At 37.6% G+C, this 288358-nt stretch overlaps 13 protein-coding genes, 4 long non-coding RNA genes and 1 pseudogene across 29 annotated transcripts; 8 read left to right on the forward strand and 10 right to left on the reverse strand.

The window, feature by feature from the left end:
• The first annotated feature begins 1769 nt into the window (after positions 1 to 1769).
• LOC136267024 (carcinoembryonic antigen-related cell adhesion molecule 5-like) lies at positions 1770 to 22247 on the forward strand. Of its 3 annotated transcripts, none has more exons than XM_066062077.1 (17): positions 1770 to 1869; positions 2463 to 2516; positions 2562 to 2678; positions 3516 to 3812; positions 3864 to 4118; positions 4176 to 4445; positions 6476 to 6727; positions 6777 to 7052; positions 7105 to 7389; positions 7443 to 7703; positions 7760 to 8005; positions 8051 to 8302; positions 10897 to 11160; positions 11211 to 11294; positions 11356 to 11496; positions 21493 to 21534; positions 21593 to 22247. In XM_066062077.1, exons 1-17 carry the CDS (start codon positions 1836 to 1838, stop codon positions 21958 to 21960), a joined length of 3498 nt encoding a protein of 1165 aa, XP_065918149.1. In that variant the 5' UTR covers positions 1770 to 1835; the 3' UTR covers positions 21961 to 22247. The 3 variants fall into 3 exon arrangements, with proteins under 3 accessions (XP_065918149.1, XP_065918150.1, XP_065918151.1); XM_066062078.1 differs by having other exon boundaries at positions 11356 to 11429; positions 21593 to 21707; XM_066062079.1 differs by lacking the exon at positions 11356 to 11496 and having other exon boundaries at positions 11211 to 11331; positions 21593 to 21675.
• On the reverse strand, positions 12364 to 17891 carry LOC136266479 (uncharacterized). Its single transcript, XM_066061494.1, has 2 exons — positions 16729 to 17891; positions 12364 to 12370 (listed from the first exon to the last, which is right to left on the reverse strand). Exons 1-2 carry the CDS (start codon positions 17889 to 17891, stop codon positions 12364 to 12366), a joined length of 1170 nt encoding a protein of 389 aa, XP_065917566.1.
• An 11872-nt stretch (positions 22248 to 34119) lies between the features above and the next one.
• On the forward strand, positions 34120 to 38101 carry LOC136267059 (uncharacterized). Its single transcript, XR_010706474.1, has 6 exons — positions 34120 to 34199; positions 35010 to 35332; positions 35920 to 35991; positions 36047 to 36146; positions 37784 to 37853; positions 37914 to 38101. It is a non-coding gene; the product is annotated as an uncharacterized lncRNA (long non-coding RNA).
• A 1-nt stretch (position 38102) lies between these two features.
• LOC136267065 (uncharacterized) lies at positions 38103 to 39204 on the reverse strand. Of its 2 annotated transcripts, XR_010706482.1 has the most exons (4): positions 38750 to 39204; positions 38633 to 38700; positions 38400 to 38524; positions 38103 to 38153 (listed from the first exon to the last, which is right to left on the reverse strand). It is a non-coding gene; the product is annotated as an uncharacterized lncRNA (long non-coding RNA). The 2 variants fall into 2 exon arrangements; XR_010706481.1 differs by having other exon boundaries at positions 38633 to 39204.
• LOC136267056 (uncharacterized) lies at positions 38103 to 85128 on the forward strand. Of its 2 annotated transcripts, XR_010706469.1 has the most exons (9): positions 38103 to 38122; positions 44448 to 44606; positions 46854 to 46941; positions 47283 to 47405; positions 55468 to 55577; positions 63494 to 63647; positions 74798 to 74921; positions 83568 to 83636; positions 85003 to 85128. It is a non-coding gene; the product is annotated as an uncharacterized lncRNA (long non-coding RNA). The 2 variants fall into 2 exon arrangements; XR_010706468.1 differs by lacking the exon at positions 38103 to 38122 and having other exon boundaries at positions 44135 to 44606.
• On the forward strand, positions 39867 to 41019 carry LOC136267050 (zinc finger and SCAN domain-containing protein 29-like; annotated as a pseudogene).
• On the reverse strand, positions 52789 to 54161 carry LOC136267043 (serine/threonine-protein kinase fray2-like). Its single transcript, XM_066062107.1, has 2 exons — positions 53941 to 54161; positions 52789 to 53895 (listed from the first exon to the last, which is right to left on the reverse strand). Exons 1-2 carry the CDS (start codon positions 54095 to 54097, stop codon positions 52823 to 52825), a joined length of 1230 nt encoding a protein of 409 aa, XP_065918179.1. The 5' UTR covers positions 54098 to 54161; the 3' UTR covers positions 52789 to 52822.
• LOC136267069 (uncharacterized) lies at positions 76992 to 83049 on the reverse strand. Its single transcript, XR_010706492.1, has 5 exons — positions 82973 to 83049; positions 82641 to 82672; positions 77908 to 78076; positions 77673 to 77859; positions 76992 to 77625 (listed from the first exon to the last, which is right to left on the reverse strand). It is a non-coding gene; the product is annotated as an uncharacterized lncRNA (long non-coding RNA).
• Positions 85129 to 90497: 5369 nt separating the features above from the next.
• LOC136267041 (NACHT, LRR and PYD domains-containing protein 3-like) lies at positions 90498 to 101974 on the reverse strand. Of its 2 annotated transcripts, XM_066062104.1 has the most exons (8): positions 101837 to 101974; positions 101255 to 101498; positions 96354 to 96468; positions 93126 to 93707; positions 91637 to 93078; positions 91383 to 91520; positions 90901 to 91277; positions 90498 to 90845 (listed from the first exon to the last, which is right to left on the reverse strand). In XM_066062104.1, exons 2-5 carry the CDS (start codon positions 101480 to 101482, stop codon positions 92633 to 92635), a joined length of 1371 nt encoding a protein of 456 aa, XP_065918176.1. In that variant the 5' UTR covers positions 101483 to 101498; positions 101837 to 101974; the 3' UTR covers positions 90498 to 90845; positions 90901 to 91277; positions 91383 to 91520; positions 91637 to 92632. The 2 variants fall into 2 exon arrangements, with proteins under 2 accessions (XP_065918176.1, XP_065918177.1); XM_066062105.1 differs by lacking the exons at positions 101255 to 101498; positions 101837 to 101974 and adding an exon at positions 100522 to 100760.
• On the forward strand, positions 101718 to 109526 carry LOC136267027 (basement membrane-specific heparan sulfate proteoglycan core protein-like). Of its 2 annotated transcripts, XM_066062087.1 has the most exons (16): positions 101718 to 101934; positions 102100 to 102141; positions 102198 to 102281; positions 102675 to 102953; positions 103234 to 103494; positions 104358 to 104633; positions 104683 to 104979; positions 105035 to 105295; positions 105341 to 105619; positions 105729 to 105974; positions 106533 to 106781; positions 106840 to 107088; positions 107536 to 107631; positions 108180 to 108251; positions 108924 to 108980; positions 109035 to 109526. In XM_066062087.1, exons 1-16 carry the CDS (start codon positions 101898 to 101900, stop codon positions 109403 to 109405), a joined length of 3156 nt encoding a protein of 1051 aa, XP_065918159.1. In that variant the 5' UTR covers positions 101718 to 101897; the 3' UTR covers positions 109406 to 109526. The 2 variants fall into 2 exon arrangements, with proteins under 2 accessions (XP_065918159.1, XP_065918158.1); XM_066062086.1 differs by having other exon boundaries at positions 101718 to 102141.
• Positions 109527 to 111492: 1966 nt separating this feature from the next.
• Positions 111493 to 112538, forward strand: LOC136267052 (14 kDa phosphohistidine phosphatase-like). Its single transcript, XM_066062116.1, has 3 exons — positions 111493 to 111673; positions 111731 to 111855; positions 112314 to 112538. Exons 1-3 carry the CDS (start codon positions 111529 to 111531, stop codon positions 112407 to 112409), a joined length of 366 nt encoding a protein of 121 aa, XP_065918188.1. The 5' UTR covers positions 111493 to 111528; the 3' UTR covers positions 112410 to 112538.
• On the reverse strand, positions 112494 to 119172 carry LOC136267045 (stomatin-4-like). Its single transcript, XM_066062109.1, has 9 exons — positions 119002 to 119172; positions 118775 to 118908; positions 118652 to 118724; positions 118515 to 118597; positions 118262 to 118465; positions 116203 to 116258; positions 116072 to 116150; positions 112862 to 113038; positions 112494 to 112682 (listed from the first exon to the last, which is right to left on the reverse strand). Exons 1-9 carry the CDS (start codon positions 119057 to 119059, stop codon positions 112641 to 112643), a joined length of 906 nt encoding a protein of 301 aa, XP_065918181.1. The 5' UTR covers positions 119060 to 119172; the 3' UTR covers positions 112494 to 112640.
• A 25-nt stretch (positions 119173 to 119197) lies between these two features.
• On the reverse strand, positions 119198 to 120703 carry LOC136267048 (stomatin-like). The gene is made up of 8 exons (XM_066062111.1): positions 120525 to 120703; positions 120261 to 120361; positions 120142 to 120214; positions 120012 to 120094; positions 119762 to 119965; positions 119639 to 119694; positions 119512 to 119590; positions 119198 to 119458 (listed from the first exon to the last, which is right to left on the reverse strand). Exons 1-8 carry the CDS (start codon positions 120616 to 120618, stop codon positions 119264 to 119266), a joined length of 885 nt encoding a protein of 294 aa, XP_065918183.1. The 5' UTR covers positions 120619 to 120703; the 3' UTR covers positions 119198 to 119263.
• Positions 120704 to 120707: 4 nt separating this feature from the next.
• On the reverse strand, positions 120708 to 122240 carry LOC136267047 (stomatin-like). Its single transcript, XM_066062110.1, has 8 exons — positions 122021 to 122240; positions 121818 to 121921; positions 121691 to 121763; positions 121556 to 121638; positions 121279 to 121482; positions 121174 to 121229; positions 121042 to 121120; positions 120708 to 120980 (listed from the first exon to the last, which is right to left on the reverse strand). Exons 1-8 carry the CDS (start codon positions 122127 to 122129, stop codon positions 120789 to 120791), a joined length of 900 nt encoding a protein of 299 aa, XP_065918182.1. The 5' UTR covers positions 122130 to 122240; the 3' UTR covers positions 120708 to 120788.
• A 158-nt stretch (positions 122241 to 122398) lies between these two features.
• LOC136267049 (stomatin-4-like) lies at positions 122399 to 124745 on the reverse strand. 2 transcript variants are annotated; one of them, XM_066062112.1, is made up of 9 exons: positions 124554 to 124744; positions 124364 to 124497; positions 124239 to 124311; positions 124103 to 124185; positions 123849 to 124052; positions 123745 to 123800; positions 123611 to 123689; positions 122556 to 122732; positions 122399 to 122505 (listed from the first exon to the last, which is right to left on the reverse strand). In XM_066062112.1, exons 1-9 carry the CDS (start codon positions 124606 to 124608, stop codon positions 122482 to 122484), a joined length of 885 nt encoding a protein of 294 aa, XP_065918184.1. In that variant the 5' UTR covers positions 124609 to 124744; the 3' UTR covers positions 122399 to 122481. The 2 variants fall into 2 exon arrangements, with proteins under 2 accessions (XP_065918184.1, XP_065918186.1); XM_066062114.1 differs by lacking the exon at positions 122399 to 122505 and adding an exon at positions 122788 to 122866 and having other exon boundaries at positions 122593 to 122732; positions 124554 to 124745.
• On the forward strand, positions 124726 to 154400 carry LOC136267017 (receptor-type tyrosine-protein phosphatase S-like). 5 transcript variants are annotated; one of them, XM_066062069.1, is made up of 35 exons: positions 124726 to 124864; positions 136846 to 136899; positions 144610 to 144948; positions 145144 to 145413; positions 145477 to 145740; positions 145796 to 146050; positions 146101 to 146355; positions 146406 to 146675; positions 146730 to 146999; positions 147057 to 147317; positions 147369 to 147629; positions 147684 to 147941; positions 148070 to 148360; positions 148411 to 148520; positions 148577 to 148769; positions 148824 to 148953; positions 149004 to 149289; positions 149345 to 149381; positions 149726 to 149852; positions 150899 to 151044; positions 151099 to 151380; positions 151435 to 151617; positions 151675 to 151751; positions 151805 to 151939; positions 151989 to 152108; positions 152202 to 152371; positions 152434 to 152569; positions 152620 to 152775; positions 152836 to 152893; positions 153124 to 153194; positions 153243 to 153377; positions 153428 to 153553; positions 153612 to 153751; positions 153808 to 153943; positions 154079 to 154400. In XM_066062069.1, exons 3-35 carry the CDS (start codon positions 144765 to 144767, stop codon positions 154130 to 154132), a joined length of 5847 nt encoding a protein of 1948 aa, XP_065918141.1. In that variant the 5' UTR covers positions 124726 to 124864; positions 136846 to 136899; positions 144610 to 144764; the 3' UTR covers positions 154133 to 154400. The 5 variants fall into 5 exon arrangements, with proteins under 5 accessions (XP_065918141.1, XP_065918142.1, XP_065918140.1 ...); XM_066062068.1 differs by lacking the exons at positions 124726 to 124864; positions 136846 to 136899 and adding an exon at positions 142303 to 142441 and having other exon boundaries at positions 150899 to 150936; positions 150985 to 151044; XM_066062070.1 differs by lacking the exon at positions 136846 to 136899 and having other exon boundaries at positions 124732 to 124864.
• A 7966-nt stretch (positions 154401 to 162366) lies between these two features.
• Positions 162367 to 228537, forward strand: LOC136267019 (receptor-type tyrosine-protein phosphatase S-like). 2 transcript variants are annotated; one of them, XM_066062072.1, is made up of 30 exons: positions 162367 to 162503; positions 163735 to 164070; positions 164406 to 164672; positions 164726 to 164992; positions 165047 to 165301; positions 165355 to 165609; positions 165660 to 165923; positions 216207 to 216467; positions 217025 to 217285; positions 222553 to 222822; positions 222871 to 223137; positions 223193 to 223447; positions 223659 to 223937; positions 224453 to 224588; positions 224644 to 224798; positions 224857 to 225123; positions 225173 to 225358; positions 225409 to 225485; positions 225537 to 225671; positions 226116 to 226235; positions 226285 to 226448; positions 226498 to 226633; positions 226692 to 226847; positions 226900 to 226969; positions 227050 to 227120; positions 227175 to 227309; positions 227365 to 227499; positions 227549 to 227697; positions 227750 to 227885; positions 228252 to 228537. In XM_066062072.1, the coding sequence occupies exons 1-30, from the start codon at positions 162419 to 162421 to the stop codon at positions 228309 to 228311; spliced, it is 5610 nt and encodes a 1869-aa protein (XP_065918144.1). In that variant the 5' UTR covers positions 162367 to 162418; the 3' UTR covers positions 228312 to 228537. The 2 variants fall into 2 exon arrangements, with proteins under 2 accessions (XP_065918144.1, XP_065918145.1); XM_066062073.1 differs by lacking the exon at positions 216207 to 216467.
• A 25272-nt stretch (positions 228538 to 253809) lies between these two features.
• On the reverse strand, positions 253810 to 262747 carry LOC136267665 (protein NLRC3-like). The gene is made up of 2 exons (XM_066062813.1): positions 262612 to 262747; positions 253810 to 256292 (listed from the first exon to the last, which is right to left on the reverse strand). Exons 1-2 carry the CDS (start codon positions 262745 to 262747, stop codon positions 253810 to 253812), a joined length of 2619 nt encoding a protein of 872 aa, XP_065918885.1.
• Between the last annotated feature and the right edge of the window lie 25611 nt (positions 262748 to 288358).

Below are 288358 nucleotides of genomic sequence, written 5' to 3' on the forward strand. Positions count from 1 at the left end.
ATACCTCTCCTCTACTACCTCGGTAATGGTCTCCACGGCAACATTGATTGCATCATCCAGCCTATGAACACATGTTACAGCTAAAGCTGTAATGTTTACCCCTGTAGAACTTGTTTAAGTAGTGACTCTGCTTTCTTGTGTGACTCCTATAAGACATGTACGTAGTTCCAGTGTATGTACACAAAAGCAAAGCCTACGGCATCCGTGCAAAACACAGCTATTGCTACCCACTGAATCAGCACTGGGATGCCTGAGCACCACTCAGACACTTGAGCCTTGTGCAGACAAATCCTCCTGGAGCTGGGGCCCAACTGTCCTAGCGGGGTTGGGGTTGTTGTGCTAGTTTGGGTTCCACAACCTCTCTCCATGAGACCTGTACAGTCCTCCTGCGGGTTACTAGCCCTACTCATTAATGTTACAGCTCGGTGGGCTGCTTCCCCAGTTGACACCAGATCCCCCAATGTACAGTTGGGTAGACTGGAGGAATGTAAATAAAGTTTCTTGCTCAAGGAAACAACAACAACACTATCAAGATTGGCATAACCAGGCACAGAACCCGGAACCTTCAGGCTGATGCTCTAGCTACTTAGCTATACTGCCTCAGACTTAGCACTATGTACACAAACACACACACACACACTACATGTACACATACATGCACAATATGCTACACTACTATAGTGCTACACAAAAAGCAAAGCCTCCAGCTGTCACAAGCATGGTCACACCTACTCAGTGAAATACCGGTACTAGGCCACCTCAGCACTACTCAGGTGCTAGGAGTCAGTGCAGGAAAATCCTCCTGAGGGCACACTTTCCTAACAAATATAGCTACCGTTCTACTTTATTATATGTGACCGGATCTTGAAAAACCTACCATTTGGGCACAAGCAAACTTTTTGGGAAAACTCAAAAGAAAATTTTAACAATTTTTTTACCTTCTTCCTGTGAAGTTTCACACTCATAGCTTCTTTTTCCTAGGAGATATGGATGATTATATCAGACCATGTAATAATATCACATGGGTGGGACAACAATTAACTTACAAATTGGGTGATTTGTTCAGGTTCTGGAATGGCTAAAGCTTAGTCTTGGATAATTGTAGAAAATTACCAAGAATACTTCATTAAACTATCAGAAATGTCCTTTAAAGTGTTTTAGATGGTAAGACTGGAATTATTTGTAAACAAAGTGATTTGTCACCATTTGTCACCCTTAATCACTCACGGAACTCAATGCATTATCATAAAAGTTAGTTTGTAATGTACAGGACAGAAAATTGGCCATATCTCAGGATATTAAGCTGAAATTTTAACACAAGATAGATGAGCACCCAGTACCTCATTTCAGCTATAAAACAGAAAATTAACCAATGTGCCAAAAAGTTAGGTATTCCAGGCCACATATAGCATCTATTCCTTACTAATTCAATTCATTGGCCATGAACTCGGCTATGAATGGCTGCCCTGCAGGTTGAACATGTGTTTTAATTGAGAACATACAAAGTACAACAAACACTAAATATTGAACAACTATTAATAAAAAAAACACAAAAATAGACTAATTAACATCTAGACAACAATACAAGAAAACCACAACAACAAAAAATACATACAAAAAAATACTATTAAAAAAAAAGACCTTTGCTAACTGATTCACAGATTTAACACCCTTGATTCACACTGCGGTCTAAAAGTCTCCAGAAAGTCCCTTTGAAAGTCCCTTTGAAAGTCCCTATACGTCATCATTATAAATTTGGTATTGTTTACTAACCAGTGACATGATATGAGTGAGCAGATCATGATGGCTGAGTAGCGGAGGTGGGGCAGCAAAGCATGATAAGACAGTTTTTAGTGATTTGGTTAATTGGTAAGTTGGTCACGTTGTCGTATGACCTCTCTACGGTTGTGTGGTGATGATCTGCGCAACTAGCAGATCTTTATACCGTAACGCCGCTTAATTTGCTGCGACGGATTCTCCCATGGTCAGCATGGTCTTATGAGAATCCGTCGCCATGATGCCTTAGTTAACATCCTTCATCATGCCTTATTACAAGACCATATCCTACACCTTGCTATTGTGGAGAAGGCAGGAGGTGATTTCATTCCACTGGTTGTGGAAGGTTTTGGAATATGGACACCTTTTGCTTTGTCGGTTCTTCATTCTATTGCTGATCATACCACCACGGCATTTTACCTAAAGTGGCCAGAAGAAATTTACTTCAACAACTTTCTGTTTGTTTATGGGTGAATAATGCTCGAATAATTTTAAGGTATTGGGCTCTGTAAGGTGGTGACGATGACTTTCCCCTTTCCCTGTAGTTTTTCTTTCTTTGTTGTTCCCCTTTCCCAGTAGTTGTATTTTATTCGTTGTGGTTATATAATTTGTTTTGTAGATTGTAATTGTAGCATTTGTTGTCATGTGTATTTTTCAATAAAATTTGCTGCTACCGTTTTATATAGGAGCAAGCTGTATCTGGGATATCCACAATTTTGCAGTATTTGCTGCATACGAAGGTACGTACTCTTCTTTTTTAGCAAAGTAAAATCTTGCAATTTTAGCTGAGACTGAACATGCCGAAAACGTTCTTGGGGCAGTGGGCTCATTATCTGACCATACTGTGATACATCATGATGAAGATGAAAATAGCAGTGGTACGGGTTCTGGGTCAGTTTCAGGTAATGGTCTCCATCTCCTGCATTTTTCTTTTGTAGTAATTAGCTATAGTGGTATGATTTATGTATACTATGTTAGGCTATCCAGGCACTGATCCATGAACTGATCCATGAACTCAGTATATCAAGGGATAGTTTAGCATTATAGCAAAATTTAAATGGGTCAGGGGTTTGGCAAAGTGTAATTGATCAAGCTTGCTTACATGCTCTTGCTAGGGGTCTAAGGGAATGCTTCCCCAGAAAACTTTTTAAAAATTGGTTCTGCTTCTGGAATTGTTTTTGAATTTTGAGTGAAAATGATAAAAGTGTTACAAACCAGTTATCTCTCCCCCCAGAAGCAGTTTAAGCGCGGTTAAAATAAATTATGCAAAATGCTCGTTTTCTGCAATTAACTAAATGGTGTAACGAAGTATGGCATCATTGTCTTGTTGAAGAATATACATACCTGGTTAGTGCAAGCATACTACGTGCGAAAGTGTTTCATCAGTTTTGCACTGAAAACTAAGTGATTTTATAAAACAAAGTACAACATCGTTATGCTTAGACGAAGTACAATCTAAATATCTAATGATCCCTAGTGATCCCCACTGTTTGCTAGTTTTGTATTGTGACTATTGAGGCTCACGTGAAATTCTAAACAGAGGTATGCAATTAATGTAATATTTTCGAGCAGCGCTTCCACCCTCCTCTGCTCTCCCCCCATCAGTCCCTGTTATCTGCAGGTCACTGGTAGACTTTCAGAATCACAATTCTGTAAAGCAGTTAGATTAAATGTTCAATTAGCTAACATTTTATATTGTTAATATAACTATTAGTGATGCTATTGATTTTATTATGTAGAAGCACCTTGCATTACTCTCAATCCCAGTGATCAAATGATAAGCGTAGTCAATGGCAGTGAAGAGGTGATGTTGACATGTGAAGGTTTTCATATCGATAGTGGTTACTGGGTAAGACTGGATGAGGGGCCATTGCCAAATGAAAACAATGAATCATTCGTGTGTCATGACATGGACAAGTTGATACTAGAGCTAATAATTACCAAACCTCATCCCAATCATTCAGGATTATATCGCTGCGTAGTGTATAGTCAATGGGGCAGGGCTGAATCCAGCACTGCACATGTAAATATTACAGGTGAATATTAGATATATATATGTATTAAACATGTTTAATAAATGACTGTAGTTGCTCCACCGGTAATTACCAAGCAACCCACAAACAAGACAGTTGATGTTTTACAAAGTGTCATATTTGGTTGTGAGGCAGTGGGGTTTGAAGTGAGATACGAGTGGAGGCGTCACAGTAGCAGTAGCATGTTTGGAAATGAATCCATTCTCACAATATCCAAAGTTACTCCATTTGATGAGGACTTCTACTACTGTGTAGCTATCACTGATGGAGGACTTGTTGTTTCTGATGCTGCTCTACTTACAGTCAATTGTAGGAATATAAATTTCCATTCATCACTTTATAATGTATTTTCTTTATTGCGTACAGATAACATTATTATTGCAATGCAGCCAAGAAACATCATGGCTAGTAGTGGTAGTAACATCACACTGAGCGTCACTGCATTAGGAGTGAAGCTCAAGTATCACTGGAAGAAGAGAGGACATGACTCATTACCCAGCACAGCAGCTGGACGGTATACTGCTCACTTTAACATCACAACAGTCACACCTGCTGATAGTGGCCTGTATTATTGTGTTATAAAGAACCAGTGGGGTGCTAAGCTACATTCTGATGACGCAATACTTAATGTGCTTGGTGAGTTAAAGTTTAATGGTTATTGCTTGTGTAGCAGGCATCATCTGACTGCTATATCTATAATGGAGTTTATTGTTTCTGTAGTTCAGTTTGCCCTCTGTAGTGCATCGAGGAAAGAAACTAGAACCGTTCCAAACGATATGAACAAAATTTTATGTTAACTTGTAGAGATATCATATGCAAGATTTGTGCTTTGGTTATGGCTTCAAACCCCATTAGTAACAATTTTTTCAATCAAGTTATACCTTTTTAAGTATACTTAAATTGCTCATTGTTTGTAGCCTAAATTGCTCATTGCTCAGCTTAAACTGCTATTGCTTTAGCCTCTCTTCTACATTGAAAGCACCAGAATGCATGCACCTGTGTGTTGTGTTAATTTTGCTTGAAGAAATTGTGAATGGCGCTGACTTTCATACATCGTTATAAATTCACTTCTTTGGTAACAGGTTAAATGTTATGTAAATATGAGTCCGTGCATGTTGCCTGCATGATACTACTTGCACCATATAGTTTGCACCTGTCATCTAATTGCCTTCAGTTATTCTATTTAACTAACTTGAGCTACTCACACAAGATTAGCCTCACATAGCCAAGCCACTATCTTTTATGTATGCATGGATGATAATGTGTGTATACTTTATTGCATTCAGACACACGCATATAGGAATATAGTCGTCTGTTCATGTGAGACTATTGCAGGATGGAATAAAGGACTTAAAAAGTTCACATGCACCACAAACTATAATTATGTTGGCACAAATATACAGTACAGTTGTACTGTATAGGGCTTAGAAAGTTTGCACATTTTACAAAAAATATTGACCAGAAACCAGTCTCACAATACCTTCAGGGTACATTAACAGTATCGGTAAGGTGTAATCAAGCCCAAAAGTGCTGTCAGTGTGACATGAAACAATTCCACTGCGTTGCTAAGAAACTTTATTTTTAATTATTGATTGAGTGAAAATTTCTACTGAGTAACTGACTAAGTCATTCCTTCAGGCAAGGGTAGTCAACAACTAAGGCTAAATATTTTTACTGTTACATGTCACTTCAGCCCCTTTTGCCATACTGTAGTACACATACAATGCATGCCTAATGAACTTATGTTTGTATTCCTTTGTGTTGCAAGGTACTTCATGTTGTCTGTCATGTAAATATAAAACAGAAATCATCTGTGATTTTTGTACCATGCCTCCAGCAGTAAAAGTAAGCAGTACGCTAGGTTCACATATTGTTTGCTGTGTGTAGGGGTTGTGTAAATGGCAGAACATAGTCACAAACTAAACAGAATTACCACATTGCATGCTTATCAGTATTTAGTATAGGGGCATGCCTTTTACTCATACAATTATGACATATGAAGCCATTCTTTTTTGATGCAGTGTTGTAGAAGTTCACTATAATGATGAAGTTTGCTACAAAAGTGCTTTAAAGAAATATTAGGAATTTTACAATGAAAACTGCTTGCGTAAGGGAATCATCACATTTATGTGCATAGTTTAGTCTCTACCTTAACCATGCTAGATTATATGGGATCATCACAATAACACACTACGTAGCTTATAAGACTCCTAATTTTCGTTACACTTGTATAATGTAGTGGTTAGTCTGATATAATAATGCCAAATGGTGATATCAGTTTTGCAAAGAGAGAATAAGCTTAGGTGAAGTATGATTCAAGTATCTAGTGAGTTAGGCCCTGGTGAACCCCAGCCCATATACTTCATTTTCTGTGTCTATTCAAGCTTGTGTGAATTACAGTACAAAAATTGACTAATGCATAAACCTACATACCTCCAATGTAGTACACATAAAATGTAATTTAATTGCATGTATAATAATCTACATGTCAAAATATCCACCTACAAGAATAGTGCACTCTGTCAATGCACGTGGATGTGTAAAATTTTTATAATCCTGAAGCTGGAGAATGAACATTATAAGAGCATATATGCGAACTACAGTGTAGCCAGTAATTACTAGAACACTTTGTAAACTATAATACGCCTGTATTTATTGTTCACTAGACATAATACTTCAACCTGAAAGTGTAGAGGTTGCTGTAGGACAGCACGTCACATTGACATGTAATGTACATGGTGTGGACAATTTGACTTATTATTGGATAATAGAAGGACAGCAAAATGTTATACCAGAAACCAACAACAATATGTTGAACATCCGTAATGTCAGTGTCAACGATACTGGAGAGTATATCTGTGTTGTGATTGATGGTGATAGCAGTGTTAATTCACAACCTGTCAGAGTGACCATATTAGGTAAGCCTGCATGTGTTTCTTGTAACCTTTAATATATGTACATATATAGCACTACCAGTATTCTCTATAAATCCTGATGATAATGGTCCCATCACAATAGCAGAAGGTAGTGATGTAACATTGAGGTGTGAAGCTACTGGAGAAGGAGCACTGAACTATCAGTGGAGGAGACTATCAGGATCACTGCCTGATGATGTTCAAGGGAGCAATACCACTAACCTGACTATTCCTATTTTAAATGTCACTGACAGTGGACAGTACTACTGTGTAGTTGACAATGGGGGGACTGGTGTCCCTTCAAGTAGAGTATACATAACTGTGAAAAGTAAGCCTCTGTTATGATTGTATATTTAACATGCGTTTCATGTAAATCACAGAACCACCTATGATTGTCATTAGTCCCCACAACCAAGCATTTACCATCATTACTGGTGCAGAAAAGGTTGTTCTAACATGTGAAGTTGGTGGTGATGATATCATTAATGGATCCTGGGAAAGAGTAAATGAAGGACAACTAGAGCATTCTAATTTTATTCAAGATCAAAATATAGTTCAACTTACCATTTATGAGGCACATCCTTCTGACTCAGGAGAATATTTCTGTGTAGTACACAGCCAGTGGGGGATAGCTCAGTCCAATGTAGTGCAAGTAAATATTACAAGTAAGTGTTGTTAATTTTATATCTGAACCTGTTTAATACATATTCAACTATAGTTGTGCCACCATGGATTACTGTTCAACCCACCAATAAAACAGTCTCCTTGCTAGACAACTTTACAATTAGTTGTGAAGGTGAAGGGTTTGGAGTGAAGTACGAGTGGAGAAGACACAATGGTAGCATACGTAGTGCCAGTATTAACCAGACTAGTCTTACCATATCACAAGTTCTACCATCAGATGAAGACCAGTATTACTGCATAGCAACAACTGAAGGTGGAGTTAATATTTCTCAGATAGCCACACTAACAGTAAATGGTAATTTTATGTTTATTTTTTCTATATTATTTTATAGTCTTATGCATATGTTGCAGCATTACAACTATACCCATTGAATTTGACAGTGGCTGAAGGATCTGATGTTCAATTAAATTGTAGTATTGAAACTAAGAATGTTTCGTGGCATATAGAAAACCAAGATGCATCATACACTATTACTTCCAACTCTTCATTGATGAATTTTTCCAATGTTAGTGAAACACATAGTGGACACTACCAGTGTTCAGTTAACGTTAGTGAAGAGGAAATAAAATCTAACTGGGTGACATTAACTGTGTTTGGTAAGTTCATTTTAGATGAGTATTACATCAATTCATATCATGTAGAGCTTATCGATCAACTTAACAATACAATAGCAACTTTGGGATCAGAGGTTGAGCTAAGGTGCAGTGCATCTGTAGCCACTTCCATTAACTGTACATGGAAGCATAATGACATTGCAATGAACACAAATCACAGTGATCAGACATCATTAATGTTACACAATGTTAGCCTTACTGATGGAGGTTGGTATACTTGTGAGATAATAGGAAATGCTGGAAAGCCAGTGACAAGCACTGCAAAGTTGGAACTCTTATGTACGTTACATTTTGACGGTTGAAACAGGATCGGTGTTACTGGATAACTCATTGACCCAGATAGCATAACCCACTACAGTTGAAACACAGAACCACATGCATGCTAAAGTTGTCCTGCTGGGAGAATTGGGCTAATGTTGTACATGCCTGCAAGTAGCCTTTATAAAAGCAGTAAACCGTAGCTACAATGCACATCAATAAATACCAAAAAAGCAATCCATTTTTAAAAAGAAATTGCACTTGGTAATTCTTTGCACTTGTTTCCTGTAGTTGTTCAAAGGAGATTAAATTATCATTATTATAGTAAAGACCACAAAGGTGTGGGCATGGCCCATGAAAAAATATCACCTAAAAACCAGCCTCATTTTTCCCTCAAGACGATGAAGCAGTATCGGTTAGGTAAAACTAAGCCCAAACAAGTCTTCAGATCGACCCGAAACACTTTACGGAATCTTTATTAAACGGAATTTTCTACTGACTAAGTAATTGACTGACTGAGTAACTGATTGATGCCTTCAGACATGCATAACTCGATAACGGCTAAGGCTATGGGCTTGATTTTTTCACTGGTCGACATCGCTTTGGCCCATGAGGTGCCTTTTTGCATACCGCAGTGCATACAATGCATTCTTCATGGACTTACCAGTGTCCTCCTTTGTGTCCCATTCATATTTACTGACAGCGAGAAGTGTCGATTTGGTGGTAGCACATAATGGATTCCCTTCATAACAGAAATCATCTGTATTTTTCATTGTGGCTACTTTGATTGCAGAGGTACTTTTTGAACAATTCTTGATTCATAATGCCAATGGCAGATCCAGGATGGGGCATTTGGGGCAAATGCTCCCCCTCCTTTTGGGGCATCATACTTCTAATTAAATACTAAACTTTATGTCAGGGCTAGATCAACTATCTCATGAAAATGGTATGCACATTTAGAAACATTTATTACAAATTCACCTGAAATCAAAGCAAAACAAAGTGAAACTAGCTGTAAAATTAACCCCCAGCACCTTCATGCGTAGTAAATTATTTGCAGCTTCAAAAAAACTGCAACTAACAAGAGAATCTGGCTCTCCCCAACCACCTACAACTTAGCCTGTTTGTGCCCCTCCCCTTGCCAGCTCCTGGATCCGCTCCTGAATGCTATGTAACAGATTGCATATAGCTGACAACGAAGCGTAATGGATACTCCACTTTTCAGATGATGATTGATAGCTGGGGCACACAGCACCATTTATTTCTTTTGATGTGGTATGCATGAGTTCACCACTCATAATATTCTATTTTACAAAAAAAGGTTAACAAACAAGTACACAAAAAAATTAATTAGGAATTTTCAACTAGAGTAGGGACCATAGCACATCGATAAAAGCACTGAAACAAGCTGGAGTAGTGCATGATATTAAATCACAGTAAAACAATAAGAAGTGTTATATCCTTACTGTGTTCAAGATACCATAATGGAAATGCACAGTAGGGATATAACACTTCTTATTGTTTTACTGTGATTCAATATTGTACACTACTCCTGCTTGTTTCATTACTTTTTACTGACGTGCTATGGTCCCTACTCTAGTTGAAAATTCCTAATTTTTTGTGTACTTGTCATTATAGCCAGCTAATACTTCAAAAGGCAGACAGCCATGCCATGTTGGCTCTTTCTATTTGAGCATATCTGTGAGGTCTCTACAAACCGTTATCACATTTCATGGCTTGCTGGGATGTGTTTCTTGAATCTTTGAGACTCATAAAGATTTATAGAGTTTCAGAAAGATTCTTGAAGTCGCCTATCTGCAACTGTTACTCATTTTAATCAAGGTGGTCACTTCCCAAATTTAAGTTGGAGCATTTATTATGTTCTGCAAATATTTCCAGTTATTTTAGAAATACCAAAATGCTTTAATATCACGTTACTTATAAATACGAGGCTCAAGAAATAGTAATCAATAGCACAGCAAGGGCACTTCTAAGGGCCTATTCAGTAGACTCCACATTGTACCCATCACTGTAATAAAATTAGTAGTGAATTTCACTACTAATTTCTGCCACAATACTCACTATTTTTAAGTAGAAATGTTCACTACTCTTTTGTTGTAGTGACCGTCACTACAAAATTAGTAGTGAACGTCACGACACAAAAATATTGAGTATTGTGGCAAACATTAGTAGTGAGCCTCACTATCTTCACTACATTTAGTAGTGACATTCACTAGTCTGTTTTTTAATGTGATATGACTCCATTTATACTTCACTAGTTACCTCTTACAATTAAGGTTCCTTTTACAGTAGCTATAATAAGTGTGGACAAAGTGGGTAAATCTCTCAATTGTCATGCATACCAACCATGTATGTCCACCGGACATAATTGAGTACCTTCCATTGGTCATAAGAAACAAATACTCATTAGTTGCACCTCCCAACCACATATTTTTTATGTTGTGGCTAAAAGCATAAGTATATTGGAAAGCAAGGTGAGGTATAACCTAAACAACATCTAACGAGATATCCATCCATGTCATCCAATCCAGTTTCAACCCAGCTTTGTAAAACAGTAGACATATACGTATTACACCCATACTGTACTATTCTAGATGTTGGTATTGCTCCACAAAACTGTTCAGTGGTAGTAGGATCAAGTGCTAATGTCACCTGTTTACCATCCATACTATCTTCATCATTGACCTACCAGTGGTTGCACAATGGTACCATAGTAAAAAACGAGACTACTGCAGTCCTTAACCTTACAAATGTGAAGGAAACAGATAGTGGAGCATATCAATGTATTGTGACAATCAGTGACACCAATGCAACATCTAATGGTGCTCAGTTTCATGTGCTCTACAAACCAGTATCAAGTAAATCAAACATGGTGTATGTGAAATCAATATTATTTATGCTATTTCAGCTTCTTCTCATGATATCAGCAAGACCAGCATCATCGGTGGTACAGTGGGTCTCGTGACTCTCATTGTCCTGTTTATATCTACTGGTATGTCTATGCAGTATTTCAATATGATGGATAATAGGTAACTATTGTGATATATCTGTAGGTTGCTTTTTTTGCTATATCTGTCGCAAATTAAGAGAAGATCAAAAACACATAAATACAGGCACTATTAATGAAGTAAGAATGGATATGCTACCTGATGCACCTGAAATAAAAACAGGTGACCCAATGCAGCAGAAACCAGGTACTATATGTGAAGCCATATATACATACACATAGATACATGCATACATACATCCTGTAGCGTTAACCACAAGATATCATTAGTATGGTATTATACAGTATGGTAATACTGTTTAGTAGGGATCAAGGGGGATTAAGTTTTCTTCAAAAATATTACCCAAAAACAAGCCTCGCGTTTCCTTCATAATAGCTTGGCAGTATTGGTTTGGCATAACCAAGTCTAAAAATGTAACCCCAAGCCCTTCCAACAAGTTTCTATGGAGTTTTAAAAATTATCTGAATTTTTTACTAACTGCTGCCTTTAGCCATGCAAGCATAAATAATGCTACAAACTTGATTTCTTCACTGTTCAATGTCACTTCAGCTCAAGATGTGCCTTTTTCCCAACCACAGCAGCTACAGTGCATGCATCAGGACTTACCTTTGTCCTCCTTTGTGTCCCATTAATTTCTTTTGCTGCTACCATGTACGTGTTGATTTGCAGTAACATGTGACATGGATTCAGTATTTTAGTTTGACTGGAGTGATTCCAGAGGCACTTCTCATACTGTTCACCATTTGTAACACTGTATAACGGGTCGAACATAGCTAAAACCGAAGCAAAATGGCCACTTTGTGTATCAGTAATTGATAATTGGGGCATGTGTTCAGTTGTAATGTCTGTAGTGACTGGATTGTTTGCAAAGAAGCTTCTACATTTGTAACACTACATAATGAGTCCTGTTATACATTGTTACAAACATAGAAGTGCATAAACAGGTGGAACATAGCTGAAACTGAAGCAAAATGGCCATTTTGCATTTCAGTAATTGATTGCTGGAGCACGTGTTTAGTTAAACAATTAATTTTTATAATGTGTTTGGTGCCATTATGTCCTGTAATACAGCATCTAAATCAAAACAGCCAAGCTGTAAAAAAAAGAGTGCGGCCCCCCTAAAAAAGCCAAGGTGAAAAAAGATGTGAAATCCAAGGTGGCGGCCAAGAAATGGCTGTGATGGTAGGTTAATGGCAAAATTTTAATTACAACAATTCAGGTGAATTTGTGTTGCCTCCTCCACTAGGATTCGGCACCAAATTCACCTTAATTGTCGTAATTAAAATTTTTACCATTAACCTACCATCACAGCCATTTCTTGGCCGCCACCTTGGATTTCACATCTTTTTGCACCTTGGCCTTTTTGGGGGGCCGCACTCTTTTTTTACAGCTTGGCCGTTTTGGTTTAGATATCACTTCTTTTTGTATTGCAAGTCACAAAGCTGGCCATATGGCTTTGATGCTTTCTTTTAACTTGTTTTTTTCTTTACTGTAGGAATTGTGGAACAAAGGAAGTAATTGTGTGTATAGCTTTTGTCTGATGAAATATTTGTATATTTAATATTGAATGATGGTTGTCACGTACTGTAGTTAATAAGGTGACTTCTTACATAACTGAACTGTAGCTGAAACTCTCATTGTTTGCATATAGCTGAATTCTTTTCAGGATGATTTGTTTCTAGCTGAACCCTCTGCAGGATGATTTGTTTCTAGCTGAACTCTCTACTGGGTGATTTGTTTGCAGCTGAACTCTCTACATGGTGGTTTCTTTGTAACTGAACTCTCTACAATGTGACTTGTTCTAGCTGAACTCTCTACAGGGTGGTTGAACTTTATACAGGGTGGTTGAACTTTATACAGGGTGATTTGTTTGCAACTGAACTCTCTACAAGATGATTTGTTTCTAGCTGATCTTTCTATAGTGTAACTTGATTGTAGCTGAACTCTCAACAGGATGGTTTCTTTGTAGCTGATCTCTCTACAGGGTGACTTGTTTCTAGCTGATCTCTAGATGACTTGTTTCTATCTGATCTCTCTACACGGTGACTTTTCTGTAGCTGAAATCTCTATGGGGTTATCTGTTTGTAATTGAACTCTCTACAGGATGGTTTCTTTGTAGCTGATCTCTCTAAGGGGTGACTTGTTTCTAGCTGATCTCTCTACAGGGTGAACTTGTTTCTGGCTGAACTCTCTACAGATGATTTGTTTGTAGCTGAACTCTCTACATGGTGATTTCTTTGTAGCTGAACTCTCTACAAGGTGATTTCTTCTAGCTGATCTCTCTAAGGGGTGACTTGTTTCTAGCTGAACTCTCTACAGGGTGAACTTGTTTCTCTACAGATGATTTGTTCGCAGCTGAACTCTCTACATGGTGGTTTCTTTGTAGCTGAAATCTCTACAAGGTGATTTCTTCTAGCTGATCTCTCTACATGGTGATCTGTTCATAGCTTAACTCTCTACAGGGTGATTTGTTTGCAGCTGAACTCTTTATATGATGGATTCTTTGTAGCTGAACTCTGTACAAGGTAACTTCTTCTAGCTAATCTCTCTACAGGGTGACTTGTTTGTAGCTGAACTATCTGCAGGGTGATTTGTTTGTAGTTGAACTCTCTACAAGGTAATCCTTCTAGCTGATCTCTCTACAGGATGACTTTTTCTAGCTGAATTCTCTACAAGGTGATCTGTTCATAGCTGAGCTCTCTACAGGGTGATTTCTTTGCAGCTGAACTCTCTACATGGTGGTTTCTTTGTAACTGAACTCCCTATATGGTGATGTCTTGTAGCTGATCTCTCTACTGGATGACTATTTGTTTCTAACTGATTTCTCTATAGAGTTATAACTTTCTCTATCGAGTTATAACATGTTTGTATAGCTGAACTCTTTACAGAGTGGTTTTTTTGATTGGTTGCTGAACTCTCCAGCTACACGGTGACTTGTTTGTACTACAGAGTGACTTGTTTGTAGCTGAACTCTCTACAGAGTGACTTACTTGTAGCCGAACATTGTATAAAGTAACTTGTTTGTAGCTGATCTAAATGAACTCTCTACTGGATAGCTTTTTTGTAGCTGAACCCTCTACGCAGTGACTTGTTTGTAGCTGAATTCTCTACAGAGTGACTTGTTGTAGCTGAACTCTCTACAGGGTGACTTGCTTGTAGCTGAATTGTCTATAAGATTAACATTTTGTAGCTGAACTCCCCACAGAATAACTTGCAGTATAATATAATCTAATCCAAAACAGCTAAGCTGTAAAAAAAGTGTGTGGCCCTCAAAAAGGCTGTGGTGAAAAAAGATGTGAAATCCAAGGTGGCGGCCAAGAAATGGCTGTGATGGTAGGTTAATGGTAAAAATTTTAATAACGACAATTCAGGTGAATTTTGGTGCCGCTTGGTCAATTGGCACAAAATTCACCTGAATTGTCGTAATTAAAATTTTTACCATTAACCTACCATCACAGTCATTTCTTGGCCGCCACCTTGGATTTCACATCTTTTTTCACCATAGCCTTTCTGAGGGCCACACACTTTTTTTTACAGCTTGGCTGTTTTGGATTAGATTTCACTTCTTTTTGTATTTGCATACCCCAATAGGCCGGCTTTGGGACTTTTTTAACCTATATTTTTTTCTTTGCCACAGGAAGAAGAAAAGATGAAGCAGATGTACTTTAGATATTTCTGATTTTATCAGTAAATGTACAAATTATATATATAATACATATATTTATCACATAACTCTCCATGGTGGTTTCTTTGTAACTGAACACTCTACAAGGTGACTTCTTCTAGCTGCTCTCTCTACAGGGTGAATTGTTTGTAGCTGAATGATCTACAAGGTAACTTCTTCTAGCTGATCTCTCTACAGGGTGATTTGTTTGTAGCTGAACTATCTACAAGGTAACTTCTTCTAGCTGATCTTTCTACAGGGTGATTTGTTTGTAGCTAAATTCTGTACAGGTAATTTGTTTGCAGCTGAGCTCTTTACAGAATAGTTTCTTTGTAGCTGAACTCTCTACGAGGTAACTTCTTCTAACTGATCTTTCTACAGGGTGATTTGTTTGTATGTAGCTGAACTCTCTACAAGGAAACTTCTTCTAGCTGATCTCTCTATAGGTGATTTGTTTGCAGCTGAACTCTCTACGTGAAGGTTTCTTTTTAGCTGAACTCTCTACAAGGTAACTTCTTCTAGCTGATCTCTCTACAGGGAGATTTGTTTGTAGCTGATCTCTCTACATGATGGTTTCTTTGTAGCTGAACTCTCTGCAAGGTAACTTCTTCTATTGATCTCTCTACAGGGCGATTTGTTTGTAGCTGAACTCTCTACCTGGTGGTTTCTTTGTAGCTGAACTCTACAAGGTGATTTCTTCTAGCTGAACTATCTCTTTCCATAGTTGCATGAACTCCCTACTTCTAGCTGATCTCTCTACAGGGTGAATTGTTTGTAGCTGATCTCTATACAGGTTACTTGTTTCTAGCTGATCTCTTGAATTCTCTTCAGGGTGACTGCTCTATTAGGATGAATGCTCTATTAGAGTATCTCGATCTCGCACTTGCTACACCAAGTTGGATTTCGTGTTATAACTCCGTGGCTTTAAGTCAGATTCTTCTACACCATTGAAGAGCCTTTCTAAGATGATTACTCCATCTGTACAGCAATTTTCAAAGCATTAGCCCAAGTGGTTTATCTGGTAGGCGTGGCAAACAGTCTTTTTTTTATTAGCTAATCTCGATTGCATAATTGTTACACACTGTTGGTTTTTTCGTTGTATCTTCCTGGTTTTTAGCTCGATTCCTTTCAAACCACAAAAGGTTTGAGGTTTAATAGTTAACCTATTCACCCACCGATTTTCAGCTTCTTCCCATACGCGGTTTACCCTGTAGGCGTGACAACATATTGGTGTTATTTTTAGTGAATAATCGCTCATAACTCTTTGCCTGTTTATGGTATTCCAGCCAAAGTTGGTGCCGAGATGCGCCTTTATACCCCCCCCCCTTCTGTGTGCCAATTTCAAGGCAATCGGATATGGCGTTCGCATTTTATAGCAGTTTTTGTAAGTGTGCGAAAAGAGGAAGAAAAATAAGGAGAGAAAAAACGAAGAAACTAAGCCAATTTTTGAAGTCGCATATCTCGGGAACGCTTGAAGCGATTTTGCTAAAATTTGGAATGTGGAGTGCTGAAGTTGGGGGGAGTGTCCACAGCAAAATCATCTTGTCACAAGTTTCATCAAGGCAGCACAGAGCTACGGAGGTGCGAAAATTGCGTTTTCTTTCTTCCTGTCAATATACTCACAGATGTTGCGCGCCGGCTTCTTGGGCCGCACGACACACTACCGTGTGTCTTGATGTAATGCCCTTTCCTACCACCCCCAGCACAAGAGGCAAACATGCTGGACAAGAACTGAAAAGCTGGACATCTAAAAGTCCCTAGGGCCATTTGTTAGGCCCATTTCCGGGGAAGCATCTGGTGATCTAAACGAGATGGAGCGGCTTCCACGGATGCACATCGTCGCTGACCTCAACAGGGAGAAAGACAGGGTACAGCGAATCCACGCCAAAGTACTACTGTACGATAAAGCACTATGTTTGGAAAGGAGCTCAGCAAGCCGGCGATAAAATGTGATGGCTTCCTTCCCCATGCCCCCAGTTGTGGCAAACACCAATGGAGTAAAAGATGCAAACTCCACCTCACGGACACGGTCACCATACTCCCTCTTCTTCTGCATCTCATGACGCCTATACACAGATGGTATCGAAACATTGCGGTAGCTTTGTGCGTTTGGGTGAAAAACCCTTACATCGAAAAAGGCACTTTGCCGCCGCCCCCAAAATCCGCGTGCATGAATGTCAGCCCTGGCATCATCTTGGCAGTTAGCTGATCGAGGGGTAAGTTCTTCGCCACTCAGGGATTGAAGTGGTGGCTCAATTGCAGCATTAGTACAAACATTTGAAAGTAATTCAGCAGTTGTATCACGCAGGTCATTGTGGCGAACAAAAGTCAAACCACCATGTCGACAGATCATTGCATGATCAGCAGTGAAAGGCGAGCCACACACACAGTGGCTAGGAGTATTCAGTAAAGTCCATCCATAACGCAGGTGAAGAGCATCCCAGAACTCCTGCTTTGTCAGATGGTAACCCTGGTCTTGCAGTGGTAAAGCCAGAAGCCAAGAAGAGGCTCCAGGTTCACTATTCAGATCAATAGCTCTTTGAAGCTGTGAAGAGAGACCATTTCTGATCTCAAGAGCCCGTTTCTTAGAAGCCTTACGCCGGTGTTGGTGAACCTGAGCCTTGATGGATCGAGTATCTGGGGAATGAACATGTGCTACCTGACTAATAATCAAGTCTTTTAATGGTGCAGTAATTCGCAGGGAAGCATCAAACTGAGATTCACAGAAAGCTGTAGGGTCACCCATACCGAGCCCACCGAAACGACATGGCAGAGAGAACAACTCACGTTCACCGGTGGCGCATGCAACATGTCCAGTGATAGAAGGAAAAAGTTTGAGTCTTATAGCATCCTCTAATGGCTGAAGTAAAGAACTAATGTTTGGAATGGTTCTCATCAGGTAGACCCAGCGGCCCATCATACCGTGGGTAAAAGCACAATATGCAGCATGTGGCCGACTACTTGCAATTCCAGCCAAGGCAGATACCTCAGCAGTCCAAGACTCAACCTTTGAAGCCGTGTGTCTTGATTCTATAATGAAGTAAGTTATAAACGTAGCTGACTGCTCTATTAGGGTGACTGTTCTATTAGAGTATCTCGATCTCGCATATGTTACACGTAGTTGGCTTTGGAATCATAACTCAGTGGTTTGTACTCCGATTCTTTTGTATTACTGCAAGTACTTTCTATGATAATTATTCCAGCTACACACCGATTTTCAGCTCATTGCTCTAAGCGGTTTGCCTGGTAGGCGTGAAAACTAATGGTTTTTTTTATTCATAAAAGTTGATCGCGTAATTGTGACACAGGTTGGGTTCTGTATCATATCTCGATAGCCTTTAACTGGATTCCTTCAAACCACAAAAGGCACTCCTATGATAGTTACTCCATCTACACAGCAATTTTCAGTTCATTCCTTCAAGCGGTTTACCCTGTGGGCGTGACAGACCTTCGACCTTATTTTACGCATATACCCGGTCATAACTCCGTGATTGTTCATCGGATTCCTACCACACTTGGTACTGAGATTCGCCTTAACGAGCCCTATGCGTGTGCCAAATCAAGGCACACGGTAGCGTGTCGTGCGGCCCAAGAAGCCGGTGCGCAACACCCGTGAGTATATTGACAGGCAGAACGAAAACGCAATTTTCGCACCTCTGTAGTTCTGTGCTGCCTTGATGAAACAAGACGATTTTTGCTGTGGACACTCCCTCCAACTTCAGTACTCCACATTCCAAATTTGAGCGAAATCGCTTCAAGCGTTCCCGAGATATACGACTTCAAAAATTGGCTTAGTTTGTTTTTTTTTTCTCTTATTTTTCTTCCTCTTTTCGCACACTTACAAAAACCACTATAAAACGCAAACGCAATATCCGATTACCTTGAAATTTGGCATACAGAAGGGGGTTATAAAGGCGCATATTTGTACCAACTTTGGCTGGAATACGATAAACAGGCAAAGAGTTATTAGCAATTATCCATGAAAAATAACACCAATATGTTATCATGCCTACAGGGTAAACCGCTTACGGGAAGAAGCTGAAAATCATTGGGTGAATAGGTTAACTATTGAACCTAAAACCTTTTGTAGTTTGAAAGAAATCGAGCTAAAATCCAGGAAGATACAACGAAAAAATCAACAGTGTGTAACAATTATGCAATCATGATTAACTAATAAAAAAAACAACTACTTTCCACGCCCACCAGAAAAACCGCTTGGGGTAATGCTTTGAAATTCGCTGTACAAATGGAGTAATCATCTTAGAAAGGATCTTCAATGGTGTAGAAGAATCAGACTTAAAGCCACGGAGTTATAACACGAAATCCAACTTGGTGTAGCAAGTGCGAGATCGAGATACTCTAATAGAGCAGTCACCCTAATAGAGCAGTCACCCTGAAAAGAATTCAAAAGATTAGCTAGAAACAAGTAACCTGTATAGAGATAAGCTACAAACAATTCACCCTGTAGAGATATCAGTTAGAAGAAGTTACCTTGTAAGGAGTTCAACTACGTAGTTCAGCTAGAAGAAGTCACCTTGTAGAGAGTTCAGCTACAAAGAAACCACCATGTAGAGAGTTCTGCTACAAACAAATCGCCCTGTAGAGGGATCAGCTAGAAGAAATTACCCTGTACAGAGTTCAGCTACAAAGAAACCATCATGTAGAGAGTTCAGCTGCAAACAAATCATCCTGTAGAGAGATCAGCTAGAAGAAGTTACCTTGTAGATAGTTCAGTTACAAACAGTTCACCCTGTAGAGATCAGCTAGAAGGACTCACCTTGTAGAGTGTTCAGTTGCAAAGAAACCATGCACCATGTAGAGTTCTGTAATAAATATATCTATTATATATATATATATATATATATATATATAATTTGTACATTTATTGATGAAATCAGAAATATTTAAAGTATTCATCTGCTTCATCTTTTCTTCTTTACTGTGGAAAAGAAAAAAAAGATAGTTAAAAAAGCCCCAAAGCTGGCCATAGGCCGGCTTTGGGGTATAGAAATACAAAAAGAAGTGAAATCTAATCCAAAACAGCCAAGCTGTAAAAAAAAAAGAGTGCGGCCCTCAAAAAGGCTATGGTGAAAAAAGATGTGAAATCCAAGGTGGCAGCCAAGAAATGGCTGTGATGGTAGGTTAATGGTAAAAAATTTAATAATGACAATTCAGGTGAATTTTGTGCCAAGACCAAGCGGCACCAAAATTCATCTGCATTATTATTAAAAATTTTACCATTAACCTACCATCACAGCCATTTCTTGGCCGCCACCTTGGATTTCACAACTTTTTTCACCATAGCCTTTTTGAGGGCCGCACTCTTTTTTTACAGCTTGGCTGTTTTGGATTAGATTTCATCCTGATTGGAGTGCGAATTTGAGTTTTATGGCAGATTTTGCGAAGTGTGCAAAAAGAAGTAGAAGAAAAAAACCAAGAAAACAAACATAAAGTATGGCCGCTCATATCTCGAAAATGGCTAGAGCAATTTTCTTCAAATTTGGAATGTGGACTCCCCTACCTAGCCGGAATGTCTGTAGCAACTTTGGTTTCAATTGAATAAGGAATCATGGAGCTAACAACTAAGGTGTGAAAATCGCGTTTACTTTCTTCCTGAATATACTCACGGTGTGGCGCGCTGGCTTCTTAGGCCACACGACACACTACCGTGTGTCTTGATGTATTGGTTCACCAGTAATGTTATTACTGGTGAAGTTTTACATTTGAGTAAGGATCATAGAAATAAAGAGTAATGAAACAAGGGGTACATCTACACCTTTACTTAATCCCTACTTCAGTCATGGTTATACTATTGATGGCTGTCTATGACTGAATAAAGAATTAAATTTTAACTAGTATAGCTGCAGAAGTAGATAATCTCCCTCGTTTCCTTGCTTTTTAATTCTATGGTCCCTATTCAAATGTAAAATTTCTAATTTTTCCTTAAGTTTACAGCAGATGAAGCATGTGAGTATAAGATTTTAGCCTTTGCTACCAGCATATCTATAAGTCACACTCTACAGATATACAGTGATAATTTAATACATTAGGTAATGCATGGGTGGAGCCATCCTGGCTACATTATACAGTACAATAGTTACTGTATAGTAGGGACCACAAAGGAGTAGGCATGGCCCACAAAATAACATCACCCAAAAACCAGCCTCAATTTTCTCAGACGACAATGAGGCAGTATTCGTTAGGTAAAATTAAGTCCAAATAAGCTTTCAGATCAACCCGAGTCACCTGTATGATATTCTATTAGAACAGTCACTCATGTAGATCATAACACATAACCATGTTGTAATACTGTCATTCATATATCTTGTTTCACTGCTTTTTATTGCTTGAATTAATCCATACTTTGTGTTTATAATTTTTAACCAATGTGGTTCCCAGGGTTCAGATAACTGAAATTTCACTTTAGTAATAAATGCACTAGTAAATTAGTACCCATTATTATTATTAATAATAATTGCTGTACAATACAAGTCATTGAACTATGTGATGTTATGCAGATATTGACAATGTGTTAGAGAGCAGTAAGGCCATGAGTACTGGTAAGAAAATCATTATTATTGATATGCGATAATGTACAAGCATGTATTCTCCAATCAGATAACAATGTAACATATGAAGTGCTGACAGCAAATGGTGAATGTGTAATGGAAATTGTCAACACTATGCAACCAGAAATGTTACAGTTTATTGTGATCCTAGAATTGCTTCCTTACATGAAGAAGTATAACATACTGACTATTAATGAAGAACAAGAACTACAGTTGGAATCAACAACAAATTATAAAAAGGTTCTTTGTCTCCTGTCATCAATATTGGTCAGCAAAAGTCCAGAAGGAAAGAAGAATTTTATTAAAGCTCTGTATGAATCAAGCAAAATATCTGGAAATTCTGGACACAACAAATTAATAATGAAGCTTCAACGGAAAGGAATTACAATTAGTGAACTATCTGCTGATCCCCACTAATGAGCTATCTACTAACTCTGATGATAGCCTGTCTACTACTTAATAAACTTTCTGATATGTACTAGCTATGTATATCTACAATGAACTATACACTGTATAGCTACTAAATTACAGCTATAAATAATGAATGTGCAAATTGTACGGAAAATAAGTAAACAACTGTTGTAATTGGTCTATATATTTAGTGTCACTTTTATATAGTCACAAACTGTATCTTAAAACACTAAGTTTTATATTTTGATTCATCAATTTTTTAGTTGTATACTTTTACTGAGATGGAAACTTCAAATAGGTCTAATTTAGTTGGATAATTACAGTAGTTTACTCTATAACTGTATGATATAAATCACAGAATTCTTGTAACAATGTTACACTAGGTTAGGGAGCTATAGCTGGTCCATTCCAATGTCAATCTTAAACTACGTAACTGCACTCACAGTTGCAACCTGCATGTCATTAGGGTATATAGTATACAAAATAATTGTAATTCAGACTTGTAAATGCTGAGACTCCGGACTGGTGACATGCAGCTACAATCATAGCACTGTGTGGTGAGAGACGTGACTGCTAAAATTGACTTCCTAATACTCTTGTCTTTCTTGGCCATTAATTTTTACTGGTAATATTAGCCAATGCCCGTGTTCTTTTTCCACTGCATATATAAGATTAGCAAGCAATTAGGATTTTAAGGTAACTATGAAGATAACTACATGGCTAATGAGAACATGCATGTATGTATGCATGTCTTGAAATTGGTAGTTTTTGGGTTACAAAGTGCCATTTAGTTTAAGAGCTTTACACATATTCTATCTTACACCGTCTTTTAAACAAATTAAGAAGTAGGATCCAAGCAATAAAAAGTAGTAAAACAATTAAGAGATGAATGATAATATTGCAGCATAGCTTTGTGAGAAAATCTCTACTTGTCCTGGCATGTTATAACAATAATATATTTTATTGGGCGTCTGGATTCAGTGGAATGGAATAGTGGACTGGAATGAAATGGATCAGTAATTAGATAATTTCACCCAGTGGTTACCTCTTTATAAAGACCACCTCTTTACAAAGACCATTTTACTTTAATGGCTAAATTACTGCAATCTTGTTATTTTAAAGCGTATGGTCCTACTGTTTAGTTGTGTGCCACATGCCTAGAAAAGTCAGAGTGACATCTGATTTGTGTAATGCAAAAGCGATGTGTCCAATCACTACTAAAGGAGCTAATATCTGGTGGGGCCAAGAAATGAATATTAATACCAGCACTAACTATAATTTACAAAAATTTAGTCCTTTATCATTGACTTGTGCAGTCTTGCTGCATTCCTAAGTAATTCCCTATAATTACCTCTAAAAGGCACCAATTTGCTAGCCAATTAGAGTTAAAGGGAATTGATTAGGAATGTAGCCAGGCTATAAAGGACCAATATTTTGTAAATTATAGTTACGTAGTTGCCAGTATTAACACTCATTTCTTGGTCTTATCAGATATTACAGTGAAATATCTATAATACAATGCTCATTGGGATAAGAAAATTGTGTCGGATTAGCAAGGATGTCGGATTATTGAGGTACTCTTTGATAACATAACACTGTCAGATTAGAGGTATTCTTGATTTCAGAGGTGTTGGATTAGAAAGGTTTTGGTGTAGCTCCTTTAGTTGTGTTGGTTTCGTGGACACATCTTTTTGTACAGCCAGCTGTTTTTGCATTGGGGTATTCTTATATCATAAATCTAGGTAGCTATGTGGTGCACAATTAAGACCATCCATGGGGATGCACTCTAAAACAATAAGATAGCAGCAATCTTTACAAAGAGGTGGTCTGGTGGTCTATAAAGAGGTGACCACTATCTAATTACCATTCCATTCCACTGAATCAAGATGCCCTATTTTGTTGAATGCCAAAAGTATATAGGGATTTCCCACTGAGCTGAAATACCATCATTCGTATCTTGTTTAACTGCTTTTAGCACTTGGATCCCTAGTTCATTTTTAAATTAAATATATATATATATGTGGTATTGCGGTACATATACTCATACATAAATTACTGTGTAGTGTATAGCATGTCATTGTGCTACCCCATGTATTGTATTGGGTTATTCTGATTATTTGAAGATGACAGATATCCAGCTACAAGTGATCCAGCTTTAACAGAATTGCTCTCCACCATAGTGAAAACCTACAGAAAATGTAACAGTAGCTAAAAGTCATAAAACAGCACTAAAGTACAGTGTAGCTATAAATAGTTTCTTATATTTGTTTGGCCACATTATGCAGGTAAATTGAGCTAATGGCTAGGGCTAAATAATACTGCCATTTCAGTATCTGAATACTTCATGACACTTAACATAGTTCAACCACTGCAGCTGCCTACATATTGTATTGTTACAGGAAACCTCTATAATAATACTATATTAACTCTTGATGCTACATAACTGCCACTAACTATCATTGTTTACAGTAACAGTTATTGTAACACCTGCTTTGAAGTTATTTAATAATGTGCACATCTCTCTGTAGGGATAATCTGGTTAACCATGCAGGTGGCCTAATCAATTACAAGGATTCAGAGAGATGCTGACAGCTAGTTGAAATTCTCTCTCAGTAGCGATCTCTTGCTCATGAGTATTTTGTTCTTCTAGGAGTATTTGCACCATACGTATATCCTCTAGCTATAGAGATCTGAATGTGACTGGTTTCCGGAAACCTCAGAAACCCCCCTAGAGCCACCTCTGATTACTAATAAAAGGATTCCTCTAAACACTTATAAGATCAATAACAGTGCATGCATGCTATTAGCAAAGTTACTTACACTAAATATTTGAGAGTTTAATAAGTCAGAACTTATCATGGTCTAGGCACATTGATAATATAACTTGTAAGCTAACTTTGTTCATGCACTCCTACAAAGAAACCTTAGACAGTGCTCACAGCATGTCAAATCTTCGGCATATTTCACCTATGTCAGGCCAATACTTGAATATGCCTCTGTTGTATGGTCATCACATACTGAATCAGAAATGGTTCAGTGTAAAGCCACCAGATCCATTATCACTATGTTCTACAAGATTAGTAATAACATTGTATCTGTAACCTTTAACAAAGATCAACAACAAGGACAATAGGCCATCGATTGAGATTTTTTTTAACGTCTCTACAAGGATTAACATCTACCACTCTTTTTACTTACAGCCATCCATCTATGGAACCCATTGCCAGAGAACATTGTAACCCTAACTGACTTAAGTGCTATATATAAACTTGATATATTATGCATTTACACTCAACTAAGAAATGCAACACAGAATCCCTTATGACTGTGAAGACAGACAATTTCTTTCTTGCTTGTTCACTTTGAAGACTGTATGCTTTACGGTAGCCTTAAAAGCAGTACATGCCCCACCTTGCTGTCTCCATGAATTTCACCTGTATATGATCTGTGGACAACATTTAGTCACTATAACTTTCACAATTTGGAGGATTCTACATTACACTATAAGACAGTTGTCTCTGATAATAATAATAATAATAATTATAATTATGGCATTATTCATAAATACTCTATTAGAATATTTCACATGTCCTGCATGACTGTTATATTAGAAAGTATCAACCTATTATATAATTTTGTGCTCCTTACTTATACTGACATATCTAACATGAGACCATAACACAGTCACCACACAACACTCTGCAAGCATTTGCATATGTGCAAAATACCTGGTCATGGCCATAATATTGATACTTCAGATACCACAATATGATATACCACAAGATTCACCACAAGATACCACAAGATTCATTAGTAATACCTACAAAACGGATTTACAGAGCTGTCACACAACTGGTTGCTGCTATCCCACAAGGGACTCACAAGAAGGCTAAAAGCCTGCATGTTAAACTCTACAAAATCGACACAAGAATAATAGACTATATAATCCTTTTATTCAAATTAGTAAATAATCTACTTATTTTTCCGCACCACTACTTGCCATCTCCATCCTTTCCAAACACTAGAGCTAACCATCAATTAAAATTTTCTCACTACCAATCAAGAACAGAACAGAACTATTGAAACCCCTTTTTCCCCAAGACGACCATTGAATGGAATTCCTTACCCTATCCTGATCTTCATGAGATTGACACAGACACATTTAGGTCATACTTATTTACTAATAATGTAATCGTACATTAGCATGTTACCCCTAAGGGTTTTGCTAATCAATAAATAAATAAATAATAAATAAATTAAAGGATCACTCTGTTGAATATCCCAGACCCAGTGGTGACTTACAATAGTTTCTGGAAAGTGTGTAGTTAAGCTATAATGACTAAAACTAACTGGTTTCAGTTGGTTAGCTGTGGCTAGTGGGGATGGTGTGTATAGCATTTATAATTAACATGTTGATGATATGATTGTGTGTGTGTGCTTGAGTCATTTCAAACTACTGTCTACTGTACACTCCATCATGACTATATTACATTCATAATTATGTTTACATATCAGGCTGGTCCCTATATAGGTGGTTCTGTTGCTGTTATTATGTGTTTTGTTATATAAACTGATGAACTATGAGATAATAGGATTATCTTGAAGTATACACTGAAACAGTGCTAAGATTTCTCCTTAGGGGGAGGAATCAGGAATTTGGAGGGTGACCAGGTGAAAGTTTGTTATGGTTGTCCAAGTTCACAACTATTATATAGGGCAATTTCAATGCAGACTACCAAAAAAAAGTTGAAGTAGTTGAAGTAGTTTGCATAACACTGGTTAGTCATTTAAGGCTGTGTCATGAGTGTTGATTTAGAATTTAGTTATTACGTAAATCCAGATCATATGGTTGGTAGAGCTTGATGTATGAGAGTGTATACAATATCCAGGACAATCATGTGTACACAATTATCCTATTATTAAGCATGGAGTGTTGATACCACAAAGCACTAGTAAATTACAAGATCTACATGTTCAAAATTAAATAGCTACTAGGGCATTTTCATGGTTATTGCAAAGCAAGACATTTTATAAAATCAGGCTTTCTGAGATAAATCTGGGAGTATTTGTGCTGGCTGTGCATGCCATTTTGAAAGTAGAAATTTTTACAAAATTACTCTTTCCGAGATTGAATTTAAGAACAACTTTTAGGGTTAAGCATGCTATTTTTTCTACTGGGTAAACCTGGGCTCTCAGATATTGATAATACATGAATTTTTGTTAGCTGTATATATATGTACCACAGGATTGATCAGATACTGAATCAGAGAATATTTTAAGGTTGCATTAGTAATTTTCAACCTGGGAAGAATTTACGTATTAACCACTCTGAGATAGAATCTAAGATCTTTTTTGATAAGTAGTGTGCCATTTTAAAAAAAAGCTTAACCTAAGTATAGTGCATGTAGTAGTCACTCACAAGTGAGTCTGAGATTTTAGGGAGGAGGGGGAGGCTAACAACCCTAGAATAAACACTGCACTGAAATACTTACCATCTGGGGTGTAAATAGGCAACATAAAATGACTGAGCAAATCATTGTAGTGTCAACCCAACAGACAAGGAAGAAGGAAGCTCTACCCAACAAAATTTTATATCATTGAGGGACTTCCTTGCTGGAGAATTTTGCATTAACGAGGGACTACCATAACGTTACAGGTGATTCTGTTTGGCCTCAATACTTAATATAGAGCTGCTGTACATTAATTGCGATACATGTGATTATCTCTCAGTATACTTGTGATGTATAGCTAGCAACCATATAGTGAGTGTATACTGTAAGACAAAATAGATGGAAATAGGCCAGGGGTGGAGAAATAGGGGGACAGAGGGGGCAACTTCCCCCTCAATGCCCAGTTGCTAAAATATAGCAACTGTTGTAGTAATTAGCCAACTTATTTATTTTTGCCTTGATTTACTAGCATTTGTGCTAAAGGTTATGCAAGAATGGAATACTGCATAAGATACAGTGCTAGGAGTGCATGAGATCAAGATACAGTCACCTAACTACTCTATTTGTTTAGTCACAAAAATGACAAGGTGATTACAAATGCTAGTCCTATAGAGTTAATACCTACACAAAATACAAAACAGATACTACATACACGAAACAGTTACAAAGAAAAAGCTAAGAACAAATACAATTGGGACTTAAAAACATTACAATTATATACAGAGACAACAGAATAAGGTATACAATTCCAATAAAACACACTGTTATCCAAAAAAAAGAATACCTAAAATAGTTTAATGAGGTCTGTCTACAGCATAGAGAGAATGAGATCTGGTACAGGTAGATGATATCATTAAAAATTTCATTGAAGTCAAGACCAGGGGGGGGGGGTTGAATTTTACACACTACTTGAAACATTAAGAAATTGAAACTTCAGGTTTCCAGAATTTGAAATCTATCATGGAACAGGACGTATTTTAAACTTTTATCCTGGTTAAATAATAGTTTACACATGATAGCAACACCTATAGCATGTTCTAGTACACCCGTGTCCATCCAGGTGGTGACTAAATTGGTGGATCAAGTCGCCCCCTGGATATGGCACATTTTATCTGCACTCAAAGAAGTTTAACTTTCAATATCAAGATTCTGACACTAAGACTTTGCTGCCATGTAGGGTTTTAGCTTTCTTGGAACTATAGTGCTCATGTCTTTTACAAGCATTGCATGTCCAACAAGCACTAACATGAGGTTAGGGAGAGTGTAAAACGCTTCAGTACAGATGTTTCATATACTTCTGAAGCATTGTCAGTATGGTGACCTTACAGAAGTAAATGATAGTAGTAAGCAGTGTGAAAAATGGCAAAGTGCAGAGAGGAGTTTTATAGTTACAATCATTGACACTCTATAGACCATCCAAGCCATGCATCAATCAGAGAATAGCAGAAGTAACTACCAGTTAATGGTAATGCATGCAGTAAGGGTGACAAGAACAAAGGCATATAGGGGGCTGCCTATACAACCAAAGACCAGCTAACAGCCCTCCCCTGGCCCCATATGTGACAAAAAATCTAGTTATGTTGTAAAAATCACAGTCCTTTCACATTGCTAAAGTAGCTACACCAAATATGTGTTGCAATCACATCTGCCAAACATGGACTGCATGTTGTTGTTGGTGGGTGTCCAGAAGGTAAATATGGTTTTTTTTGGTTTAGAAAAACCATGCATGCTGCAAAGACATTGGAAGTGCTATGCTTTTCAAGTGTGTTCTATTAGAATTTTACATGAATGATCATGAACGCTCATTGTGGTTAGTGGAAATTGGACTATTCTTCAAGTAGTTTTCTTGGTTTGTTGTTTTGATAACATGTTGCTATAAGCTATGAGAGATTTAACTTTGCTGAGAGATTTTGTGAGAAAATTTTTATATTCCCTAGCTGTATACAAGGCATTCTAATTAAATCTCTCACAAAAAAAACTCTTCATAGTTGTGCTTAATAAGCACCTACAAGTATATTTTGGCCTTGAGAGATTTTGAGATAAAATTTTTCTATATAAGCCGGCTTCATTTATCTAAGCAGCATGTCTTACACAAGCTGGAAAGGCTTTAGTTGGCTGAAAACTACCGATGGTTTGCAAGAAAATGGCTCATGTGGGTTCTTGAGAAAGGACTATTGTGGAACAAAGGTAAAATAATAATATTATGTGCGCATGTAAATATTAACTCTAGCCTCCTTTCTACATGTTCTTAAACATGTTACTTTTAGTGACACTGTTTTTGTACAATCCTATGATTCTCCTTATACTAATATTCAGTTTTGCTCAGAAATACTTTCGAATTGTGGAGTATACATACCATGGCATTGGAAAAAAATTACAGCATGTAGATACCCGGACAAACACAGAAAAGGTATGTTAAAAGTAGTGGAATACTGTTTATATGTTTATCTATTAATTCTTTCACTTTGCAGTCAATAGTTTCAAAATTTAAGAAACATTGGCGCTTTACCAGCATCAATGCAGTAGCTAATGCAGAAGATATTCTTCACTGGTTCAATGGGATGCTGACCAAAGAAGGATAACTACACTACACCATGGACATATGATTGCGAACAATGGAAGTATGTGCTGTACAAGTTCAACATTCCTAACACTGAAGATAAATTCTGGATACCAAGAAAATTCGCAGAATAACCGCTTTATAGTACAGATACGTTACCATTCTTGATAATTATACTGTACATCATAAACATCATTGTAAGTTTAATAATGTCAATAACAAACAGTATAACTGTGTACACATTTACAAATGTGCATGGGTCTGCCAGGTGGTCTTATAGTGCCTGTACATGCATGCATAGGCATTGGCCCCCACTCTTTTAGAAGGGGCTTAGCCCCTCCACTTTAAAGATCAATGTACTCTAATAGAGCAGTCAGATACTCTAATAGAACAGTCAGATACTGAATAAAGCACAGTTTAGTGCCAAAATTGTTACAAAATTTAGTCTCAAAAGGCTAATTAAATAATTTTAAAAATTCCTGTGTGGGTATGCTTCCAGACCCCCTAGAAAGTGCATGTACAGACCTATTTCACTCATGTGTATTTGTACTGTTGTAAGCTGCTTGAACACATTGTTTACTCATCCTACTAACTGCAACATCATCTGCAAGGAATAACATGGTTTCAGGAGATAATGTTCATGTGAAACATGGCTACTTGAGGTAGTTATTGATCCACTTTGAATGCAAGCAGTCAAACAGACCTGGATTTCACAAAAGCTTTTGATAAAGTCTCACATAAACACCTGCTCTACAAACTGAGCCATTATGGCATTTGTGAAAATATTTTAACTGGATAAATGACTTCCTTACTGACAGAAGAGTGCTACTTGGAAAGTTCTCTCTGGCGTCTCCAGGCTCAGTACATGGACCCCTGCATGTTATTCCTGCTATTTAACAATGACATCTCCAACAAGATAATATCAAGTATTAGGTAGGCTGTATGCAGACAATCCGATAATTTACCAACAAATCCAATGTAGTGATGACGTCACAACAAGATCTACACAGTAAACTATCAGTCACACACTGAACACTGCTATCTTGGCTGATCATCTCACTTAATTTCTTCTTTATAAATGAAACTTCTAGTTCAAGTTGATGATTGCAGATTGACTGACACTTTAAGCTCAAGCCAGTCGGTATATAACTGCTCTTCCTTGGCAAAGGAAACATACATACAAGCTTACAAACACATAACACAATTACACAACATAAGATACATACATATGTACATTTACCATACAATTACAAACACAACATGGAATCATAAATTCATAATTAATAAATATGAAAATAAAGTAGAGGAAAATCCTGTGTCATTACCAGATCTTCAGGAAGACCGTTCCACTATTGTATTGTCTTAGAACGAAAATATTTCTGAGTAAAGGAAAGATGGCAGCAAGCTGGCTGAATGAAATAGTGTAGATGTTCATGTTCCAGATGTTCATGTTCCATATGAATGTGTCCACCCAAACACAATAGGCAGTTCTAATTGCATATGTTGGAACTTTACCAAGTTATACAAGCTACGATGTTGAATCAAAACTTCAAATGGAAGCCAATTGAAGCCAATTCAGTGATGAATTGTGATGGCTTACATGATCATACTTACGAAGGTTCTTACAGAGGTGTACAGTACAATTTTGCATTCATTGTATCCTCTGAAGATTACAATGGGAAAGTGGAAGGCCCCAAACTGATATTGAATAAAGTAAATGAGAGAGCATTAAGCTTTCAGCGAGGTTTTTAACAAATCTGCCTTGATAACGTAGTGATTCTTGTTTAAGAGGAATTAGTAATATGGCATAGACTTGCATACCTTCCCAACATGATGACTGATCATCAAAAATGAGTCCAAGATAACGCTGCTTGGAAACTACAGTTAAAGGAATATCATCCATCAGAGTGGTTGGAGGATCAGAAGATAGATGAACTGAAACTCTGAACCACATCACAGAAGATTTGCTATGAATTAACTTCATCCTGTTCACTCGGGTCATCTGGATGATCAGCTCCAATTATTATTATAATACTCTAATAGAGTGCACATTTTTAAGGACTTCTACACAGAACATTCTAGAACAATCTAAAACTTCCATTGGTAGATCTATGAAAACTTGACCACAAAGATTTATTTATAAGCAGACTTTTACTTTTTTTGTGCTGTTTATATACTGGCTGTTGACTTTATTGTTCATTCTCTAGATGCTGGGAACTCAGTGTGTGCAGCATTTCTGGATTTCAGGGAAGCTTTTTACTCACTTGATCATTTCCTTTCATTAAAGAAGTCATAATGAATCCTGATGTACTGCTGTGGTTTAAGAATTATCTTTCAGATCGAAATCACCAAGTAAGACACTCTAAGAACTTTTCTGAGTAGCAATCTATGAAAGGGGCAATCCCACAAGACAGTGCCTTGGGTGCCCTTTATTTTTGCTTTATGTGCCTTCACAAGTTACCAGTGGCTTGCTTATTATACTGGAGCTAGTATTACAGTAACAAAGAAATTATTAAGTTGTGCATAGTTCATATGTATAGACTAGCAAGTTATGTCATATGGCACTCCCATCATCCACATTTTCTAACTAAGAGAACTTTAATAATTTGACAAAACAAGGCATACACAAAACTTACAGTATACACAGACATGTAAGTCAGGGGTGGCGGAGAAGGGGAGCTGTAGCCCCTGTAAAAAAGATTATGGGGGGCTTAGCCCCCCTAAAATTATCTATAGCTAGCCTAGCTGAATAGCATCAATAATTTGAGATACTCTAATGCTGTAATAGGGCAGTGAAGATCTATATACTCTAATAGAGCAGTCACAGTATTCTTCAGAGGAGAATACTGTCACAGTATTCTTCAGAGGAGAATACTGTGACTGATATATCAAGTAAAACTAGAGTTGAGTATTAATAATTGATATGCAAGTAATACTAGAGTTGATATGCAAGTAATACTATTTACTTTGTATTACTTGCATATCAACTCTTGTGAAGGTCACTGAATTGTGTGACCTTGAGAGTTGATGTCTGGCACTACTGTTTCAGCCTTGGTAGGTTATGTAGGCGTGAGAGGCTACAGTGAGCAATCTTTTGCAAAACTGAGATGGCTAATATTGATAGTCATATAAATAACTAGTGGAATGGCTATACTTTTGGTGGGATTTTTGGCAACCTCTTATAACCATGCCCCTATGTACTGTACTGTAAACTGTCTATAATACTCATATAATAGTATGTCAGGATGTGTGATGCTTAACATTGGATGTGTGATGCTTAACATGATGCTTAACATTAGTGATATAATTTTGAAATTGTTTTGCCATGTTCATAAAATATGCATGTTAGGAATGTGATGAATAACTAAAAGAAGAGGGAGATGTGATACATGTATGCCAGGCAACATGTCACACTGAGGTGTCAGGCCCAGGGTTGAATGAGATGAACCAGAGTGGAGACCAACCTTTACTAATGACAGGGAGAATATATCAAAGATCATACCCTCAGCATCTGAGCTCAACACCTCATCAAGTAGCTAGCTATCATCACTATCCAGCAAACATGTGTACCACTACTCTATCAATTATAATTGCATTCATCATAGTACACACTAGCATGTTACCCACTAATTGTATTCATTAACTACATCCGTATGTCACCCTTACTTCATCCGTATGTCACCCTTACTTCTCTAATAATGCGCACAGTTCAACCAGTTGGTAAAAATTCTTCCAGTAGCAGCATGAGTAACTATAACTCCAACTAATAAAATGGTAATTGCTTTTTTTGGTCCCAAGAAATAAAGGAGGCACATGGGATAAATACCGGGGCCACAAGTGGCCTTTGTTGGAATTTGCACCACTTTTCGGGAAATTTAAATGAAAAGGCGTGATTTTTAGTGGATTAGAAATGGCCTAACAAATTTGTTTAAAGATCAAAAAAAACTTGTACACTTAAAGTTTTTAATTCGCGTGGGTGAATCAATAATTCGCGAAAAACAACGCGAAAAACAATTATTGAATTTTTTGGAACGCTTACGATGAATGACCATAACCAGACGTTGTACGGTTTCATTCAAGAGGTACATGTCTGATACATATAAATCATTCATAGAGGAATATCTGAACGGCTGTGGGTGAAACTAATGAACTCTTTCTACTTCATTCCGGCCATCTCTGTGAAGTAAAGTGAACTCGTAAGAAGCCATGTGAACGCTTGTGAATAGCTTGACGAGGTAAGGAATGTTTTGTCGGCAATCAGCCGGTGCACGCATACATGCAATTGCAGGTGCGTGCATACAGACGTTGCAGGTATTGGTGTTAAGCACATTCGGTTGGCCATTGGCCGAGTATTTGGAGTATAAACAAATCAATCAAGAAAGAAAGAAAAAACTAATATTGTAGTTGGCTATTTTCAGGGCAGCACACAGTTATAGTTTTGTTCCGCAGTAGTTGGATATTGCTGACAAAAAATATTAACCAATCAAATATTACTGATAGAAGACTTAAGCCCATGTATGGCTAACAAGTGGGAATTGCCTCCCACACTAATGGTCTTGTGGCGGACTCATAAAAGGTCTGGTATTCAATACATGAGAAGAGTGGAAACCTTTTAAAATCATTTTGTGACTGTTAGTAATAAAATCATTACAAGCCACCAAAATCTTCAGCTTTTCTACAGTAAACATCTCTCTTGATAATGCCAACTATCCATCCTCCACTTTGATTTTAGCATCATGCTTTGTATCCGCTTCACTACTACAGTAATTATAAAGTGTTGAGATTTTGTTTGCTGAGCAGGCATATTCTGTGCTTGTCGACTACATCATAGATAATATATACCTCTGGACGTATATATTATCTATGACTACATGACCATGACGTTTAGCCAGGTCTATGATGTAATTGAAGATCTTGAATCTTGTTGGTGACTTACGATTTTGGAAGTCTCAATCTTAAATACCACATTAAATGCATGTTCTGTGGTTACTAGCAAGTAGCTATCAGTGCTTACTTGCATGGCAAGTTACATTTTTTCTTTACAGAACCTATCCAAGGAGATGTTTAGAATATAGTGAAGGATGCAGCTGGTCAAGAAAGCCCACACCAAATAGAAGATGTACCAGCCAATGGGAGGGATAGTGGGCCATCAAGCAATGGAGGCTGATTTACCTGATGTATGAACTACTCAATAACAGCCACAATAGACCAACAACCAGTTCACTGAGTTCAGCAGCTTCAAGGGCAACCCAGTGTCTACAAGATTAGCCTTTCCTGCTCATCCTGTCATCAGACAGCAGATTGATCTTGATAGCTTCATCAACAAGATATACTAGAAGGATAAGTCATGAACTACAAGTTACTCCAGGTTAGCTGGTAGACCTTTTACTGCATAACAACAATAAAGTACCATTCAACTTTGTTATATATCTGGTGAGTAATATAGGTTAATTAACAACAGCTCTGTGTTAAATTTGCACAAAGGTCTGATGATATAGCATTGAGCATACTGTGGCATACTGTGGGCCTGTTATTTCAGGCTCATATGTCACCTGAAAAAATCATCAGCCTGAATAAAATCTATAGTCATGTTATCTAGCATCTTTGTAAGCTGTAAGCCTTAGTGGCTGAGCCTTTGTGTATTTATTTCAGTGGCCCTTGTTCAAATCAACATTACTACTTTTTGTTATCAGGAAATACACTAGTGCACAAAACCATGCCATATAAGGCTTACTTGAACTGCTAATTTAGCCACTGTCAACAAAAAACATCCAGCTGCTACAACAAGCAATGACAGGTTTCATATAGATGCCTCCATTGCTTTCCCACAACAATCTTGTTACCAGCCAAGAAGTTTTTGGGATATAAAACAGTCACTCCCCCAATAATTACATGCATATATAGGTGGTTTCTTACCATTTACTTTGGCTAACTGTTCATTGTATTTTATTGTAGAGACATATTAAATGGCTGCTTCATGATATTAAATCATTACCCTTGTCTTAATCCTGGTGGACACAGTTACTGGTTAGTTAGACATGGTATATGTGGTTGTGACTTGACTATATTGTTCACTCCACAGTTATGACTGTATATATCATCAAGTCTTAAACAATACAGCAGGTGTCCCTTGTGTAATGAACCAATGACTAATGATGACTCCCTCATTCCTAATGTGACATGTAAGTCACCTTTATCCCTCTCTGTTCCTAGAAGTTATTTACAAGCAATGGGAAGTAATATTACTGTGTATGTGTCATCCTGTAATGGCAGGAGCGAGGGCGAATCATGCTCCTCAGTGGTTGGACCCATGAGGAAAGATAAATTGTGACCCTATTTTGGAAAACCATACATTTGGGCACATTGACCAATTTTCTTTTTTATAACTACAATGAAGCACTGAGTGGTTATCTACCTTGTGTGAAAATTTTGTGATGATACAATGAAGCATTCCAAAGATATGGCCAATTTACTGTCTAATACATTACAAACTAACTTTTCATTATCAGTTTATAGAACTGTATAGTGATCAGATGTGACCAATTGATGACAAAATCACTTTGTTGACAAAGATCACCATTCTTACAATCTAAAATTAATGAAAAGAGATCCTTGAAAGTTTAACCATGTGTTCTTTGTGCTTTTCCTGTATTATTGTTTAAAAACAAGAAAATGTTTGGTTTTGGGAATGAACAAATCACCCAATTTGTAAGTTAATTGTTGTCCCACGCATTGTGAAACTACTACATGGTCTGGTATAATTCAGTATATCTCCTAGATAAAAGAAGCTATGGGTGTGAAATTTCACAGCAAGAAGGCTTAATTTAATAGTTGCTTTATCAGAATATGCAAAAAAATTAATTTTAAAAAAAATCACTGAAATTTTCAATTGAGAATCAAATTTTGCATGTGTCCAAATGTATGGTTTTCCGTCACAATTATAGTTCACACTCACCTTAGGTAAAGACAACTTTGCATATAGTAATTGTAGTTGCATATATGTACTCAGCAATGCTGTGCTATAAGGAATCCTTTGAATGGGGGTACAGGCATGACAATGTGTGCTGTTTCATAGTGAAAAAATATTTCCTATGTAGTGGTTTATGATTGCCCTATAACATGATTCACAATTCACAAATTAGACCCACAGTCTGACACCAAACCCTGCTAGATGATGCAAGATCAATTTTTGTTTGTCCATTTCTGTCTTTCTCCAAAAATGCATGCTTGCATACACCAGCTGGGGGTAATCTAGATGGTGCAGTTAAATGATCTCTTATCTGGAAGTCAAGCTCACTATGCTACTGTTGAGTGAGAACAACAATACCTTGATAAGCAGCTAGAAACATCCATATCACCACAAAGTTGTCATTATGCAAGGAAGCTAGCTAGCAAGCAAGGCTGAAGAAATGTAAAAGGTGAAGAAAAAGTTTAGGTGCTGCCATGTGGCAGGGTTATATATACCAGGTAGTAATGGTGGGTCATTATCATCATTGTGATGATATCAAGTGTGGGTTTGACTATCCTACATCATCACTAGTTGTTGGTGATACATTGTGTTGCCTGGGTAGCTGGTGATACAGCAGCTTGAATAATATGAGGGACAGTCCTTTGGTTTGCTTCTGATGCAATGGTCCAGTGGACTACCAGATCTGGGTCACTACTTTGCTGTGTATAAACCTGGGGATAAACCAATTGCCTACTATATCTGTAAATGTGGACACCTTTGTCACACACTCAGCAACACGCACACACACACACACAGAGATTTTATAATTACACAATATGTGCACTGACTCAGTTAATGTTTTTTTTATAGCAAAGAGAATATCAGACATAGAGATTCAAAAATCATTTCTTGCAAATTTAATAAAGCTATCAAGATTGAAGTAAGTGTACATGTACTATAAAGAATAGAAATGCTTTTTCAAAACTTTGTTTCCTTGCAGGATATTTTGAACTGCAAAGATTGCAAGTGGATTTAATCACACAAGATATGAATGCAGTCACTTGATGTTAGTCAAATAGTATTTCTCGGAGGAATTTTTGTTGAATCAGGTGACGCTGATCTCAGCTAGATGATATACACTACCCATAATTATTTGGTCAAACCCAACACACAACTTGCATACCTTTAAACATCATAGTTTTCAGTAAGGTTAGTAGCAGTTGTAGTGTTTGGCTAAGTGCTGTAAGAACAATACAACACTGTTATGGGAGCTCCGTGTGTGTGTGTGTGTGTTGTGTAGTGTGATGTGTGCATGATATGCATGTGTGCTTGTAGCGATAGCATGCACATGTGGTATGTCTGTGTTGACTGAAAGATATACGGGGTACAACCTTGTGATAGTACTAATGTAGCCTTGTCTGCTAAATCTGGACTGGAGTTACTATTGTGTTACTCTGCTTAACTCTACACCCATATATGTGTTTACCTTGATTACAATACTTGGTTCTTGTGCCGTGTCTCCGTACATCAAAGTACCAAGCTCTTTGAGCTTGCTGAACTCTGTCAACCTATTAGGGGATTTCCCCAGCTCTCCATCACTAGCCTCTGGATCTAAGAAACAAATATGTACAGTAGATAACTAACAGTTAAATTCTGTTATACTGTAGTGTAGTGCATGCATACACATGTATGAATAGTAGTGTGTGTGTGTGTTTGTACACAGTATTGTCAACTTGTTGTACATCTTTCACACACTGTGCTACTATCACATCTCTGGTTAAGTACTTCTAGTAAATGAATGACATAAACTGGTTTAGCTTGTGGTAGTTTTCACACCTTATTGTGGCACACATTTCATCGTTTTCTCCTGTAATCTTTAGAAGTAGCCATAATCGTAGTACTGCCCTAAATACATATGCAAGGAAACTGTACATATCTCTTATCACTTCTTGTGCACACGATTCTCTTCTCATATGTATGGGAGAACCCTGAAGACTAATTCTTCTTACTTGAAACAATTTACACATGCATAAAACAAGCAACGAATACTTCATGCAGCTAATGAGCTATCGCCGCCCAGCAAACCCCAGCACTGGCATATCTGTGCACTACTCAAGGACTCATGTCTATACAGGCAAATACTCCTGGCCTGGGGCAGGACTAGTAACCAGAAGTCTCATGGATAGAGGTCATATCATGGAATCAGAAGTTTCACAGCACACTGCTAAGCATTTTTTCCCAGTTGACACCAGGTCCCCATTATACAGCTGGGTAGACTGGAGCAAATTTGAGTAAAGCAACAAACCACTGGGCATAATGGAGCACCTGTAACCTTGTGATTACCAGGCCAGTCTTTAATCACTTGGCCGTGCTGCCTCTCTCCCTCACACACACACACACACACACACACACACACACACACACACACACACACACACACACACACACACACACACACACACACACACACACACACACACACACACACACACACACACACACACAACACACACACAATTGTATTTAAGCCGCATTCGATAAGCATCTGTGTCGATTATATGTTTCCTGTACATTTGGAAAATAAATACTGGTCTCAAAATAGATGCCTGGGCTATTAATGGAGTCTTTTGTTAGTGGCTTAAATTCTTTCCCTTGCTGTTGCTGTTTCTTCAAACTTGTCAACATTAAATTCAGAGCCACCTGAGGGATGAAGGTGCTACGAGTGATCACGTGAACAGTCCATGTGAGTCATGCATGCAAATTATACAACTGTTTTTCAATCATTTTAGGCCTTCACTATACTAGTCTGTCTATGCTTACCATTACAATATTACAGCGTGTTTACACAGAACAAATAATTCGAACCTACCTGGTCTGCATCGAATCAAATCGATCACCTTGTTAGTGTAAACGCACACCAAACCGCACCATACAAATTCGAATTGGGCTACCAACCAGATGTGGTCCACTTCGATCCAAACCGGTCCACATTTCCATATAAACAGAAACTGAGTAACGTCGAATCATATTTTGATCATGTGAGCACTAATTGCATTGGCGGAAAAACGCGCGCTAAAAGGCATGGCAGTGAACTGGTCGGATAAAGAAGTGTTTCGGTTAATCAGCTGTTGGAGTGAAGAGGGAAATCAAGAACAGCTTGAAGGGTGCAAACGAAACAAGCATATTTACGAGAGACTGTCAACACTTTTGGCAGAGTACAACATCAACAAGACAGGAGAGCAATGTCGAACAAAGGTGAAGAAACTTCGTCAAGAATATAAAAAGGTCAAGGATAATAACAAAGGAACTGGTAATGGGAGGATTGAATCAACAAATTAGATGAAATTTTGGCAGCAAGACCGGCCACACACCCTCCTGTTTTGCTAGAAACACTTACACCCATAGAATCCGACAGTGATGTAACAGATGTAGAGGGACAAGATGACATTGACAGCAGTGCAGTGGAACTGCATGGTCAGTCTGATGTCATAGAAGATGATGGTTCCGAGAATGCAAGTGGAAGCAGCAGTACTGCTTCTGTGAGTAGCACACCACCCACACATCATAGTAGTGGCTCCGTAGATGACACAGAAGATATTGCAAAAAAGGACAGGGCAAATATAAAAGGAAAGAAGAGGAAAAGAAGCAAGGGTGAAGTGTTAGAAGATGTTATGACGAAAGCAATGAAAGTGATGACAGATGGGTTGAGAGACAGTGACAAAATGTTTACTGAGCTTGAGGAGAAAAGGATGAAGTTTGAAGAGCAGCAGAAAAGGGAAGAACGTGAATTCAAGCTACGCATGATACAAATGTTACAAGGTGGAATGGGAGGAAATAACTTTTATCCTGTATCATATGGTCATGTTATGTCACCTTCAACACCATCAGCTGGAATGTACTATGGTCCACCTGGTCCCACAGATGATTATCGACTTGTGTGAACCACTTTACAAACTCACAGTGATTTGTGTGTGTATACATGGCATAGCATTAATTATTGTATACCATTGAAAGATGATGTAATTAAAATTTAATGGTTTTCAAAGTAATTAACTAGTAAATCTCTCACTGTACCACTATCTGGGGTTGTAGTTGACACTGTAGCAACATCGGGTTGTGCCAAATCCAAGTCTTCCATCCATTCATCATTAAAGACATCACCATGAACTTCACAAATGTTATGGAGTATGCAACAAGCCAGGATGATGTTTGGTACATTTCCTACAAACATATCAATCTTCTTACTTAGCCTTCTCCATCTAGCCTTCAACCTTCCAAAAGCCATCTCAACTACAACTCGTCCTCTTGAAATTCGATAATTATAATTCTTTTGCTGCTGTGACAATGGTGAATTGTGCGCAAATGGCTTTATTAGCCAGGACAATAAGGGGTATGCAGAATCTCCTATTAGATATACTGGAATAGTTCCTCCACTAACACGCAACACATCACCTTGAAGCAATTCGCCATTATTTACTTTGCTATATAGTGTAGAGTTAGAAAACACACGCGCATCATGGACACTTCCTGGCTATCCAATACAGAGATCTCTAAACAGTCCATTATGGTCAACAACGGCTTGTGTGATGATCGAATACCAACCTTTACGGTTGTAGTAGTCTGTGTGATTCATGGCAGGAGGTGTGATTGGTATGTGTGTTCCATCAACAGAACCTGCACATTGAGGAATGTCCCATCTACATTGAAAACCTTCTACTACAGTTTTCAAACTCTCACCAGTTGGAAAGCTGATGTACACTGACTGCAAGTTTTGTGCGATAGCCCTACAAGTTTCATGCACAATGACACACACTGTGCATCGAGCTAAACCAAACAGATGAGATACCATGCGGTATTCTGATGGTGTAGCTAGTATCCACAATGAAATTGCTACACGTCTTTCAACAGACACTGGCCTCCTCATGTTTGTATTCTGCTTCTCAATTAGTGGCTGTAACCTGTGGCATAGGTAATCAAACGTCTGCTTACTTACACGAAAATTATCTCTCCAGTCATGAGGAACAAAGCTATTCAGCACCACATCGTCCCACCACGTTGATGATCTCACAAACATCCATACACTCCGAAAACGGCGGTTTGAATCAACATGGTAAAAAACAGAAACGTAGCTTTTGTACGACGCCGCCTTATTTGCAATGTTCTGTTGCTATTGATAAAGCTTCTACTTGTCAAAAACTCACAGCACAGCTGTTGCATATGCAATGGCATGTCTATTCAGTTTTCCTGCCACTCGAACTGAAAATCAAAAAGGAATAATTGTGGGTTTCGCTATAACTCGATTTACTTCATTGTGAAGTGGTTTGTGTAAGTGGTGAATTTTGATTCAAATCGTATCGAATTTCTAGATTCGAAGTGCAGTATAAACACAGCGTTAGTATCCAAGTGTTCCGCATTGCCTGGAGTCCACTGAGATTTGCTATGTTGCTTTTGGAGCCTGAGAGGATGGCAACAAAAGCAACACAATGTCAACAATGTGTGATAGTGATGTGAAGTGGTAAGCTTAAGCAGCTCTCTGTGACTGTACTGAAAACTGACAGCATTTCTTTAGCAACTAATTTCAAAGATATTTAACAAACTGATCATATTACAGCACTTGACTGTCTATTATTATGTAATACAGATGATCAAATCTCGACACAGCCAGAGGGTCAAAGCTGTTAGTTTTCGTGAAATCTATAGCCATGTTTTTTATAAGCCACAGAACACATTGTCTATGGCCTTCGAAGATTGGTATTTTTATTAACCGGCCCTAATGGCACTCCCTTCCACCCACACGTCTCTAATGAAGGAACTAAAAGATTTTTGTTAAACAGAAAAGTACCTACAGAAAAGGCACCTATACAGACCTACAGATTAACTGCCCAGGGATCAATGGACAGACAGACACCCTTCAGCCATCTGAGCACACCAGTAATGTTGTGCCGATATGCATTTTTTCACATTTATCGATACCGATTATTTACCTATTCCTGTAACTGACAATTATGCTGATGTTAACCGATATTCTTCTATTCTTCAGAACAGGGGAGGGTGAGCAGAAAATCACCAAAAGTTTATGTGTGTAAATTGCATTTGTAATGATAATGTAATTAATTGCGTGGGTGGCCAATTTTTACAATGTTTCTACAGTTTTGCCACTAACCCCTTTCATGGAAAAGGAAGCCAAGTAGTTATAAAACAGCTAAGCCAGCTTATCAAACAGTGTTTTTAGTGGGATTCCAGACCCTTTGATTGACTAATTGTGTGGGCAGCCAGTAAATATACACAGCCTGCTGTAGTCTTGCAGCCATACTTTCACAAACAAACAAGCTATAAAAACAGTTACAGCAAATAAATGTTGCATCACTTACTGCTGCATTCACCGCTTTCACCTGTTCGTTGTTGTCATTAATGATTGATTGTGGTTTTCGGTTAATCGGCAAATTATTTCACTTTGTAACCGATACCGATACTTGTAAAATTAGCTAATATTGGCTGTTACCGATAATTCAAAGATTATTGGTGCAACACTGCACACCAGGATGTTTGTATCTAAGACCCTGTATTAGACACATATTTACTCACCACAGTGGTAACAAAGCCACAATGCTATATAATCTCTTACCACCAATTTAGTTTACTTATAGTGGCAGTATACTGAAGCAGAAACAACATTGTAATGCAACTCAATGCATTTACATCATTTGGTACACTAGAGCATGTAATTCTAGACAATGCATACATCTGTATCTGCTGCTTTTTCTGTCATGGTACCGATCTGATACTGATGTACAAAAATCACAACCGATGTATAGTTTTTACGATAATTGATCCGATTATTGGTGCAACACTAGTTGCTCCATCCTACCAGTATAGTGGTACCGTATAGTAGGTGAATCATCATGCTTCGTCACGTGTCACTACACATTAAACGATGACTGGAAATATGCTTTGGCAGGGAAAAAAGTATGGCAAATAAAAGGACAATTTGTCAAATTTGCCAATGATTTGTGCCGCCATAGTTTTCTAATATACAGTATGTGTTATGAAAAAATGAAGTGACTATGTTACTTGAACGCAGCTATACAAAACCGTTTTGTGAACTGTTCAGTTTTAAAGCTTTTAAAAAAAATTGCCAGGATTTAAATTTCAAGTATCTGCTTGTGACAAGAGAGTATAGTTAGTAATAATCTTCACTTGTCACACAATTTTTGTGTAGTGCAAGTTCTCTACTGGACAACTAGTGGCTTGTTTAAACCAGTGCATCCATAACTACGAATACATCAATGGGGAGAACAAATGAGTATTGTCCTAATACTTGTGCAGTTTCAACAAATATTGTGCATTTTAAAAATGTCTTGCTGAACTGTACACCTCTAGCTGTGATAATACAAATAGCAAATATGTAATTGGTTTGTGTAAGAGTGAGTAGTATTTATGCAGCCTGTTTTAGTCCCTGTAATTTGGTGTAGTAGAAGTGTTGATAGAGAATAGGATGACCAAAGAGATGTGACATGTCATTGTTATTATACAGGACAAGCTAGTGAAGGAGAGAAGTGTACTAGGAACAGACTTGTCCATTACTAGCAGTGTTATTGGGTCATTACCACTATCAGATTATTTGCCAGGACCATCAGGGCTCCCGTCAACCCCATCAACTTCCACTAGTGGATCACAGGCTTCCCAATATCATGTGAGCTACTGTGCTGTGCATACATTACATGTGTACACATGGGACCATGGACCCTCACACAATACAACACAATACTGTACATTACTCAATGCAGAATGTTGTTGTTCATACTTAGTACTGTGTAAATAATGTAGACAATACAACTCTGCTAGTTGCCATGTGATGTTGTGTGTGGTCAGTTTTACCATGGAGGTTGTCAGGAACCTGTTTCACTTATAGGCACTATTTTATATGGTATTACGTGTTGTTGTTGTTGTTGTTGTTGTTGTTGTTGTTGTTGTTGTTGTTGTTGCTGTTGTTGTTGAAAGCCAAAAGCTATACAGTACATATGTCACATAATGATTCTGAGTAGCCACAAAAGTCCAGTAGTAAAGCAATTAGCAAGAATAAGTTTGAAATATGAACAACTTGCCATGTGAACTCATTCAAAGTATATAATATTATTTCAAGAAACGTATTTTGCACTTGATCAAAGTAATTGTTGTACATTTTAGCCTGTACAAAAAAGATGATATTTTATTGCTACACAAATTGTTAATAGCTATATTATTTCTTTTGTTGCTTCATCATTCTTTGTTTGTCTGCGGAATGTTCTTGAATAGTGCCTTCCACTGAAGCCACATCAATTAAGCCCCATCATTTTTTCACCTTCTAAGACTGTCCATTATATCATCAACACTTCATGCTATAAAGTTTTGTGGTGATTTTTTGTCGTAGCAATTCACATCTTGAAATTGTTGAAGCCAGCATGTTGTCAAAGCTCTTATTGCAACTTGTCTATTCCAGTGAGGTCCAGTCAGTACATCATGTGATCCATGACCTCATCAGTGGCTATCAATAGTGACCTTATTGTGCTATTCTTTTGGACCCAGTTTTCTTCATTGGTGATTTCACGGAGGTCTCACTATTGTCAAATTGGCTGTATCAATACTACAATACTTCTTGGGTGTAGTAATGTTGTAGTGGCTGGCTGTTTGTCTATCTCATTTCTGCCACAGTGTTATAGCTTTTTTCTGTTATATTCTGTTATCACTCATTGTAGACAATATCATCCTTTTTGTACTTGGCCATATCCACAAGTGTTGCCACCTTTTAGCTAACATGCCTGTCTGTCTGTCCTCCATCTACGTATGTACAATTGCTGGACTTTGGGGCTCTCAGGGCTTGTGTAAAATATGTTTTAATGTGTGGCTGTGTGTATGTGAGTGTGTGTTTGTAGTGTGTTTGTAGTGTATGTGAGTGTGTGTGTGTGTGTGTGTGTGTGTGTGTGTGTGTGTGTGTTGTAGTGTGTGTGTAGTGTGTGTGTAGTGTGTGTGTTTGTAGTGTGTGTGTGTGTGTGTGTGTGTGTGTGTGTGTGTGTGTGTGTGTGTGTGTGTGTGTGTGTGTTTGTAGTGTGTGTGTAGTGTGTGTGTAGTGTGTGTGTTTGTAGTGTGTGTGTGTGTGTGTGTGTGTGTGTGTGTGTGTGTGTGTGTGTGTGTAGTGTGTGTGTTTGTAGTGTGTGTGTGTGTGTGTGTGTGTGTGTGTGTGTGTGTGTGTGTGTGTGTGTGTGTGTGTTTGTAGTGTGTGTGCAGCCGTGCACTTGCTGTATAGCAGCAACATACATTACAATCACAATCATCAGTCAGCTTATTGAGCTGTTGTATTGTCTATATTAGTCCCATTTGAGTATTTACAGTTTGCTCCTTCTGGAGGCTATTAAAGACTTCTCAGAGTCCTTGTACTTTGTAATTTGTATGGAGAATATTTAAACACCCAAAAGTTTATAAACTAATTTTTATCACAACTTGTAGTGTGTGTGTTTGTGCGTGCGTGCGTGCGTGTGTGTGTCCATGTCTCCATGTTTCACACAGTGGATGAAGGCCCAGGTGGGATTTCGGGTGCCCAGACCTTTGCCAGTAGGATGTAGTACAGCTTCCTGTGGGTTACTAGTCCTGCCCCAGGAGAATTTGCCTGTGCTGACTTCCAGCACCTGAGTAGCACACAGGTGTCCAAGTGCTGGTTCACAGAGTAGGCGTGACTATGCTAGTTGCTTTTTACTTTTTTGTGTAATCAAGCTAGCTGCTCACTAGCCACACAATACTATGTAGTTAGCTGCAATAGACCTGTTGACTACCAGTGAATGCACAAGAGAGGTAACATGGTACCTGTGACAAATCTCAGAATGGCAAAGAAATTATAAATAATTATATGTACTATAGGAACTATTATATATTTGCAAAGAAATAAGAAGAGTTTGTTCTATTACAGGTATTGGCAGTATTGGTGGTATTGGCAGCTCAGAAGTGGTATATAGAGTCACATGAGCTAGCAGACAAGTTATGATGTCTACTAGCTGGTAAGTAAAAACATGGCACCAGTTAGTAGTGACGTGTTTGCACAAAGAGATTTTGGGGTGTGGCTAAGATGCTATAGATGCCACACCCCTGTATTTGCAGCAGTAGATAATGTTACAGTCGGGTAGTAGTGACTCATTCAGTTGAGTTGGCAGACAACTAGATCCAAGCCAGGATACCAGTACTGGCTATTAAAGGATAAATAGTAGAGACAACTAGGGTTGTGCGTACTATACTGCACATCCCCCCCCCCAGTAATGACAGTATTGCAATGACGCACTGTCATATAGTCCAGATGCAAAAGATGAATTTTTAAACTGTTACTTCTGTACTTGATTTTTAGACTCAGAGGTTAAACGATGATGACTAGAGAAGTGGGGAAAGTCCTTCAATGGCCTAACCATTCAGCAAATTCAGGGAGTTCAGAACATTGTTGTATGGAGACCTGACCAAGCATTGTATCCAGGTAAATTTATGAGTGTATTGGTGCATAGAGTTAATTGTTTTTAACATGCAGTAGCAATGCCAGTATGCAAACATTTGGTGGCTTACACAAGCCGTGGAATGCATTTGAAACCGTAGCCAAAACAATACTTTAGTGTAAGGAAACTCAGCACAAGGACCCAGCATTGTAGCAGCTGCTTGTTAGACTTAAATGAATATAAAGAATTGCTGTTTTATGAAGCAGTAGCAACACCATTGTAACAGTACTACCGTACTGCACTAACTACAATTTCAATTCTCAGTTCCTGCTATTCTGGCTTTGGTGGGTCCATAGTGAGATAGTGATTGAAATCTTCATTATTATGAAACAGATTATTCACATTTTAAATGTACTCAAGTATGTACAAGACACTCGTACAGACACACATTCATTCTGCTACTATATATGTGTAATCATACTGGACACCATTAGAGACCAATAATTTAATACTTTGAGTGTTAGTGTGTACTTCTAATTAGTGCACGCTTCCGAGACAGGGAGGTGGTGCCGTACAACCTGCACCTGATTAACCATGTGGGCGGCCGAGAATAATCGCCATAAACACGCCATGGAAGCATGAATATTTCCACCTCATATGTGTTGTACATTTATCACTTCATACATGTATTGTACAATGAATAACAAATGTGAAAACATTACAAACTTGCCATGAGAGTGTATTCGTAGCTCCTTCATCACCATCCGATTGCAAGGAATCTCATCACTGTTAGTCATCTCTCTGCATATAAATAATAGCGCTTACGCGGCTTCGCGATCTTTATATATACGGCACACTGCCGCACTAAACAGCCATTTGCTGCTTGAGGGCCTACATATCACAATGATTTAATCACTTCTGTAATTACTCCAGCAAATTCATTGGAAGCCATCACACCTAGTATACCAGTACTACCCCTTTCTTCTCTCTTATGTTGTCCAACATCTTTTTGTCATTCATTTACTTTTTTTCGCCGTCAATTTCGTTAACGCCAGCTGTGATCACACTTACCTAATTAATCCACAAATTAATTACCGGATATTAAACTTTTGTGGCAGGTAGTGAGTATTACGACACAAAATTTTGACAGGTAGGCGCATACAAGCATAAAATTTTGAAGGATGATAGCATTTTTGTCTTAAGCTGTTTTCAAGCCACACAACTGTTTGGTAACCCAAGGTGTAGTTAGCATGCTTCACTGGTGCCACATTTATGGACCACTAAATGTTGTTTGTGGTACTCCTACAAACCAAAACTTAACCTATGATGGCTTCCCACAACATACACACAACACACATTTATGCCACTGTGTTACAACATAATTATATACTTTACTAGACAAAAACTAAACGCCATGCAGCTAGCTAGCTAACTCACTCATCTGGAATTAACCAACCATGTATCTGAACTTGCCCACAGCTTGTGTGCCTGGTTTAAAAACCGAAGCAAAGGAAATGTAAAGGAAAAAGCACAATAAATGAGGTTATATATATTTTTAAGGGGAAATGTATCCACTTTCTATTGGCCAGAATTTTTTTTAATGGAGCCATACAAATTATGATATATTCAAACATTAATGTATATATGGCTGCCTACACAAGCTTGCCATAACATAGTAAATCTTGTTGAGATGTGATTGTATTTGTTTATTAATCACCTGTATCCTGTGGCCAGCAGGATGATGCAACATTGACGAACATTGGGCAGCAGTTAGAGGTCTTCATGCTTAAAGCTCAACACATGTAGGAACTGGTTTAGATACTTTAGGTAAAGAACCAGATGCAGCTTGTCTGATGAGTAGACAACTGAGTGAGGGCTACATATGTAGGGGCTGTCATCTACCAGTGCTGCACTAATAGGTTTTGTTTGCTTCATTTACGAACTCACTGGATTATTGTTGACTTGTGGTTATGCTGGAAGTGTGTGGGACCAAACTTAAGTGACAGGTGATACCCATTCTTTATGCAGTCTAAAATAAAACATTTTGCCAAAATGCCATATTTTCTCTCAGGTGCTCTTAAACATCAGTTATTTGTTGTAGTCCACTGGACTCAACTTTCCAGAACTTTGGAATTGTTTCAGGACGCATTTGTAAATGTCAGGCATACTACTGTCTTGTGTGCATAATTCATAAATGGCTCAGACCACGAAGTGGTTGCATGCTATTTAGAATTGTATGAAGAAGGTGAAGTTGAACATATCAACGGTGTTTGACCAGTTTTCTTAAAATAACAGCTATGTTTACAGCTCAAAAAAAAAATTTTTTTTTTATAAATAAAATCTATATAGTCCCACAATCGAACCCACCAATCGACCTTTGATTAGCTTGAGAAAACCTACAAGGGTGGGTGGGTGGGACCGTTGATATGTTCAACTTCACCTTCTTCATACAATTCTAAATAGCATGCAACCACTTCGTGGTCTGAGCCATTTATGAATTATATTTCAGAAGGCTCAGTCTCTCATATCAACGGTGTTGTTTGTAGCTGAATTGGACAGAACTGCTCTACCATATGACAGATTGTCAGATGGTTTATAATAAAATTTCTGAAACACTGACTCAGAACTCCAGTCAGCTGCCTTAAGAATGTCATTGGTGGTAATGCCAACTTTTGCAGCTGCAGAGGAAGATGCACCTCTGGTGAAATGTGCTGAAAATATTGCAGTGTCTATCCCAGCTGCAGTTAACACAGCTTTAAGCCAACGAGCCACTGAGCTGGAAGTCACAGCCTTGTATGGCTTGATGAAAGAGATAAACAACCTTGTCTCATTATCACGGATGGGCTTGGTTCTATCCTCGTATGCTTTAAGAGTCATTACTGGGCACAATGTAGGATTTTCAGGTAAGGAAGGAAAAAAGAAATGAGCTATCTGTGAACCTTGCCTGGATTGCTTTGCTAACACATTAGGATAGAAACACATACCATCTGGTTTGTGTACTCTTCTTTTCAAGTCTAGCTGAGATAAGTCTGCTGATCGTGAAGGGCGTGTAAGGGCAAGCAACATGGCTAATTTCCATGATAGATCTTTCAAGGGCAGGGATTGATTTTCTCCCAGACCTTCTAGATAATTCAGCACAGTCTGGACATTCCACGTGCTAGTATATCTAGGTAGTGGAGGCCTATCATGGAAGATTCCCTTCAGTAGTCTGGATATTAGTGGGTGTTGTCCCACATTATAACCATCTACTTTCTCATGTACTGACGAAATGGCAGATCTATAGGAATTTATTGAACTGTATTGGTACCCTTCTGCACACAGCTGTGCCAGGAAATTGGCAACATTGGTTACAGGTCCAGAAAATGGATTGAAAGACCGTTCAACACACCAGCTATGCCATTTTCCAAACAGTGAGTCATAGGACTTGTTTGTTTTGGTCCTCCATGACTTGAGGAGCAGTGCTGTAACTTCTTCTGAAAGGTTCTGACTTCGGAACTTATTCCTGAGATGTGCCATACGGCTAACTGAGGAAGAAGTGGCATGGGATCTACGCTGATTGGCTTCCTCGGTGTTGGAATGATTAACCGAGGATGGTCTATCAACATGTTCAGAAGTGTTGGAAACCATGGTTGTGCCTTCCAGACAGGAGCTACTAGCACTACTTGAGTCTGTTGGGATTGTACTTGTGCAAGCACCCGACCCACCAGATTCCATGGGGGATTCGCATAGCACTTCATGGCAGTCCAGTCCTGGAGGAATGCATCTGTTGCCAGTGCATAAGGATCTGGCCGCCAGCTGAAGTAGTGTGGGCACTGGGTGGACAGTCTGGATGCAAACAGGTCCATGTCTAGGGGTCCATAGAGGGTGGTAATTTTCTGGAATATCACAGGGTTCAATTTCCAGTCTGTCCTGTCCAACATTTCCCGAGACTCTGTGTCGGCTATTGTGTTCAGTGCACCTGGCAAGTGTACTGCTGTAATGTGGATATTCCTTTCCAGGCACCACATCCACAGGTTCCTTGTGAGCATCACCAATTCCCTGGAGACTGTTCCTCCCAGGTTGTTTATGTAGGCTACTGCTGTGGTGTTGTCGATTCTCAGTAGGATGGATATTGAGGTCTTGGACTTTGCAAAGGTTTTGGTTGCCAGAGTCGCTGCAAGCAGTTCGAGGCAATTGATGTGCATCGACCGTTCCTGCTGGGACCAAGGTCCCCCTGTTCTCTGTCTGGAGCAGTGGGCACCCCATCCCTCCAGGGATGCATTGGATTCGATCACTAGATCTATATCCCTTTGTACAAGTGTCTTGCCATTCCACCTGCACATGTTGCTGTCCCACCATTCCAGCTCCTCCAGACACTCTTGTGTCAGAGGAACTTGTGCTTCGTAGCATTGAGAGCTCTGCTCCAATGTGTTGGTTAGAGCCATTTGTAGGTAGCGATAAAACAGGGGCCCTGGAGGAAGGACACAATTTGTAGCATTCATCTTGCCCAGTAGTTGTGCAAGCATGCGGGCTGAGACTGATTTTTGCCTTGCTAGTTTGCGAGCCTCTGCTCGAATCTGTTTGATTTTGATTGGAGGAAGCCTGATCTCCATTGCTACTGAGTCCACAGACAGGCCCAGGAATTCTATCACCTGAGCTGGATTCAGTACTGATTTCTTGGTGTTTACAATAAATCCCAGACATTGTAGGAGGTATAGCATTCCAGTCACCTGGTCTAGGATCAGGTCCCTGGACTCCGCCAGAATTAGTATGTCGTCGATGTAGGCTATTAGCCGTACACCTCTTTCCCTGAGAATGGCAAGTGCTGGTTTTAGGGTTTTTGTAAACACCCAAGGAGCTGAGGATAGGCCGAAGGGTAGGCAGTTGAATTGGTAGGCCCTCTCTTTGAAAGTGAACCTGAGGAACTTTCTGTGGCTTGGGTGAATGGGTATTGAGAAAAAGGCGTCCTTTAGATCTATTTTGGCTAACCAGTCCCCCTGTCGCAGGATGTCTTTCAATGTATGGATGCCCTCCATCTTGAAATGTTCCTTGTTTACAAAGTTGTTTAGAGATTTGAGATTTATTACTGGGCGTTTCCCTCCATCTTTCTTGGGAACAAGAAAGAGGTTCGAATAAAATCCTGGTTGCTTTACCGGTACTATCTCCCCTATTGCCCCCTTCTGTAGTAACTCGGTTACCTCCTCTGATATCAGGTGAGTCTGCTCTGCAGAGTATTGAGGACAGTGAGGTATTACAGATTGATGTGGCATTGAGGAGAAATCTATCAGATAACCCTGGATTGCATTTAGGACCCACCGGTCCTGTGTTACCCTCAACCAGTTTGGTTGGTAATGAACTAGTCTCCCTGCTGGGGGATGGTTTACTAGTGGGGGAATTATGCCCAGGCATGCTAGGTGATTTTTCAACGTACTTTTGAAATCTATTATCAGAAAATTTTGAACATCTGTATGCGTCAAAAGGTTCATTTGTTCCACTGGGGCCTCTGCCCTTGCATGGGACGTCTGTATCCTCGGCCACTGTGATTTCCTCCCCTCCTTGGCCTCTGGCTGTACTGGTATCCCCCCCTGCTGTTGGGGGGGACATTTCGAAAAAACTGATGCTTGTTGTCCTTGTGTCCAGGGAGGTGGAATCTCATGGCCTTGACTTGGTCCACCAGCTCTTTGGACTTCTGAGCAAAGGCTGGCCCAAATAAGGATGGGGCAGCATCAATGAAGTTGTCATCCTCTTCAGTTAAAGGGAGGAGTGCTTTGTTCATCTGAGTGATGATCTTAGTCCTCCTCATGTGGTTAATTCTGGCATTTGCATTGCCAACCAGTTCAATGGCTGCCTTTGCAGCATTAACCGCCTGTCTGTGTGTGACATTGTCACCTTTGGCGTCAGCCTCAACAATGGCAGTGAGAGGTGCCATGGCATCTAGTACAGCGCTTTGAATTGACCCCAGTTCTCTATCTGATGCCTTTGCAGTCTGGGAAACCTCCGGTTTCATGTAGGCATCAAGCACTGATGTCCTTGTGGCTGGGACTTTGGGAAGGGCATAGGCATTTCTAGTTGTCAGCCGATTTGCACTTTCCAATCTCTTGGAGCATTTCTCTTTCAAGAAGGCTGCTGTCTCACCAGTGACTTCTGCCAGTCTGGTTGGTGGAGCAGTCTTGGCAGTGCGAGTCTCAGTATCTGACTCATGAAAGACTACTTGTTCTTCATAGTCTGGGTCGTCTGACAGATCTTCCCAGTTCCTAAACTTTGACACTGGGCTAGGTGTTCTACTCCGAGAACGAGATCTGGAGTGTCTTGTTCCACACCGGGAACGTGAATGACCCCTGCTCTGTGATCGCGAGTAGCTCCTACTCCGGGATCGTGATTTGCCGTCTCTATGGCCTGTTCTACTCCGAGAGCGTGCCTTACTTGGGGAGCATGTTATTCCACTTTCTCTGCTCCGAGAGCGTGGTGATCCTCTACTCCGAGAGGGAGATCTACTCCGGGAACGGGAGACACGTGGAGAATATCCTCCTCTACTCTGAGAGCGGGATCTTCGCCCTCTCCGAGGACTGTTAGATCTGGTTCTACGCCCTCTCCGAGGGCTGGTTCTACTTCGAGAACGGTGGCGTCTCTCGCGGCTTCTGGAGCGACGAGACGATTTCTTCTTCTTTGATTTTCGTCGTTTGATCGAGTTCACATCTTCCCGCAGTGATTGAAACTGGTCAGACAGTTTCTGAAGCGTCGCATTGATGTCAGTCATCGTTGAAAGTAGACCGCGTCGTTCTTGAGCTGTCACACGTGTTCTAGCTAAGAAAAAGGTCGATTGGTGGGTTCGATTGTGGGACTATATAGATTTTATTTATAAAAAAAAATTTTTTTTTTGAGCTGTAAACATAGCTGTTATTTTAAGAAAACTGGTCAAACACCGTTGATATGAGAGACTGAGCCTGAAATATAATACATATCAGCCATGTCATACATACCACTATTACCCTCAGTATCATCAACATCTCCAGTATTTAGTCACATGCTCTGAGATCTTAGCCCTAGTCTCATCAACACTCTCTTGATGTTGGTTTACCCAGTAACCAGGTTATCAACACATATACCACAAGCACTCTGTTCTGTACATTGAAACACATCAGCAACACTGCTCACCACAGGATGGTACAAAGGATATGGACACTCTTGTCCCACAACTGGATGCCAGGTGGCCATATGCTCCACAGGTGAAGCATATAGCCAGGACCCACAGTCTGTTACGATATTGTGGGGGTGGTCTGTTCTGGTATTGATACTGCCCCATCAGTGGTGGTGACTGATACTCTTCTCTCCTGTAATTGGGCCACAACTGATCAATGCATTGGGGGTGTCTCTTTTTGTATCCACCCTGGCTACTGTCACGTGGCTTCCTTGCTGGCACCGGCATATATCCAGAATCTTATTGAGCAGGCTTGTTGGCCTTCTTAATCTCCTTCTCGTCATTGGAGTCATCTACTTAGGAGTCCACTTTGTAGTGGTGATCAGCTATTAGGATGTGTTTCCACCTCTTGCACGGCCTTTGCACCTTCATCTAAGCAGGAATCGGCTCTAAACAAGGCATTTTTGTTCAAGGGATCTCCTGTCAACTTCTCCAGTTTGTTGCAAGCCAACACAATGGAATCCTGCACTCCAGAATTAAAATTTAACTGATGTTAGTGTCCTTTCTTTTGAAAAGTGTTGGAAATCTTTCGTTAGAGCTTCTTCACTGCCTTCTTACGCTCCGCTACCGAAGCCAAAAGCTTATCTTCAACCACGAACTGATCTCGCTCATCAGCTTCTCGAATATGTCATGTTCCATCTTCTAGGAATAAGAGGAACATGGCCAACGTGTCTCAAACTCATGTGGCCTAGAGTGAATTATAGCACACCACTACATACTTTTATACTAAACGTCAGGTGCTGGACATGATGTAACACTACCAGTATTAACGTGGGAGCTCATTTTCTGTCTTGACTAAGTAATTACATTGAAATGCAAGAAAATGTACATCCTTCAACTGAGGGCAATTGTAACACTTAATCCATCCATGCAAAAACATATTCTGTACCTTATTATGTATTTGCTTAGTTCAAGACATGCATTTACAGGACAAAGATCAGGAGGTTTTGGAGTCTCACGGCAACTGAAGGTCTACGACTGCCAGTCTGGTCTCCATACATTACCCTATACAAGATCTAGCTTGTACTAGTAAGATCAGGTGAGCTATAGCTGTATGTTAATATTATATTACTTCTATATGTGATCAATAAACTGTTGGGGTGGGGCTAGTACTGTGTATAATATAAAAAGCATGCAAAGAATTGAGATAGTTTTCTGCAACTTTATTTAATATGCTACATACTACAAATCTATTGTAATACATAATCAGTTAATCGGTTGAAACAGGCAATGTCAATCAAGGAAGATATTTTTTAATAGCTCAAAGAGAAGCAACACATCAAATTTATTCAGTCACAAAAAAATATCACCTCCCTCCAAGGATTGATTACACACAACAGAGTGTTATTGTATTATTGGCATACCCCTTCCAAGCCACAGAGAAGGCAGTGGGACAGTTCAAGGGTAACATCATCCAACCCGAAATAGTCAACCTTTCCTGCATGTCATGTCAGACAACAGATAGATACTGGCCATGCCATACAGCACCATTGTAACTACTCATTTTTCTGTTAAATGCAAAATACAAGCTGTTGCAGTAGGTGAAAGGCACGTCTCGAGTTCAAATGACATTGAACAGCAAAGAAATCAAGCTGCAGTGTTAACCATTGTCAAGTTACACACATTTTTAGTCTCTACGTTACCCTGTACAGGACCTGGCAAGATTAGTTAAACTTATACTATAGATTATATCATACTCTGTATATCACCCGACTGGTGGACCACCATCACTTGGTTGGCTGAAACATCAAGTTTTCCTAATGAACATCACAGGGTCCCACTACTGTTACATACTCACATTCAGTAAGTTGTTTTGTAAACTGCAAGGGTTGTACCAGTCAGTTACCAACCAAACTGAACTATAAAGGAGCACCCAAAGGGGCCATATAAAGGTTCCAGTGTATTGCAGTGTACATTAACATTAAGAATAAAATTATGCGATAAGTGTAAAGACGAAAATGCCTTACATTCTAGAAATGTACAGAATCTTAATCACCATTTTGATGGATCTATCTATTTAGGTGATATTGTGCAGCAACAAAACTACAAATACATGAAAATAGTAAGAAGAGAATATCCTGATTGCCTGGCAGACTCCTGTAAGCGTTCGAGCGTTAATCGGATGGCTGCAGGTTCGAGGCTGCCCAGGTCCAGTCATGGATTTTTTCTTCTTTCTCCTACTTTTCACAAACATACTTAGTGCAGTTACTATAAACATCTTAGGCCTTTGTAAGGCCTTCTGGTATACAGACTCTGCCTTTACCAGGTACTTTAATCATCATAATAAAACCAACAGTGTGATCAGAAGATGTGCGGCACAATTGCACAGCAGGTTTTAAAGAGCACATCATTTTATTTGTTTATTCTGAATTTTAATAGTTTTTGTACTCATCTATAAGAGATACTTACAAGTCAAAGTATAACACTTTTCATACCAACATGTCCTACAAGTGTGACAGTTTCATGTAACAAGTCCCGATGTGTGATTCATCCAGTAAAGAAAGAATTGTCACCTGTTTATGGAACAAAAACACTGGAAATAAAGATGTTCACAAGCCATTAGAAAGAGAAATGTGCATGGCCCATGTGAAGTGTAACTTACAAGAATTACATGAAGTTTTGTTGTCCGGAAGAAGAGAAAGGATACAGTAAACAATTGGATATATTACACTAGTAGTTTGATTAAATGCAACTAAGTAAACTAATTGTTGTCAAAGAGTAATGAATTTTGTGAGCTCTTTGTGTGAAAGAAGGTCAAGAACACAGCTAACAACCAAAGAGAAGGTGTACCAGTCGAAGTAGGGACAGTGGGCCCTCTTTTATTAAATGCATGAGACAATAAGTTGTGTGTGTATACAGTCGTCATCCAACATAATTTATAAATAATTAAATGGTTTGTGCCATATGTTGATTAAAGCTATTAGAGAAGTATACCAACTTGTTAAAGATTGCTGTCCTGAATAGGGCTGAGCGATACTACCGTTTTAGCGATATATCGCGATATTTTGAAAGTATCGATATCGCGATATTTTGTTATTAACTATTGTGATACCATGCCTTACATTAAAAATCCAATTTGTTATGCAGTACTTGGCTAAGAATCCTTGTAAATGATAAAGTCCACCCATCTGGTTTCCCCTGCAGAGAGGTGTGAACACCATAACAACCTCAAAACATGTGTTACAATAACTGTTACTGTAAACAAGGATGATAGTGGCTAGTTTGCTATCACCTATAAGGACTTCCTGCAGGAATGCTGAGCAATACATTATGTGGCACCAGCTATGATTGACTTATTTGTAAGTATCGTGAACTATTCAGTATCGTGAATAGTGGCTTTAGTATCGATCGTGATACTAAAATGACCGTATCGCTCAGCCCTAGTCCTGAATCGTTACAGTGCAAAATGCAAGCAGGATTAGTGCAACTTACAAAAATTACGTGAACTTTTTTCTGGAAGAAAGTCAAGAATACTGCCAACAAGAGAGCCAACACTGAAGAGAAGGTGTACCAGTCAAAGAGGGACGGTGTGTCCTCTTTTTGTATTTAGCAAAAGACAAGCCATTTGTTATGGTAGAGAAATACCAACTTGTTGTCATCTGCTGTTGGATCATTTCAATACAAAATGCAAGCAGGATTTTCTTTACGCATCTTAATTAATGTACTAATTCTGAAGTTCTGTAATGTGCAGATTAAGCCTCAGATAAGGTCTGATTTGTGACTCATTAGTAAAACAAATTTACAAAACTTGTTAACATAGCTAGCCAGACATCAACCCTCAAGGTCACACAAGTCAGTGACCTTAACAAGAGTTGATACCCAGGACTATGTTAGTAACACATGTGACATATTGAGGTGAGCTATTTGTCACCCTCAAAATCACTGTATGTGACTCTGATAGTGAACACTTGGACCATAATAGATTATCAGTAGACTAATATTGTATGTCGAGTGTTTAAAGGAATTAACTTTGCTCCAATTACCATTGCTGGCAAAGATATGTTGCATATATTCAGCACTGCTGTTACTAAAGATTATTAGCATACCATACAGCTAAGAATGGTGCATTAGGTCAACCAGTGATTGAAACAAAATGGATGCCACCATACAATGCCATTAATACGTATTTTGGTATAGCAGACACTTTGGGACCAAGAAGTTTTGGCTGCAACAAATCCTCTTTTACAAGTAAAATTATGGAGCCCAGCAGGTTGAGGCCAAAATCTTCATTGATCTTTACAATACTTCGTAGTTATTTTTTATTGTTTATTGCTACTAGTAAATGGCACTAATCAGCCATGAAGGACACAACTGGTTTAGTACACAAGGAATAATCACAGTATTGGCCATACAATGTATGACTATAAGATATGTATGATCAGAAACAACATGTTAACTGGAGGAAAGAGCATCAAGTATTACCTGGGGACTAGATAGTACCATCATCACCAAGATCTACTAGAAGGATAATAAGTGATGTTAGTGAATCCCAGGCAAACCAGTGGACTCCTTATTACAACAATAATTAAGTACATTACCTAAAGAATCATTCAAGCTTTGTAACTCAGATTTCATCTGGCCAAGCCAAGTCATCGGACAGTTTAAGATAACAAAATGCAAAGGCAGGAGGAAGAGGAGGAGACCTTGAATATCAGAAAATCATTGACAGATTTGCTTGAGTAATAAAGCTATCCAATGATCCCAGCACTGGATACAACATTGAACAACTTGCAAAGGAAGGGAAGCAGTACATTCAATTGCCATATGTGGTAAAAGAGCACCAAGTATATCCTGGGGACCAGATAACACCATCATCACCAAGATTTACTAGAAGGATAATAAGTGATGTTAGTGAACCCCAGACAAGCCAATGGACTCCTTATTACAACAGCAACTAAATACATTACCTAAAGAATCATTTAAGCTTTGTAACTTAAGTGTTAAGATAACAAAATGTAGGGAGGGTATCCACACAGTAGATTACTTATGGTATATCACCGTATGCCTCAAATAGATTGCTAATGATGAATTTCTTGCATGTCTGGAAGAAGCACAAATAATAATGTTAGTTATGTAGTATTATATTTAGTGAAAGATTAGAGGCGGAAACATGTGCAAGTCGGATACATGACAAAGTAAGGAGACCGACCAATGCAACATAGCCATTTGCATCTTGTTGCAAGGATCTAGAGGTGATATTTCACTTTTCCATCTTCTGCTAGTCACCATGTTGTCCTGTGTGAAGCAGACAAGGATGATAATTGGCAGGAAATTTTTTGTAAACTGTCTTTTGCAAGAACATAGTAATGAACACATGTTTGTTACATTTTTAAATGGAATCATTGCAAACAGAGTTTTCGCACTTAACTAAGATATGTTACAGTGGGACCTGCTTTAAGTGACCACCTGAGAATTATCACTTGTTCATGAAGGTGTAACACTGGAAATGAAGATACTCATAAGCCAGTATAAAGGATATTGACTTAGTCCATGATGGGGGTATACATCTTTAACTTAGTAATAAGGCAACCAACGGTAGCCATGGCAACATTCAAATGATATGATGTAACAGAGGCAGTGAAAAATGACATACAATACAATACATATAGTTAATAGTTAGATTAACTGACTAGAAGATTAATGGTTAGATTGTGTAATTATTGAAAGGATTTGTGGCAAAGAAGGGAGATCAGGTAGCACACTGTAAGAATGATACAACCATTTTCCTCTTGCTGCAAGGATCTAGAAGTAATAGTTTTTCACTTATCTTTGTACTATTGAACCTTCTAGTCACCATGTTGCCCTTGTGTGACTTCAGTAAAAATGCAAAATAGCAAAAAATTTAATATACTTACAAAAATGTATTAGTTACACGTATGCTTGTATACAAGTTACAAAATGAAATGATTTAAATACTGCATACTACAGTGGTCCTTGTATTCAGTGACCACCTGTATAGAGAGACCAATTCTCTACTAGAGTCAGAAGTTAAAGGAACAACTATAGTACAGTTGACGCAACAGATTTTATATCGAGACAATTTACTTGTTATTCTACTGAGCAAACGTTTGCTAGTAGTATTTCTGTTTGGACTATGTAAAACACATCAAGATGAGCATAAAAGATATCAATGTTCCAGATATGAAGTGTCCAAGTTTTTACTACACAAACAACATGAAGTAAACAAAGTTATTTGTAGTGAGTTGTTCACACGTTACAATGAATTACTGAATGTATTTTGTTGTCCAAGGATAAAACATTGCATCATGTATTTCATTTATGAACACAACACCATGTGATGGATGGTATGGACCTCTTCCTTGTAATCCATCAAGTATACAGCCACAACTAAACCAACAGTAGGTAGGAGCATCAGTCTTATTCTTAAAAATTCTGTCTTGTAGAACAAGGGTTAAGAAAATGTGACACAACGTTAAACCTAGATATGTATAAGAATTGATGATAGAAACTGTTGTAGATTAAATAAAACAATTTGTATGCATAATTTTGACAAAGTTTAGTACACATTAAAGACGACAGTATAATGGCATGTAATATTCACATATAGATGTATATTCAGTTAGAAGCAGTGTATTGAACCTGAGATAAAACTGAGTCACAGTGAAGACAGTACACCTGATCCTAGTATTATCAATCACTACCTCACTATGGACCCACTATACCAGGAGTGAGAATATTGAGATTTTAAAAAATGCAGAAATAATCCGTCCACAGACAACTTGAAATCTAGGTAAGTGAAGGGAATTATCTACCGCAATTGTGAGGAACTATTTGCAAATACCATATATGTGTAGAAAAAGGTCAAGAACAGGATGGCCAGCAAGAGAGCCAACACCGAAGAGAAGGTGTATCAATCAAAAGGGGGACCAGTGTGTCCTCAAGCAATAATGAGTGGCATGATATGGATCACCCAAAAGTCAGCATCACTAAACCCTATATCTACAAATGGACTAAACAGCTGGTACAACGTACTGTCTGTACTATTCTCTGGAATGTTGTAGATGTAAATGGATGAAAATTAGGACTGCTGTTGTCTACTGCCGCCAGATGCACTCATTGGGTTATACCTTACTGACTCTTGTGTGCGAGATCAACCTTACCTGCTCATCCTGTTAGAGAACAGACAAACCCTGGGGAGCACCATCATCACCAAGATCTACTAGAAGGATGACCCATCCACCACTGCCAGCTATTAACAGAAAGGACACCAAAGGATGACCAGTCTTGTATGACATGTACAGACAGAAGTTGATTTGCAAGAATTTGAAAGTATTTTTATGATACTCTTATAGAACACTACAAATGCCAAATATTTTAGTCACAATACAATGCATGACAAGGGGGAGTGCAGGATAACAGTTAGTGCAAATTACAAATGTCTGCAGGAAGTTCAAAGACAAGCCAAAACCAAGGCAACAAATAGTAGCCATGGCAACATTCAAATGTTACACAACGGCATCACATGACATAATAGAGACAATGAATTGTGACATACAATACATATTGTTAGTATAGTAGTAATGGTTGGATTGACTGGAAGATGGAGGATTGGATTGTAAAATTGGATTTGTGGCAAAGAAGGGATATCAAGCAGTACTGTAAGAATGATGCCTCTCTGCAAAGATCTAGAAGTACTAGTATTTGTACTATCGACCCTTCTATTCACTATGTGAAATGTGCGAAAAATGCAAAATAACCAAATCTTTGTTACATTTGCAAAATTCTATACTTATATATATATATATATATAAGTAAAGGTATAAAATGGAATGGTTTAACTAGTGCTTATTGCGATGACCCTGGATTCAGTGATCACCTGTATAGAGAGGCCATCTCAGCCAACTATAAATTCATCAGATGGAAATTTATACAATAATCACATGTCTGACTAATGCAATGGTGCCTTGCACAGCAAGACCAAACAGTTTTGTGATAATGCAGCTAACACTATTGGAGACAATAGTAATCTTGTAATACTTTGAATATTGTTATACTTTATTCAAGTGTATGCTTCTATTTATTGTGCGCTTTTCCAAGCCAGGAAAGTGGTGCCATACAACCTGTATCTGGTTAGCCATGTGGGTGGCCAAGAACAAGACTAATCATCATTGCCGTAAACCGGAGAAAACACAAATATTTCCACCTCATATGCATTGTACAATTATCACTTCATAGCTACATGTATTGGACAATGAATAACAAGTGTGTTAAGTGTATGAGAACATTACAAACTTGCCATGCGAGTGTATTCGTAACTTCTTCATCACCAAAGACTCTCATCACTGGTAGCCATCTCTCTGCGTATAAGGAAGTTGTGTAGTAGCGCTTATGCAGCTTCGCGATCTTTATCTGCAACAGCCGTATGCTGCTTAAGGGCCTATATAGCACAATGATTCAATCATCTTGTCACAAGGTTATATATTCTCTTTGGAGACATATGTCTACTTTTTATTGGACAGAATTTTTAAAAATGGAGCCATACAAGATATGATGTAATCCAATGTAACACATGTATGGCTCCCCATACAAACTTGCTAAATCTTGTGAGATGTGATTGTACTTGTTATAAATCACAATATGCTGTGTGAGTTATTAATGAGACTGTACATTGAATATATGGCTGGCAGGATGATGTAACATCAACATGTGACGATGTAATAGTGGACATCTCTAATAGAACAGCAATGTATTGCACAGTTTTGTTTTTGAATCTGGTCTGTAAGACATTCCCTTCCTCCCTATATCAGTGTAGAATAGTTTCGTCAAGCTATAGAGAATGCCTGAACAACATCTAGAATCACAGGCAAACAGACCTCATCCTTTAGCTCAGGGAGCAATTCTGCCACTTGATCCAACCATGCAATAGCATATTCTTTGTTTTATTATATATTTGTTTGTTTACTAAATTCAGGATATGCAATTATGTTTATCTAGCATTGATTTTGACAAGGACTGGGAGATCTTGCAGTTGGAGGGGCCACACGGCAACTGAAGGCCTACAACTATCAGTCAGTGGTCAGTCAGTGGTCAGTCAGCTGGTCTCCATACACTACCCTATATAAGATCTGGCTTGTATTAGTAAGATCAGGTGAGCTATAGCTATATGTTAATATTATATTACTTCTGTATGTGATCAATAAACTACTGGGGTGGGGCTAGTACTGTGTATAATAAAAAGCATACATTATTGGAAAAGCATCTGCAATGCAGTTGTTTTTGTATCAATAGCTATAGCAATGGATGACAGAGATGGAAGTAGCTTGTGAGACAGCAAGTGCTAGCAACAAGAGGGCAAGTATTGCTAACCAACCTGCTACCTAACGGGCTAAAAATGTTGATCCACGGGTTACAACATTTCTCCACGTATGATCACAGATGGGACATTTTAAGCAGTTGGCAGCCTTAGGCATAGAATTTCACATCTAGAAAAAGGTTGGCACCCAAAGTGCTAGATGTGAAGGATACCAAGAAACATGATGTTCAGTATCCTCTACTTGCTTGATAACAAATTCTTTTATTATCGAAATGTTGACTTCACACAAGTATTTGCCACTCACTAGCAAACGAGGCTCCTTCCTCTTACTGTAATAAGTGTAATAGCATCGGAAGCCCACTAACCAGGTATGAGGATGGTCCATGTGGTTGGTGATGTTTCAACACTATTAGTGGTGTTCCATATATGTAAGGTAATTTCAGTCATTGTTACCACACACCCTCATGGAAGTTTCACATTCTTTTGCGCCTATAAGCTCCTGATGCTACAAATGTAGTCTATAGTATGTAATCAGTTGAAATATAAATAATAGCTCACAGAGAAGCAACATTCAGTCAAACAAAAAATGTCATCCCCTTTGTTTGAGCTTGCAAGGATGGGAATTTTGTAAAGCTAAAGATCCTTTTTTTTTAAATATTTCATTATTTTTCTATATTGGAGTGTTTTGACTGCTCTATTACAGCATGTTGATCTTCGTACCAAAGAGAAGGCATACGCCCACAGCCACAGAGAAGGCAGTCAAGGGTAACACCATCCAACCCGAAGTAGTCAACCTTGTCTGCTTGTCCTGTCACACAACAGACAGATACTGGCCGTGGGGACCAGATAGCACCATTGAAACTACTCATTTTTTGTTTTTTCTGATAAATACAAACTGCTGCAGTAGGTAAAAGGCACGTCTCAAGTCCAAGCGACAAAAACATCAAGCCATAGTGGTACCCTCACAAAATTGCTCTTGTCATTAAACACATGAAATGTGTATACCCTTGCAAAACATGCGCTTTTATGAAAGGCACTCTGTGTAATTATTAATGCAACTCATTGACAGTATTATGTTTCACAACCCCCACCATGAGTAGTTATTATTTGTTGCATGCATTGGGAACTTGCTGATCTCATACTTAAGTATATGGCTGATTATAAAAAATATATCCCACTCACATTTATACCATGATTAAATCAACGTGATTAACTACATGATCTGGTCAACAGCGAATAAAATTATGGGATAAGTATAAAGATGAAAATGCCTTACGTTGTAGAAATGCAACAGTGAGTACAGAATCTTCATCATCATTTTAATGAATCTATCAATTCAGGCGATATTGTGCTACAACAAAACCAACAGTATGATCAGAAGATGACATAGTGAATGCACAGTTGCATAGCGAGTTTTTAAAAAAATAAATTTTTATTTGTTTGTTGTGAATATGAATTTTAACAGTTTTTGGGCTACATCTACAGGAGACACTTACAATTCGAAATGCAGTCAAGTGTAAATACTTCCCATACCAGTGTGTTCTACAAGTGTGGCAGTTTCATATAACAAGCCATGGGGTTGTTCACCTCATGCACATGTACCAAAAAAAAAAAAAAAAGCCAAAATGTAATTCTTTGGTAAAGGAGAATTATCACCTGTTTATGGAACAAGAAGACTGGAAATGAAGATATTCACAAGCCATTAGAAAGAGAAATGGGTATAGCCCTTGGTGAAGGATTAGTGCAACTTACAAGAATTACATGAAGTTTTCTTGTTTGGAAGAAGAGAAAAGATACAGTAAATAATTGCATGGATGTGTTACACTAGTAATTTTTTGTTTGAGTAAATGCAATGTTATCAGTGGCAGATCTAGAAGGGTTTCGGTAGTTTCAACAGAAACCCCCTTTCAGAATTTCACTTTTAAAAATGATGCTGGCTGAGTAAGCCATTCTTCTATTGTGAATAGCTTTTAATCGTAACAGTATTATAACTTACAGAATGTCTTCATTTTTCATCTCTGAGGCCAACTAGATCAGATGCACAGCAGCTCATCTGCGCTCACTCAATAATTTTTTTCAGGTGCTTGTTTCTGCTTGAGTTCAAAAGTAGAAAACAAAAGAGATGAGACACTGATGAGAATTTGATGCAAGGATGTCTAAATGATAGACTAGCACAATAGTGTAGTTATGTTAGCTGTATTAATGTTATATTAATGTAATGACTTTATGGAGAAATATATAGCTACACCTCCCAGAAACTCCTTTTCAAAAATCCTAGATCCGCCACTGGCTATTGCAAGATAAGCAAACTTGAACCATTGTCAAAGTGTAAAAAAAATTGTGAACTCTTGTGTGGAAGGAAAAGACAACGAACAATCAAAGGTGTACCAGTCAAAAAGAGAACAATGGGTTCTTTTTTATTAAATGCAAAAGACAATTAGTTGTATACAGTTGTTATCCAGCATAATTTATATTGTTTGTGCCATATATTGATTAAAGCTATTAGAGAAGTGTACCAACTTGTTAAAGATTGTTGTCATCTGTCACGGAATCATTTCAGTGCAAAGTGCAAGCAGGATTAGTGCACCTTACAAGAAGAATTACATGAACTCTTTCTTCTCTGGAAGAAGGCCAAGGATACAGCCAAACAAGAGAGCCGACACCAAAGAGAAAGTGTACCAGTCAAAGAGGGACAGTGGGTTCTCTTTTTATCAAATGCAAGAGATGATAAACAGTTTACCATCCAATAAAACTTTCACAATTATAAATAACTTGGTAATATGGAAACAGTTTGTGCCATATATTGAGCAAAAGACGAGCCATTTGTTACAGTAGAGAAATACCAACTTGTTGTCATCTGTTATCGGAAGCAGAATTTTCTTTACATGTCATAATTGAAGTATAAATTCTAGCATAGCTAGCCAGACATAACTCTCAAGGTCACAATTCAGTGGCCTTTACAAGAGTTGATACCCAGGACTATGTTAGTAACACATGTGACATATTGAGGTGAGCTAGTTGTCATTCTCAAAGTTACTGTGTGTGACTCTAACAGTGAACACTAGGACCATAATTGTACGTCAAATGTTTAAAGGAACTTTACTCCAACTACCATTGCTGGCAAAGATATAGTCGGCACTACTGTCACTAAAGATTGTTAGCATACCATACAGCTAAGAATGGTGCAATAAATCAATCAGTGATTAGAACATAAAATGAATGTCACCATATAATACCAGTAGTGTATGGCATACACTTAAGAATCAAGAAGTTTTGGCCACAACTAATTCTCTTTTACAAGTAAAATTTATAGAGCACAGCTTTTGAAGCCAAGATCTTCATCTTATAATACTTTGTAACTGTTGTATATTATTGTTGTGTATTACTGCTAGTAAATGGCACTAATCAGCCATGAAGGAACAACTGGTTTAGTACACATTGAGCAATCACAGTATTGGCCATACAATATATGACTATAAGATATGTATGATCAGAAACAACATGTTAACTGGAGGAAAGAGCATCCTGGGGACCAGATAACACCATCATCACCAAGATCTACTAGAAGGATAATAAGTGATGTTAGTGAACTTCAGACAAGCCAGTGGACTCCTTATTACAACAACAATTAAGTACATTACCTAAAGAATCATTCAAGCTTTGTAACTCAAGTGTTAAGATAACAAAATGCAAAAGCAGGAGGGAAGGTATCCACACAGCAGATTATGTATGGTATATCACCATATGTCCCAAATATATTGCTAATAATGAATTCCTCCGTGTCTGGAAAAAGAATGTTATATTTACTGAAAAGTCTGGAACAATGTGCAAGTCAGAAGTGGGATGGATACATGACAAATAAGATCAGCCAATGTAAGAACAGTGTAGCCATTTGTATTTTGTTGCAAGGATCTAGAGGTGATATTTCACGATTCCATCTTCTACTAGTCATCATGTTGTCCTGTGTGAAACAGACAAGGATGATAATTGGCAGGAAATTTTTTGTAGACTGTTATTTGCAAGAATGTAGTAAATGAACACATGTTTGTTTAAGTTACATTTTTTAAATGGAATCATTGCAGACAAAGTTGCACACTTATCTAAGTATGTTACAGTAGGACCTTCTTCCTGAGAATTGTCACTTATTCACGAAGCTGTAATACTAATGAAATACTCAGTATAAAGAGTAGTCCATGTGGGGGATTATTGCAACTTACAAGAAACAATTAGTTGAACATATCTTGTCTGGAAGAAGGTCAAGGATACAGTAAACAAGAGAGCCAACACCAAAGAGAAGATTTACCAGTCAAAGAGGGACAGTGGGTCCTCTTTTTTGATCAAATGCAAGAGACAACTTATAAATAAAAAAAAGTTTGCTATCCAGGAAGAGTTGCATATTTAATAATACAGCCATAACTTAGTATTATGGTAACAAGCTGTAGCCATGGCAACATTCAAATGATATGACATAACAGAGGCAGTAAAAAATGACATACAATACAATACATACAGTTAACAGTTAGAAATTAAAATGACTGACTGCTTAGATTGAATGCAATTTTGTGGCAAGGAAGGGAGATCAGACAGTACTGCAAAAATGATGCAACCATTTGCCTCTTGCTGCAAGGATCTAAAAGTACTCATATTTCACTTATTCTTGTGCTGTCAAACCTTCTAGTCACCGTATAGCCCTGTGTGAAATGGGCAATAATGCAAAATACGAAAATATAAAAAGTATATTACACTTGCAAGAATGTATTAATTACATGTATACTTGTGTTCGAGTTATAAAATGGAATGATTTAAATAGTGCATATAGGGTCCCTGGATTCAGTGACTACCTTTCTGCAAGAGTCACAAGTTAAAGGAACAACTATAATAGTACAGTTGATGCATCAGAAGTTATGTACTTGTTATTCAACTGAGCAGACATTTGCAGACAGCATTTCTGTTTGGAGTATGTAAAAAAAACATCAAGATGAGCACAAAAGTTGCAGAAATGAAGTGTCTCCAAGTTTTTACTACACAAAAACATGAAGTGAACAAGGTTGTTTGTAGTTAGTTGTTCACACGTTACAATGAGTTACTGAACGTATTGTTGCCCAAGGATAAAATAATTATGTTTCATATATGAACATGAGATGGCATGGACCTCTTCCTTGTAAGTACTTATTCTAAAAATTTCCCGTCTTGTGAAACAAGGATTGAGATAATGTGACACAACATTAAACCTACATACGTATAAGAATTGATGATAGAAATTGTTGTAGATTGAATAAAACAAACATAATTCAAGTGCATTGCATTGATAATCGTACCAGTGATTGACAAGACAGATGACTCCTTATTACATCAACAAATAAGTACATTACCTAAAGAATCATTCAAGCTTTGTAACTCCAGAGGTAATTATAGTTTTTCAGCAATGATCAGATAAATGTCAGACCAGTTTTATGGTTGATCTGATATGGCTGCCAGCCAATCAGCCTACAACACTATCAGTCACCATATGTCCCAAATAGATTGCAAAAACTGAATTTCTGCATGTCTGGAAGAAACATAAATAATACAAATGCCATGCAATATATTTATATACTGAAAGATTAGAGGTTTAGTCTGGGAAAATGTGTAGGTCAGAAGCGGGATGAATATACATGACAAAGTAAGGAGACCGGCCAATGTAAGAACGATGAAGCCATTTGCATCTTGTTGCAAGGATCTAGAGGTGATATTTCACGTTGCCATCTTCTACTAGTCACCATGTTGTCCTGTGTAAAACAGACGAGGATGGCAATTGGCAGGAAACTTTTTGTAGACGTTATTTGCAAGAATGTGTAGTAAATGAACACATGTTTGTTATATTAAGTTATATTTTTAAAATGAAATCATTGCAGACAAAGTTCTCACACTTAACTAACATATGTTACAGTGGGACCTGCTTTAAGTGATCACCTGAGAATTATCACTTGTTCACGAAGCGGTAACACTGGGAATGAAGATACTCATAAGCCAGTATACAGAGTATTGACTAGTCTTTGTAGGGGACTATTGCAACTTACAAGAACTATCCTTGTCTGGAAGAAGGTCAAGGATACAGACAACAAGAGAGCCAACACCAAAGAGATGGTGTACCAGTCAAAGAGGGGACAGTGGGTCCTCTTTTTGATCAAATGCAAGAGACAACTTATAAGAAAGTTTGCCATCCAGGAAGAGTTTCATATTTAATAATACATTAGTATTAAGGCAACAAGCAACATTCAAATGATATCTATCTATATATAAAGTTGAAAAGCTGTTTGTCTGTCTGCATTCTTTCCTAGTAATGTCGTTAACTTGACAACCAAAGCACATATCCACACAGGACTTAAACGAAATTAAGCCCTCATCATCTGGCAACTCCAAGTTTGTTGTTACATATCGTTACATTGTTCTCTATAAAGTGTTGAAGGCAATGGTGTAGAGGAAAACTTGAGCTATATTCCTGTCAAAACCACGAACAAACAGCCAAAGCGTTAGTGCATAGAACTGTTAGCCTAAAGGTCTAGGGTTCGATTCCTGCCCATGACAAATTTTTTTTCCTTCCCAGTGCCACCTTTTCGTGACACATATATATACTTGTTGTGTACACTAAAAGCATGGGCTGTTGTAATACTAGCTGCCATCTACGTGTATGCATACTGCTGTTTATTGCTACTAGTAAATGCCACCAATCAACAATGAAGGACACAACTGGTTCAGTACACATTGAACAATCAGTTTCTGTTAATCACAGTATTGGCCATACAATATATGACTATAAGATATGTATGATCAGAAACTGCAAGTTTAACAGCAGGTTAAACAGGGTTAACTAGCAGGGCAGGTCCAAAATGCTTGCTCAGGCTCTAAACCTGTCTGACTACCCCCCTTGGTAGCATTCCTATCATTTATGCGCTCACTTCAAAGCAATCCCAAGGCATGCAAGCTCATTCAAGTAAACACGATTCAGGAGTTGTTGTTGAATTCGAGCCCCACCCCTCCCCCCCTTTGGTTGCTCTATGTCTTTCCATTAACTGTAGGTTAATGTGACATGGGCGGTGCTTACTTTTATTTTTCCAAAGGGTGGCTGGGTTATCCCCAAAATGTCTCCAAAACTGTCAGTAGTTTACAGGAACTATTCAAGCCTGAAATCACAATCAGGACATGCTTACATGTTAGACAAGACTTTCATCACAAGCATTCCAATCAGGCTCACAGGTTCCATTCCTAATCTGTTTCGAGCACCACAAGACGCCTATAGTCCCATCACCCTTGTAGTCGTATCCTCCTTTAGTTAGTGCTGTCCTGTATGTAGTTAAAACATGTTAACTGGAGGAAAAATGCAAAATACCAAATATATACATTTGCAAGAATCTATGTTTGCATGCAAGTTATATTTTTATTAATAATGGAATGATTTAAATAGTGCGTACTACAGTGGGCCCTGGATTTAGTGACCACCTGAGTAGAGAGACCACTTCAGCCAACTGTAAATTCACCAAGTGAAAATTTTATCCGATAATGTGACTAATGCAACATTACTTTGCACAGCAACACCAAACAGTTTTGTGATAATGCAGTTTAAGGCCTTTTTACACTTAATGCACATTGAATGAGGATCCAGCTGTGGTCAGACTGACAAATTCGCATCAATCCATTTCACACTAAATATGCAGCAACTGAATTCAATTCACTTTCATAGCACGTGAATTAGTTAATTGATTACATAACAAAAATTTAAATAGTGTCGGCCATTATACTACCTTCTTCATATTCCTTGGAGTCAGAAAAGTATTCGCAGCGAGGAATGTTGTTAGTACACTTACAAAATGTTGGGTGCCAAGTAGAGATGCAACGATACAGTGTGTAGACGTATCGGTATATTGCTTCTGATGTATCACGATACAGCGATATATTGTGCGATACAAAGTGGAGTCTAAGCAATGGTCTATATTATTTTTTAATGTTGTTTTTTAAGAGAAACAAGTGAGCTAATTTTTCTTTGAGAAGCATTACTCACTACTCAGTTTAACCACAATGTACAATAATTTGATTGTCAGCCATGTTAACAAGCCACGATATGTCGATATATCGATATGGTTTGACTTTGCATCGATACAGCGATATTGTCTTTAAAACGATACGATACGCGATATATCGATATATTGTTGCATCTCTAGTGCCAAGAAGCTGGTTAGTTCTTATGAGGAAACCTGTACTGGGAACAATGATTTTAGAATGGTACGCTATTTCTTCAACACTCACTCATGGTCACCATATCACTTCCACAAGTCAAGTATATGCTGTCGCTTTAGTCTTGGCACAATAGCTATGGTTTGTGCAAGATATCTCAAGACTGTACGGCGTCTCCTTGCTAATTGAGCTAATTTGCATCAAGTCTGGCCAATTCACCTCTTGAGGTGGACTGACATGAAGCTGGATTGAATCCGCATTGCAATCAATCCAGTTCAGGTATGAAATGGTCTGATCCGGCTTCAATGTGCATTTGACTGTAGTGTGAAAAGGCCTATAGATAACATGACACTACTGGAGACCAATAATCTATATGTTGATACACTAAACATACTTTATTCAAGTGTATACTTCGAGTACTTTTCTGAGACAGGAAAGTGGTATCATACAACCTGACTAACCATGTGGGTGGCCAAGAACAAGACTAATTATTGTCACCATAAACACACGCAATGGAAGCACAAATATTTCCACCTCATATGTGTTGTACACTTGTCACTTCATAGCTACATGTATTGGACAATGAATAACAAGTGTGTTAAGTGTATGAGAACATTACAAACTTGCCGTGCGAGTGTATTTGTAGCTCCATCCAACTATTATATTTACAAGGAGCTTTGTCACTGTTAACCATCTCTCTGCATATAAATAATAGCGCTTACGCGGCTTCACGATCTATATATACGGCACACTGCCGCACTAAACAGCCATTTGCTGCTTAATGGTCTACATAGCATCACCTTTGTAATTGCTCCAGCAAATTCATTGGTCATCCCTCTGAACCATCACACCTAGTATACCAGTACTACCACTTTCTTCTCTCTTGTGTTGTTCAACATCTTTTTGTTCTTCTTTCACTGTCTATTTTATTAACACAGGCGCGATCACATTTACCTGATTAATCTGCTAATTAATTACCGGATGTTAAACTTTTGTGGTAGGCTGTGAGTATTGCAACACAAAAATTTAACTGGTAGCATAAAATTTCAGTGGTGTTAAAGACAGCTGTTGTCAAGCCACACAATTGTTTGGTAACCAAGGTGTAGTTAGCATGCTTCACTGGTGCCACATTTATGGACCACTAAATGTTGTTTGTGGTACTCCTACAAACCAAAATTTTACCTATGATGTGTGTAATTGCTTCCTACATCATAAGCGTGCGAGTGCACACACATTTTATGTTGCTCTGTTACAACATAATTTTTTACTCTACTAGACAGAAACTAAGAGTATTTTAAAAACTGAAGCAAAGGAAATGCGATATTCTTTTGGGGACATGTTGATGTATTGGCCAGGATTTTTTTTTAAATGGAGCCATACAAGTAATGATGCAATAAAACTTTTATGACTACCCACACAGGCTTTCCATAACATAGCAAATCTTGTTGAGACTCGATTTGTTATTAATCACCTGTATCCTGTGTAAGTTATTAATGGCCATACATGGCCAGTAGGATGATGCAACATTGACATGTGATGATAGCATTAGAGCTCAACACATGTAGGAACTGATTTAGATATTTTTACCAGATGCAGCTTTTCTGATGAGTTGGAGACAACTGAGAAGGGGCTACATATGTAGGATCTGTCATCTACCAGTGTTGCACATCTATTTTTGACTGATTGCTTCATTTGAATTACAAACTCAGTGTGGATTGTTGCTGACTTGTGGTTGTACTGACGTGTGATGGGGGACAAACTGAAGTGACAGGCAATACCCATTCTTTGTGCAGTATAAAATTGGGGGAGGGGCATGTGTTTGCCAAAATGTCATATTTTCTCTCAGATGCTCTTGAACATCAGTTATTTGTTGAGGTCCACTGGACTCAACTTTCCAGAACTTTGGAGTTGTTTCAGGACACATTTCACCACCGTAAATGTCAGGCATACTACTGTCTTTCATCTAATGCATATCAGCCATGTCATGCATACCACTCATAGTGGTGATCAGCTATTAGGATGTGTTTCTGCCTCTTTTGCATAGCCTTTGCACCTTCATCTAAGCAGAAATCGGCTCTGGACAAGGCATTCTTGTTTGAGGGATCTGCTTTCAACTTCTCCAGTTTGTTTCGAGCCAATACAATGGAATCCTGCACTCTAGAATTAAAATCTAACTGATGTCCTTTCTTTTGAAAAGTGCAGTGCCCTGGAATTCCTGAGTGGTGGCCTAAAGTTAGCATGAACTGATGTGCTGTGTGTTGTATTAGAGTACATTACGTGTGCATCAGTGATATATGGAAGAATTGTACTGGTAGGTTTTTAGAGGTACTGATTGTTTTGAACCACTGCCGACCAGTGTGGGCGGAACCCTGAAAGTGTAGATCAACTTGGAAATGTTTTGTGAGAGCTTCTTCACCTCCTTAAGCTCCGCTTCCGAAACCCAAAGTTTTTCTTCAATCACACGTTGTGTTTTTGGGATTTTGCTCATCAGCTTCTTGAATATGTCGTCTTCCATCTTCTAGGAATAAGAGAAACATGGCCAACGTGTCTTAAACACGTGTGGCCTAGAGTGAATTATAGCACACCACTACATAAGCTTCAGGTGCTAGACATGATGCAGCACTACTAGTATTATATTCTGTCCAATTCATTGCATTCAAATGCAAGAAAATGCACATCCTTTAGCTCAGGACAATTGATCCATCCATGCAAAAACATATTCTGTATATTTGCTTTATTTACTTAATTCAAGATAGACAATTACGTTTATCTAGGACAAGGACCAGGAGATTTTTGCAGTTGGAGGGGTCACACGGCAGCTGAAGGTCTACGACTACCATTCAGTGGTTAGTTGTCCGGTCTCTGCACATTATCCTGTGCAAGACCTGACTTGTGCAGGTGAGCTATAGCTATATGTTAATATTATATTACTTCTGTATGTGATCAATAAACTGCTGGGGTGGGGCTAGTACTGCGTACGTATAATATAACAAATAAAAGGCATGCATTATTGGAAATAGTTTTCTGCCACTTTATATTGTTTTTATTTAATATGCTGCATACTACAAATGTACTGTAGTACGTAATCAGTTGGAAGTAGAGACAATGTCCACAAAAGCAAAGGCAAACAAAATAAAACCTACGGCAGCGGTACGAAACACAGCTATTGCTGCCCAGCAAACCAGCACTGGGATGCCTGTGCACCACTCAAGTGCTTGAGTCTTGTGCAGGCAAATCCTCCTGGGGCAGGACTAGTGACACGTAGGAGGACTGTCCAAGTTGGAACCTGAAGTTCCACAAGGACCCCAACACCACTAAGTGAGACGAGAACTGTTGGGTATTTGCTTCCCCAGTAAACACTATGTACCCATTGTTGTTACAGCTGGGTGGGCTGCTTTCCCAGTTGCAGGTCCACCAGGTCTCCATTGTACAGTTGGGTAGACTGGAGCAATGTAAATAAAGTTCTTGCTCAAGGAGACAACAAAAGCACCAATTTGGCATAACTGGGCATCAAACCTGAAACCTTTCAATTACCAGGCTAATGCTCTAGCCACTTTATTACCATAGAGTCTGGTTGTTAAGTGCACATATATTAGGCGCATATTACCTGTTAAGCGCATACCCGTTTCTCATACTTAATCATGGTTTATAGGTGCATGTGGATGAACATGAAGCTCCAACATGAGATGAAGCCATACAAGAGAAGAAATGCTAGAGGTTTGCTAATAGTGTATAGTGCGAAATTTCACAAAGTATAAAGCCAAAATATGTGTACTTACCAAGCGAAGTGGTCTTCTGTAGTATGCTCTACATGAAGAATTCAGTGCACAAAAACTGGACCCAAAATATTGGTACATGTAATGGTGGTAGCACGTATTAGAGTGAATCCATAATACAGTGGTCCCTCGATTATCTGAACTCGTTGGGCCCTGGGTGTGTTCAGATAATCGAAAAGTTCAGATAATCAAAGCCCATTCATTAAAGGCATGTCCACACGACAAAAATAATGCGAATTGAATCCGCATTGATTCGAATTATTCGCGTCCACACGGAATGCGCATTAGGGTGATTCGAATTGAAAGTGGATTACACGAATCCACCTCCACAGGTGGTTTGAATACGAATTGGCTGCGAATCGGGATTTGCTATGTCATAATAATGCTACACGTGAGGGCTTGACACGTTTGCGCGTGACCTTTGTAAACAACACAGGATAGAAATGCAGAAGTGCTCGGTGTGATAAAAGCGCAGGGACGTATGGAAGCAGTGTTTCATCATCGTATCTAGCTCTTAGAGTTTGAAAGAACAATGGTCCCATACCCATCACGCACCATCAGCAGTTTTTCGTATTCTATTCGTAGAAATCCTTCCGGTACATTATAAACAAAAGTATAAGCGTTACTAGGAGCTATTCCTTTCAGTCTATCGTTAAACTCACTGTTCTCTTGGTTGGTGCAAATGAGTGTTTTCTTAACCGTTTAATTATCCGTTTATCACACTAGTAAATTCAATAATGCGCATTACGCGATAATGCGTGTGGACACGTTCAATTTGGATTCAATACGCATTGCCTGAATTCGTTTTGCATCCGGTTCCTAATTCGAATTCGTGTGGACATGCCTTTATATGCAGAGCCTTGCTCAATTACTCTAACAGAATGCACATCTTATATAAATACTCTAATAGAGCAGTCATTGCTACAGTTTGGATAACCGAAAGTTTGGTTAATCAATGGCCGGATAATCGAGGGATCACTATAATCATGACGAGGTTTATTTATTAGGCGCGTGCGCTTAACTATATGTTAATCACAATATTTTTCCGCAAACTTTTATTAGATGTATGTGCCTAACAACCATACTCTACGGTATGCTGCCACACACACACACCCACGCACGCACGCACTCACACACACACACACACACACACACACACACACACACACACACACACACACACGCGCACGCACACACACACCCAAAGGAAGGAGGATGGGTTTCCAAGCAGCAGTAAATAGTTACAGGAGTCTGGAGGTACAATCCCCAGCTGCTGACATTACAATAGTTCAAAATTTAGTAGATTCAATCTCTATGCTACTATAAATTAGGTATTTCCCTTAGAATACTACACAAGCAATCAATACAGTACAAACCACAAGTGTATGACAGGCACATAGCCAAGTGGTACAGTAATAGCTCCTACACTGGTATATAATGCCTACATTGTAACAACTAAATGCTTGTTTAGAATAGTCACATTTAAGGGTCATACCTGACTGCTCTATTAGAGTATTTCATTATACATGATGACTGTATCCTTGTTCCCCTTGACAGCTTCTGTATATATGTACCTCTGAGAAACCAAATAGGAAGCCGACCCTTTTACTATAGTACTACCCTGTTCTTGTGCTACCAAACTTTACATCATCAGTGTTGTGGTTCCCATATGGCCTTGGTTATCTGGTTATGGTCTGTCAGGAAGAAGCCACTAAGTTCTTCCACGTGATCTGTCGATTACTCAAAGGGGCTTTTCACGAGTGGCCCTGAGTGTTCTCCTCTTCCACATTAGAGCTATTTGTGATATTTAGACCATTCCCCGATACCTAAAGAGAGTTTGGTTCAATTATAACTTGACTTTCAGGTTACTCACCTTTAACTGGTCACTTTAACAAGATCATCTTGCTCAGCAGGCCTTTCCTCCTTGTAGTTAGGTGATTGTTAGGTCAGGACAGAAGTAGTATATGCTGTATGTTTACCATCTACACTGCAAAATAATCAGCTCCAGGGTGCCACTTTAAAGGAGTATCCTTCCCCTCATAGTCTGATAACTCTGAGTTCTACCTTGTTGAATTTTATGAGTTATACGGTCTGGCATTACCACTAACCTGTTCATTGCCCTGGTCAAGCCTTACAAGTCAGTAACTCTCCCGATAGTTGCCTGAGGGGCTACTCAATTAGAGGTCTGTACCTATTTCAGCATCAGCCAGTGCCAGGGTCACTACAAATCACATCCTGAACCTGCTGATCTTGCTCCTGGTAAACGCTCAACCTCACCTGGTAAAGGAAGTTACAAACAGTACCAGTGATATATTTATGTGATACTAAAGCTTTTAAAATATGATTTCAAATGCTATAGCTTATATACCACATAGTGACTGTATGCTGTCTGTAATTATATGAAGAAGGTGTATCGATAATCCCCTCACCCATTTCCACTATGGGCTTGTTTTCAAGATATATGACACCACAAGGTTGGGGATATTTATAGTGCATGTGTAAACTGTTTCCAATGTACATTCTATAGATTTGTACTACAAACAAGCTGTACAACAACCCACAACTGTATTGGAATGGGTTCCAAACTCCATTGATATGTTTGATTTCACCTGCCAAGATTTGGAAATTATCTCCCCCAGCAAATGGTACAGCCACTCCTGCAGGCCCCTGCACGCCACTCTTCCAGAAGCTTCAACTCTCACTCCTTAGGCATGATTCTCATGATTTGGCCTTCAATCTCACACTTTCGCACCCAACATTTGCATTCTCACACCTACAATTTCTTCCTTACTCCCAGGATTTCCTATTACTGACTATGCTTCACCCTTCACTCAAGGCTTCCTGAGGTTTTAATTGATGTTTAGTGGCTCAAAATTTTGTACAGTTCAGTGATTCTGTTGCTGCAAGATAGCTACAACTTGTGTGGACAGCTGGCAAGACATCTTGTAGATACACAAAATGATTATTATAGTGTGTACAGTAGTCCAGCGGATCACATGAACCAGTCACGGTTGTCATTGATAATCGTAGTGAATTGTCACAATCGCAATGTACAACTGTAGCTAGCACACACACTTAATATTGCACACTTGTAGCTAGTAATTCACAACTTCTCAATGGTGTAACTACATGCAAACACTTTCAAATAATAAAAATTATAAGGTCATGAAATCCTGAAGTGCTGGTCATAATATAACTTTGCTGAATTGCATGCTTGCGGCTGAAGGACTGCATCTCCATTGTTCACCTTCGTGAAAAGTCTTGCTCCCAAGAAAGATCCAAGGTTGGAGCCTCTGCTCTTCATGCCACTCGGTCGTGTTCTATGTATTCAACTGCTTCACCGCAATTATTTACGGTGACAGCTCGTGTTAATCCTAGGAAGCTATTAAGTCACTTCTTGCAAATAAATTGGTGCAAAAAGAAAGGGTAAGTGGAATTATAAGAAAGCGGAAACAGGTATGAAAAACGGGAACAGAAACGACCAGTGGAAAATGACTAATGGTGGTAGTCATTTGTTAAACATGTCTACAACTACTATGTGGGCTACCTGTAATTGTCCTTGCCACTTTATACTGCTAAGGCTAGCTTCTACTTATACGTAGCCGGGATGACCCCTACAGCATGCAGCTGCGTGGTCTTGACACAGCACTAGTTTTTTTCTCTTCAGTTTTCATGCATAAGTGTCACGTTACATGGTAACACTTGACGTCACAGTAGTTACATAGCTATAATGGCACTTTTGTGGGGCAAAACATATGATAGAAGAGTCCCACAACATTTATATCGACAACAATTTCCATATTGTTCATTCTTTCTTACTAAAGTGCTGTTTGGTAACAATCACATTCTCAAGTTGAACCCAACTAGCAGCTTTTATCCATGTAGTCTAACCGTTTAAAACCAACCTGATGCCCAAATAATGTTTGTCATTGTCTTTCCCAACTCCTGTTCTATGTATATCCTGTGTAATTTTCATGTAGAATAATTCACCAGAAGCCAAGTTGAAGAATGCCCCACTTCGTTGCCCCACGGAAGTTGCAGTTAGCTATGTAATTTTGCATGTGACATAAAAGTTATCTCTCTGCTGCAATCATATGGTGCAGTAGCTAGCTAGCATAACTGATGGGGCTTCTCGACTACAAAACTAGATTAGCTAGCAGCCGTGATGTCACCCGTGATTGCTTGGTTAACATAGCTAGCCTTGATGAAAAAGTTATAGTTACATTAATGGTTTGCTTCAAATGAAAACGGTATGAAAAGTATGGCAAATATCATGAATAACTACTAGGCTACAATGTCAAGGAACTGCCTATACAAGGTTTCAAGTTTAAATCACTTTAACTGAAGAATCTGTTGGCTGTTTGATGTTCAAGTTAAACTGCTCACTAATATGTCTAATGTGTACATCAGTTAGTGTAACCTTGACTGTTTCATCTGCTCATCTGTTTGCCTTGAACTGCTGCATGGTTTAAAATCACAAAAGTGGGGTGATGTACATGACATCCTTGCATGATAGTAAACATTTCTAGGCTCTCGACTCAATTGGTGCATTCCTGTGTTAGGGTTTTGGAAATTCTTTTCCTTGTGTTGAAGTATTAAATTATTGGGTGGTGGTGGGCATTCTATCTTCCCTCTGCAACCATTGTACCTCAATGTGTTGCCATGAAATCAATCCAAAATGGCATTGTGTCAGGAGACAGCTACTGCATTTAGATAAACAAGTGGAATTGCAGCAACAAGACCAAGGCCAGGGGATGTACAGAGAATAAGAGGGGTAGAACTCCAGTTATAGTAAAAGTGATGTTGTGGCACTTGTGGAGATATAGGAGGTGTGGCATTAAAGACATTTGCCTGGACATTTGGATGTTATGAAACTTGCTGTCCAAGTGCATTACCAACAGGTACTGATATGTTTTGGATTGCTGAAATGATAGATTAGCACCTACCACTGAACTCTGTGATGCTGAAACACATTGAGGTTGAGCTACTGCACTGTAGCTACTGCAGACTGAACTACCAGTACTTTGTGATGAAGTTCCCCTCATTCCAGAATCAGACATAAAAGCTTCCTCACCTACATCCACTGGTAGTATATGGCTAGTGAAATCTTCTTCATCCGTGACACTATGGATGATCCGAGAAATCTTCTTAGAAACACCTTTCTGGTTTTAGTTTCCTGCAAAAGATGGCTTGCTACTGTCAGCTAGAGCTGTAAAATCAGGTTTGTATTTCAAAGTTTTACTAATGATCTGATTCCTGTGCCTTTGCAACTGTGTGAGCACAAATTTTGGAGGATTTGTAACCCAGGCGTTCTTCATCACACAGATAACCATCACCTTTGACAGGTCGAACATTATGAGGTGTTGCTTCTTACAATGTATGCTGTGTCATCACTGGGAGCATTTGTGATTGCTGCATACTCCACAATTTCGGCTATAGATAGTACTAGCCATATTTGCAGGTAGTGTTAGAGCTTCATGTGGTTAAGGTTTTTCTTGCATGCTACCACTGCTAGAATTAGTTTCAACTGTTGGCATAACAGAAGTTTTCGTGGATGATGATATTTTAGCCAGTCTCTGTTTGCTTGACATTTTAAACCGCTTTTGTTTATCATAAACCAACTTGGAATACTGGGATACCTAATGATATTCACCATGTGATGCTACTGCTTTCTCAACTTTAGTTCACTGATTTGTTATCAGTGCCTTCATACTGTCAACAAAATCTGACAATTCTGAAGGTTTACGGTGAAGATACTATTTTTAGATTCAATGGATGATAAGATAATCGTATTCATCTAGGAAGCCTACCAACAAGTTATTTTAGCATTAATTCAATCAGGAAGTTGCCATTACTAGCAGTGACCAGAGCTGCATGAGGCAATCATCAGGTCTCTAAAATAGCGCAGATACCTGGATTGTGTAATAGCCTATATATACATTTCTATAGAGCTCAAGGAAGCAACAGCAACTGACTGAACTGAGCATAACCGAGCATCAAACCTGGAACCTTTCAATTACCAGGCTGGTGCTCTAGTCACTTTGCTATGTACACACACACACACACACACACACACACACACACACACACACACACACACACACACACACACACACACACACACACACACACACACACACACACACACACACACACACACACACACACACACACTACACTACACACATGCATGTACAGCACTTATAGATAGTTTAACTTAAAACTGGCCTAGTAACCAAGAGATAATAAGTCACTCTCTAGAGTTCCTATGGATACATGTACATGAAACTGATGAAGAGAAAACATCCTGACCGCTTGGCAGACTCCTGTAAGCATTCAAGCATACATCAGATGGCTGCAAGTTCAAGGCCAGTCATGGAATTTTTCTCCTTTCTATACTTTTTCAAACATGGCAACTTTAAGCAAGCTATAGGACCAGGTAGTTTTGTGTGCTGTAAAGCCTTAATAAATAAACTAATGTCCATTTAGTTACACATGGATTACTTTGAGATAATAAGTCACTCTCTAGAGTTCCTATGGATACATATAATACAAGAAATTGGGAAGGAGAAAACATCCTGATTGCCTGGCAGACTCCTGTAAACGTCTGGGCGTAAATTGGATGGCTGCAGGTTCGAGGCTGCCCAGATCCAGTCATGTATTTTTTTCTCTTTCTGCACCTTTTCTAACATACTTTATATAACATCTTTAAACAGGCTATAGGACCAGGTGTCATACAGACCTTCAGCACTTGTGCTGTAAAAGCCTTAATAAATAAATTCGAAAAAAAAGCTAGCTAAATATGAACTTATTTATCACAAATACACACATATGCACTTACCCTGACTTTCTGATTACACAGTATGGCCATTCCTGAAATAATAAAACTGAGGTAATAACTAGGACATATTATTCTATATAATGCCCACCGTATGTGTTACCAATTCTAGGCATTTTCAGCAAACCTTGCCTACCTAGTTATATCATTTAAACCATCTTTTAATAAATATCTACAAGTTTTTAACAATTAAAGGCTACTTTCTTTGAATAAAGTAAGCCCACTTAAGCTCAGTCAAACTATAGTTGAAAAAACATGTTATAGGTATCCCAGTTATACTTTAGCTTACTGATATAGTTTACATGTGGTTTACTTACTTGTATAGTTTAGCTTACTTTTAGTATAAATTCAGTAATTGTTGAAATATTACAATTAGTGCCACCTTTTCAAATCACATGATCTTAAGAAAAATGACAGCTGGTAAAAAATGGCGGCTGGATTTTGGGCTGGAGTTGTATGTGGCGTGTCTCGCACATGAGGTCACGTTCTGGATGGATTTTCACTTTCAAAATGATGTAATGTCCGTCTGGCATAAAATACCCTAATAGAACACACAGCAGAATTTAAAAAAAAATTCTAATAGAACAGTCAGGACATTTTGTTAACCTTGCACTGGTATAGCTTTAAAATACCTTGTTAGCTATACTGTATGCTACATAAAGACAAAGGATCCAACATTGTATGTTTAGGTCTTGTTTACTATTAGTGGGAGATTGTATACTTAGTGTATGTTGAGACTGGTACCTGTTAATGTGGACACTTGAGGACATCTATGTAATCCAAACACTTAGTTAAGGTCCCAAAGCATTCCTTAGTACATAAACTAACAAGGGCACTTTGATAATCAGGACGGGACCATATTGTACTGGTTCAGATCTGTGCTTAGTCCATTGCTCATCCTCACATCTCATATTTTCTGTCACACTTTAGGAACTGAGAAGGTGTTGGTCAGTACACTTCAATCATTGTGACCTAAAGTTGGCTCTGATAACTTCTAAAGTTAGTAAACTACTTGATTGTGGTATTAGAGACATGTTAATATCTGTCACCATTGTTCATGTTCATCTCAGCCCCACCAATTTAACTTGATTGTGGTATTTGAGAGACTATTTACTATTTCTGTAGTTTGTTAATCACATTCACCTGGGCTCCCACTACAGTGGAACCTCTTTTAACAAGCTTTCCCAATTACGATTAGATACTGGAAAGACAGCTTCGGTTCAGCTGATAATGTCCAGGAGAATTAGACCCTCAAAAGAAAAAGAAAAACAAACAAATAATGTTAGTTACAACAAATTTAAATCGAGTATTATTCTATAGTTTCTGTTTCAATGATGTGATCAATTAAGGAGACAATAGAAAAGCCTCATTTATAAGTACAATTAGTTTGGTCTGCCTCTGAAAGAAGATAACTTTCTATTACAGCAAAATTTCTTGGTTCCAAATTATCCATTATAGAGATGCTCCACTGTAATATCATAAAAGCATGTACATGTGTTCACTGTCCAGTGGTTTTGTATTGGAACAATCTTTGTGTTAAAAACATGTACATACCAAAATTCACCCAATACAATAGACTCTCATTTATCTGTACCCGAAATTGGAAATGACTGTTCTATTAGAGTATTTTGAGTACAGGTGTATGTTCCATTAGAATATTTCAACAGAGCTCTGTATATAAATGTATGGTCTTCAGCTATCCAAACAATTCGTTTTGATTTTACCATTGCCTTAGACCATTGGGTTAGGATAACCAGGAGTCCACTGTACTAAATGTTTAGGATATTATTAAAATCCTTTATACCTTACTTGTTTTTGATTGTATCAAAGTGGGTTTTGTGATAAACAGTTTTGGTGTTTAAATAATATTTTGGTAAATCACCTGTGTAATGGAAATTGAGGGAAAGTCACATTAACAGGTCTCTTTTGAATTACTCTACAATTGTTGGCAAAATACTCTAATAGAGCAGTCATTTCCAGCATTTAGATGATCAAGGCAAGACAACCCAGAGTGTGTCCTGAACACCTTGTTAACATGAGCTAGTGGACATTAGTGTCCACTAGCTAGTTAACAACTGATACTTTTTCATTTAAACCTACAGTGGAACCTCAGTTATCCAAACCTCTTAGGACCAGGGATGGTCCATAAGTCTGAAAAGTCCGTATCTCTGAAACTGTGTAAGATAACCTTAAAATAGCATAAAGAACATATTTTTAAATTTCAGTATTATCAGCTATCCTAATAGAATAGTCACCACTCTAATAGAGCAGTCATTTCTGTAGTTCGGTTAACCAAGAATCCAGATAAGTGGGGTCCGGATAACTGAGGTTCCACTGTACTTAGTTATTACATTGTATTTTCCAGACAATATACAATGGAGTAGGTGTTAATATGTGGAAGATGTTCAAGAGTTAAAGGAACTACTATAATAGTACAGTTGATGTAACAGATTTTATATTTATATATTAGTTTATATATTGTGTTATTCTACTGAACATGTAACTTTATTAATCTTTTGTTCATGATATCTTCTATACATAAGGTCATGGGCTATGGTACAGAGTATAACTGGATAGGAGTATTATTTGTCGCGAGACTGAGACAAGAGTTGACCTCATTGTATTAAAGACAGAGTACTTATAGCTACTTGCAGAATTTGATCGTTTGAGGATCAATAACTATTACGAAACAGTTGAAATTATGTGCTAGGACACTATCAGCCCAGCTGTGTGGTTGCAAGAGAAGTGACTTGTATCCTAATGCACTCAATACAGTAAACATGACCACAGTATTCAATCCAGTCTGAACAAGTTGTACTCACAATCAATTTCATCAAAACATATACAGCAATTAGGTAATAGCAGTTGATTGAATGGCATTTATGTCACTTTCAATTCTCTGGCAAGATTCCAGGGTACTACTGACTGTTACAATCTGCTTACGACCATTTAAAATTGCATTACTAACACCATCCCTTTGTTTCAATTGTTCAAGGTTTAAGCCATGCATAGACACAATCCTTTTCACCAACCCTGGAGGTCTGCCAGGCTCGATATGTCCACAACGTTGCTTGGTCAGGTATCCCTGTATAAAATTTCATCATTTATGCACCTATCAATGTAATCCACGACTACCACTAATACGGGCTAAGGTGAGGATTTGCATCACTGAAAATTACTGGGGAAATACTGGCGACGCAAACCCTGACCAAGTCTCGACCTGCAAGCCCCGGGAAAAATTCCACAGCATGTAGAAACAGCCGCCAACTGTATAGGAGCAGTACCCGGCATCCTAAGATATATAGTGTTCCAGAAAGCCTACTACTACTTTTCATTAAGAATTTGCATGTACACACATTTGTACAGAAAGGAACTGAGAGCATGTATAAAACATAAGACAAACAGTTCATACATTAAAGTTAATTGACTGAAGAAGACAAACAGTTCCTATCAGTACTGCTTTCTGCAGATGGCCAAAAAGTGTCATTGAAAACTCTGGGAGTTTCTTCGAGAAAGTCAAACATTGTTTTGAAACAATTCCAGTGGAGCCCAGAACCACAGGAATTATAGTAACTGGCATATTGTACATTTTGTGAAAATCAGCTGCTAGAGAGGTGTACTTACTATGTTTCCAACATGTTGGAAATCAAATAAAGCTGACGAAAACCCTTTGAAACAGAGAAAATACAAGCCACAAACTGTATAAGTTGTTAACTTGATGTTTTACTTACTTGAGATAGCCACTTGACTGGGTATGCACCATTGTATTGAGAAGTGTGCAGTAGGTGAAACATATTTGCTCACTACAGAGCATACAAAGATTGCTGAGATATGTCCAACATGTTGGAAAGTTTAGAGTGTCAAGATTGGACACAACATACATAAATGTTACTGTAAATATTATAACTACCCAATTGCAAGACAAAAGATTAAGTGGTGAAGTCATTTACCCATAGGGACACTACACAATTACCATTCTCTAAAGTGAATTTCAAGTTTAGTATATTCAGCTGTTCATCCCCCACTATTGTAAATCACTTGTATATATTTTACGTAACTAATATGAATAGTTGATTATATCATTTGGTGCAGTCAAGTGTTCCAGAAGTACATGAATTAGATTTACCAACACAAGGTCTAGAGGACCACCCTCTGAAATGTGGACAAGTTTGATAATCAGGACTACATTCATGTTATCAACCATATGTGTATTTTGCCCCATGCACATACAATAAGAACCAGCACTCAAAAGTTATTGTGAGTTATTAAAGTCCATATGAACTGTTTTGTTAATTGTGAGATATTAAACTTGTATCATAATTTGCTTTTTTGTTGTAAAATAAATAATTTTCGTATGCAAAACTTGTACGAAAATTTCTTACATGAATTTTTATTTTTTACATAAGATCGAACTACTCTAATAAAGCAGTCATTCACGTAAATCATACAAAAATATTTTTGCATGAAAATTGTGAATTATGGTTTAGAGCTGTTCTGTACACTTAGATGCCACTATCATCCTAGTACTGATGCTGCATTACAGTGTATTGTGTACTGTTTTTAGAGGCAAGGAAAATTATAACTATTAAAATTGATTATAATTACTGCACTACCCTAAATCACAGGACTAAGGGACTAATTAGAAACAGGGATATATAGAAATGAGATAATATAATTATATACCACTTTGACACCTCAGATCAAAGGAAACCACAAGACTATTATTTCATGCCCTGACCACAACTCCCTTTGATGCTGAGGCACAGCATCAGTTCCCATTGATTCTTTATAAAGCTGCTTAAAGTTTGTATTGTGGGTTTGAGTTTAATACTAACATACTGGTTTAGGCTAAACATTCTCTTGAAAGAAAAATAATTGAGTGAGCCAACATTGCATAGTTCAGTTACTAAATAATCATTTTCACAAGTACTTAGGAGTAGCTATAAGTTGAGTGGAAATTCCTCTTTGCTTTCAGCTGTATATGTTCCACCCGTCGAACAGTACAAGACAATCAATCCAGTGAACACAGAAATTACTATTAAACATGCCCCACCAAGCTACTGACCCTACTGTACTTCAATATTGCATGTGGTGCTATTAGGTATTGTGAAAACTGTTGGCAACACTGTTATAAGTTCATAACTGACAGTATGCCCAAGTGACCACAGGAGGCATACCTTCAGTATGAACTTCACTTAGAGTTTATAGTGATGATCTTATTTCTGCTAGATATACTATAATAGTTTCATCAAACTGTGTGGTTGCCAGTTTGTTGTGTACACATGTATTCAAATAACCATATTATAGCTAAGTCATCAGTAAAGGATTACCACATAGCTACACTGGTACATGTGTGCTGGTTGAATTCACATGAGTTGTCTGCAATAAATGTGGATGCTAAACGGTACCCTTTAGTTATTAGAGGGCTCTTTTTGATTTTTTTTCATTGTTTCTGATGCAATAATTGCATATACAATGGAAAGATGTAAAGAGCAAAGAGAAGAACTATAAGTGCTGGTCAAACAGGATTGAGTTGGAAATTGAAAGCAGTTTACACACTGGCCATGATCATTATCATCACTATCAGAACTTTAATGAGTCCTATGGATTGTTCTATATTGAGTTTTAGAGTATTTATGGAATCTCTTCTTTGTGATTTCAGCACAGCTATCTCACCCTGATTGTGCCAAACATCTTGCCACACCATAGGTGACATTCCACACTTCTCATTCCCTGATCAATGAAAAATATAATCCTAATTTTGTGTTCTTGAAATTAAACCTATACAGTATGCCAAAACTGTAATCTTTGGCTGCTAAAGTTTCATAGTAATGGTGAATGTACACAATGGTTAAACAATGAAAACTTTTTAAGCTCCAAAAGTGATTTGTAGATTGGAATGCCCCTATTTGTAACTATATGAAATTTGAAGCATCTTTAATATTATATTAATACAACATTTGATACCTGCAGTATAACTACAGAATGGGAAATCAGGGTCAATTGTTTCCAGGAACGAGCTGTGTCACCTTAACTTTATTTTTTGATAGGGTCCATCTCATTCAGGGTCAATTAGGGTCCATCTCATTCTAAAAAGGCCTTTCCGTTACAGAACTAAAAAGTCAGTAACGGACCCTGAATAACAATTGACCCTGATTTCCTATTGCTGCTAAAGTTTCATAGTAATGGTGAATGTACACAATGGTTAAACAATGAAAACTTTTTAAGCTCCAAAAGTGATTTGTAGATTGGAATGCCCCTATTTGTAACTATATGAAATTTGAAGCATCTTTAATATTATATTAATACAACATTTGATACCTACAACATTAAGACACTGTACCAGTCCAGTCAGGCGCTGGTAGAGCATAATTAATCAAACGTTTTCCATACTTATATGTGACCGGATTTGCGAAAAGGGGTCTTCCACACACATCCAATTCTATGAACTTGGAAGACCATAACTTTGTGTTCAAGTAGCATTATAAGCCTGACATTTTCTCCATCCATTAAACATTAAACTATGTTGGTACTCACTGTTGACCAAATTTCAAGTGATTAGCTTTTTCCAACCTGAAGTTATGGATTGTCAAAGCTAGTAAATTGGAGGTGTGTGGAAGACCCCCTTTCGCAAATCCGGTCACATATATAGTTATAATTATAGTCATTTATACTTAAGAAAAGCTGTCTGGATAAATTACACACAGTGGCCGTACATTCTGTAGTTATACTGTACTTGAACCTTAATTTTACTCTCACAAAGAATTTAACTGAACCCTGGCGAATTACAGCTGCTAGCCTACTGCAGTTACACATCAGGTTGCATGTTGGGAGAACTTTCATTGTTTTAAAGTGTAGCTTTGTTTATGTAGTGAGGTGACTTGCCTTACATAACAATAATTCTGGAGCTACATAGCTGACTTCAACATTAATTTTAATTCAACTTGTATTGGGCAACACAATCATAACTATTAACTACATACGTGTGTAAAGTTGTATTGCTGATTAATGGTATGAACGAATCTTAATGCTGTGATCGTGCAGGCCGGTGACAAATCAGTATAACAGTTTTATCATGCAGCAATAAAACATGCTATTATTCTAAACAAAACACCAGAATAGTGTAAGAGTGAGTTCAATGATGAAGTTAAATCAGATAATAAACTAAGCAACTATATACTTTGCGATCAAGCACAACATGAAATTCTGCCAACATACATATGTCAAATGTGTAGTGAATCCTGTGACATCTGAACAACTAAAATACATCCTATTGCTGCTAAGGACATTTGTAACCGAATTTGACAAAACCAGGCTTCCACACACATACAATTCTTGACTTTAACTACTTGTAACTTATCTACTCAGTATGCTATTGACCTACCATTTTCACACAATGCTTTCATTGCAATATGCAATAACAGGTCAAAATTTGATAACATATGTACCCCTACATTGAGTTATGGTCCTTTAAAGTCATACACCAAATCCAGTCACATTTCATTATTACATCACACACTATAATTGCTGCCTATAATATACAACTATTATGGTCTAGAGAACTACTAAGTTAGTTGCTCATTGTGAAATAATAAATCAAAATCACTTGTCTGCATTGAAAAACTTTTGGGATAGTGTTACTGCTTATCAGGTCTTGGTTTGGTGTGTTAATCCCATACAGTGCATGCGGTGCTTACTTATTTTATGCAGAATGGCTTACTGACTTTTTAGTTCTGTAACGGAAAGGCCCTTTTAGAATGAGATGGACCCTATCAAAAAATAAAGTTAAGGTGACACAGCTCGTTCCTGGAAACAATTGACCCTGATTTCCCAACCATACATGAACAAAACTACTAACACTCTTAATAAACTCTCAATAGCATACATCAACAATATAATAATATATTGTCATATACTCTATACATCAGTTTACAAACTGTAAAAGGTCTTTACTAGGCAGTAAACAGTTTCTATAGGAACTGATTGTTTAGAAAACATGACCATGACCAAATATGAGGTAAACAGGAAATGACATTGCACATTCCTGTGACATTACAAGTGTGTGTATGAGCATGTGTTTATAGTTATAGTAATTTAAAGTATCACACAACATTCTTCCAAATCCTCATCTCTGGCAACTAAGTTTTTCCAATTAATATTATGATCGTAATCTTGATCATTCTGGTCTGTGACTTCTTGTTGGAACTCCTATAACCAGGGTAGAATTTTTGATGTCACATGCAACATAAACACAATTTTCTACCTCTTGTATTTTTCTGTGTTCCAATGTGATCATCTTTTTCTTCACTTCATCATTGTCCTCACATTCCTTGTTAACCTTTACTGTCTGACAAGTTCCGTTTTCCACAGCTGATTGCAGTATCAGACAAGCTCCCTCCACAGTGATGGGGTTATCATACACAACTAATTCTCTAATAGTTTTGTTTTCTAGTAATCCTTCTGAAAGTGATCTCGCTCCAGTACAAGTAATTCCACACTTATTTACATATAGTTTAACAATCCGACTGTTGCAAAGCGTTCCCGCAATGACAGAAATGCCTTCATCACCAATTTCATTCCGTGATAATACCAGGACTTGTAGTGAACAATTTCTCAGCATTCTGCTGATACAAATGGCACCTGTATGTATTAACAGTTTAATATAACATTCATGTAAAACCATGCATATAAACTAACTACAGATATGGATACAAGCTTTCACTCACTGCAATTATGGCAATATACCTTTTACTGATAATTTGCAATCCCCTACCCACAGTTCAGTAAGGATATTACTGAGCTGGATTTCACTTGATATTAATGACATCCCATCATCACCAATTGAATTCTTACTAACATTAAACACTCTTAACGAAGCGTAATCTGTAATGATAACAGTAGACATCACAAACATGCATACAACTAAGTGAGGTGTATATAGTAGTAGTTAATCCACTACCACAACTGGCAGTGTACCGACAGCTAATGGTGGGGCTTACTTGTCTTTACAATCTTCATTATGTGTACCAGCCCATCAATTAGTGAAATCATTATTAAAGACACTCAACACTTCTAGTGATTTAGCAGTAGGGTTTTTGAGGTAATGCATTACCAAAACTTCACTTTCTCTGTCTCCAATAAAACAAGTATCCAAGCTTAACTCTGAAATTGGACAGTACGACAAAATATGAGATATGTACAAAATACAATAAGGTAGGAATAGATGTTGCAACTTCAATCTGATGGGTGCTGCTGCTTGAGGTAAATTGGTCAGTTGACTTTCATACATAAACATCATTGCAAGTGGTGAATTCTCACTTTCTGATAACCTTGTGCACACCAACTGGAAAACTTCACTGGATAATCCTGTTAATCCAAACAGAAATAGTAACAACATTGAAGAACCTTTGTCCTCAAATCTACTATTGACCACACATTGTTTACGCAGTAGATGCTGTTGTTCTTCTTGTGATAGCGTTGAAACATAAACAGCACACAAAAACTCCTGGATGGTCAAATGGGAGAAACTGTATGCTACAGTGTCTGTGATTAACTGATGGGTGTGTGTAGCTTTCAAAAGGCCATACCCATCATCTTTCACCTCTACACCACACTCCTTCAGGTCTGCCACAGTAAAGATGATCTTTGGATCATCAAGTTGGTCACCAGTGCACCAGTCAAAGAAGCCATAACAAGCTATCTTGCATACAATAAACAATGTTTTCAATGTTTCTTTGGGTACACCTGGTAATGCTTTACACACAAATTCTCCTCAACATCATTGGTTGCAGTTTTTATACTGCAGTTGAGCACACTTGCTTCCTCTCATTGTCCTTCTTAACGTGTCTCCGTAGTATCATCACAATGAATAATTGGTACAGCTCTATAAAAGTGGATGGTAATTTCTTCTCACCATACTTGAAGATATCAACTGTCATCACTAAATTTAAAGGTACATATGACAAACTGTTTAAAAAAGGATACTCCTCCAACTGCTATAAAAACCTCTCAGTGCATTCCACATCATCAGGAAATGATTTTTCCACAAAGCTTTGGATTTCTATTTTACCAAAACCTATCACTTCTACTCTCCTATCTGCATCCAGCTTCTCACAAGCATGTGGTCTTGATGTTATTATTATTGTGGCTTTCTCCAACAGCGTACGCTTCATCACTCGTGATAAAAATGGATCATTCTCTCGACATTTTGTTGGCATTTCATCCAATCCTTCCAGAATGATTAGACACCTGCTACCTGCTGATTTATTTAATTGCTGATATGCCTCTTCTCCAATGTGTTCTACAATTTCTGCATCAATTGACCTTTGCTGGACTGACCTTAACGGTGTCAGGATCACAACATCATAATCCTTAGATAAAAACCCATCTCCCTCAGCCCATTTCACACAGGTCTCTTTAGCAAGAGTAGTCTTTCCAATACCTGCACAACTCATGTCACTCTAATCACTAATACTTTGAATTGCTCACCTGGACCTCCCATTATTACCATCAGTCGAGGACAAGGTTTGTTCTGGTAATGAAAAATGTCCCTCAGTTCACCAAGAGGCTCCTTTTTCAACAATATTTCATCAACTTCTTGTAATGTAAGTCTAGTTATCTCTTCAAAAGTGTTATCTGCTTTAGTCACTTTTTCTTCTTTTATTAAAGCCAGTTGAATGTAATAGTGTGGCCAGTCACTGGATACGTAACTGAGGTACCTGGCCTGTAGTCTGTTTATGATACTAACATTTATTGGACTGGATTTCATAACTTCCTCTCTCGATCTAATCAGTTTGGCCAACTCCTTCACACTATCATACTCACTATTCTTAATAAGATCATTGAAACTTTCACCAACCCCAATTGTCACTGATGGTCGGATCACATTATCCAGGAGGTATGTTGCTTTGTCTGCTTGTGTGCTCATTGACTTCACTTGATCATTGACATTACCAGGAAGCAGGTTGACTGAAAACAAATTTGATAAGAAAGTGACATCATTCATTGGCAGCATTTCTACTAGTTGAGGGTAGAAATATCGGAACACTTTGATAGTTGACATTTTTCTCTCTACAATAGCACATATATAGCTAAATCACACAGTATGGTAGGGATATATCTCCAAACAAAATGGCATCTCCCAAAATGCTGCTAACAAAATATTATTATAGAAAGCTTTTGCACAGAAAATACACTTTTACGGGAGTTTTAGTACTTCTAGTGTCAATATGCTGTTAAAAGCAAGGAATTGAATTTTTTTAAAAACTGTCTGTCTGACCACAGCTGCAAGGCCAGAGGCTAAATGAAGCAACATGCTACCACCATTTTACACTCCAATACTTAACTTATGTGTGGCATGTGCCTTTTTTGGAATTCCAAAAGTGGTCTACACCAGGCTTTCCATTTTATCTTCAATCAGGCTGGCCGTCACCTTCTTATGCAACGAAACCATTAATTTTCTGCATAGACACTTTCCCTGAGGAGTGTATTCAGATGCTACAAAAATATTTTGAAGTACTTACATAATAATAAATACTTTAGGTTTAAGGAAGAAAATCCATCCCTCCTGGAGGAGACTGAGTGTGGCCCCGACTAGACATTGGGTGACCTGCAGTTCGAATCCTGGGATTTTTTTTCCCTTACTTTGGCCCCTTTTCTGTTACACCTTTTCAGCTATAAGTCATTAAGTCTAAGTCCTTAAAATTAAGTTAGGTAATCCTAAGGCTGCAGCACATGTTGCTGTAGACCTTCAGTGCTGGTCACTGTAAAGTGTTAATAATAATAATAAACATTAGAGTAGCACCCATAAGGTACCTAAAGCTGCACAACAGGCTTGATCTTGCTCTTAACATACTAACTGCAGTGACCATGCCCTTTATTAGGATAGCAACGCTTATAATAGCATGGTAAAAAAAGACATTGTCACCACTCCCTTTTCATTTGAGATACACTAATCCACACAAAAACAGCCAAGCTGTGAAAAAGTGGTGAGGCCTTAAAAAGCCTGGGTGAAAAAGTTTGTGAAATCAAAGGTGGCGGCCAAGAAATGGCTGCTATGATGTTAATGCTAATAAATTTTAACAATGCAAAGCCATTAAAATTTTTTAGCATTAACATCATTGCGCCATTTCTTGGCTGCCACCTTTGATTTCACAAACTTTTTCACCCAGGCTTTTGAGAGCCTCACCACTTTTTCACAGCTTGGCTGTTTTTGTGTGGATTTCACTTCTTTTTGTACTTTATAAGGCCCCAAAACCAGCCTATGGCTGATTTTGAGGTTTGTTTTTACTCACATTTCTTCTTTTCTATGTAGATACAATGATGATTATTGAAGACAGACTTATAAATGTATTTCATTGCATGATTTAATTCAATATTTGATAATGTTGTAATACTCTAATAGAGTGCACATTTTTTGAGGACTTCTAATAGAACATACATAGAGAATGTTCTAGAACAATCTAGTACTTCTTTTGGTAGATCTATGAAATTACAAACGTTTGATTAGAAGCAGATTTCAACTAGAAATTTCATTTATAAAGCAGAAATTAAGTAAGGTGATCAGCCAAGATATCAGTGGTTCAGTGGTTAAGGATGCAGGTGTCAGGTATGGAGGTCCCTGGTTCGAACTCTGGTAAGTTTTTTTTTTCGTCATTTTTTGCACACCTTTTTATCCCGCGATCACTGCTCTATTAGAGTAGCCGTGACAGAAGTTTGATTTTTTTTTATGTGAATAAATGCTCATAACTCCTTGAATATTCCTCAGATTCACAACAAACTTGGTATGTGAATCCACCGTTACACACTCTTCATTTGTGCCAAACATCGAGGCAATAGAGTTACATGTTTGTATTTTATAGCAATGTTTGCAAAGTGTGCAAAAAGAAATCAAAGCCCCTGTATGGTATAAGAAAAAAAAATGAAGAAATAAAAACAAAACTTTGAACGCCCATATCTTGCAAATAGCTGTTAAGAATTTAATCAAATTTGTTGTGTGGCGCACCCTACCTGGGGGACAGCTATAATGCAAAATGGTGTGCTTTGGAGAAGGGGCCATGGAGCTATGCATGCATGAAAAAGCTGTTTTCTTTCTTCCTGTCAATATACTCACGGTGTGGTCGCCAGCTTTCTCGGCTGCACGACATGCTACCATGTGTCTTGATAAAGCAGTTACCCAGCCATGTGTGATACTCTAATAGAGCAGTCATGCTATAACAAAAATAAACTAGTGTATTTTAGAATTACTATAGTAGTAGGGATCCAAGCAGTATAAGTAGTGAAATAAGAGATGTGAACGATGGTATTACAACATAGCTCAGTGGTAAATCCCTACTGTATGACAGGACATTTTGATGAAAGGAAAAAATTGACAAATTTCATGAGTCGGCTACATTCATCAAATTTAACTAGTCAAACGTCAATAAGCACCTCAAAAGTCAGTGTTTAGATCCGTGACTTCTTGCTTTTTGTCAATTTTTATTCATTAATTGTGAATTTGTCAAAATTTCCTTTCGTCAATATTTCCTGTTGTACGGTACTTTGACTGAAAATGCTAATGTACAAGATTACCCCACCAAGCTATGTTGTAATACTACTTTTATTGCTTGACCCTCATTTTTAAAGTAATAATTTTAAAATGTACTAGTTATACATAGTGTTATGATACAATGGCTCATACACTATTACTGTGTAGTTTGTAGCAAGTCATTGTGCTACCTGATGGTGTTCCCATGTGTTGTACTGGGTTAATCTGGTTATTTGAAGATTGAGTGGCAAAGTGATCTTGAAGTAAAACAGATTTATCAGAATTGCTCTCCACCATAGTGAACACCTACAGAGCAATTAAAAAACAGTAACTAAAACAGCTCTTGGCCATATTATGCAAGTACATTGAAGTAATGGCTAGGGTTGAGTAATACTGCCATTGTAGTATCATGATTGATACCAACCCAACAGTCATTCATGATAGTGACATAGTTCAATCATTGTTGGTCCTATGAATTGTATTGCTACAGGAAGACTTTTAAAGTGCTACTAAGAGCCTACAATAATTATACTCTTGGTGCTCTAATATTAACTCTTGGTGGTACATAACTGCCACTAACTATCTTTGTCACAGTAACAGTTATTGTAACACAAGCTTTAAGGTTATGTAATGATGTGCACATCTCTCTGGAGGGGTAAATTGGTTATTTAATCATTTACAAGTATTCTTAGCCAATTATTAACCTAGCCTGCATTATAATGGATTTTAATGGTAACAATGTACAGACACAGTATCAGAATAGCTAAAATGACAATATCATTTAGCCCTACTAATGGCATAGTTTTCACATATACAAACTGCTATATAGCAGATCTTTTTCATACAGTAATTCCCATTCAATAATTCCATGCATGCTATCTACTTCCTTCTCATGATAAGGAACACTAAACTCAATGCCCACTTTAAAATAGTGACACTAGAGTAAATCAGCCTGAAAATAAGTGGTAGTGTTGAAGACACTGCAAATGCACACTGGTTTGTAGCCAACACACATTCATGCTGTGTTTTTTTGAGTGATAGTGTATGCTGATAAATGTACGCCTATTTTTATGTAGGGATGCATGATGTTCCAACTGGATTTATCACCTATTACAAGATGCTGACTGTGCGTAATGAGGCATTACCTATCAAAGAGCAGGCTTGGTGACTCCTCATGTAACAGGAAGGTGTCCCAGTGTGTAAAGAAAAGGAACAAGAGAATGTTCACAACTTCATCTATAACTTGTTGTTATTTGACAAGTTGGCATTTGTGGTTTATTGAAATTTGTTGTAATAACTGGTCGGCATGCACACACTACATTGTAAAGGTATTATTCTGGAATACACGACAGTCAGATCTCTACCAAACTTTTGGCAGGCCATCAGTGATAAAATTAACAAAATGCATGGAATTATAATTGTTGTGATCCAGCATGAAGTTACAAGGCCCAGAAGTCAAAGTTCACTTGTAGAAACTCACTGTCTGTTTCATAACTCAAGCTGTTTCATAACTCAAGAAAGTGTAAAGACAAATCCATGCGTCAAGTTTCCACAAGTTTATTGAAGAACCTTCACAGTGAATTTGATGCCTGTGTAAGCAGCCAGTATCTCGGAATAAGAAAAATGTATGGGTTAACTTTGAGGGACTATAGTGCACGAATGAAACAAGATAGGGCAATCATGGTTTTTTAATATTCGAGTACTCTCTAGAATTAACGATCGAGTACTCACGAATGCTAGTTGCATGTAGTCATACCCATTTGACATGTTTTGTACCAACCTTAAACAGTTCACAGTTTTTCAAGTAACAACAATGATACACACACTGTATTAAAGTACTGATGTTAGTGTTCGTGACAGCGTTGAAACCGGGTCACTACTGCTGACCCGGATGACCCACTGACCCGGATAGCAATCCGGGTCAGACCCGGATGTGACCCGGATTAAATTAAGCCGAGGCGCACGATAAGAGCTATGTTTCGGGTATTCTCGAGCGAGCGAGACTACATTTTGAGCGTTCGATTCGTGTTGAGTAAACGAGTAGTTATGTGATAACTAAGCCGGTAAGTTTAGAATTTAAAATCAGTCAGTGGGTTTGGTTCCACGTAGCTACTGTGAGTTTACAGACAGCAATTGGGTGTGGCTTCATACATACTTAGTATTGCAATTTCCCAATATATTAAAATGGGTGTGGCTCACAAAAGTACTTAATATCCTGCTGCAAGACTAGACCTAGACTATATACAACTCATACATTAATCGATTAGTGGGCGTGGCTCCACGTAAGCTTGCAGACAGAAACGGACACAGTTTCATGCTACAGACTGCACTTACTAATAAATGGGCGTGGCTGAGCGTATGTTTGTAATGCGATAAGTGGGCGTGGCTCATGGAAGAGCTACGCAACTAGCGTTTATAGGTTCCACGTCGTCAAACGATCAATTTCGTTTCTCACGTGATCCAATCCGGGTCAGACCCGGATAATTTGTAAACCGGGTCAGACCCGGATGACCCGGAGAAAATGTGACCCGGTTGACCCGGATGACCCGACCCGGTTTCAACGCTGGTTCGTGATGCCAATCAAACTCAACAGTCTTCATTGGGTAACTTCCTGATGACAAATACATCATGTGAGCTGAGTCACATGATCTTAACAAGTACTCGAGTACCAATTTTATTATCTGAATACCAAAATCCTTAACAAGTACTCTTCAAGTATTAGTATTTGTTTCAGCCCCTAAAGCAAGGTACACTCCTATACTTTGGTCTCTGTACTATATTGTAGAAAGCTAGGTCAATCTTTGAAGGTGATTTGTTGTCACACCTACCAGGTACGCAATCTAGTTTCATGAATATAAAAAATTTGTTGTTACGCCTACCTCATAAACCTCTTAAGGAAATGAGCTGAAAATTTGAATGTAAGAAGATTAATCACTGCAGAAAAACCTTGCAGTGGTTCAGGTTAATAATGATCATGTGTAACAAGTGCGCGAACAAAATACAGATAGAAATGAGCTTATTAAAGTATTCAGCTACATTACAAGTCTCCCAGTAAAGTTCAGCTAAGTTACAACTAACACAGTAGAGAATGCAGCTACGTCAAGTCACCCTGTAGAGAGTTCAAGTTACTCAGTAGAGACTTCAGCTGCATATCCCTGTAGAATTCAGCAACATTATAAGTCTCCTTCAACTACATAAAAAGTCACCCTGTAGCTTTACTCGTTGTGTGGTGCCAAAGGTAGCTATTATTCACAATACTGCATCAACAAAAGCAACTCAGTGCATGACATTTATTCATTACTATGCATGTTTGTGAAGTACGTACAACAACTCTAGATAACATTTAGCCAATGAGAAAGTTCAACTCAGTCATTTGCAAGACCCTGCATTTACAATTCCACCTTTTATTGCAAATTGCACAAAATACAAAAAGGAGATGTGCTGATTTCTCAATGCAAAACACCCATAGCCGATATAATTTAAACATCCTGCATTGGTAAGGAATATACTAGGTCACATAAACTAAATAATTAGTTTCTCATCCAATAATGTTCAAAATGACAATGCAGGCAGGTGGATCTAAATATTTTATACACTAAGCTCCAGTGGAGTAAGATCTGGACTAACAAAATAATATTTTAAGCATCATTTGGATTGACACTATTGCATAACATTGTGCAGTTATGAAGAACTTCGGTGGATCCTCACTAATTCAATCAAGTGTCCAAATACTCGCCAATCCAAACAGTAGAAGTGACTGTTCTATTAGAGTATTTTGTCAACAGGCTAGGTGTATGTTCTATTAGAGTAGGAGTTCTCACAAAAAAAAACTTTGGAATTTTCAGCTAGAGTAGGGACCATAGCACATCGATAAAAAGTATTGAAACAAGTTGGAGTAGTGCACGATATTAAATCACAGTAAAACAATAAGAAGTGTTATATCCCTACTGTGCTAAAGATACTATAATGGAAATGCACAGTAGGGATATAACACTTCTAATTGTTTTACTGTGATTTAATATCATGCACTACTCCAGCTTGTTTCAGTACTTTTTATCGATGTGCTATGGTCCCTACTCTAGTAGAAAATTCCAAAATTTTCTGTGTACTTGTACAGTACTATCGTACTGTATGATGAATGGGCTTCACTTATCTGAACAGACTATTGTCAACTTGAAAACAGAGTTGTTCGAAATAGTGAGGATCCACACTACAGTCTTTTCTTGCCACTCAAAACTGACTGTTATCTTTAACACACGGGATTTGTCTCTTTGTTGGCGTAAGCAGAAGGCTTCACTGAATTTCCCATGTGCTTTTAGAAGAATACAGAGGAGATTTCTTCTTGCTTTCTGGCCTCACCATTTTCCTTTGAGGATTAACAAAGTTGTGGATGATAAGTGCTTGGTTGCCAAGGAGAAGAAACTTAGGTCTTCAGAGAGCATAGTTATTATGGCTGTATGTTGGGCTTCAACCAGTTTAGATAAAGCATTCTCAGTAGCCTACACGTACAGTTCATATAATTTCAATTCCATTGATGTGAGCTTATACACAACACATGATATTCAAAGACAGTTGGGAGCAAGGAATCCACAAATACAATAAATGTCTACAAGATTACGGGATTTACAAAATTACATAGAGATTTATAGTAAAAATCTATGCTATCAAAAAAGGAAAATAATCTCATCGCTCTTTTAGTGTACATAGATCAGCAGAAACTGATGGTTAATTTAGAGATTTAAGAATTACAGATTCTCTTCAATGGCCTATGGAGAGTCACTGCTTCGTTGCTGACCGAAGCTTTAGATATTTCCACTAATTTTCGAAATTCATAACTAACTTACAGGTAAGAATACAGTAGAAATATTTAAACTAAGAACCTGAACAGTGAAAAGCTAGCTAAATGGGCTTTCTGAATGCTAAACTAGTTGCTGCTATGCAATCACAGGATAAATAATGAATAAAATGTTCAGTTGACAGCAATAATGAATGACTATGCGGGAAGAGAATCTGCATGCGGGCGGGAAATGGGAAGCAATGAGTTTTCGGCCTTACACAGAAATATTGCGATCTTAACAATACTGTTCAGTACCTTACTGTGCTCCTTTAAGCAAGTACTGTGATGAAGGGTCTCACAGCAGATACATTCCATGACGTCATCGTCTAAAACTGGTTCTGAGCAAACTGGACATTCTGAGCAAAGTGGGAATTTTCCAGCATCAATCCTCGATGGCGATACGGACTTCTTAATAGCTGGTGGAGTGCTGCCGGATACTCTATCACGTTTAGCCATATTCGAAGACGAGTAGAGAAGGCTCATGAGGCTAAAGGCGAGGCTAAAGGGACACCACAACAAAATATACAAACATAGAAGTGGAGCCGCGAGGGGTAGTTAACGGGCCAAAATCGTCTACGAAATTTCAAAGATGACTGCCCATATTTCATCTTTCAGAAATATTACTGCCCATATTTCATTTTCAAAAAAAATTCAGTTCCAATTTCTCCGTAAAATTCAGTAATTGTAAAATTAGGAAATCCGTATAGTTTAGAATCTGTAAAACTCCGTAAATTTTCGTTACATCTTTTCGATCGTCAAATTTCATCTTTCAGAATAATTTCAGGGGATGATCTACGAAATTTCAGGTCGTTACCTACCCCTCGGGAGCCGGCGTACCTTTGGAGTAAAAATCTTTTGAGTATCCACACCAAGGACCAGAAGGAATGCACAGATCTAGATGAAATTTCTTGGGATGGTTAAAAGCGAGATTAAAAGTGATAGCATGAAACCACCCATCACATGCAATCACGTGATTTCTAACAGGGAATTTACCTTAGTGACGTACACAATGCATTAAGCTATGTATACCGTTAATTTATTCCCATTTCTATTTCAGTGTGTTTTAAGTGTAATGTGCCGTACAGGTATTTTTTGTATAGTCTTACTGATATGTCACTGTGCATTAATTGCTGGTGAAACAGGTGTGTTCTTGTGTATGTATATAGCTAGTGTAGTGTTACATACCAAATTCATATAGCTGACCAAGAGCTGGTATCTGCAACTAAAGAAATTGCCAGTGCTCCAGAAGGCAGTGGTATAATTATAGATGACAGTACCACAGGTAGCTACGTTAATGTGTTGTGGTGCATCATGTATATGCACAACACATTCATCAAACTGCATGCCAATCTTTTCTGCTGTTATAAGGCTGGATCGATATTATCATTGTTTCTGAAGACTATAATATACCAATATTATTATGAGTGAGCTAGGGATTCTATTCTCTTGGCTTAACTAACTCATTCCCGATCTTTACTTGAATTGTCTTGTTGCTGTCACATTGCAGCACTTTGTAGGGTTATGTAGCTGTGTTTATAGTGTACTTATATATGTATGTCACTATAAGGGGAGCATGTTTGCAAGCTTTCCCTTTTGTGTACCCCCTCTTCATACATTTTAAAAATTCTGATTCAGATTTTCATGTATACATAGCAGTTCCCTCTTTTCATTACAGATGATAATTTTGTTATTTCAATTAATCCTCAAAACATGGTAGTTGCTAAAGGTGACAATGTGATAATTAATATTACTATAAGAGGATTAAACAGTGACAATTATACATATCATTGGAGAAGGTTGAATGGTTCATTGCCAGTTACTGCTAGTGGAGGGAACACTCCAAATCTCAACATCAACTCAGTATCACCATCTGATAGTGGATCATATTATTGTGTGTTAGAGAGCTACTTGGGTGACAGTGTAGAATCTGACAGAGCAACACTACAAGTATTCTGTGAGTTGGAAATTACATTATGGCGGGCGTAGCTACAACCACATGTACACACAGTACATCATGTGTTTTATCAATCCTTATGTATGCACACTTGGACAGATGTAAAGCTTAGAAAATGCAAACAGTATTCATGCCCCATATAATCCTATGAACTAATATCACATGGCCATATGTCCAATTGTGGTCATGTAGCTACATACATTTGCATTTAATCAGTATCATGAACTTGTTTGTGTACCTATACCACATGTAAACCTTATACCATTGTACCAACTACTAGATATAACATCACAACCTGAGAACCAAGTGGTTGCTGTAGGACAAGAAGTCTTGTTAACATGTGATGCAGTTGGTGCAGATAAATTGAAGTACACATGGATTAGAAAATGGCACAAGCGTATTTCATCACAAGCTACAGGAATTAATACCAACCATTTGGCTATTAACAATATTAGTACTGATGATAGTGGACAGTACAAATGTATTGTGTTGGGTGGAAACAGTTGTACTAAATCAAAGCCAGTTAATGTCACAGTATTAGGTAAGGTATTTTACAAAATGTGTAATTAATTTATAAGATTTCAGTGGGCTGAAAACATACATGAATATATGAACAATACTGACATTGTAATTAATTCAACTACTGTACCAGTATACACAATGTCACAAATGAGATCACAATTAGTATATAGCCACTTAACTAGGGGATTAATTTTGGGGATTTAGTTACCTCTGTATGTATCACTCCGCTAATTTTTGAATGACATCAGTGCATTTATATATTAGGTGTTTTTGCTTGTTTGTACATATAATAGTAAACACTAGTTTTTGTTGGTCACCTATAGACTTTAAATTTTAAACCACTGGTTGCTAGCTAGGTTTCACAGGCTGAGCCTTCAACCTGAAATTAATAATACTAATGCTATAATAATACTATTTTGTCATAGCTGGCCCAAGATTTGATGTATGTATCATTTGATCACCAGGAACAGTCTATGTGAATCAGCTATGTAAATGTATGATGTAGTAATGGTATACTGTCGGTAGTATCATTTTCTATAATATGTATATGTTTGTGTGCATGTGTGTGTGTGTGTGTGTGTGTGTGTGTGTGTGTGTGTGTGTGTGTGTGTGTGTGTGTGTGTGTGTGTGTGTGTGTGTGTGTGTGTCACGGCATGTGTGCATGCATGCGTGCGTGCGTGTGAGTGAGTGAATGTGCATGTGTGTGCACACGTGTGTGTGGTAACTGTGTGATTGTTGTATGTTGGCACACCATACATACATTATCTATAAGGAAATGTATATTATACACATGGTGTTCAGTAACTTGGTCTACTACACAAGTATTAGGAATTGAATGGTATGGCAATCACTATAGCGTCTCATTTACATAATTATATACAGCTCTTCCAGTCGTCACTACACATCCTAACAGCAATGGTCCCATCACAGTAGCAGAAGGTGGTGATGTGATGTTGAGTTGTGAAGCTACTGGAGAAGGAACACTGAACTATCAGTGGAGGAGACTATCAGGATCACCACCTGATAATGTACAAGGGAACAATACCACTAACCTGACTATTTCTAAAATAACAGTGTCTGATAGTGGAGAATATTACTGTGTAGTTAATAATGGAGGGACTGGTGTCTCTTCACAAGAAGTGCAAGTAACAGTGAAAAGTGAGATAGGTAGCTATACAAATAACGTTACCTATTTGTCAATCAATAGGGAGACCAGCTATTGTTAACAACATGGTTGACAAAGAATTGAGCATTGTCAGTGGAAGTGAAGAATTGTTGTTGACATGTGAATTTAGTGGTGATGATATTAGTGGTGTTTACTGGGAGAGGTTGAATGATCGTCCACTAGCAAGCAAGAATAATATATCACAGTTCAATAATGATAAGACAAAACTAGTGTTAACTATCACTGAAGCTCGTTCTCATCACTCAGGGCTATATCGTTGTGTAGTATATAGTCCATGGGGAGTAGCTCAGTCCAGAGATGTTCACGTGACCATCACAGGTGAGCATAATAAACTGCATTAAACTGATATATCAACACATTTGAAAAATTATAGTTGCTCCACCAACAATTACAGAACAACCAAGCAGCAAAACCATTGTTGCTTTAAATGATGTCACCTTTACTTGTAAGGCCAGGGGGTTCAAAGTGAAATACGAGTGGCGACGTAGTAATGATAGTCATGTTATTGGAAGACAATCCAGCCTTACTATATTGTCAGCTACCCCATTAGATGGAAATGGATATTATTGTGTAGCTTATTGTAGCACACAACATCATTATGCATCCTCTAATATTGCTATCCTAAAAGTTCTTGGTGAGTGGTTGACTAGTAGAGATTTCTTTATGCATCAAATTACAGATTATATAGCAATTACTCATCAACCAGAGAGTGTTAAGGTAGCAATAAATGGCCTGGCAAGTTTGAGAGTAGTTGCAAGTGGACCAGCAAGTAGCCATTTCACCTACAAATGGATGAAGTTTGGTAGCAGTTCTTTACCAAGTAGTGCCAGTGGAGGAAACACCCCACATCTTCACTTTACCTCAGTAACACCATCTGATAGTGGAATATACTATTGTATTGTAGCAAATCAGTGGGGGAGAAAGGTTTCTTCAAACTACGGCAAAGTAGACGTGTTATGTAAGTTAGTTTAGTTTCATTCTTTACATTACTGTGACTAGACAAAATTGGCTAATTGCATCTCATGTGTATTTTACACAGTCTAATACAATCTGATGTCATTATGTAGGGTTGAGATTGTACCCTTCAAGTGTTACAGTAAGTAAAGGATCAAATGTGAGCTTGAAATGTAGCAGTGGTAGTATCCAAAATATTCCAATTTTGTGGAACATGCATAACCAAAGTGTCATACGTACTATGGACCCTATGATAAATCTAACAAACATTAATATGGTGGAGAATGGACAGTATCAGTGCACAGCAAATGTTGGCAATGTGGATATCAAATCTAATCTAGCATCCATTGCAGTATTTGGTATGTCATGTAAAGTTTAATGACAGCATAGGTGGACTAAGTATGCATATTGATAATATATTTCACCAAAAAAAATCTGCTATACCTGTGTGTAGTGTTTATGTAGTGTGTGTGTGTGTGTTTCGCAATGCTACCGGAGGCTTTGCTTTGCTTGTTTTGTGTGAGTGAGTGTGTGGGTGTTGTGCGTGTGTGTGTGCATGCGTGTGTGCGTGTGTGTGTAAGGCAGTACATATATCCAAGTGGCTAGAGCATGGGCCTGGTAATTAAATGGTTCCAGGTTTGATGCCCAATTGCTTTTGTTGCCAGCTGTTTCCCTGTGCGCAAGGAACTAAACTCACAGTACTCCAGTATATCAAGCTGTTTATAAGTGGACCTGCAGACCGGGAAAGCAGCCCACCCAGCTGTAACATCAATGTCTCACACAGCAGGTGAAAGTCCAAATGGGGCTTTGGGTGCCCACACCTTCACCCGTGGGACATGGTACAGCTTCCTGTGGGCTGCTAGTCCGGTGTGTACACACCTAAACCTTGTACACATTACATGTTACTCCTTTAACAGACATTGCTGAGAAACCACATGATACAATAGCTACAGTGGGATCAAGTGTAGTGTTCAACTGTAGTGCATCAGTCACTAATGGTGTTAGCTGCAAATGGAAACACAATTATACAGAAATAAATAGTGCTGGAAATGGCTTGTCACTAAAACTGCCAAACGTGGGTATTAATGATGATGGCTTATACACATGTGAAATGAAGGGAAACACTGGAAAACTGTTGGCAAGAACAGCAAGGTTAACAGTTCTGTGTAAGTTGAATTAATTAATGTTGTGTATGTTATTTATGACATTTTCTGATACACACAGACATCCTATCTCATCCAGTAGACATATCAGTAGCAACAGGATCAAGTGCAAATTTTACTTGTGAGGCATCCATACCATATTCAGTGACTTACCAATGGAAACACAACAATACTTTATTGAAGAATCAGACTAGCACAGTTCTCAACATAAGAAATGTGCAAATGAGTAGTATTGGAGAGTATTATTGCATTGTGGCTGCCAAAAATAATGCCACTGTGGTATCTGATGTTGCTCGTCTCACTGTACACGGTATGATGATTTAAAACTGTTACTATTATGATTAACTTCATTGTTGCATGTTTACTTGCAATGTAGATGTGTAATTCCCCTATCTTTTGTTATAATAGCCATTTCAGAGGAGGTTGGTAATACTTCTTATAATCTCAAAGAAATTTCAACTCCGATATTGATAGAAGTGTATAATCATGTAACGTGCTAAATGCATATTGATGCATTACAGCTACTGAAGTGTTCTTCTTTCAACCACCCAACACAATGAATGGCCTTTTATAGCTAAGAAGCAAACACTACATACATTATGCATACTTCTCACAAAAGGATTTCAAAATAATGTCAAGCATCATGTAACTGTTTGGTTGTGCAATCACACATGGCAATGAGTCATGATGTATGACCAACCTCGTCTGCTACTAGCTAGGTATAATGGTGAACACATTAATTTTGTGTATGTTATAGAAGGTGATGGCAAAGTAAAGCAAAGAAGCCATGCAACTATTGTTGCATATTATAGTTTGGGTGGAGTACTACTTGCTGTCATTGTCATCATTTGTGGTATGTTAAGATGCATAATGTTTTTTATAACAATATCCATTTGGGGTTACAATCATATCAATATAGTGTGACTTGTTATCCACTCTCACAGTTATGAATACAGTATACTATGTAGTCAGGTGCAGATGACACAGTGGTGGACTACTGTGGACCCGTTTACATGTACTTTTGTTTATTCAGGTTGTGAATGTTGACAAGAAAACTCACAGCTTTATAATTAGTTGTAATTTATGTATTAAGCAATCAGCAAAAATAAAGTGAAATTAGGCTGCATGACATTTTAAAAGGATAAAAACGTAAGTAAAAATTCAAAGAGTGAAAACTACTCTAATAGAAGGATCTTAGCTAAACAGGATCTGGATATCTGTAGAGTTGTAGTGTATCTACACTTAGTGGCTCACTCATAATGCTTGGTTTACTTAAAGTATCTAGATCTGTAAATCCAGAAATTCAAGTCAAAGTTATGTACTGAAAACTTTAATTGTGAGCTCCCAAAATTCTATATAATTGTAACTGTAATGTAATGATATTTAATTTTCATCATTTAGTATTCTCCTGTTGCTGTTGTTGCTACTCTTACCATGTGCATTACCACATCAAACAAAAAACACACAATGAAGGTATGGTATAGCTATAGCCTCATTTTGAAACTGTGCTAGTAATATGGATCTAGTTATTATACCTTGAATGACAAAAGTTAGCAAGACGTTCATTTTGAATTTCACAAAATACAATATGGGGGTATATAGTTGGTGAATAAAGTTTGACAAGATGACTGCCATACAAAAGCATGTAATGAATTGCATTACGCTACCAGAAACCTTTTCAAAAATGAATTTTACGGCATGCTACTTACTGTATAACCAGCTATAGTTATAGCAACCAGTGTGTTACACCTGCAAGACATATAGAAATAGTTGCTAAGTGACTGATATCATTGATGGGTATAGGGATGGGAGTTTTTCTGACATTCCAGAAAGGCTAGCACCCTTTGAAAAATCATGGCAATGCCAAGTCTTATTACCAAAGAGTATATACAGCTTATGCATTATAGGTAGATGTGCCAGGGAGTCAGAACAGCAGGGGAGGTGTCACAATCTCTTCTCCTAGCTGTAGCTACATGTTTCATTATTTGAGAAAAAGTTACTTAGAAGCTACCTCGGTTGTGCGGTGAACTTGTCTCCTGTTTTCATATGGGTTTGCATGTATATCTCTTTGTTTAAATATACTGTAGATTGATAGAGTGTCTGTTACATATTATGATGAATGCATGTACACAAATCTTTCTCTAGTAACTACTACAAGTAAGCACAGCTTATCTGAAAAATCAGTTGGCATAAAAATTGATGGTAAGAAAAATCACAAGAGAGAATGTACTGTAACTTCTCTGATTACATGTACAGGTGATGAAACAATGATAGAAATATCAACCAGTAATAACCAGAGTATAATGGACATTATCTATACTATGCAGCCTGAGATACTAGACTTGATCAACATGGAAGAGCTGTTTGTATACCTCATAAAGTATAGCATATTAACTAAAAATGAAGTACAGCATGTTGGACCAATGTCAAGAGAAACGAACATAGAAAAAGCCACATTTTTACTATCAGCTTTGTATGGAAAGGGTCCAGAAGGACAGAAAGACTTCATCAAAGCACTGTATGAATCAAACAAAGTGGCAGGTAATACTGGACACCAGGAATTAATAAGAAAACTTCATGACAAAGGAGTAGTCATCACTGAACAACGAGCATGCACAATTAAATGATATAGCTAGTTACAATTTATGTATAAATTATGATGTTTATATTCTGTACATAAGGTAAATAAGTAACTATATTTTTATGTTCCATAATCTACAAGGTTTAAGAAAGGAGGGAGTATTTTTACCTGCCAAACAGTAATTTTAGTAAAGAACATATTCTCTTCTCATCCGTTATGCTGTAGTATTACATAGGATAATAAAATCTATAAGTGCATTTGTCTTTCTATTATTCTTTATGTACAGAAAATTTTGTGCTGAGTTTGTGTTCAAATTATCATGCCATGCAGATAACTGGATCATCTATTGCCATTCGGCAAGGCTATATACTATGAAAAGTGTAAATTATAATCAACGGAAATATTTATTAGAATAGAAAAAAAATGAACCACTTGTTTGCTATTTCCAAACCACACAGCACTGTACAAACAATGTATTATTTAATGGCACATGCTAGTTTCTCTTTGTGTATTTGATGTAGAAAGTAAAAGTTTCTGGGATGAAACACTTACAAATAGTGTGCATTGTAATGATGCGTTCATGCTTAGAGCTCTTCAGTGCTTATGAACCCTCTAGGCCCTGTTAATACATGTAACCGTATTATCACTGTCTAACACTGCTACATAATAATAATAATCGACTTACCACTTATGCAAGATATACATTATAGTTCAACTCAAAACTTATCAACCATACATTATATAACAGATATGCTTGAGAGAAAGGGTGAGCCATATGTATACATAGCAGTGTTGATATCATCAGTCATCTCATCACCTAAGTCTTAAAGGCAATTGAAAACTTTATGTATCATGTTTTAAAAGTGACTGCTCTATTAGAGAGTATCTGGGTAAGGCATTCCTATACCCTAACCCCCTTCCCAATTGTGACTACTGTTATTATCATTTGCTTCAACATAATGATGCAGCATGCAAAATTTCAAACTAGTTATGCTGGATGGTGATGTCTATGTATACAGTTTGTATAATATAAGATACTTGACTCATTGTGGCTTGCAATTTTCTTCACTGCATACTAGCTAGCATTATGAACTCTTGTGACTAGCCAGTTAAATTACTTTTCCCCTACGCTCAAGCCAACTGGCATCAAATCGAGATGTCATGTAAGAAAATGCTGCAAGATATTTACTAAGCTAAAAATTACTTGCAGTTGGTATGAATGAAGAAATGTACCCAGAATTTGTAAGGGATGGACACCATGGGTGGGTAAAATAATGCTCTTGCAACTGCCAATTATAGTGACTGCTTTATTAAAGTATTTTGGTTTTAACTGTCCTTACTTACAGCCATGCTTTGTTTACAATGACTCTTGACAGGGAGCACTAGATAAACTGTGTATGGTGATTCATGCATGAGGTCTCTCACATTTTCAAGGTTAGACCATTTCAAATAAATCCTGTTTCCTGTCCTCCACTCAAATATATTGTTATGGCAGGCAGGAGGTTCCATTATGAGATTTGCAGCTTTTCAGTCATTATTACCTTGGCACAATCATAGCAAACTGCACAAAAGCATTTTAAGCTGATCTTTATGTTGCAGGAATAACACAAATGTGAATTTGTGCCAATTTGATAGCACATTCACATATGACCTGATCCAGTATGTACGGAACCATAGGTCCCTCATGTAATCTATGACGGAACCCCCCCCCCCGAAAATAATGGAAATGGAACACTGCAGAGCAAGAAACCAATGTAAGCAGTGGATGGGAATTTATTTGTAGTGGCTCAGGCCAAGAGTTCACAGTATACTATGAACTCCTGATGATACATGATTTACTGTACTAGTCCATCCCACAGGCCACAGCTACATGTACAAATACAAACAGCACCTCGAACAACACCATAGATAATAGAAACCCCATAGGGGTGTCTGTTATCTGTGACTAGTGACTACACTTATCAAACATAGAAATATATCTCTGGCTACACTGACACCATACCCGCCATACGCTGACTGATACAGTAAACGACAATTACTACGGAAAACTCATTTTACCACAAACGTAAGCATTCGACTGCATGGCACTGCACAGCGTACGTGAACTTGCTATGTAATTCTAATTAATGCTAATTATTTCTAAATAGAGCACACTACTGCTGTGTTGCAATGGCCAATTCCAGCGTGTTAGACAGAGTAGCTGACGTAGATATCGATGCCAATGGAACATTTAAGTATATTCTGATCAATGTAGAGACGAAGGATGGCAGCAGCAAGGAAATCGTTCGTGGATACGAGTGGGCACAGTATCACGGTACGAAACGATGCACACACTCCAACTAAATGACTTGTATACTGGTGCACCGCGTAGGTGATATTCTGGATAGAGTGTCTGCAAAATTCTGCGAGCTTGGATTGGAATATGACTGCCTTGGTGGTGGCAGAATTGAGCACAATAAAGCTGACAAAAATATTCTAGTGTATGGCTACTCCATGGTATGTTATGCTTGATATTAAAAATAAGACCATTTATGATGTATGATGCCGTGTTGAGGTAGAGTTGGAATGCAGAGAAAATTCCGTATCCCAAGCTATATTACCTAGTGTTTTTGCATTCAATTAAAGTTCTTAGTATCAAATTTCTGCTCCTGTTATAGATTTTCAGGCTTGTGGGATAGTTTAACATACTTTTTAGCAATAATAGCATTTCAAAATAGTACTAATGTTTTCCATTTCATCTTCTAATAAAACTGGTGAATCTTATCAATACTTTGCCAACACAAGAAGTTGCACTTCATCAAAATGAGGAAATTAGTCGTAAGATATTGGACTATGATTGAAGAGCCAAATGAATATCGTAGTGTTTGCTTTTTAAAACTATGTATTAGTTGAAAAGTTTGCGTATGGCACAGATCTATAATTCAAAGTGTCACCAACCTCATGATTTTCCACAGGGTTTTGGCAGAGCAGACCACACCATTGCAGTTGAGAAACTGAAGAAGCATTATCCTGACTACAATCAGATAACATTCAAAAATGAAGGCTATTGATTTTTCTACTGATCACTTCAAAAATTATTTTGTTTATTTGTTGTATTGTCCAACAGTTCCATGTTCATAGAGACGCAGTTACTGTTTTAGTGCTAACACAATATGAATACACTATAAAATATGAATAAAGTTTTCTATACAGTAATGCACACACAACACAAAGCCATTGTATCTTATTTACAGTCCTGTTACTAGTTGGCTTTCACACAATAAACTTGTAAGGGGTGTTGTTTATATGACACTACCCGGCTCCTTTGGTCCTCCCATATCGCCCTAAAGAAGACACAATAGTCTGATACTGAACCATTTTTGTGTAATATGGACACTTTGACCAACCAATGGCTCAGAATTTCCAGGAGGTAACTTTACGTACTAAAGGATAAAGACCTTAGACTAAGCGTCTCTGGTATCCTCAAGTGTCCACATTAACAGGTTCCTATGTAAACACTTACCATTCCACTCATGATGTCAATAGGAATAGGGAAAAATATACTGGAGCTTCTCTCAGCAGCGATGATTGACAATGTCTGAAGGTACCTTAGCTGTAGAGCTGTTGGTGAAGCAGCAATCACTACTGCTGCTTCTTTCAGAGCACGAGAGGCATTGAGTTCTCCTTGTGAGGCAATGATCTACAGAAAAAGTATCACAAATAGTTAACCCTTAACCTGTACCAGTCAGTACACATGGCTTTAAACAAACCAATGTATGCTATCCTCATGCTAAGTACAGAAAAGTGTGTGCCTTACACAAAACATTGTAACTGTCAAAGCATATATGTGACCATCTCAGCGAAAACCTGTCTAGTTCACACAACTTCCAAATTTTCTTTTATTTTCTCAGCATTATCTGTATACTCCAAGGAATGGTTCACCAAAATTTCAGTCGATTATGGTGACTAAATCGATTTGTACAGAGACTATACTAAAAATAAACTACAGGTGCTTACATTAGAAGCCACAACTTTCGTTTGAATTAGTCTACAAAGTTGGAATTTGGCTTGCAGTGTTCACCATGGATTGGCAGATCAGCCAAGGTATAGTTTTAGCCCTGCAGCCACTTGCACATAGGTGTAATGAAGGCAGTTTTATTGAAGAAATGGTGACGATTTTGTTATGTCTACCGCATCATAAACAAACACACGTGACACACAAACCATTGGGGCTACAGAAATGAAACAAAAATTTTTGAACTCCCCATGAGTAGTGGTATATAGGTTTATTTGATTCAACACTTCCTTTCCTGAGTAATGGCTCGATTAAAACTTGTGTAAAATTTTCTTTGTAACACACATAATTTCACCAATTCTTTTAAATTTTGTTTTTCTCAATATGCACGCTTGTGCAAACTAGACAGGTTTTCGCTAAGAGGGTCACATATCCTATGGCTATGCAATTTACTCTGTGATGTAACGACGATTAAAATGATACTTGGTTCTAACCTAATGCTAAATGGTGAAGCCAACGCTATCTATGTATAAGTAACTTTGGCAAGGATCCATGCTAACCCTTTACATACCTTTCCATAACTTGGTGGTTGCTCCTATCAAATTGCAACAAGCTCTGTTTGCTTTGCCATAGATGACTCGCATGATTAAACCCACAATCAAAATTAAACAGCAAGAAAGTCATCACCTAACCCTTACCCCTAACCCTAAGTTGCTGTAGTTACATTTCTCCAAGTAGCTTAGTGAACAGACTTTCAATCAATGTGCAGTTTTAGGCTATAGGAGTTGTCATCATGCATGCCTGTATTGTGTAAATACATTCCCCGAAGGTTTACATGGGTTTAAGGCTTAAAATCATACCAAGGGTTATTTTTTAAGCATAGATGACGGTATGGAACTTCACTAAACATGTATGCAAACTGACTACATTCTTAAGGTTACGGTATACCGGAAGTCATTTAAAATCCAATTAAAAGCATCCTCTACAAACTACAGTTCTAGCTCACAGACCTTACATGTTACACACTGATGTTTGATTGCAATTGAAAGAGCAAGGTATCTCCTACTATCAGCGATAAATTCAGATAAGTGAACTATTTATTTGCTAAGTTACATCGCAAGTTACCAGCACCTTCGAAGTAACTATTTGGCGTCAACTTGCAATAAACAGAACAAGCATTAGGCCACTATTGCAACACTGGACGTTAGCACAGACTACTAGTTAGTGACCAATAGCACAGAAGACTAGGTAGCTATTAACGCAACAGAGCTATTAACAATTATAAATTTCTTGTAACCCGCAGAGTTGTGAAACATCGCCCGTACTATTCACTACAGCCACAGAAGCCATTTCTTTACACGATAGGTCACTACTCTTACATATATTACATAAGCCAACACAAATACAGAGGTCTAACTCGTTAGTATACTAAAGAAAACTGACGCAAAAGTGCTCTACTCACCATTTAGGATACCATACTAAAACCCAATTATCCTTGCTGCCAAAACTTTGCGCGAAAGATGCGAATCGCCTTAAAGAAACATTCTTTGCCACTCTACTTACTTCTGTGAATGTCTTCTTCACTATTACTCTCTAAACAATAACGAATTTCTTCTTACTACAAAGCCACATGCATCGTGGTCATATTGTTATTGTGGCCATATTGTTATTGCATAAATCTAATCGCATGATGCAATAAATGAATTCTTATGATAACATTATGGCTTAAACCAATGCAGTCAACAAGGAATGTGAAAAATGCAGACACTCCCCTTCATAATGAATTAGCCATGCACTGTTGTTCAGTGGTTGCTCAGCCCAAAAAACCATTGTATAAACTTTCTGTTGTAATAACAAGTATAAGACTATTTTTATATAGAACCATATTACATAATAACATGTAACAGTGTGAACAATCAAAAGTGTAGAGTGTAACACTTGTGAACCATGCTTTTATAGGTCTAGTCAGTGAGCGTTCACCTGAACCCCCACCAAATATAGTAATATCAAAGAGGTGAACGTGTCCACTCCCAATGGTTTTGTACTGGAACAAGTCATGTTTTCATGTTGTAAACATGTTTGCGTGCCTGAATTGTCCATAATAAATGTGTGCTTTAATGTGCAAACCCCATCTGGTGACAATGCTCGAGTTTCTTGGGCCCGGAAGTGCGATCCAGCCAAAATATTGGCTGCCAATCAGAATTGAGGAGTTTCATAATCGTTTAAAAACAGTGAAAAACCGATCTAAAATGGCTAGGGATAAAGTAAAACTCAGAATAGGGCATTTGCTAAAAATTCTAATGAACGGCTTTAAATAGTCTGCTTTTTCGTCTACTTCCAATACATTCATGCGATTGTGCAACTCATCAATTCTGATTGGTCAGCTAATATTTTGGCTGGATTGCACTTCCGGGCCCAAGAACTCGAGCATTGTCACCAGACGGGGTTTGCACATTAGCGTGAGCCCGGCTGGGCAAGAGACTAACTAAATGTATGGGAAATTTAGCCTCATAACTCACTTGTTCTTGCTTGTATCAAAGTGCTTTTTTGATAAAAAGTTCTGGTATTTGAAGGACTTCACAGAGCTACTAAATGTTTGAGCAGCTGGCCCTTGTAACAAGAATTATTAACAAGAAATGAGGGCTTAGGTGAACAGTGAACAGACTATAGTTTGATTCCTTCAAGAAAACTATTCACACATACATTATTTTTTTGTACCTTAGCTTTGGCTTCACGGGTGGCTTCTGCTTCAGCTGCCATTGCTCTCTGCAAGTTCGCGGGCAGCCTTACATCCTTACTACAGTCACATAAACAGACTTGACACTACGCTATAGTACAAATAGGCTTACATTTCAACTCTTTCCACTTTCACTCCCCATGGATCAGTAGCAAGGTCTAGGGCTTGCTAAAATACAAGATAAATGTAAGTTACTGAACACAACCAAACTTATTTCAAGTCTCAGTATCACCATGAAACTGCCACAAGTTACTGTAATTGGGGGATGTATAGAAGTAGGGGACCAGAAGTGCCAAAAGTAAACAAACGAGGCACCTATGGAACCATGATCATATCTGGTAATGACTACTGTAAGTTTGGAAAAATGCACAAAAACTTTTATTGACGTGGTTTAGGATATAATGACAGCTACTGTGTTTATATCAACACATATATTGGCAAGATCCAGAGACACATTAAGCACTATCAAAAAGAATTTGACTTCTAAACTGATGCTTAATCTGGCTTTATGGGATTATGGAGACCTTGAATACAATTTCCAGTGCTATTGTTTGCCCTCTGTTTCGTGTGATAAGCTCTTCATCACATCTCAAATTACCCTGTATATTAATATCAAGCCAATGGGGTTCACCACACCATTACATAAGAAAAGCTTCTGATTGGCACTAATGAAATTCTCCTTTTAATTGTTCTATACAAACCCTACGGCACTTCATCTGGACAAGATCTCCTCCAGTCCACACATACCACAGGTCAGGTATTCATTGACTTTCTGATTATAGCCAAACAGGTGTAAATGACATCAGAACACACATGGAATCTTAGTTCATGCATGCTCATTTTCACAAAAGTTCTCTTGCAAATTGGTCAGAAATTTAGCTATTCCCTCAAGAAGCACCTCTCCTATAGGTCCAGTCACTACAGAAATATGGACAATTTCTGTTGCAAACATAGAGAAGTCATCACGTGCTAACTACCATGAATAGATACCCTGTGCTACCGTGAGAAGAAATGGGTACAAGGAGGACAAACATTAATCCATGCTGTGCACATTGTACTTACTATGATACCAAAAGGCACCTCTCAGGCTGAAGCGACATTTAACCCTCCAGTGCCTAACTGGTAAAGTAGACAATAACAATAACAACAACAATAACAACAATTAAAAAATAAATTAGTTACACTTGTTTGAAAGCAGGTAGATAGTTGGTCAGTTGAAAATTTTGTTAAAGTACTTTTTTTGAATTCTGCAGCAACTTAGTTAATAATTTTTATGAGAAAGCCATGACCCCCAATATACAGTATGGTAGATCAAAGCAAACAAATTGTACAGGCTAATATAAAAACAACACATTTTTGCTAATCAGCAGACCTACAACTGTAACTGTATGCTACTCAGATGGTACAGGCAAATCCATCTGGAGGTCAGGAATAGAAATCTGTACGAATTCTCACACCCTGGGCAAAACATAGAATGCTCTACATTTGATGTACCCACTACCATGTAATTGACACAACACTAGAATTGTTTGGGCAATTGCCGCCATGACTGCAACTTCCACATGGCTAGAAGTGGGGTTATTCAAATTCCACGAAAATACATCCAGTTACATTATCTTGCGTGGCCAGACCCTACTCTTTTCCCAGCGCTTATTGATTGATAATTGTAAGCACCTAGCTGACAAAGGGTCTGGTAAAGTTTGAATAGCAAAGGTTTTCTGGCAACCTGTGTGACAATGAAACACCTGGTTAACTTTCATCACGCCATATGCATGTCAGGTTGCAGGTTGTTTACAAATTTCTTTCTCTGTTGACAGTAAGCCACCAGTCCACAGCAGCAATATGGCAGCATGGCGTGATGAAAGTTAACTAAGTGTTTCATTATCACCCTGAAAAGCTCAGGGTGTTCTAACAACTTTGCTATTGAACTATCAATCCATTTGTGCTGCACGAAGAGTAGGGTCTGGCCATGCGAGACTACCAGTCACAAAATCCTTACCTACTGGACACCAAAGACACACAAATCCCCATCTATTTCCAGAGAGGGGAGTGTGGCTTGACACTGATAGGTGCATTAATTTGCTAGGGCCAGGGTTATCAGTAAATCCTACCGTAAAACTGCCACACAATGGCCCGACTGAACAGTTTCGCTGTACTAGTTAAATTATCACCTGCATTTGATCTGAAATGGATTCTCGTTCTGACAGCATTTCAGCTAATGTGTGTGCCCCTAAGACGTTACGTAGTGTAGTCTGGGCTAGCAGCTTCGTAGCCTTTGGTGCATCCTTGATGTTAGTCACTGATATTTTGGGGTCAAAGATCCGATAGTACACTACCGCATCAACCTGCACTGCTACGCTATCTTTAGACAAAATCTAAAAGAAAATTAAAATATACTTTGTCATCAACTGTGTGACTACGTACTTCTTGTGGTGCAACATCAAAAGACACTGTTCTCAAATCAACTGCTCTTAGTGAATCAATGCAGGGTATGATCCAAAACAGACCTAAACAACAAACAAGTAAACAATCCAACACAGTGAAGGGACTATTAACAGCACCTGGTCCCTTTGCATCTCCTTCTTCTACTCTGCCAAGTCTAAATATAACAGCTCTTTGGTATTCGGGTATGACCTAGCAATTAATGGTGGAATTAACAAGTTACAAGAAAAGCAAATGCTCACTTTAATCATATAGAATAATGAAAAGGGGAAGAACAAGATTATCAAAATGACGGAACAAAATATCAACACTCCCGTGCAAAGCTTGGTTGACAAAGGTTTCTCTATATTGTCTTCATCTCCAGCTTGTCCCACAACTACACAACACAAGGATTACGCACTTTACACAACATGCTAGCCATATGCATAAGACGATGTAAGGTGCATCGTATTTTTTCATTTCGTCTTACCTTTTGACTTGGGAACTGCAGGTTCTATTCCGACTCCACCACCGTAGTTTGTAGCCATCACTTTTCGGGGATGCTACGAGAACGTAGCGGTGAAATTATCGATACACTAGATGGCACGTGATGTGTCTTCTCCAAGATCGTCGCGGTTACCACGGAAACGAATATACCGCCATTTTAACAATACTGACACGTGCTGTTATAGGTTACAAGTTTGTTCACTAATATTACACAAAGGTTATTAAGTGATAAAACAATATAGTCTTTAAGATGAACGACCAAAGAGTTTAATCAGCAAATCCAAGGGTAGAGGGAACACATAGGTGTGATTACGTTCTGCTGAGATTTGATTGAGTGTCTGTAAGTAGCGTAGCTGTAATGCTGCTGGTGACTCATCTAAAACATCAGCTGCTTCTTTAAGTGCTTGGGATGCATTCTGCTCTCCTTCTGCAGCAATTACCTGAAAGAAAAAAAAACACTGAAACTTGTACCAAACTCCCAAAAAACTATCACCTTTGCTCTGGCTTCTCTTGATGACTCAGCCTCAGCAGCCATAGCTCTCTGAAATCCTGGGGGTAGCCTGACATCTTTGCTACACGGCAATCATGCAAGCTAACATGAATTCCAGGCAAGTACTTACATTTCCACACGCTCCACTTTTATTCCCCACTGGTCAGTCGCTTTATCAAGAATATCCTGTTGAAAAATGAATTTAATAATTGCAAATTTAATAATCATAAAGTCTAAAGTTCAACATAAATACCTGCATTTCATTGCTGATGGCTTCTCTATCTGATAACAACTCGGCAAGGTTCTTTGTTCCTAGTACACTTCTCATGGTGGTCTGAGCAAGCAGATAAGTGGAGTTCATTGCATTCTCTACGTTAACAACAGCCATAGTTGGATTAAATGTCCGGAAATAAACCACTCCATCCACACGAACTGTAACACTGTCCTTCGTCAAAATCTAAACCAACCACTTGTTAATCCATTGGTGTAACATTAATGTATACCTCTTGAGGGGGGACGTCAAAAGTGACAGTCCTCAAATCAACAACTTTGATCTCATCAGTACATGGTACAATAAAGAACAATCCTGATGGGATAACAATTGTATACTTGTCATCTACTGGCCATTCATACCTGGTCCCTTTGCTTTACGTGAGGTCAGGCGACCAAGCCGGAGGATTACAGCTCTTTCATACTCTTGTACTATCTACAATGAACTCATATCATTCTTGTAGATTAATAGTGTAACTTACTTTGATTGTGTAGAACAATGAAAGTGGAAAGAAGAGGAGAATTAGCACGTACGAGAACAGTGTTAGGAGCATCCCAAAACCTCCAACCCCTGGAAGGTCGCCTGTGTGAGTGCAACAAGAGTAATGTAATGAAACATTTTCTGCAAACTGTTAGTTAGAATTAAGCCCTTAACAACAAGCTATTTGGCTCCTTTGTTAACTTGACAGCAACAATTTTACCCTCTAAATTGACATATTTGTTCGTTGCTACGTGCGCATCTGTACCTTCCAGGTGTATGGTGCTTGGTGGTGCTGCGGCAGACGCTCTTGGTTTAGGAGTGGGCTCTAACTCAGTTATTCCTGACATCTCCCTCTCCATACTGCTGTATCCCCGAGGGGACGCTAATACCAATACAGAACAGCAGGCGCTTCAGAAATTCTACTTATCGGCATTTTTGCGGGGGGGGGGGGGGGGGAAATTTTGTGATGACACACAGTTTATCACACGTGATGTACAAGCATAATTAAAAAAGAAAGAAAGTCAGAGTACTATGACTTGCCGAACATCTTCATCAACAAATCAACTGGTAATGGGAAGACATAGGTGTGATTCTGTTCCCCTGCTATCTGGTTCAGTGTCTGCAAGTAGCGTAGCTGCAATGCTGCTGGTGACTCATCCAGAACATCCGCTGCTTCTTTGAGAGATCGAGAAGCATTCTGCTCACCTTCTGCAGCAATTACCTGGTAATAAAAGCAGTGGGATAAATACATGACTTCATAGAAAATGTGGTAAAACTATCACCTTAGCTCTGGCTTCTCTTGCAGATTCAGCCTCAGCTGCCATAGCTCTTTGAAACCCTGCTGGTAGTCGAACATCTTTGCTACAAAGAAGCAGCGTCCACCATAGCAACAAATATGGGGAAAATGAACTTACATTTCCACACGTTCTACTTTCACTCCCCATACATCAGTAGCTTTGTCAAGGATTTCCTAAAACAATATCTGAAACAAGCACCCAAGCACATATGATAAAACATACACCCATTTCATTGCTGATAGCTTCACGATCAGATAACAACTCAGCAAGGTTCTTTGTGCCCAAAACGCTCCTCATGGTGGTTTGTGCAAGCAAGAAGGTGGAGTTGTAAGCATTTTCTACCTTTACCACTGACATTGTTGGATTAAATATTCGGAAGTACACAACCCCGTCAACACGAACAGTGACACTGTCTTTAGTGAGAATCTGTAAAGGAGGAAAGAAGTAACTAAGAATGACATGTACACACGCACACCACCAGTTTCAGTCTCTTACGTACCTCTTGAGGAGGGACATCAAAAGTGACGGTCCTCAAATCAACGACTTTAACATCATCCATACATGGCAAAATAAAGAATAGCCCTGGGCAGTAGATGAAAGTAAAGCAGTCATCTTAACGCACACCATAAGATACCTGGTCCCTTTGCTTTGTGAGACGTGAGCCGGCCAAGTCGAAGGATAACAGCTCTTTCATATTCAGAAACTATCTATAATGACAGAGTACAAAATCAATAGGGGTACAAAGTAAGGGAGGCACTCACCTTAATGGTAAAGAACAGGGAAAATGGAAAGAACAATAATATCAAAAGATAAGAGAAAAGCGAGAGCAAAACCCCGCAACAACCATTACCAGGCAGCTCGCTATCTAAATACAGACACGCAAACATAACACAACGTGGAACAACCTTCTATCACATGTAATCCAACTGGTTACTTTAGTAAACGAGCACCACCTCGCATTTACCTTCTAATGTTTGCATCGGCTGAGTCTGTGTCCGGGTTGGTGAGAGAGGAGACTTTTCGCTAGGCTCTAACTCTGCCATTCCTGGTAGCAGTATTGAATCTGTTTCCATACACTATCCCCAAACTGGGGACTACTCCAGCGCCGCTGAGCTTAAGATTCTTTCACTTTAGGAGGTTCAATTACCGACTCCACCTACGTAAATTTCCGTTACATTAATGCATTTTGTAACACGTGACCACATATGCTGGTCTTTATCACAGAATGTGCGGTAAATCTTACTTGGCTTAATATTTTAGCTCTGTTTAGAGTATTAGTCCTCTTAGCTTCTACTAGGTACATGGCCCCAAATACTAAAATTGGGAGCACCACAGGCAAACATTAAAGATCGTTGATAAGTACAATAACATATTTAAAACAAGACAGACATCCACTCTAAAAATAATATTGTTACATTTGTGAAATTATTTTGGCTCATCCATTCCACCCTGCAAGAGAAGTCAACAATAACCACACTCATTTAATGGAAGACTCGTACCATTCCACTCATAATGTCGATGGGTATGGGAAAGAATATACTAGAGCCTCTCTCAGCAGCAATGGTTGATAACGTCTGAAGGTACCTCAGCTGTAGAGCTGTTGGTGAAGCAGCAATCACTCCTGCTGCTTCTTTCAGAGCACGAGAAGCATTGAGTTCTCCTTGTGCAGCAATGATCTGTTAACATAATACAAAAAAATAATATAAAAAATAATACCACTATTACACTAACACATATTGTTTTTGTATGAATCTTAGTACATCTTGCATAACCAGGAAAGTAGTAAAATGGCAGCATTAAGCCTGCAAGACTAATAACACGGAACATGTTGAGAAAGTGGGTTAACACACACACGCATACAAAATCACAAATGGCTTGACATCCAGGTGTCCAAGGAACCCTTGAAACTCCTTCCACAACTTATTTGTGACACAAAAAGGTACTAAATGTTATAACGTAATACCAAAATTTTTGTTGCAATCAGAATGACTAGTCACATGACCACTAATTACATTTCCAAGTTCCATATTTGGTCATACATCAGCACTTAAGTTACTTAACATAATTAGTTGTGTCCTTATATGTTAAATGTCAGAAGATACAAGTATAAATTCACCTACAAGAGTTTATATAAATATTGCTTGCAGAATTTAATCTAACACTATGGGATGAAGCTTGGTTGTGAGAAGAAATTATCATCATTACCCACTGTAATATCTACAGCCATGACATTTTTGTCATTTACTCCACAAGTGCATGCAATGCATCATTACATCCACTGTACAGATATACAGACTTTGACTGTAAACAAGCTACATAATTTGTCATGACCACATCACCCTTACTTGACTTATGCTTTCTGACATACTGAACATGGTACGGTACTGCTCAAATGCTCACAAGAGTGCAAACAATTTTTTAAAAAAACTTGCTAATTAAAGGATGTGACACCTGTTTCGCTCGCGAGTATTCCATCTGAAACGGGATGAATACTTGTGAGCGAAACAGGTGCCACTTCTTTACCATATATACTCTAACATTTTCCTAGCCTTACCTTAGCTTTGGCTTCACGAGTAGACTCTGCTTCAGCTGCCATTGCTCTCTGCAAGTTTGCGGGCAGCCTTACATCCTTACTACATATTACAAAATGTTATGCGCAACACATTTTGTCTTATCCTCAATACTTACACTTCAACTCTCTCCACTTTAACTCCCCATGGATCAGTTGCCACATCCAATGCTTGCTGAAATTAACACACTAAGTTTGAGCAGAATAATTTCATAAACTTTACCTGCATTTGTCCTGAAATGGAGTCACGTTCTGAAAGCATTTCAGCGAGAGTGTGTGCACCCAGAACATTTCGAAGTGTAGTTTGGGCCAGCAACTTTGTAGCTCTTGATGCATCCTTGATGTTGGTGACAGATGTTTTGGGGTCAAAGATCCGATAGTACACCACCGCATCAACTTGTACTGCCACACTATCCTTAGACAAAATCTGCACAGGAATCAAATGTATCCTTCCTCTTTTAAGTGTATCGTGCTTACTTCTTGTGGAGGTACATCAAAAGACACTGTTCTCAAGTCAACAGCCACCAACGAGTCAGTACAAGGAATGATGAAAAATATTCCTGCAGATAGAACATGAAAGTAACATAGTTCAATATATGGAGCATTCGGTTACCTGGGCCTTTGGCATCACCTTCCTCCACCCTACCTAGACGAAATATAACTGCCCTTTGATATTCTGGAATGACCTAAGTGTTCATAAGTGCACATGGCTCATTCCTATAACAAAAACACTATCACCTTTATTGCAAAGAAAAGTGAAAATGGGAAGAACAGTATCATCAGTATAACGGAAAAGAAAACCAACACGCCAGCACAAACGCTAGATGATGTCGACACCTTCACATTTTCGTCATCTCCAATTTGTCTCACAACTGCACAACAGACTCACACATTAAAGAATACACAACACTTTAACTGCGAGACGTACTCTCGGAAGAAACATCGCTGGCTGAGGTAATTCTGGTACGTGAGTCTGTGGCCATCGCGTTTCCCAGTCACACAGTGAGGGCACCGAGGCAGACAGGGCCAAGGCTAGGTCCAAACGTTTCAAAGCAATCCTATGCAGTCAGGGGTTACACCACCCTCGCCAAAATCTCGCACGTGAGATGAAAGATCTTGTGAGTCATGTACTTTGATATGTTCATTTTCATCTAGGAACGAAATCATTAGTTGTGATGTTAGGCAGGGCATGAGCTAGGCCTCTTGTGTGGAAAGAACAAGTAGATGTCGCTCAGAATTGTGAGTTTATAGTAGGGGAGAGGTCTCTTCTTGTTACAATATAATTTATAAACCTGGGATTGATCTATGAAGGCAGTATTCTTTTGTTCTGTTGTGTGTATGTGTTTTTTTTGGGAGAGTACCTTATGTGTTGATGGTTACAGAGAGGTGTTTTTGTACATTATACAAGGGGGTGACATACAGGCACTCACTGTAGGTAGATACGCGACCATGGTATAAGTCAAAGGTCAAGGTCACCAAAGTTGATTTCTTAACCCATAATTGAAATATTGTTGCTAAATCACCAGTCAAAGATTGAATAAAGGCTCTTAGTCACAGGTCAAGGGAAATTTCGGTGGGTCAAGACTTTTACCATGGTTGAAGATCTACCTACGGTGAGTGCCTGTGTGTTACCCCCTTGATTATAGGAATGTCATATATTATGTTGAAACGCATTGATAATGTGTTGAAGCGCAAAATGTATGCGGTTATTCCTATTGATACCATTGTCCTTTGACAATATGCATGTAAAGCACCTTTATATATACAGGCCCGTAGCCAATGGGGTTCTGAAGAGTCGCCCTCTTGGAAAAAAGGTCCACAATTTTAGTATACAAGTCCAGTAGCAAAAGTCCATTAGCTACAGTTTACTAAATACCACTAATAAGTAGCAATATCAAGCTAAATTAAGTGCTCCGAGTAGCTTATTCAGTGCTTGCACGCAAGATCGAGATACTGTAATAGAGCAGTCAACCACTCTATTAGAACAATCACTCTAATAGAACAGTTACAAAACATAGTGAGATCATCTAAACTAGAGCTTTCATTGGCGGGCAAGCCCCCCAGACCCCATGAATAACAACTCCATGCAATGTGTAAAATTAATTCATTGTTTAAGACACTCTTTGTTCTATTCCACTGCCCCTGTAGATCATGAGAGAGTCCCATTCTGATTTACTGTGACATTCCAATAATATATGTTTAGACACATGCATGTACAGACAGTATAGTAGGGACCACAAAGGACCATGAAATAACATCACCCAAAAACCAGCCTCAATTTCCCTAACGACGATGAGGCAGTAAAACTAAGCCCAAGCAAGCTTTCAGATCGACCCGAAACGCTTTCAAGAAGTTGCTACAGAATTTTAAAAATATTTAATTTAATGGAATTTTCTACTGACTAACTGACTTCTCTGATGTCTTCAGACAAGCGTAACTTGATAATGGCTAAGGCTACGGGCTTTATTTTTTCACTGTTCGATGTTACTTCAGCCGACAGGTGCCTTTTGGCATACCGCTGTATGTACAATGCATTCTCCATTGACTTACCAGTGTCCTCCTTTTTGTCCCATTCATCTTTGCTGACAGCAAAAAGTGTCAATTTGGCGATAGCACATGATGGCTTTCCTTCGTAACGGAAATCGTCCGTAGTTTTCATAGTGGCTGTTTTGATTGCAGAGGTGCTTTTCGAACAGTTCTCGATTCGTACTGCTGTGTAATGGGTTGAACACAGCTGACAACAAGGCATAATGGATACTTTACTTTTCAGACGATAATTGATATAACTGGGGCGCATGGCACCATTTCTTTCAGTATGCATGGATTGCAGAGGTGCTTTTCTTACAGTTCTAGATCCGAAATCTGTGTAATGGGTTGAACATAGCTGACAACGAAGCATAATGGATACTTCACTTTTCAGATGATAATTGATATAGCTGGGGTAAGCGGCACCATTTCAGATGTGGTATGCGTGAGTGCACCAGTCATAATAATAATATTTATACAAAAAGTTAACAAATAAGTACACAGACAAAATTGGAATTTTCAACTACAGTAGGGATCATAGCGTATCGACAAGAGTTCATGATAATACAAAGGGAGGGAGAGTATCCAACGTTCAATTGCTCCTTCAAAATGCACTGCATTATAATATTATGCAATAGTGATCATCACCAAAACGTGTTTCCTTGCTCAAAGGGCTATAAGCACAAAATATTGTAGTGCTGAAATTTGACTATTGGCATGAGACTATTGGATTCGTTAACACACTATTCGAATAATCATTAGCACTTTGTTCAGATGGAAAAGCCAGACTTGAAACTTAATATTAATGAAATGATGTATGTATCTATGCTGTAAAAATTGCATTTTAGAAAAAAATAAAAATGGCTCTTAGGTTTTATTCAATAGAAGTATAAGTTTAAAGAATAATCGAATATTCGGTTGTTTTGTTCACGACTATTCGAATAGTAATATTTGCTATTTGTTTCAGCACTACAATATTGCTGTTAAAGATGTGCTTTACGTAGACGCAATTAATTTTATTTTTCAGTACGTTAGAAAAGATGTGGAGAACCTTGGAAGACGCTGATATTCTCTCGATGAAGAACAGGACAGTGAAGACAGTTTTAGCACAGACACCAGCAAGAAAGTGAAGAATACTACCAATGACCCAGTCGGTGAAAGGGACACCAACAATTCAGTGTAAGCAACCACCAGGACGAAACTTGCACGGGAGAACAAAGTGGGTGGTTTCTCATAAGATATCATGATCCACAAGCTTGTCCACAAGCACTGCTGACAACACAACTGGCAGAACTCTAATCCAACCACTAGAAGGCTTCGTTTAATTCGCCACCACACACAAGAAGATTATGAAGGAAACAGAAACAGTGGCTAAATAACATGCCCTATGAACAAGTGCAGTGGGTAATACCAAACACTTTTAAGTAATTGCAGGTCTTCTCTTTGATATATCAATGCCTATCAACACTTATCAACGGTTCTTTTGCGGCGAAGCCTTGTGCTGCAGTTTACTGAAATTATACTAAAATATTCGGATATGATGCAACTATGATGTAACATTAAAATGCAGTGTGTTTTTAAAGTTCAATGCAGGCATTGGATACTCTCCCTCCCTTTATATTATATTGAACTCTTGATATTAATAAAAAGTACTGAAACAAGCTGGAGTAGTGCATGATATTAAATCACAGTAAAACAATAATAAGTGTTATATCCCTACTGTGCCCAAGATACCATAATGGAAATGCACAGTAGGGATCAATACTTCTCATCTCCCATTTCATAAAACATTTGAGATACTCTAATAGAGCAGTCAGGTAACTGTTCTAATGGAGCAAATAAAGTTAAGATTAAAAGACATCTGTCTGTTCCTTTTTAAGGCTTGTTTTTTATTAAGTTAATTCCCAGGGTTACTAGCACCCTTTGCTATCACTCCCATATACCACTGAGATGGTAAAGTGCTAGGCATATACTGAATCAACCTGAGAGTGAAGTTATTGTTATTAACACTTTACAGTGACAGTACTGAAGGTCTGACAGCAACATGTGCTGCAGCCTTTGGATTATGTAACCTAACAGGAACTGAAGACTTTAAATGATTGCTAACAATAAAGTGAAACAGCTCCTGCTCATTGATTGTTAGCTAGTGCAAGGTCAAATACTCCTAGTGAAAGTGGGAAGAACACATAATATTTGTGAGTAGGACAGGCAAATTGCCGATGTATTCATCCTTTTGATTGTCTTGTGTGTTGTTGTATTACAGTAGGTGAATTTTTCACAATTTTTTATATGCTTTGTGTTTAGACTCTTTTCCTGCACACAGGGGCAGAGAGGGGGGGGGGGGGGGGGGGCAGGGGAGGCTGTAGCCCCCCTAAAATTATCTATAGCTGTCATAGAGAGCCTCAATAGTATTAATAATTTGAGATACTCTAATAGAGCAATCAAGATCAAAATACTCTAATAGAGCAGTCACAGTATTCTTCAAAAGGAGCAGTGTAGCAAGCTATTTTATAAATAAAGGAGATATAGTTGGTGGAGTTTTTTTATTGGTCTTTGACTTACAGCTAGGCCATGGAATCACCAGGCTAGACTGTAGAACAATTCCAGAGTGGAACCCCCTCTTAGAAAGTCTGGATCCGTCCCTGCATGTCATTCCCCCCCCCCCCCCCCCCCCTAAACAAAGGTGTCTCCTTCACCCCTGCCTGCACACTTACACTATCCAGAATATTTGTACCTGTGTTTAATCAATATACATGTAAGTTCACTGGCATTCAGTACAACCATGAACTATACAGTTATTAAGGATAGATGTTTCAACTTGGTGTTGTAGTTGAGGTGCATGTGCAATGTGTACTTTTTAAATTTGTCAAAATGTTTCAAGAAACATAATATCTAAACCAAAACAGCCAAGCTGTAAAAACAGTGTGCGGCCCTTGGAAAGGCAGGGTTAATAAAGTTGGGCGGTGGCCAAGAAATGCCAATCATTTGTCAAAAATGATTTGCATTAACATCATTGCAACCATTTATTGGCCACCACCTTTGATTTCACAGCTTCTTTTCACCCTGTGGGCTGCTTACATCATGGCTGTTTTGGTTTAGATATCATTTCTTTTTGTTATTGTAAGCCTCAAAGCTGGGTTTGAGGCTTTCTTTTTACTGTTCTTTTCTCTTTACTATACAGGAAATGAGGAACAGTGAACATATATGTCTATTATCTATTTTAGCATGTATTTTTGCTGTTTGTATTTAAAATAAATTTTGAAGTATAAAATTATAGAAATAAATGACGTTAACTGAATGCACTACAGTGTGACTTGCAAAGCAGCTGAATGATCCACAGGATTACGTAGTGACCTCGACTCTCTCTACAAAGAAACTTTAAATGAACTTAAAATGTCTACAGAGAGACCTACAGAGTGACTTATATTGTAGCTGAACTTTCTACAGAGTAACTTGTAATTTAGCTGTACTTTCTCTGGCATTGACTTGTAATACTTTCTATGGGTTCTTTGCAACTTTGCTGAACTCTCTACATGCAGTACATGGGAACTTGAAACATAGATGAATTCTCTACAGAGTGACTTGTAACTTATCTGAACAATCTAACATGGTGACTTGTAGTGTAGCTAAACTTTCTCATAATAGCTGAATCATTAAACTTTGTAGCTGGACTATAAACAGGGTGACTTAACAGAGCTGAATTCTCTACAAGGCAACTTGTAACATAGTTGAACATTAGCTGACTGCTCTATTAAGGCAACTGCACTAATATATTAGAGTATCTTGATTGCTACATGTAGTTGGTTTTGTAGTATAACTTAGTTCTGGTTCTCTAAACTATAAATCCATCTGTAAACCAACTTTCAGTTCATTCCTCTGAGCGGTTTTGTATGAAAAGTAATCATTTTTAATAGCAAATCTCAATCATGTGATCTCTACACACAGTTGGCTTTTTTGCTATATCTTCTTGGTTTTTATTCTAAACCACGAAAAATTTGAGGTTCAGTAGTTAACCTATCCACATACTGATTTTTGCTTGCTATATAAGCGGTTTGCCCTGACAAAACTGAACATTTTTTTGTGTGTGAATAACTCTAAGACCTTAAATTGTATTTCCAACCAAACTTGATACCACGATTTGCCTTTAAACCTACCTCAAATTTCAAGGCAATCAAACAATGGTTATGTGATTTATAGCAGGTTTGTAAGTGCATGTCTGAAAAAACAAAAAAATGAAAAAAAAATTATGCCAATTTTTTTGCAGTCAAAAATCTCGGAAATGCTTGAGGAAAACTTGGTATGTGGATTACTGAAGGTGGAGGACATTTCTACGGCAAAAATTCATTTTTCACAGAGAAACGCATGCATAAAATTTGCATTATTGTTCTTCCTGTCTGTAACATACTGGTGTGGCATGCCAGCTTTTTGGGCTGCACAACACACTACACTACCGTGTGTTTTGATAAAAATGGATCTAGTACCCCACAGGATCAGACATACAATGAGCGATCATATACAAAAGTGCACAGTATAGCTAGCTGTAAGTTCTATTGGAATGTTTTTGACTATAGAATTTTGTGGTTAAACAATAAAAATTGGCTGCTCTAAAATCTTTGCTCCTTCTGAAAGTTAATAGTTAACTAGGGATATTGTAAGTCTATAGAGTGCTTATTGCAATAATGTTGTTAAACATTGTTCACTATGTACTTTTTTTGTCTAAGTTTGTTTTTTTTGGTTCACCGGTGGCAATATCAATGGCCTAATTATATTAAGGTGGTTGACTGCTCTATTAGGGTAGATTTATGTGGCTTCAACAAATCGTATCTATAAATCAGTAATCAGTGGTATGTTGCGAGACCACTGATTACTGATTTTAAATCTGGCTTAGTCTTCTGACATTGTAGAATCAACTAAATGTTGCCCTGAGTTTAAAAAAAATATGTTGTTTTGTCAGAAAAGTGAGCCAATTTTAAGGTTTTCACTAACCGTCATACAGGTCCCTAATCAGATAACAATTAAATAAACCTGGTCAGTGATAGAGATTAATCGACTAGAAACCTGAATCATCACTAGTAGGTGATCAATTTTGCCTATATCCCCAAATGTAAAATTTCTGTACATGATGAGCCATCTGTGATCAGAAATTTTTGGCTCTTGAAAGGTAACTGGAATAGACAGGTTTCACTGTATTGTGAATTCTACAATGTTTTTAGCTGAAAGAACTAATATTAAGTGTGCAGCATGTCTTTTAACAAGTGATTGTTTAATTAGAGTATATTAATTATGAAAGTAAGAGATGATGTAAGTACAATATTGGTAAACAAATCATCATTGCAAATCATTACCAGCTAACATGTTTTCTAACGAAGATGACAAAATTGATGTTGTCATAATGAGAAAAGCATATTCATTTATGCTTGAGTGGACACAAGACGTGACGTGCTCATGTACCCTCAAAGGCCTACCTGTATGACTTGTTGTGTATAGACACCTGCCAAATGCTATGACATTCATGGTTGAACTTGTAAGAGAAGCTTACTTTTGTGTATATCATTTGCTCTGCACCGCTGTAATGCTATCATTATTATAGCCACTTGATATGTACTAGGTGTGATAGTGTATGTAGTCAGCATGTCTATAGAATGTTGTGTGAAGAAAGAGCTGGTCACTATGGTATTGTTAACTCCTGTTAGTACCCTATGCCACCACATAGTTGTGGTTCCTGCAACTTTCCTGGTATGAAAATATTTCCTTATGTTGCTATGTAAATTTTACCTTGAAGTGTATAGTAAATAGTTCAAGTCATAAAGTGATTGTTGTGATGTACTCTCATGCATGCTGTGAGTGTCATCATGCAGACTTGGGTGAGAATTTGCAGTCACATGTTAAAAGTTGTCACGGTTTGTTGTCATTTAGGCTGCGGTCTGTTTAAAGGTGATTTTTTTTGGCAAGCATATAGCCACACAACATAGCTACCAGCTATATGGTCCAGCTGAAATTTTGCGTAAAACCAAATGAGCCTATGAGGAAACATCCCACAAGTTCATAATATGTGGGTTATATCCGTACAATACCATAATGGAAATGCACAGTAGGGATATAACACTTCTTATTATTTTACTGTGATTTAATATCATGCACTACTCCAACTTGTTTCAGTACTTTTTATCGATGTGCTATGGTCCCTACTCTAGTTGAAAATTCCAAATTATTTTGTTTGTTAACTTCTTTTGTAAATAATATTATGACTGGTAAACCCATGCATAACACAAAAGAATTGGTACAGCGTGCCCCAGCTACATGTATATCAATTATCGTCTGAAAAGTGAAGTATTCATTACGCTGCATTGTCAGCTACTGTATGTTAGACCCGTTACACAGCATTACAAATCAAGAACTGTTCGAAAAACACCTCTGCAATCCACACATACCACATCAAAAGAAAGAAATGGGTGCACCCCAGTTACATCAATTATTGTCTGAAAAGTGAAGTATCCATTACGCTTTGTTGTCAGCTATGTTCAACCTGTTACACAGTGGTACGAATTGAGAACTGTTCAAAAAGCACCTCTGCAATCAAAGTAGCTACAAGTATGAAAAATATGGACAATTTCCATTACGAAGGAAAGCCATCACGTGCTACCACCAAATTGACACTTTTCGCTGTCAACAAAGATGAATGATGAGACACAAAGGAGGACACTGGTGAGTCCATGAAGAATGCATTGTACATACTGCGGTATGCCAAACGGCACCTCTCAGGCTGAAGCAACGCCGAATAGTGAAAAATCAAGCCTGTAGCCGTAGCTGTTATTGAGTTACGCTTGTCTGAAGGCATCAGTCAGTCAGTTACTCAGTCAGTCAGTAGAAAATTCTGTTTAACATTAAAAAAAAATCCATTTAATAATTAAAAAAATATATTCCGTAGCAACTTGTGTTTGTCTGAAGGCATCAGTCAGTCAGTCAGTTAGTCAGTCAGTAGAAAATTCCGTTTAATAATTTTTAAAAAATCTGTAGCAACTTGTTTAAAGTGTTTCAGGTCATCCTGAAGACTTGCTTGGGCTTAGTTTTACCAATACTGCCTCATTGTCATCAGGGAAAAGCGAGGCTGGTTTTTGGGTGATGTTTTTCATGGGCCACACCTACTCCCTATTGTATAGTACAATACTGTTGTACTGTATGATAAAAATATAATGTAATAAAGCCAGCAGCCACAATCATAAACAATGCAAAATTCTGTAATGTTGTCACCACATACAAAGCTGTTAATTAATCTGTCAGGTGCTCTAGCTCCTTTTGCAGCAATTACCTAATAATAAAAGCAGTGAAAAAAAACATGACCATGGTAAACTCTTTGGCTTCTCTTGCTTGGCAACCACAAGTATTTGAAACTCTGCTGGTATTGGACATTTCTGCTACAAAGAAACAGCGTGCACTACAGCACAAATATGGGAACAATATACTAACATTTCCACACGTTCTACTTTCACTCCCCATACATCAGTAGCTTTGTCAAGAATTTCCTAAAATAATACCTCAAACAAGCACCCAAGCACATATGATAAAAACATACACCCTTTTCATTGCTGATAGCTTCACGATCAGATAACAACTCAGCAAGGTTCTTAGTGCCCAAATTGCTCCCATAAAGAAAAATGTTAGTAACATCCCGAAACAACTAATCCCAGGCAGGTCGCCATCTACATACATGACACACAAACATAACACAGTGTGTTCCATCACTTGTAATCCAACTGGTAGCACCACCTCACTTTTACCTTCTAACGGTTGCGTCTGTGTCCGGGCAGGCCTGATCTTGTGCTAGTTTCATTGTGCTTTTAGAACTCTCTGTGACTAATACTGAACTTCACCTTTTGGCTGCAAGGAGCCATAAAGAAGATTGCTATGGTTCATTTCTGCTAGACCTGGATTTTCGGTTGATCTTGTGACAAGTTGGCTGTCTAGGCCATTTCATGCCAGTGACCGTTCGGCGTGAAAGGAGTTTTTTTGCTAAGCTCTATCTCTGCCATTCCTGGTAATTGGAATATAATCGCTGGAATATAATCATTAGTCCAGTTTGTACCCTTTGTCACTCTACTCAGCAACCATGTTTTAACTGGTGTTCCATTGCAAGGGAGATACACTAGGCATCACAATTCCATTTTGCAGGTTTTGTTCAGAACTTTATAATGAAATTACCACCTTGTTATAAACTTTATGCTAATCTTCCTGTCTACCAGACTATTGGTAGTCCCCCAAGTACTCATATCACATCTACTCAAAGTACAAGACTTAACAATGTGTGCCATCTACCAAAGAGTACAATATGTTGTATACTTCGACAGGTAGCTCGTGTTGCCATCTCCTGTTCATACAGGATATTTAATGTTCTGGCTTTAGCATCATGGGATGTAGTCGATCTGTTGAATAATTATTTAGTCTTATAAGTAGCTACAATTTTATTTCTTTTTTTCTTGCCAGGGCGTCCAGTAGTTTTACTTTTTTAATAAATTGGTAACCCTGGGACTAGACTCCTGACCCCTTGTAATTGTATTGTACAAGTAATTGTCAAATTATGACGTTATCATCACTTTCCATATCCCCAACCTGGGAATTAGCTTTCACTTTATGAGGAAGTCGAAGAGGAGGCGTAATTACCGACATTCTTCTACGTAGATTTCCGTTACATCCAACATGTGACCTGCTCGAGTTCTCATCTAAGTTCTCACATTGCAGTTGACTGTAATTGTGAAATCAAGGTTGATGGGTATACTATAAAAGGGATAGCATTAGTCAACTTTTGAAGTCGAAAGGAAAGCAATCTTTTGTAGGGAAGGGGTCTCTGCATGATGGCTCAAGGCAGCACACTTGAGGCATAGATTTATGAACCTACAGTACATGGGGTTCGTTAACCTATGAAGTCAGTGTTCTTTGGTTTGTTGTGTGTATGTGCTTTTTGGAGAGTACCTATGTATCTATGGTTACAGAGACTTGATAACGTGTGAAGAACCAAAGTGCATGCAGTTACATACCTGTATATGTAGTGTATAATGACCTTCAGTCTCTTCCAGCTATGTTGAGCACTATTGTGACTCTGAAAATATTACCCAGTGTATCTGTATCAAAATTTAAAATAATTTGGCTATCCTTGATTTTCTTTTTCCTTTCTGGAGATTTGAACTTTTGACACATGCATGCATCGTCACTTATGTAAGTATCTTGGTCACAGGCTATCTTTGCTGCTTGGTAAATGTATATGTTCTAAAGAGGTTGTACACGTCACACTTGCAGTGAAGTATTAGTAAACATTATATACCATGTATGTATCTCTGTCAGTGGATAATAACTTGCATTTGCTCAAAGCACTGTCTGTTCTTTTTGTGTCACAATTAATACCAAACATTAGTAACTAAGGTGTTCACATGTAATATATTTTTATTAATAAGTTATAGCCAAACATGATGTAGCCAGATAAGATTTAGTGTGCCAGTGGTGGATTTAGATGGATTTAGATGGATTTCTGTGGTTTCAGTCAAAACCCAGTTTTATCAGTATAGAACTTGAGCTATACATAGTAATTCAGAAATAATTATGTTCATACTGATGGCCCCACACTAAGGCATACCATCAGTACAAACTTAGAATTGACAGTGTAGCTATTTATTGCTGAGTTGATGATTTACAACCACAGTGATACCATTGTCCTTTAACAGTGTACATATAATTGTACTTACCTAACATCCTTGTAGCTATTACACTTCAGAGGCCGTTTACTTTTCATCTCCCATTTCATAAAAACGGTTGAGATACTCTAATAGAGCAGTCAGGTAACTACTACTCTGGTGGAGCAAAACATCTTTTTCCATATATGGATAGATCAAACCATTGAATTTTTTTGCAATCTGTACCCCTGTGCATAAAAGCCATCTGACTATCTGTCATGCTGCTTACTCGCCAGTTCCTGTACATATCAACATGTTTCATGCTCAAAACACTCATTATCTGCCTGCTACAAATTATTATCATGAGTTCACACGTATACATGTACAATACTACAATTGTCTTATAACAGTTACATACAACTCTCTATTGTATAACTTACCTGCATGTTCAGATCATTGCAGAAGGCAGCCTCATCATGTGTTTTTTTTTAAAGTGATATCACACCATGCGTGGTACATAGCTACATGTATGATACTGATGTTTAATGGAGAATTCTCATTACATTCCCAAACATTAACTTATTTAAGCAACATATTAATTTAGCTAAGTAATTTATTTAATTTTAGTGTGTTCGTTGTACTATATACTCCATATGGAGGCTTCTGTACAGTAAAAAATGCGAAAATACAAATACATTAATTTAGTCACATGAGTAGGAAAGGTACCACAATGAAATAAAAAATTTAATGACAAGGCCTCTTATAAATTATTGTCTTGGGAAATTTCCTCACTTTGCATTGTAAGTATTTGTAACAATACTTTTAAATATCCTTTTTTATAATAGTAGATCTGTAAATACTTGCATGTGATACTATCCAGGAAATGAAAAGTTTGTCCTTCAAAAATGTTTATCTATTCAGTAAAGGTGTTAGTTTACTTACTGCTATTACCAAACATTTTTCCATCTTACACTATTAGAAGTATAAAGTTAATAAGGATAGTATCTTTCAACTTGGTTTGTCAATCCACAGAAGTTGCAGATAAGTCTGACAGCCTGCAGGGGTGAAGAGCACCATGTACAAAAGGTAACAAGTAACAGAACACCAAGAGTTCATAATATATATACTGAGGAGAGTATCCTACTCTCGTGTACCCCTGTAGAAGGGCGTATCGTGAAGTTATGACGTAGCACTTCTGGGTTCGCCTGTTTTTCTTGTATAATTAATGATGTCATTAGTTGAACATGATATTGATTGAACATGTGCCTAACAACATCGCTAGCAACCAAATTAACTCCAGCTCTAAGTGTTTCTCACCAAACCACAATCGTTCCTTCATGGGTTAAGACCGCTTCATAGGCATTTCTTGCTAGGCCATTCGCAAATACAGCTATCCTGAGCATTGCGAGTGTGAAATGGTGCTAGCGATTCTTGCACTTTTATGGCTACTCGTACGTCACAAACCACACCACCTTGTTGTTATGTCATAACTTCACAATTCACCCTTCTACAGGGGTATATGAGAGTAGGATACTTTCCTCAGTATATATAATATGAACTCTTGGTAGCTAACACACATAACTGTAGTCATTATAGATACTCCTGTAGATCCTGCATGTATGTGTAATATGATTTGGTGTGGACACATGCAGCGTCTACCTGACTAAGCTTACACACTATCCACCGACTAACTATTTTAAACAGCTGCAATGCGTGTTTCAAAAAATAATAAATTTTTATATGTGTAGCAGGGCAACAGACATTGTTATGGAACAATGTATTCTTAGAATAGTAAACAATCCATTACTTAATGCAATAGTTTTACTACATTAGAATAAGTATTTTATTATGGTGGCTGAGTGCTCTATATTAATGTGGCTTCAAACATTTGGCTAAAACAGAATATTTTATATCTGTAAATCAGTAATAAGTACCAATACAGTAGGACAAAGTGGTATAGGTAGGTGCATGAGTGACGGGAGACAAGGAATTAATAAATGTTGCCCTAATTATTAAGAATACCGTAGTTTAGAGCCAAAATTTTCTGATCACAGATGGTTCGTTATGTACAGAAAATTTACATTTGGGGATATTTATAATGACCATGTGATGACCTTATCATAAAGTGACTCGATTAGAAAGGTTTCATTGTACTAATAATATGCATTACCTGTCTGCAATACAATTATTGTTATGTCTCTTGTCATGTACTTCACAGGCCACAGGACCACCGAGTCCTGCAGACCTTCAACTCTTGTGCTGTAAATCCTTAATAAAATTAATACATAAATAAATAAGGTCACCTGAATGTCATTATAACAATCCACAACTGTACGTATGCATGGTATGAGATCAGAAAATGATGGCTCTATAAGGTGATTGGAATAGACAAGTTTCAACAATGTTTTTAGCTGAAACAACATGTTATATATTGTAGAGATAAAGGTTATCATGGCTGTGTATAGAAAAGTCTGACTACATAATGGTTGTTGTGTAATGTGATAATCACCAATTAACTATCCATTAGAAGCCTCACATGTGTGATTCAGTAAACAGATTGTTGGTGTGTAGCAGATGTTGGAGTCAGTTAGCAAATGACTATTCTATTACAGTAAGCACCACAATGAGGCAAGACATATATTATTACCTATTTCTGCCAATTTGGCACTTGGGACGTGCATGCACTGATCGTGCAGAAAATTCTTTAGAGTGGTGTAGTAAATATGGTGAGAGGAGTCTCATGACATAATCCACAGGGCATGCACCATCTGGATACCAGCTAAGGTATAAGAGATATATATGACTAGAATTGTGGCCTACAAAAAAGCCAGCTATACAGTAGCCACAAAGATTTAAGTTACAGGTGTATTCTGAAGTGTATGATAGAGGCCTGTTGTGGTAATATTTTAATCTAAGGTATACAACTGATGATTTTTGAATTGTTTTAATTGTGTTATTAAAGGAGTGGTGAAGTTGTTATCACCCAATAAAACTTATTATCAAAACTCAGTTAATCTGCAATTAAGCTCATTACTAAATTATCAACTCACCTACATCAATGTTTGGGGGAGTGCCTACCATGCCTATGGTAAGTATGCAGGTAGTTTGGAGATGATATAAGAAATTATGTTAGTATAATATTGGTAACCAAATCATCATTACAAGTTATCAATTTTGATTAAATTTTTGATTGCCAGTTGACATATTTTCTAGCCAATACTATTGGTGATAATTATGTTGTCACAGTGAAAATTATTCAGTTATGTCACCACGCATCCATTTATTCAATAAATGCATGATCTCGGTAATATGAATCTGTTATCAGGTGACAGTTTGTTGTCACTTTAATGGTATAATAGTATCACCACTTTCTCTAAATCTTGTATCATTATTTTAACTGATGTCTTGTATGATGACCACACTAGGTGTTCCACCAAGATATTCGTTAGCCTGTTATATAAACATTAAGTCAGTTGTGGCTGCACAGTCTACACAGCTGTACACACAAAGTGTTATTAATATAATATTGGGTCAATTATTTGTGTGCACACACTTAATTATTGAAGTGTAGGTAGATCTGTAATTATGTTAGTTTTAATATTAGGTGATGCGTGTGACAAACATCGTAACAGTCTGTTGTCGAATAACGTTGTCTTTTACCATATGTTCAATATCTGTTCTTATGACCACGTAGTAATTAATTGTAATGACAGGTAACATAGAGTTGTATCCCACTTTGTGGGTGAATGAGTGAGCAGTGTAGTTGTGCGTGAAACATAATTATTATTAGTATACATGTCTGTATAGGTTGATTACACTGTACATTATTAACTCATTGTGTTGTAATGATTGTCATGTAGCTATCATCTACATACAGTAATAGTTGCAGAAGCCCAGTACATTAAAGGATACACGTTGTGTTGTATCAACACCTTAGTCAGAAATCAAAAGGCTTCATCTCATATCAATGTCAACAATATGATTTTGGCAAGGAAAAGAATCAACAAATTTGAACAGATTGTATTTGGTTGAGAAGATGGCTGGTGTTAGTATGTAAAAGACTGCTGATTTACTCCTGAAAATCACTTCGACGAAGTATAAACACTACCAAAAGTGTACAATGTTAAAAATTAAGATGAAGATAGTCAATCCGCACCTTCCATACTATGACATATATGCTATGTGCATATTAGCTGTGTTTTATGTAAAATTACTCCTACACGATACAAGATGACTTATAAAGCTGATGCAATCTGATCAATGGTTGACAGATTTATTAGCATACTTTATTAAGGAGTGTTAATATGCCAATGCAGAGATTTGAGTCGAGGCTAGCTATATTAGTGCAATTCCATTTTTGGTGTGTGTCGTGTAGCTATAGTTCACTTCGTTATAGTGACCACAGCAAGTAGGTCCCAAACATAGCTAAGGTGTACTTCATGATCTCATTAATAAGACCACCTCATTATAGTGACCATGTCAATAATGAAAAGTTTGTGAATTATGACTGTTGTCATAAATTCAAACATTAAGTCCCTAGTACCAATAGCCGATAATATTGTACTAGATTCATTAACACATGCTCATAAGCTACCATTTATATGATTTGAAAATTATCTTGGTGACAGGGAATTGTCTTGTATCCACTACACTTCCATATGTATTCAATTTGTAGCAACACTATAATAGAGTAGATTCCAGAACAAGCACACTGGTACAGACATCAGTTGGGATAGAAGTCATATTGTGTTTTGAACACTTAGTTGGACTATTTGTCAGCTGACAGCATATCCCATGCCATATGTGTGAGTATATCAGCTATGTGGAAGCCAGAGGTTGAGTTGTTAACATGACAGAGTGTCTGGATGTCTTCCATCATTATTAACACTGTCTTGTAGTGAATAAAAGTATTGATTGCTTACAACATATTGATCTTAATGGTTTCTCCTTTCTTTTGTCTTTTAGGATTTCATGTTCATTGATTACAACACATAACCCACTACTTTTCTCTCTGTGTGTGGGTGGGAACTTTTCCTGTTCACACACAAAAGAAAAGTAGTGGTCTGGTACAACATAGGTGAATAAATGATCATAAAATTTTTTGGAAAGTTTTATTGTTTATAAAGGTTTATTATTTAATTTGTTGCTGCAAGAAGATGTTGATTTCTATCAGGTCTTTGAAGGATGGAATTTTTTGTGGACATGATATTGCCAAGGATTCTGTTTTTGTGTTGTATATGATTTGATACTATAGGATTGTACACATACACGTATGATGTGAATCTTGTAAAGCTAGTATTCATGGGCAGAAATTTCATGGATTTAGTCACGCCATCAAGAAATCCAACTATGAAAATTAAAGCTGTGTTTTTTAGAGAACAAATTCTTTTGATAAAATGCACCTTTAGGAAGCTCTTTGTTCTTTGTTTATATCCAAGAGTTCATAATATAAAATAGTCACTATGAACTCATGGTAAAGCCTATATGAATTGATTTGTAGTGAAATGGTTTTGCTTGTTTAGCTAACAACATGGAAATTCACAGGAAACTTTAGTGGTCACTGAGACGGTTACACTTATTTGCTATTGTGGTAAACTTTAGGAGGAAATGTGAAATATTCCTCATTAGCTAAACCCCACATGCTTACATCCTTAATCTATTTGCTATCATACTAGAGTTGATCACTGATGATAGTATCATATTTTATGTTTGATTTGATTGAGCTAGATATGAAGTGCCATACCTGAACTTTTAAGACAAATGATCTATTAAATTGGAAAAAGCAAATACCTAGGTAGAGATGCACCCTCAAGGCCTACCTGACTTGCTGCGTATAGACCACCTACCATGTATACAGTGAATACTATTCTTCATCAATGTTTGGAATAGTGCAGACTGAGAAACAGTTATTGTTCAGAAATGTGTTGCTGTGTTTTCAACCAAACGTTGAACCTGTAAGAAGAGAAGCTTACTTTTGTGTATATGGCTTTGCTCTGCACCAATGAGCTACTTGATACTGTTATGTACTAGGTGTGCATAGGGTATCTGCTACTGGTCAGCATGTCTACAGGGCAAGTTATAAAATATTCATATGTAAAAAGAGCAGGTCACTATAATAGTATCATTCACTCCTGTCGGTAACATATACCACCACTCCCCTGCAGCTATGCTAGGTTCCTGTGACTTTCTCGGCATGAAAACTTTTCCATGGAAAGATATGTAACTTTTTCCTTGAAGTGTTAAGTAGTTCACTCATAAAGCGACTGTTATAGTGTCCACTCATGCATGCGTACCATCATACACACTTGGGTGATTTCAGGAGGAGCTGACACAGCACTTGGTCACAAAATCAGTATAATATATTATGTTTGTTTTGACTACACCCAGCGTGATCTATTAAACCAACCTGAGGTCAACTGAGCCGGAAGTAATTGAAACCTTACCAATTACGGCTATACGTAATTCGGTGCACGTGATTCCATAGCATCGTAATCATTGAAGGTACAAATACATTGAACTTTTAGTGATGGAAAGTTTATAGTTTATACACGTATATCAAGTATGGATTGCAACGTAATTTGGAAGCAACTATGGAGTCTGTTCGTGCTAACTTCAGCGATGCTATATGGTAAGTTTCGTAGCTAGCTATGTCTGACCCGCCTACTGGCTTTACTTTCACATCTCGCGTGCCTGCCTTATTGTTGAGCTCAAGAATTATGCTATACGTAGCCATATGCCGAAATATGGATCGATCGTATTAGCCACTAGCTATTAGGTTGTTCTGTAAAGAATTACGTATCTAGCTATATTGAGGCTTCGTGGAGCATTGAAGCTTGATTGAGTTAACTATAAATCTTGAATGAAGTTTAGTGTGTAGTATATGGCTTTACGAAACTACGTGTATGGCTGCAGTGCTGGGATCTGTGCTATAGTAAACTCTTTCGTATAGTTTATATGCACAGTAATACACAAGCACACGAGTCGATTAGTTGTATGTGGAAGTGTGTGAACATGTGATCATGTTGGTTGTCTTCAAATTGACACCCTCTGGTGACATGTGGAGGAGATGTGACACGCCATGACTATAATTATCATGCTATATATGTAGAACACCAATAGAGATGTTTGGTGTATTTTATTATTAACACTTTACAGTGACCAGCACTGAAGGTCTACAGCAACATGCGCTGCAGCCTTAGGATTACCTAACCTAATTTCAAGGACTTAGACTTAATGACTTATAGCTGGAAAGCCTAACAGAAAAGTATATGGACATATTGGTTGCCATTAACAATCTTCAAGTGTTCTATGCCACATTCACTCTGTAGCTAGCTATATTTAACTATGAAACCCAAAGCTTAGCTATAGTACATCTAGTACAGTAGAAAAGCCAAGACAGTTATATGTATTCTGGTAATAATACCTGTGAAATGTATAGCTTCTTGCAAATGTATCTATTCCTCAGAAAGTGATTAGGTAACATTGTTGTATAGGAAGTGTTTGTTTTTCTTACCATTAGAATTGATATTGAACTGACACACATGATAAAAATGGTTGAGTGCTCATCTGCTTTTATGATGGTATTGTACAAAATTTTGTGAAGCCAAGTATTTAGTGATTTAGTGGTTTCAGGTGTATAATTTGTTGAAACAACTAGTTGTAAATCCACCATTGTGTGTAGAACCATCCTCCAGACTGTTTTCTCTACTTATAGATTAGATTATATTTGCCTTCTTCAAAGGGTCTGATGTACTGTTTTGACTGACCAATTAGCTGTGTTGATTGGCGTTGAAAGAGCTACACAAGATGTGAACTATTGGTGCCATCCTATGATAGTAGTACAGTTGGTATTAGATACATGGTCACAATTCCCTCACGTAACACTTATCAAACTCTAGTGGAGTGTGTCTGAGGTCCGGTAATAACTTTGCAAATTGAAAAAAATAAAGACTTGTAGAATTGCTGGAATATTTTAGTAGTCACATTTCAAACGTCAATTCTTTCTCATCATATTAGCATGTCAATATCCAGTAGTATATTATGGGGAAAAATCAGCCAAGTCTTGTCAAATCTGCACTAGCTAAAGTTTTAACTGGAGCCTGGAGATTACTTTTGTAACTTTGCAAAATTTTGTAAGCTAAATTTGCTACTTGGTATTCAATAACATTCAGTATGCTGACAAAATTTGGTGATCTTTCAGACAATGGTATATAGCAATTGAGTAAGCCTTTTGGGTAGAATCTCTAAATGTTGTCTGTTGGTAGCAATGTAGGGTATATACTGGATGAAGGACAGTTCAATGCCATCCGCTGTGGTCACCAGTAGACTAGAAGTTGAATACATGGCAGTACATTCATATGGGTTTGACTGCTGGAATGTTCCATGTGAAATGTGATACTGTCAACAACAATGTGTGAATAAATGGCACAGGGAATTTAGTGACAAGCTATTATTGTATAAGGCTTCCTGTGTAGCTAAGTGCTTGTTTTTGCAACAATCACAGCAGTGAGCCACATCAAATGATCATAATGTATCCCTTGTAATGGATCTAAAATTGACCTACTCTTTCTAAAGTGTATACTGAATAGTAGTAACTTTGGTGGTACAAAATGTTGGCAAATTGTCTTTAATTTGCCAAACTTTTCCCTGCCAAAGTATATTTCCAGTTGTTGTTATATTTATGCAATATGTGGTGACATGTGACCAAGCACAATTTTTTTAGCCAATCGGATTTTACCAAAAGTGCCAAAGTATCATAGTAACAATTAAGTGGTAATTGTATAATCTATTCTGTAGGACTGACAGCTGTAGACGCACAGTGTCTTGGTGTTGAATTGGTAGTGGATGGCCAAGTATATAATGAAGATGTATTGTACAAGCCGATTGGACAGAATGGTGTTTTTATAACATGCCAAAACTGTGATGATACTCTTCACAGGCCAATTTGGCATATGCCAGGTGGAACACAGGTACCATCATGCAACACAAGTGATGTTGCTGTGTGTTTTGATTGGCCAAAAGATACTTCCCGTGATCTTATATTTTCGGGATTTGAGGAATCATCAGTTGGAGTATATGAATGTAGGATTGCTTCAATTATACAATTTCCCAAGTCTATCAACATAACTGTGCTAGGTTGGTGGGTGTATAGATGACATAATACATCCTCTATACTACATACTGAAACTTGATGTAATTCAATTTCATACTGTGACTGTAGTCAGCATGTTACTGGTCAGCTTTCATGTTGTTGTTTTTTTTAATGCCAAATTGGAGGCTCTACATAAATTTAATGTTTCCAATATAATATTGTTAAACTTTATTTTTCAGATCCCCCAAATATTACAAGATCTCCTAAAAGCAAGATGGTAGCATTTCCCAATACACAAGTCACTCTTAGTTGTGAAGCAGTTTCTATGGATGGATCTGTACAGTATCATTGGGAGAGCAGAGGCTTCACAGAAACCAACTGGACTGTTGAAGCTACAGTACAAAGTACAAGTTTCAGTACAAAACCATCAGAATCTCGGCAATACAGATGCGTTGCAGCAAATGATGCCGGAAATGTAACCTCAGATGTGGCAAATGTCACTGTACTAAGTAAGCATGTTTATTGCACATGTATATAGTTAATTTTACTAAATATAATGATTTGTTTTGCAGAAATTGTTGGCCATCCTCAAACACAAACTGTAGGTATCAATTCAACAGTTCGTTTTACGTGTACATCATCCATGTCAAATGACCTCATATTTTCATGGACTCACAATAGCCGACTTCTTGAACAAGATAACATACTTAAAGGTGACACAAGTACAATAGAAATTGTAGGAGCAGACAAGAGTAATGATGGCCGCTATGTGTGTATTGTAAGCAGTGGATCATTGATGACTCTATCAAACACTGCTACTCTGACAGTTATTACTGGTATGTTTGTTTTTTTTTGCTTGAAGACATAACACTTTACTATTGTTGATTACAGATCCACCAGTAATAACTGTTCACCCATTGGGTGGATATATACCATTGGGACATTATATTACTCTCCGATGTGAAGCAAATGGTTTAGGGTTACTAGTATACACGTGGGAGAGAAGACAATCAAATCAGGACTGGACAGTTATCAGTAGTGATAGTTTAACAACATACAACACAACCACTAATGGATTCTACAGGTGTAGAGTAGAAAACGAAGCTGGATCAGTTGTGTCTAATGAAACACAAGTACATGTTTACGGTAATATCATATTGCCAATTTGTGTAATGAAATTAATTACAATTTTACAGGTCCTCCAACGTTTCTTGTTCATCCAGTGGGCGGTGACATACCTATGGGATATAATGTAACCCTTGAATGTGAAGCAAGTGGTAGGGGGCTGCTGGCGTATTTGTGGGAGAAGAGGGAATCCGGTGGAGACTGGACTATTGTTGATGACAGTAATACAACAACCTATACTACATCAATAAGTGGACTATATCAATGTAACGTGAGCAATGAGGCTGGATCAGTTGTGTCTAATAGTGCTACTGTGAATGTGTATGGTGAGTATTATGCTTATATGTATGCAACTAAATGTATAATACTTACGCAGGTCCCCCAGAAATCATAAATCACCCAATAAGTGATTATGTCCCAATGGGAAGAAACATCACTCTCATGTGTAGAGCTAGTGGTCTAGGAACGCTAGTATATTCCTGGGAGAGAAGAAGTTCTGGTAGTAGTTGGACTACTGTTAGTAATGATAACACAATATCATACACTACTGATACAACACTGACTATTGGAGAGTACATGTACAGGTGTAATGTGAGCAATGAAGCTGGATCAGTTGTGTCTAATAGAGCTACTGTGAATGTGTATGGTTAGTACTGTGCAAGATATTATGTCAGTGATGCTGTACTTATCACTTATATAGGTTCTCCAGGGATCACAGATCACCCAACAGGTGGTGATGTACCAATGGGAAGAAGCATCACTCTCATGTGTAGAGCTAGTGGTCTAGGAATACTAGTATATTCCTGGGAGAGAAGAAGTTCTGGTAGTGATTGGACTACTGTTAGTAATGATAACACAACATCATACACTACTGATACAACACTGACTATTGGAGAGTACATGTACAGGTGTCGAGTCAGCAATGAGGCTGGTTCAACTGTTTCTAATGGAGCAAGAGTAGACAATTATGGTTAGTTTTATATAATTATGTTGTGTTTGTTCAAGTAACTACTCTATATTCATATAGGTGTGCCCATTGTCACAGTTCATCCTTCTGATCACTTGGCAACTGTTGACATGGATGTTGCTCTAAACTGTGAGGGAAGTGGAAAAGGAATGCTGATATATCAGTGGGAAAACAATGTTGACAATTCCTGGTCAACTGTCACTAATAGCAACAACAAAACTTATAAAATAGAAAACATTCAAGAGTCAGAGGGGTATAGATGTGTAGTGGGAAATGAAGTTGGTAATGTCACATCAAATCCAGCGATGATCACAATTCTGGGTACAAGACAATAGTACGAGAGTACGAGCATTACTATGTTAAAATTTTTAGAAATCACTACTCATCCTCAAGACAGACTAGTCCCAGTTGGTTCATCAGTCAATTTAACATGTACATCATCAGTATCATCTAATGTGACATTCTCATGGACTAGTGATGGTAGAGATGTTACAGGACAATCAACATCAACTGGTGACACTAGTATACTAACAATTACTAGTGTGAGGAGTAGTGATGATGGTAGTTATGTGTGTAATGTGAGGAGTGGATCATTATCAGTGATATCTAACACTGCTAACCTGACTGTCTATGGTAAGGATCATAGTTAAGAAAATTTGCAGTTTGTTTGACATGTTACACATTCAGGTTCTCCAGTGATCACAACTCACCCATCAAGTATTGATGTACCAGTGGGAAATAATTTTACTCTTTCTTGTCAGGCTGGTGGTCATGGATCATTACTGTTTTCTTGGGAAAAATTTAGTGGGGGTAGCTGGCATGTAGTTGATAACACAACAGAATACACTGCTAGCATCAAAACAGATGGACAAGTCACGTACAGGTGTACTGTAACAAATGAAGCTGGATCAGTGGCATCTGATATAGCCAACATCAATGTATATGGTGAGGTTGTCAATTTGAGCCATGTGTCATTGATGTTAAACAAATTACAAACGTGTAATTAAGGATGTAAACTTTAACCACTGTGTTTTGTCAAAGTGCACTTGCAGTACACACTGTGGTTGTTACAGGTCCACCCATAGTACAGGAACTACCTCAACAAGTTCATGTAGTGTTGGGAGAGGAGTTTCAGATCACATGTACTGCTACTAATCATAAAAATTCACCAATGAACATGACCTTCTCTTGGAAGACACCAAATGGTGTTGAATACAACTACACAACAACTGATGAGGATGATAGTCGAACAGCTTCCTCCATTCTTCATATCAATAGAGTTGTACACAGTGGAGGGTATAAGTGTATTGCAGGGATTGGAGGAACTATCAATGCCAGCGTATCAACGAATATAGTAGTAGAAGGTATAATATCATTCCAGCATGCTACATAACTGTAATCCTGTTTTGTTTAGTACATTCTTCAAGGCCTCAACATCTTAGTATCATTTCAGAGGAAGTTGATTCACTTATGCTTAAGTGGAGGAACCCTGTTCAACCACGAGGAATTGTTGATCATTTTAAGGTGATAAGCTTTACTGGAATGTTTTGCATTACTCCGAAGATGTCATTCATCTGCAGGTTTACTACAATCATACCAATCATTTTGAATATGCCATTACTACGTTGATAAACAACACATACACTCTTGACAACCTCAGACCATACACAGAGTACAGTGTATATGTGACAGCAGTCAGGTTGATAGGAACTACTGGTAGATCACTGGAGGGGGAGAAGAGTAGAACAGTAACTGGGAGAACATTAGCTGGAAGTGTGTAACTTAATTTTAAACAGTTCATTGTAGTTATAACTCACATTCTTTCAGAGCCTGTTATTGTAACTGTCAATGAAGACAGGAGACCAAATAAAACTATCAACTTTGAATCTGTATCAGAAAGAGGGCACACAATTGTTGTAGAATTACCAACTATAACAGCCCAAAATGGCCCATTCAGGTATCTAATTGCCTGTAAACCACATATAATAACAATTGTTAATATTACAGTTACTTATACATTATCGTACATATGGCCAGTGATCAGCTGATAACTGATCCTGAAAGTATTTCAACACAGCAACTTCTTAGGGAGTCCACTAAGACTACTCCACTATTCTATGTGGCTGCTGTGGTTAATGCCAGTCAGTATGTACCTGATTATAGGATGAGCTACATCCTGGGAGCTGGTGATAACACTACTGATTCTAATGGTCGTGTGTTTTATAACAGAGAAGTGATTCAGGACACAGTTTTACTGTTTTACCGAGTGTTCTCAGTCAGCAGCACACAGCAGGTAGGTACACATGTTAAGAGGTAATTAAACTGTAATATAAAAAATTTTACTGTAGCAAGAAATTTCTACAACAACAAATGTACAGACTAGAGGTGAGGAAGGGATATCAAGTAATTTGATACTGTCATGATTATAGCATAGTGTCTGAATTTCATTTAGTGGCCATCATATTCATTGTGGTCACACACGGGAATGTCTGGGTTTATATATGATGGTTAATGAATCTGATGGTAGTGAAATTCTTCCTCATGAATTCAGTTAAACTTCTTTGCACTTATGTTTCTGCTGTTTGTCAACTCACTCATGTGTACCGGGTCTATTACACATCCTACACTCAATATCCTTTAAGAGTTATTTTAGTTACTGGTGATTGAGTGAACAGTATAGCAGCTGTTCAGTACACTGGCAATAAATATTTTGTGTTTCTTATATGTAGTTTTCCCAACACAACAAGACGTCAGTGGCAGTGATGACAGCAGTGGTACAGGCCTTGTGATAGGAGCCATTATTGCAGTACTGGTCATTGTCATCTTGGTGATTGTGGTAGTGATAGTATTCTTACTGTAAGTAAATTAACCATTTATGTACACACTATTTGTAATATGTACAATATGCCATTAAGCTATGTGGTGACATGGAACCAGTGCATGGTCTCAGGAAGTAGGTACAAATATAGTTGCCTAGCACAGTGTAACATGGCTACAATATTAGGAAATTAATGGCATACATCTGTGCCATGCATGTGTAAAATTAGCTTGTGAAATCTGTAGATTTAATGACATCATGTCTGTACACTGGTATTGGCAGTGTTCTAGCTGGTTAAGAAAATAAATTTTCTAATGCAGCACATGCAATACTAGTCACTCTTCATGTAGTGCATGACTTAATTAGTCTGTTACCAGGCCAACCAATGTTGCTCATCATGCCAATTAGCTGTAACATATGGGAGGCACCCACCTATACCATGCTGTAGTGTGGGTGTATATGTTACTGACATGTGTAGATGTTTTCCACCATTGCAGTTCTGTTTACTGACATGTAACTCCTACATGCATATAGTTACAACCTTTTATAGTAAGATATTGGATAGGTAAACAAGATAAAATTTATATGATAACCAAGTCACGCATAGGTTATGCGATTAATAATCTAATAGGGTTGTTTGCCAATACTCTCCTCTAGTGTAGCAAATGAAAATAAACCCCTCGTATAATGTTTAATAATTTATTAGAGGCTACTTGAGCTCTAGCCTTGTTAGTTAGTTCAAATTTTTCCTTTGCAGCCCACAGAAGGCCACAATGCACCATCATCTATCTAATGATAATTTTGTAGTTGATAACCTAGAACTGTTATAATTGTGTAGCCTTTTTTAATTTTTTAATTTGTACCTGGGGAAAGGAATGGAAAGTTTTAGGCACGTTTGAAAACAGTGAGTCTAAGCATTGAGTTATTTGAGTATTAGACATTAAGAAATTCGGGTATTAGAGGCAGGCTGGATCAACTCTCCAATAATAAACTTTAGTAGCAAGAAGGTAAAATGTACTGGTATTTGAACATGTATGGATCGTTTAGTATATTTTGTAATGTTATGTATTTGCTTCAACTGCAGTGTTTACAGAAGTAGACATTCTGACAGCATTAGAACAAGTAAGAGTTCATCAACAATTGATGATAGTGCAATCAAAATGTCATCAGTTGATAAAGAAAGTGCATCATGTCCTACCAAACTGACAGAGTCAGCAATTATGGATTCTGGTTAGTAAAAAATAAAATGTGGTTTAATGTAATGAGTGATTTATATACTGCTAGTTAATCCAGCGTTTAAGATCAAACTAGAACTGTCTGAAGTAAATTCATGTGTTGGTCAGCCAACTACACTACCAATTGGTCTACCAAACCTTTATCAACCTGAAGTCACTTGGATGAAAGACGAGAAGCCAGTTACTCATCCAATACTTCCAGATGGCTCTTTATATATTATTAATACCGACATCCACGACCAGGGAGATTACACAGTGACTGTATCCAGTGAGGGAAACACTGTTTCTGCCATGCTGAAACTTACGGTTACCAATCCTAAACTTTCTACAAGTAAGAAACACGACATATGTTGTGTACAACATTGTAATGATGTGATTTGTACAGATGACTCTCACCAAGCAGTGAAAGTAGATAACTTTGCAGAGCATCTTGCTATGTTGAAGGCAAGCAAATCTGCTAAACTCGAGGAAGATTTTCAGAAAGTGTCTCTTGATTTACTGTTAACTCAACATGCTGCAAAATTAAGCTGCAATAAAACTAAAAATCGTTTTATAAACATTATGCCATGTAAGAATATTATTAATATTTTCTTTCTATAATTTTAAGTTTCTGTTATTGACATAGATGATCATTCTCGGGTGGTGTTGAGCCCGCAGGATCAACTCATTGGTAGTGACTACATCAATGCATCTTACATCAATGTAAACTACATGCAATTTCTACTAGCTGTGTGACGTACAATGTTATCATTCAGGGTTATAAGGAGCCAAAAGCATACATCGCAGCACAAGGCCCTGTTATCAACTCACTCAATGATTTTTGGAGGATGATCTGGGAACACAACATAAAAACCATTGTGATGTTGACTAGACTGGTGGAAGATTCTAAGGTATACTGATCCAAACTATGTGGTAGTGCGTATGCTTCTTAATGTGCAGATTAAATGTCGCCAATACTGGCCTGATTCTGGTTCAACTACTTATGGCTCCATAAATGTCATACTTCACAAAGAGGAAAACAGAGCATATTACAGCATTCGTCACTTTCATGTCAAAAAGGTATAAATAAATATTTTTATGTGGCTTTTGTAAAAATAAATCCTTATTCTTTCTTACTCGCACCTTATTTAATGCATTATTGTTTGTGTGTAGGTCTCAGATGATGATGACGATAATGAAGTCCGTGTAATATGCCAGCTTCATTTCACTGGCTGGCCTGACCATGGTGTACCAAACCATGCTACTGCCCTGTTGGATTTCCAGAGGATAGTTAATGATTACCACTATCGTAATACTGCCAAACCAATGTTGGTACACTGCAGGTAGGTGTATAGAATCATTGCTATGATGAATGGTATTATTCATGTACACATATATTTTGTAGTGCTGGTGTTGGGCGTACTGGGACTTTCATAGCAATTGACAGTGAGATACAACGTATCCAAAAAGAAAGTGTTGTAAATGTGTTTGACTGTGTACACAAAATGAGATACCAAAGAAATCATATGGTTCAAACAATGGTAAAAACAAGAGATTTTTTCATCTGTTTATGTTGTACACATTTGTATAGGAGCAGTACACATTCATTTACACAGCTTTACTGGAGTACATTACTTGTGGAAATACCTCCATCTGTGGTCCAGTGAAGAGTGCTATAGTTAGAGTTGATGAATTGTTCACTGTAAATCCATCTGCTGAGAAAAGTGAACTTCAGTTACAATTCGAGGTGTGCTATCTGTCAACCCTAATAAAACAATCACTAATTTTGTGTTGTACTGTTTTCCAGAAACTGATGATGATAAAGGAAACTCTTTCTTGTACTACGACATCACCAAGATGTAGCAGTAAGAAGAATAGTTCATATAACATTCATGCAAACAAAACATTTGTGAAGTTTTTACAAAATGGGCTTTTAGGAGTTACTATTGCCAACCATTTTCAATAGGAAAAATAAATGCATCAAACTTTAACAACTTTATCCACTGCACAAAACTTAATTTTACACCAATATTTGTAAAAATTTATCAATTTTATATTTAAAGTACTGACAACTTGTATGTATCTTTTACTGTAGTTGACTGCACTGAGATGGTATTACACAAACCTGATGGAAGTTCTGATCACCTTAATGCTTTCTACATTAACGTGAGTAGTAAACACTAAATAACCTGTGTTTCATTCATTTACACACAGGGCTATCACAAACGTAAAGCTTTTATTGTTGCACCAGAGCCTATACAATCAACTGCAATTGATTTCTGGACAATGGTATGGGAAAATAAATCTCAAGTTGTTATATTGTTGGGTCAACTAACAGAAGATGAAGAGGTAATGCAGAATGTGATCTTGTGCAAATGTGATTATTGTATGTTTCGTAGAAGGTATTGTTTAATTGCTGCAATGAAAATTTGGAGTCAGAGAGCTTTGTGAGTGAAATCACTTCAGTAGAGACATTGAATGAGGAAATTGTTCAGCGTAACATCAAACTGACAAATACAAGAGAGGTTAGTGTTGTACGGTATTAAATGTATCATACACGCTAGCATTTGTATTGTACTTCAGAACATGTCTCGGACCATAACACACTTTCAGTATGTAAAGTGGTCTCAACACTCCTGTCCTATTAGTTCCACCCCTGTGGTTGATATGATCAAAGTATTGGAACGTATTCAAGGCAATGGACCAATCACTGTCCATTGCAGGTAAGAAGTTGCAGTAGACATGAAATAACTGTTTGACACAATCCTCGTGTTTGTAGTGATGACATTGGATGCTGTGGGACACTGTGTGCGCTAATAATCAGTATTAATCAGTTCAAGACAGAACAGTTGTTCAACGTATTTAAAACAGTTCATGTACTACAGTCGCAGAAGTTAGAACTAGTGGAAAACTTAGTGAGTTTAGCTAGATCACTCACACCTGTCAAGCACAATTACATAATGTTTCTTCTGAGTATGGTTGGCTTCCTAGTTACTGCACTGTAAAGCTTCCTGTATGTGCTAACAGATTTGTCTTCTGTTTTCCTGTAGGAACAATATGAATATATTCACAGAGCACTTGTGGCAGTCCTACAGGAAACATAACTAACATGATTATACTTTATGATCAAGAAATTACAGTGACTTCTTTTTTATTCCCTTACACTGTGTAAATATGTAGTGTTTGTTCATGAAGTGCTATATAACAGTAATCTGTAAAATAATAACTTTTTATTTTGACAAGTGTTTTATCACTGATGTATATACAGTATGTGTACTATTATAAATCAATGTTGTATTGATTATGCTGCTAGCACCTTGTAATGTAATATTTAAATACAAAACACATACTTCACTGAATTGTTTACATGTACACATTTCTTCATTGGAAATCTGATTGATAACATAGTGGGTGTCATGATATGCATACATGTACACATTAGCTATAGTGTGTACAAGTTGAGCTGCATGGATCCTGAAAAAACAGGCTTAATCAGCTAAAAATTAAAAGTGGATTTTTTCTCAACAGAGTTAACGTTTCAGCCAACCAGATGATTAGCGGTAACAACAGCAAAGGTGTCAACAACAGACATGTGTGGTTTATCTCCATTACAAGTTCGAGAAAGGACTGTAATGAATACTGTACTTTTATGGCTTCTCCATATGAAACGTATGGTGGAAATTTTGATTGGCTGTATATAAATATTATGTCAGACATAGCATTTGAACAAAAAGATTTAGAAATACTTTTAGTGGGTCAAGCAGTATTATACTACAAATGAGCCAAATTTGAAGATCATATGTGACTGGATTTTGGAAAAACGATCCAAATCGCACATTAGAAGTTCTGAGATAAACGGTTTTAAAGAATGGAAGCCAGCATAACTCTCCAAGGATAGCAAGCACGCGTATGAAATTTACACAAAAGATGCATCAATCTGTTACCTTTCAAGCCACTTCCAGTACTTGTAGCTGCTTGTACAGTTTCCCGCCAAATAAGATAGAAAATCTGAGCAGTTGGACGAGCGAAGTAGTATCACGAGTGCTCACAAAGGGGTGGAGGCTGGGGGGTGGAGGCTGGGGGGTGGAGGCTGGGGGGTGGAGGCTGGGGGGTGGAGGCTGGGGGGTGGAGGCTGGGGGGTGGAGGCTGGGGGGTGGAGGCTGGGGGGTGGAGGCTGGGGGGTGGAGGCTGGGGGGTGGAGGCTGGGGGGTGGAGGCTGGGGGGTGGAGGCTGGGGGGTGGAGGCTGGGGGGTGGAGGCTGGGGGGTGGAGGCTGGGGGGTGGAGGCTGGGGGGTGGAGGCTGGGGGGTGGCGGGGAGGGCAAGAGATAGACCTCAAAATGGAGGCAGACCACGATTGGAGTCCAGACACGAGATTACAGGGCTGTGCTGGCTCCTTAGTGGCTGATATGTAGCAAAATCAACAGAGAACACGTCTGGCAAACATTATAAGGCTGTCCACCAGTAAACCACTGACTCTTGCCAAGCCAGGTCCTTCACAAGGCCTGAAACCGCCATTTGAGCACTCCACATCACCCAGAAAAGGCGTGTGTAAAAACCAGCCTCGTGTAGTTTGAGTAGTGCTGAGGGTCAAAACTTGTAGTACGATAGTGTAGCTATCCACTGGTGGTGTTAGTTTGATTTTGCCTGATGTGCGATTTGGATCGGTTCTGTAAAATCTGGTCACATATGTAATTGCATCCATAATGTCGAGTCAACATGTACATAGTCAAAATAATAGTCCCACCAATGTGATCCCACAAGGTATATGTAATGAGAACGTGCCAGTAAAAATAGTGTAATAATTATTATACTGAATAAAGAGTCACTCTTGTGTGGAAATTTCTAAGAATTTAAATTTTGCTACACTGTTGTGTTAATTCATATTTATAGGAAACTTCCAGCTCACCTGAAATGTTTCATAGCTTTTGCAAGCCCGATCACATTATACGGACACATATATATAGTTCTGATATATATGGAAATCAATACTTACTGATATTATACAAAGACTCATGCAGCACCATATTATCTATTCCCGTCACTCTGTCTTAACCCAATTGCAATAGTTCACTTGCAGTAAAGAAGTGTACAAGGACATATATAGGAGTAGTTAAGCACAGATCTTCTTTGGATATACCTGTGACGTGTGACTGGATTTGCAAATAAATTAAAATTACTATCCATTTGCAGTGGTGCTCATTGCTGACCAAGTCGATCTATATATTTTAGTCTAATTTTATAAATAGTTGATCTGTGGAAGACCCCTTAAATCCAGTCACTACAGTCAAACCTCTCTAATCCAACACCTGTGTAATCCAGAATCTTCATCAAAAATTTTGTCCAAAATGTCATTTACCAACACTTTTGTATAGAAAACAACCTCTGTAATCTGACACCTCTGTACTCCATAATCTGACACAAAATTTGATTCCCTATGCATAGACTTGGAAATACATTGTTTTTGACCTTTGTAGTCCAACAGAGAATAATAGTGGCATTGAAAACAATCACAGAAAACACCAAAGCATTTAATTGGTTACAGAGGTGACTTGATAATCCAACAACCTCCTTAATCCAGCTAACTTTATGACTCCCATTGAGTGTTGGATTAGAGAGGTTCATTACCAAGTTTGGATGGACATAAGGTTATGTTTAAAACAGGAAAAATAATGTATTACAAGCATATGGGAATGCAAATTTAAGGCAACATGGTGCAGCAGTGAAAAGACCGCTGCTGTTGAATAGCATTAGAAGTTGTCAGTCATCTATTAATACATGATTTAACATCAGAAAATCAGGAAAATATTAGTGTTGTCACCTGGCAATTTCAGTATTTTATAATATTGCATTCCTAATACAAATGTACTTGAAATGCAATATTATTATAGTACTGAAATTGCCAGGTGATAACACCTGATTTTCTGATGCTAAATCATATATTAACAGATGGCTGACAACTTTTGATGTTATTCAACAGCAGCAGTCTTTTCACTGCTGCACCATGTTGCCTTAAATTTGCATTGATGCATTCTCATATGTTTGCAATACATTATTTTCCTTTTTTTAATCATAACGTCATGTCCCATCTTCTACAGACAAAGTTGGTAATGTTGACTGTAATGTAATGCATATGCATGTGATCGATGTTTTAGTGACTATATAATTATAATATGATAGAATATACATGCACACACATACATATACACATATTGGACATGTATGCTTGCCTACCTTTTCAGACCTTCATGTTATGACTCATAACTTTCACTGCCACTATGTTAAATTATGACTACACAGCTTTCAGCATTTAGTTGGCTTTATAGTAAAGACCACAGATATTCTATTCAAGTACTGAGATGTGATCTGATATGTGATGGGATGTAGTTTGTATCTATATTTTTGCAGGCCTGATCACATATAGCTTTGATCTCTGTGTTAGGTTTTACTTATCATTTTATGAATCTGTTTATCCCTGATTTTGTGCTAATTTGATATGCGAAGTTATGTGGATGTTTACAAAGGTACTGCATGGTGAATCAGCTATGATGATATATCTTGTTACCTTACAGCTACCGCTGCTTTTCATCCCTAGAAATTCACTATATTATGTTCATAGCAACATGATATGGCTAATGCTCTTGTTAAGTTTAAGTTAATAAAAATGTAATGAAAGCATGCTTGTGTCTTGTAAAGGCAACAACATCTTAATTCAACAAATTGACAATCAAAAAATGATAATTTGCCAATCAAATGATGGTTTGTGGTTTTATGAATAAACATGAAGATGATTTAACACAATTCCAACACATACGTAGAAAGTGTTCATCACAATTTACATTTTGTTGTGTATATCAGTGTACATGTTTACTATATCACTTCCTACCAAAATGAATTAAATGCACAAGTGTTTATAATGGAGCCTAGAGTAAGCAACATATGTGGACTGAACTTCTGTAAGTACATGGTCAACTGCATCCATGTGCACTACCATAGACACAAGTAAATCTGTTACTCTGTTGTAGCTAGTGCATAGCTAGTCATACAGCTGTATGTGCATAGCTACTGATCAGTGCTACTAGCAGATGCATCTCACAAATTCCACCAAGTGATTGTTTGTTATCTAACTACATTATCCAGAGATACATAGTTAGGGTTTACTACAAACTTGTTGACCCTATTGATTATTGGAGTCCAGTATGCAGCTTCGTAGCAGGATGAAAGCAACGCCACAGTGTGACTTCTTTTAGTTGTCGTTTGTTGAATTGACCTGAGGCTATCAAACACAGTGTGACTTCTTTTAGTTGTTGTTTGTTGAATTGACCTGAGGCTATCAAGACTTCTTTTAGTTTTGTTGAATTGACCTGAGGCTATCAAACACAGTGTGACTTCTTTTAGTTGTTGTTTGTTGAATTGACCTGAGGCTATCAAACACAGTGCATGGATAGCTGCAAAACATATACATTAGTAGAAAATACTTTGCAGAGACCACAGAGCCACTGTGGTTAACTTAATATTTAGTGCATATGCCTGTAAATGAAAGCATTTGCCATGTTTACATATATGGTTAGTTTGTAACCACTTGTACTGTATGTGTTTATGAGGAAAGCTACTAATAATCATATGCAAATAGTGTTACAAACCACCAAGAATTTTGCTGTCTGTGTATTAAGTGCTTGTGGCCGTTATTTGCTTAACTTTAATGCCACAAATTAATTAACTAACTAATGATCCAATGTATGAAATGACAATGGTTCATGATGTAAATATTGTTTTAGAACATGTTATAGTTAAAATATAATTAACCTAGTTTAATTGTGATCTACAGCCCATGATCACTCATGATATCAAAGTACATTCCATAAAATAATGTGGTCATGTCAGACTGTCAGACCTTCAGTGCTGGTCACTGTACGGTTCTAACTACAAAATACTAATAATAGCATTTGGATGGTTTGTATCTAAGTGAGATAGTCACAGTAGATAATTATGGTGGTTAAAACATGTGACTTGTACATTTCAATTTTTCAACTGCAATTTTGTTCAGTTAGCTAAACAAAAAAAAAAGGAACTGGCTATTCCAGTATGCAACTTTTACCTTCAATTGCTGCATAATTATGAATTTTGATTGTTTATCTATTATATGATCTTAGGTCTGGGCAACATATGGTCCAGTGATATACCTGCAAGCTCTGCTATACATCCCATGACAAATTCAGCAGCTATGTATAAAGTATCAGAGATAACTAAATGACTAAAATTTAATGACTATTCAGCTTCACACCACACTGACTCTATGCGTTGGTGTGCCACTAGTCTTACCAAAATTTGATTTTGTAATCTTCCTTTTGTGTTATGATGTTGAGGTTAATTTGTCCTGGTCGTTATCTAACAAACTTGAAAACATACAATAATTGCTGAACCCATTCATGTACAGTCACTAGATATGTGGTTAGTATATGTACACACGTATAGCCTCTAGCCATTAACTTCACCATAAGACTGCATCTAAGTGTCCAATAAGATCATAATTGCTAATGAATTGGTATTATATGAGCCATTAATAAAGGAGGAGAGACCTCTCTATTCAGCATACAGTAGGAAAGTTCCATCTTCTAACTCTGTAATATTAATTCATCATATGTAAGACTGTATAGTGATTACACAATATTGCTAGCCACCCTGTCAGCAAACATTATGGAACATACACAGTTTCTGTCTGCTTACATGTGCATGCTTTATTATCAATTTCAAGTTGAAGGGTTTGTGAAAAGGCCAAGCCTGCAGCTGACTTTGCTACACGAACAGCACTTAACTCCACTCTATATAGAGCATATCCACAGTAGTTGCTAGAAAGTAATGACACTGGCATTTATAGTGGTGAAGTCTTTTAACCATATCATGTTTATTTTTGCATTGTTTGGCTCCGTAGTTAATCAAATCTACTCAAACATGTTTAGTCTCAGATAAAAGTTAACCATCATGTACCGCAAGATCTGTGTCTAACCTTCTCCACCACTTGTCCAAGGCAAACAAGTGACCATTCAGTTGAAAATACTCTAAATGCTATAGATAATTGAGATACAAATCACTTATGGAGGCCAAAGAAATGCTGCATTGATAGTTTAAGTTACAGTCCCTATATATTTGTTTCCAGGCAGTTCATTTCAACAGCTACATCCAAAATGAATGAAGGCAACATTCGAAAGCAATTCCAACATAATACATTACAGTTTTCAAGAATTCTTCTATAAACTGACACTGCTTGTCATGCATCAAGTTGCGTAAATAGACAAAAACACCCTTAGTAATCTGACATGACTTTTTGCACTAGTGAGTGCTTTGCTATGTTCATGACTAAACCATTAAAGTTTATTTTTACAGCCCAGCTCCTTATGAACACCTCAAACTTTCTGTATTTACTCTCTGTTGCCAAACTGCTATAGCTGAGGGACCAGTCAGTGTACTTCTTAAAATTAGATTCCATGACAACTGCTTTCAGTTCCAAAAGAAGCCAGAGAAAAGGAATTGGGCTGGTAAATTATCAGATGTACTTTCTCTTCATAAGATCATGTGCTCTGTCTAGTTTCACGTTACATCTATTACTGCTCCAATAAGTGGTGACTGGTCTGAGCCTAATTTGTCAAATTGTTTCAGTTTGTTGTCTACCCCTTGACAGCTCAAGTCTGTCAGTGAATAGGGATAGTATATTGGATTACGATGTACAAGAGATCCCTTATGTGTCTATGGGTGACTGGGTACTGTTATAGCAACCCTTTGTCCCCAGCACTATATAAAACAGGGTATGTAAACCGTTTTAAGATTTTGTCTTTCTCCTAATTCAATTGTCAATTAGGTGAAATGAGGCTTCACACATGTGATCACCAATTGTGTGCACATGTTAGCAGTGTGTGATCTAAGAAGTAAAGATCATATTAACCTTTCTGAGAAATACAGTTTTTAAGGTTTAGATATACAGTAGGAGCATGTGGCTACTGTATACGTGGATGTATGTGTGTATGTGCCCTGTGCTTGTGAGTACACACAAGAACATCTGCTACTTATGGAATCCTACAGGGAGTTTCCTTCATTACAACTGTGTACATACGTAGGTGTGGATTTGTCTTGCTTCACGAGTGAGAAACTTTAATGCTATATGTCCTTGAATCAACTACAAATTCTAGTGACTCCATCCTATGATGGTAAATAGCACAGCCCTTTTTGCAAAGCAGCCATTGAAGTTAAGGACAAGTCACTTATGTGGTCTCATACTAAATCGAATATATTGCAAAAGAAGTGTTACATAGCCAACCATAACATGTTTGTATGAAGCATAGACCAAGTGCTTTAGATCTATACAAACACACTCTCACTATATACTGCAGGTCAGATTTTCATTGCTAACTTTTATTGATGCCAGGTTATGTGAAATTACGTTTTTTACAGGATAACTATATTATACATGAAAACTTTTGTATGCACAGAGATACGAATTGATAAGTTCAGTATATTGTTGCTGCTTGCTCTGCCTTGGTATTTTTCATTACACTGAATTCAAAATCAGCTGCTTTGTGCTTGTAAGGTCATTGTATTCAGTTAGCTTATCACTTCACAATATATATCTAATGGCAAGAGTCAACTTGATTCTGGCTCCATCCCTTGATTGAAATAATCACATCTGATAACCATCATGTGGGATTGTGAGTGGTGGCAAGGGAGGTACTGGGAAAATAAATTGACTCATTGCACGCCTAACTAACTGGTAGAAACATGCCAGTGTCACAAACTACTACCATCAGTTTTTCTTTGTAAACAGCATTGAATGCCAAAAGCTATCACATCCCTCCATACAAATGGCTATTGTATTTCTGACATCACTGTTTTCAACAGAAAATATATACTGGCAATAATCACATGCACTGCTCCAAGTAATACATAGCTAAATAGCTGAGTGTGTGCCTCAGTATAGTGACATTATTTACAGCAGATAATAACCATTACAGAATGCAGTATTTAGATATGCATGTATATAATTATTACTCATCTCATAAAATTATTGGCACACTATATGATCATGCATGGCATACTGGCAGAAAAATATAGCTAGTTGTTTAATAATCAATAACTTTGTTGGTATCACAGCCTGCTGGATCAAACCACTACAAAGCAGGACTGCAGGAGGAGTTTTAATAAAAGCAGCTGTGACCTGTCTGAATGTACATGTGTTACATATAACTGGCTGTTTTGGCTATGGTCAACATTACATAACATGTGCTGACTGTATGCCATAAACCGAAGAACGAGGTAAAAACTGTTAACAGAAGCCATATAAGGATTACTAAACGTAGCTATATAAGATTCCTGAACTAGTCGAGTTGTAAGACAGTTTTGTATGTGCCAAGCAATAGACATGGAACTGAAATCAAGCAGGAAACAACTGTGGAGTACTCTTGTACTATATGTGGCAATCCTTTATGGTGAGAAGCTAGCTAATGACTATATAGCTAGCTATAGCTGTGTAGTTATTACACCGTACGTGTACATACTAGCTTACTATGTGTATACTGATCACTATGGCGTGTTCTTTAGTTCACAGAGCGTGTGTATATAGCTAAGTGTACGTACACTGAGTATGTGTGAGCAATCTTTCACTTAGGTTTTGAGTATCTCTGTTTATAGCTAAATGACTACGTAACTCAGAATGTTATAGATGGATAATAACTCTAGCTACCTGTATATAGCTAAGTAGGTCTATGTGGCGGACACTCCGAGGGCTATATGTATCGGACTATTACGTATTAGCTATACAGACTATTTTAACTGCATAACTCGAGCCAATAGCGGTCCACTTCAAAGTATTCTGTGAGTGTTCTGCTAATTACTAGTGTAATCTTGCTACAAGGAAGTGCCCATGGGAGTTACTGTATGGCTTTTGTCAAGCAATAAATGACTGTGCTGTGTAAAACTTTTAACAGCAGGTGTGACCTACTGTGTTCATGTCCTCAAGTGAACTCCCTTCATAAGTTAGTAGCTTTTCCTAGCCATGTTTGTATACATGCCAATATCAACATGTTGTACATTATTGAAAAGACGAATTGAAGCAGTAGAACAAACAACATGACCAGTGAGTCAGGCATTCCTTTCCAACCTCTTCATGATAGTTAAATATTGTTTTGGTATCTGTTTATTGCAGTGTAGGGTGCATCTGTGTGGCTAGCAAATTTGGCAGTTTTGAATTTGGATCTGGTTTCCAGCTACAGTGTCACGTTGCATCATGCGGCTATTTTAGACAGGTATAGGTTATCCAACTCTACTAGTATAAGTATTTGGCTGGTATGTAGGTTGGTAGCCAAGTTACAGTAACACAATACTTAATAAAAACTTAACTGAAGCAGTTTATGGACACAGACAAAGCATTCCAATGATCATACACATATGGTTTCTGATTAAGAGCTTGTTGTGTAACAATAACACACATACCAGCTGTTTCTATTTAGCTTGTGTACTATGCAATTGTAAGGGAGTGATCTCTGTTAGAGCCATGTTTGATGATAAATGCTAGGAACATGATTAGTAAGCGACACAGTCAACTTGGTGGATTAAGATGCTAACCTTTAAAGTTCTAATTCTCAAACTTTTAGCAAGCATAAAATATTTCTATTGCTTGTAAACAATACTGCAGTTACATTTATTATTTATTTTATACAGATGTGGCAGCAGTTGTAGATGCACAGTGTCTTGGAATTGAATTAACAGTGAACGGTTATGTGTTTAATGGATCTACACTGTATAGACCAATTGGACTTAGCGGTGGTTTCGTAAGATGTCAAAAATGTGACGACAATGCCAACAAGCCAACGTGGCACTCAGAAAATGGATCAAAGGTTTTCTCTTGCAGTAAAGGAGCTGCTGCTGTCTGTTCTACTCGAGGAGGTTCAGGTTCTCGTGATCTCACATTTTCAGAGTTTGCACCTTCATTGACTGGTGAATATGAGTGTAGACTCAGTGGAGGGTTTAGGAAATCTATTAACATAAGCATATTAGGTCAGTGGGTATGTATGAGCTGATATAATGCATAACTTGTAATAGCCTCCTTGCTGATAGTACCTATGATATAAAGTGTGATATAGTCCATTTGTTTAAGGAACTGAATGATATACATAACTAATTGATGATTGTTTAGTATAATTTAAATGTTAGTAGCATTAATATGGCTTTTCACGAGCTATACCCATTGTTAGCAAACATTGTTAGCCACTGCTAGCTACTTGTATGGCTTATATAGATCAGATATTGTTTGGTTGCTTTCAATGAATATTGTTTAGTGACAATAATAGTAATACATGTAGTGTATATATCATCTATTATATTGTGTACAGATCCACCAGTCATCACCAAGTCTCCAATGAGTCACGTGGTAGCTTCAAATATGGAGACCACACTTAGTTGTGAAGCCTCGTCCCTTGATAACTCCGTACAATACCATTGGGAAAAAAGGAATTTCCAGGACTCTACCTGGACTGCTATTGCTTCAGCACGTAACATGAGCTTCAAGCCATCATCAATGGAATCACAGCAATACAGATGTGTTGTGACAAATGATGCGGGAAGAACTAATTCAGCAGTAGCAAATATCACCGTATTGGGTAAGTATTGTTTACCAATATAGTGTGTGCTATTAAAATATTATATATTACAGAAATTGTTGGCCATCCTCAATCACAAACTGTTCCAGTTAATTCAACAACTAGCTTGACATGCTCATCATCAGTAAAAGCCAACTCAAGATTTATATGGACACACAATGGTAGACAAATTAAAGAAGATATAGTAGATATGGGCCACACAAGCACATTGACACTAACTAAAGTAAAGGAAAGTGATGCCGGTAGATATACGTGCATTGTGAGAAGTGAATCATTAATAGCAATATCAAAGTCTGCTGTCCTGTCGACTGTCAAATTAGGTATGAAAAATAAATACAGCAACATCTGTGTTACAACAATTATTTATTCAACAGATTTACCAGTGATTACCGTTCATCCAAAGGGTGGAGATATACCATTAGGAATGAGTGTCACTATTCAGTGTAAGGCCAATGGTTTAGGAACACTGGTATACACATGGGAGAGCAGACAACTAAACCAAACATGGACTGCCATTACTGATCATACCTCAACAACATACAATGTTACTGACACAGGATATTACAGGTGTAGGGTTAATAATGAAGCTGGGTCAATTGTGTCTCAGAGAGCAGAAGTGAATGTGTATGGTGAGTGTGTACTATTACAAACTATGAAGATTACTCCAATATTGTATACACAGGTCCACCATTGATCACTGTTAACCCAACAGGTGGTAATATACCACTAGGGACTAATGTTGTGCTTCAATGTGAAGCAAGTGGTAAAGGATCATTGGTTTACTCCTGGGTTAGTATGCAAACCGGTAGAGGATGGACTGTTATCGATAACAGCAATACAACGACATACACAACATCTGTCACTGGACTTTACCGATGTAATGTTCGCAATGAAGCTGGATCAGTTGTGTCTACTGCTGCAGCAGTAGAAGTTTATGGTATGTATTCTATCTGTGCTATGTACATGTACATAAATATAAACATACAGGTGTACCTACCATCAACACACATCCCACCAGTCAGTTGATGACTGCTGGTACAAGTGTTACTCTGAATTGTGAGGGAACTGGAGGGGGAGAGCTGGTGTATTATTGGGAGAACAGAAGAATTAATGACTCATGGGAAGTTATTACTAACACAAATAACAAGACTTACGTGATAAAAAGTATTCAAGAGCCAGAGCAGTACAGATGTGTGGTATCCAATGAAGTTGGTAGTGCTACATCTAATCCTGCAATGATCACTATTCTAGGTATGTGGCAAGTTCATGGGTTACACCACTTCATTATTTCTATTTATATAGAAATCCCTATTCATCCTCAAGACAGACTAGTCCCAGTTGGTTCATCAGTCAGTTTAACATGTACATCATCAGTATCATCTGATGTGACATTCTCATGGACTAGTGATGGTAGAAATGTTACAGGACAATCAACATCAACTGGTGACACTAGTATACTAACAATTACTAGTGTGAGGAGTAGTGATGATGGTAGTTATGTGTGTACTGTGAGGAGTGGATCATTATCAGTGATGTCTAACACTGCTACCCTGACTGTCTATGGTAAGGATCATATAGTTACAACATTTGCAGTTAGTTTGACATGTTACACATTCAGGTTCTCCAGTGATCACAACTCATCCGTCAAGTATTGATGTACCATTGGGAAATAATTTCTCTCTTTCTTGTCAAGCTAGTGGACAAGGATCACTACAGTATTCCTGGGAAATGTACAATGGGAATAACTGGCATGTAGTTGGCAATATGTCAGTGTACACAGCAGAGGCTACCACAGACGGAATAGTTGAGTACATGTGTGCAGTAACAAATGAAGCTGGATCAGTTACCTCTAATACAGCAACCATCAATATATATGGTAAGGGTGCTTAGGGATTCTGTTTGCTGGCTGCGCATTATTGAATTTATACTTTTGTAGGTCCTCCAAGAATGCAGGAACTACCACAAAAAGTTCATGTAGTGTCAGGAGAGGAGTTTCAGATAACATGTACTGCAACTAATCATCAAGATTCACCAATGAACATGACCTTCTCTTGGAAGACACCAAATGGTGTTGAATACAACTACACAACAACTGATGAGGATGATAGTCATACAGCTTCCTCCACCCTTCATATCAGTAGAGTTGTACACAGTGGAGAGTACAAGTGTGTTGCAGGTATTGGAGGAGCCATCAGTGCCAGCACATCAACAAACATAATAGTTGAAAGTACGTATAATTATATTTCTATTATTGGTATATTTTAGTAATTTCTATTATTGGTATATTTTAGTAATTGCTTTATCTTTAGCACAATCTTCAAGGCCTCAACACTTTAGTATTGTCTCTGAGGACATAAATTCACTTGTACTTAAGTGGAGAGACCCTGCTCATCCTCATGGATTGATTGACCACTTTAAAGTAACTAGACACATCAAATAGTTTGACTGTATATATACATGCACACATTTTTTTCATTAGGTGTACTATAGCCACAATGATCAACTTGAACACATCAAAGTTACCTTGACCGACAGTGGAAGTACATACACTCTTGACAACCTCAGACCATACACAGAGTACAGTGTATATGTGACAGCAGTCAGGTTGATAGGAACTACTGATAGATCACTGGAGGGGGAGAAGAGTAGAATAGTCACTGCACGAACATTAGCTGGAAGTAAGTTACTAAATAATATATAGTTAACTGTAGCTATAACATCAATATTTTAGGGCCTGTCATTGTCACATACGATGAAGACATCAGACCAAACCAAACCATAAATTCTGGACACTCACTTGCAGAAAGGAATAATATTGTTGTGGAGTTACCCACAGTATCATCACAAAACGGCCCATTCAGGTATTTAATAAATAACTTTAAATGACAACTATTAACAGATGCTGCTTTCATTTAGCCACTTGTACATTGTTGTACATTCAGCCAGTGACCAATTGATAACTGATCCTGAAACTATTTCAACAGAGGATCTTTTTGAGGAATCCACCAAAACATCTCCTTCATTCTATGTGGCTGCTGTGGTGAATGCCAGTCAGTATGTATCTGGTTATAGGATGAGCTACATCCTGGGAGCTGGTGATAACACTACTGATTCTGATGGTCATGTGTTTTACAACAAAGAAGTTCAGGGAACATTCTTGTTTTTCTTCCGAGTTTTTTCAGTCAGCAGTACACGTCAGGTAACTACTATATACACATGAATGTCAAAATATAAAGTAAATTATTTATGTTTTGCAGAGAGAAATTGCTACTACAACACTAGGAAAAACTGCAGGTAAGTAACAGTTACGTTGTATTTTTAATTTCAATGTAACATATGCATTTGGTTATGCTCTGTTAAGTCACTGGCTCTTCATGTGTTCTGATCATCTAGTTGTCATACCACAAGAAGATGTGAAAAGTAGCAATGATGACAACAGCAATATGGTTCTGGTGATAGGAGCCATCACAGCAATACTGTTAATTATCTTCTTCGTGGTTCTGATACTGATCATGCTGTCACTGTAAGTTTGAGTAAATAGTTTTTATGTGGGTATATACTACAGCCATAACCACACACAACAATGCATGCATACACACACACACACTACAACAAAACTGAAGAACATTTATATTCAAAATTATGACAAGGTAATTTAAAAACTAGAAGTTGCCTAGTAAGTAACTAAGCCACGTGTATGTCATGCACTATTATCATGCGAGTGATCATTATGATATTTAAACATAATATTCTTGCCTGAGTTAATATTAATAACGATATTAACTCAGGCAAGAATAATATTAATAATGAGTTAATATTAATATTAATAATGAGTTAATGAGTTAATAATGAGTTAATATTAATAATGAGTTAATATTAATAACGATCTGTATAGTAGTCACACTTGATCATGATATTCTTATCTACAATTGCAACAGTAAAATATGATTCCTTCATAACATTGCATTCCAAGAAATTGATAGTTATTTATCTACAGATGCACCAAATACTTGTAACAATGATTGTTTTGAGTTACAAACCAAATATGTAGCATGCATGCAGATTTTCACCATTTGATTTTGTATTTATCACAATCCAGAGCTACATGTTATGTTTAACACTAGTAGTCCACAAATACCCCCCCCCCCCTCCCTCCAAACATTTTAATGTTATTCATATAGAATAACTACGAACTAATTAGTGTAACTACCTGTACATAATGTCTCCATGTTCCTATTTGTAGTTTACACAGAAGCAGACATTCACGCACGTACAAGCTTGGCATAGCTAAGAGTGGATCAACAATTGATGATAATGTTGTTGGGACTGCACTAAATTACAGAGACAACAGTTCATATACAGACTCAACATCTGTCACAGATTCTGGTATGTCAGCTAAGTTGGTACACCTTAGTTTTACTGTGCAAAAACAATCCTATCCCATCTTTCTGGCTTAAAGTGTTGTATAATGCAATTTTGTTCTTTCTGAAGAGTGACATTTATGGACCTGTAATGAGTTAGTATTGATGGTATATTCAGCCTGTGTGTACATAAAGAAGTCTTGAGTTGCAATCCACACATATTATATCAACCCACATACCTCTGTCATTTCCTTCAATGGACACAGTCACTGTATAACAGTATGACATGTACATGTGAAGAGGTATTATGTCTATAATATGGTAAACCAATTTTTCTCATTCTTCATCTTAGTGATTTCACATGTTGATAGATGACCAACTGATGAATTCAATTTGACAACGAATTTTGAAATGTACACATATATACAATAAGTGCTGCACATATAATAGTATATTACTCGATGTACTGGGATCACTATGGTTACATGTGTATTACTTTATTTCTATAGGAGAAGTATGAACACACAGACAGAGTATAATTGTTGCAATTTCTTCAGCAAAATTCTTCATTACATTTGACTACATGATCAAGAATTGTAACTTTTACATAATTTTTTTAACCATTGTGCCAATTGTCATGTTTTATTTATATAAATTGACCATAGCAGCTACACACAGCTGTTTATTATCAAGTACTGTATTGTTGTGATGTACTTACTTGTCATGATGCTACCAAACTTATCACTATATTTCTAATAGAATATACTCTGCATACTAAAGATTGATTGCAACAATATTAATCATAGTGGTACGTGAAAGAGCGTTTTAGTGTGATAAACATCATGAGTTATATACAACTCAAAATACAAGCCTGATGAGACAAAGTCAAATGCATGCACTTAGAATTACTACTCCTTAAGGTTACAGTATAGTCACGGGCAATCATTCAAAATTTTGAATGCCTATCAATACTTTTTGAGAAGTCCATAAGACCAGTCTAGCAGCGTGAAAAGTTTTAAATGAAGGTGAAGCCCTTCATATTTAATGTTTTTATGTAGCTACAGTGTAGTTTGAGGCAGGTGGAACACTACAATTTGTTGTAGTAACACAAGTAAGCCAGCCCATACATCGCTCAACTCCAGATGTCACTACCTGCATGTTTTTCCGCCGCCAAATACAGCAAAAGCTGTAGGCTCTATTGGAATTTCTGGGGCATAGTGATACTGTATATTAATTTTATTAGGTCCTATGGAAGCGTTTTTGGTGTGTTTCTTCCCAGTGACTCAGATACAAGCCTTCAAAGAGCTTGTTTCACTCGAAAAAACTACTAAAAGTTCAATAAAACGTCTATAGCTACAACCAGTAACTTAAAATCGCTTCCACAGGACCTAGATATTTTAGTTGTTTAGTCACTTGCTGCTAGTGAGGCATAATTTTTTCACCAACAGAGTAGTTAATTTGTGGAATTCTCTTCCAGCAGATGTTATTTCTGCACCAACCGTGGCATTGTTTAAGAAGAATTTATGGAGAACAACAAGATATGGGCACTCTCAAAGGCCTGCGGCCTAGCTTGACAGTCTTGTACAGCCAAGCAATTTCTGTCCATTAATAATAATAATAATAACTTGTGTTGAAATTATAAGGATTCCGTCAGTAATCTGTTAGTCTGGTTTTTGGAGGCGCATTTTTATAATGCGCGTATCAATGTTTTGCCCCACTACTATGAACACGGGCAGAGATGGGGATTTGAACATTTAAAAATGCTTATTCTCACTACCCTGGGCTACTTTTGATGTCGAATCCCCCACTTATCCCCAGTAAAAGACTACAAAACACCCGACTACGTGCCCTTGTAGCATCAAATACCCCACCACCTGGGGCACGGTTTGAGGTCGATTCCCCCACTAATCCCCGCCTAGCCTCCACTTCTGCCCGTGTTCATAGTAGTGGATTGATAGGTGCATAAAACATCACTCTATTGTGGACCACACACCAAAGAACAGTCGTTGTTCTACAGTAAAAACAAACAAGCACAATTGAGTTGTATTACTAACACAACATTATTGTTGAAATTATTTATCCCTGCTTGGTTTAAAGCAGGTTTTGTAATTTGTTCTGCCCATGCATTTTAAACTATTCTGTAACCTTAATGGTAGTTGGAACACACACATATACATACACACACATACAAACCAAGTCTTCAGTTGCCATGTGCATAAGGCCACTTGATCGGCATGAACATATCTGAAGGCAATCGGTTCCATTCGGGAATAGTGCGTGGAAAAAAGGAATACTTAAAACAATCTATGGTAGGCTGGTAATGGAGGAACTTCATGTCATTTCTTGATCTGGTGGTAGTAATTGGTGATGGAGTTGGTAGATAATTTGTTGGAATTTGTAAGATATTATTGATTATTTAAATTAGATGAGTGCTCTCTCTTCGAAGTTGTGAGGTTGGCCACTTAAGTGATGACAACAATGAACTAATACTATCTCTAACATTCCTTCTCCAAGGTTGGTTCAATACAAGGCGAGCTGCTCTATGCTGAATCATTTCAAGTTTATTAATTTGATTTTGGTGGTAAGGATCCCAAATAGATGAAGCATAATCTAGTACTGGTAATACAAACTGCTTGTAGTTTAATTCTTTCAATGTTTTTGAGCAAGTGCGCAAGTTACGATTAAAAAATCCAATTAATTTCATTGCTTTGCCACATACATTGTCAATATGCGGTTGCCAAGAAAGTTTATGGTCAATGATAACTTCAAGATAGGAATGTTGTTCAACGATGTTAAGAACTTGACCTGACATTGAGTATAAGAATTCACTTTTGTGGTGGTATTTGGACAGTTGCATAATACAGCATTTATTGATGTTAAATTTCATTTAGCCTTTGTAGATCTTCCTTGGCTATGCTGTCTATGCAGTCACAGGATAAATAATGAATATTGACAGTAATAATGAATGACCATGCGGGAAGAAAATCTGCATGCAGGCAGGAAATGGGAAATAATGAATTTTGTTGGAGTGGCCTAATATTACACCTACCCAGGGGCATCTCAAATTGCAGTATTTTAACATCTATTATTTTTAAATTTCCTGGGGGGGGGCATGCCCCAGACCCCCCTAGTTCCAGCATGCTTCTGCTTTGCACACCTCTACCCAAGAGATTAGTACCTTGAGTTAGCCCCCCCCCCCCTTTATAAGTCCTAGATCCGCCCCTGGGTAGGTGTAATATTAGGCCACTCCAACAAAATTCATTATTTCCCATTTCCTGCCTGCATGCAGATTTTCTTCCCGCATGGTCATTCATTATTACTGTCAATATTCATTATTTATCCTGTGACTGCATAGACAGCATAGCTAGATCTTCCTTGGCTATGCTGTCTATGCAGTCACAGGATAAATAATGAATATTGACAGTAATAATGAATGACCATGCGGGAAGAAAATCTGCATGCAGGCAGGAAATGGGAAATAATGAATTTTGTTGGAGTGGCCTACTATTACACCTACCCAGGGGCGGATCTAGGACTTATAAAAGGGGGGGCTAACTCAAGGTACTAATCTCTTGAGTAGAGGTGTGCAAAGCAGAAGCATGCTGGAACTAGGGGGGTCTGGGGCATGCCCCCCCCAGGAAATTTAAAAATAATAGATGTTAAAATACTGCAATTTGGAGACATTTCCACATAAAATTTATAATATTTTCTGCCTGTAGATATTTTATATACTGCCTTTAGATTATAGGTATGGCTCTCTGAAGCATTTTGCTAATGGAAAAGTTTGGGTAGGTACAGACAACCAAGTACATGATGCACCCCTCTCACAATTGCATTACACTGAATAGGTGCATGTTAGAATAATAATGCTGAAAGTGGAAAATTTAGAAATTTGAACAATACAAGATTGAATCTGAGAGCATTTTCAATGGAAATTGTGTACCTGAATTAAGTATTGCCATACATATTAACTACACAAGTAGATGAATGAAGCCCTTTAAACAGACCAATGCACTTCATTGTATGTATAGGTGCAGGAAGATTTGGAAAAATTCCATAACAGAACCAACTACATGTTTCCAGTGAATGTTCTATTAGAGTAGTTAGCTGACTGCTCTATTAGAGTATCTCGATCTTGTACACCTCCAATGCTGATCCGGGTCCTTGTTGCATAAACTTTAGCATAAATCCATTGATAATACCTTGGAAAGATGTTTATAAGGTGGTTTTATGATTATTAGTGATCATATAATTATGCTAAGACAAAATTTCATTATAATACTCAGCATATTGATCAAGTAAAGCCTAAAAGTGAAGGGGGAGGCTTCAGCTCCCAAAGCCCCCCACCCCCCCTCCCCTGGATCCGTCCCTGTCTATCTACCTAATAAATCACTGGACCACCTGTGCACTATTCAGGTGCTATGAATCAGTGCAGATAGGTTCTATGGAGGATTGGACACACACACACACACACACACACACACAGAGTCTGGAGACAATTGTCTCTAGTTGCTCCAATACCCCTAGTCTATAGGGACGGTGAGTACTGAGTAACCAGTTACTTTTCAAGCTTATAATTTAGGTTGGGCAAGAAAAGGAGGGTAGATAGAGAATTGGATTTGACCTCATTCAGGTGTGATCCTCTCCTGCAGAGGAGATATGAATGCATGTATGAAATACATTGTACTTGCAAGACCAACACAAAAGACCTCTGACCTTGCTTGGTCTCCACCATATAATCAGAGTCTAAAGCATGCCCCTTAGAGAGGAAAGGTCTGGTGGCTTCAGTATTACAGAGATGTATGTTGTATTGAATAACAAGTATATATCAGTTTCAGCTATAAAGCTTTTATCGACTCCTCCTTCCTATAGGCAACCACGAGCAGTCTCACTCATATCACATCTTTACAAAACTTGTACTCTTCCTCCACATGTTACACAATTCTAATTTTGAAAATAATTATTATACAAATTAGTAATTAATGTTTGAACAGTTTTCGGTAATATGCTATAAATTTAAAATGCAAAAATGACCAGATTCGTACTCTCTATGTGAGATGCTGCTACACTTGTCAGAGACAGAGCACTGTCCGGATTAGTAAGGTTGGGAAGGCATTTCCAGACAAGATCAAAATTTGCTCTTTTCTTCATGAGAAAAACAGATTTTATTATTATTGGTACCAAATTGTAGCCAGTGAACTAGACTATTAGGGGTAAAAACTTTATGTTTGGGCTGCTACGAGAAAGAATGGTTTAATCTTGCAGTTTGAAAAAAAATGTTTCCAGACACCCATAAAAGAATTAGGTCTACCTGGGAAGTGACACAGAAACTCATTGAATATTGTTATCCAGCAGAAACAGATAGGATTCTGTTTGACTAGTTACTATGAAAGTATTTTTTAGCAGCAGATTTACTTTACTTTGCTCAGGCCTTGCGAGAATTTTCAGTGCTTTCAAAAGATGCTATGTTTGATCCACTCTCCCCCAGTGGAAAATCACTGAAAACAGCAATTTAAAAGCAATGCAGCTCTAGTTTCTGAACTGTTGTGTTGAAAGTTTGGTAGTAAACTGCACATGTAATTTAACGTGGTACAGGTGATGTGCTTGGATTCCAGTTGTGCCATCTCTAAATCATATACCTATTCACCATATAGTGTGATTATGCTGTATTTGGTCACTGATTGGTGTCTTCAATCTGCCGTTGAACATGCACAGCACATTTGTAGACTACCTTATAGTTAGAGGTGCATTGAACGGATATAGCCTGCAATTTTTCAAACACACCTTATGTAACTACTGTCTTTGTATCTAGTGTCTTTGAGCAGGCTGTAGGACCAGGTGTCCTACAGACCTTCAGCACTTGTGCTGTAAAGCTTTAATAAAAATAAATATCGGTATCATGATAATATCGAGAATCGGTTTTTTAAAAAAGATCTTTTAGCAGGTATTTCTCTTAAGTACTAGAATTGCTTAGCTTTTAACGTGGGTAATCATGGGTAAGGTGTAAAGTTAAAAAAGTTAATTCACTTCCCAAGTTAGACTGCTTTTTTATGTTCAGACATTTTCATTGCACCTTTTTCAAGTCTTTTTTTTCATCTTTCACAAAAACATTTTGGCAACCACCTATTAAGCTTTTTTGTCATAATTTTTCAAAATTAGTTTTATTGTAGTGTCCATACTGAAAACCTTTTGTAGACTGTATGTTCAGATACAACCGAGCAATAAAAGATATCAGTATTGGTATCGGAATTGTAATCAATTGTTACTTTTACAACTAATGTTGTAGCTGACACATATATCGGTATATTACCATATCAGTCAGTACACCTCTAACTTCAGTACTTCAAGAATATCCCAATTGGTTTGCATTCCATCCTTCAGCTGTGGGTAATTTAAAAGTTATCCGGAGTACAGTACTCAGCTGTCCAGACCCCCATCCCAGCCCATGTTAGTACAGTATTAATGTCCCAGCACAACGTATAGAGATTTGACAGCATAGGCTTACTGTACGTGTACGGCAGGACAAACACACACGCAAAGCAAAAATGCTGTTGGCTACCATGCTAGCATGGTCATGAGCCAGCACTGGGACACCCGTGCACTACGTACTCAGGTACTAGAAGTCAGCACAGGAAAATTCTTCTGGGGCAAGACTAGTAGGTTGTACCCTGTCTCACAGGTGAAGGTGTGGGCACCTGAAGTCCCACCTGGGCCCTTACCTACTATACGAGACATGGACAGTTGAGCATTTGCTTTTTCAGTTTACACCAGGTACCCATTGATGTTACAGCTGTGTGGGCTGCTTCCCCAGCACACACACACACACACACACACACACACACACACACACACACACACACACACACACACACACACACACACACACACACACACACACAGGCATGCACGCACACACACACAGAGGCGTGCACGCACACACACACACACACACACACACACACACACACACACACACACACACACACACACACACACACACACACACAGGCGTGCACGCACACACACACAGAGGCGTGCACGCACACACACAGAGAGGCGTGCACGCACACACACAGAGAGGCGTGCACGCACACACACAGAGAGGCGTGCACGCACACACACAGAGAGGCGTGCACGCACACACACAGAGAGGCGTGCACGCACACACACAGAGAGGCGTGCACGCACACACACACAGAGGCGTGCACGCACACACACACACACACACACACACACACACACACACACACACACACACACACACACACACACACACACACACACACACACACACACACACACACACACACACACAAAAGCAAAGCCTCTGGCAGCTGTGAAAAACACAGCTATTGCTGCCCAGTGAGCCAGCACTGGGATGCCTGTGTATCACTCAGGCACTCAAGGCTAGTACAGGCAAATCATTTTAGTTATTTGAACTATATAGGTGACTGTTCTATTAAAGTATTTTGTCTAAGGTGTGTGTTCTATTAGAGTGATTTACCAGGACTCTATTATCCGAACTTTTCGATTATTTTAACATCCTCAGGGTCCAATGAGTTCAGATAATAGAGGGAGCACTGTATCTCGTTTCACTACTTTTTATTGCTGGAACCTTTAAATCAATAATATTTTTAAACTACATTAGTTAGTGTTTTTCGTTATAGCATAACTACGATATTCATGTGAGACTGTGACTGCTTTATTAGAGTATCTCAATCTTGCTGGTTATCATGAGTGAGTTATGCAGTGGATTAAGGGGCGTGGTTGCCATGTTTAGTTTTCTACAGCAAAACTGCAACCGATTTCAGCTAGATCAAGGGGCAGGTATTCTTCATGCTTTGATTGTTAAGGGTATGGCAGTTTGTTTAAGAGGTAGGTTACCGTACAACAGTTTATAAGTGCAGTACGGGTATCTACTCCCTCTCACAGTAGTGTAAGTGCTTTAAATAGTTTTGTGGTGTCTAAATGTGCTCCTCTAAGGAAAATGTCAACATGGAAAATTAAATTCCTCAGCATGCGTGTAGAAGAAGGCAACCATGTAATTGAACATACATAAAAGGAAAGGCCAAGTGCAGAAGACATGCACAGACACTGGTCAGAGCCAGAAAAGTCACATGCTACCAGTGAGTTTGTTATTGTGCTGCAAAATGGTGGCTATATGATTTTTTTTGTTTGTTTGTTTTATTCTTTGTAGCTCAAAGTAACTTCTTCTAGCTGATCTCTCTACAGGGTGATTGTTTCTCTCTGATCTACAGGGTGATTGTTTCTCTCTGATCTCTCAGTGGCCCCCTTGAATACCTGTTTAAAGGATTGATATACTCTAATAGAGCAGTCAAGATCTATATACTCTAATAGAGTAGTCACAGTATTCTTTAGAGGAGCAGTGTAGCAAGCTATGTATGTAGTTATAAATAAGGAGGTATATATAGTTGGTGGGGGGCAGCTATTGTTATTGTGAGCACGTAATAACTCTTTTTTGGTCTTCGACTTACAGTTAGGCTGAAGTTGTGATTCACGAGTGGAACCCTCCTGGCTCACTTTGACTCTTTGCCCTGGACCCTGGGCGGCCCTGAGATCTACCACACTGTTTGATCACTTGCAGATGTTAATAAAATTTCAAGATTCAAAATGCAATAAACATTTAAGGAGAGTGTCAATCTTGAGGATGCAAGCCACTTCATGTGACCATACATTCTGTTTCTAGTCACAGAACAGGAGCTAAGGTTACTTTTCATGTTTGATTAACTACACCATATTCTCTATAGTTAATTTTTATTTACTTTTGTATAGAACATGTTCGACACTATGATCGTTCCACACACAGAGGCAATCGTAGTTTTGTGTACACTTGGGTTTATAGCAATAATACAATTATACTACAGTATAACACCCTTGCTTATTTAGTGGTTAAAGTGCAGTTGACTACTATTATGTCGATTATCCAGTTAACTGAATTAAATGACATTCCTGCTGCATCTAGCATGTAAGCAATGTGTCCTTATATTCATAAAAATTGTGTTTTGTTTCTTCCTGTAAATATACTCTCGATGTGGCGTGCTGGCTTTCTTGGCCACACAACACACTACCGTGTGTCTTGATATCATACAGTACAATAGTACTGTATAGTCGGGACATCGAAGGTGTGGGGGTGATCCGTGATATAATATAACCCAAAAACCTGCTGTGATTTTTCCTCACAACAACATGACAGTATTGGTGCAGTAAAACCAATCCAAAAAGTGTCTTCAGATCGACCTGAAACGTTTCAGTCAAGTTGCTACAGAATTTAAAAAAAAATCTAGTCAATGGAATTTTCTACTGCCTGCCTGCCTGCCTGACGCCTTCAGTCAAGCGTAGCGGAAAACTGGCTACAGCTATAGCCCTAATTCTTTCGCAGAAACGTTTCTAGATCGCTTAAGAAAAAACGTTTGGTATATTGATAAAGTAACCCTGTAGCAGAGTGGATTATAATGGTTGGCCATTGGACATTTACCGACTAATTAGCTTGAAGACTGCCCAATTACCTACTGAACCGATCAAAGATGGCGGCCACTTTCCGCTATAAAAGATTGATATACTCTAATAGAACAGTCAGTGACTCTAATAGAGCAATCAGAGCTTCTAAATATGTGTACCTAAAAGGTCCAAAAAAGCAAAAAAAGGAGAATTGTCCAGTTTGGGGAATCGAGCCTGTGCCTTTCAATGAACAAAAATCTGCACCATTCTACCACATGTTCACACACTGCCTAAGTGGCTTCTAAAGAGGTTTTAAATGTTCTGCAGTATAGGACCATAGTTATAACATGTCACAAACATCACATTGGGTAATTTGATATCAAATCATCATAATGTTATTATCACAGATTTATTATGCATGTGGCTTAACAATGATGGCATGTTTATACACATGCTGCTAATACAATGTCAGCTCAACTTTGACCTTGATCTGACATTAACAAAGACTAGTTATAATCCTCTTTGCCCTGTAGAGATATCAGTTGAAACAAATCACCCTGTAGAAAGTTTAGCTACTGTATAAACAAGGTACCCTGTAGAGAGATTGGCTAGAAACAAGTCACCTTATGGAAAGATCAGCTAGAAGCAAGTCACCTTGTAGAGAGTTTAGCTACAAACAAATCACCCTGTAGATAGTTCCGTTACAAACAAGTCACCCACCCTGTAGAGACTTCAACTGCAAACAAATCGCCCTGTAGAAAGTTCAACTACAAACAGATAACCCTATAGAGAGTTCAGGTAGAAACACAGCATAATTCATACACAAATACTGACTGTATTTATTCCATCTATGTTATGGTGTTGGAACTAATGGTCCAAAAATTCTACCTAGGCTCAAACAAAAATAGACCACAGCCCCAAATAGTGAAAAACATTAGAGTCATTTATAGATTTGAGGTTCGTTTTGTCTCATTATAGGGAGTTTTTAAAAATAGTTGTTCCAATACTGAATAAAGACGGGGTTAGAATATGTAGTATTGGAACACTATTTTTGCTGTAAAACAAGTCATCCTGTAGAGAGAATCCTGTAGAGAGTTCATCTACAGGCAAATCACCCTGTAGAGAGTTCAGCTACATTTCAAGTCACCCAGTAGAGAGATCAGCAGCAAAAAAGTTATCCTGTAGGGTTATAATAATTGGCATGCAACAAATAATATGTACTGTTTAAGTAAGGATTGCCTGAAATGACACGCGCCCCCAAAAATTCCGCCTTTTAAAAACCAGTTTACAAATATCTCATGAGACGAAAATCACCTTTACAGAATAATATAGCATCAAATGTAGCATTAAAAACAAGAAAATGCTTACAGGTGGCTGGATATAGAATTTAAAAAAAAGGCAGTGGTTACTGAACCGACTCAATAAGCCGGACTCGCTATTGAACTCAATGAACTGACAGTAAAACTTAGACAAAGACTCCTACTTTTCTACCTTATAAATGCTACTCATGTAGTAGTCTCACTATATACACTATAATACAGTAAGAAGAATGTAACCTAAAGGTGAAGAAGAAACCAAAGCTGAACCCAAACCTGACCCTAATGCTACTTTTTGCATCCCCTAAAGTTGAATGCTCGAGGAAACTACTAGATGCGTCCCCAAAGTCTAATGCTAGGGGAAACTACCAGACGCGAAAATAAAAACCTTTCGGTTCAGTAACCACTTCCTTTAAAACAAGTTGATGTTGTGCTACTTCTAAAAACCAGGCGCCATGCAGCTAGCTAACTCATCTGGAATTAACTAAATACAGTATATACTACTATGAATTAAACTATGTAGTACTACTTTACAATAGGGTAGTTTTGGATTGTGCAATAATATTATTAGCTAATTCTCGTATTTCGTAATTCATGAAATATTCGTAATTCGTTCAATTACGTTGCTATGCACTGCTAAGGAAGAAACCGCTTTTACCAATATATTACGCACAAAACTATCTTCTAAACTGTTTTATAGTTGACTAACGTGTTTTTTCCCTCAAATTCTCTCGACAAAGCCTCAAAGCTGCTCTTCATTTTCGTTCGCGTACGTAAGGGATACGCCCCCTTTCAACTCGAAGCGATAGGCTATTCCTGGTAGTGTACGAGGCCTGCACCGTTGTTTTTCAGTTGCTAAATGCCTGAAACCTCAAGGGGAAGGTAGTCTGAGGAAAGTCACCACACCCGTATTTCAGTCCGCCGAAAAGAAACCACCTCAGAGCAAAGTTCACCTGTGCAGAAGTTTAATAGACTTCATTTCACTTTTACTTCTTACGTAAAAGCTGCTTTTACCGTTATTAAACGATTTTGCTCACGTGGGTGCGTACGGACAAACATAGATAGGTACATACACAGTTACACCATAGATAATGTATGTTACGCATACATTATCTATGGTTACACACACTTTTACGAAAACAATTTCAGTAAACCAGGCGCACGCCTGGTTTAAAAATTGTCAAAACTCGAAATTTCATTTGCCTCACCATCGATAGTATATTCTCCGTACCCGGGATTGGCGTGTGGATATGAAGGCAGTTTGGTAGAAGAAATGATAATGATTTTGTTTACGTTTACCGCATCGTAAACAAATGCACGTGACACGCATACTGTTGGAGCTAGAGAAACGAAACAAAGATTTTCAAACTCTCCATGAACAGGCGAATAAGATAGTATATAGTTTTAATTGATTTGAGTCTTCCTTCTTCAAGTACTGGCCTGATAAAAACTTGCATAGTTTTTTTTGTAGCATGCGTAATTTTACGAATTATTTTATTATTTCTATCTTCTCAATACGCATGCTTGTGCGAACAAGTCGGGTTTTTGCTGAGACGGTTACAAATTACAAAAAGAAGTGAAAACCACACACAACCATTGTTAAACTTTATTGGCATTAACATCACTGCAGCCATTTCTTGGCCGCCACCTTTGATTTCACAACTTTTTTCACCAGGCTTTTTAAGGCAGCACCATTTTTTCACAGCTTGGCTGTTTTTGTGTGGTATACCATTTATAGTGGACATAAAATTTTTTATATAACATCTTTAACCAGGTTGTAGGACCAGGTGTCCTACACACCTTCAACACTTGTGCTGTAAAGCATTAATAAATAAATAAATTCAGTCATGAGTATAGACTGAAATAGGAATTAAATGTCCACTAGTATATCTGCAGATGTAGGCGACCTTCCTTTTTTCAATACTTTTTCTTCCATGATCCCTAATTGAAACTAAAATGCTTATTTTCTTTGTATTTGAGTTATAGTGAAGTTTGCAACTACAGAGAAACCTGTCTAATCAGGTCACTGCATAAAGAGGACACCTGTCTAAACTGGCCATTATAAAAATCCCTGCATGTGTCAACTCTGTACAAAGCGACCTGCTTAATGCAGCCACCTCCTTAATGAGGTCAGAAACTTTGGCCCTATGATGACCGGAGTAGACAGGTTTCACTGTATAGGCATTTACATATTTTGAAAGTTCTTTCCCTAATGGTTACTTATAATCATACAGTACGATAGTAACTGTATAGTAGGGACCACAAAGGAGTAGGTGTGGCCCACAAAATAGTACCACCCAAAAACCAGCCTCAATGTTCCCTTATGACGATGAGACAGTATTGATGAGGTAAAACTACACCCAAACAAGCTTTCAGATGGACCCAAAACGCTTTCAACAAGTTGCTATGGACTTTAAAAAAATTTTTATTCAACAGAATTTTCTACTGACTGACTGAGTAAGTAAGTAACTGACTGACTGATGCCTTCAGACAGCGTAACTCGATAATGGCTAAGGCTACAGGCTTGAATTTTTCACTGTTCGACGTTGCTTCGGCCCAAGAGGTGCCTTTTGGCATACCACAGTATGTACAATGCATTCTTCATGGGCTTACCAGTGTCCTCCTTTGTGTCCCATTCATCTTGGCTGACAGGGAAAGGTGTCGATTTGGCACGAGCACATGATGGCTTCCCTTCGAAATGGAAATCATCCGTATTTTTCATCATGGCTATTTTGATTGCAGAGGTGCTTTTCAAACAGTTCTTGATTTGTACTGTTGTGTAACTGGTTGAACATAGCCTACAGTGAAGCATAATAGATACTTCACTTTTCAGATGATAATTAATATGATAGGGGGCATGCGGCACGATTTCTTTCTTTTGGTATGCGTGGATTGTAGAGGTGCTTTTCGAACAGTTCTTGATTCAAAATGCTGTGTAACGGGTTGAACATAGCTGACAACGAAGCATTATGACTACTTCAACTTTCAGTTGATATTTGATATAGATGGGGTGCGCGTTGCCTTTTCAGATGTGGTATGCTTAGGATCACCAGTCATAATAAAATTGTTTACAAAAAAATTTAACAAACAAGTACCCAAAAAACTTTGGAATTTTCAACTAGAGTAGGGACCATAGCACATCGATAGAAAGTACTGAAACAAGTTGGAGTAGTTCATGATATTAAATCACTGTAAAACAATAAGAAGTGTTATATCCCTACTGTGCATTTCTGTTATGGTATCTTGAGTATAGTAGGGATATAACACTTCTTATTGTTTTACAGTGATTTAATATCATGGACTACTCCAACTTGTTTCAGTACTTTTTATCGGTGTGCTGTGGTCGCTACTGTAGTTGAAAATTCCAAATTTTTTTGTGTACTTGTATAGATGACAGCAGCTAAGTGTATGTGTAAGTATAGCTTGATTATATCATACATTCAAACTGTTCATTGCAGCTATACATGGACATTTAATCCCTACTGCAGTCATGGGTGGTCCCTACTCAAATAATGTTATATTAAAATAATTTAATTTCTAATTTTCCTTACAATTGGTTTAAATGACTGGTGAACCAATGCATACCACTTTACAGGAAAGAAAGGGACTGGCCAGACAATGCACATCCCACCGGAAAATGTTGTTGCCAATTTGTTTTTAGCTTGGCTGAGTTATGCTTGGTTGAAGGAATCAATTAATCAGTTTAATAGTAGAAACTTCAGCAGTTAAACAAAAAAAAATTAATCCATAGAAACTTGTTGGAAGTGTTTGGGGTCACTCTAAAGGCTAGGTTATGCCTAACCAATACTGGCTTATACCGTCAAGCTGTTTTTGGGTGATACTTTTGGATAAGAAAGCCTAAACCTCCATGATCCCTACCACACAGTATTACTGTACTGTATGATTGGTTACTTAGTTGTGTTTAATTTGCTGTGATGTAGAGTTCAATAAATGTTTTCTTGTGTACTATTAAGTGAATTTATGGTGTATATTATTGCAGTAGTGGTAACACTTTATTATTGTTGTCTGTTTCTGAGAAAGTGTGTCCACGTCCAGCAAATGGGCAAGTTTTCTCAGTGAGAGGCCAAAAGATTTTTGTGGTTACTTGCAATAGTGGGCATTTCCTTGTTGGATCAACTCTTATTACCTGCACTGATGGAAGATGGATGCCACAAGAGCCAAAGTGTGTTCCTGCTGAATAGTTTGTATAGAAAATAGATAATACATTAACTGTTTGTAGCCTAGCTGTTAGTATATAGGTAGTTGACATCATAAAAATGTGTGGTTTTGCATTTTTACAAAACTTCCAATTGTAGTTGTATAGACAGCATAAAGCTGCAATGACTATATTGTGCTTTGTAATTGCTGCAATGTACACATGCTAGTATGTAGCTATATACACATTATAGACATAGGTTATGGGGTTTTCCTTCATTTCCCAAGTATTGCACAATAATTTTACACTACTTCACATAATGCTTTATATCTCTTACATACATTTAACTATCATCATGAAATTTTCAGCACTACTTGTCTACATTCTAGTGATTACTTGAGAACATGGGTGTGATCATCAAATAATCTAATTAGGATTGGGGTGCATTTAAACATGAAAACAATGTACATTAATTTTTACTTTATACACTGACTGCTCTATTAGGAATCTTTAGCATTTCAATGGATAGCCACAACATTCAGCTACCTGTAGAAAAAAATTGGAAGTGAAAAGCATATTCTATGAGGATTTTATGACCAAAATAAGATGATTCATAACCACGTGAAAGAAAAAAATACAAACAACAATTAAATGGATAGCTCGTGTAAACAAGATCCTTTTAAGGAAATTTATATTTCTAACTTGTACGTAGAGGTTACTTATCAAATGAAAAACAAATGTTCAGAGAAATAACTTTCCATCTAGCCACAAAAAAAGATAACCAGATGGTAATGAGAAAATGTATTGCAGGAAACCAAGGGTTAGCGCCATCACTTTCAAACTGTTGAAATTCTTTGTACAGTAGTTGTATTCTTTAGTGAAATGTGCCTGGGAAGAAGCTACATGATGTATAAGTTATACCATCATGTAAGTACTAATTCATGTCTATCAGCTGTGGCTAAATCACTTCACTAGATGTGTTGTCATTCACAATTGATAGCAATGCCAAAAGCTTTATGAATAAATATTAAAGCATGCTATTAATTAAAAGTTAACCACATGTACAGATATACCATATACAATGCCCTACTTTACTATTTGTTTCCCTTGCAGCCATTCATTCTGTTCATTTGTGTCACATATGTGACCGGATTTGCGAAAAGGGGTCTTCCACACACATCCATTTTCAATCAACTTTGACAACTCATAACTTCTGATTGGAAAAGGTTATTCACCTGAGATTTAGTCACAAGTGAGCATCAACATAGCTTAGTGGAAGGGAAAGTTTCAGGTTAATTTGTTTCTTGAGCATGCACTGAGTTATGGTCTTCTGAGTTATAGAATTGGATGTGTGTGGAAGACCCATTTTCGCATATCCAGTCACATATATAGGTGCACAGCCCCCAGTATCTGGTAACTTAATATTGAAAGTCTGGAGCCAGACTTTCAATATTTTAATTAATGAACCAAAACTCAGCAAATTGCTCTATTTTATACAAAAAGTACATTAATTATAATGCATATAAGTGCCCCTGGGATGAAGCTAGTACTAGATAAAGCTACCTAGTGGAAACAGACTGCATAACACATAGACACATATAGTAATCTGTAAGTGACAGTTTTGTCACTGGTAGCTATAGGAACCATAAGTCCACTGATATAAATGTCATGACTTACAATCAAAACATTATAACTATACAGATATGCATAGCATGAATTCATTTTGCATAACACAAGTGATAAATCACTGGAGTTCTATACCTTAAGCACTGCACACCAAAGCTACAGCAGTATCATGCTCAGTTTTGCATTAATGTTAGAATGTCTGAAAAACTTCATATGGATATGGATATTTGCATGCATGTTCTAATAGAGTATACCTGACTGCTCAGAGTATATTGATCTTCTTAACAAGTTTTGAAGAGGGCTCATGTTACCTCTGTAAATCCTTCCCTGAGAGATGAATGCAAGCTTTTGTTGTGCTGTGCCATTACACTATAATACTCACTCATTTTGTCCTGCCACACTAAATGGTGTGTTAAGCTTGGGGAGGGGGGGGGGGGGGGGGGGGTCTTAAACCCCTTGGAACCCCCCTGCCCTCTAATGTTAAGATACATTGACAGGCAACATATTCAAAACATTCCCTAACTGATGACTTGGAAGCTGTTATTTTAGGGTTGAAAATTTACAAAGACTGGTAATGGCCAAGTGCTGTAAATTCCATGTTTAATTATAACAGCTTGAATTGTCCTAATGATCAAATTCTACCTATAACTGCAAATATTTGACTTTGCCTGCATGCTGATAGTATTATGATGGAGAGAGTCCATGGCCAGAGGACAAGTCATGATCAGTTCCAGCATATATATATAGCCACAGAAGAGCCTTGTGAGTTGAACACTGCAATATTGGGGCGATGTGAGGTCAGAATTGATACTGGAATCATAACTTGAGGTGCTTCACTAGGTTGTGTAAGTTGGAAAATTGGATGTAATGACCATATATAGTAGCAATACTGGCCAGTAATGAGTAATGCACATAACTGGCTGGGATGAAATCTTGCCAGGACACTATTCCAAGTTTTACAGGAGCTTTCCAGTTCAGAAGAGTTAATATGGAACTCTGCTGAACTGGAATACTCCAAATTGTATACATATATATACACACTCTTGACAAGTTAAGACCATGCATGCAGAGTACAGTGTATACAGTAGGCTGTAAAAAAAAAGTCAAAGTTTCGTAATTGTAATTACGCTGTAGTAGCGTAATTACAAAGCGTAATTACGAATTATGCTCTATTGGTAACTATGAATATATTGTATATATGGCTGGTGAAAAACTACTTTTTTGCATAATTACGGATTACGGTCAAAACGTAATTACAGTACAAACATGGTAATTACTTAGTAATCACACCGTAATTACAATTACGAAACGTAAACTTTATATATTTATTTTGCAACCTACTTTATGTGATAGGATCATTGTTAGTATACAGAACAGTAGTAATGAACCTTAAGCAGCAATCAGTCAAGTTCCACAGTATTCTTGCCCAAGTTCCTGCACTCCAGCAGTAGAACATTTCCAATGTAAAACTGGCAATGGACCTACATATCACTGTGCACTGCAGATTTTGTACACGTTAAAGTTCTGTTGTCATATCATTTTAGTGATGGTGTTGGACATTCTGTGCAATGATGGTCGGCAAACTCTGTGTGTGTGTTCATCAAGACCATGCCAAGGAATATATAGTAGGCAATGTTGTATGCTATACTGGAATATAGTGTCTTTATTTGTGTCTCAACGTGTTTTAAGACCAGGTGTCCACAATCACCATGTTGTAGAGCTACTCCCCTTATGCTAAATTTACTGATGGAACTGAAGTTTAATCACAATGCAATAAAGCTGAAGCTTAACACACAGTAAATATTTTCTGCTGCACAACTTCTCAGTTACAGTACAGTATGCCTATATTCACTCATATAAACTGTTTTGGTTGGTAAAATAATGCACAAATTTGAATATGAAATAAATGTTGATTACTACAAAATATGCAATGAACTGTTCATGAGTAAATGGCATATAAGAAAAGTAGCTACCTACACCACTCAATCATCTACTGGAGTCACTGCTTTACTTTAGTTTGCCTAGTAGGGACATTTACATATTGGTCATCCATTGAAGTTTCCTCCTGGACCGTATATGCAGGGTTCTTTTTTAAATTTTATTTAATCAGGGAAAATAGCATCAGCCAAAAAGGTTGTTTTTCAGCTATGCCCTGAGAGCACAAATACAATATGAGTAACTTAATACATACATACATACACAAAACGAAGTTACAACATGCAATACAATTTCTTAAATTCTGACACAGTTTTAGCACCATAAAGTGCTGGTGGTAATCTGTTCCAGATGGCTGTGCCCCTGTAGGCCGATGACCGTTTTCCAAAATTAGTTCGAACACTGGGAACATATAACCTAACCTGTTCTTGTCCATCTTCACATCACTGCCTGGGTTTGTCCATAATTTCATAAACCACTTCATCAGATTTATAATCTCGTTGAATAACTTGTCTAACATTACTATAGTATCAGCACACAGCATGTAGATGTGACATTTTAAATCACTCACTTGGTTATTATTTCAGATTTCAATTTCTTTTTCTTCAGTTTGTAATACAGAACAGCTTGGACAGTATTGCATATGATGGCGATGACCAGCAACACAACCAAAATGGCAATGCCTACTAAATTAGAGTCACTGCTGCTTTCACTAGTGCTACTTTTGTCATTCTGAGGCTGGACTGTATATATAGCACAAGTACACAGAAAAATTTGGAATTTTCAACTAGAGTAAGGACCATAGCACATTGATAAAAAGTACTGAAACAAGTTGGAGTAGTGCACGATATTAAATCACAGTAAAACACTAAGAAGTGTTATACCCCTACTGTGCATCAGTTTCCATTATGATATCTTAAGCACAGTAGGGATATAACATTTCTTGTTGTTTTACTGTGATTTACTATTGTGCACTATTCCAACTTGTTTCAGTACTTTTTATCGATGCGCTACGGTCCCTACTCTAGTTGAAAATTCCGTGTACTTGTTTATTAAGTAGGGATTGGTAAGAAATCATATGGCTTCATTAACTTTTGCATTAATTATGCATTGGTTTCATATAGTTGGTTTTTGCAATATGTGACCGGATTTACGAAAAGGTACCTTTTTCAAACACAAAATTTGACCCATTTTTTGAACTTTAAAGGTGCATAACGTTTTGATCATGGCATATAATTGATTGCAATTTTCAATAACTGTAGCTACAGTATCTGGCTACACTTTGATACAAAGTGCAAGTTAATCAGTATAAGGAGTCAAATGTTACATCATTTTGTTTGTTGGTATGTTAAATGTGTGGAAAAGGTAGCTTTTCGCAAATTCAGTCACCATATAACAAGTGTTTTTTATTGTAAATTCTTCTATATCACTGAAAAGTTATTCTACGATGATTAATCCACCTATAACTGATTTTCAGCTTATTTTTATAAGCAGTTTGCCTAGTGAGCATGGAAACTAAACGGTTTTGTTATCAAAACTCAATTGCGTGATTGTTACACACTGTTGGCTTTTGTATTGTATCTTTATGGCCTTGATCTTGATTCATTTCAAATCATGAAAAGGTATGGTTAATCAAACTACAGACCAATTTTCAACTGATTCCTCAAAGCAGTTAACCCTGTAGATTGACAAAAGTTTGATCTTATTTTGAATAATTGATCATAATTCCATGAATCTTGATCATATTTCCACTACAATTGGTACTGAGATTTGCTTAAATAACCTCATTAAGTGTGCCAGAGCTACAAAGGTGTGAAAATCATTGAGCTACAAAGGTGTGAAAATCACGTTTTCTTTCTTCCTGTTAATATATATATTTGTGGTGTGGCGCGTTGGCTTCTTAGGCCGCACGACACACTACTGTGTGTCTTGATACCTCCTCATTGGACTATTATCATACACATATGTGTGATTGTGTACATTAGTTGTTACTTGATTAGTTACAAGTGTGTATATGTATGTAGTTTGTATTTACTGATTCTTGATTAATCACATTACTTGGTAGAGTGTTCCAGAGTCTGATTGATGATGGTACATAAGAGTATTTATAATCATCCACCTTTGTGTAAGGCTACATCAAGTGACCACATTTATAATGATGTGTAAATGGTATGAGTATATTATCATCAAAATCTACATCAGTTAATTATTTTATAAACATGACCAATTTTGCATATGTCCTTTTACTTTGCAAACTAGGCCAACCCAAGAAATCCATCATTTCAGTAACACTAGCATATCTTTCTTATTTAGTACAAATCTTGCAGATCATTTTAATATACCATCTCAAGTTTATCAATATCTACCTGATAACACGGTGAAAATACCACTAATGTGTACTCTAGGACTGGTCGTAAGTAGGTTTGATAACATAATGCCTTCACAGTAATTGGACAGTTCCTTAACCCTTCTTGACAATATTGTTAATGTGTTCATGCTAGTTCAGTTTTTGGTCTATAGTGACTCCAAGGTACTTAGCGTGTTCAACTTGCTTGATAATAGTATAGTCTATGTAGTATGTAAGGGTAGACCTGTTTGATATTCTCAAGCACCCGCATTTAGTAGGATTAAATTTCATGTGCCATTTCTTGGTTCACTGGAACAAAGCATTTAAATCTTCTTGTAAAGTAGTGCCTTCTGAATTAATATTTCTATAAATACATCATTGATGTACAGCTTGATCTCAGAATGACCACTGTTGGAATATCATTAAAGAGCAATGGTTCTGGGACATCAAGATACTCTAATAGAGCAGTCACAGTAGCTATTAAAGCAGTGCGTAGCAAGTTATTTAAGGTCTATTAATAGGCTGTGACCTTTTTTTTATTATTATTTTTGGTCAAACCAGACAATGTAGTGCAGACTTTTGCGTATCTCATGTCAGTGTATATCTCCACCTTCTAAACTGGAAACCCCCTTTATAAACCCCTAGATCTGCCACTGCAATTAATGATAAGTTAAGAATGCATAAATATTTCATAACAATGGATTAAGAACCTTAAATCATGAAAAATGATTGATAGTGTACATGTGGGTTTGCAGTATAAACCTTAAACCTTGTACCATTGTAAATAGCCTTGTACCATTGTGAATATGCACAATGGTACAAGGCTATTTATAGTCATGTATGTATAAGAGTTATGCAATACAAAAATAAAGAGAGCATGATCAGTGACCTAAGTACAGACATAACAAACCCTACAAAAAGATCAAAACAACATATGATACACAACCATAATCCTAAGGTATCATGTAGATGTGATACAAAACAGTCTGTAGGTGCAAAGTATAATTGAACCAATGATAAATACAGGGTGAGGTAGCTATACAGTAAATATAATTGTCACATATATACAGAGTGAATAGTTACATTCTTACAGTCTGAATAAAAAAGCAGTCTAACTTTCAATCTTATGCTCTACAAGATCAGCCATGTATGTGAAATGTTGAGCAATTAGCTATAGTATTTAAGTGAAATATATGCTAATTATATGTGTGTGTGTGCGTGTGTGCTATGCATGTTCAAATGGAGATTGAAGGCACCAATCAGTGACCAAATACAGCACAAACCATCAGTCACACTATACAGTGAATGGTTGAGAGATGGCACAGCTGGAATCCAAGCACATCACCTGCACCATGTTAAGTTACATGTGCAATTTACTACCTAACTAGCTTTTAACACAACAGTCCAGAAACTAGGATGTGCAGAGCTGTATTGCTTTAAAATTGTTAGTTTTAGTGATTTCCCAAGAGAGCAGGTCAAACATCACATCTTTTGAAATTCTGCAAAAGAACAAAAGGGGGAGGGGGTTGATTAAAAGCTTTACAGCTGAAACTGATATACTTGATATTCAATACAACTTATGTCTCTGTAATACTAAAGTCAGTTTAAGATATCATTAACTATTGGTATTGGTTATTGGTCTATTTCCATATTGGTGTACCTGCTTATTCCATCCTTCAGCTGTGGGTAATTTACAAGCTATCCAGAGTACAGTGTACTCAGCTGTCCGGACACCCATCCCAGGTACAGTATTAATGCCCCAGCACTGATAACACACACACACACACACACACACACACGCACACGCACACGCACACACACACACACACACACACACACACACACACACCTTTCCGTAAGGTACTCAACTGGCCATGCATGAAAGTTTATAGTTAGCTAATTTAACTGATGTATAGTGAAGCTAGGAGGCATGCATAGCCGACCGGGCATAGCAGCTAAGTGAGTGCACCATTCATCATATCATCTTTGAAAATCTACTGCCGGTAACTGTAACGTAATCCGCTTACTCTTAAATAGTAATGTTAATGTCAGACCTTCAGTGCTGGTCACTGCAAAGCGTAAATCTAATAAGGTATATGTGGTTTCATGAGTCACTTAAGTTAAAAACATTCCTATCACCTAATAATGTGACCCCAATTTTTCATACTACTTGTAGGCAAAGGTGTAACCATAAACTACACTATCCTAAAATTTCAAAAATTATCCTACCATGTGGTGGGCTGTATGATCTTTTCTCTGAAGTATTTTATGTGCTCCTATTATGAGTCATATGTGCTCCTATTATGAGTCATATGTGCTCCTATTATGAGTCATATGTGCTCCTATTATGAGTCATATGTGCTCCTATTATGAGTCATATGGGGGTATTATGGGTCATAATATTCATTACTTCATAAGTTAATTATTTTATATTCAATTATGGTAAATGTTGTGGAAATATTTACTGGCACTCTAATGGCATTCAAAACACCATAATTGACTTGGTTTTTGCACTTTATATTTTCATGCTCCTTACTACATGGTAAGAACCGTACATGTAGCTAATCCAGAGCAGTATTCCTGCCTAATGAACTAAGTTAATTGGATTTGCGGTTAGCTTATGATCACTGTCTGTCAATCTGAACTAGTATCATTCATTTCTTTCTATATCTTTTTTAAAATTATTTTTTTGTGTGCTGAAAAATCTATATATAAATAACTATTACAATTACAAACAACTATTACACTAATACAAAAACTACAGCAACTACATAAATTCTACAGGATTTAACCCTCTGAGCATATTTTAAGCTATGCGACCCTTAATACAACCTGACCCAAAATATCAGCACATACCTTACTACTAATAAATGAATATATAAGAATACATCTAATTGCGTAAATTTCGCATCACGTGGTTATCATAACATAATCGCGATGTGATAAAGTAGTCATGCTGTCTTTTATACTGTCACTACTACTGATTTTTGGTTAGTAGAGTATTGTATTATTTTTGTTGTGATTTCTACCGTATCATATTGTGATTGTTCTCATGTGTCTGGCCCTAGTCTCGCGTGGCCAGACCCTTTCCGCGCAGCCGCTTATCGATTGGAAATTATAAGCGCCGTGCTACAAGGGTCTGGAATTGTTCACGTATTTAAAAAAATCTACAATCCCCAGTGGTTGGGGAGTGTAAATTGGCTCACGCGATCCCTTAATTATTATTTATTATCAATTTTTCCGAAGATGGGTAACACAAAAGGCAATACTGCCTGTACAAGGTGATCCCCAACACAGAACATACATTCACATGTACAATTACACACAAACAAATACAAAAGGAACATGAACTACTTAATAATTACAAAATCAATAAACCTAATTACAAAAAAAGATAATGTTTTAACCTAGTCTTAAAACTGCCAGCAGTCCTTTGAGATAAAATTTCAAAAGGAATTGAGTTCCAAAGAAAAGGTGTGGTCACAAAAAATGAGTGCCGAAATGCGTTGATAGTTGACGACGCAAGATATGTCAAAGTATGTGACCTCGTAGCCTATGTGTTAAAATGAAAATACCTTGAAAAATTGATGGCAGTTCTTTTATGATAAATGGAGTAGAGGGTCCAGATAGATATATAGCTTCGACGTGTTTTAAGTGAAGGCCATCCCAGTTCACTGATGCAAACCGACGACGACTTAGACCATTTTTGAGCAGCTGCATCCCAAAAGCTTTTAATCCAGCGTGCAGCTCTATTCTGCACTGATTCCAGCAAACTAATATCCTGTGCTGTGTACGGCGCCCACACTACGCAAGCATATTCAAGGTAGGGTCTAACCAGTGCTTTGTAAGCACTAACTTTAGCTGCTTGGGTACAACCAAACATAGCACGGCGTATACGGTTCAGGCACTTAGTAGCTTTACTGACTACATATCGACAATGATCATTCCACCTAAGTTTTGAGCTGATTACAATGCCAAGATATTTAACTTTCTGTGACCATGGAATTGGATGAGATCCAATAAAGTACTCAGAGTTGATTGGATGGCGTTTATTAGTGATGTTAACTGCTTCACACTTCTTTGGATTTAATTTAGGATGCCACTTCAAAGACCAATTATAGACACTTGACAAATCCTCCTGTAACTTTAAACAATCATCATAACACGACACCCGAGAATAGAGTGAAATATCATCAGCAAAAGATCTAATTGACGAATGCTTGACAACGTGTCTAATATCATCAATATATAAGATGAAGAACAGAGGACCCAAAATGGAGCCCTGAGGAACTCCGGACGCCACAGGGAGCCACTCTGAAAACTGACCATTTACAACAACCCTCTGAGAACGTGTGGTAAGAAAACAGTTAACCCAACCAAGCAATTCACCAGATATACCCAGGGCCTTAATCGCCAAAGTGATCTGATTACTGAAGAATGAGCTGAAGAAGGCCTCTGGGGATGACGAGTATTGGCCCGTGTAGGTTTTTCCTTCTACCTACTACTGAATCTTCAACAAGTACGGCTGAATAAAGACAAACAAGCTCAGTTCATCTCGAGTTACAAGGAAAGTAGGCAAAAGGTTTTAAGCGGATTTGCCGATCAAAACAGACTAAAGATTCAAGGGAACACACATTGCATTTTGTACCTTTGTATCTTAGGTGTTACCCAATCAATCAATTGTCACCAATAACGTGTCGAAAAATTTCATGTTCATGAACTATTCCAGACCCTTATAGCGCGCCGCTTATAATTTCCAATTGATAAGCGGCTGTGCGGAAAGGGTCTGGCCACGCGAGACTAGTCTGGCCCCACCCTCTAGTCCCACCAATCGATCGGAAATTGCGGGATAGTAATTTATTCTTAATGGCGGGCAGCCTTCTCAGTCGGGTACCATCTCTTAAATATCTGGCTTAGTGGGATACATATGCGAACCTTAATACTTGGTAGAACTACTCAATATGTTTATCAGAGAGTGCAGTCTAGATTGCATTGTCTATCACAGTTTGCGTCCTTAATGTGATGAATTATTGAGCCACAAGTTGTATTGTACTTTTATCAGTAGTCCTTCCTATATAGTCTCACGTGGCCAGACTGCTTTTTTCCGTGTATTGGGTGGGGGGAAAAGGGTCTGGTGCAACTCCAACAGCTGTTTACTTCTGAGCCGTCCCCAGACACTGGGGACGCTAATTGAATAACATTGGTAGGGTCCGCAATCCGAATAATCAACTTTCACAAATCGATCCCCCTACCATTGTGGGATGTTCATTGTAGTATCCCATTGCTATATCCACCATGAAACCGGAGGCACGGTTGTTGACTTCACAGAACTATCGATTATAGTATTTCGTGAGATGCAAAAATTACTTTTAAAATTTCTGGCTCCACACAAAGAACAGGATAGAACTTGCTGCTTAGCTAGATATTATCTAGAGTTAATGTAGTTAAAAAGTACACACAGTAATAAGCAAATGATTCACTGGGTTCCCGGCACAGGGTTGCTTTCTCTCAAAAAGCAGAAAACGAAACACGAATTTTTGAATTCAAACTGCCCTACCAGCCAAGACAAGAAAAACCAATTCTTCCTCATAGTGATGTGATAAGGTTGGATGCATAGTCTGTCTATGCTGTTAGTTTGGAAAGGATCTGAGACTTCTCACCATCTGGGTGAAGAACGTCAAAATTTTCGTGCATCATTTCAAGGGATTCTCTCAATGGTACCAAAGTGCTTTCCGGTACTTCTGATGCCACACTGGTCACTTAATTTTGTTTAGAATGATGATAAATGATGGTTCAAAACGTTTGGTAGTAGTAGTAGTTGGTGTTTCTGTAATTTCATATGATGCAGTATACCAGCAGCTCACCAGGAGCTCCACCCAGCTCGAATCAAAAATGAAAGATTTTGTGCATTTTTCAGTTTGTTTTGGGATGTTTTGCAGCATAATGGTGATGTAGGGTGATCTAGTGAAGATTTGAAGCTGCTGTGGAACGTTAGAGGTGAAGTCAAATTTGGACGATTTTGCTGCCTCCCTTGATGCATAGCTTAGAGCGAGGCGTGGAAGCTGTGGATGAAATAATAATTGACAACCGCTATTATCAAACATTCAGGGACATCTTTTTCCATAGTTTTAGTCTATAATTGATGATTGTTGTGGCTGCAGAAGCGCTGGAAATGGGTAGAATTCACAACACAATTCTTTGATGCTGCAAAAAATTTTGACGCTCGTCACCCAGATGGTGAGAAGTCTCAGATCTTTTCCAAACTAACAGCATAGACAGACTATGCACCCAACTGTATCGAAACACTATGAGGAAGAGTTGGCTTCTCTTGCCCTGGGTGGTAGGGCAGTTTGAATTTGAAACTTCGTATTTCTTTGTCTGTTTTTTCAAAGAAAGCAACCCTGTGCCGGGCACCCAACAAACCATTTACTTATTTCTGTGCGTAGTTTTCAACTACAACAACTCTGGATACGATTTGGCTAAGTAGCAAGTTTCATCCAGTCCTTTGTGTGGAGCACGAAATTTTAAAAATAAATCTTACATCTTGTGAGATACTGAAAATGATATTTCTGTGAAGACAACAATCGTGCCTCCGGTTTCGTGGTGGATCAAGCAATGGGATACTACAATGAACATCCCACAATGGTAGGGGGGTTGATTTGTAGAAGTTGATTTTTCGGATTGCGGACCCTAACATTGGTCACAAAGGAGGTGCCATGATGTCAGTAAAACAATGAAGTATTCCTACACTCCTGCTCCGGTTGTGAGTCTTGTTACACGATGAGGAAAAACTTTCAAGACGCTATAAAAGAGACATCGGAACAAATTAAGAGGATAAACAGATCTCGAGTTTACTTACTGACGTCATTGGCGCCTCCTTTGCGGCCAATGTTATTCAATTAGTATCCCCAGTGTCTGGGGACGGCTCAGAAGTAAATGGCTGTTGGAGTTGCACCAGACCCTTTTTTCCCCACCCAATACGCGGAAAAAAGCGGTCTGGCTATGCGAGACTACTTCCTATAGACTACTGTAGGGTCCGTAATCCGAAAAATCAACTTCTAAAAATCAATCCCCCTACCATTGTGGGATGTTCATTGTAGTATCCCATTGCTAGATCCACCATCAAACTGGAGGCATGATTGTTGTCTTCACAGAAATATTGTTTTCAGTATCTCGCAAGATGTAAAATTTATTTATAAAATTTTGTGCTCCACAAAAAAGACTGGATGAGACTTGCTACTTAGCCAGATCATATCCAGAGTTGTTGTAGTTGAAAAGTACACATAGAAATAAGTGATTGATTTGTTGGGTTCCCGGTACAGGGTTGCTTTCTTTGAAAAACAGACAAAGAAATACAAAGTTTTGAATTCAAACTGCCCTAGCACCCAGGGAAAGAGAAGCCAACTCTTCCTCATAGTGTTTCGATACAGTTGTGTGCATAGTCTGTCTATGCTGTTAGTTTGGAAAAGATCTGAGACTACTCACCATCTGGATGACGAGCATCAAATTTTTCTGCAGCATCAAAGAATTGTGTCGTGCTTTCTAGCCATTTCCAGCACTTATGCAGCCACAACAATCATCAATTATTGACTAAAACTATGGCAAAAGATGTCACTGAACGTTTGGTAGCAGTGGTTGTCCATTGTTATTTCATCCACAGCTTCCAAGCCTCGCTCTAAGCCATGCATCAAGGGAGGCAGCAAAATCGTCCAAATTTGATTTTACCTCTCACACTTCACACTTCAAATCTTCACTAGATCACCCTACATCACCATTATGCTGCAAAACATCCCAAAACAAACCGAAAAAAGCACAGAATCTTTCATTTTTGATTCGAGCCGGGAGGAGCTCCTGGTGAGCTGCTGGTATACTGCATCATATGAAATCACAGAAACACCAACTGCTACTGCTACCAAACATTTTGAACCATCATTTATCATCATTCTAAACAAAATTAAGTGACCAGTGTGGCATCAGAAGTACCGGAAAGCACTTTGGTACAATTGAGAGAATCCCTTGAAATGACACATGAAAATTTTGATGTTCTTCGCCCAGATGGTGAGAATTCTCAGATCCTTTCCAGATTAACAGCATAGACAGACTATGCATCCAACCTTATCACATCACTATGAGGAAGAATTGGCTTATCTTGTCTTGGCTGGTAGGGCAGTTTGAATTCGAAAATTTGTGTTTCATTTTCTGCTTTTTGAGAGAAAGCAACCCTGTGCCGGGAACCCAGTGAATCATTTGTTTATTACTGTGTGTACTTTTTGACTACATTAACTCTAGATAATATCTAGCTAAGCAGTAAGTTTTATCCTGTTCTTTGTGTGGAGTACGAAATTTTAAAAATATTTTTTGCATTTCACGAAATACTAAAATCAATATTTCTGTGATGAAAACAATCATGTCATGGGTTTCATGGTGGATCTAGCAATGAAGTACTACAATGAACATCCCACAATGGTAGGGGGATCAATTTGTAAAAAGTTGATTTTTCGGATTGTGGACCCTAACTACTGTTATGTTGTGTGTTCACCTTGGAAGATTCCATACTGCCATCATGGTTTATAAAACTCTTCAGCTTATTTAAGAGAAATGCTTAATTATACTACAACTGTTACCGTTCATGTTGAAAGAATCAGTCATCGCCTTTTCATACCAAGAGTCACTACAGGACAATACATGGCAAGAATATAGTTTATCTGGAACTCACTTAATGCCTCACTTTATGCTGCAGCAAGTCTTGATGTGTCTTGGACAATTTAAACAGTAACTGCTGAAAAACAGTAGTTTTTATACTGATGCAGTCTTTCCTTCAAAAATAAATAAATAAATAAATAAAAATTGAATGCTATGACTGCATATTCTTTGATCCCTACCCATCCATGGGAAAGCACTTTACTCCACGTAGCAGTGTTATGAACCATTCACGTATTTTTCCCCATTTATGTAATTTAGGGTAAGCAATCAATTAACAGAATGTTTATTCCCCATTCTTGTCCGAGCATTCATGAAGCATGATTTTTGGCAGAGGTATTACACTTGACATTGTCTTCCTGTGTACTAAGTTTGGTGTCAAAAGGTGATTCCCTGACCAGTAACAGCTGAAAATGTGCAAAGTTGAAGTAACTTTTTATCGGAACCATGGCTTAATCACTGGAACTTTGTATACAGCAAGTGTTGGGGAAATAAATTATATACGCTTACAAAAACGGCTGTAACTTACAAATACAGTGCAGTACAGAGTTGCAACTTGCATCATTGTGTTCGCCATGCATAGGGGAGTCCATCACTGAGTAAATTGTTTCTTCTATTACCATTCTTCATTGCATACAGAGACGAAATCAGTGAAGAAAAATCGATCATGTACAATCGTTTCGATGTGACGTAAACAAATGTCCATAACTTATGTATCCTTTAGTCTACTGCAACAAAACAAAGATGTTTGAACTCCTGTTGAGTAGGCGAATAAGATGATATCCAGGTTTGTATCATAGCACCCTACCTTCACAAAGAACAAAACGTTTAAAAATCTTCGAATTTTTTTCGATTATGCAAATATTTTACCTATTGCAAATCAGTGGCTTATACTGAAAATTTAGGCTTGCGCCATTATGTTGGGTTTTTGCAGATCCGTTCACAAATATTTATAATCTACTTAGCCAAGTGTATTCTCTAGCAAAGTTTCAGCCTCATATGCCAATAACTTTCTGAGTCACAGCCCTACAAATCAGCAATAACAGAAAATCGATTTGTACAACAAGTATTGGGAAAATAAATTACAGGAGCTTACTATAACGGTTGTAACTTATGGAAGCATGGACATACTGGGCTGAACTTTTCACATCGTGTTTGCCATGGATAGGAGAATCATGTACTGGGTAAGTTTGTCCTTTTATCGCCTTTCTTCACTGGATACAAAGGTGAAATCCGTGAAGAAAATTGATCGCGTATGATCGCTTTGACGTTACATAAACAAACGATCATAAATTGTGTATCCTTGCACTACTAGAGATTTTGTCCATGAAAACCCAATGACAAAAATGTTCACCCTGTGAAAAGTGAAGTTTTAATTGGGTGGCACCAATGAAATTTTATTTTCATAGCATTTTCATAGGAAAATTTAATGAAAACCCAATGAAAAATTACCACTGAAAACTCTGTGAAACTGCTTTTCATGAAATTTTCATTGGTAATGTTTCATTGGTTTTTCATTAAATTTTCCTATGAAAATGCTATGAAAATAAAATTTCATTGGTGCCACCCGATGAAAATTTTACTTTTCACACGGTGAACACTTTTTTCATAGGATTTTCATGGAGAAAGCTCCAGTAGTGTTGGGTCTACTGCAACGAAATGAAGATTTTCTAACTCTTCTTGAGTAGGCGAATAAGATGATATCCAGGTTTGTATTGTTAGTGCCTTCCTTCACTAAGAAAGAGGCATTCAAAAAATTTACGAATTTTTTTCAATATATGCAAATATTTCACCAATTGATTTCAGTGCTTTATACTGGAAATTTAGGCTTGTGCTATTGTGTCTATATAGTTTTCGCAGATCTGGTCACGTATATAGCATTGTGCTTCATAATATTGTATGTGTTGTCGCTATGATTTTGAATTATTAATAAAACTGGCCTACATGGAAGTTCTATACTCTTGTCATACATAACATTTGGTAGGCAAGTAACACTTTTCAACAGCATATGATCATTGCAAAGTTCTGAAACAAGTTCTTTATTATGACTCCAAAATTAATTTTAATGAATGTCTCTGAATGCTCTCTTTATAACCTACAGATATACTGTGAAGGCTTGAAGTTATAATATTGTGCTGTATACATATGTGTTGTTGTGTTTCTACGTGTTTTGTGTTGTTTGGTCCCCAGTATAATATGTGACCAGATTGAGGATGTGGGTACTAAACTACATCCCCATTACAACCTGAATGGAATATTTGTATTAATTACAAAGTCAATTTAGGGCTGAAAATTACATGACCATAGCATAGCCAACGCAGTAAAAGTTATGAGTCATGGAAGAATAGGCATAGTTTTCTCAAGCCTAGTTACATATGTATAATGGTATAACTGTGATTGTTGTCGTAGTGTGTAACTTATTTAGACTGGTTTAAGTACATATCTTTATAGTCAGAGCATGAGTGTGGAGTGAAAGAGCAATGCAGAATTGCGGAACGGTTCTTCCTGAAGTCCTTACAGTGCCCAACAGAAATAATTATTCAACCGGTGACCAGTATAATGGCTAGAGCTACAGTAGATATGCCGTTTAGTCTACTATTTGTCCAGAATTATTTGCAGAACATGGAGAAGAAGAGTATTATAGTATTATGAAGTACTGCAGTGTGCCTTTTGTGTTATAATTATTTATCATGTACAAAATTGCTTGAGGGTGGGTGACTAAGTGAACATGTCAGGTGACTAACAGCCCGTTTACACTAGCCATCTAGTTCAAACTATCTCAAATCAGTGCGGTTTCCAAGTAAGTGTAAATGCATACCATATCGAACCAAACTGTGTCAAACTGCTCTGAAATGGACCTGCTAGGGATATGGGTCTGGTTCGATCTAGTTTGCTCTACTTACTCAGCTCAGTATAAACAGTTGCAAACCTGCAGTTCGATTTGACTCTAATAAGTGGAATAAGGATACGGAGAACTACAACTAAATTGGCGACTGTAATGGCAAAATGAAACAACAGTGAAGTATTTAGGGGATGATACAGAAGGACAGCTTCAAGAACAACAAAAGGACTCTGAAACAAACAGGTACACGTGCGAATGAATAGTTAACCAACTCCACAGAGTTAAGAGGTTGTCACCAATGCTGAAAACTTTATCATGCCTACTAACCTTACGATAACAGAGCACACAAATTTTTTAACTCCATCGACAATCTCTACTTTGATGAAAATTATGATTGTGGGTTTAAGTTTTTTTGGTGATTGGAGTGGGCTTGGCCTTTGTAGTATAAATGGGGCTAAAAAATCAATCTAGATCAAACTGAAGTGATCTCGTCCAGAGCGACCTGTAGTGTAAACAGGCTGTAAGTGATTTAGTAGACCTGTAAATGAGCTATACCATAGATAGTCTAATCCACACAAAAGCAGCCAAGCTGTGAAAAAAATGGTGCGGCCTTAAAAAGCCTGGGTGAAAAAAGTTGTAAAGTCAAAGGTGGCGGCCAAGAAATGACTGCAATGATGTAAATTTTAACAATGCCACACAGCCATTAATAAGATTTTTTAGCATTAACATCATTGCAGCCATTTCTTAGCAGCCATTTTTCCACCTTTGATTCACAACTTTTTTCACCCAGGCTTTTTAAGGCTGCACCATTTTTTCACAGCTTGGCTGTTTTTGTGTGGATTTCACTTCTTTTTGTACTTTATAAGGCCCCAAAACCAGCCTATGGCTGACTTTGAGGTTTGTTTTTACTTACATTTCTTCTTTTCTATGTAGATACAATGATGATTATTGAAAACAGACTTATAAAACTTATAAATGTATTTCATTGCATGATGTAATTCAATATTTGATAATATTATTGTACTACTCTAATAGAGTGCACATTTTTTGAGGACTTCTAATAGAACATACATAGAATGTTCTAGAACAATCTAGTACTTCTATTGGTAGATCTATGAAATTACAAACGTTTGATTATAAGCAGATTTCAACTAGAAATTTCATTTATAAAGCAGAAATTAAGTGAGGTGATCAGCCAAGATAGCAGTGGTTCAGTGGTTAAGGATGCAGGTGTTAGGTATGGAAGTCCCTGGTTTGAACTCTGGTAAGTTTGCTTTCGACATTTTTGTACACCTTTTTTACCAGGCGGTGACTGCTCTATTAGAGTGTCTCGATCCTGTGATTTTACACTTGCTTGGTTTTTGCTATATAACTTTGTCGCTGTAACTCTATTGCTATTCAAACTATCAAAAGACACTGCTACGATGATCAGCCTTTCTACACACCAATTTTCAAGTTATTTCTATACTTGGTTACCCTGTAGCTGTGACAGAAATTTGATCTTTTTTACGTGAATAAATGCTCATAACTCCTTAAATATTCTTGAGATTCACAACAAACTTGGTACGTGAATCCACCGTTACACGCTCTTCATTCGTGCCAAAGATCGAGGCAATCGAGTTACATATTTGCATTTTGTAGCAATTTTTTGCCAAGTGTGAGAAAAGATATCGAAGCCCCTGTAGCCCCCATATGGCGTAAGAAGAAAAAACGAAGAAATTAAAATGAAATTTTGAATGCCCACATCTCGCAAATGGCTGTTGCAAATTTAATCAAATTTGCTGTGTGGTGTACCCTACCTGGGGGAGAGCTATAATGCAAAAATGGTGTGCTTTGGAGAAGGGGCCATGGAGCTATGCACACATGAAAAAGCTGTTTTCTTTCTTCCTGTTAATATATTCATGGTGTGGTTGCCAGCTTTCTTGGCTGCACGACACACTACCATGTGTCTTGATATCAGTTTTCAACTATTTCCTTTGATGCAGATATTCTTCAATCCTATTTAGCTTCTTAACTTTAAAAAATGTTACCGAGGGGAGTAAGGATCTCATCAAATGGGCAGTGATTGTAATGTACTAATATGGTTGATTGTAAAAACACCAGTGATTGAACCTACCTATATAGGCTGGTAGCTAGGTAATGTAGAACTACAAGAACAGGTAATAATACGACATTTGTGTAAAGTGTATAGTACACTATAATGTGTTGTATTCATGTAGTCATTCTAGTATGGTGGTGTACGTTATAAGATCTGATTGTTATGTATTTGGCAAATTCTTTTTGTAGTGGTGGTCATTTCTGGTATTACTAATGCACAACGATGTTCTAGTGGACGTGACATTGAGTTGTCAGTGGATGATCAACTAGTAACTACAACACTATATAAACCCTTTAATTCTTCATTTACTGTGAGATGTAGAAGATGTACTAATAGTAGGAGACCATCTTGGTTCAATTCTAGTGGAACTAAAATATCAACTTCCTGTGGTAGTGGTGTTCCAATATGTACTAAGAATGGTGGTGAACGTTCAGATAAAGATTTGATATTTTCTTTTTTTGAAGAATCATTTGAAGGAGAGTATCGGTGCACAAGAAGTAATAAAGATGGAATCATAGACATCAAAATATTACTTGGTTAGCTGCATTTTATTAATTCCAAAGCCACTTCAGACCTATTTGTCATATATTCATATACCCATGTAGCTGTAATAACTAGCACAATATTTTATGTTGTGCATGATTTAAATGTAATGCATAGTAGAATATGTGTTATTAGTGGAGCCAATCTTGCATAACGGAATGGTCAATTAATTTGAAGACTTGTATGGAATTGTCAAATGGGAATTGTCAGATGCAAACCTACAGAAAATAAGCCCTCTTTATAAAACCTGTTTAAGGAAATTTATTGTTGAAATTTTAATGATGGCAAAGTTTTAAATATATGTTAAAGTGTATTATGCATATGTTACCACTGGAAATGACCACAATCTTTCAAGCAGAGTAAAATAAAGTAGGAGGGTTCCAGTGATCAAAATAGTGAAACAAGGAATATGGTTAATACAACATAGCTGTGTGTGAAAATCCATACATTAGCGTGTTACCACCATCTGTTGAATGCTGAATTAGGAATTTCCCATGTATCTATGTTGTAATAGCTACCATAATCCACATACAGTGGTCCCTTAATATCCGAATAGAGTATTTTGTCTAAAGTGTGTGTTCTATTAGAGTGATTGACCAGGAATCTATTATCCGAACTTTTTGATTATCTAAACACTCTCAGGGCCCGATAGTAGAGGGAGCACTGTATCTTGTTTTACTACTTTTTATTGCTGGAACCTTTAAATCAATAACATTTGTGACCGTCTCAGCAAAAACCTGACTTGTTCACACAAGCATGCGTATTGAGAAAAACGAAATTTAGAAATAATTCATAGAAATTACGCATGCTACAAAGAATAATATGCAAGTTTTTATCAGGCCAGTATTTGAAGAAGGAAGACTTAAATTGATTAAAACTATATACCATCTTATTCGCCTGCTCATGGAGCGATCGAAAATCTTGGTTTCGTTTCTGTAGCTTTAGTGGTATGCATGTCACGTGCGTTTGTTTGCGATGCGGTAAACATTAACAAAATCGTCATCGTTTCTTCTACCAAACCGCTTTCATATCCATATGCGCAAGTGTCTACAGGGCTAACACCATACCTTGGCTGATGTACTGATCCATGGTGAACAGTTTAAGCCAAATTGCAATGCTGTAGGCTAAACCAAACGGACGTTATGACTGCAAATGTAAGTGCCTGTAGTTTATTTTTAGTATAGTCACTGTACAAATCGATTATCTTACTCTTCCTACTGGCTAGTGCTATAATTTCAAAACTACGCACCACAGAAGGCTGAAACTTTGGTGATCCATTCCTTGGACACTGCTAATAATGCTGAGTGAATAAAACAAAATTAATTGTGCAAACAAGTTGGGTTTTTGCTGAGATGGTCACATTTTAAAATTACATTAGTTATTGCTTTTCATTATAGCATAACTATGATATTCATGTGAGGTTATTAGAGTATTTCAATCTTGCTGCTTATCATGGGTGAATTATGCAGTAGATTAAGAGGTGTGGTTGTCATGTCTAGTTTTCTATAGCAAAACTGCAACCAATTTCAGCTAGATCAAGAGGCAGGTAATCTCCATGCTTTGATTGTTAAGGGCATGGCAGTGTGTTTTGATCGTTTAAGGGTAGGTTACCATACAACAGCTTATAAATGCAGTACAGGTAGCTACTCCCTCTTACAGTAGTGTAAGTGCTTTAATTAGTTTTGTGGTGCTCCTCTAAGGCAAATGCATGTCAACATGGAAAATTAAATGTCTTCACATGCATGGAGAAGAAGGCAACCATGTAATTGAACATACATAAAAGGAAAGACCAAATACAGAAGGCATGCACAGACACTGGTCAGAACCAGAAAAGTCACATGCCACTATCGAGTTTGTTATTGTGCTGCAAAATGGTGGCTATATGCTTTTTTTTTGTTTGCTTTAGCTCTAGTCTTATGGTCAGACAAGCAGGTAGGCTGGCAGACCAAAAGTTAGGTTTTGGCAATTTTTAACTCAATATCGAGACACACCGTAGTGTGTTATGCGGCCAAGAAAACCAGCACGCCACACCATGAGTATTTTTACAGGTAGAACCAAAACACAATTTTCATGAATATAAGGGCACATTGCTTACATGCTAGATGCAGTAGGAAATGTCATTTAATTCAGTTAACTGGATAATCAACATAATAGTAGTCAACTGCACTTTAACCACTAAATAAACAAGTGTGTTATACTACAGTATGATTGTATTATTGCTATAGACCATTTTCACGTAACACGGAGAAGCCGCTCAAGTGAATTTTCCATTTCGTGGTAGGTAATAGGTAACTTCCGTTGTAACGAAGCTGTAGCTGTATGTTTATACTTTAATGACAATTTGAAGTAAACTAACTGATGCATGGCAGATCAACTGGATCAATCTATTCAGTCTCGTTTACTGAAAGGAAATGAACTATCAGACAGCGATATAGCTGTACTAAGGGACGATTTAGTTGTGAAGATCGATGAACTGCGGAAGATTGCGAGTAGCTTGTTCGTTCGCCTTACCGGCTCCAAGGACATCGTAGACAGGATAGTTGGAATGGCACAGATAGGGGCGGTTTATGATTCATCCGGCGAAGAGAATGGTGAAGATATGATAGCTATTTCGTACTTGACCAAAGAAGTAAAATCTTTTCTCAAGAGTTTGCCGTCGTTTTCAAACGTTACGCAGTGGAGCAAGAAGTTGAGTGGCATCCTTGCTGAGTTCACATTGATCAATATAGTAATTTATCTCGTGTATGGACGGGATAAAACTTTTGACATGCAAGCATTGAGAGCTCACAAGTCTCTGAAAGCATACAAGTACTTCTTTGATGGCTATGTCAAGAATGTCTGGGTGTACCGGTGTTCAAGTGAAAACCAGTTAAACTTGAGAGTGTTGTATTTCCGTACCTTTGTTTATCACTCTTTCACCACTGATACACCTTATGAAGTGTTTGTGTCACTCAATGGAGATAATAGAGATGTTTATGCTGGACAATGTGCTTGTGTTTCTGGGTAAGTCATTAGCTAACATTGTGAGATAACAACAATCATTAATTGTATCAACATAATTGATTCCATTATGTGATTTGTTAAAATTATCAATCAGTATTAATTATCTATATTCATTATGATTGTAATTATATTTTATTATACAGACTGGGACAAGCTTGTAACCATATTGCAGCACTATTGTTTTTCATTGACTACCATGCCAAAGATGTTGAATTACCAGTGGAGCTTTCTAAAACTTCTGTCCCTATGAAATGGAACCAACCCCCCAAGAAAGCAGTGAATCCGGCTTGTGCAAGTGATATGACTTTTGTTAAACCAAGTCACGGTGATGTTCCAGAAGTGAGCAAGTCTACAGGTCGCAGTGCATTTGATCCATGTCGCACCGAAGATCGTTTATTACACAAAGAAAGACTGCAACAGCTCATGGTCCGCCTGGAGAAAACTGTACCAAACACTGGACTGATGCAATTTTGGCAGCCTGGTCACTCAGGAAGCCAGGTCCATGTAGAAACTTTGTGGCAGCATGTTATTTTTTCACACCAGCATGCATCTACAGTAGTGCAAGAAAAATTTTTTGTTCCAGAGGTTGCACAGTGTTACGACTACCTTCGTGATATGACCATATCAAGTGATGAAGCTGCAAAGATTGAAGAAGCAACAAGAGGGCAAGGAGAGAATGACCTTTGGATAGTACTGAGGAATGGCAGGATAACTAGTTCAAGATTTGGAGAGATACTCCATCGAAGAGAGTCTACCAATCCAAGAAGGCTAGTTCGAGATTTTTTGGGATATGGTGGGCCAATGACTATACTACCACCACAGATTAGATGGGGGAAGGAGAATGAAGACAAGGCACGGAAATGCTACATAGATAGTCGACATCATGCTGGTGAGACAATCATAGTAGAGAACAGTGGGTTACATCTTATGGCAGAAAAAGCTTATCTTGGTGCATCATCTGATGGCAAAGTTACTTGCACAAGTGTGGACACATGCTGTAGTGGTTGTTTGGAAATCAAGTGTCCATACAGCATTGACAAATGCATCACTGTGGAGATGACACCAGGTGAAATTGCTGACAAATTTGGAGAGAACTTTTTTCTGAAAAGAGGAGAAGATGGAGAGTTGCACCTTTCTCAGCAGCATCATTATTTTGCGCAAGTGCAGAGAGAGCTGGCTGTAATGAACAGAGAATGGTGTGACTTTGTTGTGTATAGCAATGGAGAAGTAGTTGTTGACTGTATATTGGCAGACCTGGAGTACTGGGGTACACTAGAAGAAAAGCTGGAGGAGTTCTATGTCCGTTATATGGTTCCTGAGATCTTGTCTGGAAGGATCTTTCTAGAGGAATACCAGTGCTAAGTGTTAGTTCAATGATTTGGTTTGTGGTCAACAAGCTATGCATGTATAATGTACTAGTTATCTTGTCCTGTACTTGTTAACAACAATGTATGCTTGTTATGATGTAATTACAACATGTACATACTTAAATAGTAATCAGCTATTGTATACACACTTGCTAATTCTATTTCTGTAAATGGTTTTAATATTTAATATGAAACAAGTGGTACATCAAAATTAGTAAGATACATACAAACAAGGTTAATATCCAATTGCATGGGAGGACTGGCATCTCTCTTCTCAGATATGGCAAGGCAGCCCAATTACTTTTTATTGACGTGGCAATTTCATCGCCACTATAGTGACTATACACTGTAAAAATTTGGTAGTGAATATCATTACTATTTTCTGCCATAATAGCTTCTAACTATTTTTGTATAGTGACATTCACTACTTTTGTAGTGGCCTTCACTACTCTTTTGTAGTAACTTCTAATCTATCTATATTCTTCAGGTATATAGCTATGGCTATGCGGCTATAGTTTTGGCTTGAGTTTTGTTGTTCAAATTTGCATGATTGAGATACATGTAGCTATATACTAAAAGAGTTAATAGGTTGATACATGTGTCACTATGTGATTGTGATGTTGCATTTTTCTGTGAACTGATCCTTTACAAGAGGTAACTATGGCTAACTTATTTGACTATGGCCAGCTAGTTACAAAATTCTTGAGGAAATTCTATATTGGGCTGTGCTACTAACTGAAAGAAGAGAGGAGCTTGCAGAAGAGCCAGCTCTTTCTCACAGTATAATGATGCAATCGGATGTTCACCGATTCTCTACTAGGAGTTAGGAATTACTTAGTTATTCAAACTCCATAAATAACCTTAAAACTTTAGGTAAAAAGTATCAGTATTATTCAACTACCCTAATAGAACAGTCACTACTCTAATAGAGCAGTCATTACTGTAGTTCGAGAATCCGGATATCTGGGTTCTGGATAACTGAGGTTCCACCTGTAATCTGAGATTTTTTGGTATATGGCTATGGAATTATGACTATCAAAATACAAAATTATTTTGGGAGTGCTATGCCATTTACAAAGAGAGAAGCCTCACAGCATATAGTGATTCCCTACTGCAAATTTGAAACTAATGTGAGATTGTTTGCTAACTGGCTGGTGGTGATGAAATTATCTCCTCAATTATGTTGAAATTCTATGATTAGGCGATTGTGCCATCTTAGATGAGAGAAGCCAGCTGTTCCTCACAGCATGGTGATGCAATTGGATGTTCACTCGGTCCGTATTGCAAGTTTGAAATTACTTTGGAATTGTTTACTATCTGGCTGGTGGAAATGAAATTGTCACGTCAATCAGATTATGAAATTTATTTTTGGGTTGTCGTGCCATCTAAGAAGACAGAGGTCAGCTGTTCCTCACAGCATGGTGATACAATTGGATGTTCACTCAATTCATATTGCAAGTTTGAAATTAATCTGAGATTGTTTGCTATCTGGCTGGTGTCAATGAAATTCACGCCAATAATCGCATATGTATTTGTGGGTATATTATAGCTATTTCATCGCCATCAGCCTTATAGCAAACTGTCTCGGATTAATTTCAAACTTGCAATGCGGACTGAATGAACATCCAATTGCATCACCATGCTGTGAGAAAGAGTTGGCTTCTGTCTTTTCAGATAGCAGAGCAGCTCAAACTTAGAATTTTGTATTTTTATCGATGTAGTATATTTCAGATAGCATACATTAATTTCAAACTTGCATTATGGACTGAGGGGACATCCAACTGCATCACCATGCTGCAAGGAAGAGCTGGTTTCTCTCTTATTGGTTGGAAGGGTAGTCCCAACATAAACTATTTGGGTTTTTACCAAGGAAATAAACCTTGTGCAGTGCATCCAGCAAGACCTTTACCCAATACTATACATGTTAGTTGAGCACAACTACCCTAGATATCATTCAGTTAATGAGAATATTCGGATATGTCCTGCAGAAGTAGCTGTGTTTACAATGACACATTTTAAACTCAAGTACCGCAACATGCAAAAATTTAAAGTGGTTATTTATCAAACCAAAATGATTGTGCCTCCGGTTTTATAGTGGTTTGAGCATCAGTGTAGTAAGATAAACACCCGGCCTGCAGTGGTAAATAAATTTATTTGGTGAACATTGATTTTTTCATTGGGAATCCTACCGAAGTATTATATACTATAATGTGTGCTAAAACAAACCACTAACAGACCATACATGTGTAAACTGCTTAACACTCTCACAAGCTATGCACCTGTGTTTGAGAGGATCACAGGTAATTTGGAGGTCAGGTACAAATATTGTTGATCATTGGGCTGGTCTCCCAGTTGTTATGCCTGTCGACCTTAAAGTAATTTAGGTAGTGACTAATTGTTTTTTTCAATTATTTTAAATTAAGTTATTTTCACAAGTGATGACCTGTTTTGATTTAGCTGTTTTTTGTGATTTGTCTTGTGGTTTGGTAAGTATAATTATTATATACTCACCTGTGGTTTGAGGCATGTGACACTAATGCAGGTCATACCTATTTGCAGGGGCTAATAATAGCCCACGGCAGGAGCCAGTACAACTGATCATCCAAGCCAGTGCATGCTAATATCCTGTGCCATGCTGGGTAACCAATCACCCCAGCCAGTAAGTGTAACGACGACAGAAGGATGCCAAGGCTCAATTGCTTTGGAGGGATAACTTGCTTCGTTTTTGGCTCACATAAGACTGGTCATAATTTAAACAGAGTGTACACTTTTATACATTATATCACGTGCACATAATGATGACATCATAATAATAACACACATTAAAAGTGTTCGAGTCCTGCTCGCAATATAATTTAGATAATCATTCCTCAGTCTTGACAGTAAGAGTCCACCTGCTGGATTCATTTTATAGACATACCTCATGTCTTTGATGAAGGGTGGCAGCAGGTAATGTTGCTCCTAAGTTTGTTCATATAAACAGACAGGTCCTAGGGATATATGGAAATATGTTTTCTAAGTCCCATAATCGATTGTCCATTGTTAGCAAACTCAATTGCTAGAGGACGCCTACAATAATGCCAAACTATGCATGGTAGATTACGCATGAGCTCATTTGTTAAATAAAGTTTAAGTTTTTGTGCATATGGTGTTAGTGTTTTGTGTTGTGTGTGTTAGTTTTGAGGCATGCTATGTATCATATGAATTATGGCTCACTTCAGTGTATTACTCTTATGCACACCTCATCCTCAGTCATCAGAAAGTAAGAACCCCTCAGTGAAAATACACCTCGTAGCCTGTATTACAACTGTACTCTCCCAGCACAGAGTAGGTTATTAACCTGCACTAGCTTTGGTGATTGGTCGTACTGGCATGGTCTGCTACAACTGCAATTAGGCATAGCACACGTTAGTGTGTTATATGCCCCACACACAGGTGAGTATATACATGAATACTTACGTGGAATTAATTACTCCAAATACAATTACTGGAATCATTATATAGACATACCTGAAGACTTCGATGATGAGTGGCAGCAGGTAACGTTACCGCTACAATTGTTGTTTTAATCACTTCAGTATGCACTAAAACAATGCTCAAACAATAAAAACCTATATACCATCAGATTTTTCTGTTATTGGAGATCCGAAAGTCAAGGCCCTATATCCAAAAATTGTAAGTGTCCTATATGATGTACTACTGTACCAAGTTTCATGCTATTATCATAAAAGCAAAATTTTTGCACCAATCAGCTGCATCACAGAAACACATTTACTGTAGGTGTCACAATCCATTGTGTGGATGAAGGTTGTATTATAAGTAATACGTGGCAAAGAAGCCAAATTCTTCATGTAATGGTTGTAACACAGGCATGAGGGCTTTGCCTAATACGTATGCCCGAGGGCTAAGGGCATACATATCAAACAAAAGTCTGAATGCCTCATGTTACAGCTAATGAAGAACACTTTCAATCTAATAGCCTGCACCAGGCAATCATTGCGAGGGCAACCAATGGATATATACATGCCTGAATGATTTGATTATTGGTCAGCAGCTGGTACATTCTGGCTAAATTTGGCTATGATGAACAGAGATATCACAGAGAACTTCAGTTACACAACTTTAATGTATTAATCTGTGCAGTTGAATTATTTATCACACAATTACGAACTTGTCTTCAAGCTAATAAAGGCCTATAGATGGGTAAGCTGGTAGTTATTTTGTGTAGAGTGGTAATTTTGTGTTATCAGTAATGTGGGTGTGGAAAATGTGCAAAAGCAATTGCTATAGTACTATAGTTCTCACCCTAGCCCAATGTTTTTCAACATGTAGGATAGCGAGGATAACAAAACGCTTTCTGTCTGAGTGGTTTTCAACATGAGTATTAATCGATCTCCACAATCAATTTTGACCTTACTGTATTATAATTGCTGCCCAGTTGTAGCCCGGGCTACATTAAGATGTAGCCTGGACAAAATCACCAACTGGGCTACAATGTAGTCTGAGCAGCTTTTTTATCTGAGGTGTGAAAGTGATACATATGATACATAATGTACTATGCATGACATATCAAGACACATGGTGTCATGCGGCCCAAGAAGCCGGCGTGCCACACCGTGAGGATGTTGACAGGAAGAAAAAAAATGCAATTTTCACACCTTTGTAGTTCCATGATCTCTCGTTCGATTGGAACCAGTTTCACTGCAGAGGTGCCCGCCAGATATGCCACCCCTAATACCAAATTTGAAGAAAATCGCTCCAGCCATTTCCGAGGTATGAGTGACCAAAATTTCGTTTTTATTTATTTCTTTGTTTTTTTTCTTTGTCTTTTTGCACACTTTGAAAAATTGCTATAAAATGCAAATTCATTAATTTATCACCCTGAAACTTGGCACACTCAAAGGGAGTCTAAGGGTGAATCCTAGTACTACGTTTGGTGCAAATTCGATAAACAGTTCATGAGTTATGATCGACTATTCGTGTAAAACAAGATCGATTTGTTGTCACGCCTACAGGGCAAACCACTTGGAGGAATGAGTTGAAAAGCGACTTGTGGATAGACCAACCATTGTAGGAGTGCCTTTTGGTGTTTGAAAGGAATGGAAATAATGATCATGGAGATATGACTCGAAATCGAAGGTGTGTAACAAATGCACGATTGAGCTTCGTGTGTAGAGAGTTCAGCTACAACCGAATAACAATAACAAACAAATCACCCTGTAGAGAGGTCAGCTAGACAAAGTAACCCTGTACAGAGTTCAGCTACAAAGAAATAATACTGTAGAGAGTTCAGCTACAAACAAGCTACCTAATAGAGAGATCAGCTAGAAACAAGTCACCCTGTAGAGAGATCTCAATTAGAAACAAGTCACCTTGTAGAGAGATCAGCTACTAACAAATTACCCAGTAGAGAGTTCAGTTACAAGCAAATCACCTTGTAGAGAGTTCAGCTACAACCAAATCATCCTGTAGAGAGGTCAGCTAGACAAATCAACCCTGTAGAGAGTTCAGCTACAACCAAATCACCCTGTAACAAGTTCAGGTACAACCAAATCATCCTCTACAGAGCAGCTAGACAAATTAACCCTATAGGGAGTTCAGCTACAAAGAAATAACACTGTAGGGAGTCCAGCTACAAACAAGTTACCCTGTAGAGAGATCAGCTAGAAACAAGTCACCCTGTAGAGAGATCAGCTAGCAACAAATCACCTTGTAGACAGTTCAGCTACAAACAAGACACCTGTAGACAGTTCAGCCACAAACAAGTCACCCTGTAGAGAGTTTGGCTACATTTCAAGTCAGCTGGTAGAGAGTAGCTGCAAACCAGTTATCCTGCAGAGAAGAATTAGCGTATAATAAATATTATATAAAATTTATATAATTACTGATAAAATCACAAATAGTTAAAGTATTAAAAATCTACTTTAACTCTTTTCTTCTTTCTGTGGTAAAGAAAAAAGTAGCCCCCACTTTGGTGTATATACATACAAAAAGAAGTGATATCTAATACCAAGCTGTAAAAAAAAGGTCGGCACAAAATTCACTTGAATTGTTGTTATTAAAATTTTTACCATTAACCTACCATCACAGCCATTTCTTGGCTGTCACCTTGGATTTCACATCTTTTTTCACCATGGCCTTTTTGGGGGCCGCACCCTTTTTTTACAGCTTGGATGTTTAGATAATTAACTACATGACTTTCTAACTCACTATTTTGTACACGAGTTAACTTCTCACATAATATATAGTTTACCATAGTTTGGTGAGCTAGGCATTGCAAACCCACTCGAGTTGTGCCAAACCAACGTATCGGTTGTTTACTGTTGGTAAACTTTCTCTGGCCTCAGATTCAGGTGTTATATAAGTAGAATACACCTTATAGTCATGGTTTATATAATACATATTTATCTTTGTTAGAAATCACCACTCATCCTCAAGACAGACTAGTCCCAACTGGTTCACCAGTCAGTTTAACATGTAACATACAGAGTATAGCCATGACCAAAGTTAATATTAGATGACTTCACTTGTTTTATTGCTCTTTATTCTTATCGCTCCTACTCATATTGTAACCTCACGTTTGTTTGTTTATTTTTCTTGTAACACAATTTTGTGACTGGTGAAGCAATGTACATTACATAAAAGGAAAGAGTAGTGCTGGCCAGGGATATAATAAAAATCAATTAAGCAGCTTAATGTATGCCCCAACTATCAATTACAATGTGGCCATTCTGCTTCAGTTTCAGCTTTGTTCCACCCATTGTGTGGCATTACAAGTGAAGAACAGTATACGAGAAGTATCCTATGGAAATTGTGACTAAATGCACCCCCTGACTATGAATTACTGAGAAGTAAAGCCGCCATTTTGCTTTATTTTCAAGAAGTTTCATTGATCATAGGTTTACAGCATGGGCTATAGTACTTGTGAGGTGTTATTCATATGCTATACAGCCTGTACACAATATTTATCTAAAGAAACAATTGTGGGTTTTGCTGGTTTTAGATTACCATCTGACTGTCTATGGTATGTTATCACAGTAGCTAATACCTATCATGGACATTACTTAGAAGTTGCTTATTTGCATTTTCTCAAATGTACAGACAATCCGTTTTAAGTGTTTTAGATCTATTGCTTGTTATACAGGTCCTCCAGAGATCACAGATCACCCAACAGGTGGTGATGTACCAATGGGAAGAAGCATCACTCTCATGTGTACAGCTAGTGGTCTAGGAACACTAGTATATTCCTGGGAGAGAAGAAGTTCTGGTAGTAGATGGGCTACTGTTAGTAATGATAACACAACATCATACACTACTGATACAACACTGACTATTGGAGAGTACATGTACAGGTGTAATGTGAGCAATGAGACTGGATCAGTTGTGTCTGATAGTGCTACTGTGAATGTGTATGGTGAGTATTGTCTTAACAGGTAAAACATGATGACACAAAAGTCCACAGGTCCTCCCACTATCACAATTCACCCCACCAGTCAGTTGACAACTGTTAGTATGAGTGTTACTCTGAATTGTGAGGGAACTGGTAGAGGATCAATTACATATCAATGGCAGACTAGGAATATTAATGGAGGACAATGGAGTGATATTAGTAATAGTAATAACAGGAGACTTGTTGTGAGTAACTTACAAGAGTCACAACAGTACAGGTGTGTAGTGTCCAATGAAGCTGGTAGGACAAGATCAAATGTTTCTACAATTACTGTTTTGAGTAAGATAGACTGTTTGTTTGTCATACTTTCTTCATATTCCATTTGCGCTAGAAATCACTACTCATCCTCACGACAGACTAGTCCCAGTTGGTTCACCAGTCAGTTTAACATGTACATCATCAGTATCATCTGATGTGACATTCTCATGGACTAGTGATGGTAGAGATGTTACAGGACAATCAACATCAACTGCTGACACTAGTATACTAACAATTAAGAAAGTAAGGCGAAGAGATGATGGTAGTTACGTGTGCAGTGTAAGGAGTGGATCATTATCAGTAATGTCTTACACTGCTACCCTGACTGTCTATGGTATGTGCAAATTGTTTGGTATACTGCACTCATTAGTGTATCTACTCATCTGTGTTTGCACAAATGCTATCAGTGGCTAAAAAAAACTTTTTACAACTAGCCCTAACCTGAGGGGTATATACATAGTGTTTGAAGTAAGTACATTTTGTGCTGTATATTGCCATGATTGCCTAGACAGTAAGTAAACAGAGGACTTGTGTGACTAAGTGCCAGTAAAGAGGAAAACTGTAGGGATTTCTGACTAGCTAGTGTGGTCTGGGGTATACTCCTTCAGGGAAATTTTTGAAACATAAGTGTGCCAAGATTGAATCTGGAAGCAATTTTATAGAAATGATTGAGATCTGAAAGTAGTTAGCAATTTCAAGCTGATGGGACAAAATGTTAAAATAAGAAATACGTATATCAAGACTCACAGCCAGTAAAGCAGAAACGCATGCCGCAGACAATAAATGACGCGACCACTACACTATCAACGTTTACAGGAATGAACGTTGATAGTAAGATAGACTGTTTGTTTGTCATGCTTTCTTACTTTCTTCATATTCCATTTGTGCTAGAAATCACTACTCATCCTCAAGACAGACTAGTCCCAGTTGGTTCATCAGTCAATTTAACATGTACATCATCAGTATCATCTGATGTGACATTCTCATGGACTAGTGATGGTAGAGATGTTACAGGACAATCAACATCAACTGGTGACACCAGTATACTAACAATTACTAGTGTGAGGAGTAGTGATGATGGTAGTTATGTGTGTACTGTGAGGAGTGGATCATTATCAGTGATGTCTAACACTGCTACCCTGACTGTCTATGGTATGTGCAAATTGTTTGGTATACTGCACTCATTAGTGTATCTACTCATCTGTGTTTGCACAAATGCTATCAGTGGCTAAAAAAACTTTTTTTTTACAACTAGCCCTAACCTGAGGGGTATATACATAGTGTTTGAAGTAAGTACATTTTGTGCTGTATATTGTCATGATTGCCTAGACAGTAAGTAAACAGAGGGCTTGTGTGACTAAGTGCCAGTAAAGAGGAAAACTGTAGGGATTTCTGACTAGCTAGTGTGGTCTGGGGTATACTCCTTCAGGGAAATTTTTGAAACATAAGTGTGCCAAGATTGAATCTGGAAGCAATTTTATAGAAATGATTGAGATCTGAAAGTAGTTAGCAATTTCAAGCTGATGGGACTGTGAGTCGCACGGCCAGTAAAGCAGAAACGCGTGCTGTAGACAATAAATGATGCCACCACTACACATGAGGATTTTACAGGAATGAACGTTGTCAAATTCGGCCTGCCTATAACTCACCCGTCATTTATGCTATCCCTCTGAAACTCTAGACTAAACTCATTGTGTCACTAGTAACTACCACACAAGCGGTGAAGCAAATCCATGCCGAATGTTTTGAGATTGAGATTGCCTACATCAAAGGGGAGGTTTCTTTTTTTTTTCATGCAGTTAGATGCAACCACAGGTGCATGCCTTGGGTTCCTTTGTGCATTCCGAACATTCATTGCCCTACCATCGCTTTAATATGTACTCAATCGATTCAAGATTCACATCATTGATTTTGCCACACATCATTACCCTATAGTTGTAATTTCAGCACCAAATGAAGTTTCAGTCATCCTCAGTTGACCTAGAGGCCAATTACAAAACCCATATTGTTGTTTTCCACAATACTCGCTTAGCATGTAGGGAAATGTGTCTATAAACTATTCTAAAGATTTCATTGTGATTGTTACATATGTTTTCGAGAATGGCTAGTTTGAAATTTGAATTAAGTCGCCCCCACGTAATTTGCTTTCTAAGGCACGGCTTAAGAATTTAAAGAATGATACAGAACACAACTGCGGTCACCGGTTATTCACTGGGCTGTGAATAGTAAGTGTAGTTAACATAATCAGTGCATGTAGCCATAAAAGAAGTGTGCAAAAACTATTCCATTGTTCAAGAATGGCTAGTTTTGAAGTTTGAATTTAGTCGCCCCCACGTAATTTGTTCTCTCAGATTGACAAACAGTACAACTAGGTTATTGTTAGTGTAGTTAATCAGTGCATGTAGCCATAAAGCAAAAAACTATGCCATCGACACTAAGTATGTAGAACCGTCCAGCGCAATGCAGATCATTTATACCGTACGCTTTTTTGATGTCAAAAAATTTGACGAATCGGTTTAATTCGTCAAATGTTTATAAGCGCCCTTAAAAGTACAGGTTTTGCCTACAATTTCTTGATTTTCGTCAACATTTTATTTGTAAAATTTACTGAAGTCTGAATTCGTCAACTTTTTCTTTGCATATAAAGGCAAAATTCATGAAGAAAAATTGATCGCGTAAGATCACTTTGACATGACATAAACAAATGCTCATAACTTACGTATTCGTGGGTCTACTGCAACGAAAGAAAGCTTTTCCAACTCTTCTTGAGCAGGCAAATAAGATGATATCCAGGTTTTTATTATTATTCCCTTCCTTTACAAAGAAAGAGAGGTTTAAAAAATTTACGGAATTTTTTCAATGATACACAAGTATTTCACCCAATGTGTTCAATGCTTTATACTGTAATTTAGGCTTGTGCAATTATGTCCCTTTTTCACAATCCAGTCACATATAATAATAATCAATTAAGCAGCTTAATTTACACCCCGACTATCAATTACAATGTGGCCATTCTGCTTCAGTTAGCTTCGTTCCACCCATTGTGTGGCATTACAAGTGAAGAACAGTATATGAGAAGTATCCTATGGAAATTGTGATTAAATACACCCCCTGACTATGAATTACTGAGAAGTAAAGCAGCCATTTTGCTTTATTTTCTGGAAATTTCATTGATCATAGGTTTACAGAATGGGCTATAGTACTTGCGAGATGTTATTCATATGCTATATACAGCCTGTACACAATATTTTTCTAAAGAAACAATTGTGGGTTTTGCTGGTTTTAGATTACCATCTGAGTAAACTTGTTTTTTTGTTTTTTTTAACATATGTGTTATAATTTATATGATTAGGTCCTCCCACTATCACAACTCACCCCACCAGTCAGTTGATAACTGTTAGTATGAGCTGAATTGTGGCGGAACTGGTAGAGGATCAATTACATATCAATGGCAGACTAGGAATATTAATGGAGGACGATGGAGTAATATTAGTAATCAAGACACTAGGGCTGAGCAATAGTATCGATAGTGCGATATATCGCGATGGTAAATCATTATCGTTATCGCGATAGTAGGGATATCACTATCGTGATAGTTATGATAAGCTCAGATCTGCATTAAAATGGTATTAACAACCCTTCTATACTGTTTTACAGTTGGTATTACCAGCTTTCTTACAAAGGAGTGGCCTGTAAAAGCTTTACCAAAAGTCCGTATTCATCAGCCGCTCATGCAGTTAATTAACAAATGTCCTGTGCATGCAAAATAACTTTCTATATGACTGCAAATCATAGCTATACAACTAAGACTTTGTTAAGAGCAAAGTGTTTCATAAACTATCAGGATAGTATTCACTATCGCGATATTTAATGAGTAACTATCGTGATAGTAAAATTTTTACTATCGCTCAGCACTACAAGACACATGGTAGTGTGTCGTGCGGCCAAGAAAGCCGGCGACCACACCGTGAGTATATTTACAGGAAGAAAGAAAGCAGCTTTTTCACGCATGCATAGCTCCATGGCCCCTTCTCCAAAGCACGCTAATTTTGCATTATAGCTGTCCCCCAGGTAGGGTACGCCACACAGAAAATTTGATTAAATTTGCAACAGCCATTTTCGAGATATGGGCGTCCAAAATTTCGTTCTAATTTCTTCGTTTTTTTCTTCTTATGCCGTACGGGGGGCTACGGGGGCTTCGATTTATTTTCGCACACCGTGCAAAAATTGCTATAAAATGCAAACGTGTAACTCGATTGCCTCGATCTTTGGCACAAATGAAGAACGTGTAACGATGGATTCACGTACCAAGTTTGTTGTAAATCTGAGTAATATTCAAGGAGTTATGGACGTTTATTCTTGTAAAAATAAATCAAACTTCTGTCACGGCTACAGGGTAAACCAAGTATAGAAATAACTTGAAAATTGGTGTGTAGATAGGCTGATCATCGTAGCAGTGCCTTTTGATAGTTTGAATAGCAGTAGAGTTACAGCGACAAAGTTATAAAGCAAAAACTAAGCAAGTGTAAAATCGCGGGATCGAGATACTCTAATAGAGCAGTCACCACGGAGTAAAAAAGGTGTGCAAAAAATGTCAAAAAAAACAAACTTACCAGAGTTCGAACCAGGGACCTCCATACCTAACACCTGCATCCTTAACCACTGAACCACTGCTGCCTTGACTGATCACCTCACTTAATTTCTGCTTTATAAATGAAATTTCTAGTTGAAATCTGCTTATAATCAAATGTTTGTAATTTCATAGATCTACCAATAGAAGTACTAGATTGTTCTAGAGCATTCTGTGTATGTTCTATTAGAAATCCTCAAATAAAATGTGCACTCTATTAGAGTAGTACAATAATATTATCAAATATTGAATTAAATCATGCAATGAAATACATTTATAAGTCTGTCTTCAATAATCATCATTGTATCTACATAGAAAAGAAGAAATGTGAGTAAAAACAAACCTCAAAGTCAGCCATAGGCTGGTTTTGGGGCCTTATAAAGTACCAAAAGGAGTGAAATCCACACAAAAACAGCCAAGCTGTGAAAAAATGGTGCGGCCTTAAAAAGCCTGGGTGAAAAAAGTTGTGAAATCAAAGGTGGCGGCCAAGAAATGGCTGCAATGATGTTAATGCTAAAAAAATGGCTGTGTGCAAAATTTATTAGCATTAACATCATTGCAGCCATTTCTTGGCCACCACCTTTGATTTCACAACTTTTTTCACCCAGGCTTTTTAAGGCCGCACCATTTTTTCACAGCTTGGCTGTTTTTGTGTGGATAGTAATAACAGGAGACTTGTTGTGAGTAACTTACAAGAGTCACAACAGTACAGGTGTGTAGTGTCCAATGAAGCTGGTAGGACAAGATCAAATGTTGCTACTATCACTGTTTTGAGTAAGTTGGTAAACTATACCATGCAATTGTTTGTAAAATATTTGCTTTTAGAAATCACTACTCATCCTCAAAACCAAATAATACACAAACACAAATAATGTATCACTGTATATTAGGAATCTTGGAGATTTGGGTATTCCTAGCCAAAAATTCACCTAAAAACCAGCTTCACAACTCCATTTTGGCACCTTGGCAGTATTGGTTAGACATAACCAAGCCCAAGAGTGCCTTCAGTATGATCCTAAAGGCTTCCAATAAATTGTTACGAAATTTAAAAAGAATTTTATTCAATGGAATTTTCTACTGATTAACTGCCTGCCTGCCTGATGGCTTCAGGCAAGCGTAACTCGATAACGACTAAGGCTATGGGCTTGATTTTTTCACTGTTTGACATTGCTTCGTCCCGAGACGTGCCTTTTGGCATACCGCAGTACGTACAATGCATGCATCATGGACTTACCTTTGTCCTCCTTTGTGTCCCATTTCTTTTTGCTGACAGCCCAAGGTGTCGATTCGTGGTAGTGCGATGCATGGCTTCCCTACAGTACGTTTGTAAATGGAAATCGTCCATATTTTCTGTGGTGACTGGACTGATTGCAGAGACGATTCTAACACTGTTTTTCATTTGTATCACTGTGTAACAGGATAAACATAGCTGAAATCAAAGCATAATAGCTGCTGCACTTTCAAGGCAGTAATTGATAATTGGGGTTACGCGAATCATCATATTTTCATGGTGATTGGATTGTTGCAGAGGCACTTCTTCTACTGTTTTTCGTCTGTAGTATACTAACAATTACTAGTGTGAGGAGTAGTGATGATGGTAGTTATGTGTGTACTGTGAGTAATGGATCAGTATCAGTGATGTCGGACACTGCAATACTGACTGTCTATGGTATGTTATCACAGTAGCTAATACCTATCATGGATATTACTTAGAAGTTGCTTATTTGCATTTTCTCAAATGTACAGACAATCTGTTTTAAGTGTTTTAGATCTATTGCTTGTTATACAGGTCCTCCAGAGATCACAGATCACCCAACAGATGGTGATATACCAATGGGAAGAAGCATCACTCTCATGTGTACAGCTAGTGGTCTAGGAACACTAGTATATTCCTGGGAGAGAAGAAGTTCTGGTAGTAGTTGGACTACTGTTAGTAATGATAACACAACATCATACACTACTGATACAGCACTGACTATTGGAGAGTACATGTACAGGTGTAATGTGAGCAATGAGGCTGGATCAGTTGTGTCTAATACTGCTACTGTGAATGTGTATGGTGAGTATTGTCCTAACAGGTAAGACATGATGACACAAGTGTCCACAGGTTATCCCATTATCACAACTCACCCCACCAGTCGGTTGACAACTGTTAGTATGAGTGCTACTCTGAATTGTGAGGGAATTGGTAGAGGATCAATTACATATCAATGGGAGACTAGGAATTTTAGTGGAGGACAATGGAGTAATATTAGTAATAGTAATAACAGGAGAGTTGTTGTGAGTAACTTACAAGAGTCACAACAGTACAGGTGTGTAGTGTCCAATGAAGTTGGTGTGGCAAGATCAGACGTTGCCACTGTTACTGTTTTGAGTAAGCAAGTGGCTCTATTCCATTGTACTGAGTGTATATACATTAATCCTTACAGAAATCACCACTCACTCATCAAGTACTACTGTTATAGCATTACAAGATGTCACATTAACTTGTTCAGCATCTGTTGATGATGCGACCTACTTATGGCATCGTGATGGTGGTAGTGTTCCCTCCAGATCAAGAGGACAGAACACTAACACACTCACTATTACTAGAGCTACTCCACCTGATGAGGGAATGTATTATTGTATGGCTAACAAGGAGGGAATTAGTGTGGAGTCTAATAGAGCTACATTGACTGTAGATGGTAAGAGAATTATTCTTTGCTACACTAACATACATACAGTTTACCTGTTCACTTTCCCCAATATATACCATATAAGGCTGTAGGAATTAAATACATGGCAATGATGTACTTTAACTGATATTGTTTTCTGGTATTTAACTACATTGATAAATAATAATATTGCATGTGGTATTATATGGTTCTATAATTATTTCAATCTTTGGTGCTGTAGATTTGTTATTTATCAATGCCACGTCAAATAATTTCCTAAAAAATGAAACAGAAACTGTTCAGTTGACTGTGTTAGCTGATGGTGTAAAGAAAGAGAGCTTTGTATATCAATGGAGGGTCAAGAATAAAAATGATCTTCCTGATAAAGTTATCGGTGTTAATGGAACAGTATTAACGATTCCTAATCTTGTTAAAGCTGATGAAGGAGAATATTACTGTACTGTGACTAATGAGTGGGGTAGGAGTATGGAGTCCAACGCTGTCCGTGTGACCGTGTCAGGTATATGAATTTTTGTTTGTTCTCACTTGTGCTATTTCATAGAGAATAAAAATGAACAAAAGCATGAGTAATATAAATTTAAGGTGCATTTTGACAACTGTCAGCAAAGGTACTGCATAAAAGCCACATTCAAATAAACACATGTCTCGATTATAAGCTGGGAGAGGTTTTCCAGTACATTTGGAAATAAATGTCTGATCTCACATATAGGCCTGGGAAATTAATGGAGTCTACTGTTAATTCTTTCCCTCTGTTTTTTTTTCCCAACTTTGTAAACATTAAGTTTAGAGCTATCTGGGTGTATAAAGTCAACAGGTTTCCCATGCTTATACCACTACAACTTGAATTTGATTTAATGCCAAACTTCACTGGGACCTAAAGACCCGGTCTCAAATAAAGGTCCTATTCATTTTACAGGCCGGGTCAAAATGCTGGGAAGTAAATAAAAGCCCACAACAATACACTTACTAGGTTCATTCGTAACTGTTGACATTTTGTTATATATCTTTTCATAGCCAACTATCCACAGCTAACTGAGACCAGTGACAACAGCAGTGGTGATGGTGGTAGTGTAGTAGTACCAGTAGTTGGTGTGGTAGTATCACTTATCATCATTATAATCATCATCATTATCGTCATCTTAATGCTACTGTAAGTCATTTTTTATAATCGTTAACATTTTGTGCACAAGTTTACCACAATTAAGGTATTACAAAAGAAGGTATGAATCACAAAACTGGAGCTTGACAAGTACCACTAATGGTATACCAATGAGTGAGAAAAGTGCTGAAGCTATGAAAGGTGCTTCAGAGCCATCACAAGATTTACTAGAGGAAACAACAATCAGAGATGCATCTTTTAGTAAGCATAATCTTACAAACGGATAACGCATATTGAATTTTAATGTCTATTGTTTTAGCAATTTGTATTAAGTCTAATAAGATGGATACATCAGTTGGCCAGCCAACTACACTATTCATTGAAATTCCTGATCTTCACAAACCAGAGGTTGCATGGTTAAAAGACGGGAGACCAGTTAACCATCCAGTACTCCCAGATGGATCTCTGTTCATTATCAACACTGAGATCAGTGATCAGGGAAAATATACTGTGACCGTGTCAAGTGATGGAAACGTGGCCTCTGAAAATATTCAACTCACAGTACACAACCCTCGATTGCCTGTTGGTTAGATGACAGGATGTTTTGTCCCTAAGTGTTTATTGTATTTTTGCAGATAATTCTGAACATAGTCCTATTCAAGTAGAAGATTTTGCTGAACATGTTGTCTTAATGAAAGATGAAGGAGATGCTATAATTTCTGAAGAATTTGAATCAATGGTTGTTGATGCCTCTTTTACTCAACATGCTGGAAATATGATCTGTAACAAACTTAAGAATCGATATAAGGATATTTTACCCTGTAAGTCTAATCTGCTGTTAAATCTACATATATTACTAGTTTAATGATAGATGATCATTCTCGGGTGGTGTTAAGTCAACAAGAACAGCTCACTGGTAGTGACTATATTAATGCATCATTTGTTAATGTGAGCAAATAGTAGTTTACACCAGTGCAGTTACTTGTTATCATCATTTAGGGACATGGAGACTCCAGGATGTATATTGCTGCGCAAGGTCCATGCGAGAATACAGTTAATGACTTTTGGAGGTTAATATGGGAGCAAAATGTAGCCACAATTGTTATGTTGACCAGACTGGTGGAAGATGCTAAGGTGTGCACATAAAACTTTTGCTATTTTTGTGTTTTTTTGTATGAAAATCAGTCTTAAACTCCTCCTCTAAGCAAATTCCGTTGCATGGTTTTGATCATACTTTAAAAATTTGAACAATTTTTTACACATAAAGGTACTTCATTGATGTTCTGAACACATTCTAACAATTTTTTCAATCCACACAGTGTAATATATAAGAAGTTTCTTTATAATGCCACATAGTCTATGGTCATTAAATTTCACTATAGTAATTGGCTAGATGACTGACAATCAATGCGCTTACGTGTTTGACTGGCTTTGTTAATAGCAGTGAAAAAGCTTTTCTTATTTGTTATCACTTTTAGGGATGGTATATTTTGGTAGGAATTATATGCACTGTTGCCTTATCAATAAGTTATACTTGTGTGGTATATACATGTACACAACAATATTATTGGCCTGTAGATTAAATGTCAGCAATACTGGCCCAATGATGGCTCCAGTGTTTTTGGTGCTATCAAAGTGACACTACAGAAAGAGGAACAGTTGAGAAGTTATAGTGTTCGTCAACTTTCAATCACAAATGTAAACGTATTATACTGTTTTGCCATGAACTATTGGTAATTCATAATAGGTATCGAGCCTCAAGAGAGAGACTCGTGTTGTTCATCAGTTTCATTATACAGCATGGCCTGATCATGGAGTACCAAAATATGGTACTGCTCTCTTAGAATTTCAAAAAAGAGTTGATAAACACTACATGGGAAAAAACTCTAAACCAATGCTGGTTCACTGCAGGTAAAGAACTTGTTTACTAAGGAGCGTTTCTAAAATTACACATTCACAGTGCTGGTGTTGGTCGCACTGGAACATTTATAGCTATTGACAATGAGATACGACGTGTAAAACAAGAGGGAGTGACTGACATTCATAGTTTTGTATGTCAGATGAGGTTCTGCAGAAACTTCATGGTACAGACACTGGTAAGTGTAATGACCACCTAGTTGACCTCTAACAGGTTACTTCATTGTCACTTTCTAGCCACAATACATGTTCATTCATATGGCTTTGTTGGAATACATTAATTGTGGGGATACCTCAATTGTTGCTCCAATCAACAATGTGCAAAATAAGTTCGATGAATTGTCCACTCTAAACCCCAAGAAAGGCAAAACTGGATTTCAAATGCAGTTTGAGGTGTGTAGAAATATACTCCATATCATTTTGTTCAAGGTGTACACGATATTAGAAACTTGTGAGCAATAGTCCCAAGGAAAGTGATTTTACATATGTCGCAGCAGTGTCATCTAAAAACAAGAGTAAAAATCATTGTAAACAATTTTTGCCACATAAGCATGTGACGTATTGTTCATCTTGTTATGTTTTTGAATATGTTTAGCTGAATCTGCCAGGGTGATTGTACCTCAATATGATGGAGGCTCGGATTACATAAACTTCTGCTTTGTTGATGTAAGTATTGAACATTACATGCTCATGTCACAAGACAATTTCTATTTTTAAAAGGGCTACTACAAAAGTAAAGCATTTTTAGTTGGACCAGGACCCATGCAGTCAACTGCTACAGATTTCTGGACAATGGTGTGGGAGAAGAAATCTTATGCTATTGTAATGTTGGGCCAGATAAAAGAGAATGAAGCTGTAATTATCTTACCTTATGCTGACATATATATATATATATTGACTGTTCTATTAGGAAGCTTCATTTAAGTATTGGCCAGTTGAGAACAAGAGTGTTGAGTTTGGCAGATTTTTAATTGAAACAGTTTCAGAAGATGTTTGGGACCAAGACATAGTAAAGCGTACTTTTAAAGTCACTAATGTACACCAGGCAAGGAAACAGTTTTACCAAATCATTTGTAACAAACTCTTCCCTACAGGATACTACGAGGACTATAACTCAATTACAGTATGTGGAATGGCCACAAGATTCTTGTCCCAATAGTCATACCCCAATAATTGATTTGATCAAAGTGTTGGAATATGTTCAACATGAAAATGGCAATGGACCAATTACTGTCCATTGCAGGTAACAATGAGTGATGTCATAGTGCAATATAATATTTTTGTCATATGTATAGTAACGGAGTTGGATGTTCTGGAACATTCTGTGCTTTGTTGATCTGTATCAATCAGTTTAAACAAGAACAGATGGTGGATGTGTTTCGAACTGTTCAAATAATGCGCTCCCAGAGGCCAGGATTAGTGGAGAATATGGTATGTGTTGATAGTATACAATATATGCACACTGGGTAGAAGTATTGCACATATGCCATTACATTAGATATTGTTCATAGTTTTATTATCACTCACACCTTATTATTCATAACAACACATTCTTGCTCTTTGAAGCATTTGTGAATTGAAAACTACATTCTCTGGATATTAAAACTAACATTGCCATTTTGTTTGCAGCACATGACAACATATTGAGTAGTATGCAAAGTCTTACTTAGCTCTTACAAGAATCTTACAAATTTGCAAGGAAAATCTTAATTTACAGATTTTGTGCAATGTTGCAACAGCTACCATTTTTTTTACGTGGGAATGTACTTATAGCTATTATTTTTATATTTCATGCAGGAACAGTATGAGTTCATTCACAGAGCACTTGTGGCTGCAGTACAGAAGCATTCTTCATAAATTAATTAACAATTTATAATTGATTGTAATGGTAAACACAGTGTATTTTTTTATCCTGAATTTCCAGCGTCCGCCCCCCAGCACAGTGTATAATAGCTACACAGTGAGTGTTAGCTAGGTATTACTCAGCTATATGATGTGTTGTACTACATGTTCTTGTGCATTTTAAGCAGTGTATAGTCATCTCTGTATCTAAACATTGATATGAAATTGCTAGTGACCATGAGCGTACAGTAACTATATAACAAGATGTACGTACCGTGGTTTTCCGATTCGTTGTCAAAAATAATACTCCCCCCACCCCCACTGAAAAATAGTTTTTACACAATCTTGGTGGGGGAAGTTGTAGTATAGATTGGCATGGTTATTTTTAGCATTTTTCATGTTTTTTGGCATATTATATTTAGCTGTTTTCAAGCCTTCAAATTGCAAAAATCCTGCAGCTTCTGGGGGTGGAACCCCCATGAAATTCTACAGCCATACAACAATATGCTGTTCTCTATTGCTCCCTCCATCTGTAAGTCAGGTCTAGAAATACCATTGTACATATATGTATATATATATAATATATATATATATATAATATATATACAAATTACATTTCTGTTCAGTTGTGACAATGAATTGGAAAAACCCCATGGTAGCTAAATGTTTATTAATTATTATTATAGCAGTGCGGTCAGTCCTACTGGTGTGCTCAGGAAAAAAAAAACAGAGTTACATGTACAATACACAAGTTAACTATCCAAGTACCATAAAATGATTGCAAAAGTGACAAACAGGTCAGAGGTTTTGATATTGTTCAGTGGCAAGGTGTTCCTGGATATAGCTGTTTTGACTATGACCTTGTGGATGAGATTGATATGGTAAAATGTAATGGGTATGAATACTGATTTGCCCACAATGGAATGAGCCGGCCTATGACTCCCATCAACCTCAAATTAAACTTTTATTGAATTACCATATATTATAACCCTAACAATAGCTACATATACTCTGACTCTCAAGGCAGAATGAATGACAATTTTGTTATTTATTATTGTTTGAATCACAGCTGCTGAATATGCCATGATTTTTTTCACTGAATTACGTTTAGAGTATTTTGTAATTCATGAATTATACTATTTGGCAAGTACATATACATTACTACTATTTAAATTTACTAGACAGACAGACAGACGGTATCTAGATCTAATGCTGTACATGATGCATCCAGGGACCTAGCCCAAAAGAACACAATCATGATAATACGTAGTACATCAACAGTGTTATTTGATATAAAAATTGTCAATCAAGATCTAGAGTTGAGTAGTGTTGGATTTGAACAGGCATATAGAGTCTAGTGTTACTTTCAATCAAGTCACTGGTTAAATGATTCCAATCTTAGATTGTTTAATGGGAAGAAGCTATATGTAGTAATCATAACTGGTAATAGGGGTAATGAAATGGAGAGGGTGGTACTATCAGGTTGATTGTTGGGTTGGTGGTATCTTGATCATTGTTATCACTTGATATCATAATACCCTTATGTAGCTATAACAGTACGTGATATGCTCCTACGATTGTTGTTGTAGTAAAACATGATCACTTCATAACATTGAATTCCAAGAAATCATTTTTCTACAAATACTTGTTACATTGTACGTCATAAAAGTGATGATTGTTTTGAGCCAACCAACTACAGATCTTGATCATGCATACAGATTTTCAAATAATTATGATTTATAACAATCCAGTGCTACGTGTTAATATAAAATTTAGCTCTGCATGGATAGTAGTCCACAAAATATTCACCTCATCCCCTCAAAAAAAAGTTTTAATGCTGTGTTAATTATTCATATAATTATAGTAACCATGAACTATTTAACTACCTGTAAATAGTGTACATCTCTACGTTTCTATTTGTAGTTTACACAGAAGTATAGACATTCATGCACATACAAGCTTAGAGTGGATTGATAATTGATGATAATGTCGTCAGGACTGCACTAATACAGAGACAACAGTTCATATACAGACTCAACATCTATCACAGATTCTGGTACATCAGTAAAGTTGTCATTGGTACACCTTAGTCTTACTGTGTAAAAACAACCCTATCTCATTTTTTTGCAATTAAGTATTTTTTTCTTTTTTTCTGAAAAGTGACATTTATGGACCCAAAAGTTTTGACTCCAGATACCTCTTCACATAATGTACATCATTGATCAAGACATAATTATTATACTATACTATTACCAATGAAGAGGCATGTTAGTTGATACATGCAGAATGTGTGAATTGTGACTTTAGACTTCCTGTATGCACACAGGCTGAATACCACCAATTTCTTACCTTTCATCCAGTGATTTCCTTGTTAGTGTTGTTGGGTGACCAACTGACACTTCAATTAATATTTTGAAAACAAATGAAAATGTGCACAAATATACAATAAAAGCTGCTTAAGTAATAGTATATTACTCAATGTACTGGGATCACTATGGTTACATGTGTATTACTTTATTATCATGGACAGAGTAATTGCTATAATTTCAACAAAATTCTTCATTAAATTTGTCTACATGATCAAGAGTTGTAACTCATATAAAACGGTTTACTGTATGTCAGGACATGTATAGTAGGTCTATTTGCCACACACAGACACACACACACACAATGAGTCGCCCGCCCGGTAGTGTTGTTTTAGTACAGCAAATTCATTTTAGTTTAGTTCTAGTTCTAGTACCCCAATTCTGCCATAGTTTTAGTTAGTTGTAGTTCTAGTACCCCAATTCCACCATAGTTTTAGTTAGTATTAGTTCTGGTATCCCATATTTCTGTAATTTTAGTTAGTATTAGTTTCATTTTAGTTAGTGTTAGTTTTAGTGTTAGGCATCTTCACATATACTAACCTTGGTAGCACCCCTTAGACTTCCAGAAACTTTAGATTTGGTGTTTTGATGTTCAGCACTATTTCCACTTACCATTGTGCACAAATGAACAAAAGCTCTAATGGAACTGAGCTTAAATAACCTAAATAGGCAAAATTAATGCTGAATAGCAATGTTTCAGAGGAGGTTGGACACAATACAAGCACTTCTGAAATTTATTTCTGTTTATTGCATAATTCTAATATACGACGAGGAGTAAGTGATAGAAGAAATGCTTAGCAATATTCCCACTACATGTTACCTTGTGCTTCTTAAGATGAACAGCAAATTCTTATTGCAAGGTGGGTGTGCGAGTCAGTTTCTAATTCTCTTTTCGATTCTCTGTAAGGCCAAACTAGCGGTATCCGCTCTTCTTTTTCAATACTCTGAGAGGCTTTGTTAGCATGCACATTGCTTTCTTCGACAATCATTGTGTTTAAATACATGTACATAGGACGTCCCTATAGTATTACACATGGATTCCACTCAGCGAATGCTTACACACGTGATCCTGTAGATTTCAAGAGCAATTTACGTGCCTGGAGTAGTGGGGTTGAATGGGGTTGACCGGCGGAATAGACTAAACTTGAAGTGCACTCTCGAATGGTACTTGTGAAAACTTTCATGAATGCTTGGTTAAACTTTCAATACAAAATGTATGCACTCACATGTGCTGTCCAACCTCCTCTGACAATGTTTATGGTAGCATTTGCAGGCATCACCATCTTCAAAGAAAAGTGTAAAGTGGTTATAGTAACCCTTTTATGTAGGATTGCTTGAAAAACCTTTTAGTTAGTTTTAGTTCTTGAACTAAAAGTTTTAAAGGTTTTGGTTTAGTTCTAGTTTTTGAACCAAAACTTGAAAAAATTTTAGTTTAGTTCTAGTGTACTAGAACTAGAATTAAATTGCTGTACTAAAACTAGATTTAGTTCTCTAGTTCCTTAGAACTAAAACAACAACAACACACACACACACCTGTAGCTTCCCATTCGTAGATGACTGCAGTTACCCTCGCGTGGCCATGCAGACCTATTTTTGTTGGCCCCGCACGGTGCTTATCGATTATAATCGATAAGCGCCGTGCCGAGAAAAAGAAGTCTGACCAGACTGCAGAATCCTCGGGGAACACATACACACACGTAGCTACGCATACTTGAAACACAATTTGACTACCTTGGTGTGTCAGCTAGCTATAGCTACTCGGAGGGAATAGCTATAGTAACCATAGCTACTTACTGAGTGGACGTTGCAAGTTGGAGTTAATTCAAAGATAAATTTCACGAATGGTAATCCGAGTCAGTTTAGAGTAGGGTACCAGCGATAGTAAACGAATATATAAGAATACATTTAATTGCGTAATTTGCACATCACGTGGTCACCATATCATATCATGTACAGGATTAAGTTGCAGCACAAGTGATCGAGATAGTCATGCTGTCTTTTTTACTGTCACTACTACTGATTTCTGGTTAGGAGAGTATTGTGTATATAATTTTGTTGTGATTTCTGTCGTATCATGTCTGTTCTCGTGTGCCAGTCTGGCCCCAAGTACTGTTTGCTAGCTAGCTGGGTATTCTATCGAACACTCATCCAAGTAACTGTGTATTCATTCCCACCCATCCACAAGTAAACACTTTATTCCTCGTGTTAGCGTCACAGGTTACCTGGGTACTTCCAGTAGCCATTAGAGACAGGATGTTATCCGTAACACGGATAATGGGATTTTACTAGTATACTAATAATTCTAACCACCTTGTGTATAGAGACTATAGCCTACCTGTCTACACAGTCTATAGTGACTAACCTGTCTATACAGTCTATAGTGACTAACCTGTATATACAGTCTATAGTGACTAACCTGTCTATACAGTCTATAGTGACTAACCTGTCTATACAGTCTATAGTGACTAACCTGTCTATACAGTCTATAGTGACTAACCTGCCTATATAGTCTATAGTGACTAACCTGTCTATATAGTCTATAGTGACTAACCTGTCTATTTAGTCTATATTGACTAACCTGTCTATATAGTCTATAGTGACTAGCCTGTCTATATAGTCTATATTGACTAACCTGTCTATATAGTCTATAGTGACTAACCTGTCTATATAGTCTATAGTGACTAACCTGTCTATACAGTCTATAGTGACTAACCTATCTATACAGTCTATAGTGACTAACCTGTCTATACAGTCTATAGTGACTAACCTGTCTATACAGTCTATAGTGACTAACCCGTCTATAGTGACTAACCTGTCTATATAGTCTATAGTGACTAACCTGTCTATATAGTCTATAGTGACTAACCTGTCTATAAAGTCTATAGTGACTAACCTGTCTATACAGTCTATAGTGACTAACCTGTCTATGCAGTCTATAGTGACTAACCTGTCTATATAGTCTATAGTCACTATAGACTGTATAGACAGGTTAGTCACTATAGACTATATAGACAGGTTAGTCACTGTAGACTATATAGACAGGTTAGTCACTGTAGACTATATAGACAGGTTAGTCACTGTAGACTATATAGACAGGTTAGTCACTATAGACTATATAGACAGGTTAGTCACTATAGACGGGTTAGTCACTATAGACTGTATAGACAGGTTAGTCACTATAGACTATATAGACAGGTTAGTCACTATAGACTATATAGACAGGTTAGTCACTGTAGACTATATAGACAGGTTAGTCACTGTAGACTATATAGACAGGTTAGTCACTGTAGACTATATAGACAGGTTAGTCACTGTAGACTATATAGACAGGTTAGTCACTATAGACTATATAGACAGGTTAGTCACTATAGACTGTATAGACAGGTTAGTAACTATAGACAGGTTAGTCACTATAGACTGTATAGACAGGTTAGTCACTATAGACAGGTTAGTCACTATAGACTATATAGACAGGTTAGTCACTATAGACTATATAGACAGGTTAGTCACTATAGACTGTATAGACAGGTTAGTCACTATAGACTGTATAGACAGGGTAGTCACTATAGACTGTATAGACAGGTTAGTCACTATAGACTATATAGACAGGTTAGTCACTATAGACTGTATAGACAGGTTAGTCACTATAGACAGGTTAGTCACTATAGACTATATAGACAGGTTAGTCACTATAGACTGTATAGACAGGTTAGTCACTATAGACTGTATAGACAGGTTAGTCACTATAGACTGTATAGACAGGTTAGTCACTATAGACTGTATAGACAGGTTAGTCACTATAGACTATATAGACAGGTTAGTCACTATAGACTATATAGACAGGTTAGTCACTGTAGACTATATAGACAGGTTAGTCACTGTAGACTATATGGACAGGTTAGTCACTCTAGACTATATAGACAGGTTAGTCACTATAGACTATATAGACAGGTTAGTCACTATAGACTATATAGACAGGTTAGTCACTATAGACTGTATAGACATGTTAGTCACTATAGACAGGTTAGTCACTATAGACTATATAGACAGGTTAGTCACTGTAGACTATATAGGCAGGGTAGTCACTGTAGACTATATAGACAGGTTAGTCACTATAGACTGTATAGACAGGTTAGTCACTATAGACTTTATAGACAGGTTAGTCACTATAGACTATATAGACAGGTTAGTCACTGTAGACTATATAGACAGGTTAGTCACTATAGACTATATAGACAGGTTAGTCACTATAGACTGTATAGACAGGTTAGTCACTATAGACTGTATAGACAGGTTAGTCACTATAGACTGTATAGACAGGTTAGTCACTATAGACTGTATAGACAGGTTAGTCACTATAGACTGTATAGACAGGTTAGTCACTATAGACTATATAGACAGGTTAGTCACTGTAGACTATATAGACAGGTTAGTCACTATAGACTATATAGACAGGTTAGTCACTGTAGACTATATAGACAGGTTAGTCACTATAGACTTTATAAACAGGTTAGTCACTATAGACTTTATAGACAGGTTAGTCACTATAAACAGGTTAGTCACTATAGACAGGTTAGTCACTATAGACTATATAGACAGGTTAGTCACTATAGACTGTATAGACAGGTTAGTCACTATAGACAGGTTAGTCACTATAGACTATATAGACAGGTTAGTCACTATAGACTGTATAGACAGGTTAGTCACTATAGACAGGTTAGTCACTATAGACTATATAGACAGGTTAGTCACTATAGACTATATAGACAGGTTATTCACTATAGACTGTATAGACAGGTTAGTCACTATAGACAGGTTAGTCACTATAGACTATATAGACAGGTTAGTCACTATAAACTGTATAGACAGGTTAGTCACTATAGACTGTATAGACAGGTTAGTCACTATAGACTTTATAGACAGGTTAGTCACTATAGACTATATAGACAGGTTAGTCACTGTAGAATATATAGACAGGTTAGTCACTATAGACTACGTATATAGACAGGTTAGTCACTATAGACTGTATAGACAGGTTAGTCACTATAGACTTTTTAGACAGGTTAGTCACTATAGACTTTATAGACAGGTTAGTCACTATAGACTATATAGACAGGTTAGTCACTGTAGACTATATAGACAGGTTAGTCACTATAGACTGTATAGACAGGTTAGTCACTGTAGACTATATAGACAGGTTAGTCACTATAGACTACGTATATAGACAGGTTAATCACTATAGACTGTATAGACAGGTTAGTCACTATAGACTTTTTAGACAGGTTAGTCACTATAGACTTTATAGACAGGTTAGTCACTATAGACTATATAGACAGGTTAGTCACTGTAGACTATATAGACAGGTTAGTCACTATAGACTGTATAGACAGGTTAGTCACTATAGACTATATAGACAGGTTAGTCACTATAGACTGTATAGACAGGTTAGTCACTATAGACTGTATAGACAGGTTAGTCACTATAGACAGGTTAGTCACTATAGACTATATAGACAGGTTAGTCACTATAGACAGTTTAGTTACTATAGACTATATAGACAGGTTAGTCACTATAGACTGTATAGACAGGTTAGTCACTATAGACTGTATAGACAGGTTAGTCACTATAGACTATATAGACAGGTTAGTCACTGTAGACTATATAGACAGGTTAGTCACTGTAGACTATATAGACAGGTTAGTCACTATAGACTGTATAGACAGGTTAGTCACTATAGACTGTATAGACAGGTTAGTCACTATAGACTGTATAGACAGGTTAGTCACTATAGACTGTATAGACAGGTTAGTCACTATAGACTGTATAGACAGGTTAGTCACTATAGACTGTATAGACAGGTTAGTCACTATAGACTGTATAGACAGGTTAGTCACTATAGACTGTATAGACAGGTTAGTCACTATAGACTGTATAGACAGGTTAGTCACTATAGACTGTATAGACAGGTTAGTCACTATAGACTGTATAGACAGGTTAGTCACTATAGACTGTATAGACAGGTTAGTCACTATAGACTGTATAGACAGGTTAGTCACTATAGACTGGTTAGTCACTATAGACTGTATAGACAGGTTAGTCACTATAGACTGTATAGACAGGTTAGTCACTATAGACTATATAGACAGGTTAGTCACTATAGACTGTATAGACAGGTTAGTCACTATAGACTATAATATAGACAGTTTAGTCACTTTAGGCTATATAGACAGGTTAGTCACTATAGACTATATAGACAGGTTAGTCACTATAGACTATATTATATAGTTATACAACGGCCACGAGTGCTCTGCCTGATATAAACGCACGAGCCTGAGGGCCGTCAGGCCCGAAGGCAAGTGCGTTTATACAGGCAGAGCACGAGTGCACGTTGTATAACTGTTATGTACCACTCACCTAATAGGTGGGGAGAGTCTCACAAGACAGTGTAACACTTATAAAGGCCAGGTTTCTAGCATCGATTGTGGGTAACCAAGCCGGACGTTGCGATGACGTCCCCCCTGCAGTACTGCAGCCACCTGAGATATTGAAAGCTAGTACGCTATGGGTTATATCACTAACCTGCATTCGTTGTTCGACTCTCATCATGTAGCGCTCAGCATGCCAGTGTGATCACTCAATCGCCATATAGACCAAGCGCCAACCTAATCGCCATAGTGATTCTCTCAAGCGAAAAAAAAGCAGCTAAATAGATGGTTTAAGTAAACAAAACCTAACTACTAAACGATACTAGTCTACTTCTTACTATTCACACTGGCTAAACTCGAATCTGGTGGCATGACAAAACTGGTTACCACAATCGAACGTTTAAAGGTGAGTATTATTTAGAATATATTAGTTTTATTGAGTCATTGTCAAAGTGGACTACAGTTTAATCTGGGCTAAGATGGCACCAGACTAGTAAGGTGTATAAGTACGTTTATATATATGTAGACTAGAGTTGTGGCCACCTCGTTGGCTTTTTCGATCGCCATTGGCTGCTTGTAAACATTATACGTATTGGTGACGTTATGGCCCACAATCGACCTTTACATGTCAGGCTATAAAAGAATTCTAGTGATCTGTGAAGTGTCTTTCCACTTATTTGGTGAGGTGTCGTAGTGGTCTTGGCCACCGGCACTTGTGCTATGCTGCACAAAACCGCAGCCAGTGCAATATCTGTATATTGCACTGCGGTTGGTGCATTATAACTTATAATGCACTCGTTGCGGTCTACAAAACCACAACCAGTGCGTTATAAGTTATAATGCACTCGCTGTGGTCTGCAGCAGTGCAATATACAAATTATGGCACTGGCGGTGCCTTTGAACTGCCCACGCAGAGTGGTACATAGACAGGTTAGTCACTGTAGACTATATAGACAGGTTAGTCAGTGTAGACAGGTTACTCACTATAGACTATTTAGACAGGTTAGTCACTATAGACAGGTTAGTCACTATAGACTATATAGACAGGTTAGTCACTATAGACTATATAGACAGGTTAGTCACTATAGACTATATAGACGGGTTAGTCAACCTAGACTATATAGACTGGTTAGTCACGATTGACCGATTAGCTCCCCCGTGTGTCGGTTACTATAGCGAATTAATAAGAATCCCGTTTTTAGTAGTATATTAGTTCCGTGTTACGGATAACATCCTGTCTGTAACGCCACTTGGTACTTCCTCCCTCCCCTCATTGGCGTTGATTCATACTAATGTGCCACCAAAAAGCACAAATAATTTACTAGCAGTACTATTAATTTTACTGTATGACATTATATGTCAAGTTGGATTTTCTCGTTGGTGTATAATGTACATAAAATTCCCTGGAGTTATGAAATCATCAATTAACATATAAAGTGATCCATTGACAGTATTGCCGTATATGTGTAGAGGGTATGGCCAAGTAAATAAACAGAATCTGTAGAAAAAGAGGTGAAGAGCTAATAAATCAAATTGTGTGTATTCAGTTGTGTCAACTTGATGACATAAAAACATTTCAGGTGTAGCTACTGCTATTATTACAGTGACAGTAGAACATTGCTTATATTCTTAGGTACTCAATATATTGGGTTGTAGTCTCAGCTTGGCCAGATTCTACTCTCCAAGCAGTCCTTATTATAAGTGCCTTGCTGCTTACAAGATAGTTTAGTGAAGCCAAGCCTCTAGTGTAGTGCTAGACTAGGTATGAGACTTGGCATGAGGTTTAATTGATTGTGTATGGCTCATTTCCCACTGGAATCTGTTCCTCCCTCATTATCGCATATTAACTACGTGGGTACTTCAGTGGCTGTTTTACCGGTTTAGGCAGAAAAGCTAGTGTTAATTTTAATCATTAGCATTTTAAAGGAAACCATTTGTCAGAAGTTAATTGTAAGTGCCTAGCTACCAAGTTAACTATTTAGTGGCTACCAATAACTTCTACTTTTTTTTCATTTCTGTACATAAATCTACCTGCTTTGCTGTGAAGTTTGTAGAAAATATGTAGGCTTCTGATATTACCAAAGAGCCATTAATTTACAGTTAGAGATGTATTTGTATGCTATTTTAATTAACTTAACTATCTGTCAAGATTATGAAATAAGCTTTCAAATGTTATGTAACATTTGCAAACAGTAACAATTTCACTATCCAATAATGCAGTCACATATATGAGTATATAAGACCAAATTAGGTACTTGACATATGATATAGTTTAGTAGCTATCTGAGATGAAAATATAATGCTTCAGTACTTTACTTATCTGTATAACAGATAAAAAGTTTATGCATAATTTCCTTTGATGTCTGTAGGTTTAATGAGGTAGATTAACCTACAGTAGGGTTAGTAACTAGTTGGTGGCTTGTGGTCTAACTTGTGGTTGTTTACTGTAATCATCAAACATAAATTGGCAAAGTCAAAAGCCTGCAATACTGTAACCATTTTCTGGACTAGACAGGTATCATTGGTGCTGATGCATTAATGTTACCGTGCGGCACTGGCTTTATGATTTCGAAGAGTAAATCTCAAAGAACTTGCAGCCTCAGTTTTGCCACTTTCTTTTGCTTTTTCTTTACCTGCTTTGCTCTGAGAAATAGCTTTACTGTTAGCTTACTTTCTGGACAAGACAGACATCACTGGTGCTAATGCACCAATGTCACAGTGTGACATCGACACTATCAACTTGAAGGGATGGTGAATCTTGATGCTAGCAGCCACAGATAGTCCCTCTTTCTTTACCCACTTTGTTCAGGGAAATTTTCTGGACTGCTTAGAATGAGCTAACATTGGTTTCTATGCTATTTAGAGCCCCTCATGCAGACAATGTGATGTATCTACCCACTTAGGCCGCGTACCTTATTCTGTGGCCTCAGTAATCAATTGTTATTATAATGTTAAATGATTACAATACAATACATTAAATGTATGATAAACATCCTGATTGTCACTGACATGTCAGGCATCAGTCAGATGTCTTCTAAAAATGTGGGTAGAACTATTATTATTGTTAGGGAGTTCTTAGCATCAAAACCTTGTCATCTCGTTCTAACTATTAGGCATGTAAATGTACATGTGTGGGGGCATTACTGTTCTCATGAAGAGAATATGGTGCAGTACATGCATCTTAAATGCTATCCCACTAAGAAAACTGAAAACTAAAAATTAAATCCGCAAGTCAGAATCCAAAGAGATAACTTATTTATTAGCCAGATCAAGATACGGTGTGTGGTTGATATAGCCTCAGAAATATCCAGCGTAAAGAATAATTGCAATAGCAATTGATGGTTGTTGTGTAGTTTTAATATGTATAATACCATGACTGTGATTAGTTGTGATCAATTATGACTCCAAATTTAATTTTAGTGCATGTCCCTGAATGCTAGGTCTTAATTTATAAATGTACAGGTAACTATTGTGCTATTGTGTTTAAATCCTGTCTTGGAAATTACATGATGTTGTGTTATGTACATAATTATGTACTGTTGTGTGTTCTAGTATTGATTGTATTTGGTCTCCAGTATTACTGTAGCAATATGTGACTAGGTTGAGGATGTGAGCACAAACTACTTCCCAAGTACAAAACAGTTCAAATCTTAAGAATATTTACTTTGTATTGCAGCAAAGCCAATTTAGGATTGAAAATTACATGGCCATAGCATAGCTAATACAATGAAATGTTATGAGTTATGAAAGAGTAAACAATATTGATGTGTCCACATGCCTGGTTCTAGTCACATATAATGATGTTACAGTGAAAGTTCTCAAAAAGGACACTTGGAATGTGAACATTTTGATAATTGGAACACTTGCCCATGGTCTCAGACCACAGCAAGTTGAAATACTCGAATTTCATTGGCTACTAACAGGTATCTAAATCCTGTAGATCCCTTGTTCATGTCTCAACAGATCCCTGTCTCTGGGGTGATACAAAACACGGCAATTAAGATTGTCCAACATTGGCAAAACGCATGGGTATTTAACTGGATAGTAAGTGCCATTACAAGTTACAGAGGGGCTACATTTCTCGTGTTACAAGCAGCTGGGAAAGTACAACAAGCAGCAGTGAAGGTACATGAGCTGTGGTCTAAATTAGTTAGTCATCGAAACACAGGGTTGTATGGAATTTAGAAACCCTCAGGCCCTGTAGTAGCACTCTCACTTTGCTCATGTGCCAGCGGGTCGGGTCTACCGGGTCACATTTTCTCCGGGTCATCCGGGTCTGATCTGGTTTACAAATTATCCGGATCTGACCTGGATTGGATCACATGAGAAACAAAATTGTTCGTTTGATGATGTGGAAACTTATAAATGCTAGTCGCATAGCTCTTTCGTGAGCCACGCCCACTCACTGCATTACAAACATACGCTCAGCCACGCACTTATATCAAGTGTTCTTATTTCAAAGGTGTGAGTTCCACTGTTTAACATGACTCCACAGTGTCCAGCATTGCCAATTAAAGACTTTCTAACAACTAATTTTGCCAAATTCACCATGATGGTACTTATTGAATAATTATTGAAATTAATTTATGGCCAATCACCATCCATGAATTACCTATGGCACTTCAATGATATATCAATGACAATAAATTTCAAATGAATACACTAGTTGTGAAAAATATTGATTTCTTCAAATTAAATCCATAGAGGCAAGAGTACATAATAAAAATACTATGTACTCTTGATAGAGGTACCATGGGTACTTTATGGGGCATTTTTCAATTTCATTACCAATTCACTGAAAACCCTGTGAATACTTTCTGTTTCATACTGTATACGCTCAATATAATTCTTGACAAAATGAGTTCCACTGTACCTTTGTACATAGTACAAAATTGCAATTCCTAGTCTGTGTAGTATGGCTAGTCTCCCTTTATAATAATGTGCTAATTTAAAGTTAATATCAGTTTTCAGATATTCCCTTTGATATAGATATGCATTGCCTTCAATCCTTTTTAGCTTCTGAACTGAAAAACAGTTACTGAGGGGTGTAATAATCTCATCAAATGGACAGTGATTTTAGTGTACTAATGTAATTTGATCCTGATTGTTGTTCATATACATTGAAGCCATTTATTACAAAAATTCACAGGCATACTTATGGCTACCTACCTGTACAGGCTGGTAGCTAGGCAAAAACAGGCCATGTCAGTAGCTCCCTACTTTTAGTATGACAGTTGTGTAAAGTATATGGTACGTACCACTCAAATGTAACGTTGTCTCATGAGAGTGTGACCAATTAAAAATGCTAATTAAAGGGTGTGGCACTCATTTTGCTTGTGAATATTCATCCTGTTTTGTTTGACATGAATACTCATGAGTGGAATGGGTACCACACCCTTTAACTAGCGAGTTTTACACTCTTGCAAGACGATGTTGTATTTGAGTGGTACCTAGCACACTGTTTACAAAAATGTGTTGTTTCCATCTAGTCATTCTAGCATGGTAGTGTATGTTGTAAGATCTGATTGTTATGTATTTGGCTAAATTCTTTTGTAGTGGTGGTCATTTCTGGTATTGCTAATGAACAACAATGTCTTAGTGAACGTGACATTGAGTTATCAGTGGATGATCAACTAGTTACTACAACACTGTATAAACCTGTTAATTCTTCCTTTACTGTCAGATGTAGAAGATGTACTGGGAATAGGAGACCATCTTGGTTCAATTCTAATGGAACTAAAATATCATCATCCTGTGGTAGTGGTGTTCCAATATGTACTAAGAATGCTAATGAGAGTCAAGTTAAAGATTTGATGTTTTCGTCATTTGGAGAATCATTAAAAGGAATGTATCGGTGCACAGGAAACAATGAAGGGGCCACAGAAATTGAAGTATTAGGTTAGTTGTGGATCCTAGAGCCTCTTTCATGTGTATACTCAAATATATACACAAATAGCTGAATTAACGTACGTGATATGTACGTATTTGTGTTGTGCATGATATAATGATCCACACAAAAACAGCTAAGTGGTGAAAAAAGGTGTGGCCTTAAAAGCCTGAATGAAAAAAAGGTGCCAACAAATGACTGCAATGATTGTAATGCTAATGCAATTATTAAAATTTATTAACAATTACATCATTGCAGCCATTTGGTGGCTGCCATCCTTGATTTCACAACTTTTTTCATTCAGGCTTTTAAAGGCCGCACCTTTTTTCAAAGCTTGGCTGTTTTTGTGCAGATGTCACTTTTTTTGTAATTGCAAGTTTTAAAGCCATTGGCCTTGATACTCCCTTTTAATTTCCTTTACTACAGGAATTGTCAAAGACTGCATGGCTATAATATGTATTTGCAAAGAACTGAAATAAGATGAAGGTGCATATATATACCCCAATGATAGCTGGGAGATTTGACTCAACTAAAATTAGGAAGGGGAGATGCCCTACCTCGAGGGAGTATCTGTAGCAAAACCAGTTAATTTCCATTCAGGAACTATTGAGCTATAAATGCATGAATACAGCATTTTCTTGGTTCCTGTAAAATGCACACTTGTCTGTTGCGCACTAGCTGTACTTGGCCACACGATAGGTGATAATACCGCATATGGTATAATCCATGTTATCAGTTGATTTAATTGCATAATGGAATGAAGGGAAACCTAGAATTATGAAATGTAAACCTTTGTAAAACAAGTTCCTCCTACCATAGGTGGTGGAGATGGGGGAGCTAGGGGGGCCATGCCACCCCCCTCCCCCACTTTTATGGGACACTGTTTGCAAGAAAAGATCGAGGTACTCTAATAGAACAGTCAGGATCTGTATACTCTAATAGAGCAGTCACAGTATTCAGAGAAGCAGTGTAGCAAGCTACTTAGTACGTATGTGTAGTTATACATAAGGAGATATAATTGGTGGAGAGTAGCTATCAGGCTGTGACCTTTTTTTTTTTTGGTCGTCAATTTACAGCTGGCCTGGCCCCCTCACTCTTTGGCTCGCTCCACCGCCCCTGCCTTCTACAATACCTGTTCATGAAAGTTTTGAGGCATAAATCAATGATAGCAAACATTTCAAGATATATGTTGCCATTGCAGTTTACTGAAACCTTTCAAACAAATTTATTTTATTGTAAAAGGTTATATCCAATAATACAAGCACAAAATTAAAGAGATTATAGAAATATGACTGAAACAAGGGGGGTCATCTCCACCTGCAGATATGCTAGTAGACTTTTTAAATATCTTTTTTTCAGTCTATACCCATGACTAAAGGATTAAATGTTCACTAGTATACAGTGAGTGTCCTAATTTTTCCAATGAAACTGCCTTGGTTGTCACATCAGTAGCTGTGCCACTGACTATAATATGTGATGCGTGTGCACTTGCAAACTTTAGATTGTGAAACTGTAAATTTAGAAAGTATAAGTTATTGTTATATTAGCATTGGTACCTGCCCTACGTGCAGGACCATTAAACACTTTAATGCTCGGGAACAGGGACCAAGCATTAAACATCATGTAGCTATGTAGTGACAGTGTGCATGGTGATGAAAAGAGTATGAGGTTTCCTCGCTGAAATTAATAATGCAAAACACCAAAGTTGTTTGTGGTTCTGACAGGAACGTAGTTCAATTATTCAGTGAGTCTTCCCTTCAACGTGCTGTAAAGAGCAAACAAAGCATTGGTACCTGCTTTACATGCAGGACAACTAATGCAGGGCAACTAATGCGACATAATAATTAATATATTGGGAATAAAGCATTAGTGTCTTATATTCTATGTTGCTTTAAAGTACATGATCCTTATGCCATCTTTTAAGTACATAATCATAGTAAAACAATGAGCTAATTAGTTAAACTGCATGTGAGCTAAGGCAATGCAATTGTATATACAGTACACATGGTACAGTTATGTTTACCTTACTGTAAATAGAGAAATTACTTGTGCATAATTTAAAACTAACACAATTTTGCAATTATAGTTACTCAAGGCAAGGAAAAGTTCGGAACTTGTCTTATACTATGCACTTTCAGTTTTACTGTTGTAGTGATACATATACCTCTTGCCATACAATCATCAGTGAAACAGTTGTGCCAGGTCACACACAGTTCCTCAGTGTAAACTATGGTATCTGCATGGCTCCAGTAATATTTTTCAGATGCACAGCAGTACCTGTCCAATCATGCAAGTTGCTCATTTACTACAGCAGTAATAAGGCAAATTTGAACAAAGCCTCATACAGTTTTGCATGTTAGTGCACACCTACGTAGTCTATATGTGCTTTAAACATAGATGTAGATATTTTGTAAGTGTGAAAGAAGCTTTTACCTACTCTAATACAATACACTGGACAAACACACAGATGGACAGAGCATAGATAACATACCCCCGGATTTGAAACTGCGCCGCGCGCCCATAGACTTTGTACAAGAACCGGTGGTTTTGTGCCTCGACAAATTTAATCCTATTACAGCGGAACGATGCCATTAACTACTTTATTTGTAACGGGAATGACTTGTGGTGTTGTTATGATAATTGTTTTGGTTAGTTGGACCACTTCATGTCACTTTTGGTTTGAAGTCTTACAATGGCGGATTACGTGCTTTGGGGGAAGCACATTCTTGGCTAAACTAAGTGCTGTAGGTAGAAAAAGAAAGTATCACAAGGTTAAATATGCTATAAAGAATAGCCTCGGCTAAATAATACACCTTCCCATAACTTCTTTGGCAGGTGTTTGAGATGGTATATTCGGGAAAATGGGTAATCTGACAAACTGAGTGTTCTATTAGAGTATATTGATCTTTTCTGTGACATGCATTTTGACAAGTTAGGATTTAGAGTTTGTGCTTCAGCAGCTTACTGTTTTCCCATAAAGTGCAAATTTACTAGAAGAAAATGGGAGAAATATCGAGCAAGATTTTAGCATAATAGGTAAATATTGAGCATTAATTTAAGCATAATAGGCAAAATTTTGAGCAGTGCAGCATAGCATAATAGGTAAAATAATGAGCATAATCGGTGGTTTCCTAGCCTCCATCACTCTGTCAAGGACAAACAAAAGCACGTATTGATTTGCTACAACAATGCTCGAGCTGCCAGATGATGAGTGTTTGATTTCGCTAAATCCTGCATTGATACATGCTTTGTATGCCAAGTTACTATGAACCAAAGTTAAAATTTAAAAAAGTATGCACAAAAAAATACTGTTTAAAAAAAGAAGAAAAAAAACATTGCCAACGTATGGATTCGTACCCACGACCTCCTACACGCTAGTCAGGCATTCTACCACTTGAACAGTTTGTGCTGTGGTTTACAAAAGAATGTTGCTTTAGTTTTCTCTACACCTTGACCTTCTACATGGTGTAGAGAATGAATGGAAGCACATGTAAAATTGTGATAATAATCACTACAGTCAATTCTTGGCTGTCACCTTAACCTTTTCACCTAGGCCTGTATAGGCCGCACTTTTTTTCACAGCTTGGCTGTGGCTACATTGCTTTTGAAACATATTATCTAAACCAAACAGCCAAGCTGTTAAAAAAAATGTGCCCCAAAAAGGCCAGGGTGAAAAAAGTTGTGAAATCAAAAGTGATGGCCAAGAAATGGTTGTGATGATAGGATAATAGCAAAAATGTAACACAATTCAGGTGAATTTGTGTTGCCTCACTAGAATTCAGCACAAATAAATTCACTGGAAAAAAGTTGTGAAATCAAAAGTGATGGCCAAGAAATGGTTGTGATGATAGGATAATAGCAAAAATGTAACACAATTCAGGTGAATTTGTGTTGCCTCACTAGAATTCAGCACAAATAAATTCACTGGAAAAAAGTTGTGAAATCAAAAGTGATGGCCAAGAAATGGTTGTGATGATAGGATAATAGCAAAAATGTAACACAATTCAGAATTTGTGTTGCCTCACTAGAATTCAGCACAAATAAATTCACCAGAATTGTCGTTATTATAATTTTTTTGCCAATAACTTTCATCATATTAAATTTTCTTGACTGCCACTTTTAATTTCGCAACTTTTTTCACCCTGGCCTTTTTGGGGTCAGCACCTTTCTTTTACAGCTTGGCTGTTTTGATTTAGATACCAGTATTGCAAACCACAAAGCTAACCATAAGCTGGCTTTGGGATTTCCTTTTAATTGTTTTTCAAGAGACATACGTAGTAGTGTTGTCGTGTAGCCCAAGAAGCTGGCGCACAACACTGTGAGTATATTGACAGGAAAAAGTAAATGTGATTTTCACACATATGTAGCTCAGCAATACCTTATCTGATTGAAACCAAATTTGTTACAAAAGTACCTGCCAAGTAGGGGAGTCCACTTAACAAATTTTAAGAAAATCACCGTAGCCATTTGTGATATACAAGTTTTGTTTTAATTTCTCTGTTTTGTCTTCTTCATTTTGCACACTTTGCAAAATCCACTATAAAACACCAACGCCTACTCCAATCAGGCTGAAATTTGGCACACTTAAAGGACTCATTAAAACAAATCTTAGTACCAAGCTTGGTGGGAATCCGATAAACACTCTCGGAGTTATGACTGATCATTCACATAAAATAAGATCAAATTTCTGTCACGCACACAGCACAAACCCCTTGAAGGAGTGAGGAAACACTTTCTGTGTAGTGGAGTATTTAGGAAGGGTGGTCTCTTGTTGTAACCTTTGAGTACTCGTACAATTGTAGGGTGTTGCCCAATTGGCTGGCCATCAACATTCTCATGAGTTGAAGAAATAGCAAAATGGTAAGCATTTAATGAACTGTATTGGTAGCCTTGTTCATAGAGCTCTGCTAAAAAAATTGGCTACATCCCTAATAGGACCTGAAAAGTTTACCCCGTAGAGAGTTCAGCCAGAAGAAGTCACCTTGTAAAGAGTTCAGCTACAAAGAAACCACCATGTAGTGTTAAGCTGCAAAAAATCACCTGTAGAGAGTTCAGCTAGAAACAAATCACCCTGTAGAGAGATCAGCTAGAAGAGAGTTCAGCTACAAAGAAACCACCACATAAAGAGTTCAGTTGCAAATAAATCACTTGTAGAGAGTTCAGCTACAAATAAATCCCCCTGTAGAGGGATCAGCTAGAAGAAGTCACCTTGTAGAGAGTTCAGCAACAAAGAAACCACCATGTAGAGAGTTCAGCTGCAAACAAATCACCCAGTAGAAAGATCAGCTAGAAGAAGTTACCTTGTAGAGTTACCTTGTAGAGAGTTCAGTTACAAAGAAACCATCATATAGAGAGTTCAGCTACAAAGAAATTACCTTTTAGAGAGTTCAGCTAGAAGAAGTCACCTTGTAAAGAGTTCAGCTACAAAGAAACCACCATGTAGAGTGTTTAGCTGCAAAAAATCACCTGTAGAGAGTTCAGCTAGAAAAAAATCACCCTGTAGAGAGATCAGCTAGAAGAGATCACCTTGTAGAGAGTTCAGCCACAAAGAAACCACCACATAAAGAGGTCAGCTGCAAATAAATCACTTGTAGAGAGTTCAGCTACAAATAAATCCCCCTGTAGAGGGATCAGCTAGAAGAAGTCACCTTGTAGAGAGTTCAGCTACAAACAAATCACCCTGTAGAGAGTTCAGCTACAAGCAAAACACCCTGTAGAGAGTTCAGCAACAAAGAAACCACCATGTAGAGAGTTCAGCTGCAAACAAATCACCTTATAGAGAGTTCAGCTACAAACAAATTACCCTGTAGAGAGATCGGCTACAAACAAATCAACCTGTAGAGAGATCAGCTAGAAACTAGACACAATGTAAGGAGTTCAGCTACAAGTAAATCAGCCTGTAGAGAGTTCAGCTAAAACAAATCAACCTGCAGAGAGATCAGCTACAAACAAATCACCTTATAGACAGTTCAGCTACAAACAAATTACCTCGTAGAGAGATCGGCTACAAATTAATCAACCTGCAGAGAGATAAGCTACACATAAATCAACTTGTAGAGAGATTAGCTACAAACAAATCACCCTGTAGAGAGATCAGCTAGAAACTAGACACAATGTAAGGAGTTCAGCTACAAGTAAATCACCCTGTAGAGAGTTCAGCTAAAACAAATCAAACTGCAGAGAGATCAGCTACAAACAAATCACCTTACAGACAGTTCAGCTACAAACAAATTACCTTGTAGAGAGATCGGCTACAAATTAATCAACCTGCAGAGAGATCAGCTACACATAAATCAACTTGTAGAGAGATCAGCTACAAACAAATCACCCTGTAGAGAGATCAGCTAGAAACTAGACACAATGCAAGGAGTTCAGCTACAAGCAAATCACCCTTTAGTGAGTTCAGCTACAAACAAATCAACCTGCAGTGAGATCACCTACAAAAAAGCACCTTGTACAGAGTTCAGCTACAAACAAATTACCCTGTAGAGAGATCGCTACAAACAAATCAACCTGTAGAAAGACCAGCTGCACACAAATCAACTTGTAGAGAGATCAGCTACAAACAAATCACCCTGTAGAGAGATCAGCTAGAAACTAGACACAATGTAAGGAGTTCAGCTACAAGTAAATCACCCTGTAGAGAGTTCAGCTAAAACAAATCAATCTGCAGAGAGATCAGCTACAAACAAATCACCTTATAGACAGTTCAGCTACAAATAAATTACCTTGTAGAGAGATCGGCTACAAATTAATCAACCTGCAGAGAGATCAGCTACACACAAATCAGATCAGCTACAAACAAATCACCCTGTAGAGAGATTAGCTAGAAACTAGACACAATGTAAGGAGTTCAGCTACAAGTAAATCACCCTGTAGAGAGTTCAGCTAAAACAAATCAACCTGCAGAGAGATCAGCTACAAACAAATCAGCTTGTAGAGAGATCAGTTACACACAAATCAACCTGTAGAGAGATAAGCTAGAAACAAATCACCCTGCAGAGAGATCAGCTAGAAACTAGACACAATGCAAGGAGTTCAACTACAAGTAAATCACCCTTTAGTGAGTTCAGCTACAAACAAATCAACCTGCAGTGAGATCACCCACAAAAACGCACCTTGTACATAGTCCAGTTACAAACAAATTACCCTGTAGAGAGATCAGGTAGAAGAATTCACCTTGTAGAGAGTTCAGCAACAAAGAAACCACCATGTAGAGAGTTCAGCTGCAAACAAATCACCCAGTAGAAAGATCAGCTAGAAGAAGTTACCTTGTAGAGAGTTCGGTTACAAAGAAACCATCATATAGAGAGTTCAGCTACAAAGAAATTACCCTGTAGAGAGTTCAGCTAGAAGAAGTCACCTTGTAAAGAGTTCAGCTGCAAAGAAACCATCATGTACAGAGTTCAGCTACAAAGAAACCACCATGTAGAGTGTTTAGCTGCAAAAAATCACCTGTAGAGAGTTCAGCTAGAAATAAATCACCCTGTAGAGAGATCAGCTAGAAGAGATCACCTTGTAGAGAGTTCAGCCACAAAGAAACCACCACATAAAGAGTTCAGCTGCAAATAAATCACTTGTAGAGAGTTCAGCTACAAATAAATCCCCCTGTAGAGGGATCAGCTAGAAGAAGTCACTTTGTAGAGAGTTCAGCTACAAAGAAACCACCACATAAAGAGTTCAGCTGCAAATAAATCACTTGTATAGAGTTCAGTTACAAACAAATCACCCTGTAGATAGATCAGCTAGAAGAAGTTACCTTGTAGATAGTTCAGCTACAAACAATTCACCCTGTAGAAAGATCAGCTAGAAGAAGTCACCTTGTAGAGTGTTCAGTTACAAAGAAACCATCATGTAGAGAGTTCAGCTGCAAACAAATCACTCTGTAGAGAGTTCAGCTACAAAGAAACCGCCATGTAGAGAGTTCAGCCTCAAACAAACTACCTTGTAGAGAATTCAACTGCAACAAATCACCCTGTAGAGAAGAAGTTACCTTGTAGAGAGTTCAGCTACAAGGAAACCATCATGTAGGAAGTTCAGCTACAAAGAAACCACCATGTAGAGAGTTTAGCTGCAAACAAATTACCTGTAGAGAGTTCAGCTAGAAACAAATCACCCCATAGAGAGATCAGCTGGACGAAGTCACCTTGTAGAGAGTTCAGCTACAAAGAAACCATCATGTAGAGAGTTCAGCTGCAAACAAATCACCCTGTAGAGAGTTCAGCTACAAAAAAATCACCCTGTAGAGAGTTCAGCTAGACGAAGTCACCTTATAGAGAGTTCAGCTACAAAGAAATCATCATGTAGAGAGTTCAGCTACAAAGAAACCACCATGTAGAGAGTTTAGCTGCAAACAAATTACCTGTAGAGAGTTCAGCTAGAAACAAATCACCCTGTAGAGAGACCAGCTAGAAGAGGTCACCTTGTAGAGAGTTCAGCTACAAAGAAACCATCCTGTATATAGTTCAGCTACATTTCAAGTCACCCAGTAGAGAGATCAGCTGCAAAAAAATATCCTGTGGGGAATAATGGGCATGTAATAAATATATGTATATAATTTGTATAATTACTAATAAAATCAAGAATAATTGAAGTATTAAAAATCTTCTTTAAGTTCTTTTCTTCTTCCTGTGGTAAAGAAAAAAACACATGGGTTAAAAAAGCCCCAAAGCCAGCCATAGGCCGGCTTTGCAGTATACAAATACAAAAAGAAGTGATATCTAATCAAAAACAGCCAAGCTGTAAAAAAAGGTGCGGCCCCCAAAAAGGCCATGGTGAAAAAAGATGTGAAATCCAAGGTGGCGGCCAAGAAATGGCTGTGATGGTAGGTTAATGGTTACATTTTAATAATGACAATTCAGGTGAATTTTGTACCGCTTGGTCTTGGCACCAAATTCACCTGAATTGTTGTTATTAAAATTTAACCATTAACCTACCATCACAGCCATTTCTTGGCCGCCACCTTGGATTTCACATCTTTTTTCACCATGGCCTTTTTGGGGGCCGCACCTTTTTTTACAGCTTGGCTGTTTTTGATTAGATTACATTTCCAAGCCTTTCCAGTTTGGATACATAAGGAAATATGGCCCTTCCAAATGATGGAAAGCTTTGGATAGATGATATTTCCAACATAGTAATGGAAATATACTATGTCCTTTCCATTGCCTTTCCAATAAAAGTAATGCTATGGAAAGGTGATCATTTATTGCAGTGTGAATCTTGGTGTATTGACTTTAACTCATGATGCAATGTCTTTGCACCAATTTTGAAGAAATTTGAAAAGAGTACAGTTGGTTAACATTTTAATTTCTTTGATAATTTAGCATGGAATGACCAAAATACTAGAATTTCCTGAGTTAATATCCCAATTTGCCTATTGCTGACAGAGGTCCAGCAGGTGGTTTTGAGTAGTCCATAGTATGGAGAAATATTTTGTGACATAAAATAAACTATAGACCATATTGCAAGGTTCAGCCAAAAAAGTCAGCCGGACTAGATGTAAATTTAGGCTTGTGCGATATTGTCCCCTTTTCGCAGATCCGGTCACCTTTGTGGTCACTATTAGTACTATCATAGTGTATGATAGTTCACTGTTTGCCTTTTGCACAATAATGTGATCAGTGAACTTCAGGTATCTGCCAAAATACCCAAAAGTCCCAAATCTCTATTGTTAGAAACATGGTGTGTGTCATCACCATCACTACAGTATATAGGTAATACTGCCTATCGGTACCTACCAATGCAGTTTTATGTATGTCAATTAACCTTTTGTTCCAGTTGAAATCACTACTATTTTTCCACTCGTTTTTCATGAAATTCAGGCGTGACTTTTCTAACCAGGGACCCAAATGTTTCTTTGCACGAGGAACACTTTACTATTGTCTGTCATTAATGATGACCACATCTCGATCATTTCAAAACAACCCTATACCAGCCGTACCTTTTGTAAATAAAGTTGTAAAGTGTGGTACCAGTTTCATTTGCCAAGTTGAGTTCACGTGAGCTGCTCATGTGATTTTTATTTTTTTTTGGAAAAGTTAAATTATTGACCACAACCGTATCCATGAAACAATAATTTGTGATGGTTTAATAGAGATAACAAAGTTTCATCAAAGAAATCTGATTAATTTGTTGTAACGCATTAACAAGAAATGGAAATATCATTACTACATAGGAGAGATATACTTTTGTTATACTACTTCAGTTTCTTGTTCAAGCACTAGCTGATAGCAGTACTCTTCTTCCCTTTGAAAAATAATGGTACATTACTGGTTAAATGCTCCTTGTGTGTTACAATTGTTATGGGCTCCTGGTAATTGCATCCCTTAGCTTATAGCTATTACTAGCTACGTTTTATACTTGTGAGGTTCCTTGTGAGGTACATCATGTATTTCTAGTTGTGATACTTAAACTTATAATAGCTAAGTTCACTCATATCCTGTAAAGATACACTGCTTGAAGATTCTTAGTTTACTAACTTGTTAAGCTGCTTCACTGTAGTTGTACCCAGTTGTACTGATAGTAAAATTTAAGTATATGGAACATAATTGTTTTACTAAGTTTTTAAACTCTTAGTAAAACATCAGTGAACGCGGCTTTACTGAAAAACTACCGAAATAACAAACAATTAACTGTTCCATATACTGGGGATATACCACTCTAGTAAACTAAGAAACTTCAAGCAGTGATATTGTTCACAATTGCTGCACTATTATATATAATGTGTACTAATAATAATCACTCATGTATAATATTAACCTGGTTATAGTTAGCTACTATGGTGATTTGTTCACATTGTATAGAGTCTAGCGAGTGACTATGTGATCTGAAAGAATTTAGTATTTAACCTCTAATTCTTGCATATTACATTTTCTTCTCTTACTATTGATGTTTTCAACTTCTCTGTTCACATTATTGCTCTTCTTTAGTCTCCATGGAAGTACCAATGTAATGATAGAACTGTTACAGTGTAGGCTCCCCATTATTATCATGGCTAACTCTTTGCTTATTGTGTCATTACCATACAGTGAAAGTTTCTTTAGTGTCTTGTTATCAGAAATAGCTAGAGCAATTTCTGTTGCTCCATTTTGACTTATATTATTGTCATTCATGATCAGTACCTCCAGTGAGGTATTGTGCAGTAAGCTGTTTGCAATTGCTGTAGCTCCTGTGGTTGGCATATTATTCCCACTGATGTTTAATACTCTCAGCGTATTGGTTTTTGTTATGCCTTCTGATATTGTCACAACTCCACCATTACCAAGACCGGTTCTACTGATATTTAAATTCTCCAAACAAGTCATCATATTAGATATAGCCGATGCTTTTTGGGCAGTGAGGCGATTGTTCGAAATATCTAATACTTTGATCATGTTAGTGTTTGTTACTGCAGTGGAAATCTTCCTCACACAAGTAAAACAATTTCTATCTAATTTCAGAGTATGTGGCTGACGGTGAGTGATGATGTCACAAATGAGAGATGATGATACATCAGTGAAGCTGTTTTCACTAAGATCAATTGTTTTTATTTCTTGCTTGTTTATTTTATCTCCACAAAGGTAGTGGTGTAGAAGGATGATACCACGATCTCCAATGTGACATGCCAGCAAATTAAGTTCCTTCCATTTCCTGTCTGATCTTGATAGAAAGAATCCTAGGGACATTGTCTGGTGTGGTAAGAGTTTCTCATACCTGAGGTCAATGACTCCACTGTCAAATGATTTAGACAACATGTCACACAACTTGTCATCCTGGGCCTCTTGGAAACATTGGAACAAGTAGAGAACCTTCACTGGGTCCTTCAAGATGTCTTGTGAGATAGTTAAAGTGTTATGATCAGAAGATGACCCTTGTTGATTATCATCAGGTGGTCCAGTCAGAGAATTTGAGGCATCATGTTGGACTATTAGTTTATCACCATCATTATTATTCTGTCTAAACACTGACAAGTAATGCTTGAAACAATCATACTGTCCACTGGTTATACCGCAAAACATGATCCACATGTTTGAGAAGCGGTCACTGTTACCAGAATAGCTACTATTATGAACAAGAAATGACCACTTCAGTAGTGAGTACACCTTATCCTCAGGTAAGGTTGCTACATATTTGGCAGCAAAATATTCTTGTATTCCCAAGTGTAGGAAGTTGAAGGATTTAGCTGGAGTACCGATTTCATGTGGACAAAAACATTCAACAGACTGTAATAGTCCATAACAAGTGGGATCAGCCCTGCATACATCAGGTAACTCATCCATTGTGAATACTATTTGGTCCTTTACAAGACCATCAAATGCCACTTTTTGTAGTTGTTCTAGTGCCTGTTTTATTGACTGTGGTAAATGTTCCAATTCGTTGATGTGTTCATCATCAGCAATCTTCCCTGTCCTCTTCACATAGTGACAAATTGTGTGTAAGATAAAACTTTGATACATTGTTGAAGCTGTTGGTGGAAGGTCCTCTACATGACACATACAAAGAAATACAATGATGGACATTATTAAAGGAATGTAACAAATGGCATCAATATTTGGATATTGTTGAAAATGCCTCTGTAACTTCTGCAGCTTAAAAGGACAATCTAGTAAAGCTTCAACGGCATACTCCATTCTGCTGGTTTGGTCAAATCCAAGAATTTCGATTCTACTGTCCACAATGTGATGAAGACAAGCAGAAGCATTGGGTCGTGATGTTACCACTATCCTAGCTTCAGGTAAATTTATCTTTTGAATTAGTTCAACAAAAAATGATTTTTTACGTAGTTCATAACTCAGTTCATCAAAACCATCAATGATCAAGGTGACATCAGCTCCATAATTGTTTTCTAAATAACTGTGTAGTTGTGTTACTTTACTGTTTGACTGTGTGAAGTGTTGTATTAGTTGCTGTACATTAGTTATTCTCTGTACATCGGGATCTCTTAATAACAGGAGGAGTAGCAGTTTGTCAGAGGTGAGTAGCTTACCCTCAGCCCATTTAACACAAATCTCCTTAACAAGAGTTGTTTTTCCTATTCCAGGGTGACCCTCAATGAGGATACTGTAAGGAATGTTGCCATATCGAGAGCTGAATATTTGTCTGATGTCTGTCAACTTTTGGGAGTTCAGTGTTTCAGGTATGTCAGAAATATCTCCTTTTGCACGTAAGAAAATTGTTTGTACAGTTTCTTCCCTTGTTTGTAAGTCTTTCTGATACATCAGTGCTAATGTTATGTAAACTTTGGTTTTAACAGGTGGCCAAGGGTCATTTTCTTCTTGTTGTTTCTTAAGTCTCATGTTGCAGTATCGTCTCTTCATAAATTTACACAACCAGTCAACCACTGTAAAGGAGAGAAAGACCAAATTGTTTATTGAATACCATACACATATATATATATCCACACAAAAACAGCCAAGCTGTGAAACAATGGTGAGGCCTTAAAAAGCCTGGGTAAAAAAAGTTGTGAAATCAAAGGTGGCGGCCAAGAAATGGCTGCAATGATGTTAATGCTAATAAATTTTAACAATCCACACAGCCATTATTAAATTTTTTTAGCATTAACATCATTGCAGCCATTTCTTGGCCGCCACCTTTGACTTCACAACTTTTTTCACCCAGGCTTTTTAAGGCTGCACCATTTTTTTACAGCTTGGCTGTTTTGTGTGGATTTCACTTCTTTTTGTACTTTATAAGGCCCCAAAACCAGCCAATGGCTGACTTCAAGGTTTGTTTTTACTCACATTTCTGCTTTTCTATTTAGATACAATGATGATTATTGAAGACAGACTTATAAATGTATTTCATTGCATGATTTAATTCAATATTTGATAATATTATTGTAATACTCTAATAGAGTGCACATTTTTTTGAGGAGTAAGTATGCTAAATGCCCTAGGACTGTAGGCATACATGCCAGGCAATCCCCAAGTGCCCATGTTACAGCTAATATGTAACACTTCTATTTCAGGCTAATTGCCTGAGCCAGGTGAGTAATCACTCATGCCAATATGACTGTAACCACTGGATTCATTTTATATGCATGCCTAAAAGATTTGATTATAGCTAGGCAGCATGTAATGTTGCAGCTAAGTTTGTTATAATAATGGATGAGTCCTAAGATTATCATAGAGTAAGTTGAGTTAGGTGAATCTTTGTGTACTTGAATGCTATCACACTGGTTACAGACTAATTACTATGTATACTAAAGGCCTAAAGCGGTAAGCTTTGTTATAGTGTGGTTAACTCATGTTATCTGTCATGTGGGTGTGATCTGTATTTGAAAACATGCCCAAATGCTTGTGAATGTTCTATAAGACTAACATTTCTCAACTCATAGAATAGCAAGGATACTGAAACACCTCCATCTGAGAGCTTATTGTGGCAAGGCTCAAATTCGTAATAATAGTCATGTGAACATTAATTTATTCCCATGATCAATTTCAGTCTGAGCCTTTATAAAACAAACAAGGCAGAACCACTATACCTCATCCACATTGAAGCTATAATGCTTACTTTGATAAAAGGGCTTGCTTGTTTGAAGTAAGACCACTTTCCTGGGATACATTTCAATGTACACCAGTGTACATTTAGTTGTATGCCAGTAAAGAAATGCATGTACATGGCAAATGTATCCTGGAATTCCTATGATCTGAGGTGTGAAAGTGTTATATTTCTTTGTTGTGCCCCATAAGTGCTCTATCAGCAGATTCACTATTGCATCAGCATGTTCAAATAAGCCATGGAATCAACATTGTAGTGCTGCTACTATACAGTAGTGTTGTTTCAGTTAACTGTAACTAAAACTAAAAGTACTTTTAGTAAGGTGAATATGTTTAAGTTAACTAAAACTAAAACTATAACTAAAAACAAATGTATATAATCACTAAAACTATAACTATAACTAAAAACAAATCTATATTATTACTAAAACTATAACTATAACTAAAATCAAATCTATATTATTACTAAAACTATAACTAAAACTAAAATCAAATCTATATTATTACTAAAACTATAACTAAAACTAAAACAAACGTATATAATCACTGAAACTATAACTATAACTAAAATCAAATCTATATTATTACTAAAACTATAACTAAAACAAACGTATATAATCACTAAAACTACAACTATAACTAAAATCAAATCTATATTATTACTAAAACTAAAACTATAACTAAAACAAACGTATATAATCACTGAAACTATAACTATAACTAAAATCAAATCTATATTATTACTAAAACTAAAACTGCTTACAATATAGCAAGTTGATCTTATTACTGAAACTGTAACTGCTTGTTAAATGTATTTGATACTACTTCTAAAACTATATGCAACTAAAATATCTATATCATATAGTTACGTACATACTATTAAATCTATAACTAATAAAAACTGTTTGACCAAAATTCACGAACTCAGTAATGTAGGTACTAGGTAGTAGTGATGGCCTATAGTATGCTAACCATTTTTGTTAATGGTCACTGTAATTTAATGCTTTAGCTAATGGCTACATTTATGCATACCTGCATGCTTCAACAGCCCCTATTGAAAGAGTATTTGTCTACAAGTGGGGAATCGACATCTGGCAAACGCAACAGACTTACTAATAGTAACTTGGAAAGGGAAGTTCTGCTAAGAAAGAATAAGGAATACCTGTGACAGAGATTGCGTCAAATGCACTGTATTAAGTGTTGTATTAATCTATATTATAAAAAAATTGACAGGTCTTGTAATACAAAGATTTTGTATTACTAAGCTGGAAAAATGGTACTGAAATTATAACAAGAGTTTCATTCACATAAAATATAGCTTACTATTAAAGCTAAACAAGGTTTTCTTATGCACAACTAAAACTATAACTAAAAGGTTTTCAGATACATAACTAAAACTGTGTCTAAAACTAAAAGGTTTTCAAGTTTTTAACTAGAACTAGAACTAGAACTAAAACATTTTCATGTACATAACTAAAACTGTAACTAAAACTAAAAGGTTTTCATGTTTTTAACTATAACTATAACTAAAACTAAAAGGTTTTCATGTTTCTAACTATAACTAGAACTAGAACTAAAAGATTTCGATGTACATAACTAAAACTGTAACTAAAACTAAAAGGTTTTCATGTTTTTAACTGTAACTATAACTAAAACTAAAACATCAAAGAGTGAATAACCATAACTAAATCAATAACTAAAAAGAATTAAGAAAGATTACTATAACTAAAACTAAAATTATTGATGAAACTAGCTACAACTATAACTAAAACTAAAACTAAAACTCCATACTAAAACAACACTACTATACAGATATACAATTTTATCGTGAGCTACAGGAGTATGGCTATATTAAAGTAACAAAATCATGTACAGTAATTATTAACACTTTACAGTGACCAGCACTGAAGGTATATCTGTAGTATAACTATTGTTTGCAAGAATACATCAATTATACAATACTCTTTAAATTTTCAAGAAATTCAATTAATTCACCATGTACAGTAGCTAATTGTATGAAATGAATTGGTCAAAAACTATAGTTTAAAATGGAATTTTGATTGATTTCGATGGAACTATATATTGTGTCTCATTTTACATGAAAATATGTAACATCATCAATTTCATTAACCCTTAAACCTGCATAATCCAGAAACTGGATTTTGACAAGTATAGTGGTGAATTACCTGTTGGGAAAGGTATCCTGGTTACTGCATCAACTGTAGAACGGAGCAAGATGAAGTACGAGGAGGTTTACAAACATGTGTTCACACTATAATTCAATGAATGAAGCGCACATGAGCATACACTATATACCACAATCAAAATGTACAACATAAGTAAGTCATAGTTCAAAGGTCAATTGCTGTCCGTGACATCTTCTAGGGGGCCACGTAATAAGGTGGTCTACTGCTTCACCTGTTCTCGTCCCCTCCTCGCTGTATCACAGACTGGTCTGGTAGAGGATGCAGGCACATCGGTATTACTGGTAGGTAGAAGACGTAGACGCTTTAGTACTGTTGGTCTGTGATGTATCTCTTGTAGTGTCAGATGCTGTCACTTCTAGCGGATATAGATGTGCAATTGGTCTGTTTGTTTTGCCAGTAGTGGTTCTGATATCTGCAGATCAGATTAATCCATCAGTTCCTTTGTTGATACCTTCAATGACAGCAAGCCTCCATTTTATCCTAGGTGTGTCATCATGGACAAGCATTATATCTCCAATCTTGACTCTCTGTTCATTATTTCCAGTGACCTTGTGGGTTTCTCTCAGAGCAGTGTTTCCATCGAATCCAGAACTGCTTAACTATAGCTGCTTGGGCTCTTACTGTCTTTCGTAGATCAGATGCATCTCCAAAATCTGGGATCTTCGCCCGGCGAATCTATGAAATGCCTGTAGGAAGCATTCTACTGTCAGATCAGTGACTATTTCCAAATGTATGGCTTGGGACACACCATATGTAAACAGGCATAGGTAGACCTTGCTCTATCCTTCAGTGGCATGAACATACAAGGTGCCTGTAAAATCCACACTTGTGATGGTGAATGGATCTGAGAAGCTTACTCTGAACTTCACAAGGGGAGGAGAGTCTGGGATGGTACATGGCTTGCCACAAATCTTCTTGCACACTATACACTGGCGAAAAATGGACTTTATTCATTGGTGAGCAGAGGGAATCCAGTATTTCTGATGTAACATCGTCAACATTTCCTGGCTGATGTATTAGAGTAAGTGACTGCTCTATTACAGTATTTCGATCTTATAGTCAAGAAACAGTAATAATATAAAAATAATAATAACACTTCAAGGTTTTTTGATATGAAGTAATAAGGTGCAGTGTGTTTATGTTGTGCAGTAATTTTTGCATGCGCATTGCATAATTTAATTAAACTTCTTGAAAATCGTTCTATTATGCTGGCATAATGCTTGATGCCTTTGCTAGCCTATTATGCTCGAAATTATGCCAGCATAATTGGCACAAGCCTGTATATTGGCTGTATATTGGCTATCTCCTTGGCAAACAAAGTGTGTTGGATATTGTGTATCCACTTAAGGGTGGCTTGTGTTAACTCAGGTGATGTCAGAGGTCCTACCTTCTGTGATGAGCTAGGCTGTCTTGTATTGTAAGTGAATCGACACACATATGCTGTAACAGATATTAGTGTGCTTAATTTACTGAACCTTGTTACATCTAAAAGGTGCTGGATTCTAATGCTAGGTAGTTCGGTGGTCTCAGGAAGTGGTGTCTCAACTAGCAGTGTCTCAACTTCCTCATCAAAATCTGCTTGAATAAGTAAAATTTCAGCTTGTGGCCATACTGGCCATTTGGATGGTGAGCTCGGCCATGTTGGTCAATGTCTCCATTGAATGGATGAATTCAACTGCTGGAAGGTGATCTCTTAAGTCAGCTGGGTTATCTGATGATGGGCAGTACCTCCATAACATTGAGATCAATCGGATTTCATTGACCCGGTTGTTGACAAATGGATTAAGTTTCTTCTTACTGGTGATCCAGGAAAGGACAATCTGGCTGTCAGACCAGAAACAAACATTTGTGTCAGTGTTAATTGATTTGGAGATGAAGCTATACAGTCTTGTACCACGTACAGCCACCATCAACTCTAACCTTGGTAAGGAATGTTGTTTAAGGGGTACTGCTCTTGACTTTGACATTAGTGTGGCCGATTATGTGCCTTGTTGTAGATATGCCACCACTCCATAAGCACGTGGACTGGCATCTGCAAATATGTGTAGTGTCAGCTCAGTTGTAGTCACCATGGCAATACATTGACGGGGAAACGGCATTGTTGTAGCTTGGGTGATGTTGATGGCAATCTCATACCAGTTCTTACTTAAGTCTTCACTCAACTATGAGTCCCAATTCAGATTCTGCTGCCACAGACTTTGTAAGAAGAGTTTGGCAGTGATGGTTACTGGTGAGATTAGACCTAGTGGATCAAAGACAATGGAAGTCCACTTCAGGATTTTACGTTTTGTTGCCAACATAGAAAACATTGCAGCATCTTACTTGGGAGAGGCGAATATTGTGTCAGAGTGGGTGTCCCACCACAAACCTAAAACTTTGACTGGGTTGGTATCATCAAATATATTGTGTGTATGTGCAATGTCATCCAGTTGCTTGCTGTTAGATGCCCAAAGCATAAATTGAAGTTGGAATTGCCTAATATGGACCTAGACTGGATGAAATAGTCAACAGCTGCTTCTTCACTGTGAGCACCTGAAACCACATTGTCCACGTAAAGGTTGTGGATGAGATCACTGGATGTTGCTGAGTCATTCTGTTTGAGGTGGTAGATTATGGCAGCATTGAGCATAAACGGAGAAAAAGTTTCCCCGAACAGTACAACCCTGAAACGAAATGTCACAAATGGGCTGTTTGGATCGACTGGGTTGGAAAGCCAGAGAAAGCGTGTGAAATCCCTGTCTGTTTCGTCCATGTGTACATGTAAGAATGCTTTCTCTATATCCGAGGAGAAAGCTATGCTGTGCTGGAGGAAACGAATGAGGATGGCACAAAGGTCATTAAGGAATGGAGGTCCAAGGTTGAGACAGTCATTCAAACTAGATAAGTCAGGAGACTGTTTGCAGCTACAATCATAAACAGTGCGAATAGGTGTGGTCAGGGACTCCTTTCTCACAGGGTGGTGAGGAATGTAGTGGACTGATTGATGTATCACTACTGAATTTCTCAATAAATCCTCTGATTTCCTGCTCTTCGATGATGTTGTTGTACAGTTGGAGGAGATGAGGAGTCTTGGCTAAGCAGTTGGCCATAGATCTTGTGCATTTGGCACAGACAGTGTAGTTTGATGATAGAGCAGGGTGGTTTGTCTTCCATGGGAACTTGAGTGAATATGTCCCGTTTGGCTTAACAGTGATGTTATTGTTCAAGTATTGTTGTAAAAATTCTGTGTCTGAATTGTTTCCCTGGTGTGGTGGCCGTGGATTCGATATTCCAGAAGTTATTATAGTCCACTTCTTCAGTAATACAAGAAAAGGTCAAAACTTGTGAACATGTTATGTAAACTGAATGAGGAAATGGTAGCAGGCCTGATAGAAGATAGCCCAGTCTTGACTCAACAGCAGTTGGTCCCTCACCACGAACAATTCTATCTTGAATAAATTGCCAATAGAAGTCAGCTCCAATCAAGATCAAAATGTGAAAATTCTCATCACTGGTGACTGGATGAGCCAGTGGTAATCCCTGTAGGTAGAGAAGTTGATCAAGATGAGCTCTGACACTGTTACGAATTGGAGCAGCAAGTTTTGAAACAATTAGAACAGATATGGGTATGTGGCCCTTGTTCACAGTTTGAATGGATACAGATAATACTGCTAGTCTCTTGGAAGCAGAAACTTGTTCACCAAAGGATGAGACAGAAATTCGTTCATGATTTATTGGTTGGATCTGTAACTGGTTAGCATGTGATGAAGGAGCATTGGGCACCTTTGTCAAATAGAATATGACCCTCTACAGTAGTTTGTCCAGCTGAAGCATTGGCTATGGCAGTCTTCAACAAGCACACACTTGTGGAAATTGCTGAAAGTGATGTTGTGGCTGCTGAGGTATGGGTTTCTTCACTCTGAGTGGTGGCACTGATTGTTTTAGCTGTAGTAGTAGCTGTGGAGGGGGTACTTTGATCTGTACTGGTAGTAACTGCTGAGGTGTGTGTTCTAGGAGCTGGTTCAATTGTAGTGATAAAGGCATGGCAGAGACTGCTGTAATGCTTCTTATGGCATTCCCTACATGTAAATTTCGAAGGACAATGCGACACTTTGTGGCGTGCCAAGTAATTGAAACATAGGCTTGCATTCTTAACTGAGGCAAGACGTTCCTTGGGACATGAGACTGTTGTGCACAAGTTGAGTTTGTGCATCCCTTTACAGATGACACAACTGGAATCCTTCTTATGGTTGTCATGTGTTGATCCACGATTAGCACCCATATAAAATGAGCTGGTGGTTGGTACGAGATCAGTTCGTCTGCCTGATTGTTGGCCGGCTTCAATAATGTATATTTCTTTGAGGATGCCTGCCATTAAGTCTTTAATAGTCCATTCAGTGTCATAGTGATCCCTGGCCATATGTGTCTTAATATCTGGGGGTAGTTTTCCCAAAATAACTCTAGTCAGGAGAGTGCCATAGGAGTCAGATGCTGTGCCGAGAGTAGAAAGTGACCTCATGTGACTTTGGATGGTGTCATAGAAGGACTGCAGTCTCATCAGGTTATTGGAAGGAGCTGGTATGTTTAGTAGGGCTTCTTGGTTTGCATCAATCAACTTATATTGCTGGCCAAACCTTTCTCTCAGAAGAGTGACTGAATGTATGTAATTAAAGGTAGACCACTGATGGCCTGAGCGGCATCTCCTTCCACAGGGCCAGTGGAAGCTCTTAGTGGCTGGTCAGGCAACAAGCCAAGTTTTGATTCAGGGATTGTGATGAGTGTGCGAAGCACGATGAGTGACTGTGCCGCGAAGCACTCTGGCATGCAAAGCATGCGCAAAATTTCGAATTTTTAGTGTTTGTAAACCACATTCTGAAGCTATTTTAGCACTTTACAAGAGTTGACTTTAAGATATTGCTTCATACATACACTGACTTTTGTAACTTCCCTAGCTGTCACACTACCTTTCTATATGTTGTAAAGTCTAATTTCGTTTATACAATTGATTTCGTTTATACAATTGATCAGGTTTTTACAGGCTTTGCCTTCTTACCTGTACCATAATAATAACCTACATTTCAGCAGAGTTGGAAGAACGTCCACCGCACTGGTCATCACGTGCTTCGATCATTAGACGCATGAATATAATAGAGGATAAGCAAGTGGTAACGTGAAGTCGGTTGCACATCCTTTTACTGCATTAAAGGTTAGAATGGTTGGTGTCTGTCTAGAAACATATAAATTAGTGTATGTCATGACGATGTAACTACTATACGGAACTACCTTATTAGTGTGTAGCTATATTAGCTTAGCTAGGCATGCGCTCACATGACTGGCTTGGGTTGTGAAAATCTGCTACGGCAGTGGCCGTAGTGGCCGTAGTGCTTACACCGGCCCTGTTCCAGTTGTGCACGTCAGTAGCTATACTTTTGGACTTGTGGTAGACCCGAATTAGAGTCAACTGCAGCTATAAATGTCCCAGAATGTTTGCCATTTGAGTGGGTTTTGATTGAAGGCAGGTAGTGTTAATTTGGGAAGCCTACTATGTGTTTGTGTAGTTGATCTTGTAGGTACAGTGTTAATAGGCAAATTAACATTGTCAGCACTCACATGATGTGATGAATCAGTTACTGGTTGAAGACCTGAATCAGTTACTTTACTTGTTGGTTTCTTAACCACATCTGCCTCTGGCATTAAATGTGCCATCATATCTGTACTTGAGGGTGGGTGGGACGTCACGGAGTGGGTGTTTAGCTTCAACATCACTGGGGGTTGGCTAACCTTCTTAATATATTTTTCCACAATAGCAATCTTCTCTTCTAACTCCGTTAGTTAGGAATCAGTATCATTGAACTCGGTCTCCAGTTCTTCTTCACTCTTTACTGTGTCAGAAATGTCACTATCCAGCTTGGTAATGATGTCTCTCTTCATTTTGAGATGCCCGAGTGTTGTGGTGAATGCCAACTAGGCTTAAGTCCATTATGTTCCAAAATTTTCTGATTATTCTTTCTGGCACTTCTTTTTTTTCCACCTATTATTCCAAAATTATTCTCACAGCAGCCTATTATTCATAAAGTTATGCTTACAACTTACACACTATTAATAGGAGTTCATTGCATAAATTAGAGCATGAAGTCATAATATACCACAGATTTAATTTACCACTAGTGTATAATACTTATAATTACAGTATTGCACAAAAATGTAGTCAATGTCCTGTCTAACGACTGTTGTATCTTAACATTACAGATGCTTGAATATAATCTTGAAGTGACTGTTCCTGTTGGTCTCCAAATCCAGAGTTTAGCAAGGAAAAGACTCGTTCGACTGCTGCTGAAGATGGCTGCACAAGTAAAATTTTTTGACTACAGCACACCAGTTTGGCAGACTTGTTTCCTGACTTTTCCACTATGACAATTTGTCAATTGTGTCATCAAGATCGTCAGCTTTAGCAAGACAAGCCGGAAGCTCAGCCTGCAAGTTGCATATTTCTTCAGCAGAAAGAAATGGAAAGGATTTTAAAAGATCTACTGATGAAGCATCAAGGTTAAGATTCTTTGTCATTGTTGGATTTGTCAACTGTGAAGCTTTAAAAGCCATTAAGGGAATTTTCAACCTAGTGTTAAGCTGTAGATTAAAATATTCTAAACCTGGCTGAATACACTGCTTGGCATGTGCTATGAGCCTTTTTGGGTTGTACAGCTTGGTGAAATATCTCTTGCCACAGCTTGAACGTTTGGAATATTCTCCACTTGAATTGATGTAATCACCTCTTGAATAGCTTCGTAACAAGTAAATGCTAAAGGCCCATCACCCTCCAGCTTATATGTAGCCTTTACAAAAGGCTCTCTCAATCAATGACAGCAGCTAATTCAATTTTCAGATGGTGTAACTTTTGCGTATCTTCAAAAAATCAAAGTAGCCTAGGCCTGGTGTGTGGACCAATGTCACTGCTTTTGACCAGAAATGGTTTTATGCCTCCCTATTGTACCAAGTGTATTTTCTGTCGTCTGAATGTAATGAATTAGACAGAAAATAAGCTCCCACATGAATACTATTGGGGTCACATGAGCCTTTCTCATGTGACATAGGGTTTATATAAGGTTAAGTAAGGTGTGGTAATTCATTCTACGCCACGTGTTTTATACAAGTGGGCTAAAGTAATATGGTTTACTCGATTTTCCTTAATTCTCTGTAGGTAGTGTTGCCAGATCAAGAGAATGACAGGACATGGACAATTTTAATTGTATTTTTAGGCGTTAAGATAAGCATAACATGAATGGAGCTACTTTATGGTTTTTCCCGATAAGCAAAAAAAACAAACAAAAAAACAACAACAACAACAAGCCTATCAGGTTTTTTCCAGGGGTTGTCTTGGGCTGGACACCCCAAATTTATGTTTTCCTTTATTATTATTTCGGGTAAGCCCCCACTCTCCCACATTGTAATTTTTTGGCTGATTATGTGCAAATTGCTTGTATGGTTGTTGTGTGTAGTGTATGCTGGAAATCAATAACATTAGCCCACGCTTGGTGGCGTACAACCCAATGTATGTGTGTTGTGGGTGGTAAGGGTAATGATAGTATGGTGTGGGAGTAGCTGTTGTATGACCTCCACTTGCTCCACCATCTAGTATGGCTGTACGTTGCCATAGCTTTGCCAGTTTACTCTTTCCACAAAAACTTTGTTTTGGTGCTATGTGAAAACAGTGTCATCCATGCACTAACTCCACAAAAACTTTGTTTTGGTGCTATGTGAAAACAGTGTCATCCATGCACTAACAAATTCAGTAGGTCCAGAGTGTGAGAAAAACATCCAGTGTCCTGGGAATTCTGGTATATCGTTTTCATTATGCGTATGGCAATGTTGTTCACAGAGGCACAATCTCTCATTGTAGCAACAACAAACTGTGAAGTAATTCCTAAAGGAGTTGACAGCACACCGATCAATTCCTGAGCAATTTCCTCTCCAGTCAGGCTTTTGGCAAGTAGCTGAATTCTAACCAGCCTTTGTTTTACGGTAAATAAAGTCACTGATGAACCTCAAAACAATTGCAAGTGCCCCACTAACATGAGTTCTCCCATCAAATATGACACCAAAATGCTTGTTTTTGATTTTGTCTTTAATTTGCATCTCTTCTTTTACAACAAAGGGAATTAAGTCATACAGAAACCTTCTGTCACAGAGGCAGTAGCCACCCTCTCCCGAAAAGAGCCAATTTTATTCAAAGGTATACCTGTTCGCAAAAATGATTTTAGCACTTTCACACGAAAAACTTGCTGTGTTTATGGTAATGTTTCTCCACGAAGGTGAACATCATCATTGTACTTCTGGAGCGTTCTGCTAGATCTCTTTCTCGTGTTTCCTTTTTACTCATCTTTTCCTTTCCTTTACTGGCTTTAGCATGCTTGGACGATTTCACATGATTCTCCGCAACGCTCTTCTTAACACTCAGCTCTTCTTTAAAAGCTCTGCAAAACAATTTCTTGTTAGCAACTGAGAAGGGTTCATTTCTATATTCTTTAACTTGCTGTGCAGGGTCAATACCTTCAGGCTCATTTGCAGAAGTTCCTCTACACCTTCGTTTTCCAGAAGGGGGATTCCTAACTTGAGCTCGCTTCCTAGAGAGGCTCGAGGCCTTAGGAGCTTTCAAAATGCTCAACAATGAATTGGTTTGTGGCTGGGTCGTTCCTGAGATTGTTTCTGTTGTCTCGTGATCTCCCTCATGTTCCCTACTTGAACAGCTGTACCTTTGCGATTGAACAACGTCAGTAGTATTCTACGTCCAAATCAATAACACCCTCATGATCACTCGTTTCATTGCCAAATTCATCACTGTCCTTGCTCCCGCTCCACTGTGTTAATCTGAGTTAAGAACATCATCTAATACACCGTCGTGTTAATCTGAGTTAAGAACATCATCTAATACACCATCCATTGCACTCATGATCATTTCCGGAAAGTTCCCGATTATTTCCGGATACGTCTAGAATTTGACCAATTATTCTGGAATATTCTTTGATTCTTTTCACCACCTATAATTCCCGAAATTATGCTGGCATAATAGACGCATGCCTAATGCCAAACTCTGAGATTCAGTGACAGTGGTTGAATTTATAGTGTTCAATTCGCACAACATTGCGTCTTCAACCTTTGTTAGCAGTTTTGTTATGCTACCCCTACAGCTCCGTCTATTCGCATGTAGATGTTGGACTTCATCCATCTTGTGTCAATGTTTCGTCACAGCACCAATGACAAGTATAGCGGTGAATTACCTGTTGGGAAAGGTATCCTGGTTACAGCACCAACTGTAGAGCAGAGCAAGATGAAACGCGAGGAGGTTTACAAACATGTGTTCACACTATGAATGAAGCGCACGTGAGCATACACTATATACCAAAATCAAAATGTACAACATAAGTCATAGTTCAAAGGTCAATTGCTGTCCTTAAACTTAATAAATACCAAAGCGCTGTAACTTTCAAAGCGTCCATTCTGTGGCTATACAATTCTACTTGTGATGTAACAAGGATTAAAATGTAACAAGGATTAAAATGATACCTAGGGTTTAACCCTAACACTAAATGGTGAGGCCTAAACTAGTCGTGAAAATAACTTTTTGGTAAGGAAACACGCAACCCTTTACATACCTTTACAAAATGGTCGATAACTCAATGGTAGTTGCTCCTATCACCTTGCAACAACTTCCAATTGATTGCCATGAAATTTTATACCAGGCCATATATGACTCATGTGAGTAAACCCACAATCAAAATTAAACATGTGGGAAGAATTTTGTAACACGGAGATGCAACTTATCGTTGTTCACCATTTCATAACAAGTAAGCCACTGTAGTTACAGTGTTCATTTAACCTTCTCCAAGTAGCCCAGTGAACACACTTTTAATCTATGTGTATTTGTAGGCTGTAAGGATTACGTTACCCACCTAGTGTCACCACATGTTCCCTTGTTTTGTAAACACTCATTCTGAAAAGTTCTCTGCTGGTTTAAGGTTTAAATTTCATGGCCTAAACCCAAGACAATTCTTGGCTTAAGAATGCTGTGAAATTAGAAATTGCATTTAAACCTTCACTTCAATAAACTTTAGTACTTAATTGAAATTTTAATGAATTGTAAAAAAAAAAAAAAAAAAAATTAACAGACTGTAAATTGCAAGTGTAATGTTTTTGTTGGATATGACTAGTGTTGGTGTAACACATTACGTATATGTTAAAGCATAGCTGCGAGTGCTATATGAAAAATAAAGCACGAGGCGTATGGCCGAGTGCTTTATTTTTCATATAGCACGAGCAAAGCTATGCTTTAAATGATTTATGGAACTTTCTAGTCGTGTAGCTTCGCCATACACTAGGACTCGTAATTAACAAGCGTTGCAGAAACTATTAGCAGCCTGAATGCGCACAAACTAGTTTAACAAAGTAACTCACGCGTAGCTCACCATAGTTTGGCATGGAAGACGTTCATCGTGTATTTTGGCAGGTTTTGTTCGCAACCCACAATCCATTCTATTGTGAGTCACATGGTGAAATATTTCCGTGATATCTCCAGGACTTCTCCGTTTACATTAACAAACGTAACAGCAACGTTACCTTCTCCCACCCATCATTGAAGCATTTAGGTATGTCTATAAAAGCAATCCAGTGGTAGAACTTGTATTGGCTGGGGTGATTGATCACTCAGCGCGGCGAGGCTATCAGCCTTCACTGGCATGGGTGATTAGTCGTACTGGCGTGAACCCCGCAGGCTATTAGCCTGCACTAGAGCATGTGGGCAACTGTGCCTTATTCCCACAAAGAGTGCTTTATTGCACCGCAAAGAGTGCTTTATTGCACCGCAAAGAGTGCTTTATTGCACCGCAAAGAGTGCTTTATTCGTTCAATAAAGCACTCTTTGCGGTGCAATAAAGCACTCTTAGTGGTCATGAAGCACTGTCGGCAGGCTGAGAGTGTACTTTATGAAATTTAAAGTACACTTTTTCCTTTGATCTCACCCACGTAAAGTTCTATAATAATATTATAATGTACTATATACATTATCAAGACACACGATAGTATCGTGCGGCCCAAGAAGCAGGCGCGCACACCGTGGGTATATTGACAGGAAGAAAGAAAATGTCATTTTCATACTTTTGTATCTCGGTGATCCCTTATCCGATTGGAACCAAATTTGCTACAGAGTTTCCTGCCAGCCAGGGGAGTCTACATACCAAATTTGAAGGAAATTGCGCCAGCCATTTCTGAGATATAAGCTGCCAAAGTTTCAATTTTTATTTCATTTTTTTCCCTTCGTGTTTTCGCACACTTGCAAAAATTGCTATAAAACACAAACACGTCTTCTGAATGCCTTGAAATTTGGCACACAGAAAGGGAGTCCAAAGTCGAATCCTAGCATCAAATTTGGTGCAAATCCGATGAATGGTTTGGGAGTTATGACCGATTATTCGCGTAAAACAAGATCGATTTGTTGTCATGCCTACAGGGTAAACCACTTCATGGAATGAGTTGAAAATTGCTATGTAAATGGAGTAACCATCGTAGGAGTGCCTTTTGGTGATTTGAAAGTAGTGTTGCACCGATAATCGGTTGAATTATCGGTAACAACCAATATTAGCTAATTTTACGAGTATCGGTATCGGCTACGAAGCAGAAATAATTTGCCGATTAACCGAAACCCACAATCAATTGTTAAATTGACGGAAATGAACAGGTGAAAGTAAAGAAGGTGGTGAATGAAGCAGTAAGTGGTTTGCTGTAACTGTTTTGGCATGTTTGTTTGCACAAGTGTGGTTGTAAGGCTATAGCAGGCTGTGTATATTTATCGGCCGCCCACGCAATTATTTGATCACTCTTCACAAAAGATCTGTAGTCCCACTAAAAACATTGTTTGATAAGCTGGCTTAGCTGTTTTATAACTACTTGGCTTCCTTTTCCATGAAAGGAGATAGTAGCAAAACTGTATAAAACATTGTAAAAGCCGGCCGCCCACGCAATTAATTACATTGATTACATTATCAGTTTATACACATAAACTTTAGGTGATTTTCTGCTCCTCCTCCTCTGTTCTGAAGAATTGAAGAATATCGGTAAATATCGGCATATCAGTTACAGGAGTAGGCAAATAATCGGTATCGGCAAAGGTGAAAAATGCATATCGGTGCAACACTATTTGAAAGGAATCGAGATAAAGACCACGGAGATATGACACAAAACCCAACCTGTGTCACAATTATGCAATCGATTTTTTATGAATAAAAAAAGTATTATATTAGTCTTTACGCCTACTAGGCAAACCGCTTGGAGCAATGAGCTGAAAATCGATGTATAGCTGGAATAATCTTCATAGAAAGTCCTTGCAGTAGTACAGAAGAATTGGATTACAAACCACTGATTTATGATTCGAAGGCCAACTCCGTGTAGCAAATGCGAGATCGAGATACTCTAAACGAACAGTCACCCTAATAGAGCATTCAGCTAATTTATTTACTCCATTATAGAATTCTATTACATTTATACTGTAGGGAGTTCAGCTGCAAACAGTTAATCTTATAGACAGTTCAGCAAGAAACAAGTCACCCTATAGAGAGTTCAGCTACGAATATATTGCTGTAGTGATTCAGAATATTACAAGTCACACTGAAGAGAGCTCAGCTATAAACAAATCATGCACCCTGTAGAGAGTTCAGCTATAAACAAGTCATGCACCCTGTAGAGAGTTCAGCTACAAACAATCCACTCTGTAGAGAGATCAGCTAGAAATAAGAGAGAGCTCAGCTAGAAAACGTCACCTTGTAGAGAGTTCAGCTACCAATAAATTACATTGTAGAGAGATCAGATAGAAGAAGCCACCTTGTAGAGGGTTCAGCTGTGAAGTGATCACCCTGGAGAGAGTTCAGCTAGAAAATAATCACCCTGTAGAGAGTTCAGCTACAAAGAAACCATCCTGTAGAGAGATCAGCTAGAAACAAGTCACCTGTAGCGACATCAGCTACAAAGAAACCATCCTGTAGAGAGTTCAGTTACAAACAAATCACCCTGCGGAGAGTTTGGCTACAAAAAATCACCATGTAGAGTATTCAGCTACAAAAAAATCACCTTGTAGAGTGTACAACTAGACACAAGTCACCCAGTAGAGAGATCAGCTACAAGAAGTTACATTGTAGAGAGATCAACTAGAAGAAATCACCTTGCAGAGAGTTCAGCTACAAAGAAACCATCCTGTAGAGAGTTCAGCTACAAACAAATCACCCTGTAGAGAGTTCAGCTACAACTACATCAGAGTTTGGCTACAAAGAAACCATCATGTAGAGAGTTCAGCTGCAAACAAATCGTCCTGTTGGGAATCCAGCTACAAACAAATCACCCTGTAGAGAGATCAGCTAGAAGAAGTCACCTTGTAGATAGTTCAGCTACAAAAAACCGCCCTGTACAGAGTTCAGCTGCAAACAAGTCACCCTGTAGAGAGATCAGGTACAAAGAAACCATCCTGCAAAGAGTTCAGCTACAAACAAGTTACCCTATAGAGAGATCAGCTAGAAACAAATCATCTTGTAGAGAGTTCAGCTACACACAAATCACCCTGTAGACAGTTCAGCTACGAAAAGATCACTGTGTAGATAGTTCAGCTATAAGTAGTCACCTTGTAGAGAGTTCAGCTACAAACAAACCACCCTGTAGAGAATTCAGCTACAAATAAATCGCCCTGTAGAAAGATCAGCTAGAAGAAGTTACCTTGTACAGAATTCCGCTACAAAGAAACCATCATGTAGAAAGTTCGACTAAAAACAGGTCACCCTGTAGAGAGATCAGCTAGAAGAAGTTACCTTGTAGACAGTTCAGCTACAAAGAAACCATCGTGTAGAGAGATCAGCTACAAACAAGTTACCCTGTAGAGATATCAGCTAGATACAAGTTATCTTATAGGGATCAGCTACAAACAAATCACCCTGTAAAAATATGTGTTGGAAACAAATCACCATGTAGAGAGTTCAGCTAGAAACAAGTCACTCTGAAAAGAGTTCAGCTACAAACAATGGGAGTTTCAACTACAGTTCAGTTATGTATAAGAAGTCACCTTATTACCTACAGTATGATTTTCTTTCATTGTTAAATATACAAATATTTTAAATCAGACAAAAAACTGTAGACAACATTTCTTCCTTTGTTCCACAGTTCCTGCAGAAAAGAAAAAAAAACAAGTTAGAAGGAAAAACCAAAGCCAGTTAATGGCTGGCTTTGTGGCTTGCAATACAAAAAGAAGTGATATCTAAACCAAAACAGCCAAGCTGTAAAAAAAGAGTGCGCCCCCCAAAAGGGCCAGGACGAAAAAAGATGTGAAATCCAAGGTGGCGGCCAAGAAATGGCTGTGATGGTAGGTTAATGGCAAAATTTTTAATTACGACAATTCAGGTGAATTTGGCATTGAATCCTAGTGGAGGCAACGCAAATTCACCTGAATTGTCGTAATTAAAATTTTTGCCATTAACCTACCATCACAGCCATTTCTTGGCCGCCACCTTGGATTTCACACCTGGCCTTTTGGGGGCCGCACTCATTTTTTACAGCTTGGCTGTTTTGGTTTAGATTACTTTATCTGTACAGCGATTTTCAAAGCATTACTCCAAACAGTTTTTCTGGTATGCATGGCAAGTAGTTTTTTTTTCTTTCACTGTTGCTATTGTTCCGGCAGGCATGTGAATAAAAATAGAACTTAGAAAAAAGGTCCTCAAGCGAAAAAAAAAAGGAAAAACACAAAATGCTTTGTGTAGGGACCGAACCCAGGACCTCCGGTGCTTGACCCCAGAGTCTTACCCATTGTGCTTTGTCACTCCCAGCTACCCAACTCCCTTAGTTTCTACCTTATATGTCTCCGAGTGGAGTAACTTCTCTGTAATATGTATTGAAAGTGAAGAAGAAACCAAAGCTGAACCCAACCCTACCACTTACACTAAAACTACTTTTTACATCCCCTAAAGTTGAATGCTTGGGGAAACCTACCAGACGCGTTCCCTAAAGTTGGATATTCGGGACAACCTACTAGACGCATTCCCTAAAGTCAAATATTCTTGGCAACCTACTAGACGCGTGCCCTAAAGTTGAATACTTGGGGCATAGCATACAACTAGTGTGCTTGATAGTGACAAATCTAGTGGACTGCCAGAACAATAGCGCTGACAAAATATTTCCGGCTGCTGGAACAATAGCAACTTCGTTTTTCTTTATTTCATCTCAATCGCATAATTGTTACAAACTGTTGGTCTTTTTGTTGGATCTTTGTGGTCTTTCACTCGATTTCTTTCAAACTACAAAAGGTTTGAGGTTCAATAGTTAACCTAATCACACACCAATTTTCAGCTTCTTCCCATAAGCGGTTTACCCTGAAAGCGAGACAACATATTGGTGTTATTTTTTGTGAAAAATCACTAATAACTCCTCGACTACTGATCATATTTCAGCCCAAACTTGGTACCAACATGTGCCTTTATACCCCTTTGGTGTGCCAAATTTCAAGGCAAACGGATATGGCATTTGTGTTTTATGACAGTTTTTGTAAGTGTGCAAAAAGAGGAAGAAATATGAGAAAAAAAAATGATGAAACTAAGCCAATTTTTGAAGTCGCACATCTTTGGAAGGCTTGAAGCGATTTTGCTCAAATTTGGAAAGTGGAGTACTGACGTTGGCGGGCGTGTCCATAGCAAAAATCATCATTTTGTAAAGGCAGCACAGAGCTACAGAGGTGCGAAAATCACCTTTTCTTTCTTCCTGTCAATATGCAATACCGCTGAAACGAAATGTTGCACGTGCTCACACCGCTCGATTACGAGTGATTAAAAATTTGTTAATTAAAGGGCGTGGCACCCATTTCCTTCACAAGTATTTATCTCGTTTTGTATGAGATGACTACTCACGAAGGAAACGGGTACCACGGCCTTTAATTAGCAAGTTTTTTAAATGGGATGACTACTCGCGAAGAAAACAGGTGCCATGCCCTTTAATTAGCGAGCTTTTTAATTACTCTCAATCAAGTGGTGCAAACGAGTGAGACGTTATGTTTGAGCAGTATTGTACTTCACTGTGTTGCATGTCGGCTTCTTGGCCGCATGACACACACCGTGTGTCTTGATTACCAAATACTGAAGTAAATTATGCAACACAATCATTTATAAGTCTGTCTTCAATAATCATCATTGTGTTTGATAAAAAAGAACAAATGCGAGTAAAAACAAGCCCCAAAGTCAGCCATAGATTGGTTTTGGGGTCTTATAAAGTACAAAAAGAAGTGAAATCCACAAAAATAAAACAGCCAAGCTGTGAAAAAATGATGTGGTCTTAAAAGCCTGGGTGAAAAAGTTGTGAAATCAAAGATGGCAGCCAAGATATGGCTCCAATGATGTTAATGCTAAAGAATTTTAATAATACAGTGGAACCTCTCTATTATGGACATTTTGGGATCAAGAATTTTTGGCCACTTTTTGCTGTAATATAGAAGTTTTCCTCTTTCAGAGGTAAAAAATGTACTAACAAGACTTGTTGGGACCAAAATTATTGTCCTTATTATGGAGGTTTTTTTCTATTGTGTCCTTAATTTGGGGAGTTTGTTAAGAGAGGTTCCCCCGTTTCGAGGTGAGGTCATGGATACAGCTAGCTACCTAGTAAAGTAGTCAAGGTAGGCTTGGCTCTAGTTTGATGCCTGGCCCAGTAGCCCTTGGTCGAGTAGAAAATTGTTTAGTTTGAGGCTTGGTTTGCTGTTTTTTTCACTAGCAAAATATATTTGGATGGGGAAAATTTGGCGAATTTATCGTCATTCGCCAAGTTTGCCAAATTTTAACAGCGCCAAAGCTTCCCGCCATACGGTAACAGGTTTATGTACCTTATATCATTCACTACTTATATTTAACCACAGTATATTAAGTTCATACCAGAGCAACAATGTTGTTGTGTACCACTGTGTACTTTACTTACAGTAATTGTGATCACATAGCTGCACAAATCAGAAGCCATACTATTGCTGACCACAACATGCTATACACCGCCTATATAGTTGGATATGTCAAAGCTGTATAGTACAAAGTACATTCAATACAATACACTGGTGTTTGCTAACTCTGATAATATTAGCTGACTACTTAACAGCTACTATACATGATGACTAACTTGATATACATGTTTAGCAACTTGTATTGTCATGTTAGCTATACATAAATGGATTTATAAAAACTAAACAAACTAGTGTACAAATAATTTTAATATTTAAAATATGAGAATAGAGATCGCTGAAAAATTAAAGAAACAAGAGTCAAACAAGCCAGCATGTTAAACACACACACACACACATACACACACACACACACACACACACACACACACACACACACACACACACACACACACACACACACACAGATCTCTACTTGGAATCAAATAAACATTTATACAGAAGGATTCTCAGTGCTTATCTGCCCCTAATTTATGGAGAAACTACTGTTTTTCCTTAGTTTCTACCATATCCAATGAGTCCACATAGAGATGTCTGTGTTTTTAACATGTTGGCTTGTTTGGCTCTTGTTTCTTTACTTTTTTCAGCGATCCCTATTCCAATGTTTTAAAATCTTAAAAATCATTTTTACCCTAGTTAGTGTATCTCAAGTCAACTTCTCTAAACCAATAAGGGTGTGTGGTGATCGTGTTCAAGTAAATAGATTGTCAAGAGGTGTGGTCTGTGTGCTCAAATGTTATTAATTAACTAAAATCATTACTGGGCGTGGCCTTATTATTGGCATATATATATATATATATATCAAGACACACGATAGTGTGTCGTGCGGCCCAAGAAGCCGGCGCGCCACACCGTGAGTATATTAACAGGTAGAAAGAAAACGCAATTTTCACACCTATGTAGCTCTGTGATCCCTTATCCGATTGGAACCAAATTTGCTACAAAAGTGCCGGCCAGTTATGGGAGTCTACATACCAAATTTGAAGAAAATCGGTCCAGCCATTTCCAAGATACGAGTGAACAAAATTTCGTTTTAATTTCTTCGTTTTTTTCTTCTTATTCTTCTTCATTTCGCACACTTTACAAAATCCGCCATAAAACACGAATGCGTGCTCCAATCGGGCTGAAATTTGGCATACTTGAAGGGCTTATTAAGGCGGATCTCAGTACCAACTTTGGTAGGAATCCGATGGACATTCATGGAGTTATGATCGATTATTCGCGTAAAATAAGGTTGAAGGTCTGTCATGCCCACAGGGTAAACCCCTTGAAGGAATGAGTTGAAAATTGCTATGTAGATGGATTAACCATCGTAGGAGTGCCTTTTTGTGGTTTGAAAAGAATCGAGATAAAGACCATGGAGATATGACACAAAACCCAACCTGTGTCACAATTATGCAATCGATATTTATGAATAAAAAAGCTATTAGTTTTCACACCTACCAGGTAAACCGCTTGGAGCAATGAGCTGAAAATCGGTGTGTAGCTGGAATAATCATCATAGAAAGTCCTTGCAGTAGTACAGAAGAATCGGATTACAAACCACTGAGTCATGATTCGAAAGCCAACTACGTGTTGCAAATGCGAGATCGAGATACTCTAATAGAACAATCACCCTAATAGAGCATTCGGCTACCTTTATAACTTACTCCATTAAAGAATTATATTACATTTCAAGTTATTCTGTACGGAATTCAGCTACAACCAGTTAATCTGATAGACAATTCAGCTACAGGCAAGTCACCCTGTAGAGAGTTCACCTAGAAACAAATCAACCTGTAGAGAGATCAGCTAGAAGAAGTCACCTTGTAGAGAGTTCAGTTACAAAGAAACTATGCACCATGTAGAGAGTTCAGCTGCAAACAAATCACCCTGTAGAGAAATCAGCTACAAGAAGTCACCTTGTAGAGAGTTCAGCTACAAAGAAACCATCATGTAGAGAGTTCAACTGCAAACAAATCACCTGTAGAGAGTTCAGCTACAAACAAATCACCCTGTACAGAGATCAGCTAAAGAAGTTACCTTGTAGAGAGCTCAGCTACAAACAATTCACCCTGTACAGACATCAGCTAAAGAAGTTACCTTGTAGAGAGTTCAGCTGCAAAGAAACCATCATGTAGAGAGTTCAACCATAAACAAATCACCTTGTAGAAAGATCAGCTAGTAGAAGTCACCTTGTAGAGAGTTCAGTTACAAAGAGACCACCATGTAGAGCGTTCAGCTACAAACTAGTGACCCTGTAGAGACATCAGCTAGAAGAAGTTACTTTGTAGAGAGTTCAGCTACAAAGAAACCATCATGTAGAGAGTTCAACTACAAACAAGTGACCCTGTAGAGACATCAGCTAGAAGAAGTTACCTTGTAGAGAGTTCAGCTGCAAAGAAACCGTCATGTAGAGAGTTCAGTTACACTACAAACAAATCCTGTAGAAATATCAGTTAGAAGAAGCCACCTTGTAGAGAGTTCAGTTGCAAAGAAACCACCATGTAGAGAGTTCAGTTGACCCTGTAGAGACGTCAACTAGAAGAAGTTACTTTGTAGAGAGTTCAGCTACAAAGAAACCATCATGTAGAGAGTTCAACTACAAACAAGTGACCCAGTAGAGACATCAGCTAGAAGAAGTTACCTTGTAGAGAGTTCAGCTGCGAAGAAACCATCATGTAGAGAGTTCAGCTACAAACAAATCACCCTGTAGAAATATCAGCTAGAAGAAGTCACTTTGTAGAGTGTTCAGTTATAAAGAAACCACCGTGTAGAGTGTTCTGTAATAAATATATGTATTATATATATATATAATTTGTACATTTACTAATAAAATCAGAAATATTTAAAGTATTTAACATCTGCTTCATCTTTTCTTCTTCCTGTGGTAAAGAAAAGAAAATCCCCAAAGCCGGCCTATTTTGGGGTATACAAACACAAAAAGAAGTGAAATCTAATCAAAAACAGCTAAGCTGTAAAAAAAGGTCTGGCCCCAAAAAGGCCATGGTGAAAAAAGATGTGAAATCCAAGGTGGCGGCCAAGAAATGGCTGTGATGGTAAGTTAATGGTAAAAATTTTAATAACAACAAGTCAGGTAAATTTTTTTGCCAAGACCAAGCGGCACCAAATTCACCTGAATTGTCGTTATTAAAATTTTTACCATTAACCTACCATCACAGCCATTTCTTGGCCACCACCTTGGATTTCACATCTTTTTTCACCATGGCCTTTTTGGGGCCGCACCTTTTCTTACAGCTTAGTTGTTTTTGATTAGATATATATATATATATATATATATATATATATATATATATATATATCAAGACACATGATAGTGTGTCGTGCGGCCCAAGAAGCCGGCGCGCCACACCGTGAGTATATTAACAGGAAGAAAGAAAACGCAATTTTCACACCTATGTAGCTCTGTGATCCCTTATCCAATTGGAACCAAATTTGCTACAGACGTGCCGGCCAGTTATGGGAGTCTACATACCAAATTTGAAGAAAATTGGTCCAGCCATTTCCGAGATACGAGCGAACAAAATTTCGTTTTAATTTCTTCGTTTTTTTCTTTTTCTTCTTCTACTTCTTCATTTCGCACACTTCGCAAAATCCGCCATAAAACACGAATGCGTGCTCGTATCGGGCTGAAATTTGGCACACTTGAAGGGCTCATCAAGGCAGATCTCAGTACCAACTTTGGTAGGAATCCGATGAACATTCACGGAGTTATGACCGATTATGTGCATAAAATAAGGTCGAAGGTCTGTCACGCCTACAGGATAAACCACTTGGAGGAATGAGTTGAAAATTGATATATAGATGGAGTAACCATCGTAGGAGTGCCTTTTTGTGGTTTGAAGAGAATCGAGATAAAGACCATGGAGATATGACACAAAACCCAACCTGTGTCACAATTATGCAATCGATTTTTATGAATAAAAAATTTATTAGTTTTCACGCCTACCAGGCAAACCGCTTAGAGCAATGAGCTGAAAATCGGTGTGTAGCTGGAATAATCATCATAGAAAGTCCTTGCAGTAGTACAGAAGAATCAGATTACAAACCACTGAGTCATGATTCGAAAGCCAACTACGTGTTGCAAATGCGAGATCGAGATACTCTAATAGAACAGTCACCCTAATAGAGCATTCGGTTACGTTTATAACTTACTCCATCAAAGAATTATATTACATTGTAAGTTATTCTGTAGGGAATTCAACTACAACCAGTTAATCTGATAGACAATTCAGCTACAGGCAAGTCACCTTGTAGAGAGTTCACCTAGAAACAAATCACCCTGTAGAGAGATCAGCTAGAAGAAGTCACCTTGTAGAGAGTTCAGTTACAAATAAACCATCATGTAGAGAGTTCAGCTGCAAATAAATCACCTTGTAGAGAATTCAGCTACAAACAAACCGCCCTGTAGAAAGATCAGCTAGAAGAAGTTGCCTTGTAGAGAGTTCAGTTACAAATAAACCATCATGTAGAGAGTTCAGCTGCAAAGAAATCACCCTGTAGAGCGTTTAAATCACTCTGCAGAGAGTTCGGCTGCAAACAGTTCACCCTGTAGAGAGATCAGCTAGAAGAGGTTACCTTGTAGAGCGTTCAGTTACAAAGAAACCATCATGTAGAGAGGTCAGCTGCAAACAAATCACTCTGTAGAGAGATCATCTACAAAAAGATCACCCTGTAGAGAGTTCAGCTAGAAGAAGTCACCTTGTAGAGAGTTCAGCTACAAAGAAACCACTATGTACAGAGTTCAGCTGCAAACAAATCATCCTGTAGAGAAATCAGCTACAAACAAATTGCTGTGTAGAAAGATCAGCTAGAAGAAGTTACCTTGTAGAGAGTTCAACTACAAAGAAACTATCATGTAGAGATCAGCTACAAACAATTCACCCTGTAGAGAGTTTAGCAAGAAGAAGTCACCTTGTAGAGAGTTCAGCTACAAAGAATCCATCATGTAGAGAGTTCAGCTGCAAACAAATCACCCTGTAGAGAGTTTCAGCTACGAAAAGATCACTCTGTAGAGAGTTCAGCTAAAAGAAGTCACCTTGTAGAGAGTTCAGCTACAAAGAAACCACCATGTAGAGAGTTCAGCTGCAAACAAATCACCCTGTAGAAATATCAGCTACAAGAAGTCATGATCACTTTGTAGAGTGTTCAGTTATAAAGAAACCACAGTGTAGAGTGTTCTGTAATAAATATATGTATTATATGTGACTGGGCCTGCAAAAATAGGGCATGTGGGCACATGATTTTTGACTACTTTTTCAAACTTTCATCACTCATAACTTTTTGTACCAGTATGCTATGGCAATGCAATTTTGAGCATCTAGTAAGAATGTAATTGGCTTTATGATGCAAGTATTCTGTTCCAGCACTGAGATATGACCTGTAGAGTGATGTTGTGTAGTTTGTGCCCACATGCCCTGTATTCGCAGGCCCGGTCACATATATATATATATATAATTTGTACATTTACTGATAAAATATTTAAAGTATTTAACATCTGCTTCATCTTTTCTTCTTCCTGTGGTAAAGAAAAGAAAAAGAAGTGAAATCTAATCAAAAACAGCTAAGACCAAATTCACCTGAATTGTCGTTATTAAAATTTTTACCATTAACCTACCATCACAGCCATTTCTTGTCCGCCACCTTGGATTTCACATCTTTTTTCACCATGGCCTTTTTGGGGCTGCACCTTTTTTTACAGCTTAGCTGTTTTTGATTAGATATATATACAGACAAGTACCCGGGATTGGAATCATCCAGTTTTATTGTGCCCCATCATTGTTATTGAAAGTAGCAATATTTTCAAACTTATCACTGAGAAAACTAGTTCTACTCTTGTGACTACTTCCTAAAACATTAATAGTTTGTTGCCACGTGTTATAAGTCTGGTTCATTCGATAATGGTGACTACATATCAGCCAGCCGCATCGACAGACACACCTACAAACCAGGCCCTACCGCTAATTTACCAACCCCTTTTGTGAGGAAGGCTTACCAACAACTAAACAAACACTCTCACATATTGACATATTACAGAAACGTATTGTGAATGGCGTATTTCACTATCCTTCGTTTTTCGAAGGGGTAACAATGATTTGGCGAATGTGTTTGTATTGCAGTCAATAGGGTCACGTGAGATGATTCCAATCCCAGGTAATAATCTGTATATCTATGCTATCGTGATGTTACAGGTATCTACAGGTATCTACAGGTATCCAGTACCTTTTACAGGAATGTAAGCATTTTAAATAAGGAAGGGGCTATTAATCTTGTTCTGTGCATAATAAAGAAATCCACACAAAACAGCCACGCTATGAAAAAGATGGTGTGACCTTAGAATGTCCAGGTGAAAAAGAAAGGTGGCTGGCATGAAATGACTGCAATGATGTTGGCTGGACAAGTAGCGAGTACAAGTGAGTGTTACCATATCAAGTACGATATTCACTATTCCAGAGGGTGTAGATCTACTGTCTATATAGTATTACCTTTTAGTTGATTGCTGACTCCAGGTGCCAAAGAAGCGTGGCACTCCATATCCTTGCTTCGGCACAGTAATTAGTAATCTAATTAATTAAATAGGGCGTGCGCTCTGCTAACAATTCGCCAAGTTTTATATCGCCAACAGTGATATTTTGCTTGATTCACCAAATTTTTCTTCCTCCTAAGTTTCCTTCTGTACAGTAACATAAATAGATTGGATACTTATTAACACAATTAACACATTGGTCACCCTTGCAGAAACTAAGTCAAAGGATCAATGGCAACATGAACTTACAAGAAGCAAATTTGCTTGAGAGTGGGTGTTATCATTGTAATATGCATTAGAAAAGAAAAACATAAAAAGGAAAGTTATGTAGTTTTAATCCCCAAAAAGTACTCGCATTTTGCTCTAGCCCTGTGGAAAAATAATAATTATACAACCAAGTGCTAAAGATAATATGAAATGCAGTTAAAATTACATCATTAATAATGAAATGAATAAATAAATAATGCCAGGCTCTAGTTGGCTTGGCTACCTCTAGTGTATGTAAATGTATTGTAAAGAGCATGGTATGTTGTAATGTTTTCTTGTATTGTACATTTTGCCTTCATCTAGCAGTCTCCTGGTTTACGGGCGGCTTGGCTGTCACCCTTTATTGGCCTGCATACAGTATTGTGTATCACCTGCATTGTATCTCCTGTATTGTGTATCTCCTATTACCACACCACTGTAAATGTGATTTCATCTTGTAGTATATCATGTTATCATTTTAGGACATACGGCCCAGCTCATATCAAAAAAACTCAGATAACAGTTTCTAGTGAAATACCCTGCTTCTTTTATCATTGACATCTGCTCTTGGAAACTTCAGCAGCCGTGCATGTCTTAATCGAGTACTCTGATTCATCCTCAATAAATGTTATAATTTTAGGACTGTTTAATGCTTCATTGCTTGCAGGCATGAAATTCAATACCATAGATATGAGAGCATGCACTTGCACCTCAACTTGTGAGAATCATGCAAGAGGAGCAGTTACAATGCATTATGTGGTCTTCCATGGTCAAGTATTCAATACAATGTAACAGTAGCAGGCCCTCACAATTGTAATTGCATATATCACTTATGTTTACTGTATGTGCATCTTTTCCATACACACACTGTACTGGTCATGCACTGTTGTACATGCCCCATTTGTAGATTGCCCCATTGGTGGTTGCACTTGGTTGTATGCCCTGGGCCTAGTAATAATAAGATGAACAAGATGGCATATTTCAAAAAATTAAAAAGTACTTTTATTCATTCCTTTTTACTTCAAATTTTCCAGTGGACCTAAACTTCTTACAGATGAACTTCTACGGCTTCTTTTGTGGTTGGAGGAGCTTCCTAAGGTGGTGCTTAGGTGTGTGTTCTATTAGGATTTTGGTCAAAAACATAGGCGATCTCTATTATGGATGAACAAAATGGCATATTTCAAAAAAAAAAAAAAATTTAAATATTACTTTTATTCATTCCTTTAGACTTTATATTTTACAGTGGATCCAAACTACTTCCAAATTAACTTCTAAGGGCTTCTGTTGTGGTTGGGGGAGCTTCCTAAGGTGGTGTTTAGGTGTGTGTTCTATTAGGATTTTGGTCAAAAACATAGGCGATCTCTATTATGGATGAACAAAATGGCATATTTCAAAAAAAAAAAAATTTTAAATATTACTTTTATTCATTCCTTTAGACTTTATATTTTACAGTGGATCCAAACTACTTCCAAATTAACTTCTAAGGCTTCTGTTGTGGTTGGGGGAGCTTCCTAAGGTGGTGTTTAGGTGTGTGTTCTATTAGGATTTTGACAAAAAACATAGGCGATCTCCATTATGAACTACTACGGTGGTTAATGATATAGCAGTCACCCTAATAGAAGTCACATGTGGATATGTAGCTGTAGGCTATAACAAAAAAAACTAAGCAAACTGTACAATTAATTTTTAAAATGAAGTAGGGATACAAGCGATAAAAGTAGTGAAACAAGAGATCAATGACGTTATTATAGCATAGCTCCCTAGATTGACATGTTATAAGAATTATTTTGTTCAATGCCAAGGTAGGGATTTTCCCACCAAGCTATTGTGTAATACCATTATTTTTTATTGGTTAATTGGATCCCTAATTAGATATATATTTAGTGGTGCTTGATGCATTAGGTGATGTTGGAGAGTCATCTCATCATTCTCATGACATAGGAAGTAATACGTACATGATGTTTAAAAGCTTACCACTCTGTACTATACAACAACTAGTCTCTTGGGTGAATTTACTTAAAAAATTTAAATGCTTCAGCAAAAGTGTTGGGGATTTCTTGGAAGCCTTGGTACCTCCTGATTGGTCACAGGTCCACTATAATGTTTATGTATATTGTTGAAATACAACACATTTTTTTATCATTTCACCCTTCTGTACTCACCCATCCTGAGATTTTCTATTATCTGTGTTAGCTGGGGAGCATTTTTCAGTTGCAATAATCTTTCACAAAGATCTAAAATATCTTCTTTACAAGTCACTCGTTCCATGAGACACTCCATTATTATCTGATTAGCAGTAGTAAAGTGTAAACACTCAAATATTGATGAGATGTGAGTATCACACAATTTTCTTTCTAATAGTTGTACAGTCTCATAATAGTTGTCAGGCATGTTCTTGATAATATCATCATAACATGATCTCAACTCTGACAGATCTGTGGATATGAATAGTGCTTATGATTAACTGTCAGAAAGTGGATCCAAATTTAATTTCTGTAGTTTTAAGACTAAAAGTTTTAAAGGTTTTAACCCTTAAATGTGCATAAGCCTATACATAGGTAAATATGCATGGCTGTGAAGAAAGTGCTATAACTTTCAAACCATACCTCCGATGGCTAAGCAATTTACTTCATTCTACTTGTAATGTAATAAGCGTTACAATGATACCTAGGGCTTTCCCCTTTGTACTAAAGCATGATGCCAGAACTTGTTGTGTAATCAACTTTTCATTAAATAAACATGCAAAACTTTTACATACCTTTATAAAATGATCCATAGCTTGATGGCGGTTGTTAAAATTGACTTCCAATAAGGTTTGTTTGCTTCAGCGCATTAGGCCATACAAAACTCACTTGATTAAACCCACAATCGAAGTTAAACATGTCACAAGAAGCTTGGTTGATGGATAACACTGATCGCCGCTGTTTTTTGCTTTATAACAAGTAAGTATCCACTGTTACAGTGTTTATTTAACTTTCTCAAAGTAGCACAGTAAATAGAATTTTGATCAATGTGTAGTTTTAGGCTAAAGGAGTTGAGCTACCCCACCTAATGTTGTGATAAATGCATGAAATGTGTAAACACGCATTCCTTCATGCGTGTTTAAGGGTTAAGCTCCAACTCAAAATGGGCAGTGAGCAACTGTTTTAGTGAATTTATAAATCAGGCATACACCTATAGCCAGCCAAACGACAGTTGTGGGTACATACCTGGTTTCCTAAAATTGGTTTGGCCAAAATTGTGCATCTGAGTGTCTGTATGTCTGTCCAACACCCATGTGAGCAAGCAGGCTTTGAGCTCACAGAAATAAAATTTCATTCAATGAATAAAGGTTGTTTACGTACTGTATTAAACTTAACTTTCTGTTTTTGTCTTGTTTACTTGAATGGATGTGGCCAGTAACTGAAACAAGGTGAAACAAGGTGAAACAGTCTAGTAGGGGATAGTCTACGTGCTATATAACGACTGAAAAACAACGTAGCAGTTCTTGAAGCTACCAGGAACAACGTATCTTTTCAAGTTGAAAGGACACATATCCCCTTGGTACGCAAACCAAAATTAAGAGTAGCCACTAGGCTTTGCGTAGAAAATTTGCGTATGAAACATGATAGACAAGCTATTAAACAGTAAAGAAGATACTTCTGTGCATAATTTGTGGGTTAAAGTAGTTTGCTGGCGTTACACTTCCTTAGAAATACATAGCAACATTATTGATGAATTACACAATACTTGGTGAATTACAAATACATTTAATCTTAATGTACTGTATGTATAAGGCGAGAAACAAATTGCTGCTAGATCTGAAGAATCTCACATGTTAGCTCATTTTTTGAATTCCATTTTCTTTATCCAGATAGCCAAAGGAATGATCAACCAAAATTTTAGCTCTTGAAGCCAAGAACTTTCGAGGTTACAGCACTACAAAGTGGCAACAACAGAAAAATGGATTTGTACATTGACAATAGAGAATAAACTATAGGCGCTTAAATAAACGTAATAACTTGCAAATGCAGTCCTCTACAAAGATGCAATTTTAGGTTGTCCATAAACCAGAAAATCCATTGTTGGGTAAGTTTGGTCTTCCAGGCCTTTTCTAAAACCAGGGCAAAAAGGTGAAAATGTGAGAAAAAACAATAACCAACTGTTTGTCTAACACAACGTAAACTAACACTCATATCTTCTGACTCCTTGGGAGACCTAACATGAAATAAAGATTTTTGAACTCCTCTTGCTTTTGGGGTCTCAATGCCACCAAGTTGTTTGCCATTTTCCACATGCTTCATTGTGAAACAAGTGCTCAAAAAATTTAAAGATTTTTTTCAATTTTGTAAATACGTATCTCACCCATTACAATTACGTATTGCACTCTACTGTAAAATTAGGTTTGTGCTAACATGTGGGATTCTTGCAGATCCGATCACAATCAATAGCATTTTGTGTGTTAATTTACTAGTGTTGCACCAATAATTGGATCAGTTATTGGAAAAATCATATGTATCGGCGGTTTTTTTTTTTGTATATTGGCATTGGTATTGGACCGGCACCACAATCAAAAAAGCAGCAGATACAGATATATATATATATATATATATATACATACTGTACACCTGTATATATGTATCTAATCCAAAACAGCCAAGCTGCAAAAAAAGAGTGCGGCCCTCAGAAAGGCTATGGTGAAAAAAGGTGAAATCCAAGGTGGCGGCCAAGAAAAGGCTGCGATGGTAGGTTAATGATAAAAATTTTAATAACAACAATTCAGGTGAATTTTGTGCCAAGACCAAGAAGCACAAAATTCACATGAATTGTTGTTATTAAAATTTTTACCATTAACCTACCATCATAGCCATTTCTTGGCCGCCACCTTGGATTTCACATCTTTTTTCACCATCTATGTAGCCTTTCTGAGGGCCGCACTCTTTTTTTACAGCTTGG

The sequence above is a fragment of the Dysidea avara genome, chromosome 9, assembly GCF_963678975.1.
Source record: "Dysidea avara chromosome 9, odDysAvar1.4, whole genome shotgun sequence".
NCBI classification, from domain to species: domain Eukaryota; kingdom Metazoa; phylum Porifera; class Demospongiae; order Dictyoceratida; family Dysideidae; genus Dysidea; species Dysidea avara.

Excerpts from the sequence above, each read along its gene's own strand:
- LOC136267049 (XM_066062112.1), bottom strand. The coding sequence starts at position 124,608 with ATGGCCACAGACTCACGTACCAGAATTACCTCAGCCAGCGATGTTTCT. Across the intron at positions 123,690-123,744 it reads AAAGTGGAGAGAGTTGAAGT|TAAGGATGTAAGGCTGCCCG; the intron begins GTAAGTATTGAG and ends TGTAATATGTAG. Across the intron at positions 122,506-122,555 it reads TCGACATTATGAGTGGAATG|GGTGGAATGGATGAGCCAAA; the intron begins GTACGAGTCTTC and ends CTTCTCTTGCAG.
- LOC136267027 (XM_066062086.1), top strand. The coding sequence starts at position 102,021 with ATGTATACCGTTAATTTATTCCCATTTCTATTTCAGTGTGTTTTAAGT. Across the intron at positions 103,495-104,357 it reads AGTTAATGTCACAGTATTAG|CTCTTCCAGTCGTCACTACA; the intron begins GTAAGGTATTTT and ends AATTATATACAG. Across the intron at positions 104,980-105,034 it reads TGTTCACGTGACCATCACAG|TTGCTCCACCAACAATTACA; the intron begins GTGAGCATAATA and ends GAAAAATTATAG.
- LOC136267045 (XM_066062109.1), bottom strand. The coding sequence starts at position 119,059 with ATGGCTACAAACTACGGTGGTGGAGTCGGAATAGAACCTGCAGTTCCC. Across the intron at positions 118,909-119,001 it reads TGCAGTTCCCAAGTCAAAAG|TTGTGGGACAAGCTGGAGAT; the intron begins GTAAGACGAAAT and ends TGTGTTGTGTAG. Across the intron at positions 118,598-118,651 it reads AGGAGATGCAAAGGGACCAG|GTCTGTTTTGGATCATACCC; the intron begins GTGCTGTTAATA and ends TTTGTTGTTTAG.
- LOC136267019 (XM_066062072.1), top strand. The coding sequence starts at position 162,419 with ATGTGCCAAGCAATAGACATGGAACTGAAATCAAGCAGGAAACAACTG. Across the intron at positions 223,138-223,192 it reads TGCCACTGTTACTGTTTTGA|AAATCACCACTCACTCATCA; the intron begins GTAAGCAAGTGG and ends TAATCCTTACAG. Across the intron at positions 225,672-226,115 it reads GACTGGTGGAAGATGCTAAG|ATTAAATGTCAGCAATACTG; the intron begins GTGTGCACATAA and ends ATTGGCCTGTAG.
- LOC136267047 (XM_066062110.1), bottom strand. The coding sequence starts at position 122,129 with ATGGAAACAGATTCAATACTGCTACCAGGAATGGCAGAGTTAGAGCCT. Across the intron at positions 121,639-121,690 it reads TCACAAAGCAAAGGGACCAG|GGCTATTCTTTATTTTGCCA; the intron begins GTATCTTATGGT and ends TCTACTGCCCAG. Across the intron at positions 120,981-121,041 it reads CAAGAGAAGCCAGAGCTAAG|GTAATTGCTGCAGAAGGTGA; the intron begins GTGATAGTTTTA and ends TTTTATTACCAG.
- LOC136267048 (XM_066062111.1), bottom strand. The coding sequence starts at position 120,618 with ATGGAGAGGGAGATGTCAGGAATAACTGAGTTAGAGCCCACTCCTAAA. Across the intron at positions 120,215-120,260 it reads CATTGTTCTACACAATCAAA|ATAGTACAAGAGTATGAAAG; the intron begins GTAAGTTACACT and ends AGTTCATTGTAG. Across the intron at positions 119,591-119,638 it reads AAAGTGGAGCGTGTGGAAAT|CAAAGATGTCAGGCTACCCC; the intron begins GTAAGTACTTGC and ends ATTGCCGTGTAG.
- LOC136266479 (XM_066061494.1), bottom strand. The coding sequence starts at position 17,891 with ATGGGCCGCTGGGTCTACCTGATGAGAACCATTCCAAACATTAGTTCT.
- LOC136267665 (XM_066062813.1), bottom strand. The coding sequence starts at position 262,747 with ATGGCCAACTGCTTAGCCAAGACTCCTCATCTCCTCCAACTGTACAAC. Across the intron at positions 256,293-262,611 it reads ACTACATTCCTCACCACCCT|TGGTTGACTGGTTGTGTAAA; the intron begins GTGAGAAAGGAG and ends TCTCCTTTACAG.
- LOC136267024 (XM_066062077.1), top strand. The coding sequence starts at position 1,836 with ATGATAAGACAGTTTTTAGTGATTTGGTTAATTG. Across the intron at positions 3,813-3,863 it reads TGCACATGTAAATATTACAG|TTGCTCCACCGGTAATTACC; the intron begins GTGAATATTAGA and ends AAATGACTGTAG. Across the intron at positions 7,704-7,759 it reads AGCCACACTAACAGTAAATG|CATTACAACTATACCCATTG; the intron begins GTAATTTTATGT and ends CATATGTTGCAG.
- LOC136267043 (XM_066062107.1), bottom strand. The coding sequence starts at position 54,097 with ATGACTGACATCAATGCGACGCTTCAGAAACTGTCTGACCAGTTTCAA. Across the intron at positions 53,896-53,940 it reads CCGTTCTCGAAGTAGAACCA|GGCGAAGATCCCGCTCTCAG; the intron begins GCCCTCGGAGAG and ends GTCCTCGGAGAG.
- LOC136267052 (XM_066062116.1), top strand. The coding sequence starts at position 111,529 with ATGGCCAATTCCAGCGTGTTAGACAGAGTAGCTGACGTAGATATCGAT. Across the intron at positions 111,674-111,730 it reads CGAGTGGGCACAGTATCACG|GTGATATTCTGGATAGAGTG; the intron begins GTACGAAACGAT and ends TGCACCGCGTAG. Across the intron at positions 111,856-112,313 it reads TAGTGTATGGCTACTCCATG|GGTTTTGGCAGAGCAGACCA; the intron begins GTATGTTATGCT and ends GATTTTCCACAG.
- LOC136267041 (XM_066062104.1), bottom strand. The coding sequence starts at position 101,482 with ATGAGCCTTCTCTACTCGTCTTCGAATATGGCTAAACGTGATAGAGTA. Across the intron at positions 96,469-101,254 it reads GCTTAAAGGAGCACAGTAAG|GTGTTCACTATGGTGGAGAG; the intron begins GTACTGAACAGT and ends ATTGCTCTGTAG. Across the intron at positions 93,708-96,353 it reads ACACATGGGAACACCATCAG|AGAGAAAAATGTCAACTATC; the intron begins GTAGCACAATGA and ends GTGCTATTGTAG.
- LOC136267017 (XM_066062067.1), top strand. The coding sequence starts at position 142,375 with ATGGATTGCAACGTAATTTGGAAGCAACTATGGAGTCTGTTCGTGCTA. Across the intron at positions 147,630-147,683 it reads TGCTAACCTGACTGTCTATG|GTTCTCCAGTGATCACAACT; the intron begins GTAAGGATCATA and ends TTACACATTCAG. Across the intron at positions 148,361-148,410 it reads AACGAATATAGTAGTAGAAG|TACATTCTTCAAGGCCTCAA; the intron begins GTATAATATCAT and ends TGTTTTGTTTAG.